Source organism: Pogoniulus pusillus, chromosome 1, assembly GCF_015220805.1.
Source record: "Pogoniulus pusillus isolate bPogPus1 chromosome 1, bPogPus1.pri, whole genome shotgun sequence".
In the NCBI taxonomy this organism is placed as follows: Eukaryota; Metazoa; Chordata; class Aves; order Piciformes; family Lybiidae; genus Pogoniulus; species Pogoniulus pusillus.
The window spans coordinates 289,677-521,847 of record NC_087264.1 but is presented as its reverse complement, the minus strand read 5'-3'; the positions used below and the strand labels follow the sequence as shown (position 1 = coordinate 521,847).

General features: G+C 55.6%; 8 protein-coding genes across 17 annotated transcripts; 3 read left to right on the top strand and 5 right to left on the bottom strand.

Moving 5' to 3' along the window:
- Window positions 1-22,675: 22,675 nt before the first annotated feature.
- On the bottom strand, window positions 22,676-26,300 carry LOC135180231 (uncharacterized protein DKFZp434B061-like). Its single transcript, XM_064152621.1, has 4 exons — window positions 26,264-26,300; window positions 24,183-24,676; window positions 22,762-23,589; window positions 22,676-22,681 (listed from the first exon to the last, which is right to left on the bottom strand). The coding sequence occupies exons 1-4, from the start codon at window positions 26,298-26,300 to the stop codon at window positions 22,676-22,678; spliced, it is 1,365 nt and encodes a 454-aa protein (XP_064008691.1).
- GNPNAT1 (glucosamine-phosphate N-acetyltransferase 1) lies at window positions 23,228-32,746 on the top strand. Of its 6 annotated transcripts, none has more exons than XM_064143395.1 (6): window positions 23,228-23,285; window positions 26,288-26,470; window positions 27,250-27,312; window positions 28,640-28,767; window positions 29,224-29,285; window positions 30,281-32,746. In XM_064143395.1, exons 2-6 carry the CDS (start codon window positions 26,299-26,301, stop codon window positions 30,426-30,428), a joined length of 573 nt encoding a protein of 190 aa, XP_063999465.1. In that variant the 5' UTR covers window positions 23,228-23,285; window positions 26,288-26,298; the 3' UTR covers window positions 30,429-32,746. The 6 variants fall into 6 exon arrangements, with proteins under 6 accessions (XP_063999465.1, XP_063999624.1, XP_063999543.1 ...); XM_064143554.1 differs by having other exon boundaries at window positions 23,238-23,285; window positions 26,283-26,470; XM_064143473.1 differs by having other exon boundaries at window positions 23,251-23,338.
- A 6,928-nt stretch (window positions 32,747-39,674) lies between these two features.
- On the bottom strand, window positions 39,675-66,476 carry STYX (serine/threonine/tyrosine interacting protein). Its single transcript, XM_064143262.1, has 11 exons — window positions 66,282-66,476; window positions 50,796-50,828; window positions 49,943-49,996; window positions 47,978-48,075; window positions 47,104-47,164; window positions 44,519-44,555; window positions 44,007-44,046; window positions 43,870-43,920; window positions 43,213-43,285; window positions 41,764-41,857; window positions 39,675-40,201 (listed from the first exon to the last, which is right to left on the bottom strand). Exons 1-11 carry the CDS (start codon window positions 66,336-66,338, stop codon window positions 40,128-40,130), a joined length of 672 nt encoding a protein of 223 aa, XP_063999332.1. The 5' UTR covers window positions 66,339-66,476; the 3' UTR covers window positions 39,675-40,127.
- A 4,591-nt stretch (window positions 66,477-71,067) lies between these two features.
- PSMC6 (proteasome 26S subunit, ATPase 6) lies at window positions 71,068-84,437 on the bottom strand. Its single transcript, XM_064144591.1, has 14 exons — window positions 84,318-84,437; window positions 83,545-83,624; window positions 83,164-83,203; window positions 82,921-82,973; window positions 78,965-79,032; window positions 78,410-78,524; window positions 77,463-77,550; window positions 77,250-77,311; window positions 77,039-77,162; window positions 76,186-76,247; window positions 74,650-74,770; window positions 74,479-74,559; window positions 72,547-72,618; window positions 71,068-71,511 (listed from the first exon to the last, which is right to left on the bottom strand). Exons 1-14 carry the CDS (start codon window positions 84,400-84,402, stop codon window positions 71,393-71,395), a joined length of 1,170 nt encoding a protein of 389 aa, XP_064000661.1. The 5' UTR covers window positions 84,403-84,437; the 3' UTR covers window positions 71,068-71,392.
- A 3,087-nt stretch (window positions 84,438-87,524) lies between these two features.
- ERO1A (endoplasmic reticulum oxidoreductase 1 alpha) lies at window positions 87,525-124,344 on the top strand. Of its 4 annotated transcripts, XM_064142838.1 has the most exons (16): window positions 87,525-87,663; window positions 98,663-98,782; window positions 101,617-101,700; window positions 105,143-105,181; window positions 105,567-105,643; window positions 105,735-105,808; window positions 106,433-106,553; window positions 108,271-108,308; window positions 109,428-109,439; window positions 110,418-110,444; window positions 110,603-110,695; window positions 114,663-114,909; window positions 116,573-116,642; window positions 117,312-117,398; window positions 119,457-119,590; window positions 121,605-124,344. In XM_064142838.1, the coding sequence occupies exons 1-16, from the start codon at window positions 87,577-87,579 to the stop codon at window positions 121,663-121,665; spliced, it is 1,371 nt and encodes a 456-aa protein (XP_063998908.1). In that variant the 5' UTR covers window positions 87,525-87,576; the 3' UTR covers window positions 121,666-124,344. The 4 variants fall into 4 exon arrangements, with proteins under 4 accessions (XP_063998908.1, XP_063999005.1, XP_063998967.1 ...); XM_064142935.1 differs by lacking the exon at window positions 105,143-105,181; XM_064142897.1 differs by lacking the exon at window positions 109,428-109,439.
- A 124-nt stretch (window positions 124,345-124,468) lies between these two features.
- Window positions 124,469-140,011, bottom strand: GPR137C (G protein-coupled receptor 137C). The gene is made up of 7 exons (XM_064143144.1): window positions 139,547-140,011; window positions 131,868-131,911; window positions 130,906-131,134; window positions 128,638-128,787; window positions 128,005-128,127; window positions 127,784-127,899; window positions 124,469-127,151 (listed from the first exon to the last, which is right to left on the bottom strand). Exons 1-7 carry the CDS (start codon window positions 139,910-139,912, stop codon window positions 126,980-126,982), a joined length of 1,200 nt encoding a protein of 399 aa, XP_063999214.1. The 5' UTR covers window positions 139,913-140,011; the 3' UTR covers window positions 124,469-126,979.
- A 551-nt stretch (window positions 140,012-140,562) lies between these two features.
- Window positions 140,563-200,783, top strand: TXNDC16 (thioredoxin domain containing 16). 2 transcript variants are annotated; one of them, XM_064142622.1, is made up of 20 exons: window positions 140,563-140,892; window positions 147,781-147,984; window positions 149,280-149,362; window positions 152,235-152,308; window positions 153,649-153,723; window positions 155,351-155,472; window positions 156,798-156,888; window positions 159,078-159,225; window positions 160,664-160,830; window positions 162,280-162,340; window positions 163,749-163,890; window positions 165,961-166,107; window positions 166,699-166,758; window positions 174,108-174,276; window positions 175,805-175,941; window positions 181,860-181,944; window positions 189,224-189,362; window positions 190,945-191,105; window positions 193,662-193,852; window positions 195,167-200,783. In XM_064142622.1, exons 2-20 carry the CDS (start codon window positions 147,816-147,818, stop codon window positions 195,442-195,444), a joined length of 2,499 nt encoding a protein of 832 aa, XP_063998692.1. In that variant the 5' UTR covers window positions 140,563-140,892; window positions 147,781-147,815; the 3' UTR covers window positions 195,445-200,783. The 2 variants fall into 2 exon arrangements, with proteins under 2 accessions (XP_063998692.1, XP_063998778.1); XM_064142708.1 differs by lacking the exons at window positions 140,563-140,892; window positions 147,781-147,984; window positions 149,280-149,362; window positions 152,235-152,308; window positions 153,649-153,723 and adding an exon at window positions 154,097-154,160.
- Window positions 200,784-222,489: 21,706 nt separating this feature from the next.
- PTGER2 (prostaglandin E receptor 2) lies at window positions 222,490-228,205 on the bottom strand. Its single transcript, XM_064152610.1, has 2 exons — window positions 227,354-228,205; window positions 222,490-223,893 (listed from the first exon to the last, which is right to left on the bottom strand). Exons 1-2 carry the CDS (start codon window positions 228,203-228,205, stop codon window positions 223,648-223,650), a joined length of 1,098 nt encoding a protein of 365 aa, XP_064008680.1. The 3' UTR covers window positions 222,490-223,647.
- Between the last annotated feature and the right edge of the window lie 3,966 nt (window positions 228,206-232,171).

Here is a 232,171-nt window from a genome sequence, read left to right as displayed (position 1 = left end):
TGAACACCTCCTGGGAGGTTGTGGAGCACAGAAGCACCCAACATGCTCTTTGATCACATTGGGTGCTTCTGTGCTCCACACCCTCCCCAGGCAACCTATGCCAGTCTCTCACCACCCTCACTGCAAACAACTTCTTCCTCACATCCACTTTCAGTCTCCTCTCTGGGCCTGTTTAGCCTGGAGAAGAGGAGGCTCAGAGGTGATCTTATTACTGTCTACAACTACCTGAAGGGACATTGTAGCCAGGTGGGGGGTGGCCTCTTCTCCCAGGCAACCAGCAATAGAACAAGGGGACACAGGCTCAAGTTGTGACAGGGTAGGTATAGGCTGGATGTTAGGAAGAAGTTCTTCACAGAGAGAGTGATTGGCATTGGAATGGGCTGCCCAGGGAGGTGGTGGAGGCACCGTCCCTGGGGGTCTTCAAGCAAAGCCTGGATGAGGCACTTAGTGCCATGGTCTGGTTGATTGGATAGGGCTGGGTGCTAGGTTGGACTGGATGAGCTTGGAGGTCTCTTCCAACCTGGTTGATTCTATGATTCTATGATTCCTCCTCCTCCTGGCATTACCAGACCTTGTCAATAGTCCCTCCCCAGCCCTCCTGTAGCCCCCTTCAGATCCTGGAAGGCCACTCCAAGGTCTCCTGGAAGCTTTCTCCTCTCCAGGCTGCACAGCCCCAACTCTCTCAGCCTGGCCTCAGAGCAGAGCTGCTGCAGCCCTCTCAGCATCTTTGTGGCCTCCACTGGACTGGCTCAAACACTTCCATGTGCTGCTTGTGCTGGGGGGCTGCAGGACTGGCAAGGTCATGGAACAGGTCATCTTGAGTGCCATCACAAAGCACCTACAGGATGGCCAAGGGATCAGGCCCAGCCAGCATGGGTTTAGGAAGGGCAGGTCCTGCCTCACCAACCTGATCTCCTTTTATGACCAGGTTCCCGCCTGGTGAATGTGGGGCAGGCTGTGGATGTAGTCTACTTGGACTGCAGCAAAGCCTTTGACACTGTCTGCCACAAGAAGCTCCTAGTCAAGCTGGCAGCTCCTGGTTTGGACAGATTCACTCTGTGCTGGATCAAGAACTGGCTGGATGGCAGAGCTCAGAGAGTGGTGGTGAATGGTGCCACATCCAGTTGGCAGCTGTCACTGGTGGTGTTCCCCAAGGATCAGTGCTGGGCCCAGTCCTGTTCAATATCTTTATTGATGACCTGGACGAGGGCATTGAGTCCAGCATCAGTAAGTTTGCAGATGACACCAAGCTAGGAGCAGGTGTGGAGCTGTTGGAAGGTAGGAGAGCCCTGCAGAGGGACCTGGCCAGGCTGGATGGGTGGGCAGAGGCCAATGGGATGAGATTTAACAAGGCCAAGTGCAGGGTTCTGCACTTTGGCAACAACAACCCCAAGCAGCACTACAGGCTGGGGACTGAGTGGCTGGAGAGCAACCAGGAGGAAAGGGACCTGGGGGTACAGATAGACAGTAAGCTGAAGATGAGCCAGCAGTGTGCCCAGGTGGCCAAGAGAGCCAATGGCATCCTGGCCTGCATCAGGAGCAGTGTGGCCAGTAGGACAAGGGAGGTTATTCTGCCCCTGTACTCAGCACTGCTCAGGCCACACCTTGAGTGCTGTGTCCAGTTCTGGGCCCCTCAATTCAAGAGAGATGTTGAGGTGCTGGAACATGTCCAGAGAAGGGCAACAAAGCTGGTGAGGGGCCTGGAGCACAAATCCTATGAGGAGAGGTTGAGGGAGCTGGGGGTGTTTAGCCTGGAGAAGAGGAGGCTCAGGGGTGATCTTCTTACTGTCTACAACTACCTGAAGGGGCATTGTAGCCAGGTGGGGGGTGGCCTCTTCTCCCAGGTAACCAGCAATAGAACAAGGGGACACAGTCTCAAGTTGTGCCAGGGTAGGTCTAGGCTGGATGTTAGGAAGAAGTTCTTCACAGAGAGAGTGATTGGCATTGGAATGGGCTGCCCAGGGAGGTGGTGGAGGCACCGTCCCTGGGGGTCTTCAAGCAAAGCCTGGATGAGGCACTTAGTGCCATGGTCTGGTTGACTGGATAGGGCTGGGTGATAGGTTGGACTGGATGAGCTTGGAGGTCTCTTCCAACCTGGTTGATTCTATGATTCTATGACTGCAGGTGGGGTCTGAGGAGAGCAGAGCCAAGGGGCAGAATCCCCTCCCCACCCTCACGCTAAAGAATTTCTTCCTAACACGCAGTCTGAGTCTGTCCTCCTCGAGCTTCAATCCAGTCCCCTTCGTCCTATCACTACTTACAAGAAGTTCTTACCCAGCTCTCCTGTAGCCTCTTTCAGGGACTGAAAGGCCACAAGAAGGTCTCCCCAGAGCCTTCTCCAGGCTGAACAGCCCCAACACTCAGCCTGACCTCAGCCCTCACATCATTGTCATGGCCTCCTCTGGCCATGTCCTGCTCATGGTTGGCTACTCACTTGGCCCTCCAGGTCCATGGGGGTCAGAGAGGAGCGGGAGAGAGCACCACCTGCAGCATCTTCCCTGGGTGCAAGCTGAATTTGCTGCACTCAGAGGAGATGATTCATGTCCCCACCACTGCTGTGTCTGCAGAGCTCTCCTTTGCCTTGCACGCTTTGGAGCAGGTTGCACCTTTGCTCCATAAACACAAGTGGCTCAGTGATGCCAAATGATTCCTCCCACTCCTTGGTCCTACCTCAAATGGGACTGCAGCCAGGGCAGAGGTGTGCTCAGGCCCTGCTGTGGAGCCTCCCAGCCCTGCCCCATGCCCACAGGCTCGTTCTTTTGGGTGCTGGCAGCTCCTGACCCCAGCAAGCCCAGGCTGTCCCAGGAGACAGGAGAACGTGCAGGGTTCTGGCATGCAGCACCAGGGTTTGGCTGGATGAGAGAGCAGGTGAGGCACAGCCATAAAGCCCTGCCTGGCCTGGAACGGCACTGGAGCCAGGTGCCAAAAAACATCTACCTCCTAGTTCACAGCCTGGGGGTGTGCAAGGTGGAGAGGGGTAAGGTGGAAAGGAAATGCAGGGCAAGAATCATAGAATGGGTTGGAAGGGACCTGCAAGATCATAGAATCATAGAATGAACGAGGTTGGAAGAGAGCTCCAAGATCATCCAGTCCAACCTAGCACCCAACCCTGGCCAACCAACCAGACCATGCCAGTGCCCCTGGCAGTGCCCCAGCCAGGCTTGGCTTCAACACCTCCAGGCACAGCAACTCCACCACCTCCCTGGGCAGCCCATTCCAATGCCAATCACTCTCTCTGACAACAACTTCCTAACAACATCCAGCCTAGACCTGCCCTGGCACAGCTTGAGGCTGTGTCCCCTTCTTCTGTTGCTGGGTGCCTGGCAGCAGAGCCCAACCCCAACTGGCTACAGCCTCCCTGCAGGCAGCTGCAGACAGCAATGAGCTCTGCCCTGAGCCTCCTCTGCTGCAGGCTGCACCCCCCCAGCTCCCTCAGCCTCTCCTCACAGGGCTGTGCTCCAGGCCCCTCCCCAGCCTTGCTGCCCTTCTCTCAACACCTTCCAGCACCTCCACATCTCTCTGCAATGGAGGAGCCCAGAGCTGGACACAGCACTCAAGGTGTGGCCTGAGCAGTGCTGAGCACAGGGGCCGAACCTCCCTTGTCCTGCTGCCCACACTGCTCCTGAGCCAGCCCAGGATGCCATTGGCTCTGCTGCCCACCTGGGCACACTGCTGCCTCAGCTTCAGCTACTATTAACCAGCACCCCCAGCTCCCTTTCTTCCTGGCTGCTCTCAGCCACTCTGTCCCCAGCCTGTAGTGCTGCTTGGGGTTGTTGTGGCCAAAGTGCAGAACCCTGCACTTGGCCTTGTTAAATCTCATCCCATTGGCCTCTGCCCACCCATCCAGCCTGGCCAGGTCCCTCTGCAGGGATGCTCTTGTGAGACCCCACCTGCAGTCCTGGGGGCAGTTCTGGAGCCCCCAGCACAAGCAGGACATGGAAGTGTTGGAGCCAGTGCAGAGGAGGCCACCAAGATGCTGAGAGGGCTGCAGCAGCTCTGCTCTGAGGCCAGGCTGAGAGAGTTGGGGCTGTGCAGCCTGGAGAGGAGAAGGCTTCCAGGAGACCTTGGAGTGGCCTTGCAGGATCTGAAGGGGGCTGCAGGACAGTTTCCACTAGACCAAGTTGCTTGGTGCCCCATCCAACCTGGCCCTGAAGACCTCCAGGGAGAGGGCATCCATGAGTTTTCTGGGCAACCTCTGCCAGTGTCTCACCACTGTCATGGTGAAGGGAAGGACTCTTTAAAAGGGCTTCTTGTGACAGGACAAGGGGTGCTGGATTGGAGCTGGAAGAAGGGAGATTTGGACTGGACAGTAAGAAGTTGTTTGCAGTGAGGGTGGTGAGACACTGGCACAGGTTGCCCAGGGAGGTTGTGGCTGCTCCCTCCCTGGAGGTGTTCAAGGCCAGGTTGGATGAGGCCTTGAGTGACCTGTTCTAGTGGGAGGTGTCCCTGCCCAAGGAAGGGGGGGGGGAGGTTCAAACTAGATGATCTTTAAGGACCTTTCCAACCCAAACCATTCTGTTAGTCTATGATTCATTATAAAGATCCACCCACTCACCCACCCACCCACTCACCCACCCATCAATCCCTGATCTTCTCCCTAGCACTCTGCTACACCAACTCAGGGATGTGTTCTGCAGCTGGGGGAGGTGATGAGGCAGGAAATGCTGAGCAGAGAAGCAGAGGAGGTCAAGGAAGGGGCATGGGAAGGCAGAAGCTGGTTTTGACTGCACCTCCTCCCTGCATGGCCCCCCTCAAGGATGGGAGCTGGGAGAAGCTGGGTGGGAAGTGCAGGGGTCTGGGAAGCAGCAAGGGGGCCGCAGGGGGCTTGGAGAGGATTGAAGGAGGCTGCTGGGTTTTCTGGGATGTTTTCCCTTGGATGAAAAGATGCAAATGGGAAATGAGCTGTTGGAATGGAGGGGGCAGAGGCATAAAATAGCTGTGGTTTACCTAAAGTCTGGAGAAAGACCAGATCCAACAGGGCACAAAGGCAAGCCCTGGCAACAGCCACACACCAGGGCGAGTGGGGAGCACAGGCAGCATGTAGGCTTGGGGGGGGCAGGTGGCAGAGCTGGAGCCCACAGGAGGGGGTGGATTGTTCACCCTATGGGCAGGCAGCATGAGGACAAGGAGGACCCTAGCTGTCTGCTCTGCTGATCCTCCTGTAGACACCAGACACTGCTGGTGGGATAGTGCCAAGTCAACACAGTACCACAGAATCAGTCAGGGTTGGAAGGGACTACAAGGAGCAGCCAGTTCCAACCCCCCTGCCATGCCCAGGGACACCCTACCCTAGAGCAGGCTGCACACAGCCTCAGCCAGCCTGGCTTCAAACACCTCCAGGGAAGAGGCTTCCACCACCTCCCTGGGCAACCCCTGCCAGGCTCTCACCACCCTTATGCTGAAGAACTTCTTCCTAACATCCAGCCTGAATCTCCCCATTTCCAGCTTGGTTCAATTCCCCCCAGTCCTATCACTGCCTGACAGCCTAAAAAGTCCCTCCCTGCTTTCCTGTAGCCCACTCAGGACACAAGGCCACAAGAAGGTGACCTGGGAGCCCTCTCCTCCCCAGACTGAACAGCCTCTTTTCCATTCCTGTCTCAAGGACACTCTGGGGATGGTGGTTCAGGGCCAGCAGAGCTTTTAGACCCCTGCTCAACCCAAGCAGCTGGTAGAGATGCCAGAGAGGGGACTCCTCCAGCCCTACAACGGCAAGGAGGGCCAGAGGGGAGGACACTTCTGCTCTGCCGACCCTGCCGCAGGACCTTGAAAGGAGGGGAAAGGAGCAAATAGAGCAGCGCACTGGAAGGGCTCGGCACAGAGCAGCTGCGGGGCGAGAAACCAGACTGCTGGGGCAGGCAGGAGGCTTGCGGGTCGGAGCAAGGCAGGGGCTGCAAGCCCCCCGTAAGGCCATGCCCTGCAGACGGGCAGGCCCCGGAGCGGCCCCGCAGCAGGCACAGGGCTGCGAAGCGGTGGGAGCTGCGGAAGCAAGGCGAGCCCGGGGACGGCTGCGGAGCGGAGCCAGCGAGAGCTGCCCGCACGGGGGGACGCCGGCTGAGGGAAACAGGCGTGGGGAGGCTGTGTGGCTCTGGGCACCGAACGTGGGGAGGCTGTGTGGCTCTGGGTACCGAACGCGGGAGGCTGTGTGGCTCTGGGCACCGAACGCGGGAGGCTGTGTGCCTTGGGGCACCGAACGTGGGAGGCTGTGTGCCTTGGGGCACCGAACGTGGGAGGCTGTGTGGCTGTGTGCCTTGGGGCACCGAACGTGGGAGGCTGTGTGCCTTGGGGCACTGAAGGTGGGAGGCTGTGTGGCTCTGGGCACCGAACGTGGGAGGCTGTGTGCCTTGGGGCACCGAACGCGGGAGGCTGTGTGGCTGTGTGCCTTGGGGCACCGAACGTGGGAGGCTGTGTGCCTTGGGGCACTGAAGGTGGGAGGCTGTGTGGCTCTGGGCACCGAACGTGGGAGGCTGTGTGCCTTGGGGCACCGAACGTGGGAGGCTGTGTGCCTTGGGGCACCGAACGTGGGAGGCTGTGTGCCTTGGGGCACTGAAGGTGGGAGGCTGTGTGCCTTGGGGCACTGAACGTGGGAGGCTGTGTGCCTTGGGGCACCGAAGGTGGGAGGCTGTGTGCCTTGGGGCACCGAACGTGGGAGGCTGTGTGCCTTGGGGCACCGAACGTGGGGAGGCTGTGTGCCTTGGGGCACTGAAGGTGGGAGGCTGTGTGCCTTGGGGCACCGAACGTGGGAGGCTGTGTGGCTCTGGGCACCGAACGTGGGAGGCTGTGTGGCTGTGGGCACTGAACGTGGGAGGCTGTGTGGCTGTGGGCACTGAACGTGGGAGGCTGTGTGCCTTGGGGCACTGAACGTGGGAGGCTGTGTGCCTTGGGGCACCGAACGCGGGAGGCTGTGTGCCTTGGGGCACCGAACGCGGGAGGCTGTGTGGCTGTGGGCACTGAACGTGGGAGGCTGTGTGCCTTGGGGCACTGAAGGTGGGAGGCTGTGTGGCTCTGGGCACCGAACGTGGGAGGCTGTGTGCCTTGGGGCACTGAACGTGGGAGGCTGTGTGCCTTGGGGCACTGAGCAGCCCCGAGCAGGACAAGAGGAGCTGTCGCCTGCAGCTGGCCACGGGGCAGCACAGGCTGGCGTCTGAAAGCCCCTGCGCGGTGGAAGGGACCTTCAAGATCGCCTGGTCCTACTCTCCCCACCGTGGGCAGGGACACCTTCCACAGCCCAGCTGGCCCAGGGCCCCATCCACCTGGCCTCGAACACCCCCAGGGACGCAGCATCCACACCCTCCCCCTGCAGCCTCTTCCAGCCTCACCACCTCCCCTCTGAAGGATTTCTTCCTAACATCCAGCCTAAATCCTCCTTCCTCCGGCTCCAGTCCATGCCCCCTGTCCTTCCACAACAAGCCCTTGCAAACAGTCCCTCCCCAGCTCTCTTGTGGCCCACTTCAGACCCTGGAGGGCTGCCTCTGAGGGCTCCTTAGAGCCTTCTCCCCTCCAGGATGAGCAGCCCAGGCTGGCAGAGCTGGGAGGGACCTCTGCTGATACCCAGGCCAACAGCCCTGCTAAAGCAGGGTCACCCACAGCACAGTGCCCAGGAGGGTTTGGAACCTCTCCAGAGGAGACTCCACAGCCTCTCTGGGCAGCCTGCCCCAGGGCTCCAGCGCCCAGGAGACAGCTGCCCTGCCTGCTGCCAGAGCACTTTGCTGGCTCACGGTGGACTTGCCCCCTGCACTCCCAGGCCTTTCTGCACAGAGCTGCTCTCCAGCAGGTCAAGCCCCCAGCTGCACTGCTGCAGGGGTAATTCCTCCCCAGGTGCAGGACCCTACGCTTCCCACGAAGGTTCCCCTCCAGCCAACGTCCAGACTCTGCAGGTGTCACTGAATCAGCACAGCCTGACGGGGGGCAGCCACTCCTCCCAGTCTGGCAGCATCAGCAGACTGCATCGGGACCCACTCCATCCAGGTGCCCAGACCACAGTGGGGATGTGACCACCTTACTCCTCCAAGCCTCTCATTTGGTCAAGCACTGCAGGGCCAGGGGCACAGTAAACCCAGAGGGGATGGGGTCAGCAGCATCTTCCACATTGCCCTGCTCTGCTTGCTGGGCAATGCCATTCTGGGCTGTACCAGAAGGGCTGTGGCTAGTAGGTCAAGAGAGGTTCTCCTGCCCCTCTACTCTGCCCTGCTGAGGCCATATCTGCAGTACTGTGTCCAGTTCTGGGCTCCCCAGTTCAAGAGGGACACAGAACTGCTGGAGAGAGTCCAGCACAGAGCCACAGAGATGCTGAAGGGAATGGAACAGCTCTGCTAGGAGCAGAGCCTGAGGCAGCTGGGGCTGTGCTGCTGGGAGAGGAGGAGACTGAGAGGTGACCTCAGCAGTGGTTATCACTGTGTGCAGTGAGTGGCAGGAGGCTGGAGCCAGGCTCTGCTGGGTGGTGCCCAGGGACAGCACAAGGGGCACTGGGTGGGAGCTGAGGCAGAGGAAGTTTCATGTAAGCATGAGGAGGAATTTTTCCCTGTGAGGGTGACAGAGCCTGGCACAGGCTGCCCAGGGGGGCTGTGGAGATAGCCAAAACCTGCCTGGGACACATTCCTGTGTGATCTGCTCTAGGAGGTGCTGCTCTGGCAGCGGGGGTTGGACTGGATGAGCTTTCCAGGACCTTTCCAGCCCCTGACATTCTATGGTAGGCCTGTGGAGAGGGCCTCCAGCAACCAGGGCCACCAGGGATGCACCCAGCATCGAGCAAGGATGCAGGGAACGCAGACCCGGCAGTGCCACCAGCACCCAGAGGCGGATGTGAGCTGCCTGCTTCAGCCTGGCTGCTGACAACGCCGCTCCCGGGGTGCTGGCACCCCTGACTCCAGTGCAGGGCAGGATGGTGACCAGCCAAAGCCCTCATGATGGCACCCATTTGGATACAGGAAGCAGTTTCATCAGCCTAATTAAATTCACAGCTCAAAACCTTTCTGGAAACAGGTGGGGGCTTGATTTGCTGGCTTGGAGCACCAGCAGCCATAAAGCACTGGAAGCGTTTCCTTGTGGCACCAAGGCACTAAAGAGATAAAAGAGCTATAAATATCTACTGGATGTTATGGATTAAAAAGCAAAGAGAGGCTCTTTTCCCATAAGCAGCAGATAGTGTGCTCTGAGCTACCCACCCTCATGCCTGCTCCCATGCCAGCTGGCATCCATGCCTCTGCAATCACAGACAGCTGTTTTGCTTGGCAGAGACCACCGAGATCACTGAGTCCAACCAGCAGTCTGAGACCACCGTGGCCACAAAACCATGTCCTGAAGTGCCAAGCCCACACATTTCTTCAGCACCTCCAGGGATGGCGACTCCACTCTCTCCCTGGGCAGCCTGTGCCTATGCCTGACCACCCTTGCAGGAAAGACATTGCTCCTAATATCCACCCCAAACCTCCCCTGGCACAGTTTCAGGCCATTTCCTGCCACTGTGTCACCTGCTGTTTGGGTTTATGTCACTGCTGTGAGTGGGTGTTCAGAGAGGGCCAAACAGGAACGTTCAGGGCTTTTCTTGCTCTCTCAGGGTCTAGCTCCACTCCACCAACAGTTAGCATCAGCTCTGCTAGAGTGTCATTTGTTCATAACCCCAGCTGCACAGAACCATTGTGGTTGGAAGAAGCCTTTAGATCTCCAAGGAGGGTGGAAGAGGAGGGAGGAGAAATTGCATTCTGTAAGCAGAGTGGGATGAGACCTGCTCTGGAGTCACAGAGCCACAGAGCTGTGCAGGCTGGAAAAGACCTAGAGCCCACAGAGGTCACCACTGAACCATGGCTCTCAGCATCACAGCTGCAAGGCTTCTAAAGCCTTCCAGGGACGGGCACTGCACCACTGCCCTTGGGCAGCCTGTTCCAGAGCTTGGCAGCCCTTCTGGGGAGGAAACTGCTCCTCATGCCCAATCTAAAGCCTTCCCTGGCACAGCTTGGCTGTTTCCCCTCATTCTGTCACTTGTTCCTAGGGAGAAGAGGCCAACCCCATCTCCCTCCAGCCTCCTTTCAGGGAGCTGTGGAGGGCCAGAAGGTCTCCTCTCAGCCTCCTTTTCTCCAGGCTGAGTAACCTGCTCCCTGCCAGACCTGTTCTCCAGACCCTTTGCCAGCTTCGCCTGACACACTCTGGCACCAAAATGTCCTCCTCAGAACAAGGGGCCCAGAACTGAGCCCAGTCTTTGAGATGTGGCCTCAGCAGTGCAGAGCCCTCCTGCCCTCCAGCAGATCAACACTCCCACCCAATATAGTGTCACCTGCAAACCCACTGTGGGTGCCCTTGATGCCCTCACCCAGATCACTGACAAAGACATGAACGGGAGCTCACCCCAGCACTGTGCCCTGGGCAGCACCGCTCCCGACTGCCTGCCAAGTGGAGTTAACTCCAATCTCCTGCACCCTTACAGCTGCTCCACACATTTCAAGCATGAGCCTTCCTCACCCTCCCCCACAGAGTGCTCCTTGGGTTTCTCTGGAGTTTCCTGTCTGGTTTATACAACTACAGAACACAAATGGGGACTTTTCCCAGGGTATCACTGAGACCATGGGTCAGGGAGGCAAACCCAGACCTTCCTCTTGCTGGGAGCTGGGAACAGCTGTGATGAGGGATGGAGGGGATGGGAACCATCAGTTTAAGAAGAAAAAAAATCCCAATGTGCCAAAGTCACCCCCAAAAGCAGCTGATGGGGAGATGGCATTGGTTTGATCATTCATAGAATCATCAAATGGTCTGGGTGGGAAGGGACCTTAAGTATCCTCTAGTTCCAGCTCCCCTGTCATGGGCAGGGACAGCTTCTACTAGACCAGGCTGGTGAAGCCCTTCTGACCCATGCAAAAGACTGCACCCAGCATTACACTTCCCAACAGAATACCTGCATGGGGAAGTTAGGAGAGATCTCTGAAAATCATCTACTCCAAATGCCCTGATAAAGCAGGGCCACCCACCGCAGGTTGCTCAGGATCTTCTCTAGGAAGGTTTGGAATCTCTCCTGAGAAGGAGACTCCACAGCCTCTCTGGGCAGCCTGCTCCATCACCCTCGCAGCAAGGGAGTTTCTCCTCCTGTTCAGACAGAACCTCCTGGGTCCCAGTTTGTAGCCATTGCCCCTTGTCCTGGCACTGGGCACCACTGAAAAGAGCCTGGCCCCATCCTCTTGACCTCTACTCTGTAGCTCTTGCTGAGCACTGCTCAGATCCCCTCTGTGCCTGCCCTTCTCCAGGCTCAGCAGCCCCAGGGCTCTCAGCCTTTCCTCCTCACAGAGCTGCTCCAGGCCCCTCAGCATCTTTGTAGCCTTGGCTGGACTCTTTCCAGTAGTCCTCTTGAACTGGGGAGCCCAGAAGTGGGCCCAGTTCTCCAGATGTGGCTTCTCTGGGGCAGGGGCAGAGGCAGAGGAGCCCTTCCTTGCCCTGCTGGCCACACTTCTGGGGCAGGGGGCAAGATGCCTTTGTTTTAGCTCAGCATAGGACCACTAGAATATTTCCCTGGAGCCAGAGTGACTCAGAAAGGGCAGCCCCACGTGTCACAGTGACTCAGAAAGGCAAGGACCTGTCAGGTCCTCTGGAAAGCTTTCCCCCTTAGGTAAGGCAAAGACCTGGGAACGGAGCTTCCCTGCGCTGCTGCCTCCCCGGGGAGCCAGTGGGAAGGCTCCAGCTGGAGGACTCCCACTCCTGCCCTGGGAAAGGAGCAGTCTGGGCCAAGTCAGCATTTGGGGTGGGTTTTTGTGTTGGCGTTTGGTCAGCAGCTGGCCAGCCCCTAATGAGCAAGCTGGGCTGTGATTTCCTGCCTGGAGAGGGGGCGTGAGACCAACAGCAGAGGAACCCAGACAAGGAACTTGACTCACACCAGCCCCCCGGGTGGGAATGGCTTGCCCAGGAACACATCCCCAGAGGAGGCACTGGATGAGCTCAGGAGCAAGCAGAAGGGGCCACAGGGGGGTTGCAGAACTATGGAATGGTTTGAGTTGGAAGGGACCTTTAAAAGCCACCTAGTCCAGCAGGGACACCTGCAGCTGGTTGCTCAGGACCCCAAACCATCTGACCTGGAGTGGTTCCAGGTATAGGACACCTACCACCTCTCTGGGCAACCTGGGGCAGGGTCTCACCACCCTCAGCAGCAAACATTTCTTCCTTTTATCCCTGGAGGCCTCTCTTCTCCAGACAGAGCAACCCCAGCTTGCTCAGCATCCCCCCAGCTCACAGCAGAGGCATTCCAGCCCCTAACTCTTTTGATGGGCTGCTCTGACCCCACTCCAGCAGGTCCCTGTCTTCCTTGGAAAGAAAGAAAAAATCCCAAGTGGAACCAAGAGGTAAAGTGAGGGATGGAAGAGGATGGGGTTGGAGGCTGCCCAGTGCCTGGACAAGGGGCAACAGGAACAAACTGGAAGCCAGGAGGTTCCATCTGAACAGGAGAAGAAGCTTCTCTGCTGTGAGGGTGCTGGAACCCTGGAGCAAGCTGCCCAGAGAGGCTGTGGAGTTTGTTTCTCTAGTCCAAACCTGCCTGGACACTGTGATCCTGAGCACCCTGCTTTAGCAGGGGGTGGACTGGGTGGTCCCTTCCAGCCACCACCAGCCTGTGATTCTGTCGTTTCTGTGCCGAGGACTCCAGCAGCAGACACAGCACAGCTCTTGCACCATTCCTTAGCCCCAGGGCAGAGCCGAGGTATCAGCTCCCCCCCCCACTGGCACATCCTCTGCAGAACAAACCTGCCAGAGTTCTTCTCACGCCTCTCACCACCCTGTCTCTAACTGTCTCTGCCATTTGCTTGCCCAGAACAGAAAGCTGAGGGAGAAGCCTGCAGCCAGCTCCTGAGCCTTGCATCTGCCCACAGAGCTCCCCTCCCTGCACGCTGCCCTCAGAGCTTCGGCACTCACGATGCCGAGTGCAGCCCACAGCACTCCAGCCCAGCTAGCCAAGGCAAGACAGCAGCAAGCCCCAGCTGTGCCCCCCACCTGCAGCACAGCAGCCCAAACCTCCTACCTGTGCCGATGAACCCCAGAGGTCTCCTCCAGCCCAGCGCAGTCTGTGACCTCCTGGCTGCAGCTGGAGGCGATGAAGCCTTCCCTTGCTGCTTGCCACAGGTGCTGTGTGTTGCCCACCGGCGGAGGCAGGGGCAGCCAGAGCTCACCTGGCACTGCTTTCCCTAGCGACCCTCTCGGCAGCTCTAGGCAGGAGAGCAAACAAAGAGCTGCTCTTGGCCACCAGCAGCCTTGAGGAAAGAGTTGTAGGCTACTTGCTTTTGCCCCCTGAGGTGGCACTGGTGAGGAGGGCTCTCAGGAACGGTACACCCGGAGAGACACGGCCCGGGAGTGCTGGAGAAGCTCCAGGTGTAACACTGAGGGCCTGGGACGGGCCCAGGCTCCAGCAAAGCAACAGCTCGGAGACCAAACACATCTCAAATGCAAGATGTCCCTTCCTAGAGCTCAGGTCCTGGTGGTCAGAGCAGCTCATCCCTTCTGCCTGGCTCCCCCCACGATGCCAAACACCCCAAGACACCCCCCAGAGCAAACACACAGTAAGAAAAGCTTTGCTCAGCCCAGACCCCAAGGTATCCTCACCCCTACTTATCCAGCTGCCCCATGCCACCTCCAGCTCTGCTCCACACGGCCCTGTCCTGGGTGGCCACCTGGAGGGACCACATCTGCTTCACATCAGCCACAGCTGAAAAGCATGTGTCAGGCACTTCAAAGGACACAGCCCTTAGACCTCAACGGTTTATCTCCCAAAGACTCTTCTGTCCCCTTCCCATAAACAGGAGGAGCTGATGGGAACATGTCTGAGATCAACAGGGAGATGAAGGGACAGGAGGCAGCACTTCTTCAAAGCACTGAAGGTCCTGGCAGAGACCCTCGGAGTGAAGAACACTGCTGGTGGGGGAAGGGGCTGAGCACCAGGGAGAGCACTGGGAGCACTTCTGTAGGTGAACCAGCTTTGGCAAGGGGTTGGACTCAGGACTGGATGATCTTGGAGGTCTCTTCCAACCTGGTTGATTCTATGATCCCAGGCTCACAGATGTCAGGGGTTTGAAAAGACCCAAAGAGCTCATCCAGTCCAACCCCCCCTGCCGCAGCAGGACCATCCAATCCAGCTCAGGGCACACAGGAACACATCCAGACAGGCCTGGAAAGGCTCCAGAGAAGGAGACTCCACAGCCTCTCTGGGCAGCCTGTGCCAGGGCTCTGGGACCCTTACAGAAAAGAAGTTCCCCCTTGTGTTGAGCTGGAGCCTCCTGTGCTGCAGCTTCCACCCATTCTATGATTCTAGAGATCCCTTCCAGCCCCTACAACTCTGTGCTTCTGTGAAGAAGAGCCTCAAGGGCAGACCTGCACAGAGCAGAATCTGACTCCAGCTGCTGCCTCAGCACTCACAGCCAAACCCTGTGCTATCTCAGATGTCCACACAGCCTGGGAACCAGCACATCTGGAACCAAGCCTGTCCTTCAAGCCCTCTGCAACCAAGTCAACCCCCACCCCTTAACAGCGTTGTTAATTGGCCTGGAGTTCAAAAACAGCCCTGCAGGATTTCCTGCCTCCTCTCCCTCCCCCCACAACTGCACCACAAGGCAAGGTCCTGCAGCTGGGTCAAGGCAATGCCAAGCACCAATCCAAGCTGGGCAGTGAGTGGCTGGGGAACAGCCCTGAGGAGAGGGACTTGGGGGTGCTGCTGGAGGAGAAGCTCAACAGGAGCCAGCAGTGTGCACTTGCAGCCCAGAAAGCCAAGCAGAGCCTGGGCTGCAGCAGCAGCAGTGTGGCCAGCAGGGCCAGGGAGGGGATTCTCCCCCTCTGCTCTGCTCTGCTCTGCTGAGACCCCACCTGGAGTCCTGCATCCAGTTCTGGAGCCCCTGGGACAAGAGGGATGTGGAGATGCTGGAAGGGGTCCAGAGCAGGGCCAGGAGGATGCTGAGAGGCTGCAGCAGCTCTGCTGTGAGCACAGACTGAAAGAGTTGGGGCTGTGCAGGCTGGAGCAGAGGAGGCTCCCAGGGGACCTTCCTGTGGCCTTCCAGGATCTGCAGGGGGCTACAGGAAAGCTGGGGAACCAAGCTGGAGGTGGAGAGATTCAGACTGGAGGTGAGGAGGAAGCTGCTGAGCAGGAGAGCGGTGAGAGGCTGGCAGGGGTTGCCCAGGGAGGTGGTTGAGGCCCCATGGCTGGAGGTGTTTGAGGCCAGGCTGGCTGAGGCTGTGTGCAGCCTGCTCTAGGGTAGGGTGTGCCTGGGCATGGCAGGACAGGTGGAGCTGGATGGTCCCTGTGGTCCTTCCAGCCCTGTTTGATTCTGTGGTTCTAAGACAAAGGAGGAGAGCTCACAAAGCCTAACAAGGGAAGATGCTCCCCAAAGCCCAAGCTCAGACCTTGCATTATCCCTCTTGCTGCATTTGGAACAACCTTTCTCCCTCCCCTGCCCATGCACACCCAGGACACAGCTCAGCCTTCCCATGCCATGCAGGCAGCACCCAAGGCCTCCAAGGCACCCCCTGGGCTTCATTAGATTCCTGGGAATTACCTGGGTAATGAGGATGCAGACAGTGGAAGGAAGCTCATCATCGGCAGGTCCAGGCAGGAAAAGAGCTGAAATCTGATGTGTCATAACTCCACCTAGAGGGAAAAGGGACAGGGACAGGGCGAGATGAACCACGGGCAGCCGCGGCGGAGCAGATGCATGTCCCCGGCCAGCGGGGACCGAGGAGCGGCCACAGCTCTCTGCAAGGTGGGGGGGGGACTCTGCTCCTTAGCAACAAGTGTCAGGGCACATGGCCTCAGCTGGACCAGGAAGGTTTAGGCTGGATAGCAGAAGAAGCTTCTTCACTGCTGGGACAGGCTGCCCACAGTGCTGGCTGCAGCCTCATCCCTGGAGGTGTTTCAGAGGTGCACAGCCCTGGTGCTGAGGGACATGGTGCAGCACCATGGTGTAGCACCAGACGTGGTGGAGCTCGACTGTGGCTGGGCTCAGGGATCTCAAAAGTCTTTGCCAATCAAACTGATTCTGTGCTGGAGGCCTGCACACACAGCTGGCCCTGGGGCAGTGCCCAGCACACAGAGCTGGCCCTGGGGCAGTGCCCTGCACACACAGCTGGCCCTGGGGCAGTGCCCTGCACACACAGCTGGCCCTGGGGCAGTGCCCTGCACACACAGCTGGCCCTGGGGCAGTGCCCTGCACACAGAGCTAGCCCTGGGGCAGTGCCCAGCACACACAGCTGGCCCTGGGGCAGTGCCCAGCACACACAGCTAGCCCTGGGGCAGTGCCCAGCACACACAGCTGGCCCTGGGGCAGTGCCCAGCACACACAGCTGGCCCTGGGGCAGTGCCCTGCACACACAGCTGGCCCTGGGGCAGTGCCCTGCACACACAGCTGGCCCTGGGGCAGTGCGCAGCACACACAGCTGGCCCTGGGGCAGTGCCCTGCACACACAGCTGGCCCTGGGGCAGTGCCCAGCACACACAGCTGGCCCTGGGGCAGTGCCCAGCACACACAGCTGGCCCTGGGGCAGTGCGCAGCACACAGAGCTGGCCCTGGGGCAGTGCCCTGCACACACAGCTGGCCCTGGGGCAGTGCCCAGCACACAGAGCTGGCCCTGGGGCAGTGCCCTGCACACACAGCTGGCCCTGGGGCAGTGCCCTGCACACACAGCTGGCCCTGGGGCAGTGCCCAGCACACAGAGGTCGGGATCAGAAGGAAGTGGGCTGCATTCCCCACTTCTCAGCTCATGGCCAGGTTTGTGCTCCACCTGCTCCAGGGTGCATTTTGGTGGGGGGTGAGCTGCTGCTATTTTACATCTCCCAGACTGGCCACATCCAGCCTCCTGCTGGAGCTGCTGCATGATTTTAGGCCTCAGGCTGGACTCAGGGCTGGGATATTTGAGCACTAATGAGGTGTGATGCTGTTGGCCTGAGGTGGGGATTTTCTGTACAAGAACTGTTTCAGGGCCATGGGGGAGGACAGATGAGGAAACCTGAAGACACTCAACGTGCATCTCTTCCAGCCTCCTGGCTGGTGGGCTGAGGCAGCCTCTGCTGCCCTCTGACAGCCAGGGCAGGGGGATATGACACAGCAGCACTGCCCAATGCTTCCCCTGCAGTGAGATTACTTTGGGCTTCTGGGATTACCACTTCCAGTGAGGCAGACACAGTCCAGATGCTCTTCTCCTCTCGGAACTGCCCTAATGCTACCAGCCCCCCCAAAGACATACCATTTCCCAAGTCCCAGCTGGTCAGTTGGATGGGGGCAAAGCCTTGCTGAAGACTACCAGGCTTCCCCTAGGACTTCACCATGTGGCTTCAAACTGGCAGAGGGGAGGTTGAAGCTGGATGTTAGGAAGAAGCTCTTTGCGGTGAGGGAGGTGAGACACTGGCACAGGTTGCCCAAGGGAGGTTGTGGAGCACAGAATCACCCAATGTGATCAAAGATCTCCTTGAACATCTCCCCAGAGGTGTTCAAGGCCAGGTTGGATGAGGCCTTGAGCGACCTGTTCTAGTGGGAGGTGTTGGGTTGGGAGTTGGAGCTGGATAAGCTTTGAGGTCCCTTCCAGCCTAAAGCTTTCTGTGATTCTATGAAGCTGTGCAGGATCCTCAGCATGCCCCTGAGGGCAGCACCTGGGGACACATGGAAGCATCTTTCTGCTCTGTCAGACGGGGAGGGCTCGAACCACAGAACCATTTCAGTCAAAAGAGCCTGTTAAGATCATCCAGCTCAACAGTTAAGCAGCACTGCCAAGGCCAGTGCTGAAATGTGTCCCTCAGCATCACACCTACACAACTCTTAAATCCCTCCAGGGATGGGGATTCCACCACTGCCCTGAGCAACCCTGTTCAGGGCTTGACAGCCCTTCTGGGGAAAAAATTGGTCCTCATGTCCAACCCACACCTCCCCTGGTGCAGCTTGAGGCAGTTTGCTCTTGTCACAGTATCACAGTATCACAGTATCACCAAGGTTGGAAGAGACCTCACAGATCATCAAGTCCAACCCTTTACCACAGAGCTCAAGGCCAGACCATGGCACCAAGTGCCACGTCCAATCTTGCCTTGAACAGCTCCAGGGACGGCGACTCCACCACCTCCCCGGGCAGCCCATTCCAGTGCCCAATGACTCTCTCAGTGAAGAACTTTCTCCTCACCTCCAGCCTAAATCTCCCCTGGCACAGCCTGAGGCTGTGTCCTCTCATTCTGGTGCTGGCCACCTGAGAGAAGAGAGCAACCTCCTCCTGGCCACAACCTCCCCTCAGGTAGTTGTACACAGCAATAAGGTCTCCCCTGAGCCTCCTCTTCTCCAGGCTGAACAATCCCAGCTCCTGTCCTGTCACTTATTACTAGGGAGAAGAGACTAAACCCCACCTGGCTCCAGCCTCCTGTCAGGGCTCCCCTCAGCCTCCTTTTGCCCAGGCTAAGCAGCCCCAGCTGTCTCAGGCACTCCTCACACACCTCTTCTCCAGACCCCCCCAGCTTTGCTGCCCTTCTCTCGGCCCAGTCCAGCAGCTCAGCGGGTGCGGAGCTGCCCAGCAGCTGAGGAGCTGCTCAGCGGGTGCGGAGCTGCTCAGCGGGTGCGGAGCTGCCCAGCAGCTGAGGAGCTGCTCAGCGAGTGCGGAGCTGCTCAGCGAGTGCGGAGCTGCCCAGCAGCTGAGGAGCTGCTCAGCGAGTGCGGAGCTGCTCAGCGAGTGCGGAGCTGCCCAGCAGCTGAGGAGCTGCTCAGCGAGTGCGGAGCTGCTCAGCGAGTGCGGAGCTGCCCAGCAGCTGAGGAGCTGCTCAGCGAGTGCGGAGCTGCCCAGCAGCTGAGGAGCTGCTCAGCGAGTGCGGAGCTTCTCAGCGAGTGCGGAGCTGCTCAGCGAGTGCGGAGCTTCTCAGCGAGTGCGGAGCTGCTCAGCGAGTACGGAGCTGCCCAGCAGCTGAGGAGCTGCTCAGCGGGTGCGGAGCTTCTCAGCGGGTGCGGAGCTGCTCAGCGAGTGCGGAGCTGCCCAGCAGCTGAGGAGCTGCTCAGCGAGTGCTGTGTCCTCCGTGAATCATAGAATCATAGAATCAACCAGGTTGGAAGAGACCTCCAAGATCACCCAGTCCAACCTATCACCCAGCCCTATCCAATCAACCAGACCATGGCACTGAGTGCCTCATCCAGTCTTTTCTTGAAGACCCCCAGGGACGGTGCCTCCACCACCTCCCTGGGCAGCCCATTCCAATGCCAATCACTCTCTCTGTGAAGAACTTCTTCCTAACATCCAGCCTATACCTACCCTGGCACAACTTGAGACTGTGTCCCCTTGTTCTATTGCTGGTTGCCTGGGAGAAGAGGCCACCCCCCACCTGGCTACAATGCCCCTTCAGGTAGTTGTAGACAAGTCCTGCTGCCTGGAGCAGCTTCGTGCAGACCTCCCCAGCACCCAGGGCCTGTCCGAGCCGGGGCTCAGCCTGATCTCTAGGAGGCTAAAGCAGGGCCGCAGGCTGGTCCCCGGACACCAAGTGCTGAGCATCTGTTTCCAAAGCAGGACACAAACAGCTTCACTGTGCTGCTGAGGACAGCTCCTTCTCCCTGCCTCGTGTCACAGGGCCAAAGCAAGGGAGAAGCCTTCCCCTCTCATAAAGCAGGGTGTGTTTCGGGCTCAGACATCTACATCCAGCCTGTGGCTCCTTTCCTGTCCTTCTGACTGTCCCCTGGTCATGCATTCAGCTTTCCTGCCTTGTTCCAGCGCTGGCAAGCAGGGAGCAGGCAGAGGATAGCACTCTGCTGGGATGGGTTTTTCCCTCTGCAACAAAATCTGCCGCAGTGGAACCAGCAGAGAGGAGATGAGCAAATCAGTGACACAAATGGAAATGTCTTAGTCCGACTTTCCCCTTGCCCTCCAGCAACCAAATCCTGGCCCTGGAGCTACCGGGGAGGTTTAACTGCTGCCTGATGTGAATCCTCACTGGTCCTAATTGCTTGACCTTTAAAGAGCTGCTGGGTGGGACTCGGAGGCGCCTCCAGGAGACGTGAGAGCTCGGCAGCAGCCATCTGCCTTTTGCCAAGCTCTCGGTAGGAAGTGCAGCCTGGTTGTGTGTGCAAAGTGGCTGAACCCTGATACACTTTGCCCTTAGAATCATCAAGGTTGGGAAAGACCTCCAAGATCAAACCTGATCTTGAACCCAGCACTGTCAGGTCACCACTAAACACAGGTAGTTGGAGACAGACCAAGGGGGAATGGCACAAAGCTGAGGCTGGGGAGGTTTAGATTGGACATTAGGAAAGAGTTTGTCACGGAGAGAGTGGTCAGGGACTGGAATGAGCTGCCCAGGGAGGGGTGGAGTCACCCAGCCTGGCTGTGTTTAAGGGAGGTTTGGCTGTGGTGCTCAGGGAGATGGTTTACAGCCAATCTTGTGGAGCAGCACCTCAACGTGCTTCTTGCAGAGTGGCCCAAAACTGATCTCAGTATTTGAGGTGCAGCCTGCTTTAGGCTCACACTGTCACAAAAATCCACACACAGAAAGGTTTCTGCCCTCGAGTAAAGCTGAAGCCAGCACCTGTGGTAGTAAATAGGACAGGACCTGCTTCCAGGACACACAAAACTGGTCCTGCTGGGGCAGGGTGAGAAGTTTAACCCAGACTAAAGGACTTTGACCTCGTTCTGCAAAGTTGTGCTGCACAGAGTGTAAGCCCTGGAGGTCAGAGGCTGAGATGCACGTCCAGAGAGCAGCACTGCTCAGTTATTACATACCACAGGCCAGATGCATCCTCTGGGTCAGGATGTCCCAACACAGCTGACTGCCGGAACCTTGGAGGCTGTATCTGGACAAGGACCATCCAAAACCCTGCAGTATTCCCTGTGCAGGTCCCAGACCTCTGCTCTGAGCCTCACTGGGGAGAGCTGAGCTGACCCCACGTGGTGATGGCCTCCTTATGGCATGATTTGGCTCCTGCAAAGCCTTTGCTTTTCACGGTGGCTTAAGGAACACAGAGACTTCACCTGACACACAGGAAACCTTTCCAGCAAGGAGAAGGGCACTGCAGAGGGGACTCGGCTAACCCTTGCCTGCCATTCCTCACACAGTGGAAACGTGTTTGCACTCCCAGCTTCCCGGCTGAGCCAACCCAAAGCTGCACTTCCCAGCTCCTCTCCATGCACAGAAGCAAGATCTGATGTTCATTTTTAAGGACGGGACCTTCCCTTCCCCTTCAACTCCTCCACACAAAGGGAGCAGAGATGGGACAGAGTGGGGAAAGCTCACAGCCGGGTCTGTGCCTTTCCCTTACCATCAAAGGTTAATGGGCACAGCGCTCGGCCCACGCAGACCCCAGTCTGCTTCTGCAGGATGAGCTCAGGGGCAGCATCGCCCCCAGGTTTTGGGTGTGCCTGAGTGCAGGGAGCCTGGCGTGTGTCATCTGGTCACTCTGGGCCTCAAGAAGGGAAAACTACGTCATGTTGGTAGTTTCCACGGTAACAGAGTGATTCACGGAGGGGGAAGAAACACAGACACTGCAACCACGTCTGGGCAGCATGCTGCAGAGTGTCGTCTGGGGCAGGGCTCCAGCCCCAAGCATGCCTTCACCTCAGCTACTTGTGGACCAGGCTCTTGAGACCAGCTCCAAGGTGCTGGCTGCTTATTGTAAAGGAATTAAACCTCATGGCATCCCTGGGCACAGCCCAGCAAAGAGCCATAGCATGGATGGGGTTAAAAGGGATCCTGAAGATCATCTGGCTCGCAGCCCCTCTGCCACACACAGGGACACTTTCTACCTGACCTAGTAAGTGTCCCTGTGTGTGGCAGAGAGGCTCGGGACCAAATGATCTTCACACACATCTCCCAGAGACGAGAATGTTCAAAGTGAGGGATGCTTCCACAATGAAAGCTGCTGCCACCACCAACTCCTCAGCACAAAGGAGAACCTTTGTGTAGCACTTGCACCCCTCCAGAGATACCTGTGAGCCCCCCCTGAGCTGTGGCCAGCTCTGGATTAAGGCAAGCAGCTCTTCAGAGCCAAGTGTCAGTAAAAATGCTGGGAAGCATTTCTAGAGCAGCCAGCAACTGCAAGTTGCCAGAGATCTGCTGCTTCTGAGAAGAGCCCGTGGCTGGGGCTTCAGTTTCACCTCTCCAACAGAACGCCCTGCAGCTCACCAGAACACCAGACCTTTAGAGTCACAGAACCATTTTCTTTGAGAAAAATCATTTCAGGATCATCCAAGTCCAACCTCTAAGCCAGCACTGTCAAGCCCACCACTGCAGCATGTCCCTCGGCACATCTGCGCGGCTCTTAAAGCCTTCCAGGGCTGGAGACTCCACCACTGCTCTGGGCAGCCCTGCCCAGGACCTGGCGGCTCTTTTGGGGAAGAAAGTGCTCCTAACGCCCACCCTAAGCCTCCCATGGCGCAGCTGAGGCCATTTCCTCCCGTGCCTCGTACTCTCGGGAGAAGAGAGTAAGCCTCACCTGGTGCCAACCTCCATTCGGTGCGCTGCAGAGAGCCAAGACTCCTCTGGCTTCCTTTTCTCCAGGCTAAACAACCCCGATTCCCTCAGTCGCTCCTCCCCACACCTGTTTCCCAGCCCCTTCACCAGTTTCGTTGCCCTCCTCTGGACACGCTCCAGCATCTCAATGTCCTTCTTGGAGTGGCCCAAAACTGAGGTCAGTATTCAAGGCGGAAACAACATCCGCACACCCCACTGCAGGAGACATCGCTCCCTGAGCTCAGGGGCACTGCCCGGCCCTCGTCACCCGCCTCATTCCTGGGGACAGGTTGGAGTGCCAGGAGGCGGAGCAGGAGCAGCAGGGCCGCGCCGCGCCGCGCAGCCGCGCAGCACCGCACCGTCCGCCGAGCGCCGTCCGCCGAGCGCCGTCCGCCGAGCGCCAGCCGCTGAGCGCCGCGCACGGTCCGGCCCCATCCGGCCCCATCCTGCCCCGGCTCCAAGCGCTGCGTCACAGGGGGCGGGGCCTCCCTGGAGGCGGGGGCGCGGCCACGCTGAGCGTCATCCAATCGGCGCTCGGCAGCGGGACCGCTTCGGGAGGTCACCGGGCCGGGGCGGGGCCGGAGGGCGGTGATTGGCTGCGCTCGGTGTGCGCTCAGGGCGTCCGGCCCCGCCCCCTGCCACGTCCGTGCGGCGCCGCGGCCCCGTGTGCGGTGAGTGCGGGCGGGAGCGGCGCGGGAGGAGCGGCGCCGCGGCCCCGTGTGCGGTGAGTGCGGGCGGGAGCGGCGCGGGAGGAGCGGCGCCGCGGCCCCGTGTGCGGTGAGTGCGGGCGGGAGCGGCGCGGGAGGAGCGGCGCCGCGGCCCCGTGTGCGGTGAGTGCGGGCGGGAGCGGCGCGGGAGGAGCGGCGCCGCGGCCCCGTGTGCGGTGAGTGCGGGCGGGAGCGCTGCGGGAGGAGCGGCGCCGCGGCCCCGTGTGCGGTGAGTGCGGGCGGCAGCAGCGCCGCGGCCTCGTGTGCGGTGAGTGCGGGCGGGAGCGGCGGCAGGGCGTGCGGGTGGCTCTCCTGAGGGGGCTGCGAGGGGAGCGAGGCAGAGCTGTGGGCACCGCGGCGAGGGGCTATGTGTGAGGTGGCCGCCCCCGTGAGGGGCTGGTGCCAGGCGGTGCGGTCTGGGGACTCCCAGGAGGCTGAGTTCCTGGTGAGGGGGTGTGGGGACTCTCCTCCGGCAGTTGGCTGTGAGGTGAGGGGACCCTGCTGAGGCACTTCGTGTGGGGATGAGGGGACCCCCTTTGAGGGCTCGGTCAGGCTTCTCAACTCTGGGGTGCTGCCTCGGCTGAGGGGAGCCGTGAGGACTCCCAGAAGAGCCACACGTGGGCTGTGTGGGTCCCTACCCCCCTGAGGGTTGCTGCTTCAGGCGCCGCGGGCAGCTTGTCATCCCTCTGCCACCTGGTCCCCTGCACCACAGAGAGCTGGCAGGGGTCTGGCCAAGCACCCGCTGGCTCCCAGCAATGGGGGGGGGTGTCTCATTTCAGGGACACCCGTGGCGTACCTGGCCACTTCCCAGAGCAGAGGGAGGTGGGGCTGAGTATGTCCTGTGGGTGTCGGCGTGGCTTCATCCTTGTCCCGACACGAGTGGGAAGCCTGGGATGCTCCAGGAGAGACTTCAGGTGTGCACCAGGGCCAGCTCCCGAGCTTGGAGTCAGAGTGGGGCCAGCCATCAAGCCAGGCCAGAGGTCATCATCTTCCTCGGGCATTCACCCTTGGTTTGGGTTTGGTTTTGTTGCTATTGAGCAAGTCCTATTCCTCACCCCAGGAAATGCACGAACCTTCCTCCTGCTGCAGCTGCGGCAGAGGCAGTCCGGGAAATGACTCCCGTTAGTGTGCAGTGACTGCTTGAGGTGCATCAGCGACTGCGTTCCCTTGCGTGCTCTCCTCCTGCGCGGTGCGCTCCCCGATCTGTACCCGGAGCTGCACCGAGCAGGTTTAGCCTGTACAGAACATCCATCGGGTACCGTCGTGGGCACTCGGGAATCCCAGGCAGGTGTTGTTAGGATCCAGGACAAGAGGTGCCGGATGTGTTGCTGAACCAGAGAGGCTTGGCAGAGACGTAACCGGGGGGCTCCGGGGGCTGCCGCGGTCCGACGGCCGGCGCGCAGGGCAGGCGTGCGGGACGCTTGCGTTCTTCTGCCTCTCCTCTGTGCGGCTGTGTTTTCTGTGCACTTCGCTCCCCTGCTTTTCCATTTGGGAACTGATGGGGGGTGAGAAGCAGCGGTGCTGTTGGCTTGCTCCAGCAGCTTTGGGTTCACTTTTCTGTGCAGGACTGCGGTGAGAGTGGGGGTTTTTAAGGCCAGCAGATGCCAGCAGGTGGCCTGGAAAATGGTTTTGTGCTTATTTTGTGGGGGTTTTTCAAGGAGCTGTTTTCAGTTGGGCTCCCAGAAGCACCTTCAGCTCTGAGGCCTTGAGTGCTGCAGCTAGGCTGAGGTGCTCCATAGCTCACACCCCTGTGCTTTCTCCTGCAGCTTAATGAAGCTGTGATGTGCTTTATTTTGCGAAGAGACCTTGTTCTGTCTGATTTCTATGTGGCCTGTCCAACAGGATCAGGCTGCCATAACTTTTGTGGGGGAGCCAAGTCAGTCTGAAGATGAGTACAGAACTCAGGAGAGGTTCCCATGACCTGCTCTGTTCACACAAGAAGCCCAACCAGGTGTTCCCCGGGTGACAAACCAAGGATTAGTTTCCTGTTATCTAGCAAGTAGGGAAATCCATCTCACTTCCTCTTGCCCCTGATTCCAGGTAACACACAGTCCCCACAGCTCTCTTTAATCATTAACAGCACTCTGTCACCTTGGCAGCCGAGTGCTCACCCAGTTCATGGACAGTGAGGGCTGTGGGGTGGCATCAGGCTGTGCAAACACCCTGAGCAGACACCAGATGGGCACTGCAGGCTGCTGGATCCCCTGGGATTTCGTCTGTGTGATGGGGCTGCTTGACAGCTCCCTGTCCTGTGCCTGCCACCAGGTGTGAGCAGAGTGCTGACAGCATTCATCTCTTCTCAGGAGACTCAGAGAGCAAAATGCTTCCCTTCTCAGAGGGATGGAGGGACCAGTGTCTTCTCTGGGTTGTTTCTTCCAGGACAGAACTCCCAGGTGACCACCACAAGTGCCACAGGTGTTGACTTCAGGCCACAGAATCTCAGAATGCTTTGAGTTAGAAGGGACCCTAAAGATCATCTAGTTCCAACCCTGCTGCCAGGGGCAGGGACACCTCCTGCTAAACCAGGCTGCTGAAGGTCCCATCCAGCCTGGCTGCAAACACTTCCAGGCCTGGAGCGCCCACAGCTTTTCTGGGCAGTCTATTCCAATGTCTCACCACCCTCACGGGGAAGGATTTCTTCCTAATGGCTAATCTGAAATTGATCTTCTTCCAGTTTGAAGCTGTCACCCTGTGTCCTGTCACTCCTTGCCTTTGTAAAAAGTGTCCAAGCAGCTCTCCTGGAGCCCCCTTTGGATACTGAAGGCTGCTCTAAAGTCTCCCTGGAGTCTTCTCTTCTCCAGGCTGAGCAACCCCAACTCTCAGCCTGGCCTCACAGCAGAGGGCTTCCAGCCCTCCCATCACTTCTGTGGCCTCCTCTGGCCCCACTCCGCCAGGCGCATGTCTCTCCTGTACTGGGGTCTCCAGAGCTGGCCCCAGCACTGCAGGTGGGGGCTCAGCAGAGTGCATCAGAGAGGGAGAATCCCCTTCCTCACAGGCTGCCCATGCTGCTGGGGGAACACAGTGTACCCTGGGTGTTGTGACCCTCTGGTGAGGGTTGGGGAGCTTCAGCTGCAGCTCAGGTCTCACATCAGATGGTGTGGTGCAGCCAGGGGAGGCAGCACACCGGACCAGCAGCAACTGCAGTGCCCCTTACCTGTGCCTTTTCTTTCCAGAGCAGCTGCTGCAGCCATGATGCCTGCTGCAACCACGCTGCCCGATGACGTGCCCATGTTTGACCCAAAGGTCCTGCACGAGCTTGACTGGAGCCAGAACACCACCACCTTTTCTCCTGCTATTTCTCCTCTGGATCCAGGAGATGGCCTCATTTTGAGGCCACTGTGCACTGCCGATTTAAATAGAGGTGAGCCTGGTTTAATGGTCAGCTCAAAGAAAAGCTGGGTGCTGAACTGGATCACAGATGTCAGGGGTTGGAAGGGACCCAAGGAGATCATCCAGTCTGACCTCCCTGCCAGTCTAGCTCAGGGCACACAGGAACACATCCAGACAGGCCTAGAAGGTCTTCAGAGAAGGAGAGTCCACAGCCTCTGTGGGCAGCCTGTGCCAGGGCTCTGGGACCCTTCCAGAAGATGAAGTGCATTTCCCCGAGATCCCCACGCAGATTGGGGTTGCTCATTTCCACACATCCACACACGGCTGGGGCTTGGAAGGGGCCCCTGGAGATCATCCAGTTCAGTGCTCCTGCTGTAGCAGGGTCATCCAGAGCAGGTTACCTCCCCTGGCACAACTTGAGACAGTTTCCTCTTGTCTTATCCCTTGTGAGAGAAGACCAATCCCCACCTCACTCCAGCCTCCTTTCAGGGTGTTGCAGAGAGCGATGAGGTCTTCTTTTCTCCAGGCTGAACCCCAGTCCCTCAGCTGCTTCTCAGCAGATCTGCACTCCAGACCCTTCCCCAGCTTTGCTGTCCTACTCTGGACCCACTCCCCCACACCTCAATGTCCTCTTTGGAGTGAGGGGCCCAAACCAGCACAGTACTGAAGGTGTGACCTCTCCAGTGCTGAGTACAGAGGTCCTGCTGCCCAGGGGGACGTTCTCTGCAGCCAGCCATCTGTGCTTTAGGGAGCTACTTGCGTGTCTGTCCCTCACTGCTGTCTGTTTCTCCTCCCCTTCTGTAACAACAGGCTTTTTTAAGGTGCTGGCTCAGCTGACTGAAACTGGAGTTGCAAGCCCAGAGCAGTTCATCAGTGAGTAGCTCTTGATTTCTTGGCATTTCCATAGTGGCTGTTGGGAACAAGAGGATACTGATGGCAAAGCTGCTTGGGTGTGAGTCTGCTGAGTGCCTGATGCCAGAGGCGTTTATTAGCTCAGCTCCCCTGAGGCAGCCTCTGGCACTTAGCCTCGGATCCAGGTGAGGTATCCTGGAGGGCATCTTGGCTGGTACAGGCCTGAATTGTATTCCTGCTTCTGAGGCTGAGCTTTAGGAGCCTGGCAGAGGGGCACTGGCTTGTTCTGGATGCAGCACTGCAGCACTCACAGTGAGGCCTCTGACCATTGCTCCGCAGCAGCCTGAGCTTCCTTCACTGGTTGGTCTGAGACTGTGGTGCCAGCTTTGCCACAGTGACCATCTGTAGGGGCTCTGGCAGTGGAGGGTTCTCTTGGCAGCTGGGGAAAAGGATTTTGTTTCATTTCCTTTTCCTTCTCCTGCCTTCTTGGTCTGTCTCTGGCACTTTCAGCTTCCAGGCTTTCCACAGAATGCACAGGGTTGGAAGGGACCTCTGAGGGTCATCCAGTCCAGCCCCACTGCAGTGAGCAGGGACACAGAATCACAGAATCAGTCAGGGTTGGAAGGCACCACAAGGATCAGACAGTCCCAGCCCTCCTGCCATGGGCAGGGACACCTCACACTAGATCAGGCTGCCCACAGCCTCAGCCAGCCTGGCCTTAAACACCTCCAGGGATGAGGCTTCCACCACCTCCCTGGGCAACCCCTGCCAGGCTCTCACCACCTTCATGCTGAACAACTTCTTCCTGACATCCAGTCTGAATCTCCCCATTTCCAGCCTGGTTCCATTCCCCCTGGTCCTATCACTACCTGACAGCCTAAAATGTCCCTCCCCAGCTTCCTTGTAGGTCCCTTTAAGATAGTGAAAGGTCACAATAATGACATCAGGTTGCTTTAATGCTTCCAGGATGGGGCTTCCACACTGTTCCACCACCCTCATAGTAAAGAACTTCTTCCCCTTGTCCAATCTAAATCTACCCATCTCTAGTTTAAAACCACTCCTCCTTGTAAAAAATCCCTCCCTGCCTTTCTGGTAGGCCCCTTTCAGGTACTGCAGGGCCCCCAAGCACTCTCCCTGGAGCTTTCTGTTCTCCAGGCTGAGTAACTCCAACTCTCTCAGGCTGGAGAGAGTTGGAGTTACTCAGCAGGAGAGGAGCTTGGTTTTCCCTGCAGAGCAGTGCTGAGCCCTGTGCAAGTGACACGCATTCAGAACCTGTGCCAAGGGCTTGACTTCGACAGCAGTTTCATGTGAGATTGATGTTGGCTCTGCTCTGTGTCTGCTCCCACAGAAACCTTTGAGCACATGAGGAGATCTGGAGATTACTACGTTACAGTGGTGGAGGACACCAACCTTGGCCAGATTGTCGCCACAGCAACGCTGGTGATCGAGCACAAGTTCACCCACTCCTGTGCAAAGGTAACTCCTCTCCTGCAGCCAGAGCTCCTCTCCCCTGGCACGCTGCTTTGGCCTGTTGCTGTGTGCTGAGGCACCCTACCAAGGCATTTGGACAGCATCTCCCATCCTTGGGTGCTCAGCTAAAGAGCTTTGGCTCTTCTTGAGGAGAGTGAGCAGTGTGAGGCTGTCCTGCCCTCCCAGGCCTAGTCAGACGGGTTCTGGTGGAGCAGATGGCTGAGGATCTGCTGCTGTGGAGTCCCAGCTAGATGTGTCAAAACAGGGAGCTGGAGAGACACAAACCCCCGGGGTGGGAGTGCAGTTCCTGCTGGCTGCTGGAGGGGGGATTGCCACTGTCCACAGTGTGCTGACCACTGCAGGAGCTGGCTCCGAGTAGACAAGAGAAAAGCCAAAGGTGGAAGGTGGAGCAGAAGCTGACCTCGCTGTGCCCTACTGACTAACACCTCTCTGTTTTCACAGAGGGGAAGGATAGAAGATGTTGTAGTAAGCAGGGAGTGCAGAGGAAGGCAGCTTGGTAAACTGTGAGTATTTCATCACTGTTGTCATTCATCAGCTGGTTTCTGTTCCCTCACTTCATACTATGAGCAAAGGCAGCTCACGAGCAGGACCTTCTCTCTGCAGGGTGGGTGCTCCCCAGGCAGGTGTGTGAAGGAGCCTAGCCAGAAGGCAGCATAGCTGGGAGCACGAGAGCTGAGGGTCTGCTGTCAGTGGTGTGAAATGGGCTGCAAGGTGCTGGCTGGGGCAGTCCCCTGCTGCCAACACAGACTGGGGGTGAAGGACTGGAGAGCAGCCCTGAGAAGGACTTGGGGGTGCTGGTGAGTGCAGAGCTGGGCATGAGCTGGCACCGTGCACTCAGCCCCAGCTGTGCCCTGGGCTGATCCCCAGCAGTGTGGGCAGCAAGTGGAGGGAGCAGATTCTGCCCCTCTGCTGTGTTCTGCTGCAACCCCACCTGCAGTGCTGGGGCCAGCTCTGGAGTCCTCAGCACAGGAGAGACATGGAACTGTTGGAGCAGGGCCAGAGGAGGCTGCAGCAATGCTGGGAGGCCAGGCTGAGACAGTTGGAGCTGTTCAGCCTGGAGAAGCCAAGGCTCCAAGGAGACCTCCTGGTGGCCTTTGTGTGCTTAAAGGAGCTGATCAGACAGCTGGGGACAGACATTTGAGCAGGGCCTGTTGTGATAGGACAAGAAGTGATGGTTTAAGAGAGGGTAATTCAGACTGACAAGAAGGAACAAAACTGTGGTGCTCTGGGCCCAGGTTGCTCAGAGAAGTGGGAGATGTCCCATCCCTGGCACCGTTCTAGGTGAGGTTGTTTGGGGTCTTAGTTGCAGCTGTGACTGCAGAGGGCTTGGACTAGCTGCAGCCTTCCAACCCAGTCAGACCCAAGATTCTGTGACACTTTGTTCTTTGCTTGGAACAGCAACTTGCTGTGTGACCAAGTGAAGAGCTGTGAGGTGTGGGTGTTCAGCCGCTGAAACCTGAGCCCGTCCTATCCTAACCGCTGCCTTTCTCTTGTTCAGATTAATCTCCACCCTAACGCTGCTAAGTAAGAGACTGAACTGTTACAAAATCACCCTGGAATGCCTGCCCCAGAACGTGGATTTCTACAGGAAGTTTGGCTATGTGGTGTCCGAGGAGAGCTACATGTTCCAGCGGTTCTTCAAGTAGCAGCCCAGGCCCCTTCCCCTTCGGCGCGGACTGTTGGTGGAGGAGCTCTTGTTACAAACGCTCTCTTCCCGGAGAAAGGGTCTCTGCTTTGTTGCTGCACATCTAATTGGTCCCTATAAAGAACATCAAATGCCTGAATCCTGGCAAAAAGTGATCACTGGCGTTCCAGGAGGGTGCTTGCTCTTGGGTAAATGGGCACTTAGGACTGGTGTTTACTGCTGCTTAGCCTGAGCAGAGCTTCTTCGGTTCCGGCGGGGTTAGGGAGGACTGCTGAAGGGAAGGCTTTGAACCAAAGCTCTCTGGTTTTGTCTCAAAGGGTTTCTCACCTTGTATTTTTCTAGAGGTTTGGGCTTCTTTTCTCGGTAGCCAAAGTCCAGCCCAGCGCATGGTTGTGCTGTTAAGGCTCTGCGGAAGGATGATGCTTAAGTTTAAAAAGGACAGATCTGCTCAAGAGAGCCCAAGGGAGGGCTGTGAGGATGATGAGGGGACTGGAGCACTGCCTGGTGAGGAGAGGCTGAGGGGAGGTGGTGGAGTTGCCATCCCTGGAGGTGTTGAAGCCAAGCCTGCCTGGGGCACTTAGTGCCATGGTCTGGTTGATTGGCCAGGGCTGGGTGCTAGGTTGGGCTGGGTGAGCTTGGAGCTCTCTTCCAGCCTGCTTGTTTCTATGTCCTGGGGCTGTTCAGTCTGGAGGAGAGAAGACTGAGAGGGGATCAAATCAATGTCTGTAACTATCTGAGGGCTGGGTCAGGATGGGGGGACACTGCTCCCTGGGGCAGGACAAGCAGCAATGGATGGAAGCTGCAGCACAGGAGGCTCCAGCTCAACACAAGGGGGAACTTCTTTCCTGAAAGGGTCCCAGAGCCCTGGCACAGGCTGCCCAGAGAGGCTGTGGAGTCTCCTTGTGTGGAGCCTTTCCAGGCCTGTCTGGATGTATTCCTGTGTGCCCTGAGCTGGATTGTGTGGTCCTGCTGTGGCAGGGGGGTTGGACTGGATGAGCTCTTTGGGTCCCTTCCAGCCCCTGACACCTGTGAGCCTGTGACATAGCTTGGGCAGGGACAATGCTGCTTAACTTGGGTAGAAACAGCTGTGGTTCTGCTCTTCACATGAGATCCAGTGACTACATTGGGTTGAAAAGTGCTGGTGATCTTCTTGTACCTCCAGTTTTGAAAGGCACAGCTTTGCACAGCTGAATTTGTCCCCGTTTCTGAGGGAGGGCTGAATCTTAGGGGCCAGGAGCTGATGCTCCAAGTCCTCCTGGCTGCAGGGCTCCTGCACTTTAGCTGATAACTTTTGTTTTCAGGATAATTTATTTTCTGACTAAAGAACATCCCAGTGATTCCCATCCCTGGAACCATTCCAGGTCAGGTTGTTTGGAGCTCTGAGCAGCTTGCTTTAGTTGAAGATCAGAGTCACAGCACCATGCAGGCTGGCAAAGCCCCTCAGCATCACTGAGCCCAACCTAGAGCCCTGCTCCACAAGCTTCACCTTACACCATCTCCCCAAGCACCACAGCCAAACCTCCCTTAAACACAGCCAGGCTGGGGGCCTCCACCACCTCCCTGGGCAGCTCACTCCAGTGCCTGACCACTCTCTGTGGAAAAAACTCTTTCTTAATGTCCAAAGATGTTCCTGCTGGCTTGAAGATGGTCAGATTAGGCGAGCTTGAAAGGTCCCTTCCAACCCAAAGCAACCTTAAAGGACTTTTCCACTCTAAATGATTGTGTGATGCTGTGGTTTGCAACAGGGCAAAGGTGAGGGGAGAACTGGGCTGCTGGATGGGAGAGTACCCCCAGTCTGGAGTGGGATTGACCTGCTCTCCATGGGAATGTGGTTGGGATGGGCAGCAGGGGATCCATCTTCACAGAGCACCTGCCAGCTCACTCTGCTGGGTCTCCCGAGGGCCACAAGCTCCAAAGCAGCAGAGAAATACCTAAGCAGTGCTGCAGAGCAGCAGAGAAATGTCCATCCTGGTGGTTCCCTCTTGCTGGGAGGCTGGATGCAGGATTTGAGCACTTTGGCCAGCACCAGCAAGGGCTCCAGCAGTGGTGTCTTGTGTAACAAGTGACAAATGCTCAGTCTCTGAATAGGGCATTATCAAGAGGTGAAGCTTTGGATTGTGGTGGCCAGCCAGGGCCTTACAAGAAGTCCTTTCATTGTGGAGAGCTACTTTAGGCTGGGGTGGGGCTTCTCCTGAATGTTCTGCTGGTACTCTGCTCGCTCTGGTGTTTCCTTGGTCATGTCTGCTTTATTTATTGATTATTTTTTAAGGAGAAATAAAAATTATCTTTGTTTAAGCTGAATAAATGAAAACTGTCAAAGCTTTCTGGTCTGCTTTCCACGTTGCTGCAGGGGAATAGTGGTGGGGAGCAGTCAGCATGGACCTGGTGTCTTCCAGCACCACCTGCTGCAAATACCTTCTGCTGTCTGTTCCCTGGCCTGAACGTGACGCTTGGCGAGACTCTTGTTGATTTGAGGCCTGTGCTTGCTGCCTGTTTTGGCCTGTGCAAGCAGGGGTTCTGTGACTCTGCCTTTGCAGACGTTCTCGGCTCGTTCTGACGGTGGAGCTTTGGTCTGTGGTGACAAAGCCCAGCCCGCAGAGGTGTGCGGCTGCGTGGCGCAGGCACGGACACGAGCCCGGAGCTGCCAGGAGCAGGACAGAGCCTGGGCCTTGTATGGCTCAAGGCCAGGCAGGTTTCTGACCCACTCCTGCCCTGCCTTTTGGCCTTTGCACCACATCCCCTGAGGGAGAGCTGAGCTGCTTCTGACCGAAGCTCCATGTGGCTCTTGAGCCTCTACTCAACTACCTGCATAAAAGCAGGTGAGGGTTGAGAGAACTCAGGGGGTTTGCTCGCCTGCCTTGCACAGCACTCACACTCTGAGAGTGGGTTTTGGAGTTCTGTGATATCTTCACCACCTAAATAGCTTCAGGCTCTCATTAAGAGTTAATGAAAAGATAAGGGGTGAGGAGCAGGTGATTGTGTGCCCAGCTTAGATCATCGTGGACCAAATGAATTGGGCTGGAAGCTTTGGCTGCAGGACAGTGCTGCTGGGTGGAAGCATCCCAGCATCTCCATAACTATGAGGAGCTCTTTGTCCTGTGCCAGAGGTGACGTTCCCTCCCTTGGCAGCCCTCACCCAGAGGGAAAGGGCAGTCACTGCAGCTCTAGGTGGATGGGAGAGGTGTTGTCACAGGCTCTGTCACACCTGAGCTGGCAGGAACTGCCTCGAAGGAAGGTTGGGCTCTGAGTAAGGTCTTCACGAGGAGAGGGTTGTGGGAGTGAGCTGTAGGGCAGGAACTGGCCAGTTACTGGGCAGATGCTGCTGAGCAGATGCTACCAAGGCAAATGTTACTGTGGGTTGAGGCATGTCCCAGGCAGCTGGCAGAACATCTAGGACACAAGTACCTGTGTTTTAAACTGGCACAGCTCACAGGAACCCGGGAATGGCCCCAAACCTCAGCGAGTAGCAGCAACAGGTGGTATGGGGATGCACCAAGCACCTCCAGAGGTGAAGCCCTGTGCATTTGTCTGCAGTGAATGCAAACTGCTGATAAAAGGTGAAAGTCCTGCATTTTGATCCTGCACCACAGAATGGGTGAGTTTGGAAGGGACCTCTAAGGATCGTCTGGTGCTAAAGCAGGATCACAATGTCCAGATGGGTTTGGAATCTCTCCAGAGAAGGAGACTCCCCAACTTCTCTGGGCAGCCTGCTGCAGGGCTCCAGCACCCTCAAAACAAAGAGTTATTTTCTCCTGCTCAGATAGAACCTCCAGGGTTCCAATTTGTGCAGGTTACCTCCTGTCCTGTTACTGGGTACCACTGGCAAGAGTCTGGCCCCAGCCTCTTGCCTCCCACCCTTCAGCTAATCACCTAGCACCCAGCCCTGGCCAGTCAACCAGACCATGGCACTAAGTGCCCCAGCCAGGCTTGGCTTCAACACCTCCAGCCACGGCCACTACACCACCTCCCTGGGCAGCCCATTCCAATGCCAATCACTCTCTCTGACAACAACTTCCTCCTAACATCCAGCCTAGACCTGCCCTGGCACAACATGAGGCTGTGTCCCCTTCTTCTGTTGTTGGCTGCCTGGGAGAAGAGCCCAACCCCACCTGGCTACAGCCTCCCTGCAGGTAGTTGTAGACAGCAATGAGCTCTGCCCTGAGCCTCCTCTTCTGCAGGCTGCCTCAAGAGGAAAGAGCAGGACCTCCTGCTCCTAGGGGAGACAGAACCAAGGATCCTGTCAGAATCATGGAGTAGTTATCGTGGGAAGGGACATTTAAGGTCCATCTACTCCAGCTCCACTGCAGTCAGAAGGGACATCTGCAGCTAAAGCAGGTTGCTCCCTCTTTTAGTTTACACCCATCAGCCTTTGTCCTGTCATATAAGGCCCTGCTCAGAAGTCTGTCCCCAGTGTTCTTCTTAGCCCCTTTGGGTACTGAAAGGCCACAAAAAAGATCTCCCAAAATCCCAGAAATCAACTATCACTTCCAGCTTCTCCAGATCTTAATGTTGGCTCCTCCTGGGGACTGCCCTTTAGGGTTGCAGCTCTCCCCTGCTAGGCAGCAGGTCTCCAGCTCCTTCACTCTGCTTCCCCCGAGCTGGAAAGGGAACATCAGCACTGTAACACGTGGCTCTAGCCCCTCTAAAGCTCTGGGACCTACAGCTTCATATCTAGACCCGAGGAAGGGAGAAAATTCAACCTGTGCTGCTCCTGCAGGGCGATTTATCACCTTTGGTTTAACTCCAGCAAACAAACAGCAGCTGAAACACCTGCTGGCAGTGAGCTGAGCCAGATGTCAAGAAGTGCTCGATAGAAGGCTTAACAGTGGCTAGATGAGGAAGACCAAGCTCAGAATCCCTTAGGATCCAAGAGGCTGTTATCTGCAAGCAGCAGGCAGAATGACTGTAGGAGGCATCAGCAGGGGGTAATGGCATGAAAAACATAAGCCTGGTGGAAAATCATTAGTCATGAAGCTCGTTGGTTTGTGAAACAGCCTCCCTAGGGAAGCACCAGGACCCTGGGAGCTAACAGAACCAGACTAGACATGAACAAGCCTCTCTGGCAGGGGATAGGTAGATGAATCAAGAGTGTTCTTCTTCCATCTGTTTCCTCTCTTCCCCCTTCCCAAGGGAGCTGAAACAAAGCCATTTAATGCACTTTTTCTCCCCCCTTGTTTCCACAGCAGCATTTGATGAGCTGTGCAAGAGAGACATCCACAGAGCCTGCTGCAGTCCTGTGCTAGCTTGGTGGGTAAGTGGTGAGACATCTCAGCCTGCGCTTCCCAAGAGCTCCAGAAGCGTTCTCCTAAGGAGAAGCAGTTAACAAAGCCTGCAGCCATGAAACCAGCGCAGCCCGCGGAGCCAGCCGCGGAGCCGATGCGCTGGAGCCAGCCCGCGGAGCCAGCCGCGGAGCCGATGCGCTGGAGCCAGCCCGCGGAGCCAGCCGCGGAGCCGATGCGCTGGAGCCAGCCCGCGGAGCCAGCCGCGGAGCCGATGCGCTGGAGCCAGCCCGCGGAGCCCCGGAGGAGGGACCGGGCACACAGCTCCTCGAACTGAAAGCACTCCGACTACAGCAGCAGTGACAGCCAACCCTGTGCTGGGCTGCAGCCAGAGCAGTGTGGGCACAGGGCAAGGGAGGGGATTCTGCCCCTTGGCTCTGCTCTCCTCACACCCCACCTGCAGTCCTGGGGGCAGTTCTGCAGCCCCCGGCACAAGCAGCACATGGAAGTGTTGGAGCCAGTGCAGAGGAGGCCACCAAGATGCTGAGAGGGCTGCAGCAGCTCTGCTATGAGTACAGGCTGAGAGAGTTGGGGCTGTGCAGCCTGCAGAAGAGAAGGCTTCCAGGAGACCTTGGAGTGGCCTTGCAGGATCTGAAGGGGACCTACAGAACGGTTGGGGAGGGACTACTGACAAGGTCTGGGAATGCCAGGAGGAGGAAGAAGAATGGGTTTGAAGTGGGAGAGAGGAGGTTGAAAGTGGATGTTAGGAAGAAGTTGTTTGCAGTGAGGGTGGTGAGAGACTGGCACAGGTTGCCCAGGGAGGCTGTGGCTGCTCCCTCCCTGGAGGTGTTCAAGGCCAGGCTGGCTGAGTCCTTGAGCAACCTGTTGTAGTGGGAGGTGTTCAAGGCCTATGGCAGGAGGTTGGAACTGGCTGAGCTTTGAGGTCCCTTCCAACCTAAACCATTCTATGACCTGGATGAGGGCATTGAGGCACCCTCAGTCAGTTTGCAGGTGACACTAAGCTGGGAGGAGCACTGATCTGCTATCCAGAGGGATCTGGACAGGCTGGATTGGTGGATTGAGGATCAAGGCCAAGTGCTGAGTCCTGCAGCTGGGTCACCCCCATGAACACCACATGCTTGGGGTAGAGTGGCTGTAATCTGGTGGTGTACAAGAAACTGGAGGTGGTCACTGACTTCAAGCTGAGCATGAAGGCCACCAGCATTCTGGCCTGGATCAACAGGACCAGGGCCATGATTGCCTCCTTGTGCTCAGCACAGGAGAGGCCACACCTCAAATACTAGATAAAAGATTTCTTCCCCAAAGGATTGCCAAGGCCTGGAATAGGCCCCCGGGAGGTGGCTGAATCACCACCCTTGGTGCTGCCCAAGAGGTGTGCTGAGGGAGAAGGGCTAGCAGCAGACTTCAGAGTTAGATAGAGTTGGACTCAACCATCTTGAAAGAGCTTTTCCAACTGATGATTCCATGATCCTGTTTCTTAAATGCTCTCCCTGCTCCAGCACTGATGTAGGCAGCAGCAAACAGCAGTGAAGTGCTGCTGACCTCTTGCTAAGCTTTGCTGGAGCTGTGAACTCTCCCCTGGTGCTCCCCTCTAGGGCTTTCACAGTGCACACGCCAAGGCACCGTGAGGCTACAAAGCCTCACCCAGGTTTCCTGACTTAAGGCTAAGAGCTGATAGCTGAGACACTTCCCTCAGCAAACCTTGAGGAGCTTCAGAGGAGACATGGCAGAGGATCAGCAACTAAGCAGATGAGCAAGTCACAGGTGTGGTCAAATTGCCTTCAGTACACAAAGCGAGGCAGAGACTCCCGCAAGGCAAACAAGCTCCTGGACCATCCTCTGACAAAAGACAGCAGCAGAACATCCTCAGGACACAAATGGCTTTGCTGTCTAGGCTCATGCCTCTCAAACCACAGTACTGGCCCTCAGAAGGTCCTGTCAGCACATGTTGCCCATTCTGAGGATGACGGAAGGCAGAGGGCATTCACACAGCCTCCTGCTCTGCCCTGGTGAGCACTCCCTTGCAGTGCTGTGACCAGCTCTGCAGACCCCAACAGAAGAAGAACATGGAACTGTTAGATCAGGGCCACGCAGATCAGCAGAGGGCTGGGGCTGCAGATCTCTCCCTTGAAGACAGGCTGAGAGTTGGAGCTGTTAAGCCTGGGGAAGGCTCCCTGGAGACCCTGGAGCAGCCTTCCAGCATCTGAAGGGGGCTACAGGAGAGCTGGAGGGGGACTTTTGACAACAGCATGCAGTGACAGGACAAGAGGTGATGGCTTCAAATGGGAAGAAGCTCAACTTAGGCATTAGGAGGAACCTCTCCCCCACGAGTGCGGGGGGTGCCAGAACAGGTCGCTCAGACAAACCCAAGGCTCCAAGCCTGGAAGTGCTCAAAGCCAGGTTGGCTGGGGCTTTGAGCAACCTGGTCTAGTAGATGGTGCTCCTGCCCATAGCAGTAGCTGGAAGTAGATGATCTCCCAACCCCCCCCCTTCTGTGATTCCATGAGATCAGAGTGCAGGAGAGAGCTGTACTCTGATCCTTTGGCTCACCTGTCCCCTGTTAGAACACTCCTAACTACAAGCTCAGATTTCCCAGACACGAGTTCCTCTCACAGCTCTGTCATTCACTCACCACCAAGCTCTGGAGGAGCCATCATTTCACTCACCTCTTTGATGCAACAGGCTGAGCTGGCAAACAGCAGAGGCACAGAGGCTGTACTTGCACAACCAGTGGTTATCACTGAGCTGCTGAGAAGGAAGAATTAAACCTGCACAAGCTGCCTGGACACCTCCCACCTGGAAAACATTAAAGCAGATTAAGTGTGGTCTTGACTCTAATGCTTTAGAAGAGCTGAGGTGGATCATTTAGGTTTCTACAATGGGTGTGAGGTGTTTAAGGCCAGGCTGGATGAGGCTCTAGACAGCCTGATCTGGTGTGAGGTGTCCCTGCCCGTGGCAGGTGGGTTGGAACTGGGTGAGAGCCCTGGAACAGGCTGCCTAAACAGGTTGAGGAGTCTTCTTCTCTGGAGAGATTCTGAACCCACTTGGACGCATTCCTGTGTGGCCTGGCCTAGGTGAACCTGCTTTGGCAGGGAGGTTGGACTGGATGATTTTTAGAGGCCCACTGCAACCCCTAATGCTCTGTTTCCATCCCTAAGCCAGCAGCACGAGGCCTCACTTTTCAAACACCAACCCAATTTTTGCCTCAAACGACACAAACCATTGTCTTAAAGGCAGCAACTCCTCCAGTAGCAGTCTGGAGACACACTAGGCTAGCAGGCAGCTGGGCCACGCTGGTGTCCTCAACTGAAATCAGCCTCCACCCCATTTACCAAGCAGCTTTTGAATGCCATCTAAAAGAATCCAGTGTTGAACTGGTAGCTGCTCCCCCTCAGCTTAGCACATAACTACTTCATTTATAAAACTAAAGAGTCCTGGTTAATTAAACAAGGTGAGGGTGTTAGAACAGTGCTTTGTCTTAACGGGGCCTGAGGTGGTCTTGTGAAGGGCAGTGGAGGAAACTGGGTTGTTTAGCCTGGAGTAAGAGAGGCTGAGGGGAGACCTTTTGCTCTCCGACTCCCTGAGAGGAGGGTGGAGCGAGATGGGGGATGGTCTCTTCTCCCAAGGAACAAGGGACAGGGCAAGAGAGAACGGCCTGAAGTTGTGCCAAGGGAGGTCTAGGCTGGACATGAGGAGAAACTTGTTCTTTGAAAGGGTTGGCAAAGCCCTGGAACAGGTTGCCCAGGGACATGGCAGTCTCCATGCCTGGAGACGTTTGAGAGGCAGATACGTGGTGCCGAAGGACAAGGTTTAGCACCAGACTTGCTTAAGATGATGTCTGAAGTGAAGGGTGGTAGAGGTCTCCTGCAGCCAAAGGGATTCCATGACTCGGCGTCAGTCTCAAGAGGCCAGTGGACAATGAGGCTTTAAGGCAAGGTAAAGCCTGCTGAGGTGAGTGCTGGTGCCAGTGGCCTGCAGCAGCAGCACAACACACACTGAGAACAAGGTGAGTTGTAGCAAACTTTTTCTTTACTAAAGTCTCTTGTTATAAATTACACAAATAACTTTATAAACAAACCCCTCCCACCAGCTTGCATTTTTGTTTAAAGTAATAACTTTATATCATACAAATAAAGAAATTTCAAGTATGAAAAGTGCATTATTGCAATAATACCTCTTTGCAAGTCCAAAAAATCTTGGTTTAGAATAAAACTGTAAAGTGTAAAAAAGGGGTAAAACAATCAGTGCCATCTAGTCACCCGAGCAGTCCACCGTGGGAACATGAGGCTTAGTGTGTTCAGAGGCAGATCCACGTCTGAAAGCAACATGTCACTGAACAGACACTCTGTGTGCATGTGGGAGTTCACCTTGCTCTCACTTCTGGCTGTTGGGGGTTTTCCCTAGTTTCCTTCACCTTTCCTGGCAGGAGTTTGCAGTACAACCAGTGCTGGTCCTCACTCTCATCCGTTCTGCGCTGCTGCCACTTGCATGGTTCCAAGCTCCTCATCCTCCTCGTGCATTCGCTTCAAGCTTCCTGCAAGAGGAAGGAAGATTCAGCTGACACCAAGAGTGTCACCAGCACGTTTGGGGATGACACCAAGTCAGGGGGGAGTGCTGATCTTCATGAGGGTAGGGATGCTCCACAGAGGGACTTGCATAGATTGCATCCATGGGCCAGTGTTAATGGGATGAGCTTCAGCAAGGCCAAAGACCAAGTCCTGCACCTGGGTCACAACAACCCCAAGCAATGCTACAGGCACAGGGCAGTGTGGCTGGAAAGCTGTCTAGCTCAAAGGGTCTTGGAGGTTCTAATGAACAAGCAGCTGAGCCAGCAGTGTGTCCAGGTGGCAAAGAAAGACAAAGGCATCCTGGCTTGGATTAGATATGCTGCGTGCAGCAGGAGCAGGGAGGGGATTGTCCCCTTGTGCTCGGCTCTGCTGAGGCCACAGCTCGAGTGCTGTGTTCAGTTTTGGGCACCACAATACAGGAGAGCTGTGGAGGTGCTGGAGTGGGTCCAGAGCAGGGCAAGGAAGCAGGGAAAGGGCCTGGAGAATAAATCTGATGAGAAGTGACTGAGGGAGCTGGGGATGGGTAGTGTGAGGAAGAGGAGGCTGAGGAGAGACCTCATTGCTGTCCACAGCTACCTGAAGGGACATTGTGGAGGGGCTGCTGCTGGGCTCTGCTCACAGGCAAATAGTGATAGTTAGGGAATGGAAATGGCCTCCACTTGAGACTGGGGAGGTTTAGACTAGATGTCAGGAAACAATTTTTTCCAGCACGAGTGTCAGGCATTGGAATGAGCTGCATGGGGAGGTGGAGGAGCAACCCACCCTGGACACGTTTAAAGGTTGTTTGGATGCAGTGCTTGGAGATACGGTTTAGGGTGCACCTTGTGGGCTGGAGCTGGTGATGCTGAGGGCTCTTCCAACAGGAGTGTTTCTGTGAAATCTCAGAGCTGAGCTGGGAGCAGGGCTGCAGGGCAGCTGTCGCTGTCTCCTTGTGAGCAGAGCCAAGAACGAGGCTCCACCCTTTGAAGACATTCAGCTTTTTGAGAGCCTGTTGGCGACAGCACTTTTCCTCCCTCAGTTCCCCACACGGAAGAGAAGTTTCCTAGGACATTTTCTGCACTTCCCCTCTGCATCTCCTCCCAATCTCTGTTTTCACTGATCTTTAGCTGGAGTTGCTACTGGCCCACACCCAGATGATGAAGGTAATCTCTCTTGCATGCCCTGATCTCCTGTTATCTGTTTAAAGATGCAGCAGAACATTTTCTTGCTGAGCAACCACCTTAATTTTAAGGGTGGCAGCAATGTCATGAAGACTGGCTGCTTTCAACTTGCTCCTCTTGATTCCTCTGGGAAACTTGAGGGTTTTGAAGGACAGGGAGCAGGGACAGGCTGAAGAACACCATAAGGAAGTTCAGCCAGAGAACAGAATATTTAGGTACCACACACCAGAGTTTAACCACCACCTGCAGCCATCTCCTCCTCAGAAGCCTGAAAGTCACAGCTGGAGGTTTACTTCGGGAGTGCAAAAGTCCCCTCACCACACCCAGTAAGACAGGCGGCATCATGCACAACAGGGGAGGCTTCTGACCTGTAGTACCAGGTGGAACGGAAAGGGATCGCTCCAGCTGCAGCGGTGACATCATCTGGATGGTTAATTTTGCTAGGTAGATGGCTTCATATTCCTGAAAAGTGTAATACACTGCTCTCAGTGGGGCTTACTGCTCTGTGAGGAGCAGAATGGCTTGGGTTGGAAGGGACTTTCAGGATCATCTAGTTCCAACCTCCCTGCCACAGGTAGGGACACTATTATTGAGCCAGGCTGCTCAAGGCCCCATCCAACCTGTCTTAACATTTCCAGGGTTGAGGCACCCTGGAAACTTCTCTAGGCAACCTATTCCAGTGCCTCAGGACAAAAGGAAACAGGCTCCAGTTGTGCCAGAGGAGGTTGGATGTCAGGAAACATTTCTTCACAGAAAGGGTTACCAGGCACTGGAACAGGGTGCCCATGAGATGGTGGAGCCCCCATCTCTAGAGAGGACACATGGATACGGTGCTCAGAGGCACAGTTTAGTGGTAGTAGCAGGACTGTGACTTCTGGCCAGCAGTTGGACTTGATGGTCTCAAAGGTCTCTTCCAGCCTTAATCATTCTATGATTCTACCACCCTCATGCTGAAGATGAAGACTAATTCAGAGTTCTCTAGGAGTGATTAGAGAGCATCTTAGAGGAAGGCAGACATTTTAGAGGAAGACAGTTCTTTGCTGCTTTGACACAATAAACAGAGCAAAAGGAAACTTAAAGGGTGACAAAAATGGCCTTAAGGAAGAGTAAACTTCCATTGAAACAGTTCTGTGACAACATGCAGAGAGCTTACAGCCCACAGACAGCAACTCCAAAGCAACAAACCCATCCCAGAATACAGCAGCTTCAGACATTTGTTACCAGGAGATGGGTTTGGCATGGCCTCTTAGTGGCCTGCCACACTTGCAGGGCTACGCAGCAGCTCCTCACAAGAGTTACTTCAGAAGCAAACAAACAAACTCAAGAGACACTGAGTCATCTTGCAGCCAGTCACCTAAGCAACAGCAGAGACACTGCCAGTCTGCCTCAACACACTGTTCTGATGCTTGCCCACCCAGCACACTCCTGCACTACGACAAAGCAACTTCACAGTATCACTGCTGTTCTAGACCTGTGGCTTCCACCACCTAGGCACACAAGTGTCAAGAAGCATCACTGGAGTGTGGCGCAGCACTCACACTGCAGTTCCCTTACCCTCAGAGCTAGGCTGTTTCAGAGCCTCTTGATCACTGCACAGGCCAGGATTTTCATTTCTCCTTCACCCCTGGCTTTGTTTTGGCTAACATCTAAGGAACCAGATTCACATTCATCTCCCTCCCAAGCTCCACTATAGCTCCTGACATTAACTTGAAGCACATTCTTGCAGTAGACGTTAAGCCTAAGTAGAAGCAGCTGTTTAGCAGGAAGATGAATCATCAAACAGCTTTTGAGTTATGCAGAGCAATAGAAGAAGTCACCTGAAGTTGGTGGACAAAACCAGCATTGGGATTGATACAGAATCTTCGTTCTTGCACGTAAGTAAATGCATCCCTTGGAAAGAGAAGCAGAAAATACCTCTGTGGGAAACAGGTCATGGTAAAAGCTTCCATGGCTTCAGTTTTCCTTCTGTCAGTTCTCAGGAACAGACAACCTCTAAATTGGTTTGTGCTTGAGCAAAACAAGTTGTACAACATTTTCCACCCCCAGCTCCACTCCTCAGCTCACTGGCCTGTTTGTAGCTACCTAAAACCATCCTCTCAGGGCCTCTGCTACAGCTTTGCAGCACAGCATCCATCTGCATAGGCTGGGATCCTGCGCCCAGGAGCAGCAGGTACCTTCTTCCTCAAGGAAGGATGTAAAGAAACCTGGAGGGAAGCAGGATGGGATAACCTAACCCACATTAAAGTCTTCACTTGACCTCAGCAGGCAACAACTGGTTTGTGCGTCAATACAGGTTTACATTCCCTCCAAATGGATTCTTCACTTCCAGCGCTTGAGTGACAAGAAGAATTCCTACAGAGGCATCGGGCTCCTGGCTGGCCCCAACACTCTCTCAGACAAGAGGCTAACTGCCACTGCCAGCTAGGCAGCAAGAACTCTGCTGGTAGTTAGGCTGCAGGAAGTCCTGTTCTTACCTGTACTTCACCCCAAACGTTTCCATTATGTATGCAATGACTAAGGCGGCACTGGAAGGAGACAAACGAACAGGAAGATCAAGACAAGTGTCTCCCACTGGGGTCAAATAATGACAGCAAAACAAATCATGTCCTACCTTCTAGAAATCCCTGCATTTCCATGGACAAGAACTTTTCCTGAGAAAGCAAAAAGGCCACAACCACACTTGGACAGGCTGAAAACAGTTCTCTGCACTCTCCCTTTTCCCACAGAGAGCTACACAGCAGCAAGGTCTACTTTAAGAGCTACACTCCAGATGAGTAACTCCTGCTCTGGGACACAGGCTTGCCTGCTCCCCTGCGCATCTGACTAACAGAACCTGTGCTTTAGGACTACAACACAGGGCCTGACACAAGGGAGATACTAATCCCTCACGCAGAGCAGGGTTGAGCTCAAATGAAAAATATGCTAGAGCTACAAGAGCTGTTTGCCAGTCAGAGGCAGAAGGAAAGAAGAACTCTTTGCTCTGGACTCCTCTAAGTCAGGTAAATGCCAGTAGCCCCCACATTCCAGAAAGCCTCACACTTGGGAGCCTCTCTCTCCAAGCCAGTCTCACAGCTTTAACAACAACGTGTTGGTAAAGAAAGGGGAAAGTTGCTTGGTTTTTACCTCCACTTTGTAAACTTCCATCAATAAATTCTTTAGTCTAAAAAGAAAAAAACAAAGTTTCAGATTATTTTGGGTGTTACATTCCACAGTTTTCCTACCACTCTTTATTTACATGCAGTGCCAGCACCATGTTGTTGATACAGACTTGGACACTGCTCTTTCTTCTGGGCTTTCAACTACTCCGCAAACTGTCAGCAAAGAACTCTTGCGAGGCCAGAAACAAACAAAGAGAACATAAAAAGCTGTGCCCCTTCTACACTCCTTGTGCCACTACACTTACTGAATGGTCTGGGCTGCAAGGAGCTGCAAAGTTCACCTAGTGCCAGCTCCTTGCCACGGGGCAGGAACACCCCTGGCTTTGCTTCCTGGTCTGAGAACTTCTCCAAACAAGCAAAGTCTGGAGCTGTCCTTTTGAAGAAGCAAGCGAAGAATCTTCTCAGAATCAGAGAATTAAGCAGGTTGGAAAAGACCTCTAAGATCATCGAGTCCAACCTCCCACCTAACCCTCCTAATCAACTAACCCACGTCACTAAGTGCCTTGTGCAGCCCCCAAACAGCCCCGGACCAAAAGCATTAGGAAATATCATTTCTGCTTCAGAACACACTCTACAAAAGCTTCAGGCTACCAGCTGCCTGGTCCCCTTGCTCTGCCAAAACACAACCACCTCCCACACAGCACCTACAGCATGGCCAAGGGCTCAGGCCCAGACAGCATGGGTTTAGGAAGGGCAGGTCCTGCCTCACCAACCTGAGCTCCTTTTATGACCAGGTTCCTGCCTGGTGAATGTGGGCCAGGCTGTGGATGGAGTCTACCTGGACTGCAGCAACGCCTTTGACACTGTCTGCCACAACAAGCTCCTGGCACATCTGGCAGCTCCTGGCTTGGACACATTCACTCTGACAGGGTCAAGAACTGGCTGGAAGGCTGGGCCCAGAGAGTGGTGGTGAATGGTGCCACATCCAGTTGGCAGCTGGCACCAGTGGTGTGCCCCAGGGATCAGAGCTGGGCCCAGTCCTGTTCAACATCTTTATTGATGATCTGGACCAGAGGATTGAGTCCAGCATCAGTAAGTTTGCAGATGACACCAAGCTAGGAGCAGCTGTGGAGCTGTTGGAGGATAGGAGGAGAGCTCTGCAGAGGGACCTGGCCAGGCTGGATGGGCAGAGGTCAGTGGGATGAGATTGAACAAGGCCAAGGGCAGGGTTCTGCACTTTGGCCACAACAACTCCAAGCAGCACTACAGGCTGGGGACAGAGTGGCTGAGAGCAGCCAGGCAGAGAGGGAGCTGGGGGTGCTGGTTAATAGTAGCTGAAGATGAGGCAGCAGTGCCCAGGTGGGCAGCAGAGCCAATGGCATCCTGGGCTGGCTCAGGAGCAGTGTGGGCAGTAGGACAAGGGAGGTTCGGCCCCTGTGCTCAGCACTGCTCAGGCCACACCTTGAGTGCTGTGTCCAGTTCTGGGCTCCTCCATTCAAGAGAAATGTGGAGGTGCTGGAAGGTGTCCAGAGAAGGGCAGCAAGGCTGGGGAGGGGCCTGGAGCACAGCCCTGTGAGGAGAGGCTGAGGGAGCTGGGGGGGTGCAGCAGAGGAGGCTCAGGGCAGAGCTCATTGCTGACTGCAGCTGCCTGCAGTGAGGCTGTAGCCAGGTTGGGTTGGCTTCTTCTCCCAGGCAACTACCAATAGAACAAGGGGGGACAGTCACAAGTTGTGCCAGGGGAGGTCTAGGCTGGATGTTAGGAGGAAGCTGTTGGCAGAGAGAGTGATTGGCATTGGAATGGGCTGTCCAGGAAGGTGGTGGAGTGGCTGCGCCTGGAGGTGTTGAAGCCAAGCCTGGCTGGGGCACTTAGTGCCATGGTCTGGTTGACTGGATAGGGCTGGGTGCTAGGCTGGGCTGAATGAGCTTGGAGCTCTCTTCCAACATGCTTGATTCTATGATTCTGCCACTGGCAGGGAAGCCAGAAGACCCTTCTGGTAGGGCTTGAGATTTCCTGGGGGTAAGGGGTGGGTTTTTTGAACAGACAAAAATAAAAGGGCTTTTTCTCTGTTGCAAACTAACCTGAAATAAAGACACAAACCCACAGCTCAAAACTAGGAGTCTAATCTATTTCAAAGGTCAGCATCTAACAGGCAGTGTCTAATTTAAAGTTCCTGTTTAATTCCTCTACAGCAAACCTGTTTGGAGACCATGTGAAACTTATTTACAACAGCTGGTTACTGTTTGCTGTTGAATTTGGTGCAGTACTTGATACAAGAGATCTAAATACTCCAGAGCTTAAAAAGTAGGTTTCCTAGGGGCCGAGTTTCCCAGCACTCTCCCATGAACTGATTTCCTTGGTCTGAGATCAGCCCTCTCTAATTTCCTTTCTTCCTCCTTTATTTTTTGGTGAGACTGTAATAACATACAGCTCTGACAACTCTGCCTCAGTTTCTAGAGCTGTAAACGGAGCTTAATTACACTTAAAGTGGTATTAATAAGGTCACTTGAGAGTTCATGGCCCTGCCAGGTGCCTCAGGGTGGGTATCTTAAGTTCAGAAAACTCTTGCAGCTCCTCTCCCAGTGCAGCCACACCAACACACAGGCACTTACCATAGGGAAAAATCGTATTATGTTCTCAACTGGATTATCTGCAATGTCCAAGACTAAATACCTGCAACAGAAAGAGCTCCTGTGAGTAGGCAGCAACACCAAGCTGCTGCCCCCAGCACAGCTACAGCTGAGTCAATCCCAAACCTGTGGATGGAAGACAATGTGGCTTTACTTCATGGTCTGAGAACTAACCGAGTCTCTGCTGTGCTGAGGACTCCAGGGCTGGCCCCAGCACTGCAGGTGGGGTTGCAGCAGAGTGGCAAAACCCCCTCCCTCCACCTGCTGCCCACACTGCTGGGGATCAGCCCAGAACACAGCTGGGGCTTGGCTGTGAGTACACAGTGCTAGCTCATGGCCAGCTCTTCACCCACCAGCACGCCCAAGTCCTTCTCATCAGGACTGCTCACCATCCACTCTCCACCCAGCCTGTATTCGTGTTTGGGATCGCCCGAGACCAGGTGCAGGACTCTGCACTTGGATTCCTTGAACCTCCATTAGCCACCTCAAGCCTGTCCAGGTCCCTCTGGATGACATCCTTGTGCTACAGGTGCCTGAGCTTTACCTGAAGGCAGTGTACTGCACGCTCCTCTGCTCCCATCAGTGTGTCAAACGGAGCAGTGCTCTTTGCTGGGCTCTATGCAGCTTTTAGAGGCATCTTTGGTCAATGAAACATCTGACATGACTTAGCAGGACAAACTGCCCTCACAGCAGCTTTCAGGGGCAGTTCTCATTTGCTGATCTGCCTAAACCTGGAGCTCAGCAGGATGAGTAAACTTCATGCTTTGGGTTTCAGTCTTTCCACACCTCAGCACATTGCTCAAATAGTTCTGACAAGAAGGAAATAGCCAGAAGACAGATCTGGCTCCTTTCTCACCTAAATAACTGCTGGAAGTTTGGTTTAATGAAGTTTGCCTCGATGTTTTGCCGTATGCATATCACATGGGTTATGCCATGCTTCTGAAGTGTAGGTAGCTGTGGGAAGAGAGGAAGAAACACAGACGTTTTGAGTAAACCTTGTAGAAAATCTCATGAGCTGTTGGTTTGTTTCATTTCTGTAAAGTCTATTACACAGTAATAAACCCCAGTGCTTGAACACACAACATGTCTGTGTCCTGTCCCCAGGGAAAGCCAGAGCTGGTTTTCAAATATTCAAAGCCCAGGAGGAAAGATTTTGCCTTTGGAGAAAACAAAGCACAATCATTAGGAGCTGTAAGAACAAAACCCCAAACCACCAGCACACTGCTAACATCAAAAGCAGAGGACAGGCAGAGGAGGCAGCGGTCAGTGAACTCACTGATCTCTGCCCACCTTCTGCTTTGCCTGCAACTGCAGGAGGCAGTGACTCCCAGCTAGCGTCAGAGTCTTCCTGGAATCGAACTCCTGAAAGTAAACTCATCTAACCTGAGGTAATTTGGAGATCCAGGCTTTGCCTTAAGTGTTTAACTTCAGTGCAGAAGCAATGTCCCTTATTTCTCTGCATACTTGCGAGTTCTCAGCTCTGCTCTGGGTTGTGACTCTTCCAGAGCACGGCAGGGTTGGAAGGGACCTCTTAAGATCGTCTACCCCAGCCCCCCTGCCAAGGCAGCATCACTTAGTGCAGGGCACATAGGAAACCATCCAGATGGGTTTGCAATCTCACCAGAGGAGAAGACTCCACAACCTATGGGCAGCCTGCTCCAGTGCTCTGTCACCCTCCCACTAAAGAAGTTTCTCCTCATATTGAGGTAGAGCTTCCTGTCTATATCCATTGCTCCCTCTCCTGTCACAAGACACCACTGAAAAGAGACTGTCCCCTTCTTCTTCACACCCACCCTTCAGGCATTTAGAGTCTTAGAACGGTTTAGGTTGGAAGAGACCTCAAAGCTCAGCCACTTCCAACCCCCTGCCATGGGCAGGGACACCTCCCACTAGAACAGGTCGCTCAAGGACTCATCCAGCCTGGCCTTGAACACCTCCAGGGAGGGAGCAGCCACAACCTCCATAGGCAACCTGTGCCAGTCTCTCACCACCCTCACTGCAAACAACTTCTTCCTCACATCCACTGTCAGTCTCCCCTCTGCCACTTCAAACCCATTCCTCCTCCTCCTGGCATTACCAGACCTTGTCAATAGTCCAACTGGCCCCGGTCTGCAAGAAGCAGGCAGAAGCTGACTGGCTGAGCTGAGAGCAGGTACATGTGCATACAGATGCATGCAGCACTTCAAGCCACATGAAAACAGTTAATTGAGCTTCTTTTCTTCATTTTTCTCCTGAAGCCACCCTTTAGCTCAAGAGATTGTTATGGAAAACAATGCTTTAAGTGCCAGGATGTGCCTGAGGGGGCAGTTAGAATCATAGAGTCGTTTTGGTTGGAAGAGACCTTAAAGATCTCAAGCCCAACCACTAACCCAGCACCCTCAGGTCACCATTAAACCATGTCCCTCAGCACCACATTTACATGGCTTTGAAATCACTCCAAGGATGGGGACTCTACCGTCTCCCTGGGCAGCCTGCTCCAAGGCTTGACAGCTGTTTCAGGCAAGACATTGTTCCTCATTTCCAACACACAGCTCCCCTGGTGCGGCCTGAGGCCGTTTCCTCTTGTCCAGTCATTTTTCCCTGGGAAAGGAAATCTGGCTCCACTCATGGGAGACATCAACACCAGTCCATAACAGATAGCCCTGTAGGCTGAAAGGACCACCCCATAAATGCATCAGGTATCACTTCCCTGGCATCCTTCACGCTGCAGCTCAGGGGTGCCAGCAAGCTTACTCCTCTAGAGCCAACATTTGAACACGTCCTCAGCAACAAATGAAATCAGCACGGCAAAGTGTCCTGATGTTAGTCTAAAAAGTCCTACCTTGCTTTTCATAGCTGAAGAATATGGGCCTAAAAATAACCCAGGTAAAATTTCCTAGGAGGCAAAAGAAGAGACATTTAACACCAAGCCAAAATCACCCACGGAATACCTCCCCCTCAGCTCAGACCACGGCCACGGGAACAGGTCATTCACACGGCAGGGGGAGAGGCCGGATCAAGTGTCATTTCCAACAGGACACAGGGAACATAAATCGGGTTGGCAAAGTAAAAGAAACGTGATCTTCGTGCAGGAGACCTTGCTTTGGAACAGGGATCGAGTCCGGATTGGATCACTGCGCCTTACCCAGCCCCGCGGCAAGGGAAGGGGAGGTCAACTCCGGGTGCAGCTGTGTCCGAATCGGTTCTGAACTCGCTCTCGCCAGGAGAGCCACAGGGGCATGGCAAATCTTCTAGTCCTAGCAGCAGGAAACCACCAGTTTCTAACCACTTTTCTCCCCACCAAGAGAGACAGGCAGGCCTGCTCAGCTCGTCCAGCCCCAGGACTCAGTGCCAGCACTGGAGGAAAGTTTTCTTGCCCGTCCTGCCAACCAAACATTTACTGCCAACCAAATCCAAGTTACAAAGCAAAGCTCCAACTCATTTTTAACAACAATCTTCAAAAGCACAGACAAAAACGTGAAGCAGTGGGGACTCTGGAGGACAAAACCCACTCACTGCATCCTTGCATAGCAGAGACCCAAGCACGGCTGCACTCCTGGCACAGCCCTCCCATGATGCCGCCGAACACTGGGCCCCTAAGGACTGATTTTGACCCCAGCCCTGTTTTAGGCACTTTGGTTTGACTGAACACAGCACAGGCTTTGACTCAAAGGATACATGAAATGGTGCCATACCTGCATCTCTCTCCTCATGGGATAGGTCCAATCCTTGAAAACAAAACAAAACTGGCAATTATAAACAGGCACAGAGGGAAGCACAAACGCAGAGAGAGGACACGGTGGGGCAGAGACCTGCAGGTGTACGTTGCATGGAAGAACCAAGCTCTCCACTCTGCAGGCTGCAGGAGTTACCTGCCACGTAACAGCACCGCGCTCGCCGCTGGCTCCCCACAGAGACCAGCAGCACTCAAGCCCAAGGAACCCCATTCTGAAAGCTAGTGGGAAGAAACCTCTGCACCAGAGAGGAAGCCTGCGCCTTAGCTTCCTGCTCAGCAAAACCTAGAGCAGGGAGGAAAACCAAGTTACCAGAACGTGCTGTGCTAGTCCCAGGAGCAGAAAGAATTCCTTTGCCTGGCACATTCCTGCGGCCACTGAAAAAGCAGAAGATAACAACTACAGTGGGCAGCTCCCCTAAAATCCACACTGCCCCAGCTGATGCACTCCGATGCCTTCCCTCGGAGTATCTGGGACTTATCCTTAACAGTCGTCAGAAGTTCTCCTGAGCTCAGAGAGCCATTAAAGCCAAGGGCCCGAGAATAAACCTGATGAGGAGCAACTGAGGGAGCTGGGGGTGGGTAGTGTGAGGAAGAGGAGGCTGAGGGCAGACCTCACTGCTGTCTACAGCTACCTGAAAGGACACTGTGGAGAGGCTGCTGCTGGGCTCTGCTCACAGGTAGCTGAACACAGACCAAGGGGCAATGGCCTCAAGCTGAGGCTGGGGACGTATAGATTGGACATTAGGAAAGAGTCTGTCATGGAGAGAGTGGTCAGGGGCAGGAATGAGCTGCCCAGGGAGGTGCTGGAGCCACCCAGCCTGGCTGTGGTGCTTAGGGAGGTGGTGTAAGGTGAAGCTTGTGGAGCAGAGCTCTAGGTTGGACTGGGTGATGCTGAGGGGCTTTGCCACCTGCACGGTGCTGTGATTCTGTGAACCTCTGCTAGACAGGTAAGACAGGAAGCATGGTAAATGTGTCCAGCTACAAATGACACAATACTCCCCATGGGTTAATCCACACATCTCACCCTTTCAGAGGTCCTCATCTTTGGGAAGGTCCACCACTCAGGAACCACTGCATTCCCACCATCACAGAATGGTTTGGGTTGGAAAGCACTGTAAAGACCATCCAGTTCCAACCTGCCTGCACTGACCAGGGACACCTTCCACTAGATCAGGTTGCCCAGGGCCTCATCCAACATGGCCTTGAGCACCTCCAGGGAGGGGGCACCCACAACCTCTCTGGGCAACCTGTTTCAATGTCTCATTGCACTCACTTTAAAGAATTCCTTCCTAATATCCAGTCTAAATCTGCCCTTTTCTAGCTTAAATCCATTTCCCCTTGTCCTGTCATCACAGGCCCTAGTAAAAAGCCTGTCCTCAGTTTTCTTGTAGGTCCTCCTCAGGTACTGCCATAAGATCTCCCTGGAACCTTCTTTTCTCCAGGCTGAAGAGCCCCAACTCTAGCAGCCTGTCCCTCTATCTATCATAACTGCCCAGAGCAAAAGCCAGCATCAACACTTTCATCCTTCAGGACATTTGAGAGAGCTGCCAAAGCTGAAGAGCAAAATGCTCAGGCAAGCTCTATTCCTGTCTTTCCTTCTCTGCAACTCCCACTGTCCTCTATTAACAGGCTCTTACTCATCCTCTGACCCGGGCACACGAAGGAGTTGTATCTGAGATCACAGCTACCAGTTGGAGAGAAGAGCAAAAGGCAACAGGCAAACACACCAAAGCAAACAGGCTGCATGCAACTCTTTATGTAACTTCACTGGGTGCTCCATGCACACGGGCAGCTAAGAAAAACCTCTGCCATATGTCATCCTGCTTGGCTTCCACCCCCCCAAGAGAGTTAGGGCTCCCAGTGCTGCGCCTCTGAAGCACAGCAGGGCTACAGCACGGAGCTGCCGGCACCGAGGCCAGCTGCAGCAAGCCTGCGGGCGACACCGGGCTGCGGGTCTGGCTGCCAGGATGGAGAGGGGATGCCAGCCAGGGGCACCCGGGCACCTGCAGACAGGCTGAAGCCAACCTCACAACTGCAAAGTCCTACACCTGGGTGGGGGCAATCCCAAGCACAAATATAGGCTGGGTGAGGACAGCAGTGTTGAGAAGGACTTGGGGGTGTCAGCTCAACAGTTCTGGGCCACTCAATTCACAAGAGATGTTGAGGTGCTGGAAGGTGTTTGGAGAAGGGCAGCAAGGCTGGGGAGGGGCCTGGAGCACAGCCCTGTGAGGAGAGGCTGAGGGAGCTGGGGGTGTGCAGCCTGCAACAGAGGAGGCTCAGGGCAGAGCTCATTGCTGTCTGCAGCTACCTGAAGGAAGGCTGTAGCCAGGTGGGGTTGGGCTCTGCTGCCAGGCAGCCAGCAACAGAACAAGGGGACACAGCCTCAAGCTGTGCCAGGGGAGGTCTAGGCTGGATGTGAGGAGGAAGTTGTTGTCAGAGAGAGTGATTGGCATTGGAATGGGCTGCCCAGGGAGGTGGTGGAGTCGTTGTCCCTGGAGGTGTTGAAGCCAAGCCTGGCTGGGGCACTTAGTGCCATGGTCTGGTTGATTGGCCAGGGGCTGGGTGCTGGGTGAGCTTGGAGCTCTCTCCCAGCCTGGGTGATTCTGTGACAGGAAGCAGGCTGAGCCCTCCCTCCCTCCCTCTCTGCTCTTCTGAGACCCCACCTGGAACACTGCATCCAGTTTTGGTGCCCCCAACACAAGAAGGACATGGAACTGTTGGAGTGTCCAGAGGAGGCCACAAAGATGATCAGAGGGCTGAGCACCTCCTCTGTGGAAACACGCTGAGACAGCTGGCACTGTTCAGCCTGGAGAAGGCTCCAGGGACACCTTCTGGTGGCCTTCCAGTGCTTAAGGGGGCTGACTGGAAAGATGGGGACAGACTTTTACCAGAGCCTGGTGTGAAGGGACAAGGGGTGATGGATTTAAACCAAAATTCAGACTAGAGAGAAGGACAAAATTTTTGATGCTGGCCATGGTGAGAGAGTGGAACAAGTTGCCCAGGGAGGTTATGGATCACAGACTCACAGAAGGTTCGGGGCTGGAAGGAACCTCAATAGATCATCTAGACCAACCTCTTGATGTCCCCTCCCTGAAGGTCAAGGCCAGGTTGGATGGGGCCTTAAGCAACCTGGTCTAGTGGAAGGTGTCCTTGCCCATGGTGGGGGAGAGCTAGAACTAGATGATCTTGAAGGTCCCTTTCAACCGAAACCATTCCATGAATCTTTGAGAGTGCCAGGATCCTAACCTGCAGCACTGTCCAGCTCAGCATGGGGCTCCCATTAGCCTGCCTTTGTATTGAGACACACAAGAGAAAGCAAACCCAGTGCCTCCTCACACACACACACACACACACGGTGGCTCAGGGAGGTTTTGCTGGCTCTTGGAAGCAGAATTAGAAAGGATTTTAGTATCACTGAAGTTAATCTGGAAATCACTGGGACTGAATCTGGGACAGCATTTCTGAGAAAGCAAACAAACATTAAGCCACTCAAAGCAATTCTTTGAATGCTACCTAAAATGGTAGAAAACAGGGAGATAAAATAGACAGAAATGTCTTTGCAAGAGACCCAGAGAGGTAAGACAAGTCACTCTTGTGTGCTCCAGCTGCAACCATAAAAGCTCCTGGTAGTAGAAAACAGAAATCCAGCGACAAGAGGATGGCATTTACAGAAGTTCACCCAGTGATGTCTGACCCAAGAGGAGTTGACCATCACCTCGCTGTCTCACTGCCTGCACGAGGGCCACTGGGCACCCATGGGGACACTGAAGAGCCACGCAGCTGTGGTGCCGAGACAAGGTAGGGTGGCTGCTTTGCTGAGGGTGCTCACAGCACATGCCTGGTGGATCTCCTGCTAGCACAAATGAAATGCATGGGACTGGCTGGAGGAAGCTCAACTGAGACTGGACATTAGACAGAAATTCTTCCCCGTGAGGGTTGCGAGGCATTGGAACAGGTTACCCAGAGAGGCTGTGGAGCCTCCCAGCCTGCAAGTGCTCAAAGCTAGGTTGGATTGGGCCTTTAGCAGTCTGGTCTAGTGGAAGATGTCTCTGCCCACGGCCAGGGAGGTTAGAACTAGGTGATCTCTAAGTTCCATTCCAACCCAAACCAGTCTGTGATTCCACCTGAAGCACTTCAGCTGCTGCTCCAGAACACAGCAGTTAGCAAGACAAAAAAGGAAGAAGGCACATTCTAATCCCTCCCTTCCCCATCCACAGCTAGCCCCTAGCTGAGAGAACCTGAAGGCAGAACGGGCAGGCGAGAGCTGCTCACACAACAGAGAGCTTCTGGGTAACCAATGTCAGAACTACCTCAGGAGTCACTCTGCCAATACTTCTGCCAGTATCTTGCCATAGCTACATTTGTGGTTCTTTAGAAGAGCAATTCAATGACAAGAAACCACAACACTTCACAGTGATGTGCAAATGCTTGTAGACTTGGGCTTCTTCCTGCCACAGTGACCTTGGCAAAGATGCTCAGAGGGCTGCAGCAGCTCTGCTGCAAGAGTTGGGGCTCTACAGCCTGCAGAAGAGAAGGTTTCGAGAAAACCTTGGAGTGGCCCTCCAGGACCTGAAGGGGCTACAGGAGGGCTCGGGGGGGACTATTGACAAGGTCTTGTAATGACAGGATGAGGAGGAATGGGTTTGAAGTGGAACAGGAGAGATTGAAAGTGGATGTTAGGAAGAAGTTGTTTGCAGTGAGGGTGGTGAGAGACTGACACAGGCTGCCCAGGGAGGTTAAGGCTGCTCCCTCCCTGGAGATGTTCAAGGCCAGGTTGGATGAGGCTTTGAGCAACCTGTTCTAGTAGGAGGTGTCCCTGCCTGTGGCAGGGGTTGGAAGTGGCTGAGCTTTGAGCTCCTTTCCAGCCTAAACCACTCTGTGACTTAAAAAGTCGTCACACCAATTTCAGATTAGCAGCCCTGACACTGAGACTGGCCTGTGCCAAAGCTCTGCACAGCAGCAGAGGCTGCGGCTCTCAGCCCCACACCACAATGCCCCGATGCGATTCCTGCGCCTCACCAGAAGGAAGGTGGTGAAATGGAGCCAAGTGGCCACACTTGAATCGCTCCCTGACACACAGCCGAAGTTCCAAGAGCCAGCTTGTTCCCAGCCCGCAGAGGCACATGCAGCCGGTGTCTGCCGGAGCCTAGCCTCGGCTGAAAGGCAGCCTGCAGTGCCGCACTTCTTACGGCTAAGCGGCTGCCTGATAGCAGCCTGCGAACTGCCTTAGCGCAAGGAAGCAGCTCTCGGAGGTGCTGAAAAAGCCCACGGGTGCAATCCACGATAGCTGCTGCCCTCGATGCTCAGCACCCACCTGCCGTGGCTCGCCCTGCTCTCAAGACCTCACCTCCTCCCGAAAGCCGCACACAGCTCCCGGTGACCTGCAGGCCACTTCAGGCCTCCGACCTTCCCCAGCGCCGACAGCTCTCCTGTCGCGGACTAACAGCTCACCTCTCCCTGCTGATTCTTCATCCCTCAGACCTCACCACGGCGAGACTCCTGCGTGATTCACTCTTCCTTGGCACATCTCAGAAACAGAGTCGCAATCCTCCTGCCTGAGTTTCTCTCCCTCTCTAGTGGAACACTCACAGAAGCTGTAAGACTCAAAATCTCTCCTCCAAACCTCACAACCTCCAGTTGTGAAACCAAAGCTGAAAACAACTGTTAGGGCCACGACAGCCATGAATTCTGCTGACCTGCTTCAGCTCCTTCATCTGCTCTGCCCAGCTGATCTCTCGGCTGTGACTGTACTGCTCTGTGCGGGAAATCAACATCACAGCTACGCAGAGCAGGATCAGCAGTCAGGACATCATGCACTGCCAACACCATCACCTCTCTCAGCTGGCTACAGCTTGGACTGTGCATGGGTTGGGATTACCTCAACATCAAAGCTTTATGCCTAATTCTGAGGCAGATTCCAGTCTAATCCACACACTGAAATGAGATGACATCTTATTTTCCCAAGTCCCCACTGATACCACCCACAGAAGGGGGGTAGGGAGGACGTTATCATGAAAGACTGGCACCAAAATAGACCTTGTGACACCAACAGCCCTGGCAAAATGGAATCATAGAACTGTTCTGGTTGGAAGAGACCTCTAAGATTACTGAGTCCACCCTTCAACCTAAAACATCACAGCTATTAAGCCCTGTCCCAGAATGCCATGTCTGCACGATTCTTGAACGCCTCAAGGACAGTAACTCCACCACCTCTTTGGGCAACCTATTCCAAACAGCTACCTTGGCCTTAGCAAGGCCTTTGACACCATCTCCTATGACATTTTAGTGAGCAAGCTGAGGAAGTGTGGGATGGAAGAGCAGACAGTGAGGTGGGTTAGGAACTGGTTGCAAGGTAGAGTTCAGAGGGTGGTGATCAATGGTGCCAGGTCCAGCTGGAGAGCTGTGACCAGTGGTGTCCCCCAGGGATCAGTGCTGGGGCCAGTCCTGTTCAACATCTTCATCAGTGACATTGATGAGGGCACAGACAGACAGAGTCTGCTCAGCAAGTTTGCTGTTGACACCAAGCTGGGAGGCTTGGCTGAGGCAGCTGCAGGCTGTGCTGCCATCCAGAGAGCCCTGGGCAGGCTGAGAGCTGGGCACAGAGGAAACAGATGAGGTTCAACAAGGACAAGTGCAGAGTCCTGCACCTGGGGAGCAATAACAAACTGCAGCAGGCCAGGCTGGGAGGTGACTGCTGGAGAGCAGCCCCGTGGAGAGGGACCTGGGGGTGCTGGTGGCTAAGAAGTTACCCATGGCACAGCAATGTGCCCTGGGGGCCAAGAAGGCCAATGGGATCCTGGGCTGTAGTAGGAGTGTGTTCAGCAGATCAAGGGAGGTTCTCCTCCCCCTCTACTCTGCCCTGCTGAGACCTCATCTTGAATATTGCCTTCACTTTTTGGGCTCCCCAGTTGCAGAGGAACATGAACTGCTGGAGAGGGTCCAGCAGAGGGCTATGAGGGTGATGAGGGGACTGGAGGGCACTGCCTGGTGAGGAGAGGTTGAGGGCCCTGGGGCTGCTTAGTCTGGTGAAGAGAAAACTTAGAGGGGATTTGATCAATGTTTATAAGTATCTGAAGGCTGCCAGGAGAGGGGGACAGGCTCTGCTCACTGCTCCCTGGGATGGGACAAGGAGCAATGGGTGTAAGTTGCACCAAAAGAGGTTCCACCTCAGCACAAGGGGGAACTTCTTTCTTGTAAAAGTTCCAGGAGCCCTGGCACAGGCTGCCCAGGGAGGTTGTGGTGTCTCCTTCTCTGGAGCCTTTCCAGGCCTGTCTGCATGTGCTCCTGTGTGATCTGTGTCATACAGTATTGTCTGCTCTGGCAGGAGGGTTGGACTGGATGATCTCCTTGGGTCCCTTCCAGCCCCTAGCATCCTGTGAGCCTGTGAACTGTCCTAGAGAACTCATGAAATACTAAAGCAGTAACAGAGCAGCCTCACTTGCCACCTTTTAGTAAGAAAACAGAGAAATGAAGCACTGAAGAAGCAGTCAAGTAAAATACCTGAATATTGCTGAGACAAGTGGTGTCTGATACTCTGCTACTGTAAGGGCCTCAAAATCAGCCTCAAACAAGAGTGCCATGAAGGGCTGGCTGTACTTCCACTCAGGCTTCACATTCCTGGACAGTTACTGCAGTCAGAGGCTCTATTTTTAAAACACAGAATTCATAGAATTATTTCAAATGGAAGTGACTCTATCCACCTGACAGAGTCAGACACTGTGACCCTGGGCAGCCTGCAGGTGGGAAGGACCAGACAATCTCCAGAGCTCCCTTCCAATCCCCACCATGCTGGGATCCTGTGACTTATTCCTAGCCCTGACCACTCCAGAGCTAAGCATATTTGGTTTGTTTTAAGGTGCAAGTTCTAGTGCAGACACACAAAACACCGGAAAGTGAAGTCCAGTGGTTTTGTTCCCTCAAGATGCGGCCACGAACAGAGCTGTATAAGGAGGTGGAGGAAGGCTTTGACAGCACTGCTAACTCAAACCAAAGCAGCCACTGGCTAAGGGGTGAAGTTCCACTCCTACCTTTGTGCTGCTCCTTAATCCCCACACTCAGGGAACTGTGATGGCCCCAACCAAAAGCCTTTTCAGCAAAGCTGGTTGTAAGCTCCCTGCCCCAGGTCACCACAGGTCAGATAAGCACTGGGACAAAACCAGTGACAGCGCTGGGTGGTTGGCAGGACGGGCAAAGGCACTTTTTAGCAGAGCCAGCTATTAGATGGGCCCAGCTTGGTGTGCCTCAGCAGTGACAAAGAGGGGCTGGACGCAGCTGAACAGCGTGTTCTGTTTGTAGGGCACTGGGACAGTGAGATGTCATCCTTCTGCCTTCTGCAAACACAGGAACACAACAGCAGGAAATCAGGGAGGAAAACCAGCAGCAGGTGGGAACAGAGCACGCAGAGGAAGGCAGAGGAGTTCAAGGGGAAAAGAGAAGTTGTTTCAGTAAAGAGAAACAAGCCATGGAAAAGGAGAATAGGTAGGGCTCAGACAAAAATGCCTCTATCTGGCTGTTCTGTGACACCCTAGTAGCCTGTTAAACGCCAACTGGCACACAGGGGCAGCAGACCTGGCTGCTCCAAGCCGGTACAGCAGGCGAGGCAGAACTCCTCAGCCCGGGTGAGGCACCGAACCAAGGGCAGGGCCGGCACCGAACTGTTTTGGCTGGAAGAGACCTCTAAGATCAGTAGGTCCAACCCTTCTCAAACTCTACCAAGGCTAAACCACATTCCTCAGCATCACATCCCTGAGGCTTTCCGACACCTCCAGGGATAAGATTCAACCACTTCCTTGGGCAGCCTGATCAAGAATCCTTTCAGTAGTTTCTTCCAATGTCCAGCCTAAACCCAAGCTTGTGCAACCCGAGACCATTTCCTATCATCCTATTCTTGTTACTTGAAAGAAGAGACCATTCCCCACCTGGCTCCAGCCTCCTTTCAGGGAGCTGTGTAAAGCAGGTCTCCCCTCAGCCTCCTTTTCTCCAGGCTGAGCAACCCCAGTTTCTTCTACCACTCCTCACAGCATTTGCTCTCCAGACCCTTCACCAGCTTTGATGCCCTTCTCTGGAACCACTGCAGTGCCTCGGTGACTTTCTTGCAGTGAGGGACAGGCTGGCACAGAAGCTAAGGCTCTCATGAATTTCTTCTGGTAGTAGTTCTCCCACGCCCACCCCATGGCACTTCTACCCACTCCAATAAAAGGCCTCCATTCTCTTCTCTTTATCACCAGTTTGTAAGGAACAAGTCTTACCAGTAAAGACCTCTCAAATTCAGATTATCACTATTCTTTACACTGGTAGCAATGTCCCTTTGCACACTCTCCTCTACAGCCTGGTGAGTAGGCTGTACAGAGACAAGCAAGCCATTTTACAGTCCTCTCTTAGACAAAGGTCACAAAAATCACAGAATGGGCTGAGTTGGAGGGGACAGAATCACAGAATTAAATAATCAGGTTGGAAAAGACCTTCCAGATCATCGAGTCCAACCTACCACCTAACCCTTCTAGTTAACTCACCCATGGCACCAAGGGCCTCATCCAGCCTCCTCTTAAACACCTCCATAGGGATAGGGACTCCACCACCTCCCTGGGCAGCCCATTCCAGTGCCAGCTACTCTCTCTGTGAAGAGCTTCTCCCTGACATCCAGCCTAAACCTGCCCTGGCACAGCTTGAGGTTGTGTCCCCTTGTTCTGTCACTGCTTGCCTGGTAGAAGAGCCCAATCCCACCTGCCTACAGCCTCCTTTCAGGTAGTTGTAGAGAGCTGTAAGGTCTGCCCTGAGCCTTCTCTTCTCCAGGCCGGTGAAGATGATGTAGTTCCACCCCCCAGCCAAGAGCTGGCTCCCACCAGACCAGGTTGCTCAAGACTGCATCCAACATGACTTTGAACACTTCCAGTTGGAACCTCCACAATTTCCCCAGGTAACCTGTTCCAGTGCCTCACCATCCTCATGGGAAGAAAAATAGAGCAACTTAAAGAAAAAAAATCCACATATTTTAAGTCACAGAATCATAGAATGTTAGGGGCTGGAACCTCCAGAGATCATCGAGTGCAATCCCCCTGCCAAAGCAGGATCGCCTGAGGCAGGCCACACAGGAAGGCATCCAGGGGGGTTTTGAAAGTCTCCCATGAAGGAGACTCCACAACCTCTTGGGGCAGCCTGTTCCGGGGCTGCAGCACTGTCACAGTACAGAAGTTTCTCCTGATGCCGAGGTGGAAGCTCCTGTGTTCCAATTTACACCAATTGTTCTTCTTACTGGGTAACAGCAAAAAGAGACTGGCACCTTCATCTCGACAGCCACCCTCGGATATGTATAGGTGCTGACAGGGTCTCCTCTCAGCCTGCTCTTGCCACGATTAAGCAGCCCCACATTTCTCAGTCTTCATAGGAGAGGTGCTCACCCGAACATCCTTGTAGCTCTCTGCTGGACTCTCTCCATTACTTCTCTTCTCTCTTGTATTGGGAAGCCAAAACTGGACACAGTATTCCAGAGGTGGTCTCAGCAGGGCAGAGGGAGAGGAGAACCTGCCTAGCCCTGTTGGATACACTTTTCCTGATGCACCCTGGGATACCATTGGCCCTCTTGACCACAAGCCCCCAGCAGCACACACAGCTCCAGCTGTGAGCCACCTTCACATCCGTGCGGATTCCTGTGCACTCAACAGCTACCTGGAGAGGCAAGGCGCGAGGTAATCAGGACTGCCAGGGTGCGAGCTAATCACCGTCACCAAGACTGCTCAGCTTCAGCTGCCGCAGCACTGCCTCTGATGCATGCAAAGTCGTCTGAGAGTATCCCACAGAGCCATGATCAGAACCTGTCACCCAGTTCACATTCCCCAGCACAACGTGGCACTTGCTTTAAGTGTCTCTGCTCTTATTTTACCTGCCCACAGAATTAAGTGCTATACTCCAGGCTTCCGACTTGTTCTAGCATTCCCCCCCCGCAGAGGAGGGGAAATCACTGTTTAAGGTGGGTTATTTGTGTTCCCTACTACCAGCAAGAGTAACACAAAGTTCAAGAGATGTGTTCCAGCTTTAGATAGACTGCACTGTCGCACAGTTAAAAAGGCAGTCAAAAACCCATTAGCATTTCAGACTAAATACAGCTGTCAAGAAAGGTAAATTCCTTCCAAACAATCAGCCTGCACGCTTAACAAAAAGGCAAGTGTGACCACTCGGTCAAGAAGCTGATAATTCCATTACAAAAACCATGGAGAGGGCTGAAAACCCTCTGAACACATCACAAATATGCTAAAGGGTTGACAAAGAAACGAACTGGTAGTCACTGCTGCCTTCCCATTAGAGGCTTTCTAGGCCAACTCTTTAGGTTTTTTGTCTACACTTTAATAGGAGAGCAATCCGCCTGCTTTAAGTCATTCCAGTCCTTATTTACCACCTCTCCAGGTGTCCTAGTTCCTGTCTTGTAATAGGACAAAGGGCAAGGCAGACAAACTGCAACCCAGGAAGCTGCACCTCCACATGAGGAAAAACTTCTTTACTGTAAGAGTGCTGGAGCCCTGGAGCAGGCTGCCCAGAGAGGCTGTGGAGTCTCCTTTGGAGACTTTCAAAACCCATCTGGATGCACCCCTGTATGACCTGCCCTATGTGATCCTGCTTTGAGTCACAGAATGGCAGGGGCTGGAAGGGACCTCAAAAGCTTATCTGGTCCAGCCCCCCTGCCAGAGCAGATCACACTGGATGCATCCAAACGGTTCTGAAGCTTGGACTCCATGAGGTTCAGAGGTCCTTTCCAACCACCATCATTCTATGACTCTAATATGCCAGCATACAACTGACAACTTGATCCTCTTTTAACAAGTCTGTAGCCATACAGAAAGAACCCAAGCAAACCACCCAACCAGAAGGTCTGAGATTTAAGAAAGCTTAAGACTTCACCCTGGAAAATGCACCCATTTTAGAAAAATAAAATGAAATCTGAGCTCAGAAATGGTTTCCATGCTGAGCACCATCAGACTCTGACACTCACTGTTGCCAACCTGTAAAGGCACATGCAGAGTTTACAGATCTCGATGGCACACACCAGAAAAGCTCTGACAGAGTGGTGAGGTACATGTTGGGGCTGGATGGCACCGTCCCAGGCTGCCCAGAGCAGCGGTGGATGTCCCAGCCCTGAAAACGTTCCAGGTCGGGTTGTCTGAGGCTCTGAGCAACCTGATCTAGTTGGTGTCCCTGCTCATTGCAGGCAGGCTGGATTAGATGACCTCTGAAAGGTCACCTCCAACCCAAACCACCCTGCAATTCCATGACTACCCGAAAACTAGAAGACACTCAGATGTCACAAGGCCCTGTCAGAAGAGATGAGCTTTTAACTGCCGTGGACTCTCCAGTGAAAGGCAGGAGCTGCTTTACCCCAGACTGCATGAGCTCATCCTGCAGAGCTGGACAACTAACTCACCCAGACCACAGCCAGCGCACCAGAGCCGCTGCTGACACACGGGGGTACCAAAGTCCGGTAAGTGCTGGCAAATACCTACCTGTGCTTGACCTACAACAAAACAGGGTTTCACCACCTGAATGAACTTCAAGTACGCAGAAACTGCCACAAAAAGCCAGTGACACACACCACTAACGACTGCCATGGGCTCCAGAGATGGTATCCGATGAGGAATGTGGGGGGAAGACACACTTCTCTCCAGCAGGTAAATGCCACCGGCATTTCTTAACGTGCCACTTCCCAAGCCCCACACATGATCAGCAGCCAAGTAGCTCAGAACTCCAGCAACATGCAACACTGGGCATGGATTAGGGACACTGCAAACAGTCCACAGGCCAGAACACTGACCTATTTATCTAGAGTGCATTCCTGCAGCCTGCCTAAGTCAATCCATCCACTGCCTGCTGTCACCCCCTCGACAGACAGGCCTGCCTGCTCTGGCACTTCTGGTGCCAACGCCAGCGCGTGAAGCTGCGCAGTGAACCAGATGGGCTCCCTTGTTTGGATCTTTTTCAGTTATTACTGCTATTTATGCTGTCACATGGTTGTTGGTGTCAGTCAGGAGAAGGGAGCTGGAAGGCTGCAGTCAGACTGCCCTGGAATTGCCACAAGATCACACTTACTTCAGAAATTAAACCAGGGGTTCCCCAAGTTCTCTCTCCTCCCAATATCCTCAAGTCACAGCTACCCAGACAGCATTAAACCAAGCAAGCACAAACAGCTTCCTGCAGTAACATTAGAGAGGACTTCTCCTAAAAGAGCCGCCTCGCTGAACACACAAGAGATGATCGTCGTCTTTCCATGAATAACTACGGTGTGTGGGCAGAATTATTTCAGTTTCCTTAATTTGCTTTCCCAAAGCATCTCCTGCAGGACTGGCCTGAAGACCCAGGGCTGAAGGAAGGCTCTTATGTTTTGCTTACGTTAGCTCCACAAGAACTTTGACAGTCTCACACTGGCTTTAGCCTTTCTGTTTCCCCTGAGCACTTCCAACTATGGTGCACTGAGATGGAGTCAGACACAAATGCAAGGTACTGGAAAAGAAAATTACCTTGGAGTTTTCAAGACTATTTCTTGAAACTCTCCACTAAGGTCTAGCAGCACGGGAAGAAGCTCTAGCCTTCCACACATGGCACTACTGAGAGAGAGCACAAAATACAGCCCATTCAAAGCCTCTTCTGAAGGACATTGTTACAATCCCCCTTTTCATCAGCTACGGGTCAGTAGGACCGAAGCAACCTCTGCTTTCGAAGTTATTACAACCACACACTTCATCCAAAACAGTTCAAAGACGCCACCCAGGGTTAATTTAATTAATCACAGAACGACAGGGGCTGGAAGGGACCTCCAGAGCTCATCTGGTGCAGCCCCCTGCCAGAGCAGGGTCACCCAGAGCAGATCACACTGGAGAATCCAGACGGCTCTTGGCTATCTGCAGAAAGGGAGACTCCACAGCCCCCTGGGCAGCCTGTGCCAGGCTCTGTTACCCTCACAGGGAGAAAATTCTTCCTCAGGTTCACATGGAACCTCCTAAGGCTCAGACCCCAGCCAGTGCCCCTTGCCCTGTCCCTGGTTCACTTGCAGAACTACCTGCAGATAATACTTGGTTTACCCCAGAAAGAAAAGGTATTTCCAAACAAAGAAGTTCTAAAGCTCAAAATAAATAACGTGTGTCAGATACAAACTGCTTACAACTTTGTGAGGGCCACGGCAACGACCTGCAAAGACCTTCCTAGCTCTGAGTTCAGGAGGGTAGCAAATCTTGACGACAAGAAAGGACACAGTAACTTGTGTTATTTCAGGTAAATTACCACAACAGCAAACCTTCCAAGCAGGAACAAACGCTGATGTCTGTGAAACACACAACAATCCATAAAGCCTGAGTAGCTCCGATACCATCAACTTCCCACCCGGACGCTGGGACATTCTGCATGAACTAACCACCAGCTACCGGAGCGGGACACTTGGGGCTGCTTGCGGCACACCGAAACACCCTGCCAGCCCCCAGGGGCAGGCCCGAGAAGCTACGCCAGGGTCCGAAATCAGACACTGAGCTGACCCCACTGCTCTGACACCGCACAGAGTGCCGTTCAGCCTTGGCAGACATTGCCACCTGTCTTAGTTTGCAAGTCTTGGCTCTGAAACGCTGTAAAAATGCCTGCCCAATAGACTCACCAATTGCTTCTGGAGTGCGTAAAGAGTTAGTAGGCACCAACTGCTAGGAAGGGGACAGGCAGGTACCTGCTGCTAGCAGCTCATTTGCTCTCTGGCCCCTTTTCTGGGGGCAAGCAGGCCGCCAGCAGCAGATGGAGGAGTGGTGACCGTACCAAGGGAGAGGGAACAGGCAGGGGAAAGCAAGAGGCCGGCGAACAGGCAGGCCGTAGCGCACTGAGGCAGAGGAGGGGACACCGCAGACAACGAGCCGGGGTGGGAGGGCACCAACAGAAGGCAAAACCTAGAGAAACGAACTGGAGAGGGCTCTGTGCAAGCAGGCAGGGCTGGCCAACAGCCCTGGAAGCTGACAGGGAGAAACCGGAGACACTTCAAAGGGAGGTGCAGGAGGGCAAGGGGTATGAGAGGGGGCCACGGAGACGGCCAGGAACAGAGGACAAGAGGCAGGAGTGGAGGATGCGGTCGGTGGTCGTGGGGGAGTGGCAGAGCCCCGGCAGCAGTGCCCGCGGACGGGGGTGTCACCAGCGCAGGGGGAGCAGACAGACCTGCGCTGCGGCGCGGATCCGGGGGGCAGCCAGCGCGGCCTGCCGTAGGGTCTCAGCGGGGTCCCGAGGGCAGGGGGTGCGGGGTGGGAGGTAAAGAGGACGGGCGATACCCCGCCGGAGGGGGCCAGGGCCCGCCAGACCGGGCTGGGACAAGGGATGGGGAGGCCGGGACCATGCCGGGCCGGGGCGCAGGAGCCGGGTGGGCAGAGGCTCCCCTCGGGCGGGCCCGGAGCGGCGGGGCCGAGCGGCAGCCCCCAGCAGTCTCCTCGCCTCTCACCTCAGAGTCCTCTTTGGCCTGCGGCAGCGCGGGGAAGGCCGGCTTGGCGAGCTCCATGGCCGGGGCGCTCCCCGAGCGGGCAGGGCCGGGCAGGGCCGGGCGGCTATTTGGGCAGCGGGCCCGCGGGCTCCGGCTCGGCAGCGGCGGCAGGAGGCGGCGGAGGCGGCGCGCTCAGCCGCTCGCGCCCGGCCGCCATGCTGCTGCCGCTGCCGCGGGTGCCTCGGCCCTGCTCCGCCTCCCGCCGCCGCCTCTCCGCCGCCCTTCCGCCCGCCCCCGGCAGGCCCCGCTCCCGCGGCAGCGGCACCGCCCTCGCCCCCGCCCCGCCGCCGCCCCGCCCCAGCGGCCGCCGGAGCTCTGCCGCTCCTCCAGGCGCCGAGCGGCGCCCCCGCGCTCCGCAGCGTGCTGGCTGCAAGGGCCCCCCCGAGCCCGGCTCTCGGGCGAGCCCCGCAGCGCCCCGCAGCACCCCGCATTCGTTAACGCCTCACAACCCGGATCGGAGCTTCAGCAGGCTCCGTAACAGCCTCAGCGATCGAGGCCCAGCGGCTGTGGTTCGAGGCACAGGCCTGAAGCGCCTCATGCCTCGCAGGCACCGGTTCGTACCGTGGCCATTAACGCAGGCAGGGATGTTCTCGGCGCTGTTCTCACCCCCTGCCCTCTTCTCCTAGAATCACTGAAGTCGGACAAGACCCCTGAGGTGGTCAAGTCCGACCATTAACACTGCCCAGACAACCACTAAACGGTGTCGCTCGGTGCTGGGCACGTCCCGCATGCTTCTGGCGCGGTGACTCCGGCGCTCCCCTGGACAGCCTGTGGCAACCCTGCCGGTGAGGAGAGCTTTCCTAATGCCCAGTGCAAACCTCCCCCGTGCAGCCTGAGGCTGCTCACGTCCCGTGCTTTTGCTGCTGCCTCGGCAAAAGACACTGTCCCCTCACCGGGCTCCAACCTTCTCTCAGAGTTGTAGAGAGCAAGAAGGTCTCCCCACAGTCCCCAGTTCTCCAGACAGACAACCCCACGTTCCCTCAGCTGCCCCTTGCTGGACTTGTTCTCTAGACTCTTCACCAGCTTTGTTGTCCTCTTTGGATATGCTCCAGCACCTCATTGTCCTTATAGTGAGTATCCAAGGTGCAGCTTCACACGTTCTGGGTGCAGGGGCACAGCCACTTCCCTACTCCTCATGGCCACACCACTGCTGATCCAGGCCAGGATGCTCTTGGCCTTCTCGGCTATCCGAGCACACTGCTGGCTCATCGTTGTTAAACTGCTTCCATTTGGGCGATGTAGCTGCCCTCAAAAAGGGGCTGTCTGCCTCAAGGGTTAGCTGATGCCACTGGGGGCATCTTCAAGCAGCTCCTCTTGGTGCATGGGAGGCCACCTCTGACACCTGTGCTAGTGCAGCAGCCGTTTGAGGTTCTCTGCTCCCCTGGGCTTTGAGATACCATGAAGGGAACAGCCACGGTATTTCAATGTGATGTATAGCACATGCCACACAGTGTTTAGCACTGCCCTTTAACACCCATTTCTCACCAGAGAAAGTTTGTACTCTGTCTTGGACATGAATTAGGCTCAGTGCATAGGCCATGAGGAGGATCAGAGGGCTGGACCACCTCTCCTCCAAGGACGGGCTGAGCGAGGTGGGGTTGTTCCGTATGGAGAAGAGAAGGCTCTTCCAATACCAACATAGAGTCTGCAAGAAAGCTGGAGAGGGACTTTTTAGGGTGCTGGGATAAAGCCAGAGGAAGGTATATTTAGATTAGACATTAGGAAGATCTTCAGGTTACCAAGAGAGGTGGTGGGAGACCCGTCCCTGACTGTTTTTAAGGCCAGGCTGGATGTGGCTCTAGGCAACCTGAGCTAGTAGGTGGTGTCCCTGCCCACGGCAAGGAGGTTGGAACGAGATGATCCTTGAGGTGTCCCTTCCAACCCTGACAATTCTGTGATATCCTTGACATCCTTGTCCCTACACTGGAGACATGGATATGACGGATGGAGCACTTGGTGGGGAAGGAAGGGGCAGGATGGTCATGCTCAGACTTGTTAAGAGCTCAATGTCCAAGTGGAGGCCAGCAACAGCTCGTGTTCCTCAAGGGTCAGCACCAGGACCTGTATTTAGCACCTTTGTTGGTGACATGGACACTGGGATGGAGGCAGCCTCAGCAAATTCACCGCTAACACCGAGCTGAGTGCTGCAGAAAACACTGGATGAAAGGGACACCATCCAGAGGGACCTGGACAGGCTTCAGACATAGGTGGAGGCAAACCTCTTGAAGTTCAACAAGGCCAAGTGCAGGGTCCTGCAGCTGGGTTGATGCAATGCTAAACGCAAGTGTGGGCTGGGGGATGAAGGGATTGAGAGCAGCCAAGGAGAGCTGGGGAGTGTGTTGATGGATGAAAAAGTACTGTGTGCTTGCAGTCCAGAAAGTCACACTCTGGACTGAATCTTCAGCAGTGTGGGCAGCTGTTGAAGAGACACCCACCTGCAGTGCTGGAGCCAGCTCTGGAGCCCTCAGCACAGCAGAGGCAAGGACCAAAGGAGGCCAAGACAATGAGGTGAAGACAGGCTGGAGAAAACTCCAAGCAGACCTGCTGTGGCTTTTCAGTAAAGAATCCCAGAGGACAAGACACACTGTGTAATGAGTGTAATGATGGCAAGGGATAACAGACTTAAACTGAAATGGGAGATTTAGATTAGGTAGGAGGAAGAAATCCTTACCTGTGAGGGTGGTGAAGCAGGTTGCCCAGAGGATACATGGATGCTCCATCCCTGAAGATGTTCAGGACCAAATGGGATGGAATTTGTGCAACCTGGTCTAGTGGAAGGTGTCTGCCCATAGTAAGGGGGTTAGAATCAGATGATCCTTAAGTTCCCTTGCAACCCAAACCATTCTAGGATTCTAAGTCATCCCAAACTACTTAACGTTTTGCTCAACTGCTTATTTCACCTGTGAGAAACTTCCAACGATCCCCTTTTTGTGACCATTCCTTCAGCACTGCAGTTCTCTTTTAGGGAGAGATGAAAACTGAAATGGCAAAGGGAAAGAAACAGTGAAACTTCAGCTCCCACCTCCAGCTGGTGTATGGAAGAGGGATGAGTGTTGGTAGCCTTAGCTTACAGTTTGAACTTCAAGACTGAGCTATAACTACTGCCAGGGCTTTGGGGAACAAATAGTTTGCCATCTTTTATCCTCCTCCAGGGTAGTGCCTTGCTTACAGCTTACTGCTTGCATCATCACAGTGCTCAGAAATGCGCTTCGATTGAATTCCCTTGTTCCGAGCACACTTGTCTGGAGCACTCAAGACATGTATGAGCTGCACTCAAATGGGTGTCAGAGCCAACTGAACCCGAGATGAGTATCACAGTCAACTGAACCTGAGATTTGCATTTTCACACTCCTGCCACAATGACAAGGGGAAATTTTCATGCTAACGAGCACACAAGCCAGCAACCCTTACCCACAGAGATGTGACTCTTGTTGCCTGCCCTGTTCAGCTACATCTTGTGCCACCTGTTTCATCTCAGAGTGATGGGGAAAGATCTCAAATGGCTGTCAAAGCTGCCAGGGGGATGCTGTTAAGGGATTTGTTTCCTGGCAAATCTAGAGTTAATCTAATGTACTTGTCCGTTGGCTGAACATGCCTGGACTAATCCAATTAGCATAATAAGGAGCAGCCAGAAGTAGAGTCTGTAGAGTTCTGTGCCAGCCCAACATTTAGGTAAGCTGCACAGCGGTTCAGTCCATCCATGCACACACCTCATGGGCTGAAACTGTTTGGAGTAAAAGTGTAGTGACAGATGCCCTTAGGAGCACCAACACCTTGGCTTCTACATTTTGATTTGTTTACTCCAACTGCTGCAGCAGTCAGGTCCCAGGGGGCACGAAGGCAAGCCACACACTGCCAAATTCCAGCCTCCTGAGGCACAGAGTATCGATCTGCAAGTATCGGACACACCACTCTGCATGTCTAAGGCAGCACAGGTGCCAATCACAGAGCTGTTCTGGTTTGAAAGGACTTCTAACATCAGCATTACCTAATGCTAAACCATGTCCTACCTATGCATCTTTCAAACATGTCCAGGGATGGTTCCTCCACTACATCCCTGGCCAACTTGTTCCAGGGCTTGACAACCCTTTCAGCAAAGCTTCTTCTAATACCCACCCTAAACCTCCCCTGGCACAACTTGAGCATGTTTCCTCCTGCCGTGTCACTTGTTCCCTGGGAGAAGAGACCAGCTCCCACCTGGCTCCAGCCTCCCTTCAGGGAGTCACAGAGAGCAAAGAGGTCTTTCCACTTCATCTCAAGACTTAAGAACCTCAGTTTCTTCAGCTGTTCCTCACAAGAACTGTGCTCTAGACATTTTTGATGCCAAGAGTGGTGAAACCCTGGCCCAGGTTGCCCAGAGAGGTGGTAGACTCCCTATGCCTGGAACCATTCCAGGTCAGGTTTCATGGGGCTCTGAGCCACCTACTCTAGTTACAGACATCCCTACTGACTGCAGGGGGTTGGACTGGATGACCTTTAAAGGTCCCTTCTCCCCCAAACCATTCTGTGACAGCAAACATTTCAAACCTCACTTACTTGCAATAATTAAATGCCAGCTCAGCTAAATCCTCTTCCTAGACCTCAGCAGTGAAGGAGTGACTACCCTTTGCCCTCCCCTGGCTGAGCAAGGTTTGCTCCAGGCTATGCAAGGCATGGGACTCCAATGCAACCATCCCCAAGTCAGAGAAAAGATGCCCTTCAAACCAAAGGCACCCCTCAGGTCGCAGGGAAGGTGCACAAGCATAAGCAGATTTAAACAAGTTTTATTCATAAACTGTTTGGGGAAAGTCATTTTACTGATATATAAAAAGAAATTAAATTACTTTCTCACTGCCAACCCATCTAGGCAGCTTTATAAATCCAGACCATAATTGCTAAGAAGGTTTTTTACTTACCCTGGGCTGTAATGAATGTTGCATTTCAGAACAGTAGAGAAAACATTTCTGTAGCCAACTTGTAGCCAAATTCCTAGCTACATGTTACACAAACACCCCACAATGACCAAGAGGGAGGTTACTCCTCCGTGTACACATGAACCCAGTGAGATGCGTGCAGCCAATCACACGTGACAGTTAAACAGGTTTGTAGTCCAGCTTGGACTCCAGCTTCTTGGAATCAGCCACTTTTCTAACAGCTTTCATGAAGTCCTCCTGAACCACGAAGTCGTGATCAGCACGGATAGCAAACATCCCTGCGAGGAGCAATTCCACAGCACAGCATTGGTTTGGTTGGAAAAGACCTCTACGACCATCAAGTCCAACCATTAACCTAACACCACTGTGGCCATTAAACTGTGTCCCAAAGTGCCATGTCCACACACCAGGCTGGATGGGGCTCTGGCCAGCTTGATCTAGGGTAGGATGTCCCTGCCCATGGCAGGAGGGTGGAACTAGATGATCCTTGTGGTCCCTTCCAACCCTGACTGATTCTATGATTCTAAAGTTTCTTGAACACCTCCATAGGTGGTGACTCCACCACCTCCCTGGGCAGCCTGTTCCAGTGCCTGACCACTCCTGCAGGAAAAAAAAACTTCCTAATATCCAATCTAATTCACAGAGAGATTCACTGGAATTGAGGTGGAAACAGAACCAAGTTACAGGTCTTGGGTGATAGGAAGAGGAGTGAACTTCAACAAAGTCACCTTTATGACTAGGTGATCAATTTTAACTCATTTTGAACTACAGGTTGTATTTACTGTGTAACTCAGCCTCCCCACAGAGGCAAACCCTAAGCACAAAGTGAGCTTACCTGGTGGAAAAAGCATGACAGTATTAACTCTCCAGTAACCCAGGTACAAAGAAACTTGGATTCTCCATAGAGGAGAAAAAACGACGCTGGCAACGAGGGGAACCTGCTGTAGGCGAACCTGCTATGGCACAGGGATTTGAGCTAGGTGATCTCCACAGGTCCCTTCCAACACCTAACATCCTGTGATTGTCAAGCACCGGAACAGGCTGCCCAGGGCAGAGGTGGAGTCTCCATCCCCGATGAGATTTAAAAGCTGTGTAGATGTGGCACTGAGTGACACGGTTGAGGGGTGACTTGGCAGTGCTAGGTTAACAGTTGGACTCCATCCTGGAAGGCATTTTCCAACCTTAATGATTGTATATCACACCACCCAGCCAGCCAACAGGCAGTTAGAGAAAGTACCATTCAGCAGAGAAAATATTGAGCCCTTCTAGCATTAAGAAAGACTTAGCCCATCAAAAGTAAGTTAAGGAAATACCTGCTTCGGTGCAGACGTTCCTCAAGTCTGCTCCATTAAAGCCATCTGAAAGCTTCACAATTGCTTCATAATCTATTAATGAAACACAAATGCTAATTAGGAAGAAAAGTAACACTTTCTGATAGGGCTGCCAACAAGATACATGCCCAGCTAACAAAGAATCACTTGGCTTTGATGTCAGTGCAAAGAGATGGCTGCCCACTACATAAAATTAACTGAAGTCGTCAGCTCTACCACCCTTTTCATTAAAGCTGAAATGTACTGCAGCCAACAGCTCCAATTTTATCACTAAATCCCAAAGTGACTCACTTGTGGTTACAAGCATCACCATGAAATGGGAGAAAAGCAACATCAAGACAACGTTCTCATCATTTAAATGATATAAAAGCAGAAAATGAACCTCCCAGTGATGGGAACTCAGTCCCCTTCTGCTTAAAGCACCTGCATCTACTGAAGGCATTTAAGGTCTTGATGTGTGCTGCCCTTCAGTCAGAAATGGGCAGGACTGAGAGCAGAAGTGAGAAGATCAACAAGGGCAAGTGCAGAATCCTACACCTGGGGAAGAACAGCCCCCTGCACCAGTACAGGTGAGGGTCGCTCTGCTGGCGAGAAGCTCTGCAGGGAAGGACCTCGGAGTGCCGGTAGACAAGAAGCCCATCATAAGCCAGTAATGTGCCCTCGTGGACAAGAAGGCCACTGGTCTCCTGGGGTGCATTTACAGGAGCCCAACCCCCTGCTAAGGCAGGGCAACCCAGAGCAGCTTGCCTAGGATCACAATGTCCAGGTGAGATTGGAATCTCTTCAGAGGAGATCCCATAACTTCTCTGGGCAGCCTGTTCCAGGGCTCTAGAACTCTCACAGCAAGTTTCTCCTCTTGGGCAGATGGAACCTCCTTGGTTCCAGTTTGCACTCACTGCCCCTTGTCCTGTCACTGGGCACCACTGGAACGAATCTGGACCTGTCCTCTCGTCCCTTTAGCAGTTGCTTAGCACTAAGAAGATCCACTCTCTGGCTGCTCTTCTCCAGGCTGAGCAGCCCCAGGTCAGTCAGCCTTTGCTCCTCACAGAGATGCTCCAGGCCCCTCAGCATCTTCACAGCTGCTTGTGGATAGGACGGAAAGGATGAACTACTTCCCCTCGGGTTCGTTTGCTTTGGAGCTTCCTCTCGTGGACTAAAGCCTCAGACGTGCACACTTAAGTCCACACTGCTGCTCAGAGAGGTCGCCCCTCACCCCTCTCACCCTCCCCCAGCCTCCTCTGCTGCGCTGCAGCTGTTTGTGCGGCCAGGCCGTGAAGCAGATTAGCTGCACTGCCCAGCCCCTGCTGCCTGGCTGTGTGAATTGCTCTTGTCAGCAGAGATGGGGCTGGGGGGGCTTACTGGAATAAAAGGCAGCAGTTTCAAAGTCAAATCACAATTACAGGTTTTACACGGGAAAGGTCTGAGGTGTCTCTGTGAAAGTAAGACTCTGGCCAGCTTAAAGTAACAGTCAGGAAACAAACCTTCCTTGGTCTGTCTGATAGATCCTGGTCTTTATGCTCTGGAGATCTACACCACTACTCAAACACAAGCTTTGTTTCAGACAAGACTTTCATCACATCACTGCCAAACTCCAACTAAATTTCCCTATGACCTTTAAAGATTGCTTTCAGGTTTCTGCAGAGACATCTTCCTTCCTTCTTTGTGAGGGAAAACATGAATATGGAAGTGCTGCCTTCACCTGCACTGAGCACTCCTTCCAAAGCGGGGAACTACCTCATGAAAGCCACACACATCCTCCAGTTTACAACCACGCTGAGGGCTGCAAAGGAGGACTCAGCAACAGTCAGCATGCATTAGAATTTAGAATTCTGAGAGGAGAAGTTGTGTGGCCAGTGTAGAAGAGCAGATTCCTTGTCACAAAAAGGAGGAGTAGCAAGGTAACCTCCAACTTACCTATCTCCCCATGCTTTGTGATAGGACCTGCATGAATCTTCAGAATGTCTAATCTGGCCTGCTCGTTTGGCAGATCAATATCTAGAAAGAATCACAGCTTTAATAGGAACAGAAGCCCACAGCTGGTATGGCAAACCTCCTCCTCCCAGCCACACCCAAGCAGTAACTCACGGATCTTCCTGTCCAGTCTTCCAGGCCGCAGGAGCGCAGGGTCCAGAGTGTCTGGTCTGTTAGTAGCCATGATCATTTTAACTCTGTGCAGAGTATCAAATCCATCCATCTGATTCAACAGCTAACAGCAAACAGAAGTTTGGTTTTAAACAAGCTAAGTGTGCTAGTTTGAAGCAAGCTGGAATGTTTTGGTAACAGAACTAGATAACGGGCAGTGAAATGAAAACAATTGATGTCAACTTCTCTCACAGTCTCGCTGAGAACTCTGGGAAGAAGAAGTAAACTTTCTCCATTTTGTCCTTCACTCTCTTGCTTTTGCCTTAGACCTGGTCACATCTCATTAACCCTGCTCCTACTAACCTTGCTCCCTAACCTCTTGGCTGCACCTCTCTTCTTCCTGAGAACTGGGGTAAGGTTGAGAGGGCCGGGGGGAGGTGTTGGGGTGGTTTGAGAGCCCCTCCCGGGGACTCAGGTTTCTGGGAGGGGAGTTGTGCTTTTGTATTGTTTATCCTTTGTATATTTCTGTATATAATTGTATATAACTGTATATATTGTAAATAGCTGCTTGTAAATTCTGCTAGCTGTAAATAAATTGCTTCATCTATATTCCCAGGGTCCGTCTGAGTTAGCTGGGGCAAATACAAAGTGTGGGAGGGGCGGGGTAACCCCCAAACCATCACACTAAGTCTTTCTTAATGTGATCTACTGTGCTCATCTTCCACATGCTTATACTAAACAATTCATCACCAAAAAATGCTACCAGCTAATGAGATGTTACCATCTCCCTGCACACTCTAAGAAATAATTAAGAGCTTAAGAGAGAGACACTGAAAATGCTCTGCCCAGAGAAAAAGATCTTGAGCAAAGCAGAGCTGAAACGTGAAAGGCTTGGCTAAAACAATAAGGCAATGAAAACAGAACAAGGAGCCAGTGGTTGGCTGACACAGCCCGAGTGTATTGCAGCAAGCCCAGGACATTCAAATCAGACTTGGAGAGCAGCCCCTTGAATACTAATCCACACACAGGGCAACATTTCATTGTGAAGATTCAAAGCACTTGCTCTTTGATCACAGACATTTCTCTCTGTAAGGCAGAGGCATTCTTTTGAAACAGGCAAACTGTTTGCAAACACAGGCCAGCAATGGCTTTAACATTCTCTTCACAGCACCCAGCTCACCAGAGTAATTAGCACAGGAAAAGCAGTGACTGCTTCTCCTCTAGCTCAGAACAAAACCCAAACAGTTCTAGCACTCTGCACACTTAGGACTAGAGAGACACTCTGTAAGAAAGAGGCCCACCAAACTCTGAAGATGTGGTAAGCAGCAGCCAAGTCACAGCCAGAAAAGGAAACCTCTCTGACCTTTTTAACAGCCCTGAAGCTCCTCTTCCCTGCTCTCCAAACTGAACCCATGGCTGACTTACCAGGACGTGCAGCTACCCCTGGTGAAAGCAGCACCTACTTTACTTTTAGCTTATTCCCAGCCAGCAAGATCCCAGCGGAGCGGGAGGGTGTGGAGGCAGGGAGGAGACACTCACCTCCATCAGAGTCCTCTGAATCTCTCTGTCGGCTGACGTGCCCTCGGAGAAACGGCGACCACCTGCAGCACACCAAACCCATCAGGGACAGCACCTGATGCTTGCTTCCACAGAGTGCTACCTCTGCAGACCATCAGGTTTCCTTTTTCAAGTGGGGGAGAAGCAGGGTGGCATGTCACAGGTTAAACACATGCCTGTCAAACATGCTTTCTGAGAGAGAAAAACAGAGCCAAGGCAGAGCTACGGCTCTCAGCTGGCTGAACAGCTCCAGGAGGAAGCTGAGGCATTTGACTCAGGGTCACAGAACTGCTAAGATTGGAAAAGACCTCCAAGATCAGCTAGTCCAACCATTACATCAGCACTGCCAAGTGCACCACCACAGTGTCCTCAAGTGCCACACTGACACATATTTTTAATACTTCCAGGGATGAGGATTTCACCACTTCCCTGGGTAGCATGTTCCAGGCCTTGCCTTTTGCTAATGTCCAACCTAAACCAACCCTGGCACAATTTGAGGCCATTTCCTCTTGTCCTATCACTTGCTACTTGGGAGAAAAGACTGACATCCACCTGGCTCAAATATCCTTTCAGGTAGTTGTAGAGAGCAAGGTCTCCCTTCAGTCTCCTTTTCTCCAGGCTGAGCAACCACAGTTCTCTCAGCAGTTCCTCACAAGATTTGTTCTCCAGATCCCTCAACAGCTTTGTTGCCCTCCTCTGGACATGCTCCAGCATCTCAGTGTCCCTTCTCTGGAACCACCAAACCTGCACTCTTTTGAGAGGACATACCACGGCTTTATAGCTAATTCCAGCACTTGAAGGAGGCGTGGGCTGCCCCTCAGGCCACCAGCCTTACCAATAGCATCTATCTCATCCATGAAAATGATACAGGGCTGATGATCCCGGGCATAATTGAACATCTCTCTGATCAGCCGAGCACTTTCACCGATGTACTTGTCCACTATGGAGCTTGACACCACCTTTAGGGGAACAAAGGGCACGAGTGGAGAGACTGGAGTGCAGATAGGCTGAGGATGTGTGTGAGGTCAGAAGTACAATCACCCTACCTTTAGGAAGTTGCAGTCAAGCTGGCTAGCAACAGCTCTGGCCAGAAGTGTTTTCCCTGTACCTGGGCAGAGGAGAGATTGAAGCTGTTTAACAATGCTGCACTCTGGGGTTTAAAAAGAGCAACACGGGGAAAAAAAAAGGCAACAAAACAAAGCTACTGCCACAGCCTAGGTGTGACAACTCAGCACTCCTGACTCCTTCCAGAGACTCACCGGGGGGGCCGTAGAGCAAGCAGCCTTTGGGAGGTATAATTCCCACACGCTGGAATAACTCTGGGTTTGTAAGTGGCAGTTCTATTACCTGGGAAAAGTCAGATAAACAAACTCAGACAGTTTGAAAGCAGATCAGTAATCCTGGGAAGCTGATGGCACTTGACAGCTGCTTGCTGGATACCTGTGTTCTTATTCCTCTCTGCAGCATATTCTCAGTGAGAATGGAAAAGGTCAGACTGATTCAACAGCTCAATCCACAGCCCTGCCTTTGTTGGGCAGACCTCAGCTCTGCACCAGCTGTTTTCTCTTGATGGCCTCTGCTCAGACTGCATTGCGCTACTGTCACAATGCACAGAATCACAGACCGGTTTGGGGTGAAAGAGACCTCAAAGACCATTTAGCTCCAACCCCTGCACTGACCAGGGACATCTCCCACTAGACCAGGTTGCTCGAGGCCTCATCCAGCCTGGCCTTCGACACCTCCAGGGAGGCAGCATCCATGACCTTCTTGGGCGACCTGTGCCAGTGTCTCACTGTAGAGAATCCCTTTCTAACGTCCAGTAATGCTACCACTCAGAGCAGTTCTAGCAGTGTTTGCACAGGATTCAATTTGCTTTGCTGGTTCTCCATGCTCTGGCCTCCCACCTGCCTTTATGGCACTCCCTTGGCCTAAAGGATCATTTAAATCCTCCTCCTTTCTTCATTTTAACCTGAGCTGTAAAAGCAGAGAGGAGACATAACCAGTTTGAGAACTGGGGTGCTGGCGCTCAGAACAACTGCTTTTTGCTCCTGCACGGTGTGTGTGCAGCACACAAACGACCTGTCATAGCTGGCTCAGTCACACTGCTGCTTGCCACACAGGGAACGACCAAGCTGCAAGCAGCCCCACTTTGGCACTGACAAACAGGCCTCGCAGCACGCCAGAGGGCAGCCTGGACACTGGATACCTCTCGCAGCTCTCGGATTTGCTCTGACAAGCCTCCAATCTCGGAATAGGAAACATCCCCTGGATCTTCATGAGACATGTTATAAACCAATGGATCCACTTCCCTTGGCAAATACCTGGAAAGAAGAGTTAAGAGCAGACATCTGTCACTGTGCTGAGACATTCATAAGTTATTCCCACACATATTGTGGCAAGTAGGACAATGATTTCTTCCTAATGCTTAAAAACAGCTCTGAAATTTAGAACTATGTATCTTGGACACTTAAGTCTTGCATCCTTACTCAAGCACTTCCTGGCAGAAATCATGCTATTTGTTCAGGCCCCATCCCTGAAGACATTCAAAGCCAAACCTGATGGAAGTCCTGAGCTGCCCGACTGAGTTGGAGATGTTCCTGCTCACCACGGGAGGGCTGGACAACATGACCTTTGAGGGTTCCTTCCATCCTGATACATTCTGTGACTGCTGATCATTCCAACCTCTTCTGTAACCTACTCAGTTCACTCTTTTCCCATTTTAAATTATGAGTAGAAGAGCAGTGGTGGGGCAGAAACCTACCTCATGATAGTCAGAGTGGTCATATCCAGAGCAACTCTTGTCCCTGGCTTCAGCTTACTTTTGTCAAGCTAGACACAAAGAAGGCATTTTGATTAGAACTTCCAACATCTGCCTCTAGCAGAAGTGTTTTCTGTAGCTCCATCACAAATAAGAGAAGGCTACCAAGGTACAGGTCAACACTGTGGCCTCATTACCACCACTCTGGGGCATGTTTAAAATGGGAACAAGCTGTCCCACTGTTTTATGGGAACATGACCTTTAGAAGCAAGTCACCACCCCTGGAGATGTTCAAGAACCATTTTAATCAAGGTTTAATGGCCATGGTAGAAACACAGAATGGTTTAGGCTGGGAACTCAAAGCTCATCCAGTTCCAGCCCTCTGCCATAGGCAGGGACACCTCCCACTTGAACAGGTCGCTCAAGGCCTCATCCAGCCTGGCCTTGAACACCTCCAAGGAGGGAGCAGCCACAACCTCCCTGGGCAACCTGTGCCAGTCTCTCACCACCCTCACTGCAAACAACTTCTTCCTAACATTCACTGTCAGTGTCCCCTCCTCAAGTTTAAACACATTACCCCTTACAAGACCTTGTCAATAGTCCCTTCTCCAGTCCTCCTGTAGTCCCCTTCAGATCCTAGAAGGCCACTCCAAGGTCTCCTGGAAGCCTTCTCTTCTGCAGGCTGCACAGCCCCAACTCTCTCAGCCTGTGCTCACAGCAGAGCTGCTGCAGCCCTCCCAGCATCTTGGTGGCCTCCTCTGGACTGCCTCCAACACTTCCATGTCTTGCTTGTGCTGGGGGCTCCAGAACTGTCCCCAGGACTGCAGGTGGGGTGTGAGGAGAGCAGAGCCAAGGGGCAGAATCCCCTCCCTCGCCCTGCTGCCCACACTGCTCTGGCTGCAGCACAGCGATGCTGTCTGGGCTGCATGTGCATGGCAGTCTGACACTGAAGGTTGGACTCGGATAATTCAAAGTTTTCCTCCAAGCAGCTCAGTTCTATGATTGTCTGATCCAGGAGCTGGCCTAGACCAATGAACTGTTAGAATCATAGAATTGTTTGGGTGGGAAAATACCTTTAAGGTCACTGAGAACAACTCAAACCCTGGTGACTGCCAGGTCACCACTAAACCATGCCCTTCAGCATCACATTTACATGTCTTCTAAATCCTTTCAGAGATGAGGACTCTACAATTTCCCTGGGCAGCCTCTTCCAGGGCTTGACATCCCTTTCAAGGAAGAAACTGTTCCTTGTCTCCACCTTGAATACTGCCCAGTGCAGCTCGAGGCCATTTCCTCTCACCTTATCATTTGTTACTTGGGACAACCAGTAAAAGGTTGAAACTGTATCAGATTCAACATTGCCCAACAGACTTATGCTGTTCTGCAGTGGAAAGAAACCAAAGAGAAACCCCTTGATCTTGAATGTCTTCAGAAATACACTTTTGATAAGGAAGTCATTTTGCTTCAGTATAAAAAGCCTTGCTCCACTTCCTCAGCAGCCAAGCCACAAGGCCTTGGACCAGACACTCAACACAGGAAGGACAGAGACCTGGTGGAGTGGGTCCACAGGAGGGCCACAAAAATGATCAGGGTGCTGGAACGCAGGGCGGGCTGTGGGAGCTGGGCTTGTTCAGCCTGGAGAACAGAAAGCTCCAAGGAGACCTAACAGCAGCCTTCCAGTGCCTGAAAGAGGCATACAAGAAGGATGAAGAGGGACTGTTCACAAAGACCTGCAGTGACAGGGCAAGGGACAGTGGGTTTAAAATAGGGTAGATTTAGATTGAATGTTAGGAGTAAGCTCTTTACCATGAGGGTGGTGGGACGGGTTTGCCCAGGGAGGCAGGTGATGACCCATCCCTGGAGATATTCCAAGTCGGCCTTGACAAGACTTTGGGCAACCTGATCTAGCAGAGAACGTCTCTGCTCACTGCAGGGTGGTTGGGCTGGGTGGCCTTTAGAGGTCCCTTTCAATCCACACCATTCTGTGAGTCTGTGACTCCTCTCAACTGTGAAACACTCCATAGGAAATCACTTGCCTTGGTACTTTGGCACCTTGAAAACTACCATAGAGGTGGTGGCTTGCTTTGGTTTTAGTTTCTGGTACAAATTAAGGCCCTTTCAAGATCAAAGTGTTCTTACCACAGGAGGCCTGTACTGCACTGCCTCACTCATGCAAGGACAACTTATTCCCCAGAATATATCTGTTCCAACAGAGCCTCAAGACTGCCTCACACATCCTGAAGTGGAATTAAGTACACACTTGCATTAAAAAAATACTTTTTCTTCTATCTAGTGAAAGAACACAGTGAGTCTGCACCATCACCTCTTGGGGTGAAGCTTTATCATAGAACCACAGAACATCAGGGGCTGGAAGAGACCTTGAAAGCTTATCTGGTGCAGCCCCCTTGCCAGAGCAGATCACACAGGAACTCATCCAGATGGTGCCTAAATATCTGCAGAGAGGGAGACTCCACAGCCCCCCTGAGCAGCCTGTGCCAGGCTCTGTCACCCTCACAGGGGAAAATTCTTCCACAGGTTCACATGGAACCTCCTATGGCTCAGCCTCCTCCCACTGCCCCTTGTCCTGTCACTGGGCATCACCAAGAAGAGGCTGGCTCCAGCCTCCTGCCACTCACCCCTCACATACTTAAAAACATGAATGAGGTCACCCCTTGGACTCTCCCTCTCCAAGCTAAAAAGCCTCAGCTCCCTCAGGCTCTCCTCACAAGGAAGATGTTCAACTTCCTTAATCATTTTTGTGGCCCTGTGCTGGACTCTCCCAGTTGTGATGCTGTTAGAGCAGAATTCCACCAGGCTGGAGTTAACGAAGTCTTGAGAGCGTTTCAATACCAGCAACTCTTGCAGATGTTTTATGCAAACAAAAACACACCTCTGGAGATGCCTGTAAGCTGCAGAGATGTGGTGCTGAGGGACATGGCTTAGCAGCAGCCTTGGAGCAGTTAGGTAATGGTTTGACTTCTCCAACCAAAATGATTACATATTCTATGACTCTGTAGCAGCACGTCTGGGGAAAGCCACGAGTGCCTGTGCATCTCCTGCACAGAGCAACTCAACTGAAGCTACCACATTTCTCAAACCCCTTCTCTCCAAAGGAGGAGAAAAGGTCCATCCTTTCTGAAAAACACATGCTCCATGGACAAAGTTTTCCTCCCTGCTTACTGCAGAGTATTGGTAACTGTGGGTCTCCCCCAGCTATCCCTCTTTTTAAACTCCTCAGACCCCTTAAACAGGGGCAGTGCCTACAATACCTATTGGAGTACAAAAGCATTACAAAAACATCCATAAAGAGCTGTCTATGGAGAGGGATTTTGCACAAAGGCACCGAGTGACAGGACCAGAGGCGATGGCTTCACACTGGAAGAAGCCAGACTGAGATCAACCACAAGGGAGAAACTCTTCCCCATAAGGTGAGGCACTGGAACAGGTTGCCTAGAAAAGCTGTGAAGCTCCAAGCCTGGAAGTGTTCAAAGCCAGGTTGAATGAGGCCTTCAGCAACCTGGTCTAGTGGGAGATCTCTCCCAGAGGGGTCAGAGAAACAGATTAAGATCCCTTCCAACCCAGCCATTCTGTGATTCCATGATACACAGCTCTGTAAGACTAAAACTGGTCACATGCTGCATTCACAACACAGCATGGGAGACCTTATGCAATTCACTAATTGTCACAGTGCTGATTCAGTTCCAGAGTTCAAAATCAGGCAGAAGCAGAGAGCCTGAACTTAGTGAAAAGGATAAAACACATGCAAGGTGTGCTGCGGACTGCTCTGTCTTCACTAAGTGACCTTCACACTGCCACCAGCTGTGAGGGGCAAACAAACAGCAGTATAAAAACCTCACACATCTTAAAGAAATACTTAGTCCCACTAAGGAGCTATCTTGTGAAAAGCATTCCTAACATCTGAGACCAGACCACCCTTCTGATGAACACAGAGCAGCTACCTGACGGCGACAGCCAACCACGTATCTTGGTCCATTTGTAGCCTTCACAATGACTGCAGAGAGAAGATGGAGTTAAAAACAAACACCACTAAAATGTCCTTGGTTCATTCTCAATTCTGCTGAACTACCCAGATTAATGCATTCTTCTGCCAGGACTCTAATTACTTCCCAAATTTTCAGCCAGACTTTAACCACGGAAGCTTCCCCTGGAGGCCTCAAAGAGCGCAGCAGTCCAACACTTACATTTCTCTTCCGTGAGCTGCTTCAGAACCTCACCGACGATCTGCAAAGGCACAAACACAGGATCAGCCCACAGACAAATTCCCAGTGAAACCAGGGTGTGAGGGGTGCTTTGGACAAGGAAGGGGGCTGCCAGCTGTCAAATTCCTTCTCCTGCTTCATGCTGCTTGCTAGCACTTTCATTCAACACAGCTCTGTCAGCAGGCCCAGCGCAGAGAACGTCTTTAGTCCACACACTTGGTGCCTGCTCCTGTTCCCAATGCTGCTTCCAGGCCCCTGGGCTCCAATGCTGCTTCCAGGCCCCTGGGCTCCAATGCTGCTTCCAGGCCAGGTCACTGCCCCCCCCCCCCCACGGGCTGCTGTGACCCTGCTTTTCTCACATACCTGCCCAACACTCTGCAAGGCCTTCAGATCATTTTCTGACTTCTCGTACTGCTTGGTGAGCTCCTTCAGCTGCTCCCTCACTAGAAAAGGAAACAAAGGACTGTGATAAGATTGAATCCAAGAGCAACTCAAGATCAGGCCCTTTACCAGCAGGCAGAGACAGGCTGTGGGGGATCTGCACACCCATCAAGTCACCTTCCTGCAAGCACGCGTTTCAGGGGCCGCACAGCCTCGACACAGCAGTGTTTCTTACTTGCATAAATACTCTGCAGATGGCACCAAAAACAAATCTGGAGTTCAAAAGGCTCTAATCCAAAGGTTATCTGTGCTTCTGCACGGCACTGACAGCAGCAGTGCAGGACACACTACTGCCAGAACGATGTACGAGAGAAGGTTTGCAACAATAAAACGCTAACCGAAAAGCTTTACAGGGGACCAGGAGAGGAAAGAGAATCGCTCAGCTCAGCGTGGAGGCAGCAAGGGCCTGACTCTCCTGGCTCGTCCCCAAACAAGGGGAGCCCTGGCTCGGGCTGCCCCACAGGGATCTTCCAGGGTGCGCTGGAGAGCAGCCAAGGCGCTGGCCAGGGGAGCCAGGACCGGCAGCTCCGGCCCGGCTGCCCTCCCCTCAGCCGAGCGGCGGCACTGCCCCGCGGGGCCCAGCAGGCCCATGACGAAGCGCGGACACCGGCGGCGGCCGGTTCCCCTCAAAAGCTGCCCGTGGCGCTCAGCGGCGGTTATGCCGAGGGCTGCGGCGCCCCCCGGCCAGCGCTCACACTCTTTGAGGCGGCCGTCGATCTCCTTGTGCTCCAGCAGCTTCTTGCGGTAGTCCTGCAGCGCCTTGTCTCTCGGGTCCGCCATGACCAGCAGCCGCCGCTCGTAGGGAATGCCGGGAAGGGCCATGGCCGCGGGGCCGCGCCGCACGCCCCCGCGCCCCGCCGCGCCGCCCGCGCCCGCAGCGCCCCCCGGCGGGCGGAGGAACGGCAGCAGGCGCCCGCAGCGCCCCCCGGCGGGCGGAGGAACGGCAGCAGGCGCCCGCAGCGCCCCCCGGCGGGCGGAGGAACGGCAGCAGGCGCCCGCAGCGCCCCCCGGCGGGCGGAGGAACGGCAGCAGGCGCCCGCAGCGCCCCCCGGCGGGCGGAGGAACGGCAGCAGGCGCCCGCAGCGCCCCCCGGCGGGCGGAGGAACGGCAGCAGGCGCCCGCAGCGCCCCCCGGCGGGCGGAGGAACGGCAGCAGGCGCCCGCAGCGCCCCCCGGCGGGCGGAGGAACGGCAGCAGGCGCCCGCAGCGCCCCCCGGCGGGCGGAGGAACGGCAGCAGGCGCCCGCAGCGCCCCCCGGCGGGCGGAGGAACGGCAGCAGGCGCCCGCAGCGCCCCCGGCGGGCGGAGGAACGCGCAGGAGGGGCGCGCATGCGCACTGAGCCGGGCAGGAGCCGCCGCTGGTCCAACCCCCCGCGGCTGTCCATAGGTTATGTACAGGTGTGCTGGCAGAGAGGTCCTGGCGGTGGTGGCAGACAGGCAGCTGAACGTGAGCCAGCGGTGCGCCCAGGCATCCTGGCTTGCATTACAAGCGCTGTGCCCAGCAGGAGCAAGGAGGCGATCGTCCCCTTGGACTCGGCTCTGGCGAGGCCACAGCTCGAGTGCTGTGTTCCGATTTGGGCACCGCAATACGGGAGAGATGTGGAGGTGCTGGAGTGAGTGCAGAGGAGTGACTGAGGGAGCTGGGGATGGGTAGTACAAGGAAGAGGAGGCTGAGGGCAGACCTCACTGCCGTCTACAGCTACCTGAAGGGACACTGTGGAGAGGCTGCTGCTGGGCTCTGCTCACAGGTAGCTAAACACAGACCAAGGGGGAATGGCCTCAAGCTGAGGCTGGGGAGGTTTAGATTGGACATTAGGAAGGAGTCTGTCATGGAGAGAGTGGTCAGGGGCTGGAATGAGCTGCCCAGGGAGGTGCTGGAGCCACCCAGCCTGGCTGTGTTTAAGTGTGGTTTGGCTGTGGTGCTTAGGGAGGTGGTGCAAGGTGAAGCTTGCGGAGCAGGGCTCTAGGCTGGGCTTGGTGATGCTGAGGGCCTTTGCCACCTGCGTGCTGCTGTGGCGGAGCTGGTGAAGGATGCAGAGCACAAGTCTTGTGATGAGCTGCTGAGGGAGCTGCGGCTGTTTAGTCTGGAGAAAAGGAGGCTGAGGAGACCTTCTTAGTCTTACAACTCCCAGGCAGGTTTAAGTGAGGTGGTGGTTGTTTTCTTCTCCCAAGGAACAAGCAATAAGATGAAACTTGCCCCAGGAGAGGCTTAGATTGGATATGAGGTAAAATTTCTTCGCTAAAAGGACAAGAGGTAACAGGACCTAACTTGAACTAAGTTCCGTCTAACCATGAGGAGCAGCTTCTTTACTTTGAAGGTGGTAGAGCACTGGAGCAGGCTGCCCAGTGGGGTGGTGGCATCTCCATCTCCAGAGTAATTAAAAACCTCTACACGCTCTCCTGTGCAACCTGCTCTAGGTGTACCTGCTCAGGCAGGGGGCCTGGACTAGATGGTCTCCAGAGGTCCCTTCCAAGCCCTAACACTCTGTGAGTCTGCCCTGGAGCAGGCTGACCAAGGCAGTGATGGAGACCCTATCCCTGGATGACTTTAGAATTAGCCCTGTAGATCAGGTGCTGAGGGGCAGTGCTGGGTTCACAGCTGACCTCGACGACACCAAAGGTCTCCTCTAAGCGAGACGATTCCACACCTCTCACGCAGGTGTGTGGGCTCCTGCCCGCGCACCGCAGCGTCTGGCAGGAGCCACAGCCAGACAGAGGCCTTCAGAAGCCTCCCACGGCTCCCCTCCTCAGCCACTGTGCCAGGGCTCCTTCAGACCTGGCTTCTCCTCTGCTCAGGCCGCTCAGGAGCTTTGAAAAGGCCAAGAAAGAAGTCACAAAACCACGACCGCATTTTTAATGCCATTACCTGAACTAGTGAGGCTCTTTCTTCAGCACCCACTGGTGGCAGTTTACGGCTCCAGGAGCAGCCACGGCCTGCGGGCACAGGAGACTCCGGACACGTCTTGCGCCCGGAGCCAGCCCGAAGCGCTGCGGGTCCGGGGACACGGTGGGGGCAGCGTAGGACGCAGCAGGCTGGGGACATGCCCTGCTCTGCTGCGCTCCTGCTCACCGGAGAGAGCCGCGCAGCACCCACGGCCAGCGCCTGCCTCGGCACGGCGGCAGCTGCGTGAGACAGCTCGCTCCAAAGCTGGGTGCCAAAGGTTACCACAGACCGAGGGCAGGCGGCGCCGGGGGCCAGCACTACCGAGCTCGCCGGGAGCAGACCCTGACAACAGGCAACAGCGCTCGCACGGGACGAGCCGCCCGAGGTCTGCACTGGAGTGGCTTGAGGCATGCTCAGCAATACTCTTACACTCTCAGCACTACCCTAAGCCCCCTTGGCCCTTCCGATCAGAGCAGCTGCTCTTCTCCGCAAGCTGGACTTGCGCTCTCGTCCTTCCTTTGAGCGCCACTCAGAGGGGCTCGGCCCTGCATCCCGCCGCCGCTGGCTGCAGCGCCGTTACCTTCGGTCCCGGACGCCCTGGCAGCTCCCACCGCCACCGGCTGCCTTGTGATTGTGCTGACTGGGGCTTGCTGTGCGAGAGGCACAGCTGCGGGCAGCACGGCTGCTGCCCCCCGCTCTGTGCCGGCCAGGGAACACTGCCAGCAGACGCCCGGCCCGGGCACGGTTCTCTCTCGGAACCCCTGTGCCGGCACAGGAGGCCAAACCGGGCGCGGCTCCCGGCGCCTCCGCCTCCTACCGGCGGTGGCCGGCAGGTCGTCGGGCGCGGGCCCCGGAGTCACCGCTCACGTCCCGGCAGCGCCACCCGGGCCCGGCCCCGGTGAGTCACGGCGGCGCAGGAGTCCCGCTGGCGGGCACCCCGGGCCGGCCGGGCCCGGCTGCGTGCGGCTCAGCGCGTAGCCCGCGGCGGCCGCGCCCCCGAGCAGGGGCGGTGCGCGGCGCGGAGCGGCCTCTTCAGCCGGCCGCGGCCGGGCCGGCGCCGTCAGACGGCGGCATGCGGGTGCTGGGGTTCGCCGCTTTGCTGCTGCTCCTGCCGCCGGTGGCGGCCCACGGCGAGGCGGAGCGACGTTGCTTTTGCCAGGTGGGTTCTGGCGGGGGAACAGGACAGGGTGGGCGCAGCGGGTGCGGACCCTACCGTGGGAGAGCTTCAGTGGCTCGACCTCTCTCCGAGTATCGGAGGGGGCTAGAGGAAAGGGGCTGCGAGGGTGCCCTGCTCCTGTCTGCTGTGCTCTCTGCTGCCTGCAGCATGGGCAGCCGAGTTCCAGCTCACTTCGTCCCCAGCTACCCGGGTGCCTGTTCTCGGATGTCTCAGGGGTGTGCGTTATTATAGGGAGCTGCCTCCCCCCCTTTCCTGGAGGTCTTCCTTGCTTTTCCTCTTAGCTCCGCTGACCAGGAAAGAGTGTGGCTGCAGCAGCCACCTCCTCTACCCCTGCCCCAGCCCAGCAGCGAGCTGGGCTACCCCTGCCCTACTATGGCCAGGGGTGAGCTGGGCTGCCTTGATAAGTAAGTCTTTGCCAGGGCTGATGCCACTTGTTGCTCTGGCAGGGATGTTGCCCAGTGCGCTTGGTGCACCTCCTGTTGGTGTGCAGAAATAAGAGAACTGAGAATGGTCAACGAAGAGACGAAGCCAAGCAGCTGGTCTGGGGGATTGATCACTGTGCAGACCGAGGTTGCAGACGTGCTTGTGTGAAGTCAAGGAGTGGAGATGGTGCGGTGCACTTAGTGCTTTAGATCGCTGCCTTTTAGAAAGGGCAGCTGTTGTAAAGCCCTTTCTTGCTGCATTGAAATTGTAATGCTGGAAATTGAGAGGGGAGGGAGAAGGCAAGCATAGGTGTGCATTTGTCTGCCTTCCGAGTTACTCTCGGTGCCTCAGTTTCATGTGGAGGTAGTAAATGCAAACTGTGCTGATAAAAAGTGAAAGTCCTGCATTTTGGTTCTGTATCACAGAATGGGTGAGTTTGGAAGGGACCTCTAAGGATCGTCTGGTGCTAAAGCAGGATCACAATGTCCAGATGGGTTTGGAATCTCTCCAGAGAAGGAGACTCCCCAACTTCTCTGGGCAGCCTGCTGCAGGGCTCCAGCACCCTCAAAACAAAGAGTTCTTTTCTCCTGCTCAGATAGAACCTCCAAGGTTCCAATTTGTGCAGGTTACCTCCTGTCCTGTTACTGGGTACCACTGGCAAGAGTCTGGCCCCAGCCTCTTGCCTCCCACCCTTCAGCTAATCACCTAGCACCCAGCCCTGGCCAGTCAACCAGACCATGGCACTAAGTGCCCCAGCCAGGCTTGGCTTCAACACCTCCAGCCACAGCCACTCCACCACCTCCCTGGGCAGCCCATTCCAATGCCAATCACTCTCTCTGACAACAACTTCCTCCTAACATCCAGCCTAGACCTGCCCTGGCACAGCTTGAGGCTGTGTCCCCTTGTTCTGGTGCTGCTTGCCTGGCAGCAGAGCCCAACCCCACCTGGCTACAGCCTCCCTGCAGGCAGCTGCAGACAGCAATGAGCTCTGCCCTGAGCCTCTTCTGCTGCAGGCTGCACATCCTCAGCCTCTCCTCACAGGGCTGTGCTCCAGGCCCCTCCCCAGCCTTGCTGCCCTTCTCCAAACACCTTCCAGCACCTCCACATCTCTCTTGAACTGAGGTGCCCAGCACTGGGAAGATTGCCTCCACCTGCTCTTTTCTAAGCTGACTAGTCCCAGGTCTCTGTGTGGTTTTTGCTTAGTGAGGTTTGTCTCCGAAGGATTGAAGCCTGACTTGGGTGTGTGCTGTGGGATGAGGAGCCCTGTACCTGAAATAAGGCAGCATTCTGGCACTGCCCTGGCTCACAGGCTTTTTGCCTTGGCTAGGAGGAGCCTGTGCTGTGCTTGTGGCAGCACACATCTGGTTTATGGAGCAGCTCATGGTTTGGTTTAGTTTTCAACACCAGTGCTGATGTTCAGTATTTTCCCAGGCTGTGTTGCCCTTGGCAAAGTGTGTTGTGTAGGGCAGCACTTCTCAGCCCTGTTAAGCACTCGACCTCCCACAAACACACTTGTGGGCTGTAGAATAGAATCTGCCCTTCATCTTGTGCAGATCTAATCTGGTGGATTTGATTTACCCCTGAACTGAATGCAGGCTAAGCCTTGCTGTGCTTTACCTTTTGTTGGTTATATACTTGGGTGTAGCTTTTGGCTTCACTTGTGAACCATCTCATTCTCTCTCATGAATTTGTCAGGTGAGGAAACCTTGGTGTAAGGTGAATGCAAGAGTTTTGACTTGTCTGTCAGCCATGAGGAGGGGGTAGGTGACAAGGGCCACTTTGGAGAGCACTTGCTCTAGCAATGCTTCACATGCTGACTGAAGCAGACTGTGTCTCTGGAATAGGTGTTGTGCCATGGAGAGCAACCCCTCCCCTGCTTTTTTGGCTATTATTTTAACTCTCCATTTACTTAAGAAGGTTACTAACCAGTCCTGACTCTTCCAGTAGAAGCAGCAGGCGTGACAGGCTCCATGATCTTCAGAGGTCCCTACCAGTTGTTTTACTGAACCCACTGATGTTTTGTGGCTTGTTTCTCCTTTCCAATCTCTGTCCTGAGCTCTGAACAGCATTTTGGTATCAGAGTTCCCTGAGCTTTGCAGGCAGCTGCTCCCCCACCCAGATACTCCTGTTTGCTTTATTCTTTAGTCAGCCATGAACCAATTCTCCGGGTTCCTGGTAGTTATTACTCACTGCTGTTTACCTGCTGATGTAGCTGCACTAAGGGTGTGCTGCAGGTGCTGGGCAGACTGGGGTTTTGGCTAGGGTTCTGGTCTGGCAGCAGGCTGCCTTCCTTCAGGGCTGTCTCTGTGGCTTGTGTGCCATCATTAGTGCCAGAGTCCAGGCACGGAGAGTTACCTCCTTGTTACCCAAACAGACTTTGAAGCCACTCAGGTTCTTGTGGAGTCGATACTCAGCCTGCAGCCCCCAGGGCAGGAATTCACACCTAGCACAGTTCCCCTTCTCTCTGGGGTGGCTGGAGAGACAGCTCCCTTCATGTGAGAAGGTGCTTGGCAGTGCCACCTGACAGCATGTCAGTCTCGGTGAGGCTGCTGGTGGCACAGAACTGGGAAGGGTGGCTGACACCATCAGCCTTTGCTGGCATCCAGTGAGACCTGGACAGACTGGGAGCTGGGCAGAGGGGAACCACACAATGTTCAGCAAGAGCAAGTGTAAGGTCCAGCACCTCTTGAGGAGTAACTCCTGCCCCAGAACAGGTGAAGGGGCTGACCTGCTGGAGAGCAGCTCTGTCGAGAAGGACCTGGGAACGCTGGTGGGCAGGAAGCTCACCCTGAGCCAGCAATGTGCCCTTGTGACTGAGAAGGCAAAAATGGCATCCTGGGGGTGCATGAAGAAGAGTGGCCACCAGGTCAAGGGAGGATCTTCTGTCCCTCTGCTGTGCCCTAGTAGGCTACACCTGGATCCAGTTCTGAACTTCCCAGTTCAAGGGAGAGGGGGAACTACTGGAGAGAGTCCAGTAGAGGCTACAAAGATGATTATGAGAGGCCAGGAACATGTCTGTAAGGAGGAAAGGCTGAAGGACCTGGGACTGTTTAGCCTGGAGAAGAGCAGCCTCGGAGGGAATCTGCTCGATGCTCATCAATAGCTAAAGGGGGTGGGGAGCAAGAGGATGAGGCCAGGCTCTCCTCAGTGGTGCCCATCAACAGAACAAGGGCCAGCAGGCGTGGAGGGGAACCCAGGAGGTTCCATCTGAACTTGAGGAGAAACTTCTTTGCTGTGTGGGTGCTGGAACCCTGCGCCAGGCTGCCCAGAGAGGTTGTGGAGAGATTCCAAAGCCACCTGGACATTGTGCTCCTGGGCAGGCTGCTGTGGGTGACCCTGCCGTAGCAGGGGCTGGGACTGGATGATCTCCAGAGCCGTGTTCCAGCGCTCACCAGTCTGTGGCTCATCCCGAGGTTCCCGTGTGAGCTCTCGCTCTGTATTGGCTTCGGAAGCCCCAGTGCTGGGGCAGCAGGAGGAACATCTGCTCAGCCTGGGGCTGCTGGGGCTTATCTACGAGAGCAGGCAGCTGCCACTGGAAGTGATACAGGTCAAAAGCAACGCCTCAGCCACTGCAGCGTTCCCTTCCCTCGGCCCTTCTGTAGCTGCAGGTGGGAGATGCAGAAGAGCAGTTTGCCTTCCCTCCTGCCCAGCTGTGCAGCGGGCGGGGGCGTGTGGGTCCGCTGTGGTCCCAGGTGCGCTGCTCGGAGGACGGTTCTGCGCCAAGGAGGGAGGCGGGCTCGGCCAGGTCGGCAGTGCCAGGGAGGGCAGGCTGGCAGGAGCGGGGGTGGGCAAGGGCAGGTGAGGCAGGGCGCAGCGGCGGCGCTGCAGCCAGGGCGGGCACGCTGGTGCTGAGGGATGGAGCGGCTGCTGGGCAGGCCCGGCCAAGCGCCTTCCTCACTGCTTGCTCAGCAGCTGCAGCCTCGCGTGTGGCGTCTGTGCCGGCGGCTCCCTCGCATCTCTCACGGGGCAGACCCAGCCCTGCCCTCGGTGTCTCACGCCCCGGCTGGGTGCGGTGCGGTGTGGCACTGCCGCTGCTTTGGTGCTTCTGGTGCCAGCAAGCACATGGCACGTGTCTGGAACCGGGTCCCTCTCTGCTTCCTCGTAAACAGCTCTTCTGATTAGCTCAGCTTGAGATGGAGACAGTTCTGGGAGGTGGCAGGGGGAAGGTGTTCTGAGGCACCACTCGCTGCGGGGCGAGCTTGGTGCACGCTGGAGCTCAGCCACTCTGACAGCAGGCATTGGAGTCCCAGAGAAAGGAGTCTCTGGCTGGGAGAGACAGGTTCTGGGATGGCAGGTGGCCACGGAACAAGGGGGAGCTTCTAGGATGAAGATCTTTAGCTCTCCCGCCCTCACAGACACGTTCTTGGTGTCCTGTTTCGGCTGGGGGTGCTCTGGTGTCACCTCTCACGGGGCTGTCCTCTGTTTGGAGTGACTGTTTCGCGTGGAGCCGGGAGCAGCTGCAGGAGATCCACAGGCCTGCCCTGCAGGATGCTTTTAGACCCAACCTCAGGGGTGCCTTCCTTGCAGGATGCTCTAGACCCAACCTCAGGGGTGCCTGCCCTGCAGGATGCTTTTAGACCCAACCTCAGGGGTGCCTTCCTTGCAGGATGCTCTAGACCCAACCTCAGGGGTGCCTGCCACAAGGGCTAAGACATTCCCGGGAAAATGAAAAGGGCTTCTGGCATGGTTTGGGATTTCTGTGGTGGTGGGTTTGGGGTTTTCGTTGTTGTTGTTTGGGCTTTATCCTTTCTTAACTTCCAAAGTGATTTGGATTGTGAAACTGGATTAGCAGATGGCTGCCATGGGTGCTTTGGGGTTTTCTGGTGGTGTTTGTTTTGGTGTTGGTTTTTTCTACAAGGGTGATTCAGGCTAATGGACAGTTAAATTGCTCTGCTGTTGGTCCTTGTTACCAGTGACGTGGCTGACAGAGGACAGCACCTGGGTGAGGATGAGGTGGTGGGCTTCAGTGTGACCACCAGAAAAAAAGTGACCCTCCAAATCATGGTGCTGTAGTTGTCAACTCGCCCAGGGGATTCTGCCACAACCGCTCCTTCAGTTGCTGTGGCTGTGTCGAATATCCAAGCCCATGTGGAATCAGCTGTATCCAAAATGTGCTCCTTGTATGGAGTAGTCTGAGCACAGAGCCTGATCACGGAATCCCAGCATGGTGGGGGTTGGAAGGGACCTCTGGAGATCATCCAGTCCAACCCCACTGCTTAAGCAGGGTCACCCACAGCGGCTTGCCCAGGATCACAGTGTCCAGCTGGGGTTTGGAATCTCTCCAGAGAAGGAGACTCCACAGCCTCTCTGAGCAGCCTGCTCCAGGGCTCCAGCACCCTCACAGCAAAGAAGTTTTTCCTCTCGTTCAGATGGAACCTCCTGGGATCCAGTGTGTGCCCATTGCCCCTTGGCCAGTCAGTGGGCACCACTGGAAAGAGTCCTCCCACCCTGTAGCTCTTGCTGAGCACTGCTCAGATCCCCTCTGTGTCTGCCCTTCTCCAGGCTCAACAGCCCCAGGTCCCTCAGCCTTTTCCCTTCACAGAGCTGCTCCAGGCCCCTCAGCATCTTTGGAGCCCCTCTCCAGTGAGTCCTTGTCTCTCGAACTGAGGAGCCCCCAATGGGACCCAGTGTGGCCTCGCTAGGGCAGAGTAGAGGGAGAGGAGACCTGCAGACCACACTCTTCATGCATGCCAGGAGACCATTGGCTTCCTTGGCCACAGTGACACATTGGTGGCTCATGGTTGTTGCCCACCCGCTCTCCCAGGTCCTTCTTTCCAGAGCCTGTACTGGTGCAGGGGTTATTCCTCCCCAGATGCAGGACTCTGCACTTGCTCTTGTTGAGCTTCATGGGGTTCCCATCTGCCCAACTCTTCAGCAGGTCTCGCTGGATGGCAGCACTGTCTGATGGTGTTGGCCACTCCTCTCAGTTTTGTGTTGTCATCAGTGTCTGAGGGTTCACTCTGCCCCTTCATTCAAGTCATCAACGAAGATGTTGAACAAGACTGGACCCAGCAGTGAGCCCTGAGGAGCATCACTAGCCACAGGCCTCCATCACTGACTGCAACCCTCTGAACTCTTTCTTGCAACCAGTTCTCAGCCCACCTCACTGTCTGGTCATCCAGTCACACTTCTTAGGCTTACTTATCAGGATGTGATGGGAGACTGTGACAAACCTTGCTGAAGTCCAGGTAGATGACATCCACTGCTCTTGCCTACCCAGCTGTGCAGCGCTTCAGACTGGCCCAGCATGACTTCCCCTTAGTGAATCCATGCTGGCTACTTTGATGATTCCTTCCCTCTGCCTGGAGTGGCAGCAAGAACCTGCAGCTACCTTTAAGGTGCCCTCTGCCTGATCTGGGCTGTTTTCCCCCCTCCTCCCCATCCCGTGTGGCTGTGCTCCACGTGTGACTCCTTCTCGGGAGGGCAGGGAGCTGTGTCTCCGTAGCGGTAGTTGTCATATGTTTAGTGAAGCTGCCGTGCAGCTCTGCCTGGCGTCGCCTTCCTCACCTGCCCCTCTCCTCCCGCTGGGGCTGTTCCTCCTCGGGTCCGGGACCCTGCACTTGTCGAGGTTCGCCAGCAGCCTGCCCCGGCCGCGCTGGAAGGCAGCGCAGCCTGATGGTGCCAGCCGCCTGTGTGCTCGCTGATGGTGAGGGCTGGAGGAGAAGGGAACCGCACAGAGTGTACCTGACTGGAGGAGACCTCGGAGATCAACCAGCCCAGCTTTCAGCCAGCTCTGAGGGGTCAAGGCTAAACCATGCCCTTACACACCGCCGGGGCAGTCACTGCCCTGGGCAGACCGTTCCAGTGTTGATAGCCCTTTCAGTGAGGAGGTACTTCCCAGCATCCAGTCCCAGCCCTGCTTGGTGCAGCTTGGGAACGTTTCATCTAGTCCCGTGGCTGCCGTCGAGGAGAGGCTGTCCCCTCCTCCCTCCAGCCTCGCTGCAGGTACTTTGGTTCAGGGAGGCTGCTTCTTCAGGCTTGCAGGATTTTGCTCCCGTGTTGGGCTCGGCTGCTGTGATGGTGGCTGTGGTGGTGGCTGTGGTCACCTGCTGCCTTTTCTGACTTGCCCTTGCTGCCCCACAGCTTTCAGCAGCCCTTAGGGTGGTTGAGTGCGTTAAGAAAAGAAGGAGCACCTTAAATACAACCCACCACTGCCTTGGGGCTTGTGCATTCACCAGCTTTGTACCTGGCCTCCCCCGGGGACCTTCTGTGCCGCCGCTGTCACACCTCACAACTGCCCATGCTAAGGGAGCTGAGTGGCTTAGTGTGGGGGTTGGTTTCTTGTCTCTAGTATCAAGTGATAGGATGAGAGGAAATGGCTTCAAGCTGCACCAGAAGACGTTAGGAACAGTTTCTTTCCTGAAAGAGTGGTCAGGCCTTGGCACAGGCTGCCCAGGGAGGTGGTGGAGTCACCATCCCTGGAGGTGTTCAAGAAGCCTGTGGGCTTGGCACTGTGGGACATGGTTTAGTGGGCATGGTGGTGTTGGGTTGGCAGTTGGACTTGGGGATCTTAGAGGTCTTTTCCATCGGAAGCAGTTCTGCAGTTCTGTGGTTCTGTGGCAGTGTTTGCTGCCTTCCCTTGCTTGTCTCTGCTTCCAGCTTGCTCTGTGCTCGGCGGAGGCAGAGATGGAGCCTCGCCCCCGGAGCAGCAGCGTGGGGCACCGCCGGCGGCTCTCTGCCGCCAGGGTTCCGCAGGCTGGCTGGGGCAGACGTGGGGAGAGGGCTTCTCCTCATGCCAGGATTAACAGCAGTGTTTTAAACCAGCGGATGGTCTCAGGCCCCTGGGGAAGGGCAGCTGGCTACGTGTGGGATTGCTGCATCCGCATCCAGGGAAATTCCCTGGTGTGCTGTCAAGAGCAGCCGAGTTGTGAGTTGTGAGCCGTGGCCTCGGCTGGGCTGAGTTCCCCGGGAACAAACCGCGGGTGTGGGGGGAAACAAAACTGCTCCTGTGTTGTGCAATTTGCCATCCGGGCTGCCGGGAAGCTGGAGCTCAACTGGTGCTGCTTTGTTTTGGTGGTTGGCTGTGGGGTGGGTTCTTTGTTCAGGGCTTGCACACAGCTTGCTGAGTGGTTCAGGATGATGCAAGAAGGATTGGCTCTTTCTACGTCAGATCTGGAACAGCTGTTCCCTTGCCAAATGGCTCTCTGAAGCAAGGAGAACAAAGGGTTGCAGTTGTGCTTTTACTGGACAGGGTACAGCAAAGGGCTGCGAAGATGGTGAGGGGACTGGAACATCTCTCTTATGAGGAGAATTGGGGCTTTTGGGTCTTTTAGGGAAGAGTTCAGGTGCTGTGTACACTTCTGGAGCCCCCAGCACAAGCAGGACATGGAAGTGTTGGAGCCAGTCCAGAGGAGGCCACCAAGATGCTGAGAGGGCTGCAGCAGCTCTGCTATGAGGACAGGCTGAGAGAGTTGGGGCTCTGCAGCCTGGAGAGGAGAAGGCTTCCAGGAGCCCTTGGATCTGAAGGGGGCTACAGGAGGGCTGGGGAGGGACTACTGACAAGGTCTGGTAATGCCAGGAGGAGGAGGAATGGGTTTGAAGTGGGAGAGAGGAGATTGAATGTTAGGAAGAAGTTGTTTGCAGTGAGGGTGGTGAGAGACTGGCACAGGTTGCCCAGGTTGGTTGTGGAGCACAGTGATTTCTGTGCTCCACAACCTTCTTGGAGGTGTTCAAGGCCAGGCTGGCTGAGGCTGTGGGCAGCCTGATCTAGGGTAGAGTGTCCCTGGGCATGGCAGGGGGATTGGACCTGGCTGCTCCTTGTGGTCCCTTCCAACCCTGACTGATTCTGTGATTCTAATTTAAAGGTGATGAAGCACTGCAGCAGGCTGCCTGGAGAGGTGGTTGGCTCTCTGTATCTGAAGGCATTCAAAACCTACCTGGATCTGTTCCAGTGTGCCTTGCTTTAGGTGACCCTGCCTTGTCTGGTTGCACTCCATGATCTGCACAGGTCCCTTCCAACCACTCCTGTTCTGTGGTTAAATTGAGGAAACGGCCTCAGTGCAGTTGATTTAACAAGAAGGACTTGTCCTGCTGAGACCTCATCTTGAGTGCTGCCTTCAGATTTGGGCTCCCCAGTGTAAAAGGGACAGGGGTGTGCTGGAGAGAGTCCAGCAGAGGGCTGTGAGGATGATGAGGGGACTGGAGCACTGCCTAGTGAGGAGAGGCTGAGGGACCTGGGGCTGCTTAGTCTGGAGAAGAGAAGACTGAGAGGGGATTTAATCAATGTCTATAACTATCTGAGGGGAGGACAGGCTCTGCTTACTGCTCCCTGGGGCAGGACAAGCAGCAATGGATGGAAGCTGCAGCACAGGAGGCTCCAGCTCAACACAAGGGGGAACTTCTGTCTGTAAGGGTCTCAGAGCCCTGGCACAGGCTGCCCAGAGAGGTTGTGGAGTCTCCTTCTCTGGAGCCTTTCCAGGCCTGTCTGGATGTGTTCCTGTGTGCCCTGAGCTAGATTGTGTGGCCCTGCTGTGGCAGGGGGGTTGGACTGGATGATCTCTTTGTTTCCCTTCCAGCCCCTGACATCTGTGAGCCTGTGAGTTTCTCAGTACTGTAATCCTTGGTGACATTTTTGTTGCCTGATTGGTTCTTTTACCCTTGAGCAAACACCAGTTCTCACCTGTATGTCCTGAAGAATCATAGAACCAAGCAGGCTGGAAGAGAGCTCCAAGCTCAGCCAGCCCAACCTAGCACCCAGACCTGGCCAATCAACCAGACCATGGCACTTTGTTTAAACACCTCCAGGCACGGTGACTCCACCACCTCCCTGGGCAGCCCATTCCAATGCCAATCACTCTCTGGCAACAACTTCCTCCTAACATCCTCTTCCAGGAGTGACACCTGGGGGCTTGTCTCAGATGGGATGCTGAGCTGGCTGGCAGTGTGTAAGTGTCGGGTGTGGCGGCAGCCCATAGGCAGTGTCTGGCTGGATTTGGCCCTAACAGAACCCTCAGTCATTGCTTTTCCTGTGCCTGATGTGTGGTTTTGTGTGTGCACCATCTCCTCCAATGTCTGGCCTCTGGTGAGACTCCCACCTGCAATCTGGGGTCTGATCTGGAGCCCTCAGCACCTGCTGGAGCAGGGCCAGAGGAGGTCACAGCAGTGATGGGAGGGCTGGAAGCCTTCTGCTGGGAGGCTGGGCAGAGAGAGTTGGGCAGTTCAGCCTGGAGAAGGGAGGGCTCCAGGGAGAGCTTCTGGTGGCCTTTCAGTGCTTGAAGGGGCTAGTAAGAGAGCTGGGCACAGTGGAGTGTGTTGTGACAGGACAAGGGGTGAGGGTTTTAACCTAAGAGAGGAGATTCAGGCTAGAGAGAAGGGAAACATTCTTTACACTGAGGGTGGTGAGCCCCTGTCCCATGCTGCCCAGAGAGGTGGGAGATGCCCCACTGCAGGTGAGGCCTGGGGCTCTGCACATAGGTCACTGTAAGGACCTTTAGAAGTCTCTTCCAGCCAAAACCATTCTGCAGCTTACTGCTGACAAGAAGCTGGCTGAAGATGTGGTTTGCTGTCTGAAGTGCTTGCGTGTGTTGGGTGAGTCACTGCTGTTGCTCTCACCTCGTAGGTTACTGGTCTCTTGGACGACTGCACGTGTGACGTGGAGACCATCGATGCCTTCAACAACTACAGGCTTTTCCCCAGGCTGAGTGGGCTTCTGGAGAGTGACTACTTCAGATACTACAAGGTAACTTGCTCCCCCGGCAGTCATGTTCCCGCGTTCACCCGGGCTGCTGCTCAGCTCCTGACAAAGCGAGTCAGCGAGTGGGACTGGCCTATTGTCAGGAGGCTCTCAGTGTGCCAGGACATGCTTCTAAAGTGAACAGCAGGGCTGTAAAGATAGAGGCTGGAAGACTTCCAGGTGGGAGGGACCCAGGGTGATCATGCAGGCTGATCGCCTCAGGGCTGACCAAGAGTTTAAGCATGCCATGAAGAGCGTTGTCCAAGTGCCCCGTAAGCACTGTCAGGCTCTGGCCACCCCTCCAGCAAGCCTGTTGCAGTGCTTGGCTGGATTTCACGCCAGAGAAATGCTCCGTTTCCTCCTGTGTTCTCACACTCTCTTCTCTCTCAAGGGCTTAGGCAGCAGACCAAAGAAATGACTTCTTTTATCGAGCTGGGGCTCAAAAATGTTGATGACGTTTTGGGATCTGTGTTGCATAGTGGAAATATTCATAATGTCTCCCCATCAGCATGGAAGACCTGGTTTGGGTAGCAGAGGCTTGGGTGAGTCGCTGGCTGCTGCTGGTGCCAGACCATCATCATTAGGTGGGCTCTGCTCTCCCAGAGAGACTGTCTCCCCATGCCTGGTGCTGGAGTGTGCTTGGGTTATGGGACAGTTTGATGCTTCTATGGGACAAGTAAATACTTAATCTTCTGTAAGAAGAGTTGAAAATGTCCCTGGCTCCAGGGAGCTAAAGAGGCTTCTCTCTGAAGTCACTGGAGGAGAGCTGGGGTTTATTTTCTTTGCCCCTGTTTCCCGTCTCTGCCAGAGCCACAACATCTGTTAAGTATCAGTTGTATTGCAGCAGTGATAGTTGCTATAACTCACAGGAAAGAAAGGCTGGGGCCTGTTAAAGAGGTTAAGGTCTTCTCTCTTGCAGTGCAGAGATCTGTAACAGAAGTGCATTTATCCAGACCACTCACAGTGAGACACAGTCACAGAGTGACTTGGGGTTGAATGGACTTCTAAAGCTCATCCGCTCCAACACCCCTGCAGTCAGCAGGGACACCTGCAGCTATATCAGCTTGCTTAGGGCCCAGAAATGACCTGACCTGGAATGGCTCCAGGGATGGGGCATCTGCCACCTCTCTGGGCAGCCTGGGACAGTGTCTCATTGTGCTCAGCATCAACAATTTCTTCCTTCTCTCCAGTCTGAGTCTTCCTCTTTCAGTTCAAAACCACCACTCCTTGTTCTGTCACAGTAGGCTCTGCTCAAAAGTCTCTCCCCAGCTTTCTGATCAGCCTCTTTCAGTACTGAGAGGCCACCAGAAGGTCTTCTTGGAGATGTTTTTTCTCCAAGCTGAACAACTCTCTTGGCCTGGCCTCTCAGCAGAGGGCTTCCAGCCCTTGCATCATTGCTGCAGCCTCCTCTGGCCCCACTCCAACAGGTCCATGTCTTGGCTGTGCTGAGGACTCCGGAGCTGTCCCCAGCACTGCAGCTGGGGTCTCAGCAGAGCAGAGCAGAGGGGCAGAACCCCCTCCCTGCACCTGCTGCCCAGGCTGCACCTGGCTCTGGGCTGTGAGTGCATGTGTATTGGTGGCTCATGCTGAGCTTATCACCCAGCACTCCAAAGTCCTTCTCAGGGCACTCTCTATCCACTCTCCACCCAGGCTGTGTTTGTGCTTGGGGTTGCCCTCAAAATGAGAGTGGAGTGGGTTGCCCAGGGAGGTGGCCGAGGCCCCATGGCTGGAAGTGCTTCAGGCCAGGCTGGCTGAGGCTGTGGGCAGCCTGCTCTAGGGTAGGGTGTCCCTGGGCATGGCAGGGGGGTTGGAACTGTCTGCTCTTTGTGGTCCCTTTGAACCCTGACTGATTCTGTGCTTCTATGTGTGGCACCTTACACTTGGCTCTGCTAAGCTTCCTGGGGTTGGCATTGGCCTATCTGTCAGACCTGTGCAGGCCCCTCTGGGTGATATCCCTTCCCTGCAGCACGTTGGCTGCACAGTTGAGTATGGTAGGCAGAGTTGCTGAGGGTGCAATCAGTCCTCTCATCCATGCCACCAACAGCACCAAGCCCCAGTACTGAGCCTGAGGAGCACTGCTCATTGCTTGTCTCCACTTAGACATGGAACCATTGGCCATCACTCTGAGTGTGATAATCAAGCCATCATTTAGGGCCAGGAGGATGAGCAGAGGGCTGGAGCACCTCTCCTGTGAGGAGAGACTGAGTGAGTTAGGGCTGTGCAGTCTGGAGAGGAGAAGGCTCTCAGGTGACCTTATTGTGGCCTTTCAGTATCTTTAGGGGGCTAAAAGAAAGCTGGGGAGGGACTTTTTAGGCTGTCAGGGAGTGATAGGACTGGGGAGGATGGAAACAAGCTGGAAATGGGGAGACTGAGACTGGATGTTAGGAAGAAGTTCTTCAGCATGAAGATGCTGAGACCCTGGAAGAGGTTACCCGGGGAGGTGTTGGAAACCTCATCCCTGGAGGTGTTTAAGGCCAGGCTGTGGCCAGCCTGATCTAGGTCAGGATGTCCCTGGCCATGGCAGGGGGGTTGGAGCTGGCTGGTAATTGTGGTCCCTTCCAAGTCTGACTGATTCTATGATTCTAAGCCAATTCCTTATCCACCAAGTGATCCACCTGTCAGATCCCTGTCTTTCCAAGGTAGGAGCCTCATCTGAGTGAGCAGTAGAGGCTGATCTTCCCAAAGAGAAACACCATCATCTCTTTCCACTCTCACTGCCCCAGGTTTTGTTAGCTGCAGCCTTGCAACCAGGGCACTGGAGATGTGTGGGGTAAACTCGAGCTGAAGATTGTCTTTGGTGCCTGGAAGAAGTTGCTGATAGGATGATGTGTTGTTTGTAGGTAAACCTAAGGAAGCCCTGTCCTTTCTGGAGTGACAGCAGTCACTGTGGAATGAGAGACTGTGCCGTGCAGCCCTGCCCTTCCGTGAGTACAGATCCGCTGCCCTGCCTTCCTCCCCGTGTGGCTTGTGGACATGCAGAGCAAGCAGCAGATCCATGGCTGGCTCAGCTTCTTACTGTGGCTGCAGAAGAGGCTTCCTCTGATGGGACCTTCCTGGGTGCAGTTACACTAGTGTCCCTGGGAAGGGCTGCAGCTTGAACGCTTGCAGATAAGGCAGACTTTCACTGGTTGCATGGCCAAAACTTGTCCTGCATCCTTGCTCTAACCTGGTGGCTCACCATGAACCAGCAGTGTCCTGAGGGACATGGTTTAGCACCAGCCTTGGCAGAGCTAGGTCATGGTTGGGCTTGATGTTACAGGTCTTTTCCAAACAAAACAATTCAGTGGCACCTTGAAAAAATAGTGGGTGTGTGAAAAATGTGTTCATTCAGCCTCTCAGCAGCTGCCCCACACTTCAGAGCAGTGTGCTGTGCTTTCCTAGCCTTCGAGAAGCACCTGGTATGGACCCCAGCATGGAACCATTCCTTCTTTCTAATGACTCCTCATAGAACTACAGCATGTCAGGGGCTGGGAGGGGTCTCCAGAGCAGCATCTCCTGTACCAGATCACACAGGAACACATCCAGGTGGATCTGGAATATCTCCAGAGAGGGAGACTCCACAGCCCCCCTGGGCAGCCTGTGCCAGGCTCTGTCACCCTCACAGGGAAAAATTCCTCCTCATGCTTACATGAAACTTCCTCTGCCTCTATCCCACCCAGTGCCCCTTGTGCTGTCCCTGGGCACCACCAGCAGAGCCTGGCTCCAGCCTCTGCACTCACTGCACACAGTGATAACCACTGCTGAGGTCACCTCTCAGTCTCCTCCTCTCCCAGCAGCACAGCCCCAGCTGCCTCAGGCTCTCCTCCTAACCGAGCTGTTCCATTCCCTTCAGCATCTCTGTGGCTCTGTGCTGGACTCTCTCCAGCAGTTCTGTGTCCCTCTTGAACTGGGGAGCCCAGAACTGGACACAGTACTGCAGGTGTGGCCTCAGAGGGGCAGGAGAATCTCTCTCAACCTGCTCACCACAGCCCTTCTAATGCACCCCAGAATGGCATTGCCCTGCAGCCCACGAGTGCATGTTGCTGGCTTCTGCTCAACCTCCCATCCACCAGGACAATTTCCCCTCAGTTGAACTCTACATTTGTATTTAACATTTTTATTCCTTAAAAAATGATGGTGTTGGTAATGAGTAACACCAATGGCATGGAGTAACATTGCAATTACACTAGTAGAAGGCTTAAGAACTGTGTCACTTCTGGCTCTCATTATTTTGATTTGGGGCTCTTTTGTTCTGGAAACAGCAACAATAGTGCTTATTCATGGCTTAGCCTTCCTTTTCCTGTGCTGCCAGCCGTGGCAGTGCTTCCTCCTGCAGTGTCCCAGTGGCTTTTTTGAGTTCCTACTGCTGGAGGAAATCGCCTGTCTGTGGGTGATGCACAGCTGGGAGGAGTGGCTGCCAGTTGGTGAGTCTGGGCCTGGCTGGAGAGCTGAGCAGAGGGGAGCTTCGTGGAGTTTGAGAAGGACAAGTGTAGGGGCCTGCACCTGGGGAGGAATAACCTTTGCAGCAGTACAGGTGAGAGGTTAGCCTGATGGAAGTCAGCTCTGTGGAGAAGGAGCTGGCAGCGCTGGTGGACAGCAAGCTCACCATGAGCCAGCAAGGGATCATTGTGGCCATGAGAGCCAGTGCTCTCCTGGGGCTCAGCAAGAGTGTGGCCAGCAGGTTTCGGCCCTGATGGAGTTGCAGATGGGGACTTGGGTCCAGTTTTGGGCTCCCCTGCTCAGAAGAGATGGGGAACTACTGGAGAGAGTCCAGTGGAGGCTACAAAGAACTGAGGGGCCTGGAGCAGCTCTGTGAGGAGGAAAGGCTGAGAGCCCTGGGGCTGTTGAGCCTAGAGAAGGGCAGGCACAGAGGGGATCTGAGCAGTGCTTAGCAAGGGCTAAAGGGTAGGGTGCAAGAGGATGTGGCCAGATTCTTGTCAGTGGTTTCCCAGTGACAAGGCAAGGGGCAACAGACACAAAGTGGAACCCAGAAGGTTCCATCTGAAGATCTGAGGGTGTTGGAGCCCTGGAGCAGGCTGCCCAGAGAGACTATGGAGTGTCCCTCTCTGGAGAGATTCCAAACCCACTGGAACATTGTGGTCCCAGACAGCCTGCTGTAGGTGGCCCTGCTTTAGGAGGGGGATTGCATTTGATGATCTCCAGAGGTCCCTACCAATGAAATTGAACGAAACAAATTATCCTGGAGCAGCATCGAGCTGGGGCAGCATCCTACAAAGTGAGACAGAGCCAGACAAGTTCAGAACACGAGGAAAAGCTGGCACTGGAGCAGGCTGCCCACAACCTCTGCGGAGTCTCCCTCTGAAGAGCTTCCAAACTCACCTGGGCACTGAAGCTGAGGAGAATGTGTGTGATCTGCTGGTGTTGTGCTAGGCTGGTAAGGTGACATTAGCTGAGGGAGTGGTGGAAGCAAAGCTGGGGAAGGGTAGGTTCAGACTGGCTGTGAGGAGGAAGTTGTTGAGCAGGAGAGTGGTGAGAGGCTGGAATGGGTTGCCCAGGAGGTGGTTGAGGCCCCATGGCTGGAGGTGTTTGAGGCCAGGCTGGCTGAGGCTGTGTGCAGCCTGCTCTAGGGTAGAGTGTCCCTAGGCATGGCAGGGGAGTTGGCACTGGCTGCTCCTTGTGGTCCCTTCCAACCCTGACTGATTCTGTGATTCTAAGTATTGCCTTTGAATGATGTGTCAGGGCTGGGAGATGAGTATCTTAGGGGGCACCTGGGCTTCTGCCAGGAGCTCCAGCATTGCTGGCAGACAGGATGGCAGACATCAGCTGACCAGAGGCAACTCCAGCTCCTCTGAGGTTTTAGATGGGCTTCACCAGCCTCACAGAGAACATGATGCAGCATCTGGGGAGGGCTGCTGGGTGAGGAGAGCCTTGCGAAAGGCAAAGCACCAAGAGGGTTGCTTAACCTTGGTGTGTGGAGGAGCCAGAAGCTGGATGTGTTGTAAGCTGAGCTGAGAGCTTTCGTTGCCTTTAACTTAGGACTGTAGAATTGTTTTGGGTAGAAAAGACCTTTAAGATTGCTGAGTTCAACCATTCTCTAACTCTGAGCCTGGTGCTAAATCATGTTTTGGAGATGCAGTGCTGAGGGACACTTGCAGGGATGGAGGTTCAAGCATCACCCTGGGCCGCCTGTTGCAGAGGTTGAGAACCCTTCTGCTGTTCAGCCTAAACCTCCCCTTGCACAACTCGAGGCCGTTTTTAATCATCCTGTCACTTCTTCCTTGCTGGAAGAGACCAACCCCACCTCACTGCAAGCCCTCTCCTTTGTCAGCTTCTCCAACCTCTGCTACCTTTCTAGTCTCTCCCCGAGGTCGGGCAGGAAGGCCTCCTCAGCCTTCGTGCAGCCTGTGCTCCCGTTGTGTCTTGCAGGAGGCAGTCCCTGGGGGAGCCGGGTCCGGGGGGTACAAGGTAGGTGTGTCCCTCTGCAGCAAGCGAGGCAGCCCGGGGCCGGGGCTGCGGCTGGGGAGAGCTGCCCGGGCCAGGCGGGCGCGGTCCTTGGGGGCGCCTGGCGGCTACGTTCCTACCCTTTGCAGCCTTGGATGCGGAGCCTTGAGGGCGCTTGTCCGCGGCAGTAACCCAGGGCTTCTCCCACAGCAGGTGTCCCCAGGCACCAAACGCTTCCGTGGCAGTGCCAGGGGCTGCCCCGAGTCCCTGCAGCAGCCACTCTGGCTATCTGGAGGCATCCTGTGGGAACAGAGGGTGGGATGCATCACAGAAGTGTTCCTGGTGCTTGAGCTGGTTAGCGAGTTATAAACTGCCTTGTAATCCTGCTCCCCCTTGCTTTTCAACCCAGTATTCAGAAGAAGCCAACAACCTTGCTGAAGAATGTGAAGAAGCCAAGAGACTTGGAGCTGTTGATGGCTCTTTGAGGTTTGACTGCTTTTTCCACACCCCTTACTTCTCCTGAGGGAAAACTACTGCAAGTGCTCTGTCTGATGGGCTTGCCCCACTCTCTTGGCAGCAAGGAAGCCCAGGAGGCAGTGCTGCAGTGGACACAGCATGACGACTCTTCAGACAGCTTCTGTGAAGCTGATGGTATGGGCACCTGTTAGATCTGACGAGCCTTGTTGTGGGATTTCAAGCTCTTCTGGAGAGCTCTCAAGCCAAGGTGTAACACTTTGGCAAGCCTGGAGGAGACAGAGTGTTTCTTACCTTCTCCACACCCCTGGCCCCGAGTGCTTTCTCCCTGAGGAGAAAGGCCTTGAGTGGACAGGAGCTTGTCCACGGGACACCAATGTGCCCTTGTGGCCAGGAGGGCCAGTGCCATCCTGGGGTGCATCAAGAGAAATGTGTCCAGCAGGTCCAGGTTGGATGAGGCCTTGAGCGACCTGTTCTAGTGGGAGGTGTTGCTGCCTGCGGTGGGGGATTGGAACTGGATGATCTTTGAGGTCCCTTCCAGCCTAAACTGTTCTGTGATCTAAGTTCTGCTGCTGGTCAAGGCCTTACTGTGATCAGCAAGAGAGCAGCTTGGCTGGAGCGCGCTCAGGGTCTGCTTTGCCCTCGGTGGCTCCGAAGGCCAGAGAGCTCGGCCCTGCTGCCGTGGGTTGGTGTGTAGCATGCAGCATGCCCTTGGCTCACTGGGGAGGGATGAGCTGGAAGGGTCAGTCAGTGCAGGGGGGTGGCTGGCTCTGGTTGCTGATGCAGCGCTCCGCCTCGCAGACGTCTACTCTGCCGATGCCGAGTACGTGGACCTGCTCCTCAATCCCGAGCGCTACACTGGCTACAAGGGGCCTGATGCCTGGAAGATCTGGAACAGTATCTATGAGGAAAACTGCTTCAAGTAGGTGCTTCAGGAGACACATTCACCCCCTGCGTGTGCTGTTTCTGCAGAGGCTGCTTGGCCTTGACTGTTCCATGAGTCCCCACCACAAGAAAGGGCTGAGAGACCTGGGGCCGTTTGGCCTGGAGAAGGGCAGCCTGAGAGGGGATCTGATCAACGCTCAGCAAGAGCTAAAGGGGGGGTGGGGGCAAGGCACAAAGCAGAACCCAAGAGGCTCTATCTGAACATGAGGAGAAACTCTGCTGTGAGGGTGCTGGAGCCCTGGAGCAGGCTGCACAGAGAGGTGGTGGAGTCTCCTCTGGAGAGTTTCCAAACCCTCCTGGGCAAGCTGCTGTGGGTGCCCCTGCTTTAGCAGGGGGGTTGGACTGGATGATCTCCAGAGGACCCTTCCAACACAGTATCACAGTATCATCAAGGTTGGAAGAGACCTCACAGATGATCCAGTCCAACCCTTTACCACAGAGCTCAAGGCCAGACCATGGCACCAAGTGCCACGTCCAATCCTGCCTTGAACAGCTCCAGGGACGGCGACTCCACCACCTCCCCGGGCAGCCCATTCCAGTGTCCAGTGACTCTCTCAGTGAAGAACTTTCTCCTCACCTCCAGCCTAAATCTCCCCTGGCGCAGCCTGAGGCTGTGTCCTCTTGTTCTGGTGCTGGCCACCTGAGAGAAGAGAGCAACCTCCCCCTGGCCACAACCATCCCTCAGGTAGTTGTAGACAGCAATAAGGTCTGCCCTGAGCCTCCTCTTCTCCAGGCTAACCAATCCCAGCTCCCTCAGCCTCTCCTCGTAGGGCTGTGCTCAAGGCCTCTCCCCAGCCTCATCGCCCTTCTCTGGACACGCTCAAGCATCTCAATGTCATCCTGGCTTTGCTCCAGTGCTTGTGCAGTAGAGGCTGCGCAGGCAAGGGCAACCCACCTGGCTGCCTTGTGAGCCCTCTTGGCTGCTTTTGGACCACGGCTTACCATGCTGCAGGCTTCGAGTACAGCCTGGCAGGTGCTGCGTGTGCCTTAGGTGACATGGGCCTAGCACACAGTCCTGTTCCCCCTTGGCTGTGGCATGCAGCTCTCTCCCTGTCCATGTGTGAGTTCGAACTCCCTGGAGCTGACACACAGTACTGGTGGGTGTTAGTCGGTGGTGCTCTCTCTTGGCATTCCCTGCCTGTTTGTACTGCTGTACCAAGTTACACTAAGGCTGTAGGATAATACTTAGCAGCTCCTCTGTAGACGAGTTTTCCTAGCTGCCTTCTAAAGAAGGAAGGAAAAAAGAAAACAACATTTTGCTCTGGCCCTTTCTGACTGAGCATGTAAGGAGATCCAAGAATTCCTTTGCCTATTTCAGAATCACAGAGTACTGGATTGAAAACACCTCAGGGATCACCTGCCCAACCTTTCTTGGCAGAAGCATGGTCCAGACGAGGTGGCCCAGCACACTTAAGCTTCCAGTGCCGGGAACTCCACCACATCCCTGGGCAGATCCTTACAGTGGCTGATTGTCCTTATTGGGAACAGTTTTTCTCTCCTGTCCCACTGGAATCATCCCAGCAGTGGCTTGTACCCATCACCTTTGTCTGTTCCATGGCACTCCTTCTAGAAGGGAGGCTCCATCTCCTTTGCAGCTACAGAGAATGGACTACTTCTGCTGTGCTTCTGTGCAGCAGGGACACGGTGACTTGGCTAAGTAGCTTATTAAACTATTGCTTTGATTTCCCTCTTAGGCCTCAGAATGTAAAAAGGCCTTTGGCATCTGGCAGAGGTGAGTCCTTTTATTCATCTCACTAAACAGTTTGGTAGTCTGCTGATCCTACCTCCAGGAAGAGTTAATCCTCCTGAATGAGAGATATGTTGTAGCTCTTGACCAAGTGTAGAATGTTGTGGAAGGGCCCCTGGAAGTGTGGCTTTCTAGCATCCATCACACAGAAAGGAAGTCTGGTCCTTCACTTCTGGAAGCCTTTTGAGCTCTGAAGGGACTGGGAGCCTGCCTTGTGCAGTTGGCAATGTTGGACCATCTGTCATGGACCAAGATGAAAACCAGCTTGGAAACCACCCAGCCCTGTGAGAAACTGTCCCACAGGTGAAGGCAGGACAGTGTGCATGACAGCAGGGGAGGCTTGAGAAGAATCACAGCCTCTTTCCTAGGGCTGCCCGTGCCTCCTTCCCAGGCATCTAGAACCATCCTCGTTCCCTGTTGGTTTGACCTGACCACTGCTCCTCTGTGCTCTCTGGGGTGATCGGGACTTCTCCTAAGCCATGCAGGTCCTTTCTTGCCCTGTTGTGGGTCCTTACCCCCTGTAGGCCCTTGTGCAGAGGGGTGGCACTTCAGGAGCAGCCGGAGGGAAATGGACAATGTACTTGCAAGTGTCAGTCCTTCCCTTCACCACCTCTGTTCAGGGCAAGATCAGACTGAAGTGACAGAGGTATGCTGAGGGCAGGACTGTTGAGGTGAAGAATTAGGAGCGTGTGAGAGCAGAGGATGTGACCTGGTGCCTGCCAGCGTTGCTGCAAGTGACCAGCAAACTGCAGGAAGCAGGGATGGGGTCAGTATCCTGTCAGGGGTCATCCAGGAGGTCTCTGGCAGAGGTAGACGTTCTTCTCCCTTGCTTTCTGGTCTCTGCTCCAGCCGCGTGGTGCTTTTGTTTCCCCTGCAAGTACTGATCTCTTGTGCTGGTCAGGTGCGGGAGCTTTGCTCATCTGGTGTGTCCTCTGCTGCAGTTACTCAGAACGCTGCTGAGCCTCCCCAGAGAAGCTCACTCTCTTGTCAGAGCAGATGAACAGAGTAACCTTAGTGCTTGTGCTTTGGAGTTTAATTTTGGTCACGTGTAACTTTTATCTTCTCTCTCTCCCTCCACCACTCTGGGCTTTGTTTCCCCACCAGGAGATGAGGAAGGTGAGTGGCACTTTGTTTGGTTTTGCTGATAACAGACACGTGGTGCCATTATCATGCTGTCACAAGCTGTGCCAGGAGGTAATGCACCTGGTTAGCAAAATCAGAAGTTGTCTGGAAATTGTGCTGTGTTGAGGACTCGGAGAGATCTCCCTGAGCTCCTGTCCCTGAGGCCAGCCCATCCTTGTGTGAAGGCCTTAGAAAGCAGCAGCAGTTAGGAGTGCAAGTCCCGTTTGAGGATCAAGTCAGCAGAGTGTCCTAAGCCTTAAGGACCAGGACTTGTGTTTTTCCAGTGCTTGTTTTTGCTGAGCTCTGAGGAGACTTAGCCCCCTTTGGGCAGGAGTTCTGAGGAGACTTAGTCCCAGCACCTTCTGGGGGCCGGTAGGAGCTGGGTACTCTGCCAGGCTCAGGCCTGGGACAGGCTGTGCCCTGGAGCTCTTCACCGTCCAGCTGATGCATATCCCAGGTCTTTTGCCTTCTGACTGTCACTTTGTTCTCCAGATTCTTTCCAAGTCTGTAGGTCGAAGGTTGGGCTCCGTGATCTTAAGGGTCTCTTCCAACCAAAGCAATTCTATGGCTCTGTGCAGCAAGAGTGTTGTGTAACACTGCTTTGTGTGATTGTGCCTGCTTGGTTGCACTGTGTTGTCCTGTGTGCACTCCAGCTGCCTGTCTCCCGTCCTGCCCGGGACAGGAAGGTGCTCCATGGTCCTTGCTGTGCCGACCTGCAGCACTTCTGCCCCCGTGAGATGGGTGGGAAAGACCAGCTGCTGTGTTTAGCTGCTGTCTTGTAGAGTCATTGCTCAGAAGGCTGGGGGGAGAAGCTGTTCTGCTGCTCTTCTGACACTCCTCTCCATGCTTCTGCAAACGGCAGCAGGCAGAGGTCCTCTGGGGGCTGGTCTTGGAGGTGGCTTCAGGGCGTCAGGCTTGGACAGTGCCTCCGACTGACGTGCTTGTCTCCCTTGTTTTGTTCTTTCTCTTCAGGGCATGCGTTTTACAAGTGGCTGAAAGGTAATCCTCCTGCTAAACCTGGCTGCTCACTGGGGTGAAGATGAAACGGGGAGGGCGAGGGGGGTTACTGGCCACGCACAGGTGGGATTAGATCTGACAGCAAGGGGAAGAAAATTCCACCTGTGCCTTCAGGGTCTGCAGTGTCTGTGTATTTGCAGGGCTCTGTGTAGAGAAACGAGCTTTCTACAGGCTCATCTCTGGCCTCCATGCCAGCATCAACATCCACCTGAGTGCCAGGTACCTCCTGCAAGGTAAGTGACCCTCCTGCGCTGCACCAGGCCCGAGCGGCGCTCCGGTGGCTCCGCCACATGCCGGCAGGCTTCAGTCCTCCTCCTGCGCTCTCCTCGCACTGCCCTGCCTGCAGAGGTGCTCTGACAGTCAGGAGTGCAGCCACCACAGCTTCGGGTCTGGAAGTAGCTGCACTGTGCTCTCAGAAAGCAGCCAGGAGGAAAGGGACCTGGGGGTGCTGGTAGATAGTAGCTGACCATGAGGCAGCAGTGTGCCCAGGTGGGCAGCAGAGCCAATGGCATCCTGGGCTGGCTCAGGAGCAGTGTGGGCAGCAGGACAAGAGAGGTTCTTGTGCCCCTGTGCTCAGCACTGCTCAGGCCACACCTTGAGTGCTGTGTCCAGTTCTGGGTCCCTCAATTCAAGAGAGATGTTGAAGTGCTGGAAGGTGTTTGGAGAAGGGCATCAAGGCTGGGGAGAGGCCTGGAGCACAGCCCTGGGAGGAGAGGCTGAGGGAGCTGGGGGTGTGCAGCCTGCAGCAGAGGAGGCTCAGGGCAGAGCTCATTGCTGTCTGCAGCTGCCTGAAGGGACATTGTAACCAGGTGGGGTTGGCCTTTTCTCCCAGGCAACCAGCAACAGAACAAGGGGACACAGTCTCAAGTTGTGCCGGGGTAGGTACAGGCTGGATGTTGGGAGGAACTTCTTCCCAGAGAGAGTGATTGGCATTGGAATGGGCTGCCCAGGGAGGTGGTGGAGGCACCGTGCCTGGAGGTGTTCAGGAAAAGCGTAGATGAGGCACTCAGTGCCATGGTCTGGTTGACTGGCCAGGGCTGGGTGCTAGGTTGGACTGGATGATCTTGGAGGTCTCTTCCAACCTGGCTGATTCTATGATTCTCAGCACTTCCATGCTCTGCCAGCCCATGCTGCTGTTCTAATGCCTTGCCCTTCCTGCCTTGTCTGTGCGATGGTCAGTTCAGCAGTAATCTCTCCCAGATGGTGGAACACTTGGCTGGGCTTTCCCAAGAGCCTCAGTCCTTCTCCATATGCCACTTCCAGTCCCTCTGCCTGCCTTTCTCCATAGCTAGAGAAAGGCTTCTCTGAAGAATCTAAATTTCCACCCATGGGTTAGCTGTTGAGCCCAGGGTGGGAACATGATTTGTGGGGCTGTGGGATGCAGGTTCTGACTGACTTCCTGATGGGTCAAGCCATAGAATTGTTTGGGTTGGGAAAGACCTCTAAGATTGAGGCCACTTCTCAGGCTAACACTGCCAGCATCATTGAACCATGCCCCAGAGTGCCATGGCCACACGTTTTTGGATCACCCCCAGGGGTGGTGACTCCACCACCACCCTGAGCCTCTCCTAGTGCGGCTTGAGGCCATTTCCTCTCATTCTATCTCCTGATACTAGGGAGAAGAACCCATCCCCACCTCACTACAGCCTCTTTTCAGGTAGCTGTACAGAGCAATGAGCTCTCCCCTCAGCCAGACTGAACAATCTCAGTTCCCTCAGCTACTCTTTGCAAGACTTACTCTGCAAACTCTTCACCAGCTGTGCCCTGCAGCCATGGCCTCCAGTGGTGCTTGTTTAGACCAAACCCTACCACCTCCGTTCTAAAGCTTGCAGAGATGAAGCACAGCTTTGGAGGCAGCTGTTGGAATGTGGACAAGCAATTGAGGTTTAACCAAGTCACTCTGTTTTAACATAGGCCTCACCTTGAGGTGAGTTAGAACGTGCTGGGGGCTAGAATAACAAGAGAAACATCTGAGGCAAGAGATGAGGTGGGAGTGTGGAGATGATGAGGAAAATAAGGCTGGCTGCAGACAGCCAAGTAAGTGTCTTTTTCTCTTGGCTGCTTCTCCAACCTGATAGCCTTTTATGTGGACATAAGCAGGTGGATTGATGATGGCAGAGCAGTGGATGTGGTCTGATTTCAGTAAAGCATTTGATACTGTCTCCTACAGCAGCCTTCTGGCTAAACTGAGGCAGTGTGGTCTGGGCAATCAGGCAGTGAGGTGGATTGGAACTGGCTGAAGGAAAGAAGCCAGGGAGTTGTGGTCAGTGGGATGGAGTCTGGCTGGAGGCCTGTAAGTAGCGGAGTCTCTCAGGGGTCAGTACTGGGACCAGTTCTGCTCAATGTATTCATCAATGACCTGGCTGAGGGCACAGAGGGCACTGGCAGGAAGTTTGCTGATGACACCAAACTGGGTGGAGTGGCTGCCACAGCAGAGGCTGTGCTGGCATTCAGCCAGACTGGGACAGGCTGCAGGGGTGGGCAGGGAGACACTGAATGAAATTCAACGAGGAAAAGTACAGAGTCTGGCACCTGGGAAAGGACAGCCCCAGGGAGCAGGATAGGTTGGGGACTGAGCAGCAAAGGGGAAAAGGATTTGGGGGCCCTGGTGGATGGGAGGTTGAGCAGGAGCCAGCAATGTGCTCTGGGGGCCAGAAGGGCAATGCCCTTCTGGGGTAGATTAGAAGGGCTGTGGGTAGAAGGTCGAGAGAGGTTCTCCTGCCCCTCTGCTCTGCCCTGCTGAGGCCACATCTGCAGTACTGTGTGCAGTTCTGGCCCCCCCAGTTCAGGAGGGACACAGAACTGCTGGAGAGTCCAGCACAGAGCCACGAAGATGCTGAAGGGAATGGAACAGCTCTGTTAGGAGCAGAGCCTGAGGCAGCTGGGGCTGTGCTGCTGGGAGAGGAGGAGACTGAGAGGTGACCTCAGCAGTGGCTATCACTGTGTGCAGTGAGTGGCAGGAGGCTGGAGCCAGGCTCTGCTGGGTGGTGCCCAGGGACAGCACAAGGGGCACTGGGTGGGAGCTGAGGCAGAGGAAGTTTCATGTAAGCATGAGGAGGAATTTTTCCCTGTGAGGGTGACAGAGCCTGGCACAGGCTGCCCAGGGGGGCTGTGGAGTCTCCCTCTCTGGAGATATTCCACATCCACCTGGATGTGTTCCTGTGTGATCTGGTACAGGAGATGCTGCTCTGGGAGGGGCTGGACTGGATGAGCTTTGGAGGCCCCTGCCAGCCCCTGCCATGCTGTGGTGGTTCTCCTGCCTCTCCACAACAGGAGTCATTGTCCTGCAGTGCCCTCTCCATTAGGGAACCCGCTGACCTCTGGCCCTACACTGCTTCCCGTTGCAAGGTGCTTGGGAGCAATCTGCAGCCACTCAGAACAAGGCAGGGACTTCTGCATTAAACTGGTAGCATTTGTGAGCAGGAGTCAAGGATCAGAGGCTCTTCCCAACCTGTCATTGAATGGGTTTGGTTGGAAGAGGCTGTTTAAAGGTGCCAGCGTCCAAGCATTAGCGCAGCGCTGCCGAGCCCAGCACTGAACCGTGCCCCTCGGTATCACACCTGCACGGCTTTGGAGTCGCTGCAGGGACTGGGGCTGCACCCTTCCCTGGGCAGGCTCTTCTAGGGCTTGGCAGCCCGTTCAGGGAAGCAGTTTTTCCTCATGTCCAACCTAAACCTCCCCTGGCACAGGCTAAGGCCACTTCCTCTCACTTGTTCCTCGGGAGCAGAGACCAGCCCCCACCTAGCCGCAACCTCTCAGGGAGTTGAGAGTCTCCTCTCAGACTCCTTTTCTTCAGATTGAGCCACCCCAGGACCTCTTGCCAGCCCTCCTGGCTTGCAGGCAGGTGTGAAGCTGTCACCTACTGACACCAGACTGCTGAGAAATAAGCTGATGAGAGATTCTTGGAGTGGCTCAGCTCTCTTTGAGGTGGGCACCCTCTGGTCAGGGCTGTCGGTTGTAAGCGAGGGTGGTGTTCAGCCCAGCTGACAAAGCTCTGCAGGAACTGCATTTGTTGGGCTTGGAGTTTAGTTAAGAACATTTCTGTCTTGGCTCTTGAGCAACCTGTGGCCAGTGAGGGGGCTGTGACTGCTGTGAAGCTTGGCTTGCATTCTGTCTCTCTGCTCAGCCTGGGCTGGTGGGAGGGGGTGAAGCAGATCTGCACCCACCTGCCTCATGTCTTTGTTTCTCTCGCTTTCTCAGACACGTGGTCAGAGAAGAGATGGGGCCCCAATGTTACAGAGTTCCAGCAGAGGTTTGATGAAGTCCTCACCAGAGGGGAGGGCCCCAGGAGGCTGAAGAACCTGTACTTTCTGTACCTGATAGAGCTGAGAGCCCTCTCCAAAGTGCTGCCCTTCTTCCAGCGCCCAGGACTCCGGCTCTACACAGGGAACGCCACTCGTGACGAGGAAGTGAAGGCCCAGCTGCTGGGAGTCCTCCAGCTGGCCCAGTAATTACATCTGCTGCCTGGGGAGAGGTGCTCTGTCCACCCTGGCATCTCTGAGCACTTGAAAAGCCAGGCCCTGGGTTTGCCCTTCTAGTGGGACAGTTTCCAGCTGCTCAGTCCCAAGCCTGCGGCATTCACGGGATCACAGAGTGGTTCAGGCTGGAAGGGAGCTCAGAGCTCAGCCACTTCCAGGCCCCTGCCATGGGCAGGGACACCTCCCACTAGAACAGGTCGCTCAAGGACTCATCCAGCCTGGCCTTGAACGCCTCCAGGGAGGTTGCGGAGCACAGAAGCTCCCACTGTGATCTTTGATTCTGTGCTCCACAGCCTCCCTGGGCAACCTGTGCCAGTGTCTCACCACCCTCACTGCAGATAACTTCTTCCTAACAGCCAGTTTCAGCCTCCCTGAACACAGTCGTCTTAATGCTCCCCCAGGATCTCATTGGCCCTCTTGGCCACCAGAGCACATTGCTGTGCCATGGACGTTCTCTCCCAGGTCCCTCTCCTTGGGGCTGCTCTCCAGCAGTCACCTCCCAGCCTGGCCTGCTGCAGTTTGTTATTGCTCCCCAGGTGCAGGACTCTGCACTTGTCCTTGTTGAACCTCATCTGTTTCCTCTGTGCCCAGCTCTAAGCCTGCCCAGGGCTCTCTGGATGGCAGCACAGCCTGCAGCTGCCTCAGCCAAGCCTCCCAGCTTGGTGTCAACAGCAAACTTGCTGGGCAGACTCTGTCCCTGCTCTGGAGAGGTGCTCCAGCCCTCTGATCATCTTCCTGGCTGCCTCTGCACTCGCTCATGTGACTTAAGTACAGGCCCCAACAGTTGGCCTTGTTGAACATCTGCATCTACCTCAAATTGCAAACCAGGGTGATGAGCCCCAGGGTTTAACAGTCCAGGCTGTTGAGCAGCTTGGTGTAAGAGGAGTAGAAGATGCCAAACCCAGACGTTGAGATGCAAGCTAAAAGGGAAAGCACCCAGAGATGTAAGAAAGCAGCAGCTTGCACTTAAAGCACATTGTGAGGTGTCCAGTGTCCAGCACCCCCCACTTTAACCACCACCCCTAATCAGAGGCTTCAGCCACAGAAACAAGGTCGAGGGAGGTGATTCTTCCCCTCTACACAGCTCTGCTGAGACCCCACCTGGAGTCCTGCATCCAGCTCTGGAGCCCCTGGGACAAGAGGGCTGTGGAGATGCTGGAGAGTGTCCAGAGCAGGGCCAGGAGGATGCTGAGAGGCTGCAGCAGCTCTGCTGTGAGCACAGCCTGAAAGAGTTGGGGCTGTGCAGGCTGGAGCAGAGGAGGCTCCCAGGGGACCTTCTTGTGGCCTTCCAGCATCTGAAGGGGCCTCCAAAAAAGCTGGGGAGGGACTTTTGAGGCTGTCAGGGAGTGCCAGGACTGGGGGGAATGGAGCAAAGCTGGAGGTGGGGAGAGTCAGGCTGGAGATGAGGAGGAAGTTGTTGAGCAGGAGAGTGGTGAGAGGCTGGAATGGGTTGCCCAGGGAGGTGGTTGAGGCCCCATGGCTGGAGGTGTTTGAGGCCAGGCTGGCTGAGGCTGTGTGCAGCCTGCTCTAGGGTAGGGTGTCCCTGGGCATGGCAGGGGGGCTGGAACTGGCTGCTTCTTGTGGTCCTTTCCAGCCCTGACTGATTCTGTGATTCTTGTCCTTCTGTTTCAGGTCTTTCCCACTGCACTTTGATGAGAACTCCTTCTTTGCAGGGAATCCAAAGGAAGCTGCAAAGCTCAAGGTAATTGGCCTTTGTGGGACCAAAAGGAGTTCCTGGGTTGGGTATTGTCAAGTCCTTTTGCTGTCTGAGTGGTTTGGATGCCTGTGGCTGACGTGGGGCGAGCAGCCCACCTCGGGAGGCATTGCCCTCAGTCCCACTGCATTTAGCTTGGAGTCACAGAATCATGAAGTCACAGAATGGCTGAGTGGGAAAGGACCTTTAAAGCTCATTCAGTCCAACCCCCTGCAGTCAGCAGGACCATGTGCAAGTGCAACAGCTTGCTCAGTCCCCAGACAAGCTGACCTGCATTGTTCCAGCTTTGGGGCATCTGCCACCCTGCTGGGCAACCTGGGCCAGGATCTTACCACCATCAGCACTGAAACTTTCTTCCTCTCCAGTGTGAGTCTTCCTCTTTCAGTTGGAGTTATGACTGATTGCCCTGTCACAACAGGCCCTGCTTGAAGGTCTGTCCCCAGCTTTCTGACCAGCCCCTGTAAGCCCTGAGAGGCCACCAGAAAGTCTCCCTAGAGCCTTCTTTTCCCCAGGCTGAACACCCCCAACCCTCTCAGGCTGGCCTCACAGCAGAGGGCTTCCAGCCCTGCTCTCATTCTTGTCCAGGATTAGCAGGTGGAGTAAATGCTAATGGGTGCATAACTGATCAGCCTGCAAGCCTCTTTTCATCCTCCCCAGGAGGAATTCAGGCTGCACTTCAAGAACATTTCTAGGATCATGGACTGTGTTGGCTGCTTCAAGTGTCGCCTGTGGGGGAAGCTGCAGGTAAGCTTTGCCAGGGGCTGGAAGCACCTCACCTGATGGCATCTGTGGGTGCATTCTGAGTTCTGGGATGCTGCTCAGCTCCTAGATTTGAATCACAGAAATAACCAGCTTGGAACAGACCTCTGAGATCATCAAGGCCAACCTAGCCCAACCCTTCTAATTAACTAACCCATGGCACAAAGTGCCTCATCCAGTCTCCTCTTAAGCATCTCCAGCCACAGCAACTCCACCACCTCCCTGGGCAGCCCATTCCAATGCCAATCACTCTCTCTGCCGACAACTTCCTCCAAACATCCAGCCTGAGCCTGCCCTGGCACAGCTTCAGGCTGTGTCCCCTTCTTCTGCTCCTGGGTGCCTGGGAACAGAGACCAACTCCACCTCGCTGCAGCCTCCCTTCAGATAGTTGTGGGGAGCAGTGAGGCTGTTTGGATCATCTCATCCAGCCAGCAGGAACTGGGGTGCTGATTCCATCTGGCAGGGCTTGGCAGTAGCTGTTTGTTGTCTCTACAGCTGAAAACTGAGTTACCCTGCTGGAGTCATGGCCTGGGAGAGGAAACATGGGGCACAGATCCTCCAGCAAGGGAGGCAGAGGCTGCTGTGTGGGTCTGGAGAGGTCACAGGATGTCAGGGGTTGGAAGGGACCCAAAGGGATCACCCAGTACAAGCCCCCTGCCAGAGCAGGACCATCCAATCCAGCTCAGGGCACACAGGAACACATCCAGACAGGCCTGGAAAGGCTCCACAGAAGGAGACTCCACAACCTCTCTGGGCAGCCTGTGCCAGGCTCTGGGACCCTTCCAGCCAAGAAGTTGCCCCTTGTGTTGAGCTGGAGCCTCCTGTGCTGCAGCTTCCATCCACTGCTGCTTGTCCTATCCCAGGGAGCAGTGAACAGAGCCTGTCCCCCTCTCCTGACCCCCAGCCCTCAGAGATTGATAAGCATTGATTCAATCCCCTCTCAGTCTTCTCTTCTCCAGACTAAGCAGCCCCAGGTCCCTCAGCCTCTCCTCACCAGGCAGTGCTCCAGTCCCCTCATCATCCTCACAGCCCTCCCCTGGACCCTCTGCACTGGGCTTTGCACACAGACACAGCAGTGCTGAGTAAAGCACAGAGGCCTGGAGTCGTTTGGGCTGGGAAAGGCCTCTGAGATCAAGTCCAGCCACTGACCTAACACACTGTGGCTGTCAAGCTGTGTCCCAGAGTGCCATGTGCACAGGGTTCTTGAGCACCTCCAGGGATGGTGACTGCACCCTGGGCAGTCTGTTCCTAAGACTGACCACTCTTTCAGGAAAGAAGTTGTTCCTAAGGGCCAACCTAAGCCTCCCCTGGTGCAGCTTGAGGCTGTTTCCTCTTGCTCTGTCACCTGACACCAGGGAGGGGAGACCAATCCCCATGGCACTCCAGTGTGCTTTCAAGGAGCTCAAGAGACCAGTGAGGTCTCCCACTCAGCCTCCTCTTCTCCAGGCTGAACCACCCCAGTTCTCAGAGTATCCTGCCTCTGGTGTGCTTCCCAGTTTGAGTCCTGTCCAGTGAGATCTGGGTCATGCTCTGTTGACATGATGTCTGCAGGAGTCCTTGTAAAGATGGAGGAGGGAAGTCAAGTTTGGTTAGTGAGTCCCTGCATGTCTTTGTTTTAGAGAACAGATCCTATGAGGAGTGACTGAGGGAGCTGGGGGTGGGTAGTGTGAGGAAGAGGAGGCTGAGGGCAGACCCCATTGCTTTCTACAGCTACTGAGGGGACACTGTGGAGAGGCTGCTGCTGGGCTCTGCTCACAGGTAGCTGAACACAGACCAAGGGGGAATGGCCTCAAGCTGAGGCTGGGGAGGTGTAGATTGGACATTAGGAAAGAGTTTGTCATGGAGAGAGTGGTCAGGGGCAGGAATGAGCTGCCCAGGGAGGTGCTGGAGTCACCCAGCCTGGCTGTGGTGCTTAGGGAGATGGTTTAAGGTGGCTCTTGCAGAGCAGGGCTCTAGGTTGGGCTTGGTGATGCTCAGGGGCGTTGCCAGCTGCATGCTGCTGGGGTTGTGTCTCCCTGCTGTTAACCACTCCTGTTTGTGCAGACACAGGGCCTGGGTACAGTGCTGAAGATCCTCTTCTCTGAAAAGTTGATCGAGAAGGTCCCTGGGAGTGGCCTTCCCTACGGATTCCAGCTGAGCAGACAGGAGATCGTGGCCTTACTGAATGCTTTTGGAAGGTCAGTTTGGGATGCTCTGTTTCTGCTTTCACACAAGCTGCTGTGGTCCATCCCATCTCAGCTTCAACAGTTGCTTCTTGTCAGCAACCTGGCTGGGAGCCCCTGCTCTGATCAGGTTGCCTCCTGCAGAGGCTTTGGGTGATGCTGATGTCGTGTGCAGCAGCCAGAACACTTCTGTGAGAGGCTCAAGGAGATGTCTCTGAGGGTACAGGGAGTCTCGTGGGCTTTAGCATACTCAGTGCCTCTGACCACTTGTCCCCAGACAAGGTTCTGCTTCTGTGCTCACTTCAGGGCTGGCAGGCCTCACCTAGTTGCCCTCCTTGTGCTCTGTAATGGCACTCAAGCTGATCTGCTCAGAGGCCCTCCAGTGAGCTTCACTGCCCTTCTCTGGACCTCCACCGCTGTGCTGGACAGCCTGGTCAGGCCTTGGCAACCCTCTCTGTGAAGTTTTCTTCATGTCCCACCTGAACGTCCCCTGCTGCAGCTTGAGGCCATTTGCCCTTGTCCCATCACTTCCTTCTTGGGAGACTGACCCAGACCTGCTTCCAGCCTCCTTCCAGGAAGATGTAGGGAGCAATGAGGTCTCCTTCCCTCAGCCTCCTTTTCTCTGGTTCCCTCAGCTGCTCCTCACCAATCCATTCTCTAGACCCTTCACCAGCTTCAGTGCCCTTCCCTGGACCCACTCCAGTACCTCACTGTCTATCTTGGAGTGAGGGGCCCAAAACTGAACCCAGTACTCAATGTGGCCTCACCAGTGCTCAGTACAGGGACCTGGTCACTTCCCTGGTCCTCCTGGCCACACTACTGCTGATCCAGGCCAGGATGCTGTTGGCCACCTGGGCACACACTGGCTCATCTGCAGCCAGCTGTCAAGTAGCACCTCCCTGTCCTGTCCCACTGGGCAGTTCTCAGCCATTCTGCCCCAGGCCTGGAGCATTTGTGGGGTGGTTAAGGCCCAAGGGCAGGTTTTAAATCAAACCTGCATAACCTGCTTGTGGCTCACAAGTGCTGTGAGATACTCAGAACCTTGTCCTGGCTGGCAAGGACAGAGTCCCATCAGGCATGCTCACTGATGCTCCAGGGGTACAAAATGAGGTGGGTAATGCAAGAACCCTTCAGTAGGAACATGCTTCTATCACAAGGAGACTCTGCTGTAGTAATACTGTGGTCTGTCTCTTGACCTCTAGCTGATGGGTTTGTAACCTCCTGTTCCACTCAGATTCTCACTGCTTGCTTTAAAGAGTGAAAGGAGAGAAGAGCCTGGTTGTAACCAGAACCTAATTTAGCTGCAAACCTGAATTCTCTCTTCCCAAGAGCTGCTTGAAGCTGTACTCCACCACAGTTCCTGTCTCCTGGATGTTACACAAAGCCTCATGCACACAGAATCAGCCTGGTTGGAAAAGACCTCCCAACATCCTCTCAGTGCCTGATGGGGGCCTGCAAGAAAGCTGGGGGAGGGAAGAAGATGCTGAGAGGGCTGCAGCAGCTCTGCTCTGAGGACAGGCTGTGAGAGCTGGGGCTCTGCAGCCTGGAGAGGAGAAGGCTTCCAGGAGACCTTGGAGTGGCCTTCCAGGATCTGAAGGGGGCTAGAGGAGGGCTGGGGAGGGACTATTGACAAGGCCTGGTAATGACAGGATGAGGAAGAATGGGTTTGAAGTGGCAGAGGGGAGATTGAAACAGGATGTTAGGAAGAAGTTGTTTGCAGTGAGGGTGGTGAGAGACTGGCACAGGTTGCCCAGGGAGGTTGTGGAGCACAGAAGCACCAAATGATCTTTGATCACATTCTGTGCTTCTGTGCTCCACAACCTCCCTGGAGGTGCTCAAGGCCAGGTTAGATGAGACCTAGAGCCACCTGTTCTAGTGGGAGGTGTCCCTGCTTCTGGCAGGGGGTTGGAACTGGCTGAGGTTTGAGCTCCCTTCCTTCCACCACAAGCCAGCTGCTGAATCCATGATCAAGCCTAGCCCTTCTCTAACACATGGCTCTGGTCTTTGTTTTCCCTTCACCTGCACGCAGGATCTCAACAAGTGTCAGAGAGTTGGAAAACTTCAGAAGTATCTTAAGAAATATGAGATGAATTCACTGGGGAAAGAGAGACCTGAGAAGTTCTTCCTGCTTGGCTGCCCTGGCTTGAAAATGAGCAAACACCATCCTTGCATCACACTCCCAAAACCACAGGGTGAAGACCACTTGCTGCACCTCCTCTTCCCAGCTGCTTGTCTGTGACCTGCTGATGACAAATACTTTGTGCAAGAGAGACAGGGACACAAAAGGGCTACTTCTGATGTGGTGTGAAAGTGGGGCTGTATGAAAAGGTTATTTTATGTAGTGGAAGATCATTCTGAGTAAGAGCTTTGACTCCTGCTCTGCTGGACTAGGCCCTTCTCTCTGTCTCCAGGAGCTGAGGCAAGAGCCATGCCAACGAATAAACTGGGGGGGAAATTCCTTGTCTGCTCCCTGCTTCCAGCCAGCCCCTTCCTTACACTCTGGATATCAGATAAACCACAAGGGGCGGTAGGAGCTCCTTTGCGTCAGAGCTGCAGCCTACAACAACTGCCTTCCTCATCCTCATGAAGCTTTCCCTTGGCACCAGGCTTGTCCTGCTGCTCCCTGCTGCGGGAGCCTCACTTTGTGCTGTAGGCTTCTCCAGTTGCTTCCTTCTTGGAGGTGAGGGGAGAGGGACCAAGGAGCACAGTGGAGGAATCTGCTGCTCGCTCAGCCTTGTGCCTGCATCTTCACTAGGAGCCCGGGGGAGCAGTGGTGCTGGGGTCTCGTGGTGTGGTATAGAGGAGGAGTGTGCCTCAGGGAAGGCGCTGCTGGGCTGTGGGCGCTGGAGGGGAGGAGAGGAGGAGGCTGAGGCAGCCACAAGGTGAGTGCTGGAACCTCTTTCCCTTCCTGCTCCTCCCAGCCTCTTGAACTGAGGTCTCCTTCCCCCACTGCTCTGCCCTAATGGAGTTGCAGCTGAAGAGCTGGGTCCAGCTCTGGGCTCCACAGTAGAAGAGAGACAGGGAAGGGCTGCAGGGGGCCAGGGGAGGCTACAGAGGCGCTAAGGGGCCGGGAACGTCTCTGTGAGGAGAGGCTCAGAGATCTGCGGCTGTTTAGTCTGGAGAAGAGCAGCCTGAGAGTGGATCTGATCAATGCTCAGCAAGACTTAAAGGTGGCATGGGGCCAGAGGAGGGGACCAGACCCTTCTCAGTGGTGCCCAGGGGGCAATGGACACAAATTAACTCATCTGCTTCCATCTGAACATGAGGAAAGTCTTTGCTGGGAGGGTGCTGGAGCCCTGGAGCAGCCTTCCCAGAGAGGTTGTGGTGTCTCTGGGGGAGAGACTCAAAACCCAGCTGGATCCTGTGTTCCTGGGCAAGCTGTTGTGGGTGACCCTGCTTTAGTTGGGGGCTGTGGACTACAGGATCTCAAGGGTTCCTTTAGTCCCTACCGCTCTGTGCTGCTCTCTGTTCTCGTATGGGATCTGTTCTACCATTGGTGTCCAGGCAGGGCTGAACATGGAAAGGCTGCACCCCGCATGGGCTGGCTGCTGCCCAGGGGCTGGAGTGAAGCTGAAGTTTGCCACTGCAGTGACAAGCAGCTGGAGAAGTAGACCAGCGAGTGCCTTGAGCACTCCGCAGTGAGGGGTGAGACAGCCTGGCCCTGCTGCCAGCCTTACACCACCCACCCTCACGGCAGGGGCAAAGGACAGGGACAAAGGACAGGCTCATGCGTGGCTGGCGCTGCCATGGGGCACTCCCACGGGTGCCTGTGTGGTGGCCACAGCAGTGAGCTGCTCCTCACCCCAGAGCAGGCTGCGGGGGCAGATGCTCCTGGGCAGGAGGACGCTGGGGCTGCGCTCCAGCTGAGCTGCTGCTGTTTGCAGTGAGCTCAAGGCCATGCAGATAAAGCCTGCGCACGGGCACAAGGGAAGCACTGAGCTGGGCTCTGCAGCTCCTCCACAGCTCTGCGGAGAGAGGGCAGGGCTTGAGAAGGGTAGAAGGCACAACTCTGTCACAGTGTCCCCTGACCTGCCTTGAGAGCTCTCTCGGCCTGTTGTGATGGCTTAAGAGAGGGAAAGGTCAGACCGGAGAGCAGGGAGAAAAATCTCCTGCTGAGGGTAGTGAGATCCTGGCCCAGGCAGTCCAAAGAGGTGGTAGAGGCCCCATTGCTGAAACCACTGCAGGTCAGGGCCTCTGGGCTTCCAGCAACCTGCTGTAGCTGTAGGTGCAGGGGTGGGGCTGAACTAGATGCCCTTTAAAGGTCCCTTCTCAACCCACACCGTTCTGTGCTCTGTAAAATACTCTGCACCCAGCCAGACTGAAGCCCAAGAGGGACTCAAAGGGAGGCTGCAGTCACTCTGGAGCAAAGTAGCATGTGCTGGGCTCCAGCTGGCCTGGCCCAAGCTACACTATGTCCAGCTCGGAAAGCAGCTTTGCTCTGGGGCTCCTTAGCCTGGAGAAGAGCAGCCTGAGAGCAGCACCTGATCACTGATGGGCAATAGCTGAAGGGTGGGAGCAAGAGGATGGGGTCAGGCTCCTTTCAGTGGTGCCCAGTGACAGGACAACAGGCATAAACCCAGGAGGCCCCCGCTGACCAAGAGGAGAAACTTGTTTGGGAGGAGGGTGCTGGAGCCCTGGCACAGGCTGCACAGAGCAGTTGCAGAGTCTCCTTTGGAGAGATGCCAAACCCACCTGGACACTGTGATCCTGGGCACCCTGGTCTGGGTAACCACCTTTAGCAGGAGGGGTGGCCTGGAGTATCTCCAGAAGTGCCTTCCAACTCGTGCCACTCTGATTCTGATAATTGGGTTCCCATGCTGGCACAGCCACCCAGCCCCCGGGGTGGAGGAGGGCTGGGGCTGGCTGAGACCAAGAGCAGACCACAGCAACCCAGCAGAGAAAGGGCCTTCTTTTATTTCGAGAGAGTAGTGCTTGGTTACAGCTTAGTGAAGAACAAATAGGTACATTCATTGGCCACAGCTTCCTGGGCAGCCAGCTGCTGCCCGCCTGCCAAAGCCAGAACACTGTTAAACCAGACCCCCCCAGAAGAAAGGGAAACAGAAGAGAGTTTAATGAAAAGGCAACTATGCATTAAAAAAGTCAGTTGTACTTCTCAGCTATAAATTACTTCAGTAAAATGCAGGACCAGCCCCACCAGGAGTGGTCAGAGAGCTCTGAAAGGAGTAAAACCCAAAACACTTCTGCCAGTCACTCGTCAGCAACAAGACTCATGGCCCCCTCATGCCAGGAAGGTGGTCTGGGTGGTGTGTGTGCTTCAGTGCAACATGAACAATGAGCCTGTAGCCCTTGAGTTTAGTTTCCTTTGAGTCAGGTTTGGTTTTTTTGCACCACACTCTCTTCCCTCCAAAGACAAACTTAAAGTGCTCCCAGTGCTTTGGAATTTAAGCAAGAGACAGGGGCCACCAGTGTCACGCTGCTGTCTTTGGTGACTCACGGGAGAAGGGAGGGCAGCAGCCCCAAGCCCAGGTCCTTCAGCAGCTCTGTCACAAGTCAAGCAGTGATTGAGATGGAACAACCTGTTTCTGTGGCCCACTGAGGGAAGGAGGCAGATCCCTCACAGCACAGCAGGCAGGGGGGGCCTCTCCAGTTCAAGTACTAGAGCAAGAGGCAGGGGCTGCTGTCATCTCAGAGCCTTCTCCAACAAGCAGCTGAGGTTGCTGTTGGTTTGGGGTCAGCAAGAATGAAGCAGGTTAGCAGGGCGAGGCCCACAGGGACAAGGTGTGACAAGTAAGTGTCTCTGTGACGAGGGTGACAGGGTGACCAAGCCCTACTAGCAAGCATGGGGCAAACAAGGAGAAGCTGGGTCTGACCCAGTGCTTGGGGGCTTCTCTTGCACTCAGCTGCGGACACTGAGGCACCAAAGCCTGTCTCAGTGCCTCCCAGGCAGAGCCAGACAGCAGCATCCTGCTTCACACACAGGGAAGTCCTCCAGTGTCAGTCCTGCGTTCACACAGCAGGAGCAACTCAAAGTGGGCTACAAGCAGCTCCAGTTCAGGCTGTGCAGAGGTCAGAGCAGCTGCCCTCCCCCACCAGTGCCTCCAGCCAAGCCTCTGCTCAAAGCTGCTTTGCTCATCCCCATGACAAGCCCAGAGACAAGCCAGGAATAATACCAAGCCTCATCTCCAAGAGCCTGATGGAGCTACAGGCCAGGCCAAACTTGGCTATCTGGGTTACTGAGAGACAGAAAAACCTCCTCCCCTGCTGACCCAGCAGCCCCAAACTGTGTGGGCACCACCTCACACTGCCAACAGCTCCTGGGGCAGCAGCAGGAGTCCACAGCCACAGCACTGCTCCATGACAAGGGAAAACAAAGAGCCCTTCCCTTGGCTCCTACCACCAAAGACAGCTCCTGCACCTCGGAGGGGACCCCACCAGCTCACATTCACTTCAGGGTTGTAAGTTGTGGTTATTTGCTCAATGCAGTTTAATACTGAGAGGGGAAAGGGAGCCCCAGCATGGGTGAAGAGCAGGGGTGGGTAGGACCACTGAGCACCCCCCACCCTTTAAAGCAGCCCTGGTGTTACATGTGCTTTGGGCCACTCCAGCTTGAAGCTCTCCCTGAAGGCAGCAGCTTCTTGCCCCTCATCACCTGCCAACAGCTACCATTCACACCAGCCCTCCTCCTCCACCATAAGCCGGGGGGGTTGGTGACCACCTTAATGCCAGTAGGAGCACTTGATCTCATGCTGAGGCTTCTGCCAGGATATGCTTTGAGCTCAGCTTCCACCCCACAGCCCTAGGTGGGAGAGTTTGGCCACCAGGTGAAACCAGGACCAACAGCCAGAGCAAGCCCGGGTTTAGCCCTGCTGGGTGTCAGTATGGCACAGCGCACGTCAAGGTTCCCCGCAGGAGGCCCACAGAGCTTCACACTCCCATGTGAGTCAGGATGCAGAGGACTTCATAAACAGGTCTTTGCAGGGAGGACAGTGCCACTCCCAGCCACGGATGTGCAATTAAAAAAGAGTAATTAGAACAGTCTCAGGCCAAGGACGGCCTGAGCAAGATCCGCTCCTTCCAAGTGTGCAGATAAAAAGTGCAAATATGCATTTCTGATGTTTTCTTCTCTAGTGAGGAAGCTCTGGTGCAATTTTAGCTGCCAACATCTTGAAGACCAGACCAAGAAGAACTTAAGAAACCACCAAAAAAGAAAAACAAGCTTCCAGAGAAAGTTCAGCTTCGCTTTGCTACATGGTACCTCAAAGTCACAGTTCTCTTGCTCGCTGCCGGCAGCCGGAGGCTCAGAGTCCTGCTAAGGGCCGCAGCAGGTAGTGGAATGTTTGTGTTGATGGGTTCAACGATCTGGGGAAGGTGGGAAGAAAGAGTCCAGGTCACAATCCTGTACATGAATGCCACTTCTGGGAAGAGAAGGACCTGGCAGCCTTTTCAGTTCTGTGGTGGAGGGTATGAGCTATGGTGGTTATTCACCTCCGAGCCGCCTGCGGCAAAGAGCAAGGGAGCACTGTCCGTAGCGGTGGAGCTGAGGTGGGGACCCACCAGGCAGTTCTCATTTCCAGCCAGGGACCCATAGCAGCCAGAGCACTGAGGGGTGGCCAAGCTGTGGGGAGAGACAGAACAAGCAGATGTGGACTCCTGGAGAGCACAGCTTTGGCTGCAGCTAGAGACACTTGCTCCCAGCACTGATCATAAAGACCTCTAAGATCATGGAGTCCAACCATCAACCCAACACCTCCACAGTCACTAAGCCATGGCTCAAAGCAGAAGCTCTTTGTAAGCTGCAGAATCTTAGAGTGGTTTGGGTTGGAAGGGAGCTCAGAGCTCATCCAGTTCCAACCCCCTGCCATAGGCAGGGACACCTCCCACTAGAACAGGTCACTCAAGGCCTCATCCAGCCTGGCCTTGAACACCTCCAGGGAGGGAGCAGCCACAACCTCCCTGGGCAACCTGTGCCAGTGTCTCACCACCCTCACTGCAAACAACTTCCTCCTAACATCCACTTTCAGTCTCGCCTCTGCCACTTCAAACCCATTCCTTCTCCTCCTGCCATTACAAGACCTTGTCAGTAGTCCCTCCTCAGCCTACCTGTAGGGCCCCTTCAGACAGAAGAGACCAAACCCAACCTGTCAGAAGCCTCCTGGCCCTAGCTGTCTCTCACACTTCACTTTTTGTCCTCAGAGCAGAAGCCAAGAGCTCAGTTGTGCCTGCCCCAGGCAGCAGGACACCACTCACCCTCCTTCTCTAGCCCCAAGCCGTGACAAGTCGTCATCGCTGTCGTAGCGCCTTGGATTGTCGAAGAAGTAAGCTCTGGAGCTGTAGCTGTGACTGCTGACCATCCCTGCTGGAGTCTGTCCAAGAGAGAGTTAGGCCAGAAGTGAAGTATTTGTGACAGCTTTCCAACCTCTGTCACCCCAGGCACCTTGGAGCTCTTCAAGCTCCAGCTTGAGGCTTACCAGGTTCTGACTCAGCCTTTGAGCCCGGAAGAAGAGCACCACGAAAGTGGTTGGCACCAGCTCCCAGAGGAAGAGGACCACTCCAAACACCACATACTCCTCACTGCTCACCTCCATGTGCGTCTGTGGGAAGAAGTGGAGAGGCCTTTGTCTAATCCCCAGCCATCAGCAGAGCCACACAGCTTCCAAAGATGGACACAGCATGCAAACTAGGGCTGTGGGGAGCTCACGGAGGCAGAGCCTGCAGCAGCAGAGTGACCCTTACCCAGCTGCTGCTGCTGCTTTTAGGGATGGTTCTCAGCATGCCACCAGGGTGCTGCTAGCTCCCTCCCCAGCCCAACTCTCCCTCGCATGAGGCCACGCCCGATTAAGCATTGCTCTTCTGCTCTAGTTGACCTGGTCCTGCTCTTCCCCCAAAAGAGAAGTTATCAGGCTGAGACTGAAGAGCACGACAGGGAATCCCTCCTGCAGAGGCAGCCAGACTGAGGAAGACTGGGCTTCGCTATGACAGAGACAAGGCCAGCTTGTGGAGGGGCCCAGCTGAAGAGACACCCCACAGCCCCTTTGCATCCTCACTGCCCTCAGTCAGGAGGCAATCACTGCCTTTCACTTCACCGCCTACACAATGCTTACCTTGTCCGAAAGGTTGTCCCAGCCATAGTTAAAAGGACCAGGAACACTGTCTGGAGATATGGCCACAGCCACCAGGTTATAACAAGCCCTTGAGGAGTAGAGAAGAGCCACTACAGATCCCACCAGGATAGCCTGGCAGACAGATGTTCCCTAGAACAGGAAGGAGAAGCTGGTTTAACACAGGCTTTCCCACAGAGCTGAGTTACCAACACCACCTCCAGTGCCCAAGAAGGACCTAGAATATTTGCACCACGTTGCTATAATGTTAAGAGCTTCCTTGTGTGAGGAGTTCACTGCAGAAGCAATGATACAGCCCATGTCATCCAGGAAAGGAAAGACTTGTGGCACAGGACCATCATTCCCAGAATCTTACAGGTCAGCCTCAAACTGGTGGTCCACAGAGAAGCTCTTCCACACACTGCAGTAGACTCCAGAAGACTAAACAAGCAAGACTGGGACAGACAGAGCTGGGCACAGAGGAACCAAATGAGGTCCAACAAGGACAAGTGCAGAGTCCTGCACCTGGGGAGGAAGAATAAACTGCAGCAGTACAGGCTGGGAGGTGACTGCTGGAGAGCAGCCCTGGGGAGAGGGACCTGGCAGTGCTGGAGGAGAGCTTCCATGGCACAGCAATGAGCCCTGGTGGCCAAGAGGGCCCATGGGATCCTGGGGTGTATTAAGCAGAGTGTGTCCAGCAGATCAAGGGAGGTTCTCCTGCCCCTCAGCCTTCCCCCTTGAGCCTGGAAACATTACAGGAGACTTCAGCAGCCACGCACAGGGGGTCTCAGGGAAGGCAGCTGCCTGGCTCTGGTACTTCTGAGCTACTGTGAATCTAGATGGGCTTAAATCGCTGCCACGCCTGGCTCTGAGAGACTGCTCTCAGTGCAGAGCTCCTGGAAGCTTCTACGAAGACATTATGGAGCCATGCAGCTGCCTTGCCTGGCTGGAAGCATCTCCTTGCTCCTTAGCAGGCCATTTGCCTGGCCGTTCCAAATGGCTGTGGTCCTTAGCGACATCTGAATGGGTGGCCAGAGCTGTGCTGTCAGGGTGGGAGCTGAAGCTTTCTGTGGCAGTCTGGCCGTCTTAAGCAGCAGGGAGCTTTGGTTCTTGCTCAGAATCCAGGATGTGTGGGCTGGGAGTGGCCTCCTAGCTGGCTCCAGGAGCAGCTGTCTACCAGGTGAAGTGAGCCAGGAGCTGTGACTGAGCTGAGAAGCTGCTGGCATCCCAGCTGGCCTGGGCCAGGTGTCCAGCTCTGAACGGCTCTGGTCACTAATTCACTTATCAAGTTCACTCAGCAGTGGTTTACCAACGCAGCAACTTCCTCGAGCTGCGTTCCTGGGGCTGCCTGTGGGGCCTCGCTCCGGTAGGGCATGCTCTAGAGAAGCCTGCTCTGGAGTCGAAGGCTCAACCTGATTGTCTGCTAAAGGTCTCTTGCATTCAAATGCTGTGTCCCTTCCCTGCCTCGGGGGCATGCCCTGGCTTTGTCTGGTGTAGGAGCTGCAAAAACAGGTGGGGATGAGCAGGAGTGTTACACAAACGCTTGAAAAGGCTGTCCTGCCTCCTCAGCTCCGGCTGGGAATCTGCTGACACAAAACAATACAGCAAGGCTGGAGGGCCCCCTCAGGCCGCTTCCACTGGAGGTAGCAGGATTTGAGCCGCTTGACTCCGAGAAAGGAGGCTGTGCTGTTGGTCCGCTGCCAGGTTCTGTTCTGTGGTCCTCCCCTGGTGGAGACCCAGAATCACAGGATAGTTTGGGTTGGAACAGACCTTTAAAGGTCACCTAGTGCTGTGGGCTGTGCAGAAGTGGCATCTGCTGCTCTTGGAGAGCCTTCTCCAGTCAAACCCTAAGTTACACCTCCAAACCTGAAAAGCACAAGCAGCTCATGCATCTGAGGGTGACAAGACTGGAACAAGCTGCCTAGGAGTTGAGTTCCCTTCTCTGGAGAGATTCCAAGCTCACCTGCACATGGCAGACCTGCTTTAGCAGGGCTGTTGGACCAGAGGTCCCATTCAACCCCACCATGCTAGGATTCTGATCTCCTGACGTGCCAGCATGCTACAGACAAGGCACTCCCCTGAAGCGTGCAGGACACTTCCTTGCTGCAGCAGAAGCAAGGGCCTGTGGAGGCAGGAGTCCGAGAGCTGCCACCTCCAGGCTGGAAGGAGCCCTTGGGCAAGGTGCTGCCAGGCCAGAATCACCCAGGCCAGCCCACCCGGATGCAGCTGATGACGGTGCAGGTTGTGCGGGCGACAGGGGCACTGACCTACCTTGGACTCGAGGTAGACGTTCGCTGAAGACATCTTCCCCAGCTTGCACATGCAGCAAGCCAGCGAGATGGCACAGAGGATGAAGAGGCTGTCGTTGACCAGGGCACGGGCCAGGAGCGGCCACTTCAGCTGGCTCTCTGGGACCTCACCGTGGAGTAACATTGCACAGGTTAAGTTCACAACTAAGAAGAGGAGGCTGGTAAATATGGAGCCCAGGTACAACAGGACCCTGGAGAGATGGTGGAGGTAAAAATGGGACAGTCAGTCGGTTCTGGGCTCATTCTGTACCACCCTCTGGTCTCATCAGGCAAGAGAACCTCCTGCTATACCCAGTGCTGTGCTTGCTATGAAGTTCAGACACCTCAGCAAGTTTCAACAGTTGTAGTGACAGCCCAAATCTACAGAGCTTTTGAGCTGCTCTCCTAACTCCTGACAGTGGAAGCAGTCATGAGTTGCAAGACTCATCTTCTGACAGGCAGGAGCTTATCTTGCAGATTTTAAGTGGCACTCCAGCTCTGCATTAGCTTCAGTCAATAAGCTCTGAGTCATCACAATCACTGAGACTTTATTGAAAGCCACTGGAGCTCCCTTTTGCTTCCATGGGCTTCCCTGGAAGCGGCTGGGAGGCACCCGGACTGCAGCAGTGCAGGGCTCACTACTGCTCAGGCCTCAGCCTGCAGAGCTTTCTAGGTGGGACAGCTCAGGAAGGCCTCACAGGTTCATCTCACTTGCTGCTACCAGCAGTGGCACTGCGATGCTGAGGACACCTATGGAGGCTTGCAGCATGGAATGGTGCTTCCCTGGTACCCTTGAAGCAAGCAGTCCTGCCCCAGGCACAACACTGCTCCTTCGGAACACAGCCAGCTATGGCATTAAGCTCTGGGTTTGGGCCTGAAGCTGCCAGCCCCAGCACTGCAGCAGGAGTCCACCTCACACCAGCTCTGAAGGGAAGTGTCACTTACTTGTACTTGTTGAATTCAGCTGCACATTTCACTTTGAATATGACCTAGGGGAAAGATTTGCAGAGCATTACTCAGCATGGCCTACAACTCTCCTTCAAACTCAGTGAAGACAGGGTCAGAGAATCACTGCTGTTGGAAGATACCTCCAAGATCAAGTCCATCCCTTAACCCAGCACTGCCACATCACCACTAAACCCTGTCCCTCAGCACCACAGCTTTTCAGTCCCTCCAAGGATGGGGACTGCACCACTGCCCTGGTGCCGGGGCAGGAATGGTTCCTAATAGCCAGCCTCCCCTGGCACAGTCTCTTGACCTACCACTTGTTCCCTGGGAGAAGAGACCAACCACAGCCTCACCTCAGCAAGTTGTGAAGAGTCAAAAGGTTTCCCCTCAGCCTCCTTTTCTCCAGGCTAGACAAGTCCAGTTCCCTCAGCTGCTCTTCACAAGACCTGCACTCTAGAGCCTGGACCAGGTTCATTGCCCATGTCTGGGTACATTCAAGCACCTCACTGTCCCCCTTGGAGTGAGGAGACACACACAATAGAGGAGCCAGCATCCAGCTGGACATCCTGTAGTTAGACAGTGGTTGGACTCTTAAAAGTCCTTTCCAACCAAAAAGATTCTGTGGTCTTGGAGGACTCAGGATTATTAGCACCAAGCCTTGCACTGGACTTGCAGACTGGAACTGCTTAGCAAGAGCCAACCCCCAATGTAGGTGTCCAACAAGCACAGAAGTATTTAATACCCACACATGCCAAGGGCCTTTAAAACCACACTTAAGGACTTCACAAAAAGCAGAGAGCACTCAGGAGTCACTGAGCTCATTTAAAATACATCTCTTTGCCCAGTGGTGTGTGCTGCACATTTTAGGCCCTCCTTCACACTGAATCTTCTGTTGGAGAAGACTGCTTCATCAAGAGCAAGAGGTGATCTAAACTAGCACCCTGGGACTGGATTATGGCCCTGCAGACTGCAACGAGCTCTTGGAGCTCACAGCTCCTTCACCCTGAATGTGTTTTCAAGCCAAATACATCTGAGCACTAACTGCAATGGTAGGAAGTGCTGCAGGGGTGGAAGGTCCTGCTTACCAAGTTGCACAGCCCCCTTGACAGATGGAGCAGAGTGCCTCCTGCTGAAGACTACAGGAGCAGTACTTGTAGCTTAGGGGAGGCAATGCAGTTTAAGCAGCTGACAGCTCAGATGTGAGCACAGTGGTCCTGCTGGATGTGGACAGGTTTGAACTGGTGTTCAGACATGATGAGGCCAAGCAGCATGATGGCAGAGCTACATGGAGCTTGTCTGTCACACAGTGATTCAGCACAGCCATGGCAGGGACTGGGTTTTGTCCTGGAGGTGCTTCTAAGTGGCAGAGATATGGGGCTGACTTGGCAGAGTTAGATAATGGTTGGGTTTGATCTTAAAGGTCTTTTCCAACTCAATCAGTTCTGTGACTCTACAGAATGATGCAGCTGCTGGTACAGACTCCAGAGCTGAGGCCACATTCCATCTCAAAGCTTGTGCCTGGAGACTTAGAAGGACCTTGGGAAGAGCTGGGGAACCATCCACACAGACACAGCAGACATGGGATCAGCAGCAGCCCACTGCAGGATCACTGCCGGCTGTAGAGCTTTAGTCTCACTGTGCCTGCAGGGAGTCCTGCCCACCAGCTTCCAGCCTGTGGCTGTGGAGGAGGACAACTCATCTTTTACAAGACACCCTCAGCCAGCTTTTCTTCTGATGGGATCTCTTGGTTCCTGACTCCTAGTCAGCAGCAAGGTAGCCATGGCACTCAAACTTCCAGCAATCCTCCCAGCAGGATTTCCAGACACCTCTGGATTTGAGGGTTGTCTGACCCATTGTAGTAACTTGAAAGCCCTCCTACAGGGCATCAGCCAGCTCCAGCAACCCTCTTCAGAGAGCCACTTTCACTGTCTGTCTCCTCTCCCCCAGTCTGAGAGTGGATGAACTCAAGCAGCACTTGGTGGGGAACAAGACAGTAGTTCAGCAGAAGAGGGATGCAGCCCTCCTGGCTGAGTGGTACAGTACAATCAGCAGTCTCTGAAGTCTTCTGCACTGTTGTCCTGGTCTACGCTAGCTTAGAGAAGTACAAAAGCATGGCATAATCCACCTCGAGCTCCAAAGCTCATCTGGGATACAGGAAACCTGGGCCTTGGAAGGACCCTGTGGTGACTTCAACAGAGAGAAATCCCCAGGAGTCTCCCCTGACCTCCTCTGAGCCTGAGGGCTCAGGGTTAAGAGTGCAGTGGAAACCTAAGACTCGTGCTTGGCCTGCTGCCACAGGAAGCAGAGGGAGACCACAGCACTGACCTCACACTTAGACCCCAGCTCTCCAGCCCTCTGACGTCAGGATCTCACCAGTGACGTCACCCGGGCCACGCTTTGCCCGAAGGTGGCTTTGTCTCTGTAGGGTCAGCAGGCGACAGTAGCAGGGCTCTAGGCACCCCTCGGAGCTCTTACCCGCAGCCAATCTCAGGGCGTTCAGCGCTGGGCTGCCTCCGCTGCCCTCGAAACCCAGGCAGTGCCGACGCCGAGGCTCCTGCGGGAGCCGCCGGTGCGGGCTCAGCAGCACTCCTCCTTCACAGGACGAAAGGCAGACCCTGCCCTCGGGTGCCACATTGCTAGCAGCAGCCCTCGCAGCCTGAGCGGCTCCTGCAGGCCCTGGCTGCGACCAGCCCCACAGCTGGGCCGCTGAAAGCGGGGGAGGTCTGTGCTCAGCCAGCAGCAGGACCGAGAACACTGACTGCCAAGCAAGCCTTTCAGCGCGGCGAGGCGATCCCTCGCTGCCCTTCCAGCCGCAGGAGCTGGGGCAGCAGAAGGGGAGGCCGAAGGCTCGGAGCCTGCCGCGGGGGCGGCTGCCTGCCTGGCTCCCGTGGCGGTGCGGGTCTCGGAGCACGCAGGACACCCACCCTTCGGGGGGCTGCTGCTGGAGCACAGCCAGTGACAGACGCCACGGCCCCCCGAGCAGCCGCGCTACACCCCTACAGGCCAGCTCAGGGCTGAGCCCCTCCGGCCCCGGCGGCGCTTCAGCGTGGCTTCGGTACAGCCCTTCACCACGGGTCTGAAGGGTCCGGGAGAGGCAGAAACTCGTCAGAGGGGATCAAAGCCTCTGTGCTCCGTGAAGAAACCCGAGTCTGAGCTCCGGAGCAGAGCCCGACACCAGCAGCGCTGTGCTGCGGCACCTCCACAGCCAGCTCCCTTCCCTCGCCAGCAGCGCACACGCAGCGGAGCGGGGGCTGCTCCGCGACCGCACCCCACAACCAGCGTCCCAGCCCCGCTGCAGAGAGCAGCTCTCGCCACCCCACTAACGCCAGGGTCATCCCAGGCCATCCCGAACACAGGCTGCAGCTCGCATGTCCCCTGGTGTCCTGGAAGAGCTGGGCCCTGGCACGGCCACCTGCCCACTCAGGAACCATGCAGCCCACAGCAATCCCCAGCCACAGGACCCCCCAGTTCTGAATTCAAGTGACGCCTTCCCAGCTGTCCCTCCCAGGCAGAGGCCACAGACCAGGCCTCTGCTAGACAAGAGCTGGAAGAGAGCAGGAATGGAAGGAGGCTTTCCCAGTTTTCCATCTGAGAAGGCACAGAGATAGAGGACACCAAGGACAAACAGCTGCCCAGCTGGAAGCTCCTTCCACGGCTGTCTACTCTGGTGCAATTAGAGCAGGGAGGGATGAGAGAGGCTGATGTCATCTCATCAGGAGCACTTAAACCCAGACAGGTTAAGGGTTATGGCCACACCAGTCTGGCAGAGCAGCCTGCCAAAGCCTCACCACACCAGCAGAAGGCCTTACTCATTGTGGCACAGTTGCTGACTGCCAAATGAAGCAAGGGTGCCAGGTGCTCAAGGTCTTTGAAAGGGTCTTTGGAGGCCACTACAGATTCCCAGGCCGGTGAGGGTTGGAAGGGGCCCCTGAAGATCATCCAGCCCAAATGCCCTGCTAAAGCAAAGTCACACACGGCCAGCTGCCCAGGAACACAACATCCAGGTGGCTTTGGAATCTCTTCAGACAAGGAGACTCCACAACCTCTCTGGGTGGCCTGCTCCTGTTCAGATGGAACCTCCTGGGTTCCAGTTTGTGCCCACTGGCCTGTCACTGGGCACCACTGGCAAGAGTCTGCCCCCATCCTTTTAACCCCTGCCCTGATTGGCATTGATCAGATCTCAGGCTGCTCCTCTCCAGGCCAAACAGCCCCAGGTCCCTCAGGCTGTCCTCCTCAGAGATGCTCCAGTCCCCAGCATCATTCTCACTGCCTCTGCTAGACTTCCCCCACAAGTTCTTGTATCTCTTGAACTGGGGAGCCCCAAACTGGACCCAGTCTCCCAGCTTAGGCCTCCCTAGGGCCAAGCAGAGGGGAAGGAGAACTTCCCTTGATCTGCTGGCCACATACTTAATGCACTGTTGTGGATACATTTCCCTGTTCTGTGCTCCTGAGCATGTCCTGGGGGAGAGCAGAGGCTGGCAGGCTCTTAGGAGAGGCAGCATTACTCAAGCAGCTGTCTAGGTGAGCTGTTCCAAAGATCACCCCAAGTCGAATAGCTGAGCCATGGGTCTGGCAGTTTGAGGCAAGACTGGGAAGAGATCTGAGGAATTCTGACCTGGTGTCCTGCAGACTCCCCATCTCCTTCACAGGAACTCATTCTGTTACAAGCCGGAGCAGAGGGGAAGAGATGGTCCCACACACAGACACTATTACACCTTCTGACATGCCAAGTAACAAAACAGAACCTGTCACCACCAAGAACAGATTTTGTCAGCCCTCCACATCCTCTTAGGAACCTCAGAGGTCTGGAGGGACAGGCAGAGGAGAGCTGCTTCTCGCAGCAAGAGGTGCACCAGAGCACGTGGAGTCTGAATTTCAGCCCTGTAACAGCGCAAGCTCTCCACAGGCGTTTGTTGTTCCCTGGAGCTCTTCCCTCACTCAGCACCATTTCATCTTCAGCTCGTCCACAGCCTGAGGAGCTCCATAACCAGGCAAGATTAGCTCAAATAGCACAGGCCACATTTTCTTCCACTGCTTAGACAGATGCCATTTCTGCAGCCTCTTCACAAAGCAGGCATTGTGTCCAAAGACAATCAGGCCATCGCCACAGAGCTGGCCTGTGCTTCTATCTGAGGACATGCCAGCCCAGGATGACACCCTCAGAGCTGGAAGACAAATGGCCTTCCACAGGTTGCTACCAACTGGCCCTTAAGAACTGGGAATGGATGTGTCCTCCACAGCAGGTTCTGCTGGAGTCACAGAACAGTTTGGATTGGAAAGGACCTAAAGATCATCTAGTTCCACCCTCCCTGCCACAAGCAGGGGCACCTCTCACTACACCAGGGTGCTCAAGGACTCAATCAGCCTGGCCTTGGACACCTCCTTGGAGGAGGGAAATTAAAGTTCCTGCATCACACTGTTTACATGACAAGTCACACAAACTTAGCAGTCATCTCTAGACCTTGAGCTGTTTCACCTCAACTAATGTGGTCCCACCATAGCTTCTCTCCTTCCTCCAGGTAGGGATCATTCTTGTTTAATTGCACCCCAAGACCCCTTAGCACAATTCCTGCTGTGGTTTAAGAGCAGCACTGAACACAGCCAAGCCAGGCACATCCCAGTTAGCTACCAGCACATTTGTCTAGAGAAGGATGCTCTGTTTTTATCAGCCTGTCCTCCAAGCAGAGGAGACCAAACATCACCACTCAGCAGCATTTCTGTCATTAAATTCAAAGCCAGAAAAACACCAGAGGCTTTTGGTCCCTCTAGCTGCACTCCTCCTCCAAACCTCTGGATCTGCAGGCTTCACTATTCACCACCATGAGATCACCCATGGACACCCATTCTGCTTGGTGTCAGACCTTCTCTGTAACTAAGCATACCCAGTTTAGCAAATCATTTCATCCTTCCCCACTTTAGATTCTGTGCTCTTATTTCCTCAGACAGGATCTCCTGTGGCTCTAGGTCTTCAAGGAGAAAGAACTGGGTATAATAAGCTGAAATCCACTGAAAAACACATGGTGGGAAGAAGGGAAGCCTGAGAATCCATCTGAATTTACTTTGCTGCTCTTTAAATGAGCTCTTTTAGCCAGCCTGCAAAGATGCAAAGCTGCTGTCAAGTCCAGCAACTTAGAGGAAAGCAGAAATCCAGGCACTCTGTGGCACCAGAAGACAGGATCCCTTCCTCAGCTTGACTTCAAGGAGACACAAACACCTCCTGGTTAGAGCAATTGGTAGGTCAAGCTCCCTTTACCAGACAAGATGGATTATGCACACTGTGCACCATTTGTTATTCTGCTGCCACTCGATATCTAACACCCCCACGGCTTTTTTTACCCCCGGCTCCCAGGTGTTCACACCGGAGAAGATGGGGCAGGGGTAAAGAACCAAAGCAGCTGAACAAGCCCAGTGCTCTGAGCCTCACACTGTCATGTGAACGCTGGTGTCCTCGGGAAAATGAAATCATAACTCCCCACGGGTGACACATCGGAGCGATGGAGCGATTCCGCTGCGTGTTAGCGGTTCCTTTGTGAGCCTGGCGAACAGCTGAGAGCTGCAGAGCAAAGGACCTCAACAACAACAACAGCGCTGGAGGGAAAGTGCTGCCTATTTATGAAACAAGTCACCGAACTGGGAGGCAGGCGAGCAAAGGGCTGCTCAGGAGAAACTGGAGCAGAAAGGAAATAGTCAGGGGAGAGACACGGATTTACAAAGATAAGGACAAGTGAAAGGAATAGGGAAAGGGGAATGAAATACGCAAACGAGAGAGGAATACGGCTTGGCAACAAGAAGCAGCAGCTCCGCACTGTCCCACCAGCGATCGCGGTGCCGGGAAGGGGCCCACCCCTCCAGCCCCAGGCTGTTATGTGGCGAGGCAGAGGGCTGCCAGGGCTTTTCCCGTGTGTGTCTGACAACAAGCCGCAGAACAAGCAGCCCAGTCCACAGCGGAGCGACGGAGAGAAGGAGGGAGCGCAGCAACAATAGCAGAAGAGGCTCTAGCTGGTGACGTAATGGTTGGCATCGCTCCAGGCCAGAGCAGCCCCTGCTGCTGCTGCCACTTTCTGGTCCCCTTTAGAGAAGGGGAATCAGTTACGGAAAGATGCTAAACAATCCTCCCCGAGAGAGCCCCACGCTACTGGCACCTCTCAGGGGGCTGCAAAGGGTAAAGCCCCACCTGGGAGCAGGACACATCTCTGCACGCCCCCCCCAAATCCAGGGCACGTGCTTGCTACCCCTGCGTGCACTCTGTGTGGGGGGGCACACTGCTGGCACTCCCCTGCACCCCACCACCCCGATGCAAGAATTCAGGGCACACTTTCTGCACTCCCCTCCCCGCCTCCATCCCTCCCCACCCCCAAGCCTGGATTCAAGGCATAATCCCTGTGCCCGTGCGCCCCCCCCCCCCCCCCCCCCCCGCCCCAGCTTGGATTCAGGGCACACTCCTGCATCTTCCCAAGCTGCCCTAAAGCCTTCCTTGAGGGCAGACCTCTGGGCACCCAGTGAGCCCGAACGAGGCACACCTCCGCCCCCGCCTCCCATCCATCCTACCCCAAAGCCTTGGCTTTAGGGCAGCTCCAAGTTCAGGTGGGGTGGCTGAGAAGCAGCCTTTAACCCCACTGCGCTGGATGGTGAGGGTTCCCCCCTCCTCCCCGCCGCCCCCCAAAGGAAAAACTTACCTCAGCGAAATAAAGGTTGAGCAGACAGAGGCTGGAGAAGAGCAGGCAGCCGGGCAGGCAGTAGAGGAGCCAGTGGGCAAAGGGGTGCTGGAGGCGGAGGGCCTGCAGGGAGTTCTGCAGGTAGAAGGAGAAGAGGGTGGTCCTGAGGGCTGCCCAGAGCAGGCAGAGGAAGAGGCAGAGCGTGTGATAGCTCAGCCGCCGCTCCCGGTAGTAGAGGAGCAGCCAGAGCTGCAGGTAGGCGAAGAGGAAGAGGGCGGCGTAAAGAGCCGTGTGGAGCACAGTCAGACCCAGCTCCACCGAGTAGGGCACGGCGGCCCCCTCAGCCAGGGCCGCCCCCTCAGCGAGGGCCGCCGCCGTCGGGCTCATGGGGCAGCGGGAAGGCAACGGCCCCACAAACGGTCGCCGTGCCCTCCCCTTCCTCCCCTCAGCCCTGGCTCGACACCCCCATGCAACAAAGGGGAGCTTCCCCCCACACCCCTCCAAGCCTCCTCCTCCGCCTTCTCGCCCGCCCTCCTGTCTGCGCCGCCCGCCCGCCCGCCGCCAAACAACTCTCTGCCGGGGACAATCAGCTGAGCCCGATTATTTGAGGCGCTCGCTCCTGACGGCGCAGCGCTTCCCATTGGCTGCCGGCCGTCCCGCCCCCCGCCGCGCCCGGCCGCCCCGGCCATTGGCCCAGCTGCCGCTCACTCAACGCCCTCCGTCGCCGGCGCGCCTCTTTGCTTCTTAGGTTGACGCTGCCGCCCGCGCTCTTTCTCGCCCCGCCTGCCTCTCGTCGCCGCCTCCCGCCCCCGCTCCGCAAACCGCGCCTCCGCGGTAGGAGCTTGCGCCGTGGGCTGCGCGGTGGGAGTGGAGCTGCGGTTGTGGCTGCTGCGTGGGGACTCCGCAATAGGTGCAGAGCCTCGATTCTGGGGGAGCTTGGCTCTGGCCGGACTCTACCGCTGAGATTCCTGTGGGAAGCAGAGGGCTCTCCTAAAAGGGTGCTTGGGAAGTCCCGGGGTGGGGGAGTTAGGCTGGGTGGGTGTATAAGCCCCACTGTGGTAGGCGCAGGTCCGGTGGCTGGTGGTGTAGGGGCACCTAAGTGTTGCTCAGAAGCTGCCTAGTGTGTATGAGGAATCGTAGCAGCCGAGAAGCCCACCAGCGCCGAGAGATCTCGGCTGAGATCCTGCAGATCCCGCCGCTGGGAGGGCTGGCACAGACCCGCTCAGCTCCGTTCCCCGCACCTCACATTCTGTAGCTGTACATGCGGATCACCGACCTCAAGAGGCTGCAGGCGTCAAGCGGAGACCTCGATGCATGATGCTCTCCTAGCGGCCGCGGTGGAGGGACAAGGAGCTCAGAACGCTCAGGTAGGTGACGTAGAATCATAGTGTTAGAGAATGATTTGGGTTGGAAGGCGTCTTTAGAGATCATCTATTCCGACCCTCCCGCCATGGACAAGAACACCTTCAACTAGATCCTAGCCTATCCTGGAGGCAGATCGGCAGTGCCAGCTGCCTTCCAGCGACTTTAGTGGGGCTGGACCCCAGAGACAGACTAAGCAGGGGCAGGGGTGAGTGGTACTGTGGGCTGCCTGTTGTGTATCAGCATCTGAATGCTTCTGGCACAGTTTGGGCAGAGGGCGAGGCCGCATCATGTCCCTCCCGCAGCCTCGTCTAGAAGAGAGGTGCATTGTGCTAAGTGGGACCTGGGATTGAGAACCATAGTGAAACTCCCTAGGAAGCGACAGGAGATGGGGCATCGTGGGAGCACCTCGAGGAGAAGCCGTCAAGGCAAAGCAGGGGGAGGTGCACTTCGATCTCGGTGTGTTTCCCGCCTCTGCTGGTGGTGCTGGAGGAGGGTCCCTGCCCCATGCTCAGCGCAGCCGCCTCTGGAGGCGTCCTTGTCCCCTGACTGCGGGTCCCTATCTCGCACTCGCACTCGCACTCAGATCAGGCAGCAGCCTGGGGGAGAGGCGGATGGTGTGACCAGAAGCTGCCTTATCAGCCGACGTCCTGCTGCCTGGCGCGCTGCTGCGGCAGGGATTTGTGCTGCGGGCTGGTTGCAGTCATCCTCCACGTCCTTGGAGCGCCGCTGGTGGAACGCGCTGTGCCAGCTGTGCACAGAGACCCGGCAGTGCTGCGGCTTGGAGCGGCGCTGGTGGCACACGCTGTGCCAGGCTGTGCACAGAGCGGCGCTGGTGGAACGCGCTGTGCCAGGCTGTACACAGAGGCCCGACAGTGCTCCGGGTGGGAGCGCCGCTGGTGGAACGCGCTGTGCCAGGCTGTGCACGGAGCCCCGGCAGTGCTCCAGCTTGGAGCGGCGCTGGTGGCACACGTTGTGCCAGGCTGTGCACAGAGCGGCGCTGGTGGAACGTGCTGTGCCAGGCTGTGCACAGAGCGGCGCTGATGGTGGCGCAGGCTGTGCCAGGCTGTGCACAGAGCGGCGCTGATGGTGGCGCAGGCTGTGCCAGGCTGTGCACAGAGCGGCGTTGATGGTGGCGCAGGCTGTGCCAGGCTGTGCACAGAGCGTCGCTGATGGTGGAGCACGCTGTGCCAGGCTGTGCACAGAGCGGCGCTGATGGTGGCGCAGGCTGTGCCAGGCTGTGCACAGAGCGGCGCTGATGGTGGCGCAGGCTGTGCCAGGCTGTGCACAGAGCGGAGCTGATGGTGACGCAGGCTGTGCCAGGCTGTGCACAGAGCGGTGCTGATGGTGGCGCAGGCTGTGCCAGGCTGTGCACAGAGCGGTGCTGATGGTGGAGCACGCTGTGCCAGGCTGTGCACAGAGCGGAGCTGATGGTGGAGCACGCTGTGCCAGGCTGTGCACAGAGCGGTGCTGATGGTGACACAGGCTGTGCCAGGCTGTGCACAGAGCGTCGCTGATGGTGGCGCAGGCTGTGCCAGGCTGTGCACAGAGCGGAGCTGATGGTGGAGCACGCTGTGCCAGGCTGTGCACAGAGCGGCGCTGGTGGCACACACTGTGCCAGGCTGTGCACAGAGCGGCGCTGATGGTGGCGCAGGCTGTGCCAGGCTGTGCACAGAGCGGCGCTGGTGGCACACGCTGTGCCAGGCTGTGCACAGAGCGGTGCTGATGGTGGCGCAGGCTGTGCCAGGCTGTGCACAGAGCGTCGCTGATGGTGGAGCATGCTGTGCCAGGCTGTGCACAGAGCGGCGCTGGTGGCACACGCTGTGCCAGGCTGTGCACAGAGCGGTGCTGATGGTGGCGCAGGCTGTGCCAGACTGTGCACAGAGCGTCGCTGATGGTGGCGCAGGCTGTGCCAGGCTGTGCACAGAGCGGCGCTGATGGTGGCGCAGGCTGTGCCAGGCTGTGCACAGAGCGGCGTTGATGGTGGCGCAGGCTGTGCCAGGCTGTGCACAGAGCGGCGCTGATGGTGGCGCAGGCTGTGCCAGGCTGTGCACAGAGCGGCGCTGATGGTGGAGCACGCTGTGCCAGGCTGTGCACAGAGCGGCGCTGATGGTGGCGCAGGCTGTGCCAGGCTGTGCACAGAGCGGCGCTGATGGTGGCGCAGGCTGTGCCAGGCTGTGCACAGAGCGGAGCTGATGGTGGAGCACGCTGTGCCAGGCTGTGCACAGAGCGGCGCTGATGGTGGCGCAGGCTGTGCCAGGCTGTGCACAGAGCGGCGCTGATGGTGGCGCAGGCTGTGCCAGGCTGTGCACAGAGTGGCGCTGGTGGCACACGCTGTGCCAGGCTGTGCACAGAGCGGTGCTGATGGTGGCGCAGGCTGTGCCAGGCTGTGCACAGAGCGGTGCTGATGGTGGAGCACGCTGTGCCAGGCTGTGCACAGAGCGTCGCTGATGGTGGCGCAGGCTGTGCCAGGCTGTGCACAGAGCGGCGCTGATGGTGGCGCAGGCTGTGCCAGGCTGTGCACAGAGCGGCGCTGGTGGCGCACGCTGTGCCAGGCTGTGCACAGAGCGGCGCTGATGGTGGCGCAGGCTGTGCCAGGCTGTGCACAGAGCGGCGCTGATGGTGACGCAGGCTGTGCCAGGCTGTGCACAGAGCGGCGCTGATGGTGGAGCACGCTGTGCCAGGCTGTGCACAGAGCGGCGCTGATGGTGGAGCACGCTGTGCCAGGCTGTGCACAGAGCGGCGCTGATGGTGGAGCACGCTGTGCCAGGCTGTGCACAGAGCGGCGCTGATGGTGACGCAGGCTGTGCCAGGCTGTGCACAGAGCGGCGCTGATGGTGGCGCAGGCTGTGCCAGGCTGTGCACAGAGCGGCGCTGATGGTGGCGCAGGCTGTGCCAGGCTGTGCACAGAGCGGCGCTGATGGTGGCGCAGGCTGTGCCAGGCTGTGCACAGAGCGGCGCTGATGGTGGCGCAGGCTGTGCCAGGCTGTGCACAGAGCGGCGCTGATGGTGACGCAGGCTGTGCCAGGCTGTGCACAGAGCGGCGCTGATGGTGGCGCAGGCTGTGCCAGGCTGTGCACAGAGCGGTGCTGATGGTGGAGCACGCTGTGCCAGGCTGTGCACAGAGCGGCGCTGGTGGTGACGCAGGCTGTGCCAGGCTGTGCACAGAGTGGAGCTGATGGTGGAGCACGCTGTGCCAGGCTGTGCACAGAGCGGTGCTGATGGTGACGCAGGCTGTGCCAGGCTGTGCACAGAGCGGCGCTGATGGTGGCGCAGGCTGTGCCAGGCTGTGCACAGAGCGGCGCTGATGGTGGCGCAGGCTGTGCCAGGCTGTGCACAGAGCGGTGCTGATGGTGGAGCACGCTGTGCCAGGCTGTGCACAGAGCGGCGCTGATGGTGGCGCAGGCTGTGCCAGGCTGTGCACCCCGGCCGTGCTCCGGCTGGGAGCGGCGCTGGTGCGGGATCGCGGGACCGACAGCTCGGCCGCAGGGCTCTGCGTTGCTGCTGGAAGCAGTGCGAGGGCCTGGGCTGCCCCCGGCGCGCAGCCTGGCTGGGAGGCTCGCTGGGCTGCATCTGTTACCGCTGCTTCCTCGTTCTTTGGTCTCAGCAGGCCGGGGGCATGCAGCCTTCAGAGCCCTCAGCTGGCAAGTTCTAACACCCTGGGCAGATGCTCCTCAAGAGAGCTGCTCCTGAATAGAATCACAGAATAGTTTAGGCTGGAAAACGTGTTGAAAGTCGTCAGGTCCAACCATCAGCTGCCACATCCATTGCTGAACTGTGTCCCTCGGCACCAGTCTGTGGCTTTTCAGCCCCTCCAGGGGTGGGGGCTCCATCGCTGCCCTGCTCAGCCTATCTCAGGGCTTGACAACCCTTTTGGGGAGGATATTTTTCTTAATGTCCAACCTAAACCTCCCCTGGCACAACCTGGGGACATTTCCTTTGTCACAGTGTTTGTTGCTTGGAAGAGGAGACTAAGCCCTACCTGGCTCCAGCCTTCTTTCAGGTAGTTTTAGAGAGCAAGGTCTCCCCTCAGTGCCCTTCAGGAGTCCAGGGTGGTGGGACAGAGTGAGGGACTGTGGTGGGGCAGACTGGGCTGACTTCAGCAGAGGTGCAAGGGTAAAGCAGCAGTCACACAAAGACGTGGAGAAGGCAGAAGGTGGATGCCAGAAAAACTACAAGAGCCAGAGGTGACATGAGGAGAGATGAGGCCTTGGTAGAGGCTGGAAGTGTGTTTTAAGCTGCTGGCACCTTCCTCTGAGTGTGATGCCTTGAAGTCTTTGAGTGGCTGGAGGCTGCTGCTCTTTCCCCTTTGACAGTGAGCACTGCAGTCTGACAAGGACTGGTTCCCACGTGCCAGGATGGAGTTTATTTTTCCATCCCTCTTCAGACAAGCTTTTAATTTAATAAATATCTCCCCCCTGCCCCCATGACAGGCTGGAGGGCAGGGATCCATCCAGAGAGACCTGGAGAGATGGGCACAAGCCAGGCTCAGAAGGGTCAACAACACCAAGTGCAAGGTCCTGCAGCTGGGTCGAGGCAATGGCAAGCTCCAATCCAGGCTGGGCAGAGAGTGGCTGGAGAGCAGCCCTGAGGAGAGGCACTTGGGGGTGCTGCTGGAGGAGAAGCTCAACAGGAGCCAGCAGTGTGCACTTGCAGCCCAGAAAGCCAAGCAGAGCCTGGGCTGCAGCAGCAGAAGTGTGGCCAGCAGGGCCAGGGAGGGGATTCTCCCCCTCTGCTGTGCTCTGCTGAGACCCCACCTGGAGTCCTGCATCCAGTTCTGGAGCCCCTGGGACAAGAGGGCTGTGGAGATGCTGGAGAGTGTCCAGAGCAGGGCCAGGAGGATGCTGAGAGGCTGCAGCAGCTCTGCTGTGAGCACAGCCTGAAAGAGTTGGGGCTGTGCAGGCTGGAGCAGAGGAGGCTCCCAGGGGACCTTCTTGTGGCCTTCCAGCATCTGAAGGGGGCTACAAAAAAGCTGGGGAGGGACTTTTGAGGCTGTCAGGGAGTGCCAGGACTGAGGGGGATGCAGCAAAGCTGGAGGTGGGGAGAGTGAGACTGGAGGTGAGGAGGAAGTTGTTGAGCAGGAGAGTGGTGAGAGGCTGGAGTGGGTTGCTCAGGGAGGTGGTTGAGGCCCCCTGGCTGGAGGTGTTTGAGGCCAGGCTGGCTGAGGCTGTGTGCAGCCTGCTCTAGGGTAGGGTGTCCCTGGCCATGGCAGGGGGTTGGCACTGGCTGCTCCTTGTGGTCCCTTCCAACTTTGACTGATTCCATGATTCTGTCCTATGATCTCTTTCCTTACCTCTGCAAGCCAGAGGAACAGATTGAAGGACAAAGGATCAGAACTTCCTGGCACTTCCTAAAGCTGGAAAGGAGAGGACTGGAAATGTTCAGATGAAAAGATAAACATGCCTGCCTTTCTCAGCTCTCTTGCTTTGTGCTGCTGAGGCCTGATCCAAACACCTCACCTACATGAGAGGAAGCCTGTGAAAGTGGAGGATGAGTGGCTGTCACTAACTCCTCACTCTTGGAATAGACCAGGGAGTGTAGATTGGATTTTGGGGGGGGTTGGTTTATTTTCTCAAGAGACAGGCAATAGGACAAGAGCAAATCACCTCAGGTTGCACCAGGGGAGGTTTAGGTTGGCAATAGGAAAATTTTCTTCCCCCAGAGGGTGTTAAGTCCCTGGAATAGGCTGCCCAGGAGGTGACAGTTCACCATTCCTGAAAGGATCTGCAAGCTGTGTAGGTGTGGTGCTAGGGGCTGTGGTGTGGTGGTGGACTTGACAGCGCCGGGCTGATGGTTGAGCTTGATCTTCAGCCTGATCTATGACGCTGTGACTTTGCCTGGTTGGTTTTGAGCAGCTGAGTTTGAGTTCATCACAGAGCAGCACCAGTGGGCTGACAGCATCTGGCAGGGTGTGGGAGGGAGTGACGGTCCACAGACACAGGGGCGTTTGTTAACCAAAACGCTGCAGCTCACTGCGAAGCAAACAGCTTCTGCAGGGCTTCAGCTGCAGCTTTGTCTCTTCGCTGAGCAGGGACCATGCTCCAGCACACTCAGAAGCAAAGAGCAGTACCTGAGGAGCAGGCTGCAATGGAGCCTGGTGTGGGCAGGGGAGTGAAGTGGTGAGAAGGGCTTTTCCATCCTGTAGTGGAAAAGCACTTTGTGTTTTGTCATCTGCCTGAGCAGGGCTCGGGAGCGCAGGTGGTGAAACGCTGGCCAGGAGCTGGCACCGTGCACCCACTGCCCTGCCCCAGCTGTGTCCTGGGCTGGTCCCCAGCAGCCTGGGCAGCAGGTGGAGGGAGAGGGTTCTGCCCCTCTGCTCAGCTCTGCTGAGGCCCCAGCTGCAGTGCTGGGGCCAGGTCTGGAGTCCTCAGCACAGGATAGGCATGGAGCTGTTGGAGCAAGACCAGAGGAGGCCACAGCAATGCTGTGAGGCCAGGCTGAGAGAGTTTGGGTTGTTCAGCCTGGAGAAGGGAAGGCCCCAGGGAGCCCTTCCCATGGTTTTTCAGTGCATAAATGGGACAGTACTTAAATAGGGAGAGACACTTTGGCAGGACCTGTTGGCACAGGCTGAGGGATGATGGTTTTGTAGTTCCCCTTGGCCATCGACTGCAACTCTTCACAGTACAACCATCCAGCCAATTCCTTATCCAAGTGGTCCATACACCAAATCCATGCCTTCCCACATGCAGGGAACACTCAGGGGAAAGGGGATGGCCTTTATTGCCATCTTCACAGTTGTCTGACTCAACTGCTGTGCCAGGGCTAATGCTTGCTGTCCTCCAGATGTTTGTGTTGTGTCTGGCTGTGACAGTCCTGCCCGCACCTGAGCCAGGAGACCCTCAGGTCTGTGCTTGTGTGTATATAAAACACTTCTGCTCTGTTTTCTTCCCCAGCTGTGACTCTCCTGTGCCTGTAGCTAACAGCAGCCATGCAAGCACAGAACCACGGATGGATCTCCTCCTTCTCTTTCCTGCTCTTCTGTGCTTCCTCCGTCCCAAGACAGGAAGGCAGGAGGCTGCTGCAGGAGCTGAGCCCTCAGGAGTATTTCAGCAGCCTGCAAGCCGGTAGAGCATCCCTGGCTTATTTCAGCCCTAAGGGTAGGTGCTTCACACTGTGTCTGCATCAGCCTGGGTCTTCAGCAGAGGCTCCTCTGAGGGGTGTGTGAGAGCAGAACAATGAAGGGGCAGTTTTTGAGATTTCTAAACCCAAAGGTGTCTGGAATCATAGAATTCCAGAAGGGTTTGGGATGCAAAAGACCTTTAAAGTCCATCCAGTCCAACCCTCTTGCAGTCATCAGGAACATCTGCAGCTAGAGCAAGTTGCTCAGAGTCCCAGACAACCTGATCTGGAATGGTTCCAGGGATGGGGCATCTGCCACCCCTCTGAGCAGCCTGGGCCAGGGTCTCACTGTCCTCAGCATAAAAAAATCTCCTCTCTAGTCTAAATCTTCCTCTTTCAGTTGAGAGCTGTCACCCCAGTTCTTGTCACAACAGGCACTGCTCAAAGTCCTGTGAGGTTCTTCCCCCCTTCTCTGCCCTTGTGAGGCCACAGCTGGAGTACTGTGTCCAGTTGTGGGCTCCCCAGTTCAAGAGAGACAAGGAGCTACTGGAGAGAGTCCATCAGAGGCTACGAAGATGCTGAGGGGTCTGGAGCATCTCTGTGAGGAGAAAAGGCTGAGACCCCCAGGGCAGTTTAGGGTGGAGAAGAGCAGCCTGAGAAGAGATCTTCTCGGCGCTCAGGATGAGATAAAGAGTGGGAGCTGGGCAGGAGGATGAGGCCAGACCCTTCTCAGTGGTGCCCAGTGACAGGGAAAGGGGCAGTGCACATGAACGAGGAGCTCCTGCTAAGCACAAAGCAAAGCTCTCCGAGGGGGCTGGGGCAGGCTGTCCAGAGAGGCTGTGAGCTCTCTGTGGAGAGATTCCAAACTTGCCTGGACATGGTGGGTTTGGGCAGCTTGCTGTGGGTCACCCTGCTCTATCAGGGATCTTGGACTGATGGTTTCCAGAGGTGCCTTCCAAGCCCCCGAGCTGGCATTCTGCGCGGAGAGGCTGCTGGCGTTCCTGATGCCTGCAAGGAGTTCTGCTCAGTGAGCTCCTCCCTCCTGGAGAAGGAACAAGGCCATATCGTGCCAAGCACTGTCTCTGTGCCTGGCAGGAGGACTCTCTGTGAGAGACTTTGGAGCTCTGCAGCCCACCCCAGCAGCACCTCTCACAAACCCCACCCCACTCCCTCGGTCTCCTGCAGCCGCATCCCACAGGCTCTGCTCCGTCTCCTGGGCTGTTGTGGGGACGTTTGCACGGGGCCCACAGCACAGGGCTTGCTCTGGAGATGCTCTCCTCTGCCGCCTCCGCCTAGGGGAGGGATGCAAACCACAGGGTGTTTTGTGTTTCAGTGTCTCCTGGCGCTCACCCCTTCCTGGAGCAGATCGAGGACTCGGCTGAGGCCCTCCAGGACTATGGCATTTCGGTGGTGAAGGTAGGTGGGCGGGAGGAGTGGGACAGTGTTTGTGCAGGCAGAGTGCATGCCCACTGCAGGAGGAGTGGGACAGTGTTTGTGCAGGCAGAGTGCATGCCCACTGCAGGAGGAGTGGGACAGTGTTTGTGCAGGCAGAGTGCATGCCCACTGCAGGAGTGGGACAGTGTTTGTGCAGGCAGAGTGCATGCCCACTGCAGGAGTGGGACAGTGTTTGTGCAGGCAGAGTGCATGCCCACTGCAGGAGGAGTGGGACAGTGTTTGTGCAGGCAGAGTGCATGCCCACTGCAGGAGGAGTGGGACAGTGTTTGTGCAGGCAGAGTGCATGCCCACTGCAGGAGAAGTGGGACAGTGTTTGTGCAGGCAGAGTGCATGCCCACTGCAGGAGTGGGACAGTGTTTGTGCAGGCAGAGTGCATGCCCACTGCAGGAGTGGGACAGTGTTTGTGCAGGCAGAGTGCATGCCCACTGCAGGAGTGGGACAGTGTTTGTGCAGGCAGAGTGCATGCCCACTGCAGGAGTGGGACAGTGTTTGTGCAGGCAGAGTGCATGCCCACTGCAGGAGTGGGACAGTGTTTGTGCAGGCAGAGTGCATGCCCACTGCAGGAGAAGTGGGACAGTGTTTGTGCAGGCAGAGTGCATGCCCACTGCAGGAGGAGTGGGACAGTGTTTGTGCAGGCAGAGTGCATGCCCACTGCAGGAGGAGTGGGACAGTGTTTGTGCAGGCAGAGTGCATGCCCACCTCGGGACTGCCAGGATCGGGCCCTGGGAGGAGGCAGATGCCCCGCTCTTGCAGCTGCTACTTGCAGGTTGCCTCACACCTTCTGTGCCAGGATACAGGCAGGTTCCCAGTCTCACACAGGCCCCATGCTGTGCCTGTGTATCCAAACTGAAAGAGAGGACCCACATCCCTGTGGGTCAGGCAAGGGAAACTCTAAGCTGCTCTGGGTTTCCCCGGTGAGTCTCAGTCACAGGATGTCAGTGGTTGGAAGGGACCAAAAGAGATCGAGTCCAACTCCCCTGCCAGAGCAGTCTAGCTCAGGGCACACAGGAACACATCCAGACAGGCCTGGAAAGGCTCCACAGAAGGAGACTCCACAGCCTCTCTGGGCAGCCTGTGCCAGGGCTCTGGGACCCTTCCAGCCAAGAAGTTCCCCTTGTGCTGAGCTGGAGCCTCCTGTGCTGCAGCTTCCATCCATTGCTGCATGTCCTGCCCCAGGCAGCAGTGAGCAGAGCCTGTCCCCCCCTCCTGACCCCCAGCCCTCAGAGAGTTACAGACATTGATTCAATCCCCTCTCAGTCTTCTCTCCTCCAGACTGAAGAGCCCCAGACGAGCCTGTGCCCTTTGATCTGCAGTCATGGCTTGAGGAGACATCAGGTGTTCACACTTTCCCCACGGGCTGGCCTTTTTCAAGGGCTTCCCCCCTGCCAGGCTGGGCTGGGCAGCCCCACTGTGGGCTGCATCAGGAGTAACGTGGCCAGCAGGCAAGGGAGAGGCTTCTGCCTTTCTGTTCTGCCCTGGTGAGATTCCACCCAGAGTGCAGGGACCAGCTCTGGAGTCCTCAGCACAGGAGACACATGGACCTGCTGCAGAAGGGCCAGAGGAGACCACAGCAGTGATGGGAGGGCTGGAAGCCCTCTGCTGTGAGGCCACAGTGAGGGAGGTGGAGTCATTGAGTGGGGAACAGTGGGGAGGAGAAGGCTCCAGGGAGACCTTCTGGTGGCCTTTCAGTACTTAAAAGGGGCCACTCAAAAATCTGGGAACAGACATTTGAGCAGGACCTGCTGTGGCAGGACAAGGGGTGATGTTTGAACGAAAAGAGGGAGGTTCAGTCTAGAGAGAAGGAAGGGTTTTGTGCACACTGAGGGCAATGAGACCCTGCCCCAGGCTGCCCAGAGGGGTGCCAGGTGCCCTGTCCCTGAGGTCATTGCAGGTCAGGTTGTCTGGGGCTGTGAGCACCTGCTCTAGTTGCAGGAGTCCCTGCTGAGTGCAGGGGGGTGGGTTAGATACTGGGTGACCTTTAAAGGTCCCTTCCAACCCAAACCATTCTGTGAGGCTGTGATCTGATCTGGCCTCAGGGCAGCTACATGCAAGTGTGTGAAGGGGCCTGGTCCTTGCTCTGTACCCGTGGGCATGGCATGGGGAAGAGCAGGATCTGCAGTATGCTCTGCCACCACTCATTTCCTCTGGCCACCCCAAGGTCTCCTGGAAGCCTTCTCCTCTCCAGGCTGCACAGCCCCAACTCTCTCAGCCTGTGCTCACAGCAGAGCTGCTGCAGCCCTCTCAGCATCTTGGTGGCCTCCTCTGGGCTGGCTCCAACAGTTCCTTCTTGTGCTGGGGGCTGCAGAACTGCCCCCAGGACTGCAGGTGGGGTCTGAGGAGAGCAGAGGCAAGGGGCACAATCCCCTCCATTGCCCTGTGCCCACACTGCTCTGGCTGCAGCCCAGCACAGGGTTCTTAGCTGAAACTTCACACAGATTTGGGTAGGACAGGTACAAATTCAGGCAAGCATCAGCAGATTGTAAGAAGTGTTGATGATGTTGGTGTGTCTTCATTTAAGTTCCTCCAGACACAGGCTGAATTTAGTCAGCAAGCAGCAATCTTGGTTCTGTGACCTGCCACTGACTATGTTGGGCAAGGTCAAAAGGTCTTTTGATCCAAATCCAGTCAATTCTGACTGAAATCAAGGCAGAATGAGCCTCAGAACTGAAGTGCCAACACCAGCCCCCACCTCTGGGCTCCATTTTACTGCCTTTGTGTCTCAGCAGGCCTGGAGGGGCTGCTTTGACACTGCTGGATGGAGGGGAACATTGGTGTTGGGTGTTTGTAGTCACCTGTGGAGCTGAATGTCTAAAGAGATGCTTTTGGTCTCTAGGTCAGGTGTCCCAAAGAGGAGGTCTCCAGATACTGTGGGAAAGACAAGGTGCTAAGGACAGCCTACCTGTTCAGGTGAGGGGAGCTCTGCAGTGCAGACGTTTGCAGTGGCTGGGAAGGTCTGTGCAGGAGGGGCCTTGAGGACAGCAGTGACAGAGTTCAGCAGGAGGATTCCCCAGAAGGTCCCAGAGGGCAAAGCAGCTACTTTGTCCTCAGTCTGAGACCTCCTGTCCTGCCCCATGTTCCTTTCAACAGCAGAGGGTTGTGCTGTGACCTGAAGCCATGAGAAGAAGCCTCATCAGTGTTGCTCTGTCCTTGTGGCCTCCTACCACCAGCTCCTCCAGACTGACCTCGTACCAGTCCTGGAGAGAAACACTCTTTGGTGCTCTTCAAACTGCAAGAGGGGAGGTGTGAATTAGCAGTTGGGAGGAAATTTCCACTGTCAGGGTGGTTAGACATTGAAACAGGTTGCCCAGAGAAGTCCTGGATGCCCTGCTGCTGGAAGTGTTCAGAGGCAGCTTGGACAGGGCTTTGAGCAGCCTGCCCTACTGCAGGGTGCCCCTGCCCATGGCATGGGGGTTTGAACTGCATGATCTGCAAGGCCTCTTCCACCCCAAACCACTTTGTGGTTCTGTGATTCTGTCATGTTCACAGAATGGTTCAGGCTGGAAGGGAGCTCAAAACTCAGCCAGTCCCAACCCCTGCCATAGGCAGGGACACCTCCCACTAGAACAGGTCGCTCAAGGACTCATCCAGCCTGGCCTGGAACACCTCCAGGGAGGTTGTGGAGCACAGAAGCACAGAATGTGACCAAATATCACGTTTGGTGCTTCTGTGCTCCACAACCTTCCTGGGCAACCTGTGCCAGTGTCTCACCACCCTCACTGCAAACAACTTCTTCCTAACATCCAGTTTAACTCTCCCCTCTGCCCGTTCTAACCCATTCCTCATCCTGTCATTGCCAGACCTTGTCAGTATTCCCTCCCCAGCCCTCCTGTAGCCCCTTCAGATCCAGGGAGGCCACTCCAATTCCTGTGGGCATAGTTTGGTCATCTGCCCTGCATGGGAAGGCAAAGCTCTTGCACTCTCCATGGGTTGTCAGCTGGAAGCTTCTCCATGGATCAACTCAATTCTCAGTGACATTGTATGTGGCAGAGGTCTACAGGGCAGTGCTTGGCACTCAGAGGCCTTCTGTCAGTCTGTGCTTGAGCCCTCATCACTAGAAGCTGAGCGCAGGGCAATGACAGAGGTGACCTCAAAGAGCACTGGTGCCACGGCATCCCCACCTCGCTCCTGACACTGTCCTTCCAAGCACCTCTGCCAGCAGACAGCTGGAAGCAGCCAGCAGAGTGGCAGTGAGTTAGCAGGTGTTTCTGATCCTGCTCTCTTTGGTGATGCTCTTTCTTCCCTGCTAGAGGTGCTGTGCTGCTCAGAGAGTTCCCTACCGACGCCTTGTTTGATGTGAACGCCGTCGTTGCTAACGTCCTCTTGTGAGTACACACCAGGTGCAGCTGCCTTCATTTCCAGTTTCACCTGTCGATAGGTTTTGCATCAGTCACCCACCCCCCTGCCACACACACACCTTCCAGAGGCTGCTCTCAGCCAAGCAGGAGCTTCTTTGGCGTGATTTGACCCTTGAGATGTGGCACGGCCAGGTTGGGTGAGACCTTGGGCGACTTGTGCTAGTGGGAGGTGTCCTTGCCTATGGAGGGGGGTTGGAACTGGATGGGCTTTGAGCATTCTATGACTGTCTTATATCCGTGTCCCTGAGGTGACATCTGGTGTGTTGGTGTGATTGAAGCTTCCCAGAGACTCCAAAGCTAGCAGAACAATACAGTCATAGGCTGCTGTCCCCTCTGCCCTGCCTCTGAGGAGCTAGACTGGGAAGTTAAAGAGAGCCTTGAACACTAAATAAAAGCTATTCCAGGTAGGGCAGGCACAAAAAGGGAAGGGAGGCAAGATACAGAAATAGCCATACAGCCAGCTGGAGGGCAGTGGAGGGAGCTGGGCCCAGGAAGTGGTGGTCCCACCGCGGGGTAGCATGGCCACGTGGCAGGGCAGGAGCCAGGGCACTGCTGGCAGGCAGGGAGGGCAGAGAGAGAGAGAAACAGGCAGGCCCTGTGCTTTTACAGGGGCCTGAACAGGAGGTGGGAGTGGGCTGTCCACTACACCTGGGCTCAGGTTCAGTCACCCTGGGAGGACTAACCCCCTGGCAGCTGTGTTTGCCTGGGGATCTCCAGCCTGCTCTGAGGAGACTGCAGTTCTACCTTGGCTTTCCCATCATGGTTATGTGGCTGCAGATTCCCTCTTAAAAGTTGTTGACTGCATCTGTGGTCCTGCATCTGGGCCGGGGCAATGGCAAGCTCCAATCCAGGCTGGGCAAGGACTGGGTGGAGAGCAGCCCTGAGGAGAGGGACTTGGGGGTGCTGCTGGAGGAGAAGCTCAGCAGGAGCCAGCAGTGTGCACTTGCAGCCCAGAAAGCCAAGCAGAGCCTGGGCTGCAGCAGCAGAAGTGTGGCCAGCAGGGCCAGGGAGGGGATTCTCCCCCTCTGCTGTGCTCTGCTGAGACCCCACCTGGAGTCCTGCATCCAGTTCTGGAGCCCCTGGGACAAGAGGGCTGTGGAGATGCTGGAGAGTGTCCAGAGCAGGGCCAGGAGGATGCTGAGAGGCTGCAGCAGCTCTGCTGTGAGCACAGACTGAAAGAGTTGGGGCTGTGCAGGCTGGAGCAGAGGAGGCTCCCAGGGGACCTTCTTGTGGCCTGCCAGCTTCTGAAGGGGGCTACAAAAAAGCTGGGGAGGGACTTTTTAGGCTGTGAGGGAGTGCCAGGACTGGGGGGAATGGAGCAAAGCTGGAGGTGGGGAGAGTGAGGCTGGAGGTGAGGAGGAAGTTGCTGAGCAGGAGAGTGGTGAGAGGCTGGACTGGGTTGCCCAGGGAGGTGGTTGAGGCCCCCTGGCTGGAGGTGTTTGAGGCCAGGCTGGCTGAGGCTGTGTGCAGCCTGCTCTAGGGTAGGGTGTCCCTGGGCATGGCAGGGGGGTTGGAACTGGCTGCTCCTTGTGGTCCCTTCCAACCCTGACTGATCCTGTGGTTCTATGATTCTAATTTCTTCCTGTCTTCTCAGTGCCCTGCTCTTTAATGAAGTGAAATACGTTGAAACCCTGGCAGATCTTCAGAATGTGGAGAACACCCTGAAGGGAAGGTCAAACATGGTCTTCACCTATGTGCCAGCAACTGGGACAGCAGGTATCAACACTCAGAGCTTCATCTTTGCTCTCCTCCCAGAACCTTTCTTACTGAAGTGCACAGGAACTGTGCTTCTGACCCCACATCCTGCAGGAGGAGGATCGAGGAATGGTCACTGGGATGGGCTGCCCGGGGAGGTGGTGGAGTCCCCGTCCCTGGAGGTGTTTAAGAGGAGGCTGGACGAGGTACTTAGTGCCATGGGTCAGTTAATTAGGAGGGGATAGGTTGGACTCAATGATCTTGAAGGTCTTTTCCAGCCTGGTTAGTTCTGTGATCCTGTGAAAGCTGAAGGGGCCACCTAGGTGCAGCTGGAGCATCTCTGGGAGGAGGAAAGGCAGAGAGACCTGGGGCTGTTGAGCCTGGAGGGGAACAGGCAGGGAGAATCTCCTCAATGTCTACAGTGTGGAGGCCAAGAGGATGGAGCCAGAGGCCATTGACAGGCCAAGGGGCAGTGGGCACAAACTGCAATCCAGGAGGTTTCACCTGAGCAGGAGGGAAAACTTCTTTGCTGTGAGGGTGCTGGAGGCAGCAGCAGGCTGCCCAGGGAGGCTGTGGGATCTCCTCCTCTGGAGAGGTTCCAGACCTGCCTGCATGTTGTGATCCTGGGCACCTGCTCTGGGTGACTTTGCTTTAGCAGGGGGGTTAGACAAGATGACAAGTTGACACCTGAAAAAGTTGTGCTGGGAGTCTAAACTCTCAGAGATGGACTGTGAGAGGCAAAACCAACTGCATGGTTGCTGTCTTGAAAAGTGAACTCCTGGGTAGATCTGTGCTCCTGCAGCTCACTGGGGACCAGCAGCTGGGGCCAGCTCACCTTCATAGTGCATATTCACCCAGCTGTGACTTCATACTGAGAGCTCCCTAAGGCCTGGGCACCTGCTGCAGTGGGTCCAGAGGAGGCCATGAGGTGGTCAGAGGCCTGGAGCAGCTCCTCTGTGGGGACAGACAGAGAGCTGGGGCTGTTCAGCCTGGGGAAGAGCAGGCCCCAGGGAGACCTTATAACAGCCTTGCAGTACCTGGAGAGGACTGGCAAGAAGGCTGGGGAAGGACTTTTTGCAAGGGCTGGTAATGACAGGCCAAGCTGGAATGGGTTGGAGCTGGAAGAGGGAGGTTTGTACTGGATACCCCTCCCTGAAGGCCAGGCTGGATGTGGCCTTGAGCAGCCTGGCCTCGTGGAAGGTGTCCCTGCCAATGTCAGGGGGTTGGAACTGGATGATCTTCCAACCCAAACCATTCCATGAGGCTATGGTGTTCCCAGCTGGGAAGGGTGAGGATGGTGGTCTGGAGGTTGCTGAGGTGAGTTCACCTTCTCTTTCTCTTTGCAGAGCACAGAGCTGTGATGGAGGCAGCTTTTGTCTATGGGACTGTCCACCAGTTTGTTCTGACAACTGAGGCAGTGCTGTTGAGAGACTCTGGGTATGTGTTTCCAGAGCCCACCCCCTTAGCCCTCGGGCAGAGCTGCTTCCCTGGGCTCCTCTGTCTGCTCTTGGTTCCCCAGATTCCCTGGTGAAGCCTGTGATTGTGGTAGGATGTGGACAGTCAGGTCCAGCTGGGGCTGTGTTCCTGCCGTGACATTTGTGGCTCTTGGTTGAGAGGGAGTTTGCAGAAGAGCCTTCTGCCTCCTTCCCAGCAGACTGAGCAAAGCTTAGCCCTGGGTTTTTGGCAGCACTGGCAGCACCAGTGGGACGCTCTTAAAACACAGCCTGCTGCTTTGATCGTGACAGCAAGAGTGGTTTAGGCTGGAAAGGACCTTTCAAGGCCCTTTGGTTCAACCCTCTCAGCTCGATGATGGAGTTCAGCCAGCTGCAAGGGGTAGGAGCTGCTCTAGTGGGCCAGAGTAGAACCCCCTCAGCACCATATCCAGGTGCTTCTTAAGGGGATGAGGAAATGGATGTGTTCCCTGCAAGCCTCAGCTTCTGGCAGTCACAGCCTTGGGGACTGGCAGTGGTAGGGGGGACACTTGTATCGTGGTGGTGTTAAGAGGCACAGGAGTTTGTTAGGCACACTTTTGGTCTGGGTAACTTCTGGCAGCTGTGAGTTCTGCAGCTGGCTGCAGTGTCTATGCTCACCTGCTCCACTCTGCTGAGGCCCCAGCTGCAGTGCTGGGGCCAGCTCCGGAGACCTCAGTGCAGGAGAGACATGGGCCTGTTGGAGCAGGGCCTGAGGAGGCCACAGCAGTGATCTGAGGACTGTAATCCTTCTGCTGTAAGAGTTGAGGGTGTTCAGCCTGGAGAAGAGAAGGCTCTGGAGACCTTGTGGCCTTTCAGCACTTCAGAGAGGCCGACAAGAAAGCTGGAGAGGGACTCTTCCAAGGGCACCTAGTGATAGGATGAGTGGCAGCAGTTTTAAACTGAAACAGGGTAGATTTAGATTGGACATGAAGAAGTTCTCCACCGTGAGGGAGGTGAGGCACTGGAGCATGTTGCCCAGAGAAGCTGTGGTTGCTCCATCTGGGGAAATGCCCCAGGTCAGGTTGGTTGGAGCAGTGAGCAGCCTGGGCTAGTGGAAGGTGTCCCCTGCTTGTGGCAGGTGAGTTGAAACTAGATGATATGCAAGATGCCCTCCAACCTAAACCATTGCATGCTTTTGTTTGGCTTTTCTCACCTGATGGTTTCACTGGGACTGGCCAGCTCAAGCCATCCTCTTCCCGTGCTGGAGGAGCTGTGTTAGAAGAGCAGGTCCTTCAGAGCAGCTTGCTGTTGCTGAGACCTGCTGCAGCCAGGAAACAGGGAGGAGGTGGGGCTATGCCACAGCGTGCCGAATCTCCAGCACAGCATTTACCTGCTCTTTGCCTGCTCTCACAGGCGGTGCCAGGGCGGGCGCTAAAGGGGAACGGGCAGGGTCGTGATCCCAGCGGCCGCCGCTGGGTGGCAGCATTGTCCTTTGGGCCGGCGCTGCCTTCGCTGCGCTCGCAGCCGGACGGGCGTCGGCGTCTCGGCTGGCGGGGCGGGGGCAGCTCCGCCGCCGCTCGGGCAGCAGCCTTGGGGCGCACTCCAACACACGTCGCACGGAAGGTGGTCCCTGCTTTATAGGGGGGCGTTCATGTGTAGGAAGAGGAACGTGGAAGTCCCGAGGTCAACCCAGAGAGCAGCACAAGCGATGGTGGGAAACAGGAAAGACTACCTAAGGAGCCTTCCAGAGAGCTTGATCTCACCTCTTCCTTTGGCACAGCCAAACCCAGTGCTGCTCGAAAGGTGGAACGCTGCTTTTACAGTCTGTAAGATGTCACCATGAGGTAAAAGACATGAGCAAAGCTGCAGGCTGCAGCTTTCATCCTCCTGCCAGGCTCTTAGTGGCAGGACTGGTGCCCCTAGAAGAGCTTCATTTGCATCCTCCTTGAGCCGGGCCAGCTGTTCTGGGCTGGGGGCACCTGGTGAGCCAGGGTCTGAACAGCTGTTCAGCACAGTTCTGAAAAGCAGCTGGGCACACTTGTACCTGTCAGCAGTAGAGGCCTTGAGGAGGTCCCACGAGGCTACCAGGCCTGGTTTTAAGGATCAGGATCTGCCCTGTAAGACATGTCAGCAAACATGGTCATTCTGATGGGGCATTTTAAACCCCTCTGGTGGGTGCCCAGCTCAGCATGGGGTTTGTTTTCTCTCTCTCAGAAATGAGGTGTCATCTGCCCAGATGCTGTTCTGCCACTGCCAGCTGGTCACGGACCTGTCACAGCCCTGCAGGAGGACGCCCATGGGGCACTCTCTGACGCTGCTCAACATCCACAGGCACCTCAAGCTCATGGGGGCTCCTCTGGTGGTAGGACTGGGGAAGGGGAGCTGTGTAGGCATAAGGGCAGCTGGGATGGATGGGAGCAGGAGACAAGGGTGAGCAGAGGACAAGACTGAGCATGGGGATCTGCCCTTGCCACATGAAGTTAATGGCAAAGGTCTTAGGCCAGATCCAAGCAAGGCAGGGGCATAGGGCTGGGTGGGGCTGACACTCCGTTGCACTGCTCAGCTTGCCTGGGCCTTTCCACGGAGCCCTGGCACCAGTGTCTGCTCCTCTAGTTGCCTGTAAGCACCATGAGGTAAGCCTTGGACTTCACTGGAAGGTGGGAGAAGAGAGAGAAGTGTTTCATTCGGAAGGGACCTGCAGTGGTCATCTGGTCCGACTGCCTGGCCACTTCGGGGCTGCCCAAAGGATAAAGCATGTTACCGAGGGCACTGGCCACATGCTTCTGGAGCACTGACAGGCTTGGGACACCAACCACCTCTCTAGGAAACCAGTTCCAGCGTTTGACCACCCTCTCAGTAAGCATATGCTTCCTCCTGTCCAGTCTGAAGCTGCCCTGGTGCAGCTCTGAACAGTTCCCACACATCCTGTGCCTGGATACTAGGGAGAAGAGCTCAGCACCTCCCTTTCCACGTCCCCTCCTCAGGAAGCTGTCAAGGTCAGTGAGTCAGCCCTCGGCCTCCTCTTCTCCAGACCAAACAGCCCCAAAGTTAGCTGCTCCTCTGGCTTCCCCGCAGGAAGCTTGGCAGCCTGGGGAGCATCCACATCTCTCCTTCCTGCCTTGTTGAGCACAGGAGGCTCCCTTCTGTGTCCTGTCCCACAGGGCAGTGAACTTCGTCAGGCTTCCAGTTCCTGCTGGTGTAAGAACCATGAGTAGAAGCAGGGTGGAGATGCCCCTTGGAGTTGAGTGGAAGAGGAGAGGAGAGCTATTTCTTTGAGAGGACACTTACAATGATACTCTAGTCCAGCAGTCCATCACCTCTGCCCAGCTGAAAGGATGGGTAGCTGAGCTGGGAAGTGCCTCCTACAGGCAGCCTCCCGGGTTAGGTCTGTGGGGGCCTTTGTCAAGCAGCTCCGTGTGTCATGACGCAGCATGTCCAAGGCAGGAAGGGAGAAGATGCCAACTCTGGCATGCTGGAACCAGAATTTTCCAACTGCCCTAGGGAATGGCTGTCAGATAATCGGAGCTGAGTGGAGAGCTGACATCTGCAGCTGCTAAGTCATACAGAAGCTGCCCAGTAAAGGTTGTAAGCAGGGAAGGTGACGGCAGGTTGGAACAATTGAGCCAGGCTTGTCTGGGTGCTGCGTGGATGTGTGCTTTAGGCTGGGCCTTGGAGGCTCCTTCTCAAGGGTCTCTTCTCCTCCTGTGGCTGGGGAGCACACGGCTTGGGCTGTGCAGGAGAGCTGCTGTACCTTCAGTGGTGTGGAGAAGTGCTGCAGTGTAACTGTGTGTTTTCTTCAGACAGAGGTTGCTGAGGACCCAGAGAAGGTTTCCACTGTCCACTTACAGCTGGGACTGCCGCTTGTCTTCATCCTCAGCCAGAAAGAGACTTATGAGGCTGACAGGAGGACAGCAGAATTTGTGGCCTGGCAGCTCCTGGGGAAAGCAGGAGTTGCCCTTTTGTCCAGGTATTTGCTTTCAGGTGGTTTGAAGCTCTTGGTTTTTGGTGGTGTTTCTGAGCTTGATTATCCCACCAGCAGCAGGATGGTCTCAGGGCTTACTCATGTTCGGATGAAAGGCAGTGCACAAGAAGATGTCCCACTTGAGACTTGGCCAGAAGCAGATTAGTTTGGTTTCAGATTGGCTGAAAGTGTAGAGACCTGAGAGCCTGCTGCTGAGTGAGAAGTGGAGAAGCAGTCAGAGTGAGAGCTTTCAGGATGGAAACTTTTCACAGATGAAAGGTTGCCATCAAACTCAGAGCAGAAGTTAAGGGGCTGGACAGTAGTTGCCAGGTCCTGGGCTGCAGTGGAGGTCTCCACTTAGTAAGTGATGCTTCCTTGGTCAGTTAGACCAGCACATGTTCCCCAAGAAGACAGGAGATTCTCTTGTGGAGGTTGAGCTTCCTCTGCAGTTGACACCAATTACTTATCTCTGCTCCATGGGCTCAGAAGCAGCCTTGTGTACACCAGAACGTTTTATGTTTGCAAACACTTCCATGGTGACCTGCTAAGGGAGGTGTAGGCATGATTGCAGGGCCTTTGGGGATGTCTGGCTGTCAGCTGTGCAACTGGGAGATGGGGGAAGGATGGGTGTGGGTGGTTTTCAGCTTTCTGTCACAGTGGTGCCACCCACTACAGAAGCACTTGGCTGTGTTGTGCTCATGAGGTGCAGTCCACCAGCAGGACAGCTGCACTAGGCTGTGGCTACCAGCTCCTGAGCAAAGACCTGAATCATACAATGGTTTTGGTTGGAAAGGACCTTAAAGATCATCTAGTTCCAACTGCCCTGCCATGGACAGGGACACCTTCCACTAGAGTAGACTGCCCAAAGCCCCATCCAAACTGGCCTTGAACACCTCAAGGGATGGAACATCCACAGCCTCTTCAGGCAGCCTGTTCCAGTGTCTTGCCACCCTCCCTGTGAAGTACTTTTCCTAATACCAGTCTAAATCTGCCCACTTTCAGATTGGAACCATCTCCACCTACCACTGCTCTGTCCTTCCTGTAGGCTCCTTTTAAGCACTGCAGGGCCACCAGAAGGTCTCCCTGGAGCCTTCTCTTCTCCAGGCTGAACAAGCCCAACTCTCTGGGCCTGTCCTCCCAGCAGAAGGGTTCCAACCCTCGTGTCGTTGTTGTGGCCTCCTCTGGCTCCACTCGGAGAGGTCTGTGTGCTCTTACGCCGGGGGCCGCAGCAGTGCGGTCACTGGCAGGGAGCCCAAGCCCCGTGGGAAAGAGGCACAGTAGGCAGCGCAGTCCCACCAGAGCAGCTACCTGCCACTGGTCCTGAGTTCCTGCAAGCCCTGGGGGGCTAAGGTGTGACTCTGGGGGCTTGGTGCTGCTGAGGCTTGCCAGGCAGGCTGAGGAGAGGACATGACTTAGCGCATGGCACCCTCTAACGCGCACTTTGTGTTTCGGAAGGGACCTCCTCGACCTGAACGTTCTGCTCCGGTCAAACGTCGCTCTCAAGACGCCGGAGGAGGTTAGGTGCTAGATTTCCTTATTGCACAACTCTTACTTCTGTGTCTGGCCATGGTGCTCTTCAGAGGTGCTGGAGTGTTGCTTGGCTCTGTGGTCGTTTGCCTGCCTCCCCAGAAGCTCCAGGAAAGCTGCTTTGCCCTAGGTGCTCTGCTCTGTTTGGAGCTGCCTGAGTTTGGTTCTGCAGAGCAGTTGTGCCTGCTGGTAAAGATACAACACTGAGTTTGGGTTGGGCTTACAGACACAGGGTGACATCTCCATTACACCTTAAGGCAACACAAGGTGAGGATAGTCGAAGTGCAAATTCCCCCAGGATTTGGGCTCCTGCAGGCCTTTGCCCCGTTAGGAAAGATGTTCAGAGGGTAGGAGAGGAAAGGAGCATCAGACTGAGCGCAAACAAGCGAGGGTCTCTGCTGAACTGGTTGTAAGCAAAACCCTCTGGCAGTGATCTGGGAAAAGGGCAGGGTGGAAGTCGAAATGAGGTTGATGGAGATGAGCTAAACTCTGGAGGGGCCTGACCTAGCTTGCGAGGCAAGCTGGAATTTGGTGCCGACCAAGGCAGGCAGCACACCTTGCCCCAGATTACCTGAGCTGTCACCCTCGTGAATGCAAAGCTGCAGGATCAGGCCTGAACCTGAGCATCCCTTCAGGGCTTCCCATGCCCTGGCAGAGATGTGCATGCTGTGTTTCTCCTCCTACAGCCAAGAGGAGGTGCCAGCAATTTGTCCTTTCCCTCAGCTGCTTATAAAATGTGTTTTCTCTGCAGTGCCTTTTTGCTGGGTCGGTGCCAGAGCTGGTTTGGAGCCCACGAGGTCTCATTTCTGAGAAACCCATTTTGCTCTTTCCATGGGTTGGCAGCCCCTGCACGCTTGGGAAAACTCTTCTTGGTTCAGCTCCATGAGATAAAGGATTTTATGTGCCATTTCCCAGGCTGTGGTGGGCTGCCCAGACCCAGACAGAGCACATCAGATGGGAAGACGAGTGATTGGGTCTTGTATCTCCCCAGTCTCCTTCACTCTTGGGCCACTGAGCTTTTCCTTGTGAGAAACTGTGCAGATGAAATTGGGCCACAAAGCACATCCCAGGTGATAGAATCAGAGAATCATTTTGGTTGGAAGAGCCCTCTAAGATCATCTAGCCTAACTTTCAGCCTAAGAGCACCGTGGCCATTAAAGCATGTCCCAGAGTGCCAGGTCTGTTTCTTGAACTACTCCAACTCGGCTGCACTCCTGGACAGCCTGTTCCAGTGCCTGGCCAACAGCTGCTCTCCTGTTTGGCAGCTTGAGGAAGCTGTTGTCCTCATGCAAGTAAGTGTTTAGGTGAAGGTGCCCCTTCAGCCTTGAGTTTAGTTGGTGGACAGAATGGACACAGGGTGATGTTTTGCTCCCACTGATCTATGCTCTTTTCTTCAGGGAGTGCCAATCAAATACCTCTCCTTGGAAGACACTGATGAAGTTATAAGCCTGGTTGAAGACAAGAACAAAATTGAGCAAATCCAGGAGGAGGAGGAGGAAGAGGAGCAGGAGGAAGAGAATAAAGAGGATAACAATCAAGGTGTGCAACTAAAGAGGGAAAAGCTGGTTCTCTTCAGATGGATCATGTAGTCAGCATCTGCTAGGGACAGGCAGGCTGATGTTAAAGTGTTGCAGGACACTGGTGTGCTTTGCGCAAGAAGGTTGAGCCAGATGATCCTCGAGGTCCCTTCCAGCCTGATGTTTTGCAGCTCATTGGCAGTACAAAGTAGCTTGCTCATTGGAAGGTAGAAGGCTTCACCTCAACGTGAGGAGAAACTTCCTTGCAGTGAGGGTGATGGAGCACTGGCACAGGCTGCCCAGAGAGGTTGCGCTCCTGGATGCGCTCCTGTGCGAACTACCCTAGGGGAGATCCTGCCCCACCTTGACAAGGAGCTTGGACTCAATTATCTGTGGAGGTCCCTCCCAACCTCTAAGGTTCTGTGATACTCTGCAAGTCTCTGGAGTTGAGTGACACACAGGCATGAGTTTCAGAGGAGACAAAGGAGAAGAAAAGGAGCAGCTGTTGGGGGAACAGAGGAAGAGATGCTCCTGAGGGACAACTGCTGCTCACTTTTGTCCAGCTTCAGATTGCCCAGAGAAGTTGAGGATGTCCCATCCCTGGAAGTGTTCAAAGCCAAGTTGAATGGAGCTTGGAGCAGTCTGCTTTGGTGGGAGGTAGTCTGGTTTGGCAGGGAGGCTGGAACTGGATGACCTTTAAGGTCCCTTTCAGTCTGAACCATTCTGTGATTCTCTGATTCTGGGGCATGAGAGGCTTAAAGTTCACCCAGCACTGTCTCTTCTCCAAGCGTCAGAGGAAGAGCTTAGATTCTATCAGTCGTTTTGGAAGGGTTTCAGATGCTTTTATAAGAGCTGTTCCAAACTTGTCTTCCTTGGGGAGAAAGCAGAGGTCCCTGCTGAAGCTGCATTTGTTTTCCATGCAAAGTTTGGTTCATTTTCAAGACAAACAGGTGCAAGATTCTAGAGGAGCCATCGTGCTCAGAGTGATGCTCACATCCAGGGGCACAAGAGCCATTGTGCTCAGTGATGCTCACATCCAGGGGCGCAAGAGCCATTGTGCTCAGTGATGCTCACATCCAGGGGCACAAGAGCCATCGTGCTCAGAGTGATGCTCACATCCAGGGGCACAAGAGCCATCGTGCTCAGAGTGATGCTCACATCCAGGGGCACAAGAGCCATTGTGCTCAGTGATGCTCACATCCAGGGGCGCAAGAGCCATTGTGCTCAGTGATGCTCACATCCAGGGGCACAAGAGCCATCGTGCTCAGAGTGATGCTCACATCCAGGGGCACAAGAGCCATTGTGCTCAGAGTGATGCTCACATCCAGGGGCGCAAGAGCCATTGTGCTCAGTGATGCTCACATCCAGGGGCACAAGAGCCATTGTGCTTAAAGGGTGATGCTCACATCCAGGGGCACAAGAGCCATCGTGCTCAGAGTGATGCTCACATCCAGGGGCACAAGAGCCATCGTGCTCAGAGTGATGCTCACATCCAGGGGCACAAGAGCCATTGTGCTCAGTGATGCTCACATCCAGGGGCACAAGAGCCATCGTGCTCAGAGTGATGCTCACATCCAGGGGCACAAGAGCCATTGTGCTCAGAGTGATGCTCACATCCAGGGGCACAAGAGCCATTGTGCTTAGTGATGCTCACATCCAGGGGCACAAGAGCCATTGTGCTCAGTGATGCTCACATCCAGGGGCACAAGAGCCATCGTGCTCAGAGTGATGCTCACATCCAAGGGCATAACTGGTGAAGAGCATTTTATAGAATCACAGAATGGTTTGGGATGGAAGAGACTGTGAAGATCCATCAGGTTCTAGCCCCTCTGTCATGGGCAGGGACACCTCCTGCTAGCCTGTGTTGGTCAAGGCTCCATCCAGTCTGGTTTTGAACACTTCCAAGATTGATGCCCTCTAGATGACTTTGTGTCTGTGACTCCACTCCCCCACCCAAGGCAGTTGCCTGCTGCTGACAGTCACTAAGTCTTGGATCAGAGGTGCTGGCTTCCAGAAACATGCTGTTGGCGTGGCATGGGGGGCTGCAGTTCCCTCTGCTCTGTACTCATACACAGCTGTGGGTCTCTTGCAGACATCCAAGATGATCAGGTGGTGGAGGCAGTTTCCAGGGACAAGAAGCAAGAGCTGCCCCTGGAGAAGATCCGAGTCCTGACAGAGGAGAACTTCCACTCCACCCTCCTGGAGACCACCCGGACTGTTGTCCTGTTTTATGCCAGCTGTGAGTATGAAGTGTGGCCTGGCTGTCCCTTCTCTGAGTTCTCCTTGGTGAGCATGGAACAAGATGAGCTTTGAGGGCCCTTCCAACCTAAACCATGCTGTGGTGCTACTCACCACACTTTCTGTAATGTACACTCACAGAATGGTGAGAACAGGTCGCTCAAGGCCTCATCCAACCTGGCCTCAAACACCTCCAGGGAGGTTGTGGAGCACAGAAGCACCCAATGTGATCAAAGTTCACATTGGCTGCTTCTGTGCTCCACAGCCTCCCTGGGCAACCTGTGCCAGTGTCTCACCACCCTCACTGCAAACAACTTCTTCCTCACATCCACTTTCAGTCTCCCCTCTCCCACTTCAAACCCATTCCTCCTCCTCCTGGCATTGCCAGACCTTGTCAGTAGTCCCTCCCCAGCCCTCCTGTAGGCCACTTCAGATCCTGTAAGGCCACTCCTCAAAGAGAGGAGTCCTTCAAGTCTGTCAGAGCCTGAAGCACTTTGGGATGCAGAGAATTGTAAGGTGATGTTGCCAAGGAGCAAGGGCTGGTCCATCACCAAGCTGTCCCTCAGGGCTTGTGTCTCTGGCTGTGTTGCAGGGGAAGCAGTGTCCCTGGCAGTGCTGCGGTCCTACGCTGAGGTGGCTGCTCACCTACAAGGTAAGGTGCCCCAGGGCCGAGAGCTCTGCAGCTAGCAGATTCCTGCCCTAGCAGTAGCAGTCAGGAGACTGGGACAATTCTTCACACTCCACCCATTTCTTGACATAGAGCACAACTCCTCCACTCCTCTTCCCTCACCTGTCTCTTCTGACCGGCCTGCAGCCATTGATAGCTGCACTTTAGCCTTGGGATTGATCCCAGCAAGTTCAGGCCACCAGGGTGTAGCTTGCTGGCAGTGTGGTGGCCTCCAGCTCTGTTGTCCATGCTTGTGTGCATTGCTGTAAACTGGTACCCTCCAGCTGCCCAAACTGCCCTGCAGCTGAGATGGAGGTGTTGGTGGGCACAGTGCCAGCATGCTGGGTGGTGGAGGTCATGCTGCTGGACTGTCACTGTGTGATACCTGGTGGCGATGGCAGTGATGCTGGTGGACATTGCTGTGTGATGGTGGTGATGATGTTGGTGGGCACTGTGGTAAATGATGGTGATGATGGTGATCACATTGGGCACAGTGACAGCACAATGAATGGCAGTGTTGATGAGAGTTAGGTTGGTGGGCACAGTGACCATGTGATGAATGCCCAAGAGCACGAAGGAGGCCAGGCAGAGCACTAGGTGGCTGTTGATGATGCAGAGTGGGCTTGGAGTGAAGAGGAGCAATCAGGAAGTGCTGTAGCCTGTACTGTGGAAAGAGGTTCCTGTCTGTGGCCCTCCTGCACACACCAAGGAGATGCACAGCCCATCAGGGTGCTGGGTGACACGTCAGACCTCCTGTCTTTGGCAGTACCTGATCTGAAGGAGCAGTAATTGGCCCTGGCTTTGGTGGAAAGCGTGACAGACAGGTGTAGGCAGGCCCAGATCCACTGAGGAAGGGTGGTGTCAGAGGGAGAACTGACAATGGTGATGCCTTCAGGGCCCGGGGGCTGCTTTAATTACAGGGGAAGTCTGACAGGCAGCCACAGAGCTCTGTAAGTAACAAGTGATGGTGAGGAATCGGCGATGCTTCAAGACAGCACACATCAGGTAGCCTGGCAGTAAGGGTAGGAGACTGATCCTTCAGGAGGGCCTGAGCAGTTCCTGAGCTTCACTCAGGTCTTCCTTCAGCGCTCTCTCTTGTTAGTGGAGAGGGTTGGGTTCTTCTGCACCTCCAGCATTACATGTGCTGAAACTCCTCCAGAGAGGCCTCTTTCTGGCCTGGCTGCAGGGGATACTCAGGTGGCTTCATCCCCAAATCATCACAGCACAGTGGAAAAGTCAGCATGGGTCTGGAAAAACTTCTTTACTGTAAGGGTGATGGAGCCCTGGAACAGGCTGCCCATAGAGGTGGTGGAGTCTCCTGTGTGCTCTGCCCCAGGTGCTTTGGCAGGGGGGTTGGGCTCCATCCCTGGAAGTGCCTTCCAGCCTCTACCGTCTGTGATTCTGTGCTCTCAGCCAGAGCTGCTTTGTCACCCCTGCAGCTGGCTGAAGCTTTCTCTTGTCTTTTCTTCCTCTTCAAGGCCCATTTCTTCTAGAGGTGGCACTTCCCTGGGCCTGGCCAACAGGTCCTGTGGCTGGCAAGCAGGGTTCAGGCTGAGCTTTGAGCGCAGAGTGTCTGCAGAGCACCCAGGCAGCTTTCTGGGAAGCAGATGCAGAGGGTGGTGCTTACGAGAAGCTCTCCTGGGGGTGCTGCAGCCAGGCTGTGGTTTGGCTGGAAGCTGGTCTGCAGTCGGAGTCTGCAGGAGGGGAGAGTCACCAGCAGCTTTCATCTGGGCTGCAATCCTGGGAATACACAGGAGAGCTCAGGGAGGGTTGCTGTGGTTGTTGATGGTTTGGGGTTTCTTTCAGGCTCCCCAGCAGTGAGGCAAGCTGAAGGAGCAACCTGAGAGAGCCAGTGCGTGCAACCCTGCTCAGCTCCTGAGCTGGTGGCCAAACCCTGGCTGCTTCTGTGTGGTCAGGCTTCCACTGTGTGTGTTTTGAATCATTTGATAACCATCTCAGAACATGGAAGCAGCCCCAGGCAGAGATTAGCAACTGACTGGGGCCAAAGCCCTTCCTTCGTGATCTGTGAGGTCCCATCAAAGAAGCTCAGGCCTGATGTGACCAGTGGAAGGACTTCTGTCTGCTTCCCCTGCCGCAGTCTCAGGGAGGTCAGACAACAGCTGCATTAGTGGCTCTGGAGAACCTTTGTCTGCTGCTGAGGGAGCTTTGGTCACAGGTGGGCTCCTAAAAGGATGGCGGTCCCTGGCCACTCAATTATGGCCAGGATGAGGGAGGACACAGCAGTGCAAGCCTGAGAAGCCTGGATCAGGGAGAAGATCTTGAGCTGTGCAGGACTGAGACTGAAACCTAGGGAATGGCACTGGGGCAATCTCTCAGCTCCTCCAGAAGCCCTGGTATTCTGCTGCTCCCTGGGGTGCAGCTTGCTTCTCAGGCCTGAGGAGCCCAGACCAGCTGCTGAGGCATGAATCACCTGCTCTAGAGGCACGTTTTGGGCTGCAGAGCAAGGTGCTACTTTTGATGCCAATCAGAGAGGTCCCATGAGATCCAGTGCAGAGGAGTGGTGGAGGTTGGAGGCTGGGAATCATCCAGTAACAGATGTTCACAACATGAAGTTTGTGGCCCCCCAAACGTTTTCCCTTCATTGAGAGATCCCAGTTGGTGAGAGGATGAGAGGAAATAGCCTCAAGTTGCACCAGGGAAGGCTTAGGTTAAACATTAGGAACAATTTCTTTAGTGAAAGAGAGGTCAAGCCCTGGAACAAGCTGCCCAAGGAGTGGTGGAGTCACCATCTCTAGAGGTGTTCAACAAGCATGTAGGCATGGCACTGTGGGACATGGTTTAGTGGCCATGGTGTTGCTGGGCTGGTGGTTGGACTTGATGATCTTGCAGATCTTTTTCAACCTTAATGATTCTGTGAATCCAGGAAGAGCTGAGCAGAAGCAGCACTGTCTTGCTGAGCTGGGCATGTGCTCTGCCCTTGCAGCACAAGGTGCTGTGGGGCTGACTGCTGCAGCTCGCACCTGCTTCTGCAAGGTGTGGGCTTCTGGAAGCAGCACCTCAGGGACAGGGGGGAGATTTAATCAGTGTTTATAACTACCTGAGGGCTGGGGGTTAGGACAGGGGACAGGCTCTGCTCACTGCTCCCTGGGGCAGGACAAGCAGCAATGGATGGAAGCTGCAGCACAGGAGGTTCTGCCTCAACACAAGGGGAACTTCTTTCCTGTAAGGGTCCCAGAGCCCTGGCACAGGCTGCCCAGAGAGGCTGTGGAGTCTCCTTCTGTGGAGCCTTTCCAGGCCTGTCTGGATGTGTGTGCCCTGAGCTAGACTGGATGGTCTGGTTGTATGTAGAGTGAAGTTGCACTTCAGGCTGTGAAAATAACCTGTATAGTTTAGGAATCTGTGTTCATGGAACCTAAGTCTGAAGTCTGGATGGAGGACACCACTTTCTGATCCTGTCCCATTCTGTACTGGATTCCTCCTCTTGAAGTGCAGCACTACATACACAACTTCTCTCTCATGCTGTAACATTTGGACCAGGTCTTCAAGTGAGCTGTTTCTGATGCCAGTCCTGCCTCAGAAGGATTAGAAGTTTGAGGGATATTCTTATTTCTTCTTGTTCCCTGCATGATTGCTGATTTGTCTTGTCCTGGTTTCATGAGCCCCTAGGACAGAAGTTCTCACTGTTACTGGGTTTAGTACACCTAAGATGACAGGAGAGTAAGATCTCGTGGTCCTTTCTCACCCTTCTGCACATCCTCCAGCAGCTCAGCAGTGAGCACAGGGCTGAAGAAGCTGCTGCTGGCTCAACTCCTCAAGCTGTTGAGGATGGTGCAGATTGGGGTGGGAGAGTGCTCAGCCTCTTCCAGGTGTTGCTCAGGGCAGATAGGGAATCACAGAACCACAGGATGCTTTGGGTTGGAAGAGACCTTAAAGATCCTCTGGTTCCAACCCCCCTGCCACGGGCAGGGACACCCCCCACTAGACCAGGTTGCTCGAGGCCTGAGAAGAGCACTTTATGTTCATCATCTCCCAAGGAGTATCCAAGTATCAAGACTCCTCTTTGAGGGCCCTCAGAGCAGCTTTGCAGCCCTGTTGTAGCGAGACATCAAAGCCCTGCTCCCGCGTCGGTGTTTTTCGGGGTTGGGCAAGACACAAGATGATGTGGTAAGAGGTGATGAGAACCAGCTCTGCAGGATCAGAGGTGTGAAGTAAGTCCAGGGGCAAGATTTTCCTTTAAGATGGTATTTCAGGAGGCTGGAGAGTGACACAAACCATTTCTGCTCCTGTGGAGTGTTTTGACATCTCCTGACTGAGTGGAATTGCAGCCCCTTGGCTCTGTGCTGCCGCTGGCTGCTTCTGTAGCTGAGTTTGACACAAGGCAGAGCAGCAGCAAGCTGCTCGTGGGAGCTGCAAAGCAGAACCTAAAATGGGGGTTGCAGAAAAAGGTCCCATGAGGTGCCAAGGGTATCAGGGACAGGAATACAGGTCAGGGTCTCCTCTGCCTTCACCTTGCCCGTTCCTAGCAGGCTCCTTTCTAACCTGTGGCTGAACCCCTTCTGCAGCTTCTCTGTAGAGAGAATCACAGAGTGCTTTAAGTTTGCAGGGGCCCTTCCAGGTCCTGCCTGGCCCTTTCTGGGGCCTAGAAGGGACCTTTCTAGTCCAGCCCCCTGCAGTCAGCAGGGACATCTGCAGCTACCACAGGCTGCTCACAGCCCCGTGCAGCCTGACCCAGAATGGTTCCAGGGGTGGGCCATCTACCACCACTCTGGGCAACCTGAGCCAGGCCTGTAGCACCCTCAGTATCAGAAGTTTCTCCCTTAAGCTCAGCTTTGCTCAGCTGTGTTTGCTTCTCACTAGATTGGGTTAACACTTGGTCAGACCTCCCTCCCTGGGAGCAGGTTGTCGCTTGTCCTGTTGCCTGCAGATCAGACTTTAGATAGAGCTAGACTTCATTGTTCTGCTCTTCCGAGCCCTTTTCAGTGCCCAGATGCACCATTCTCTGGTTTTCAACTCAGGAGGCAGCTCTTGCAAACATCTCCAGCTTCGTCCTCGTCTCTTAAGCTTCCCTAAAGCCAAGACTCCCAGCGTGGCTTGCTGGGCTCTGCAGAGGTCTCATCAGGACACAAGGATGTAATTTTCCTCCCATGTCTTGCAGATGATGTGGAGAGTTCATCCCAGAATGAGATTTGCTCTTTCCTGCAGCACTGATGATGATATCTGCATCCTCCTTCTCCTGAGGGAACTCTGCTGCTATTACACTTTGCCCTTCAGATTGGTTTCTGCCCCTCTGGGCTTGAGATCATTTGCAGGTTGCATGTGCCTGGTTTATTCCACTAGACCTTTAACAGTGATCAGAATCAAACCCAGGCCAGACAGAAAGGTTGGCTGCTTGGATGTGCCATGCTCTTGAGAAATCCTCATCACCTGTCCTGGCTCTGAAGGGCACTTTGTGATGGTCTGCCTCCAGGTGTGTACTTGTCTCTAGCTTTCAGCCCATCTTTCCCCTGGCTCCTGTTCAAACAAATGCAGGGGTGGCATGAAGATTCCTGAGATAGGGCATTCCTGCAGTGGGCATGGACAACGCTGGCTTGAGGGCTGTACACAGCCCTGCTCTCCTTGGGCTGTGGTGGCCATGGTGGTCTTAGGTTGGTGGTTGGACTCGATGGTCTTAGAGGTCTTTTCCAACCAAAAGAGGGACCTTGAGCTGTTCAGCCTGGAGAGGAGACTCTGAGGAGACCTTATTGCTATATTTCAGTATCTGAAGGGGACACAGGAAGACTGGGGAGGGATTAATTAGAATGGCTTGCAGTGATTGGAGGAGGGGGAATGGTCTGAAACTGGAGCAGGGCAGATTTAGGTTGGACATGGGGAGGAAGTTCTCTAAGATAAGCGTGGAACAGGCTGCCCAGGGATGTGCCCAAGGATGTGCCCAGGGATGGTTATCTCTGGAGACATTCAAGACTTGGTGTGGCCCTGGGCAGCCTGATCTAGTTAGAGGTGTCCCTGCTGACAGCAGGGGGGTTGGACAAGATCCCCTCTGAGGGTCCCTGCCAACTCAGTGCAGTCTGTGAAACAATTCTGTGATTAGGTTGGAGGTAGCCCAGGTGAGGCTGGCAGCGAAGGGGTGGTGGCCAGTGAAGCTGGTGGTGGTTCACCTGCCAGGTGGTTAGCACAGGCTTCGCTGTGGAGCAGCAAGCAGCATGTGCTGCTCATCACCCAGGCTGCAGCTGGAAGGAAAACTGGTAAGGAGGTGGTGGAGCAGCAGGCGCTGGGCTCCTGGAGGGCGTGCAGGGAGCAGCCTGCGTTTGTGTCGCTGCTTATGGACCCCTGGAGTTTGGGAGAGATCTCTAAAAGAGCTGGTTTGGTGTCAGGAGCCAGAGTCGAAGTCATTCCTTTTCCCTTCACCTTGCCTGTGAGACCCCAGGGTCCCTCCTAAGGTCCTAGTGGTAGCTGTCAGTGGCTCTGGGCGGATGCCATCAGGCTGCCAGCCTCTGTTGCGCCTGTCAGCGTGTGGAACCCTCAGCCTGTGCGCTGGGGGCCACAGCTTAGGTGAAGCAGAGACCTTTCAACACTTGGCACCACAGCAAGTGAAGAAGCCTCGGCTGCATCAGCCTCCTTCCTGCCAACCTTCATCTTCTCTCTTTCCTGGAAGTTGGTGCCTGCATCACTTCTTTGTCTTGGCTTCATTCCTGAGGTATTTCCAGTACCTTTCCTTGCTGTTCTCTCAGCTCTGGGCAGCTGCCTCGGGGTTTTCTGGTGTCACTTTGAGTACCCAGGCAGACTTGCGTCTCTCCTGGTATTTCTGTCTGAGAAGTGCAACTTAACCACTTCTTGAGGTTGGGCTTTTTTTCTTTCTCTCCATGGTCTGTTTGCATCAATGCAGCCTTGCTGGAGCACTCAAGACATTTGCAGGCTGGAAATGATGATTGTTGTGCTGAAGGGTGTGAGCACAATGTCACCCACTCTGGATGTGTTTACGGGAGGCTTGGAGGTGGTACTTACGGAGATGATTTAAGGTGAATCTTGTAGATTAGGGTTCTAGGTTGGGCTTGGTGATGCTGAGGAGCTTTGCCAGCCTAGATGCTTCTGTGATCCTGTGACTTCAGGAGGAAACTCAAAGGAATTGTGTATCCAGGGCTGGATTTGGACATCCTGCCCACACAGAGCAACGTTTGACTGCAGGAATGGCTCAGCAGCTTCTCAGTGGGTAGCTCAAGTGGGCTCATTCTAAGTGCTCTGTAGGATGCATGCCAAAGCAAACAGGAGTCCTGGCAGCCTTAACGCATATGTATGTGGTAAGTTCACCAAAAGCTCTTTTCCAAGCATTTCTCTGTTATTTTGGTCTTTTCAGAGTTGTTTGTTGTCCCCTCTAGAAACTCAGGGGCTTTTGCTGTCTCGAGTCAACTGCTGGGACTGGCCTGGTGTCTGCTCGCTGGAGAACGTCACACAGCTCCCTGCCCTCAGGATCTATCGGAGGGGAGAGCTCGCAGTGCTGTACGATGGCATGTGGGGGGCTGAGGAGCTGACCAGCTTCATCATCCTGTGAGTGCCTGCTCTTGGGTCCCCAGCCAGGGAGCCTAGCACCTAAGTGCACAGGATGGGTTGGAGTCATGGAACCATAGAATGGTTCAGGCTGGAAGGGAGCTCAAAGCTCAGCCAGTCCCAAGCCCCTGCCATAGGCAGGGACACCTCCCACTAGAACAGGTCATTCAAGGCCTCAGCCAGCCTGGCCTTGAACACCTCCCTGGGCAACCTGTGCCAGTCTCTCACCACCCTCACTGCAAACAACTTCTTCCTAACATCTACTTTCAATCTCCCCTCTACCAGTTCAAGCCCATTCCTCCTCCTCCTCCTCCTGGCATTACCAGACCTTGTCAGTAGTCCCTCCCCAGCCCTCCTGTAGCCCCTTCAGATACTGGAAGGCCACTCCAAGGGCTCCTGTAGCCCCAACTCTCTCAGCCTGTGCTCAGAGCAGAGCTGCTGCAGCCCTCTCAGCATCTTGATGGCCTCCTCTGGACTGGCTCCAACACTTCCATGTGCTGCTTGTGTTGGCAGGGACCTTCAAGATCATATAGTTCCAATCCCTGCTGCTATGGGCATGGAGCAGGTTGCACAAGGCCTCATCCAGCCTGGCTTTGACCAGCTCCAGGGCCAGGGCATCCACAGACCCTCTGGGCAGCTTGTCGCAGTGTCTCACCGCCCTCACCATAAGGAATTTCTCACTGATCTCCAATCTATGTCTTCCCTCTTCCAGCTTCAATCCAGTCCCTCTCATCCTATCACTACAAGCCCTTCTAAAGGTTCTCAGCCCAGCTCTCTTGTAGGCCCTCTTCAGGTACTGGAAGGTTGCTCTAAGGTCTCTCCAGAGCTGCCTTTTCTCCAGACTGAACAACCCCAGAGTCTCTCAGCTTGTCCCCATAGGTTGGACTCAATGATCTTGAAGGTCTTTTCCAGCCTGGTTAGTTCTGTGATCCTGTGAAAGCTGAAGGGGCCACCTAGGTGCAGCTGGAGCATCTCTGGGAGGAGGAAAGGCAGAGAGACCTGGGGCTGTTGAGCCTGGAGGGGAACAGGCAGGGAGAATCTCCTCAATGTCTACAGTGTGGAGGCCAAGAGGATGGAGCCAGAGGCCATTGACAGGCCAAGGGGCAGTGGGCACAAACTGCAATCCAGGAGGTTTCACCTGAACAGGAGGGAAAACTTCTTTGCTGTGAGGGTGCTGGAGGCAGCAGCAGGCTGCCCAGGGAGGCTGTGGGGTCTCCTCCTCTGGAGAGATTCCAGACCTGCTTGAGCACTGGGCAGGTTGCTGGGGGGCTCTCTGCTCCAGAAGGAGGGCTGGACTGGATAATCTCCAGAGGTCCCTGCTAACTGCTAGCAGCCTGTGACTCTCTAGTCACCAGCTCTATGCCTTTCTGCGGCTGTTGTCCTTGCCAGGACGCTGGCTTTAGTCTCCAGTGACACTGGCGGCTGGGACGTGGGGTTGGGACGTTGCTAGGCTGAGGTTGCACTTCTGTCTCCTGACACCCAAAGTGCAGGAGGTGACAGCCAGTTCTGTTTCTCTGCCTTTCCATAGGAGCCACGTCTCCTGCCCGTTGAAGCTGGACACAATCGACGAAGCAGAAAGCTATTTACGAGGAGAGCTCCCCTGGGAGCTGTCGTCCTACCGCCGCACTTCGCTGCTGGGCGTGTTCGGCACAGCCGCAAGCGCAGGTTGGTACTGGCGCGGCTGACACGGAGTGGTCGATGCAGCTCCTGGGTCCCCGCGGGGACCGCGACTCCACCTCCCTGGGCAGCCTGTCCCGGGGCTCCGCAACCCTCCTGGGGAAGAAGTGCTTCCTCATGCCCACCCTACACCTCCCCTGGCCCAAATCGAGGCCAATCAGAGAATCGGTTTTACACTGCTGTGATTTCCTCATACCCTACTGCTCAGCTTCAGAGCTGGAGGCCAGGCTGGACTAGGCTGTAGTCAGCCTCATCTGCTGAGGTGTCCCTGGCAATGGCAGGGGGGTTGGAACTGGCTGCTGCTTGTGCTCCCTTCCATCCCTGACTGATGCTGTGAAGAGAGAGGGACGATTCCAGGTGCTTGGGAGTTCTTCACGTATCATTTTCTCTGTGTTTCCTCATGCCTCAGCCTGCCTGGCACCACCCTTTTTACTGTTGCAAGAGGAAGGTGGCAAGTGCTTCCAGATGTGGGACTTAAGGTCCCTATCCTGGCTCAGAGGACATTAAGGCTTGTTTACTCCACCCAGAGTGGTGGCATCTGCCAGCCCTGACACAGATCAGACATGGTGCTTGGCACGGCGCAAAACAGCAGTGCCTTTAGTGACCTTTCTCTGCAAAGGTGATCTGAACTTAGCAAGCCACAGCTTGTGCCTGTTGTATCTCCAGCCCCTCACCATGGCTGCTTCTGGGTCCCCTGCACAGTAGTTGTAGGCTGATATTAAATCCACTCTTAGCTTCTGCAGTTCTGTGTCCCTTGAACTGGGGAGCCAAGAGCGGGACTCTGGACTCAGCTGTGGCCTCCCTAGGGCAGAGTAGAGGGGGAGGACACCCTCCCTTGCCCTGCTGGCAGCACTCTTCTTAATGGACCCTAGGAGACTGTTGACCTTCTTGGCCCCGAGGGCACATTGCTGGCTTAGGGTGAGCAGTGGGAGGCTGAGGGGTGGTCGTGGAAGGAGTCGCTTGGGTCTGGCAGGACGTCTGCGCTCAGACTCCTTCCCCTCTGGAAGCTGTTGATTTCCTGCCGTGCAGAGAAGAGTTTTGGGGGTTTGTGATGGCCCTGTGGGGAGCTCATGAGATTGCCTCTTGCCTCGGGGCATGCAGTCTGCAGTCTGGAATGGCATCTGCAGTCTGGGGCGGCTCAGCCGCGGCTGCCAGGGAAGATGAAATCTGGGATGCTTTCGCCACCTGTGACCTGCAGGCTGTTCCAGCGTCATGCAGAGTGGCCTGAGGGAGCAGAGGCCTGGAGCCAGCTCTTCTGGCACCAAACCCGGGCCAGAGTCAGGGCAAACACACTCTGCTCTTACCAGCCTGAGCCTTAGCTGGAATTTCCAGAGATTTTCTTGCAGCAACAGCTCCTGCTCCGGCCTGAACCAGTGTGCTGTGTCATGGCCACTTGCAGTGAGCCATGTGCTGAATGAAGTCCTTCAGCACCTAGCACCAGAACGATCTCAGCTCTTCATGGATGAAAAGCTGGACATGAGCCAGCTCTGTGTGCTCACAGCCCAGCCCAGCCGTGTGCAGGGCTCTTGGTCACCAGCAGAGTGGGCAGCAGGTGCAGGGAAGGGATTCTGTCTCTGCTTGTCTCTGATGAGACCTCACCTGCAGTGCTGGGGCCAGCTCTGGAGTCCTCAGCACAGCAGAGATGTGGACCTGTGGGAGCAGAGCCAGAGGAGGCTGCAGCAGTGCTGGGAGGGCAGGAAGCCCTCTGCTGTGGGGCCAGGCTGAGAGAGTTGGGGCTGTTCAGCCTGGACAAGAGAAGGCTCCAGGCAGCCTTTCTTAGAGGGGTCCAAGAAGAAAGCTAGGGCCAGACTTTCATGCAGGGCCTGTTGTGATGGTTTCAAACTGAAAGAGCAAGATTCAGGCTGGAGAGAAGGAAGGAAGTTTTGATACTGAGCATGATGAGACCCTGGCCCAGGCTGCCTCATCCCTGGAACCATTCCAGGTCATATTCTTTTGGGGTCTGAGCAACCTGTTCTAGTTGCAGATGTCCCTGCTGTCTGCAGGGGGGTTGGACTGGATGACGTTGGAAGAACCCTTCCAAGCCAAGCCCCTGTGTAGTTCTATCACCCAACAAGCCCTTGAATGGGTCTGAGCTAAAAGAGACTCCTCAGAAATACCCTAATGAAAGTTTCTGGAGAGTGTCACAGGGCAATGGACAATCATTTTCCTGGAAGCCTGGAGAGCTCATGGGAGAGAAGCTGGAAGTGTGCTTGGAAGCCAGGCTGCAGCACATGTTTGCAGGTAGCCTCATGCCCTGCAGAGCTCTGCTGCTGCTGGAAACCATGGCTTCACAGAGTGTCTTCTGCTGGAGGGGAAAGTGCTGCTCAAATCCTGCTCCACAAATGGCAGGAGCCACAGACCCCTTTTTATCTGAGGGTTTTTTGCCTTCTGGTTCCAAATCACAGAATCAGTCTAGGGCTGGAAGGGACCACAAGGACCATCCAGTTCCACCCCTGCTGCCATGCCCAGGGACACCCTACCCTAGAGCAGGCTATCCAGAGCCTCATCCAGCCTGGCCTTAAACACCTCCAGGGATGAGGCTTCCAACACCTCCCTGGGCAACCTGTGCCAGGGTCTCACCACCCCCGTGCTGAAGAATTTCTTCCTAACATCCAACATCTTCCTAAATCCAGCAGTGGAGCTGTGCTTGTGTGAGCCATGGCAGCTGTCATGGAAGGCAAAAGGGTCTTACACAATCCCTAAAACGTGGAAAAATCTGGGTAGGGGTGGAAAGATCTCATCAGGAATGACCCTGATAATAGGAGTAGGCCTGTACTCTGCTGGAGGTCGTCCTGATTTAGGAGAGAATTCCTGGTCTTACCCAGTAGCTAGGACACAGAGAAGTTCACAAATGATTTAGACTCACAGAATGGTTTAGGCTGGAAGGGAGCTCAAAGCTCAGCCAATTCCAACCCCCTGCCATAGGCAGGGACACCTTCCACTAGAACAGGTCGCTCAAGGCCTCATCCAGCCTGGCCTTGAACACCTCCAGGGAGGTTGTGGAGCACAGAATCAGCCAATGTGGTCGAAGATCAAAGATCACATTTGGTGCTTCTGTGCTTCACAACCTTCCTGGGCAACCTGTGCCAGTGTCTCACCACCCTCACTGCAGAGAACTTCTTCCTAGCATCCAGTTCACTGGCGAAGTTCTCAGTGGTTCCTCTCAGCTGCTCCAGTGGGTTGCTTTTCTCTCCATGTTGATTGAGTCCAATGAGCAAAGACCAAGGAGCTGGAAACCAGCATCACCCAGTGGTGGTTTCTCTGCCCCACAAGATAAACAGGGCACACTTTGTCACCCCCCTTTGTTGTCTGTGGGTTACTCCCTCCAATGTCCGAACCCTCCATGATCTACCCTTCCCTCTGGAAAGGAAAAGGCTGTGAAGGAAGGTGTCTGGTCCCTGTGGTCCTGGTGTAGCTTGAAGGGAAAAAACTGCTTTGAGTTTAGCTGAAATAAAGGAGGCAAAGAACCAAGAAAGCGACCAGTTGTGAGCAGCCTCGGTCTATTGAGGTCTGAGTCACCAGTCCCAAGAGCTTGGGTTGGTCAGTTGTGATGCTGGGGAATGTTATGAGGAACTCTGGATAGCATCTGGGTGAGATCTTATTGAAGTTCTTAAGCAACATCTCTCATGGCTGTGTCTGAGATGAAACCTTAGTTTTTGGAAGAGCCTGACTTCTCCAAGTGTGAGTTCTGCCTTGCCTGAAGTCACAGAATCATAGTGTGGTAGGGGTTGGAAGGGACCCCTGGAGATCATCCAGTCCAATCCCCGTGCCAAAGCAGGATCACCCAGCAATGCATGCAGGCAGGTTTTTAAAGTCTCCAGACAGGGAGACCCCACAACCTCTCTGGGCAGCCTGCTCCAGTGCTCTGGCTCCCTCAAAGTAAAGGAGTTTCTCCTTAAGTTCAAGTGAAGCCTCCTCTGTTGTGGGAAGTGCCTTTTTTTTGTTCTCAGTTGCTCAATCCAAAGGAGGAGTGGTGGTGGTGGTGAAATCTGCCCTGCTATCAGCCTACCTTTGGCAGCAGTGGTTTGGATCTCTGATCTATAACTATTCTACAAGCTCATGCACCATGGCTTGCATGTTCTCACAGAGCCTGTTCCTCACCTGGATCCAGGTGCCTCAAAGTGAGCCTCTTTCACAATGTCATAAATAGTTCTGCAGGCAGTTTCCTTTGGGGGCTTTGCTTTCAGGCTGTTGGCAGGGGTAGATCCAAGAGATCCCCAACCTAGTCCTTTCCTCCCTATCCTCTCCACCTGGTGATCTCCACAAGGTGACCATCTCCACAGGGCGAGTGGTGGACCTCAGCAGCTCCTGCGTGTGGGTTTCATAGAACTACAGAATGGTTTACATTGGAAGGGACCTTAAAGGTCACCGAGTTCCAGTGGTCCTGACACGGGCAGGGATGTGCTGCTGGGTCCGGTGCTGTTCGGTGTCTTCTTCAGTGGCACTGATGAGGAGACAGAGTCTGCCCAGCAAGTTTGCTGCTGACACCAAGCTGGGAGGCTTGGCTGAGACAGCTGCAGGCTGTGCTGCCAGCCAGTGAGACCTGGACAGATAGAGCTGGGCACAGAGAGCCAAATGAGGCTCAACAAGGACAAGTGCAGAGTCCTGCACCTGGGGAGCAATAACAAACTGCAGCAGGCCAGGCTGGGAGGTGACTGCTGGAGAGCAGCCTTGGGGAGAGGGACCTGGGGGTGCTGGTGGAGGGGTCCTGGGAGGCATTGAGCAGAGTGTGTCCAGCAGATCCAGGGAGGTTCTCCTTCCCCTCTACTCTGCCCTGGTGAGACCTCATCTTGAGCACTGCCTTCAGTTTTGAGCTCCCCATTTGAACAGGGACAGGGATCTGCTGGAGAGGGTCTAAGGGAGAGCTCTGAGGATGATGAGGGGACTGGAGCACTGCCTGGTGAGGAGAGGCTGAGGGACCTGGGGCTGCTTGGTGTGGAGAAGAGAAGACTGAGAGGGGATTTGATAAATGTTTATAAGGGGGCTGGGGGTCAGGAGGGGGGGACAGGCTCTGCTCACTGCTCCCTGGGATAGGACAAGCAGCAATGGATGGAAGCTGCAGCACAGAAGCTCCAGCTCAACACAAGGGGGAACTTCTTGCCTGGAAGGGTCCCAGAGCCTGGCACAGGCTGCCCAGAGAGGTTGTGGAGTCTCCTTCTCTGGAGCCTTTCCAGGCCTGTCTGGATGTGTTCCTGTGTGCCCTGATCTGGATTGGATGGTCCTGCTGTGGCAGGGGAGTTGGACTGGATGATCCCTTTGTTTCCCTTCCAACTCCTGACATCCTGTGAGCCTGGGATCCACTAGATTAGGTTGGTCAAGGCCCTTTCCAACCTGGTCTTGAGCACTTCCAGGCTGGTGGCTGGAGCTGAGCTGTGTTGGTGGAGGTGCTGCTCTCTCTCTGCAGCTGTCCAAAGTAGTACAGCACTGAGTATGCAAAGCATTTAGGGTTTTGAGCTTTGCTGTTGTAGCTGGGTGCTCCCCAGTCCCTGCCTGCTCTGAGGAGCGAGGTAGAACCCAAAGCACGTGGGGGAGAGGTTGGTTGTCTACTGGGCACTTAGCACTCCTCCAGTTAAGTCATCAACAGTCACTTCCAAGGGTCACTGGGATTGACAGGGTTTCTGTTTAGGCCTATAATTGGTCTCCTCCTTCCACAGACACTAAGTCCTGTAAGTCCTCAAAGACATCTCATTGTCCTGGAAGCCCCATGCTGGTGGCTGAGGAGCAGCAGCTACTGTTCTCATAATGGGAACTTGCCATCTGATCCTCCTAGCTGCTGCCAGCTTCTGCCTGTGGCCAGGAGACGCGTCCAGTTCTCATGACAATGGCTTCCAGGAGCACACTGATGCTTCTCTTTACTCTTTGTTTTCATCTCTGTGGGTTTTTTCTCTTTCTTCTCTTCTTTGCAGCCAGGGAAGCTTTCGAAGAGGCAGGAAACATCTTAAGTGGCCACGTAGCGATGGGGATGTACTTAGAAGATGATGCCTTGGCTTTGTGAGTTGCTTCTCTCGTTCTTTGAGCAGAATTCAAACTGATCTGTGTGTCATGGAAAGCAAATGTCCAGACAGAGCTTCCCTGGTGTGGTGGTTTGGGTGTACCCTGCCCCCCCCCCCCCTTTAGAAGCACCTAGCTAGACTCAGTCGGGCTCTGGGAATATAAATGAAGCTTTTATTTACAGCAGCACAATATACAAGCAGCTATTTACAATATATGCAGTTATAGACAGCAATATACAAGGGAAAAGTAATACAGAAGCACAACTCCCCTCCCAGAAACCTGAGTCCCCAGGAGGGGCTCCCAACCACCCCTGCACCTGCCCCCTGCCCCTCTCAACCTTACCCCAGTCCTAAGGGAGAATAGAGGTTCAGCCAAGAGGTTAAGGAGCAAGGTTAGTGGCAGGTGAGGTTAAGGAGATGCAGCTCAGTCAGAGCCCAGCCCAAGAGTGTTATCTAATGTTTACATTCTTCTTCAGCGAGACTCTGAGGGAAGCAGACATCACCATTGTTTTCCTTTCACAGCCTATGATCAAGTTTTTCTCACCAAAACATTCTAGCCTGCTTCAAACTAGCACACCTGGCCGTGCTGGGTTGAGCTGCTGCTGGGCTTAGCAGCAGCTCTGAGGAACTATAAAGGTAGCCCTGGGACAGGTAGCCCTGGGACATGTAGCCCTGATTCTGCCACTGAGGTAGGACCTGTCCATAGGCAACTCATTTGGCCCTGCTGGAATGAGCAATCTTCTCCTTTCATTGATACATACATTGGGTTGGGTTGGAAGGGACCTTCAAGATCATGTAGTTCCAGCCCCTGCTGCTGTAGGCAGGGACACCTTCCAGTAGGCCAGGTTGCTCAAGGCCTCACCTAGCCTGGCCTTGAACTCCAGGGAGGGGACATCCATGACTGTCTTGGGCAACCTGTTGCAGTGTCTCACCACCCTTACTGCAAAGAATTTCTTTCCTGCTGTTGAAGTTCACGCTGGGTATTTTCAGTCCTCCTCCCATCCCTTGGGTTTCTTATACAAAAAAGGTCCAAACTTTGTATGAAGGTGAAAAACAGGCTGGGAAAAGGATACCTTCTAGCTAGGAGCAGTGTGTAAGGAAGAGGAAACACTTCTACCCTTCTCTTTCTATCAGGAAGTGGTCAGTTATTACTGGTCTTCCTCTTTCTGCAGTCCCTTTACCTTCTCATCTCCTCTTCCCTGCCCTGATGCTGGAAAAGTCCCTGCTGAGCTGGGATGGAGAAGGGGAGCACAAGGGGACTGCTGCAAAGCCAGGGCTGCCCATGTGAGTCTTTCTTTGGTAGTAGCCTCCAGCTGGCCAGGAGCAGTCAAAAGGGAGGCTGCTTGTGACTGCTTGAAGGCTGTCTTTTGAGAGGCCTGGAGCAAGCTGTCTGTCCTGGAGCTGCCGTGGTGTGGGCCTTGGGAAGGGTGTTAAGCCACTTTGGGCAGATGCAGCCTGAGCACTCAGGTCTGTCTGTGAGATGCTTTCGGCTGCCAAGAATGGAAAGGAGCTGAATTCCATCTTCTCAGCAGTGACTCCTACTGTGCACCTTTTCTTCTGGAAAGGTGTGCCTGCCTGTTTTCCTCCCTGTGGCAGGAGCAAGATGTTCACCACCATTTCAGTCAGTGTGCTCTTGCAGCCCAGAGAGTAACCAGAGCCTGGGCTGCAGCAAGAGCACTGTAGGCAGCAGGGCCAGGGAGGTGATCTTGCTCCTCTGCTCCACACTGCTGAGACCTCACCTGGAGTACTGCATCCAGTTCTGGAGCCACTATTACAGGAGAGGTCTGGCTGTGCTGGAACATGTCCAGAGAAAGGCTGTGAGGGCTGGAGCACTTCTGCTACGAGGAGAGACTGAGGGAGTTGGGGCTGTTCAGTCTGGGACGGAGAAAGCTCCCAGGTGACCTTATTGTGGCCTCTACGTATCTGAAGTGGGCTACAAGAAAGCTGGGGAGGGACTTCTTAGGCTGTTAGGGAGTCACAGGACTGGAAGGAATGGAACCAAGCTGGAAATGGGGAGATTCAGCCTGGATTTGAGGAGGAAGTTGTTGAGCAGGAGAGTGGTGAGAGGCTGGCATGGGTTGCCCAGGGAGGTGGTTGAGGCCCCATGGCTGGAGGTGTTCAAGGCCAGGCTGGCTGAGGCTGTGGGCAGCCTGCTCTAGGGTAGGGTGTCCCTGGGCATGGCAGGGGAGTTGGCACTGGCTGCTCCTTGTGCTCCCTTCCAAGCCTGACTGGTTCTATGGTTCTAGGATTTCCAGACCCTGGGGGAGGTGCATCCCTGGCCTTGGCAGTGGTGAGTTAATGGTTGGACTAAGTGATCTAAAGTCTTTTCCAACCTAAATGATTCCATGATAGTGGAGGAAGAGTGCTGGAGAAATTCAGTAGCCATCCTTCTGCAGACATGGTAAAAGCAACGTCAGGGCTTTGCTGGGTGAGGTCTGTGGTGCCCTGAGCTGGAGCTAATGTGATCTGAGCATGCACCAGTCCATGCACTGACTGCATAGATGAGCAGACTGCTTCGGGTTAGACTGTGGGAGATGCTTCAGGGCCTGTACATGCAGCTAGACCCAGGGTGAACCTTCGGCTTGTCCTCACATCTCATTTCCGTCAGGAATTAGCTGTTAAGGCAGGGTTAAAAATCCCAGAAGGTCCCTGGCCTGTTTTCTAGGTGTGGGTTTAAGAACCAGGTCTAGTTGACTGGATAGGGCTGGGGGATAGGTTGGACTGGATGATCTTGGAGGTCTCTTCCAACCTGGTTGATTCTATGATTCCTTAGAGAGGTGATGCAGCTCTATGGTGTGTGATGAGATATGGAGACCACAACAATGATCCAAGGCCTGGAAGCCTTCTGCTGTGGGGACAGGCTGAGCAAGTTGGGGTTGTGTAGCCTGGAGAAGAAAAGGCTCCAGAGAGGTCTTCTGCTGACCTTTCAGTGCTTAAAGGGGCTGATCAGAAAGCTGAGGACAGTGAGGAGTGATGTTTTGAACTAAAAGGGGAAGATTCAGACTAGAGAGAAGGGAGAATGTTCTGATGCTGAAGGTGGTAAGGCCCCATCCCAGGTTGCCCAGAGCAGTAGTCTATTCCCTGACCCTGTAACCATTCCAGGTGAGGTTGTTTGGGGCTGGATGCAACCTGCTCTAGTTGCAGATAACCCTGCTGTGACTGCAGAGGTGTTGGACTGGATGACCTTTAAAGGTTCCTCCCCACCCAGAACATGCTGTGATTTAATGATCCCATGTGGGCTTTTGTGTTCTGCATGGAGGATTAAAATGCAAACCTCTTGGTAGCACATTCCTGTTAACCCAGCCGTGGTTGGACTCGATGAGCCTTAGGGGTCTTTTCCACCCTTAGTGATTCTATGATCCAAAGCACCAAGCCATGGAAGTGAGGCAGTGCCAGGCTTGGTCAGTGCTGGGGTGGGAGGTCACTGGTACAGAAGTCACAACCAGCAGCATTCAGGGCAAAGCCTGACCCCAGCCAAGCTAAAAGACTTTTCTCCTTTAAAGGTGTTAGCAGCTGGTAGAAGGGGGGGCAGTGTAAAGGAGAGCTTAGAAAGGAAGGTACTAGCAGAAGCAGCCTGTGTTCGCTCAGCAGTGACACATGCCAGAGCACACCTCCGCCCTGCTGCTCCTCTGCAGCATGGTCCCGTCTAGTTGGGGTCGCTGACACAGTTCATACTGATCCTGGCTCTGCCACGTTTGGGTTCTGGCTGTGATCTGAGGGTGAAGCTACTGTAGCTGGTCATCTTCTCTACTTGTAAGTCAAAAGCAAACACTTTCAGGAATTCCTGATGCAAGAGCCGTGCTCACTTCCCTTCTTGAGCAAAGCAAAGCTATTCTTCTGCACAGCCCTCGAGGAGGAACTGCCCGTGGCTGCTGGACTGCCGAGTGCCAGGTCCCCTCTTCCTAAAGAAGAAGGTGTTCAGGATACACAAAGGAGGTTGTCCGCAGAACTGTTTGCTCAGCAGGCACCTGCTTGCTTGGTCACTAATGCAAAGAAACAGAAGTGCTGAGGGAGAGGAAGGCTCTGAATGGAGCCATTCTTTCTGCCTGACACGCTCAGACGCCGCAGGTTGCCGCCAAGGGTTTGTTTGCAGATGGCTGTGATTGAGATGCGCGTCTCGAGTTACCCAGCTGCTGGACAAACACAGCTGTCACCGGCAGCAATGCGCTGGGTCCCGGTGAGATCAGAAGTGATCTCAGGGCCAGGCTCCAGCTCTTAGGCGGGGAATTTATTGAGTTTCTTGGCAGTGGTTAAGAAACTTCCTTATCAAAGGCTGCCGATCATATGAATCAGAGGATCAGGGCTCGGCGGGGCTTGGAAGGGACTTCTGGAGATCGTCTAGTCCAGCCCTCCTGCTGAATCAGTCGTCCACAGCATCTCCTGGGTGTCCTAGCAGGTTTAGAAGCTCCCTAGAGGTGTTTAGATGGAACTTCCTCTATTCAAGTTTGCGCCCATTGCCTTTTGTCCTCTCGTGGGGGGCCACTTTGAAGAGTCTGGCCCCATCTTCCCAGTACTCACATTTGGATATTTGCAAACATTAATCTCAGCCTTTCCTCTTAAGCTAAATGTTCCATTCCTCTAATTATAGAGTTGTAGAATGGTTTGCGTTGGAAGGGACCTTAGAGATGTCAAGTTCCAACCCCATTGCCATGGGCAGCCAACTGGGACATCTTCAACTAGGTCAGTTTGCTCAAAGCCCTGCCCAAGCTGCCCTTGGACAGGGATGGGGGAGCCACAACTTCTGTGGCCACTGCGCTCCAGTGTCTCAACATCCTCACAGCAGAATCACAGAAAAGTTGGAAGAGCCCTCTGGGATCACCAGTCCAACCACTCACAATGCCACCGCTGCCCTGAAACCGCGTCCCCCAGCACCACTTCACTCCGGGGATGGTGACTCCGCTGCCTCCCTGGACAGCCTGCTCTGATGCCTGAGCACCCTGGCTGTGAAGGAGCGTTGCATTGCTCCTTAGAACTCTGCTGGCTAGGCACATGTGAAGCTCCTGGTGTAAATACTCCAAGCTTTTGGTGCTTGGTGGTTTTTCAAGGCTGATTGAAGAAATCTTTACGAACCCAAGGACTTCAAACTGCAGCTCATGTCGTTTTTGTAGGCTTCTGTTCTGCTGCTGCTTTGCATGACCCCGTTTTTGGGTGCTTCTCTGGTACTTGTGTTTCTTATCCATCAATTTGCCTAAAATAGAGCCAGTGCATGAAATGCATCCCTGCTGGTAAATATTTCATCACTGAATCTTACCTGTTTGCAGGATGGGGAAGAGGAGGAGCAGATCAGTGTATAAGTTGATGAGTTTAGCCATAGGGAGCAAGAGTCCTTAACCTCCTGTGAGAAGTCATCAACGCAGAGAGTCTTTTTCAGAGCTGTGAGGGTTTGAGAAGTTAAAACCCCTGGATGCAAACATGTTCTGGGGGTTTCCCTTTCATCACCAATGATAAATGCAGGTTGGTTTGAATGACAACAGCAAGCTAAAGACCTTCCTAACAGACCAGAGGGTTCCCAGTAGTACAAAACTCAGCTCTTGACTGGTGACACTCAGGAATGTGGGCAGAAAGGGGAAAGCTGAGCTCAGGGCTGAGCTGATGAAGATAAATGAAGATAAAGCAGAGGATACTGCAAAATGGAACTGAAGTGGCTCAGATAAATCCAAGAATGGTTTACCCACATGTTCACAACATTTGCAGGCCTGAAAGTAAGTCCAGTCATTCATTACTCTTTCTCAGGGCATCTGTGCAGATCTGGGGTGTCCCTTGGACACACATTAGGTGCTTCTGTGCTCCACAACCTCCCTGGAGATGTTAAGGGCCAGTCTGGATGAGGCCCTGAGTGACTTGTTCTAGTGGAACATGTCCCTGCCCATGTCAGGGAGTTGGGACTGGCTGAGCTTTGAGCTGCCTTCCAGCCCAAGCCACTCTGTGATTCTGTGAACTTGCCTGGGCAAACCACGGAGGGAAGTGCAAGTGATTGCAACATGACTTTGCTGGGAGCTGCCTTTGCCATAGGCTGAGTCTGTGTTGATTCCTTCTCGCAGGGAGGACAGAAAAGATGGAGCAGGCTGCTTTGGAGAAGGAAACCAAAGGCTGCCCACCTCCCCACCTCAAAACGTGGATGCACCTTGCTCACTTCCCTGGCAGCTCTGCTGTCACAGCCTTTGAGATATTGCCAGCAGCCCTTGCAAACTCTAAACTGCAGCCACTCAGCCCCCTCAAAAAAGTGCTGAGACAGAGTACTTTCACTGTCACACCCTTCCTCTGGCCACTGCCATCTGGAGCCTTCAGGGCTGAAGTTCCTCAGACTTGCAGGAAGTGCTCTCTCGTCTCTGTGTACCTCATGCCCTTTCCTTGCCCAGGCTTTTACTATTTTTGATCTTTCCACCTCCTCAGCTTTTCTGTAACTGCCCCTGAACTCCAGTACTTAAAGGCAATCTAGAGCAAAGGTGGGGATGGGCTTTTTCCAGGGGCTTCAGACTTGAAGAGCAGAGATTTAGATGAGGCATTAGGAAGAAATTCTTCACCCTGTGGGTGGTGAGACACCGGAACAGGTTTCCCAGAGGTTGAGGATGCCCCACCTGTGAAAATGTTCGAGGCCAGGCTGGGCAGGGATTTGAGCAGCCTGGACCAGTGGGAGGTGTCCCTGCCCATGGCAGTGGGGTTGGAAAGAGATGATCTTTAAGGTCCCTCCCAACCCATTCTCTATGATTCCTAACCAGAAGGCCACTGGGGAGCAAAGGTCAGGCTGCTTTCTCCACCAGGAGTACGTGTGTGCTGCTCCAGCTGGACTTCACTGAGGGTGCCCATGTTCACCAAGCCCAGAAATCAGGTCTCTTGGTGCTTGTTTTGTGCAGGTTGCTGTCCCTTTCAGGGAGTCTAAGACCTCCTGTTTGCCGTGGGAGGCAGAGGGAAGCCCTGGGGGGGTATCTACCAACAAGAAGAAGTCAGTGGTTTTTTTTTTTGCTCCACCTAACCCCAGTGTGAGAATGGAACAGTTTGGATGGTGCTGCTTTGGAGAGGAACCTCTTGGGTGTGTGTCTGATGCAAGCTGGGTACATGCTTGTTTCAGAAGGGGATGAGGGAATCACCTCTTCCCATCAAACCAGGACCGTGCAGGGCCGGAGGGGTGGTGATGGGGAACGTGACCCCTTCCTCTTGCAGGTGCCACCACGTCCTGATCCTCACTCTTTCACCGTGGAGCTACCAGCTCTGCGTGCAGCAGCCTTGGCCGTGTGGAGTGTCTGGAGCAGTCCTGGTTACCATCTCTCCTTCTGCAGGTCCCATAAGTACGCCGTGTCCCCCCCAGCCATCCTCCTTGCCAGGAGCGGAGGGCAGAGCGTGGAAGGCATTGCCTTGGCCAAAGAGAGTGCGCAGGAGATGGTGCAGCTGATCAGAAACGAGTTGCTGGGCACTTTTGTAAGTAGGAAGTTGTTTCTGTCTCCCGCTGCGGTCACTTGCAGGAGCACTGATGACAGCATGGAGCTGCACGGGGGCAGCTGCTTACTTGTTTCTCTTGTGCTGAGCTGCTCTGGCTCTCAGCTTCATGGCTTGGATCAGACAGTTGGACAGAAACCTGCTCTCCGCTCTGCGGTGCCAAGGGAGGAGACGCAGCAAGTGCACAGCTTCTGCCTGGCCTGTGCTCACTGCTGCTCCGCTGGCTTGGCTGCTCGCATGGCCTGCGCCCTACCTCGTGAAGTGCCTGTCAGAGCCTGGCTAGGGCAGGAAGCCGTGAGGGGAGGCCAGGCCATGCCATGCCGAGCCGGACCGAGCTGTGCTGAGCTAGCCTTGCTGAGCTGTGCGGAGCTGTGCTGAGCTGTGCCAAGCCGTGCTGAGCTGTGCCGAGCCGTGCCGAGCCAGCTGTGCTGAGCCAGCCGTGCTGAGCTGTGCTGAGCCATGCCAAGCTGTGCCGAGCCATGCCAAGCCAGCCATGCCAAGCCAGCCGTGCTGAGCTGTGCCGAGCTGTGCTGAGCCATGCCGAGCCAGCCATGCCGAGCCAGCCATGCCGAGCTGTGCCGAGCTGTGCTGAGCCATGCCGAGCCAGCCATGCCAAGCCAGCCGTGCTGAGTCAGCCATGCCAAGCTGTGCCGAGCCGTGCCGAGCCAGCTGTGCTGAGCCAGCCATGCTGAGCTGTGCTGAGCCATGCCAAGCTGTGCCGAGCCATGCCAAGCTGTGCCGAGCCATGCCAAGCCAGCCGTGCTGAGCCAGCCATGCTGCTGCGCCCCACTTCACAGCCCTTCATCTCACGGCACACAGGTGCTCCTCCAGCCCCAGCTACTGCGTGCAAGGTCCACAGAATGGTTTGGGTTGGAAGGGACTTTTAAATGCTATCTACTCCAAACCCCTTGCAGCCAGCAGGGACATCTGCAGCTGAACCCTGATCTGGAATAGTTCCAGGGATGGGGCATCTACTTCCTCTCTGGGCAACCCAAGCCAGGGGCTCACCACACTCAGCATCAAAACCTTCTCCCTTCTCCCTAGTCTGAGTCTCCCTCCTTTAGTTCAAACCATCACCCCTTGTCCTGTCACAATAGGCGCTGCTCCAAAGTCTGTCCCCAGCTTTCTAACTGGCCCCTTTAAGTACAGAAAGGCCACCAGAAGGTCTCTGTGGAGTCTTCTCTGCCTAGCCTCACAGCAGAGAGCTTCCAGCCCTCTGATCACTGTTGTGGCCTACTCTTGCCTTGCTCCCAACAGATTCCTGCCTGTCCTGTGCTGAGGACTCCAGAGCTGGCCCAGCACTGCAGGGGTCTCAGCCGAGTGGAGCAGAGGGGCAGAATCTCCTCCTACCTGCTGCCCAAGCTGCTGGGGACCAGCCCTGGCCATGGCTGGGTGCAGGCGACTCAGATCCCGGCACTCACACTTTGGTTTTGACCTGCTTGCACTCAGTGTGGGTGCCACAGCCTTGCTTAGCCCCTCAGCTCCTCACATAGAGACAGAAAGTCTAACTTCATCCTATTCCCCCTGCCTCGAACCCCCAACGTCTTGTTTTGCTGTTCTGCAGCCAGAAATCACCGTGCAGAACCTCCCCCAGTACTTGCAGCTCAGAAGGCCCTTCCTGCTCTTGTTCAGCGCCGCTGACCTCGATCGGATGCAAAGTGAGGAAATGCTGAAGCTGGCAAAAGGAAGAGCCCAGCACACATTTGTGGCTTGCTGGTTGAGCTTGTGAGTGTGTGAAAACCTCTCTCTCCTCTCTCCATTAGCTGGCTCTTAGCGTTTCAGGGCGAGAAAGTAAAAACAAAGCCTCTGCAATTACTCTCAGGCTGGTAATGGCACTAATTGTTCTCCAGTCATCATCAGCTGAGAGGTCAAATCATTTAGCAGTGATTCAGAGTCTCTGCTAAGCAGCTGCAAAGCTGCACATCAAAGTAAAATCAGGAAATGCTTAATTGATGGCAGAAAGACTTATCAGTAGATTAAAATGTTCTCAGAGATATCAGATGGTGCCTTGACCCTGGCTTTGGTGTGATGTTTACTTCTGCCACATGTGGGAGAAAAGATTTGCCCTCCTAGGAGTGTCTCGTGGTGATTTTTTTCTGCAGGAAAAGTACTGATTGTTGCCTGGGGGAAAGCTGGCAGAAGCCAGAAGAACCAGTGGGTGAACCATAGGATGGACTGCGTTGGAGGGGACCTTAGAGGTCATCTACTCCAACCTCCCTGCCATGGACAGGGACGGCTCTCAACTAGACTTGATTGCTCAAGGCCTCATCCAGCCTGGCCTTAAACATCTCCAGGGAAGGGGCATCCACAGCCTCTCTGCACAACCCACTCCAGAATCTCACCACCCTCATACTGAAGAACTTCTTTGTGAGATCCAGTCTAAACCGACTCTCCCTCAGCTTAAAATCAGTCTCCTCTTGTCCTGTTGCTAGACACCCTTATGGGAAGTCTCTCCAGCCTTCCGGTAGGTTCTGTAGGTTCCCCTTCAGATGTTGGGAGGCATCTGTAAGGTTCCCCTGGAGTCTGTCCCTTAGTCTGTCCTCATTCTCCAGCCCTTGGATCTTTGTGGCCCTCCTCTGGACTCACTCTAACAGTTCTGTGTCCTTCTGTGATGGGGACACCAGAATTGGACCCCTAAGGCAAGCTTGAAAAATAGTCAAGGAACAAAATCAATCCAGGAGCTAAGAAATGTAAATTTGCAGAAGGGATTTTTGGGTTTACTCCTTCCTAGCTGTGTTTTCAAGTGTTGTCCTCTGTTTGTTTTGCCCAAGCCCAGAGACACCTCACTGAATTAATCAGCATATGCTTTGAAGTCTGGGAAGTGCTGGGCAGCGTAGGCTGAGGCTGAGCTAAGGGGGAGTGCAGATGGGTTCAAAGAGAAGACAATCTGTTTGCCAGGAACAAGAGCCCCTGGAACTTCCCCACCTACACATCAGCCTGTGCTCTCCTTTCCCCAGGAGAAAGCTGGCCTGTGGCAGAGCAAAAGGACTTCATCACAGAAGGGAGCAGAGTATGCATCTCAGAAAGCATCACAGAATGGTGGCAGTGGGAAAAGGCCTCTAAGGGCATCGTGTCCAACCACTAACCCTCCTCTGCCAAGTCCACTACTACAGCATGTCCCTCAGCAGCACATGTACACAGCCCTCCAGGGATGGGGTCTCCACCACTGCCCTGGGCAGTGAGTAGCTTAGTCCTAAAAAGAGGACCTTGTTCTCATTGTAAGAGGCAGCTTGGACCTCAGCACCGCTCAGCCTGCAAACAGTGCTTCATGGGCCTGCTGCTCCTCCATCTCAGTGTCCTCTTTTGACTCTCTCCACGTCACTGGGGGCAGTTGCCCTCTCGGCTCCTCAGGCTGTGGGGAAGCACTCAGCAGCTGCCCAGGGGCTGGACCAACTGAGCACAGCCCCCTGCGCTAGCACCTCCTTGTCCACCCCCTGTGGCCTTGGTGCAGCCCTGGAGCTGGAGTGAGCTGGTAGCCCTCTCTGCAAGGAGGGACTAACCATGAGGGGCTGCAGGACCTGTCCCATTCCTCTTTCACCTCTTCTTAAACATTTCACACCCTCCTGCAAATTGTGCCCCAGCCCCTTCTGCTTGAGCATTTCCTTGCATACCTCATCTGCTCTCCACTCCCTCTCCACTGGACCCTACCGCCCTGCTAAGGCGTTGAGTCGTGGAACCTTTTTGGTTGAGGAGAACTTTTAAGGTTAACCACAACTGCCAGGTCCATCACTAAACCATGTCCCTCAGGCACATCTACAAGGATTTGAAATGCCTCCAGGGATGGGGACTCCACCACTGCCCCAGCCAGCCTGTGCCAGGCCTTGACAACCCTCTGGGGAAAGAAACTGTTTGTAATGTCCAACCTAAACCTCCCCTCATGCAACCTGAGGCCATTTCCTCTTGTCCTGTTATTTGTTCCTTGGGAGGAGGCTTTCCTCCTTTCAGGGAGTCCTAGAGAGACAGAAGATCTCCCCTCAGCCTCCTTTTCTCCAGGCTGACCAGCCTCAGTTCCCTCAGCTGCTCTTTGCAGGGCTTGTTCTCTAGACTAGCTTCAGTTGCCCTTCCTTGGAGGTGCTCCAGCACCTCAGTGTCCTTGTGGTGAGGGGATGAGCTATTAAGTAATGATTGAGCTTATAAATAATGTGGTGAGCTTCTAGAGCTGTGCCACAAACCAAAGCATGTGTTTTGCTGGATGTGGCCCCAGGCCTTGGTGCTTGCTTGGCCCTCAGGCTGGTGCTGCTGAACTGCTGGTGAACAAGTTGAATCTCCTCTTCCCCCCAGGAAGAAGACTCCGGTGGGGCGTGGGATCCTGAAGGCATACTTTGCCACAGTGCCCCCTCTGCCTCTCCTCATCTGGGTCAACCTTCATGTTGGGGGCCAGGTATTCCAGTTCCCACCAGAGCAGTCCATCACTGAAGTGAACGTCTTGTCTTGGCTGGAGAGGCTGAAGGCAGGACTGGAGATTCCCAGCAGTAAGTGGCCGTGGGTTTGTAGCGTTCCTAAGCACACACTGTTAGCTCTGCTCTGTTTATGAGCAATAAATTGTCTGCCCCGGGATTTAACGATGGAAAAAGTAGCTCTGCAAGTTTGAGCTGGAGAAGTACAAATAGTCCAGCCAGAAGAGAATAACCATGCTGGTGAGTTTGCTCCGGGGCTGTGTGATGTTCAGCGCCAAGTGCTGAATAGTTCTGCCTCGGCATCTCTTCTGACGAGCCCCAGCGCTGGCTCTGTTCTCGGGACCTTCTGGGGCACAGCTGCCTCATAAAACATCTCCAGCCTCCCTAGCATAGGGAGGGCTGCTCTTCAGGCACCTTCCAGCACGTTCTTGGGTGGGAGAGGATAAGGAAGCTGGTGCCTTGCTGTGATCTGTGAGACATCAAGGGCTGGCTTGTACCAGGCAGAATTCTTCATCAGCTGCTGAAGCCTCGGGGGAAGGGTGCACAGATCTTCCTCCCCTGTGTCCTGTGTATCTTGTCCATCTTAGCCACGGGCTGCTGCAGGGCCCTTGGGAACTAATGGCTGCCAGCCTTACCCAGGCTCTGGGAAGGCCACAGGGTGACTCCACCTGAGCTCTCTGAGTTTTACAAAGCCTGCTGCAGTGAGCGTTCCGAAGGCGTGGTGAGGTGAGATGGGGAGGCTCCAGCAGAGCCAAAGGTGCCACTTCTGACACAAGAACCTCTGAGAGAGCCCCGTCAGACAGGCAGCCTCCCACACCTCCTCCTTCAGCACTGCTGGAGGCATTTGGCTGGCAGGTGGGCTCTCTAGGTAGGGACCTTAGTTTTCAGGGGTGTCAGAGGGGTGAACTGGTGGTTGAGCATAGCCAAAGGCTGCGCCAAGCCACCACAACCTCCTTCCTCATGCTTTGAAGTGCCACACACTCTGCGATGAGTCTCAAAAGGAGCAATTAGAGAGCATCTTCAGGAAGGGGACCACTTCCTCCTCCCCTCACTCCTCGCAGCTTTTCAGCAGCGCATTGTCATGGACAGCTACTTTGGACCCCAGCGAAACGGCCAGCTGCTGGCAGGCAGATGGCAGTGTGAGCCTTACAGTGGAGGTGTCTGGAGGCAGAGGGACCCACACAGCCTTGGCCAGCTCCAGTAAATGCTCCTGGACTCCTGGGTGGTTTAATTTGGGCGATGGTTAGTTTGGGAGGAGAGAAGGTGGTCTTTAAGGAATGCTCTCTGCATGCACTGCAAGGGCAGAAAAAAGCCTTAATTCCTTTGCAAGGGAAATGTCCCTGCAGTGGGGCTGCACAAGTCATTAACATGGGGTGTTCTGCCTCTCAGGTACCTTGTCTGCAGAAGACTGGAAGCCACCTCTCCCTGCTTATGACTTCCTTCAGATGATGGAGGCAGCTGAGCCCTCCCCCTACACCTCCCACCAGCATGGGGATGCGCCGGCGCAGAGCCCGCCAGGAAGCCTGAGAGGGGACAGCACCGTCCAGGAGGAGCCATCCCAAGAGACCAAGGCCGAGAAAATTGCATCTGCTGGGAGGGACCTGCGGGGGACAGCCCCAAGACTGGCAGCAAGGGAGAAGCAGGGCAAGAGACCCAGTGAGCTCTGAGAGCTGGGCACCCTCCTGCCTGGGGCAGGGAAAGAAGAGGGGTCCTAGAATCACAGAATGGGTTGGATTAGAAGGCACCTTTCCAGGCTGTCTAGTCCAACTCACCTGCAGTCAGCAGGGACATCTGCCACTAGAGGAGGCTGCTTAGAGCCCCAAACGACCTGGCCCACAATCATAGAATCATTACATTGTTTGGATTGGAAAAGATCTCTAAGACCTAGGGCTGCAGCCAGAGCAGTGTGGGCAGCAGGGCAAGGGAGGGGATTCTGCCCCTTGGCTCTGCTCTCCTCAGACCCCACCTGCAGTCCTGGGGGCAGTTCTGCAGCCCCCAGCACAAGCAGGACATGGAAGTGTTGGAGCCAGTCCAGAGGAGGCCATCAAGATGCTCAGAGGGCTGCAGCAGCTCTGCTCTGAGCACAGGCTGAGAGAGTTGGGGCTGTGCAGCCTGGAGAGGAGAAGGCTTCCAGGAGATCTTGGAGTAGCCTTCTAGGATCTGAAGGGGGCTACAGGAGGGCTGGGGAGGGACTATTGACAAGGTTTGGTAATGCCAGGAGGAGGAGGAATGAGTTTGAAGTGGCAGAGAGGAGATTGAAAGTGGATGTGAGGAAGAAGTTGTTTGCAGTGAGGGTGGTGAGAGACTGGCACAGGTTGCCCAGGGAGGTTGTGGCTGCTCCCTCCCTGGAGGTGTTTGAGGCCAGGTTGGATGAGGCCTTGAGTGACCTGTTCTAGTGGGAGGTGTTCCTGACTGTGGCAGGGGCTTGGGACTGGCTGAGCTTTGAGCTCCCTTCCAGCCTAAACCATTCTGTGGTTCTATGATCACTGAGTCAAACCATCAACCTGACCACCGCCATGGCCATTAACCCATGTTCAGGGTTTGAAACCCTCTCCCTACCCCATCTGTCCCTAGGCCTTTACACCAGGGAGAGAAGTCCTTGCAGCTGTAAATTCGTGCAGAGGCTACAAAGCAGCCCCTCAGTGTCCCTGTGAGTTCCCTGCTGCATTGCCTTGGTTGTTCTGCCTTGAATGTGTTCATACAGCCCACACCTTGGGCCTCCCAGCTGCTGTCCAGAGGTGGCCTCACTGAGGCAGAGTAGGTGGGGTTGAGAACCCCCCCCTTGACCTTCTGGCCAGAGCTATTAGTGCACCCCAGGGGACCTTTTGCCTTCTTGGCTGCAGGAGCACATCTGTGGCTCAGGGTGAGCTCGCACCTCAGCGAGCGCAGACAGCTGCCCGGCGCTGAAGAGGTGAGCTGAGCTCACCACATGCTGGAGGCTCAACCACACGAGGAGCTGTGCTGGAAGAGTCAAATCAGCAGAGCTTGGCTCTGTACTTCTGTTTGTCTCACTTGGGCTCTTTGGTTGCCCCCCAGGCAGGAGGGGGTGGCTGAGCCTGTGAGAAAAAGCACTTTTCTCTCCCTCCGTGGTTGCAGCAGCAGCTGCATGTCAGCAGTCAGTGCTCCCCAAAAGCCATGACATCTGCACTGTGGGGCTGGGAGGGCAAGTGTGCCACCCACACCAGGGCTGCTCAGGCTGTCACCCCTTTGTGTTTACAGAATCTCAGCACGAGAGGGGTTGGAGCTCAGCCAGTCCAACTCCCCCACTAAAGCAGGGTCACCCTCAGCACCTTCCTAGGATCACAGTGTTCAAGCAGGTTTGGAATCTCTCCAGAGAAAGGGACTCCACAGTCCCTCTGAGCCCCCTGATCCAGGGTCCAGCACCCTTACAGCAAAGAAACTTCTCATCTTTAGATGGAACCTCCTGGGTTCCAGTTTTGTACCCACTGACCCTTGTCCTGTCACAGGATACCACTGGAAAGAGTCTGGCCCTGTCCCCTTGGCCCCCACCCTTTAGCTCTTGCTGAACACTGCTCAGATCCCCTCTGTGCCTGCCCTTCTCCAGGCTCAACAGCCCCAGGGCTCAGCCTTTCCTCCTCACAGAGCTGCTCCAGGCCCCTCAGCATCTTTATCGACTCCAGTGGACTCTGTCCAGTAGTTCCCTGTCTGCTGAACTGGACTCAGTACTCTAGATATGGCCTTCCTAGGGCAGAGTAGAGGTGCAGAACTCCCTTGGACTGCTGGCCACACTTTTTAATGCACCCCAGGAGACCACTGGCCATGAGATCACATTGCTGGCTCATGGTGAACTTGTCCACCGGGCTTGCAGGTCCTTCTCCATGGAGCTGGTTTCCAGCAGGCCAGTCCCTCACCTGTAGTGGTGCAGGAGGTAAGAGAAGTGGTTAAAGCCGTTCTACTACAAAGGCAGAGCTCAAGTCATCATGGCAGTCCTGAATAGCTGGGACCAGAAGCCTGCCAGCAAATCCCAAGGGCAGGCAGGTTAGGAGATGGCTTTGCTCAGTGCTGGCATTTTCTTGGTTACAAGCCCAGGGGGTTATTTGCAGCCTCAATTTTTCTCTGCTCTCAGTGACAGCAGCCAGGTTGGTGCCTACTGAGCTGGGGCTGGGGCTGGGGCTGGGGCTAGTGCTGGGAAGGTCTGCAGCAAGCCCAGCTCTTTGGCATTGAGCAGGTGGAGGTGAAACGCTGGAGGACCCTTGCAAGGTGGGATGGAGCTGCTTCACATCACCCCTGGGTGGGAAGAGGAAGGCTTGGGCAAGTGGCTCTCCAGGCTCTGCCCCTCTCCTGCGGTCAGCAAATGGGCCCTGCTGAAGGGTCTGAGCAGGTTAGCATGGGATGTGAGCTGGGGAGAGACCACTTCTGTCTAGCCATACCTGTGCCATGCTCAGCATCCCTCTCCCTTCCACAGACATCTGCTCCCTTCCACAGCACCATAGAAATGTGTGGGGAGGGTTAGGTCCTCCTCCTCATGGCTCTGCAGTTACTGGAAAGGGGGAAAATTGATGGTAAGGAGCTGTTGAGGGGCTTGCAAAGTCTCTGTTCCTCATCCTGGAGGCAGCCCACATGGCTGAGAGTGTTCTGAAATGCCCAGAAATAGACCATTAGTCCTGGGTTCTCCATGAAGCCCTTAATTGAAAGGCCTTTTTTTGGACTTAATGGCAGGCTTGGAGCCAAGACATGTATTTAAAGTAATCAAGTGTGGCACATGGATGGGAGCTGCTGTGCTCTGAGCATTCCCAAGGGAATGAGTAGGTCAGGGCATGAGCAGATCCTCCACCAGTTCCCATCATTCCTCTGCTATATGACACTGCTACAGATCTGGAGAGTCAGTCAGGAAGGGACCTCTGGAGATCATCCAGTCCAACCCCACAGATAAAGCAGGGGCACCCATGGTGGCTTGCCCAGGAGCACAGTGCCCAGGTGGGTTTGGAATCTCTCCAGAGAAGGAGGCTCCACAACCTCTCTGGGCAGCCTGCTCCAGGGCTCCAGCACCCTCACAGCAAACAATTTCCTCCTGTTCAGGTGGAACCTCCTGGGTTCCAGCTTGTGCCCACTGCCCCTTGGCCTGTCACTGGGCACCACTGAAAGAGCCTGACCACATCCTCTTGCCCCCACAGGCTCTGTAGCTCTTGCTGAGCACTGCTCAGATCCCCTCTGTGCCTGCCCCTCCCCAGGGCTCAGCCTTTCCTCCTCACAGAGCTGCTCCAGGCTCCCAGCACCTCTGTAGCCTCTGCTGGGCTCTCTCCAGTAGTTCCCTGTCTCCCTGGAACTGGAAACCCAGAACTGGACCCCGGGCTCCAGAGGTGGCCTCACTAAGCTGGACTAGGTGGGGAGGAGAAGCTGCCTTGACCTGCCAGCCACCCTTGAACACCCCCAGGAGACCATTTGCCCTCTTGGCCTCGGGCTGCTGGGCTCTCCAAGCTGAACTTCAGCCGTCTCCCAGTCTGCCCCCAGGGATGTCGCTGTCCCGCTCGGCGCAGGGGGAGCGCAGTACCTGGGGGCTCTCCCTGATGAATTGTGTCTCCTGTTCGGTCAGTCTGCATCTGGGTCCACTCACCGTGGAGTCCCCACCCCTGCAGGGGCTGAAAAGCTGTGCAGGTGCTGCTGAGGGACGCGGCTAACGGTGGGCTGGATGGTAAAGGTCTCTTCAGCCGAGCATCTCTGTGCTTCAGCAGGGTGAGAAGGCTTCCTGCGTCGCTGCTCCTGGCCGCGCGTCCCTTGCGGCTTGTCACTAGGGGTCAGTGCACATCTCGGTTATGGCTGCTGCCGCCGGAGCGTGGCCGTGGTGGGAAGGGCTGCCCCTGGCTTCCTCAGGGCTGCCGCTGGCTGCTGGCGCTCGGGGCCGCGGCGAAACAAGCCTGTGGGGCTGGGGAGTTCCAGCCCTACAGACCGCATCTCCCTCGTCATAACGGCACAGAATGGTTTGGGTTGGAAGGGGCCTTCAAAGGCCATTTAGTCCAAACCCCTGCACTCAACAGGGACGTCGGCAACTGCAGCAGGTTGCTCACAGCCCCGGGCAACCTGACCTGGAATGGTCCCAGGGATGGGGCATCTACCACCTCTCTGGGCATCCTTAGCCAGTGTCTCACCACCCTTAGCATCAGAAATGTCTCCTTTCTCTCTAGTCTGGGTCTCCCTTCTGGAGTTTCCAATCACCACCCCTTGACCTGTCAGGACAGACCCTGCTTAAAGGTCTGTCCCCGCATTTCTTATCAGCTCCTTTAAGTACTGATTGGACACTGGAAGGTCTCCCTGGAGCCTTTTTCATGCTGAGCAACCCAGACTCTCAGCCTGTCCCCACAGCAGAGGGCTTCCAGCCCTAGGATCATTTTTGTGGCCAGTTTTGATGCCCCATCCCTAGAACCATTCCAGGTCAGGTTGTGTGGGGCTCTGAGCAGCCTGCTCTAGCTACAGAGGTCCCTGCTGACTGCAGGAAGGTCAGACTAGATGACCCTTAAGAGGCATTTCCAGCCCAACCCATTCTGTGATTGTATGGAGGAGAGGTCTGGACCTGGAGCAGCTGTGAGGGCTGGAGCACATCCCACCAGCATAGCATCCCGCCGGGGGCAGGATGCCACACAGCACACATCGCTCCAAGGCAGAGGAGTGGAAGGCAGCCAGTGATCACCAGTGGACTTGTGTGCTCGTCTGCCACTCGTTTGTGCCTCAGGACATGCTGATGCTGAGAGACCACAGGAAGCATCAGCCTCTGCCTGTCTGGGCACTGCTTCATCTCCCCAGACACTGAGTGGTGCACGCTGGGCTGAAGAGCTCTGGCGTGTTACTAGCTGAGGCTCCAGACCAGATTCTTCCTTCGGTGGTTGCTTCATTTCAGTGTCAGGGCAGAGGTGGGCACCTGCATGTGTGTTGGGAACCATTCAGGTGCTTAAAAGGTGATTAAATTATGATACACTGAAAGTTAGAAGGGTGATGTGCTTGTCCTGCAGAGCAGAACTAGTAAAACCAGATGAAACAAGGAAGTTCTCCACCTGCTGTGGTCTGGTTGATTTTTCACCATCCTCACTGCATCCTGCAGGGCCCTCATCATTGACTGGAGGGAGGAAGGCTTGCAGCATTGCTGTGATGGAACATGGTCAAGAGCAGAATGGCCAGCAGGAAAATCTGCCCCTTGGCTCTGCTCTTCTCACACCCCACCTGCAGTTCTGTGTGCAGTGCTGCAGCCCCCAGCACAAGCAAGACATGGAAGTGTTGGAGCCAGTCCAGAGGAGACCACCAAGATGCTGAGAGGGCTGCAACAGCTCTGCTATGAGGACAGGCTGAGAGAGTTGGGGCTCTGCAGCCTGCAGAAGAGAAGGCTTGGAGGAGACCTTGGAGTGGCCTTCCAGGATCTGAAGGGGCTACAGGAGGGCTGGGGAGGGACTACTGACAAGGTCTGGTAATGCCAGGAGGAGGAGGAATGGGTCTGAAGTGGCAGAGGGGAGGTTGAAAGTGGATGTTAGGAAGAAGTTGTTTGCAGTGAGGGCAGTGAGACACTGGCACAGGTTGCCCAGGGAGGTTGTGGCTGCTCCCTCCCTGGAGGTGTTTGAGGCCAGGTTGGATGAGGCCTTGAGTGACCTGTTCTAGTGGGAGGTGTCCCTGCCTGTGGCAGGGGCTTGGGACTGGCTGAGCCTTGAGCTCCCTTCCAGCCTAAGCCACTCTGTGACTATGATGGGCGTATGTTGTGTCTTCCATGCTTAAAGAGTGTTCAGAGGAGGAGTTCTGGAGGAAGCTGCTGCCTGGTTGGGCTAAGGGGTGGCAGATTGAAGAGCAGCAAATCTCTGGGGCCACGGTTGCAGGATGGAGGGTCCCCTGCAGGTCAGGCATTGGAACCGGCTGCCCAGGGAGGTGATGGAGTCACTGTCCCTGGAGGGGTTCAAGAAGTGTGTGCACGTGGCTCGATGGCCATGGCTTTCTAAGGTGACTGGGTGGACTTGATGGTCTTGGAGGTCCTTCCAACCCAGACAGTTCTGTGACTCTCTGCTGTCTGCTGCCCCTGGCTGTCAGTGACATGGAGTCCCCACTCATCACACGCTCACTTGCTCCCACTGAGTCTCTGGTGGGTGCTCTCCAAACTGTGGGACACCAGGCAGGAAGCACAGCATTTCCCCAGCTTTTGCACCCCTTAAGCAAAATGAGGGCAGCCCTCTTGGATACTGTGAGGGAGGTGAGACACTGGGACAGGATGCCCAGGTAGGTGGTAGGTAACCCATCTCTGAAAGTGTTGAAGGCCAGGTGGGATTGGACCTGATCAAGCAAAGGTGTCCCTGACTGTGGCAGAGGGGCTGGAACTAGATGATCTTTAAGGTCTCTTCCAGCCCAAACCATTGTGTGAATGACAACCCTTGTGATGGAAGGGGAATCTTCCCAATCAGCTCTTCTGCCCATCCTGGACCACCAATGGCCACAGCCCATCCTGGTGAGCCTCGTTCCATGGGCAGTGTCATCCTGCTCCGCCATGGTGACACAGCTACAGGGTGGCTGAACTGACACAAAGAGCTGTCCTCTATTCCCACGGAGTTCATTTTGTCTATAAAGATTTGGGCACTCAATATAAATCACCTCTGCAAAGGCCCCTGGCATCTCCATGAGATGACTGGGAACTGCTGCCCGGTGCATCCTAGTGTGGGGAGAAGAGGAGGCTCAGTGGTGACCTCTTTGCTGTCTACAGCTACCTGAAGGGAGGCTGTAGCCAGTTGGGATTGGGCTCTGCTGCCAGGCACCCAACAACAGAAGAAGGGGACACAGCCTCAAGCTGTGCCAGGGCAGGTCTAGGCTGGATGTTGTTAGGAAGTTGTTGTCAGAGAGAGTGATTGGCATTGGAATGGGCTGCCCAGGGAGGTGGTGGAGTCTCTGTGCCTGGAGGTGTTGAAGCCAAGCCTGGCTGGGGCACTTAGTGCCATGGTCTGGTTGGTTGGCCAGGGCTGGGTGCTAGGTTGGGCTGGATGAGCTTGGAGCTCTCTCCCAGCCTGGTTGATTCTACGGGGAGGAGCAGCAACACAAACCTGACTGGGAAAAGAGAGAAAGGGGAAGGCATCTCAGGTGAGGGCAGGTTAGGAGAGAAGATGCTTTCACAGGCAGGGGGTTGTGCCATTTTCCATCATCCAGGCTTTCCCCAGACCAGTCTCCAATGCATTTACCCCCACACTGACTCCCTGCTGTAAAAGACCATTTGAGCACTCCACTGCATTCAGTCGAGACAGGATCCTGGGCAGGTGGAAGTTCCCTCCCAGTTGGTTGTTGGTAGCATCCTGTTTCCTTGCTTGTAGTTCCAGTGTCTGAAGGGCTCTACAGGAAAGCTGCTGAGGTTTACAGTGTTGGGTAGTAGTAGGACTGGGGGGAATGGATCCAAGCTAGAGGAGGGGAAACTTTAGACATTAGGAAGAAGCTCTTCAGCATGAGGGTGGTGAGACACTGGAAGGGGTTGCCCAGGGAGGCGGTGGAAGCTCCATCCCTGGATGCTCTTAAGGCCAGGCTGGATGTGGCTCTGGACAGCCTGATCCAGTGAGAGGTGTCCCTGCCCATGGCAGATGAGCCTTGAGGTCCCTTCCAACCCTGACAATTCTGTGGCTGTGATGCTGTGCCGAGAAGCCTGTAGAAGTCTGCCACAGGGAGGAGGTGAGAGGAGAGGACATTGTCCCCAGGAGACAGATGCCGCAAGGCAGGAGCAGGGGCACGGGAAGGACACATCTGCTTGTGCGTAGACAGCTGCCATGCCAGCACCCTGCCAGCTCTGCCAGGATGTGAAACAGGACATGGGCCTGGTGGCCTGGCTGGCATTGTGTCTCCTGGGTTCAGCAGTGCCTGGAGCTGTGTGGGGACAGGAGGTCTGGCAGGGCTGGAGACGGTGGTGGCCACTCAGCTCACCCCGGCTGGGGCTTCAGCCCGGCAGAGATGCCCCTGCCTGTTGCCACCTGGCAGGGCAGGTTCCTCTCCAGCACAGCTTGGCCACTGTCACAGGGCAGCCTCCTCCACTGTGGGGTCCCCTCCTCTTGTCACGAGGCAGCCTCCTCTGCCGTGGGGTCCCCTCCCCTTGTCACGGGGCAGCCTCCTCTGCCGTGGGGTCCCCTCCCCTTGTCACGGGGCAGCCTCCTCTGCCGTGGGGTCCCCTCCCCTTGTCACGGGGCAGCCTCCTCTGCCGTGGGGTCCCCTCCCCTTGTCACGGGGCAGCCTCCTCTGCCGTGGGGTCCCCTCCCCTTGTCACGGGGCAGCCTCCTCCGCTGTGGGGTCCCCTCCCCTTGTCACGAGGCAGCCTCCTCTGCCGTGGGGTCCCCTCCCCTTGTCACGGGGCAGCCTCCTCTGCCGTGGGGTCCCCTCCCCTTGTCACGGGGCAGCCTCCTCTGCCGTGGGGTCCCCTCCCCTTGTCACAGGGCAGCCTCCTCTGCTGTGGGGTCCCCTCCCCTTGTCACGGGGCAGCCTCCTCCACTGTGGGGTCCCCTCCCCTTGTCACAGGGCAGCCTTCTGTGCCGTGGGGTACCCTCCCATGTCACGGGGCAGCCTTCTGTGCCGTGGGGTACCCTCCCATGTCACGGGGCACCCTCTTCTGCTGTGGGGCACCCTCCTCTGTCACGAGGCAGCCTGCCCTGTCACGAGGCACCCTCTTCTGCCATGGGGCACCCTACTCTACCATGAGGTGCTCTCCTGTACCATGGGGCACCCCCTCCTGCCACGGGCCCCTAGCTGCAGTGCCGGAGCTGAGGCTGGAGCTGTTTGCCCGGAGCTGCTGAGTGAGGCTGGTCTCCTGCTGAGGCACTGTGAGGTTGCCTTGGGCAGGTGGACAAGCAGCCAGACCTTCAGCCCACACCTGGAAGCACCTTGCAGGGGCGATGGCAACCACCATAGGTCCCTGGGCTTCTGATCCTCATGCCCTCAGAGTGCCCAGGGGCATGGAGGAAGTGTCCCATGGCTCAGCAGCTCCAGTGGGAGTCCACAGTGGCAAGCAGACCCACACCCAGCTTGCTGAGCCCATGCAGTGTCCTGTGCTGCTTGTCAGTTTGGGGCAGAGCGTGGTAGTGAGGAGCAAGCCGGGAGGAATCTGCAGACAGACAGACAGACAGACAGACAGACAGACAGACAGACAGACAGACATTAGTCGGGGGGGGGGGGGGGCCAGGAAGCAGTCGGTGCCGTGCTGGCACAGCTGGAGGTGGCGGAGCAGCGGTGCTGGGGAAGGCAGGATGCAGGGGCAGGATGGAGCTGGGCTGTGAGATAAGGGTGGCAGCTGGGCAGGATGCGTTTCCTCCCTGGGCAGGGTGGCTCTTCCACTGCTGAAACCAGAGCTGTGCTCCTGGGCCTGGCCCGGCAGGCACCCACCGCCCCCAGCGCCGTGGTGCCCGGCTCAGCTTTCAGGGTGGTCGTGATGGGATCTTCTGCCCCGTGCTCAGCATGGGCAGGGCTTGGGTCTCGGGGGCACCCTGTGACTTGGGCCGCAGCTGAGACAAGCAGCCTGACCCAGCTCCTGAGGTGCACTTCACCCTTCCCAGCAGAGGTGCTCCCCCTCCAGCATGTCCTTCTGGGACTTACACACACTGCTGCGTCCTGCTGTCCCGGGCTGGGTGCCCACGCAGGGACCTCGCCACTCGCGTCTGGCTGGTGAGGGTGAGCCCCGCACCCAGCGTGCAAACGCAGCGCCCGGGCTGGAAGGCCGAGCGGCACCCCGGGCGGTGCCGTGGCCGCTGCTTGCTCCCGGGGAGCCCGGTGCAGCCGGCAAGCGGCAGCGATGCACGGCCCTGGCGCCACGGCCCCGGCCCCATTGTTCCTTGTTCTTCTCCCCTTGGCACGGCTGACGTGGGGGAGCGATAAGGGGGCAGCGAGAACGGCACTCGGGTTCCTGCTCCTTGCCAGGTTATTTCCCCAGTCCCTGGACCTCTCCCTAGGTAAACTCAGCTCTTCACCTCCCGCGGCGTTTGCTTTGCCCTCCCGCACTCGCCCGGCAGAGCGCGGGGCCCGCCGGAGCTCTATTAATAGCCCTCGGGGCTGCCGAGCCCTGGTGCTGAACAGGTGCCTGCAACACCGTGCTTCAGCCTGCGGCGGTAGCGCAGCCGTCTGCTTCGCCGGGGCCGAGCTCCAGGCCTGGAGAGCAGTCCAGCTCCCCGGTGGGGTGGGGAGGGGAAGGTGGGGAAGGGCTTTGTTCCGTCAGCTGGGGATTTCTTGGCTGGCTTGCAACACAAACAGCCCTATCGCTGCACTTGGTGCTGTTCTCTGCTGGCAGCCGCCCGAGCGACAGGCTGGGCTCTGTGCACAGGCTCTCAGAAGCGTTTGGGCTGGAAGCCGCTGTGAAGACCATCTAGCTCCAGCTCCCGGCAGCGGGCAGGGACACCTTCAGCTAGACCAGGGAAGCACCTTCCATGGGGAGTCAGGAACCAGGACCCCCAGGAAGGGCAAAGCCAGGGAACTGTTGCTGCAGCTCCTTGAACCAAGGCTGAAGCAGGCTCATGAGGGTGGAAGCCATGCTGTCCCTGCCCCAGCCTTCCTCCCTGAGCAGTCCCCCCGGAGGAGAATGGACAGAAAAACCTCTTGGTGCTGTGCACGGAGCATCTTCTCAGGCCCCTCTTGAGTTTTCAGCCTTGGAGTCCTCTTGCCACAGCTGAGCCTGTGGTGGGAAGCTTTGGAGGGTGGGAGAAACACTCTGGGTGACTCTGTGGACCCTCATTCTGCCGAGGGAAGGCGGATGGGAGAAGTGGTCCATGAGGAGAGGTGGGATCCTGGACATGGAGGTACCACAGGGCTGAGTGGAGGATTCTGTGACTGGGAGAGTTCAGCTTTGCAGAGGAGAGCAGAACTGTGAGTGGGGCCAGACACTAACACCCAGGCAAATACTTGGAAAGGTCCAAAAAGAACTGCAAGTGCTTTCAGGAGCAAAGCTGGAATGGTGTCCGTGGGCAATGGCCAGAGTCCCCCAGCCCAGGGCAGCTGCCAGCACGAGGGACAGAGGTAGGGCACAGACGTGGCCAGCACCTTCCTGTGGCACTGTGTGGGATCTGTGTGGCTTCTTTTGGCTGAGCCTTTTGGAGGCACCCACAGGGCCTGGAAGCTGAGGAGCTCTAAAGCATCCCCTCCTCCCTGATGCTAGGTTGTGAAAGCACGGAATCACAGAGCCAACCAGGCTGGAACAGACCTCTGAGGTCATGGAGTCCAACCTGTCACCTAACCCTTCCCACTAACTGACCCATGGCACTAAGTGCCTCATGCAGCCTCCTCTTAAACACCTCCAGGGATGGGGACTCCACCACCTCACCTCCCCAGGCAGCCCATTCCAGTGCCAGTCTCTCTTGCTGTCAAGAACTTCTTCCTAACATGCAGCCTGAACCTGCCCTGGCACAGCTTGAGGCTGTGTCCCCTTGTTCTGTTGCTGGCTGCCTGGCAGCAAAGCCCAATCCCACCTGGCTACAGCCTCCCTTCAGGGAGCTGCAGACAGCAATGAGCTCTGCCCTGAGCCTCCTCTTCTGCAGGCTGCACACCCCCAGCTCCCTCAGCAACGGAGCTACCACCATCTAGTCTCCTTGTTGGACCTTTATGTTCAAACCCAACCTCTCTGTTGGAGCTACAGCCAGGAGAGGATATGTGAGTGCTCAAAAGGATCAGCACCAGACAGGTCTCCACAGACCTGCCCAAACCCAGCAGGACTGGAGCCAAGGCAATGGCTCAGCCTCCTGCAGAGGAGCCAGAGCCAGCCGTGCTGCCGGCAGCTGCCCGAGGGCAGAGCTGGGAGCCTGAGGCTGTGACTCACCAGCCTTTCATCGGGCAGCTCCTTGCCTCTTGGGGCCAGCTCCCTTTCATGTATTTATCACTGATCTGGATGAGGGCATCAAGGGCACCCGCAGTCAGTGTGCAGATGACAGCAAGCTGGGAAGGTGCTGATGTGTTGGAGGGCTGGAGGCTCTACAGAGGGATCTGACCATGCTGGATTGATGGGCCAAAGGCCAAAGGGATGAGGTTCAGCAAGGGCAAGTGCTGGGTCCTGCACACGAACTCTCCAGGCTTGCGGCTGAGTGGCTGGAAACTGCCCAGTGGGAAAGGACCTGGTGATGCTGGTCGACAGCTGGCCAAAGATGAGCCAATGTGTGCCCAGGTGGCCAGGAAGGCCAACAGCAGCCTGGCCTGAGTCAGCAGCCCTGTGGCCAGCAGGGGATATGTCTCTGGGTGCCTGGCTGTAACAGGCCTGGGACACCAGAAGGGACTGTCCCCTGTGCTTGGACTGGGCAAAGGGGGATCTCCCTGGGAGCGAAGAAAGTCAGGACAAAGCCAGGGAGAGTGAAATGGGAGGGAGGGACATGATTCAGGCTGTGTCACCCCGCGACAGCGCTGCACCAGCTGGTGGAAATTCCACTTGATTCATGGTTGGGAAGTCCTGTGGCTTTGGGGACTTCAGAGACCCAGCAGTGCCACCCCACGGCACAGTGGGCTCTTGGTGCCAGGGCATGGCCAGATGCCAGCATCTCTCCTTGGCTCTCCTGCAGCCTGGCCATGGAGGACTCAAGATGCTGAAGGTGACAGCTGATGTCACCTTCGAGGTGCTGAAGGTCACCACAGCAGTGCAGGGACCGAGCAAGAGAGGCAGTCAGAATGTGTCACCAAGAGGCATTTCCTCGCCCTTGGTTGCAGGCAGGAGCACTGCATGGTCCATTTCAAGGACATGGTTCCATCTGGGAAGAGGTCTCAGATATAATCCACAGCTGGATTCCCAGGAAACAGGAGAGGCTTCACAACACAGCTCCCTGTGGCACAGTTTCAACTATTCCCCTGGCAAGCTGTGTCCTGCAGCGTGGAGCCAGCTGGCTGCTCTCCCCAGCCCTTCTCCCGTGCTGATGGCCCCAGTAACTCTGCTGGGACGCCCCCACCACATCTCCTGTTGTGTTTCCCACCCTGGCTAGACCCCAGGCTCCTTGCTGTGGGGCAGTGGTCCCTTCAGAAAGGGGGTAGGTGAATACAGAGGGGCTGTGTTGGCTCCTGGTGACCGCTGACCATCACCAGCCAAGGTTGTTCTGACTTGTCCTGTCCTTGGACTCGGTGCCTAAACCCCAGCTAGTGCCTGCTGCTGGAGACAAGCTGCAGAGACCTTCAGCGTGAGCCAGCAGGGTCAGCCTTACATTCCTCCCCCAAGCAGCTCCCAAATTACATCCTCCTTTTTAAGGATATGAGTTAAGGCCATTTAATCACAACCCTCCTACTGTCCACTTCCTCCTTGGCTTTCCATGATTTTTCCTCTTGACTAACACCCCTCTGAGCTCCCAGGGATGGCTGAGAATTGAGTCAGCAGCAGCGAGGACCACTCAGACCTGCTCTCCTCTCTCCTGCACCGTGGGTCTTCTCTGACCCACCAGGGTGTGATGAGGGCAAACTCCTCTCTCCTCCACCTCCCGTGGTGGGCAGGAATTTCCGGGGAAAACAAGTGCTCCAGCATCCTGCTGTATCTCAGGAAACAAACAGGGCAGGGCTTTTTGCCTGGAGGGGTCTGCTTACCCCTTGCTTATGGACAGCCAACCCCAGCAACAGTCCTGGCTCCACTGGGAATGGGATCCCTGCCACCCACCTTGAGCAGGGAGTGAGGCCAATCTTCATAAAGGGAATTGTGCTGCTTCATCCTGCCCATTCCCCACTCTGGGGCTGCTGCTGGTGTCCCAGTGCCATGGAGACAGTAATGTCTCCAGTAGCTGCTGCTGTTTCATTCCCCACTCTGGGGCTGCTGCTGGTGTCCCAGTGCCATGGAGACAGCAATGTCTCCAGTAGCTGAGCCAACATAGAATCATGGAATAGTTTTGGTTGGAAAGGACCTTAAAGGTCATCTAGTGCCAAGCCTCCTGCCATAGGTAGAGACACCTGCAGCTAGAGCAGATTGTTCAGAGCTCCACCCAGTCTGACCTGGAATGGGATGTGGCATCCGCAGCTTCCCTGGGCAGTGTCTCGCCCACCCTCCTAGTGGAGAACTTCTTCCTTACATCTTCAATTTAAAGCCATTGCTTCTTGTCCCATCACTACATGCCCTTGTCAAAAGTCCTTCCCGTCATTCTGCTTGGCCCCTTTAAGTACTGGAAGGCCACCAGGAGATCTCCCCAGAGCCTTCTTTTCCCCAAGCTGAACGGCCCAAATTGTCTCAGCCTGGCCCCACAGCAGAGGGCTTCCAGCCCTTCCATCAGCACTGTGGCCTGCTCTGGCCCTGCTCTAACAGGTCCATGTCCTACACTGGAATATAGAGACCCCTTGCCCAGCTCTTCAGCCAAGCCCTTCTATCTGCTACTCGATCCTGAGCATAGGAGACACTTTGTTGGGCGCAGCAGAGGCCCTCTCCATTCTCCTGCCCAGACAGAGGAGGGTCAGCAGCAGGCTGACCATGCTGCTGCCACTGGGTCATTCTCTTGCTGGTTCTGCTCTGCGCTCTCCTGGCTGTTGCCTTTTTCTGGTGGCCACTATTTGCCCTGTGCTGCTCTGATGCTCTTTGCATTGGGCTGGGTGGGTTTCCCAGACCACAGTAGCTGTTGGTCTCTGTTGGGGCCAGTTTGGAGTCCCACAAACCATGCTGGGACATGCCACAGAGCTGTGGGATGATGAGGAGGTTTCAGCTCACTCCTCATCCCAGCCCCTGTGGCCTGTCTGCCTTTAAGAGGCAGCCCTGCTCTCCTCAGTTGCTGCAGTCCCCAGGAACCTCCTGTGAGGACAGAGGTGGTCTCCTACAAGGACCTACTCCTACTCCGCTCTGGTGAGACCCCACTTGCAGCCCAGAGAGCAACCAGAGCCTGGGCTGCAGCAGCAGAAGTGTGGCCAGCAGGGCCAGGGAGGGGATTCTCCCCCTCTGCTGTGCTCTGCTGAGACCCCACCTGGAGTCCTGCATCCAGTTCTGGAGCCCCTGGGACAAGAGGGATGTGGAGATGCTGGAGAGTGTCCAGAGCAGGGCCAGGAGGATGCTGAGAGGCTGCAGCAGCTCTGCTGTGAGCACAGCCTGAAAGAGTTGGGGCTGTGCAGGCTGGAGCAGAGGAGGCTCCCAGGTGACCTTCTTGTGGCCTGCCAGGATCTGAAGGGGGCTCCAAAAAAGCTGGGGAGGGACTTTCCAAGACTTTCCAAGGGCGTGGCAGGAGTAGGGGGAATGGAGCAAACCTGGAGGTGGATAGGTGAGGAGGAAGTTGTTGAGCAGGAGAGTGGTGAGAGGCTGGCAGGGGTTGCCCAGGGAGGTGGTCGAGGCCCCATGGCTGGAGGTGTTTGAGGCCAGGCTGGCTGAGGCTGTGTGCAGCCTGCTCTAGGGTAGAGTGTCCCTGGGCATGGCAGGGGTTGGCACTGGCTGCTCCTTGTGGTCCCTTCCAGCCCATAATGATTCTGTGGTTCTATGACAGGGACCCCCTATAGCCACAAAGATACCCTACAGTGAACACAGACCCCCTGCAAGGATGAGGATCCCAGGATGACCCCTACAAGGACAGGAACCCCTTTGTGAAAAGAGACCTCCCAGGGACCCCCACCAGGACAGGGGCCTCGCTGTGAGAGCAGAGACTCCAATGTCAAGGCAAGGACCCCCCAGTGACTTCCAAAAAGGCCTCCACAGGGCCCCCCTGCAAAGACAGCAGTTTCCTGTGGGGACGAGGGCACTTAGACCATCTGCAAGGATTAGGACCCCACAGTGACCTGCTGCAAGGACAAGGACACCTCTGTGAGAACAGACACCACAGTGCCAGAACAGAACCTGCAGGGACAGCCCAAACCACCAAGGGCTCTGCAGCACCCTCCTGCAGGGACGCCTCAGGAGGGTAAGGGCAAAGCACAAGCAGCCAAATGGGTGGCTCAGGGAGGCTGTGGCTGCTGCCTCCCTGGAGGCATTCGAGGCCAGGCTGGGTGAGGTCCTGAGCGACCTGTTCTAGTGGGAGGTGTCCCTGCCTGTGGCAGGGGGTTGGAACTGGAGGAGCTTTGAGCTCCCTTCCAGCCTAAACCATCCTATGGTTCTACAAGCAGCTTAGGAGCTGTGCAAGCATGATGACCCCACAAAGACTTCCTACAACGACAGGACCCCCACCTCTATGAGAACAGGGACACCAATTCCAAGGCTAGAAGCCCACAGTGACTTCCCAAACCAGCAAGGACTCCACACGCCCCCTGCAAGGACAGGCACCTCCTGGGAGGACAAGGTCTGCTCTTGTGGGGAAGAGGCACCCAAAGGTGCCCCCTTTGGAATCTGCTGCTTCAGCAGCTGTGCAGCTCCTTGGATCTGCTCTTCCACTCCCAGAGGCACCAAGCCCAAGCAGAGGGAAGGGGCGGTTGGCTGGGCTGTAAGGAATGCGCTGCTCTGCAGAGCAAGGCTCCAGCAAACACACCCACGGGAGAAACCCCTCCCGGCCCAGCACCTCCCTCTGCAAGCACAGAGGGACTGCAGGGAAGTGTGAGAAGAGCATCAGCTGCTCCCCTCTGAGAGGGGACAGGAGAGCAAAGCAGCAACCTGCTGGTGCTTGCCAGTGCTTCTAGGGGTTTGCCCTGGTAGGGGGTGGGGATCCTGCTCCCAGGGCCTTTTAGGGGGGCTGGATGGTGGTGTGGAGGCATCAGCAGCCCCTCAGAGTCTGGTGGTAATGCTCAGGCAGAGCTGACATGCCTTAAAAGTTGTTGGATGTCAAATACTTAGCAAATCATAGCAACACAGAATTGTTTGGGTTGGAAAAGTACACTAAGATCATCAACCCCAACCTCAGCCTAAGACCTCCAGGGCTGTTAAATCACGTCCCAGAGTGCCAGGTCCACACACTGTTTGAACACCACCAGGGATGGTGACTCCCCCACCTCCCTGGGCAGCCTGCTCCGACGCCTGACTTCTCTTGCAGGAAAGAACTTCCCCCCAGTATCCACCCTAACCCTCCTGGGCACAGCTTCAGGCCACGTCCTCTTGTCCTGTCACCTGATGGTGGGCAGAAGAGACCAACCTCCTCCTCACTCAGCCTGCTTCCAGGGAGTCGTAGAGAGCAACGAGGTCTCCCCTCAGCCTCCTCTTCTCTAGGCTAAAGAGCCTGAGTTCCCTCAGCTGCTCCTCACCAGACCTGTTCTCCAGACCCTTTGCCAACCTCACTGCCCTGCTCCAGCACCTCAATGTCCTTCCTGGGGTGAGTGGCCCAAAACTGAACCAAATGTTCAAAGTGTAGCCTCACCAGAGCCCTTAGCACAGGGTGACACTCCCTGCCCTGCTGCTGTTGGCCACCTGGGCACACACATTAGCTCGTCCAGATGACTGATAACGATATCAAAGGGAAGTGGCCCCAGCACTGAGCCCCGGGGAACACCACTGGTGACTGGCTGCCACCTGGATTCAACTCCATTCAGCACCAAGGCTGTGTGAAGATGAGCCCAGCTGCTCCATGAAGTGTCTGTGCCTGGTGCCAGTGGGGTGCCAGTGGGGTGCCAGTGGGGTGAACCAGCAGGAAAATCCCATACCAGGGAGGGAAACCTGGCACCGGTTTGCCTAAGCAGCTCCTCTTCCAAAAAGGGAAGTGCTGAGCAAAGCACCCCTGGGAAAGATGCCTGGAAGGAGAAGCCCTCTCCAAGAGGATGACCAGCTGCGTGAACCAGCAGATGTCCTGCCCTGGGTTTCCTAGGCTCTGGGTTTGACCCCTGACCTCCTCTCAGATTTGTGTTCTGATGTCCTTGGCTGATCCAACCCTCCTGGCTGCGGGAAGTGCTGGAGCATCTTGCAGGGACCACTCGGGTTTCTGGGCTGAACCTGAGCCAGCAGTGTGCCCAGGTGGGCAGCAGAGCCAATGGCATCCTGGGCTGGCTCAGGAGCAGTGTGGGCAGCAGGACAAGGGAGGTTCTTGTGCCCCTGTGCTCAGCACTGCTCAGGCCACACCTTGAGTGCTGTGTCCAGTTCTGGGCTCCTCAATTCAGGAGAGATGTTGAGGTGCTGGAAGGTGTTTGGAGAAGGGCAGCAAGGCTGGGGAGAGGCCTGGAGCACAGCCCTGTGAGGAGAGGCTGAGGGAGCTGGGGGTGTGCAGCCTGCAGCAGAGGAGGCTCAGGGCAGAGCTCATTGCTGTCTGCAGCTGCCTGCAGGGAGGCTGTAGCCAGGTGGGGTTGGGCTCTGCTGCCAGGCAGAACAAAGGGACACAGCCTGGAGTTGTGCCAGGGCAGGTTCAGGCTGCATGTTAGGAGGAAGTTGTTGGCAGCAAGAGAGATTGGCATTGGAATGGGCTGCCTGGGGAGGTGGTGGAGTCCCCATCCCTGGAGGTGTTTAAGAGGAGGCTGCATGAGGCATGCAGTGCCATGGGTCAGTTAGTGGGAAGGGTTAGGTGACAGGTTGGACTCCATGATCTCAGAGGTCTGTTCCAGCCTGCTTAATTCTGTGATTCAGCTGCCAAAGCTTGGGAAGGCAAAAGGCAGTGAATGAGGTAGTGCCACAGTACCCCCTGCAGAGAAACATGCTGGACATGGTGGCTTCTGAGGGCCAAACACACCAGGACACAGCCTGGAAGCCTTTCCCTTGTCCCCTTTCCCTTTTCTTTTGTTCCCTTGTCCCCATCCCTATTTGCAGAGCTGCAGGAGGTTTGCAGACTTCATGCTCTTCATCTACATCGCGGATGTGGTCCTGCAGCAGACATGAGGGAGCATGAGGGACTTGTTGGAAGCATCCTCAGAGGACCAGGGCATGTCAGGGACTGTGATGACCAAGGGGACAGGAAGAAGCAGGAGCCCTCTCCTCAGGTGCAGGAGGTTTCCAAAACCTGATGAGGTCACTCCAGAACCTCAAGCAGCTTCTTGCAGCAGCCCTGTGGACCGCTGGGCAGAGCCCAGGTGCTGGCGTGTGCTGGTTTGATGACAACTGAGCACTGAAGACGTCATGGAGCTGCGAGGTCAGCCCAACCTCGGTGGAGCCCTCAGAGAGTCCTCCCAGCTGTAAGTGAGCAATTCCCAGCCCAAACTGGATGGAAAAGTTCTTCAGTGGAGGAAACAGCAGCTGCTCACAGCAAATAAATGTTGTCTGGTGTATACATCCACTCGGCAGGACAGGCTCCGCCGCTCCCCACGCGCTGCGTGGGCCAAACGCTGGTAGCAGAAACCTTCATGGATAAGCACAAGCAAACATCCCTGGAATGGCCTCTTGTAAACAGGGGAGTGCTCGTTTAAAGTCTGTTCAAGGAGCTGTCTCCTTCGACATTGCACAGCTGTCCTGGCCAGCTCCAGTTCCTCCTGTCCTCCAGGCTGCCGTGCGCTGTGACAGCGGAGCTGGGGGTGCTGTGCTCCCAGCAAAGGGTATGTGCCCAACCCAGCTCCACCAACCATTGCTGTGCTCAGAATCAGCTCCTCCTAGGAGCCTCCTGGGCATGCAGCCACAGTCTAAGTGGTAGCAAAGGAGGCAGGACAGTGAGGAACCTGCTGCTGGAGAAGGTTCTATACAATCGTAGCATCACAGAACTGTCAGGGGCTGGAAGGGACCTCCAGACATCATCCAGTCCAACTGTCCTGCCAAAGCAGGGTCACCTAGGCTGTGTCACACAGGGATGCTTCCAGATGGGTCTTGAATGCTTCAGAGAGGGAGGCTCCACAGCCTCTCTGGGCAGCCTGCTCAGGATAAAGAACCTTTCCCTCGTGTTGAAGCACAACTTCCTGTGTCCCAGTTCATGTCCATTGCTCCTTGTCCTGTCACAGGGCACCATTTGAAAGGCACTGGCCCCTTTCCTCTTCACAACCACCCTTTGGGTGACCTGAAATTGTGTCAGGGGAGGTTTGGTTAGATGTGAGGGAGAATTTCTTCCCCAGAGGGGTAGTAAAGCACTGGAACAGGCTGCCCAGGGAGGTGATGGAGCCCTTGCCCCTGGGGGTGCTCCAGAATCACACGGGCATGGCACTCCGGGGCACGGTTTAATGGCTGTGGGGGTCTTAGGCTGATGGCTGGACCTGATGATGCCAGGAGGCTCCTCCAGCCAGCACGTCCTATCAGTCAGGTCCCTGTGCTCAGCACTGGTATGGCCACACCTCAAATATTGCCTTCAATTTTGGGCTCCTCTCTCCTCACTGAGGTGCTGGAGCATGCCCAGAGAAGGGCAATGAAGCTGGTGAAGTGTCTGGAGATCAGGCCTGGTGAGGAGCAGCTAAGCCACTGTGGTCCTTAAGTCTGGAGCAAAGGAGACTGAATGGAGACCTCATTGCTCTCTACAGCTCCCTGAAAGCAGTTTGGAGTGAGGTGTTTGTCTTTTCTCCCTAGTGGTAGGATGAGAGGAAATGGCCTGGGACTGTGCCAGGGGAGGCTTAGTTTGGATGCTGGGGAGAATTTCTTCACTGACAGAGCAGTCAGGCACTGGAGCAGGCTGCCCAGGGAGGGGGTGCAGTCACCAGCCCTGGAGGTGCTCAAGAAATGGGACATGGTTTAATGGCCACGGTGGTCTCAGGCTGAAGGTTGGGGTTGATGATCTTAGAGCTCTTCTCCAATCCAAACAATTCCATAATGGGAAGATATTCACCCAGAGCACAGAGGGGAAACTGAGGCAGGGGACTCATACAATAATAGAATAGTTCTGATTGGAGGAGTGTGCCAGACTTGTAGGACTGGTGGAATGGAGTTTTGACCAAGAGAGGATCTCACCCACAAGCTGCCTGCTCCCAGAGGCAGGGTTTTTCAGGTGCTTTTGTCTCAGGCACTTCTGGCATCCTCTGGAGCAGCTCAGCCTGAACGGCAGCGAGAGCAGACGGGAGGTGTCTGCTCTCAGGGGACCCAAAACCCTGCACAGATTTATTGTCTGGCTTTTTGTCAACCCCAAGACCTTCGCTGTCCTCGCTGCATGGGCTCAGCCCAGTGGGGGAGCAGAGGGGGTCCCCAGTAACTGGGGTTTGCAGCAAGGTTGCAGCACCGTGGGTGTGGGGCAGGGTGGTGACAAATCCATCAGGCTCAGAGTGGCTCATAACTTTTATGGCCTTCTGCTAAGCCAGATGCTTGATGTGACTTTGACACTGTTTAGTCTCTCCCTTTCGAAGATGGAGATGGCTTTGGAATCTGCACCCGTGCACAGGACTTGCTGGCTTGGAAGAGACCTCTCAGATCACTGAGTCCAGCCGTTAACCCAAGGCTGGCAAGTGCCCCGACACCCCCGAGCCATTCCAGGCCAGCTTGCTTTGGGCGCTGAGCAGCCGGCTCCGGCCGCAGGTGTCCCTGCCGAGCGCAGAGGGGTCGGGGCGGAGGGCGTGTGCAGGCTCTCGCCCCGGCTCCGCGGGGGCTCTGCCTCTGCCGCGGCTCAGCCGCAGCTCCGTGTGCGGCACGAGTGCCCTGCGTGGGGCGCAGCGGGTGAGGGCACTGGGGGCAGCCCGCGAAGCCGAGCGCTGCCCGCCCGGCCCCTGCGCCCGAGCCCCGCGTCCCCGCCGCACACCGCCGGGCAGCTGCGCCGGTCCCCGGGGGCGGCAGAGCCGCGGGCCCCCGCCTCGCCGGGCTCCGGGGGCGATAGCTGGTTAAACAGGACTGAAGCGATTAGGCGAGGAAGTGACCGAAGGGCAGATGGCACAGCTCGGCCCCCGGCCAGCTTCGCAGCAGTGCCAGCCCTTGCCGCAGACGTCGGAGCCGCGGACCAGTCCCCGCGGCTGCAGCTCGGGGAAAGCAGAAACGTTTGGCTGCTCCGCAGCTGCCTTCTCTGGCAGCTTTCTGGCCAGCCTCTTAAGCACTGAAACGCCACCAGAAGGGCTCCCTGGAGCCTTTTCTCCAGACTGAGCACTCCCAACTCCCTCAGCAGAGGGCTTCCAGCCCTGCCATCATTGCTGGGGCCTCCTCTGGCCCTGCTCCAACAGCTCCATGCCTGTCCTGTGCCCAGGACTCCTGAGCTGGCCCCAGCACTGCAGATGGGTCTCAGCAGAGTGGAGCAGAGAGGCAGAATCTCCTCCCTGCACCTGCTGCCCACACTGTTGGGGACCAGCCCAGGACATGAGCACCTGATGCCAGCTCATGCCCAGGTTTTCACCCACCAGCACTCCTAAGTCCTCCCCAGGGCTGCTCCCCAGCCCTCACCCCCAGCCCCCACCTAAGTGCAGGACCTTGCACTTGGCTTTTCTGACCCTCCTGAGGCTCTCACTCACCAAGCTCACCCTGATGCCTCTGCCTGTGATCCTCTCGTTCCTGTGCATTGACCACACCACACAGCTTGGTGCTGTCTGCAGGGTGATCACAGATATCAGGGGCTGGAAGGGACCCAAAGGGATCACCCAGTCCAACCTCCCTGCCAGAGCAGGAGCACGCAATCCAGCTCAGGGCACACAGGAGCACATCCAGACAGGCCTGGAAAGGCTCCACAGAAGGAGACTCCACAGCCTCTCTGGGCAGCCTGTGCCAGGGCTCTGGGACCCTTACAGCCAAAAAGTTCTCCTTGTGTTGAGCTGGAGCCTCCTGTGCTGCAGCTTCCATCCATTGCTGCTTGTCCTGCCCCGGGGAGCAGTGAGAGAGATGATCCAAACAATCCAGACAAGAAGTGGGCAAGAGAGAAGCTCCTGTTCTATATTCTCTGCTCTCCAGAAGTGTCCATTTCACCCAAAACTCTGCATTTCATTGCCACCATTTTCCAGCCAAACTATGTCCCACTGCCTGCAATCATGAAATCACAGAACGGTTTAGGCTGGAAGGGAGCTCACAGCCCAGCCAGTCCCAACCCCTGCCATGGGCAGGGACACCTCCCACTAGAACAGGTCACTCAAGGCCTCATCCAACCTGGCCTCAAACATCTCCAAGGAGGGAGCAGCCACAACCTCCCTGGGCAACCTGTGCCAGTCTCTCACCACCCTCACTGCAAACAACTTCTTCCTCACATCCACTTTCAATCTCCTCTCTCCCACTTCAAACCCATTCCTCCTCCTCCTGGCATTATCAGACCTTGTCAGTAGTCCCTCCCCAGCCCTCCTGCAGCCCCCTTCAGATCCTGGAAGCCTTCTCTTCTGCAGGCTGCAGAGCCCCAACTCTCTCAGCCTGTCCTCAGAGCAGAGCTGCTGCAGCCCTCTCAGCATCTTGGTGTCCCTCATGAATCTTCATGACTTTCTTATTAAGAGAGACAGCTCAGAAGGAGAGGCAGATGTTGACCTGAGACCAAACTTGAAGCCACCCCCGGGCTGCTCTTGCTGGTTGAGAAAGGTCTTGATCCCCCTCCAGCCACTCTGGACAGTCCTTCTCCATTTTTAAGAGGTCTCATGGGCAGTGGCTGCCATCCCTTGTCCCCGGGGGGTGTCTTCTTCCTTCATCAGTTTGATTTCCAGATGGGAAGTCAGACCTGCCTGGGGCTTTCTTGCTCCCGCAGGGACATAAAGCATCATTAAGGGTGTGCAGAGACAACGCAGTGGCTGTCTGGCCCCTCTGGGCCGAATTAGCTGGGCTTCGTTAGTGGCTCCTGTGCCAGGCTAATAAAGGCAGCGTTCAGTGCAGGCTCGTGGCTCAGGATGAAGGCAGACAGATGCCCCTCCTCATGCTGGCAGAGCTCTCGCTGAGGCCTTTTTCTCAGCTGAAGGAAGGAGCAGGTTTGGCTTTTTTCATTTTCTAGCCTTTGGGGACAGCAGTGGGAGGAGGCAGCTCAGAGCCAGAGGCTCCAAAGCTGGGCTCAGACAATATAACCTGCTTGGGGGGCTGCGAGCACATCTGGCCCCGAGGAAGAGCAGTGCACCACAGCAGTGTCCCTGTCTCTGCAGGGTGCAATATGGCAAGGGCACTCAGAGCCTGGGGCGGTTCCTCTCCTTCCATGCACCAAGCATCTCCTCAAATCACAGAATCACAGCCTGGTGTGGGTTGGAAGGGGGCTGGAGACCATCTAGTCTAAGCCTCCTGCTTAAGCAGGGTCACCCACAGCAGCTTGCTCAGGATCACAGTGTCCAGCTGGGGTTTGGAATCTCTCCAGAGAAGGAGACTCCACAACCTCTCTGGGCAGCCTGCTCCAGGGCTCCAGCACCCTCACAGCAAACAATTTCCTCCTCCTGTTCAGGTGGAACCTCCTGGGTTCCAGCTTGTGCCCACTGCCCCTTGGCCTGTCACTGGGCACCACTGAAAGAGCCTGACCACATCCTCTTGCCCCCACAGGCTCTGTAGCTCTTGCTGAGCACTGCTCAGATCCCCTCTGTGCCTGCCCTTCCCCAGGTTCAGCAGCCCCAGGGCTCAGCCTTTCCTCCTCCCAGAGCCGCTCCAGGCCCCTCAGCATCTTTGAAGTCTCCACTGGACTGTCTGGTAGAGGGGAGAAGCTGCTTTGACCTGCTGAGGAGACCCTTCTGAAAGCACTCCTGGCTCATGACCAATTTATCTCTCTTTATTTGATTAAATTTCAGACAAATCACTTCCCTGAGCCCATGTGCCAGGACTCCTGTCCCTTGCTGGGGACACCTCACACGAGCGGCTCTGCTGCAGCACTACCCTCTGAAAAGTCAGTCCCAGCAGGATGGATTCTGAGTCTCCCAGCCCCAGGTTTGTTCATGAGGAGCCACAAACATCCAACCCCCCCCCCCCAAGCAGCTGGCAATTAGTGTTTAGCAGCCGAGTTGGTGGCCACTGAGAACGTGTTGCCTTCATGTTGTCCCCTGAGCTGCCAGGGGTGGCCTTGGGTCTCCTTCCCACCGCTGCCACGCAGTCCAGCAGGCTGGGCCCTGCAGGACGTGAACCTTTCAGTTATTTCCAACACCATGACTTGATTTGGTTCCTTTCTCCCTTGCATGCCAGTCAGCCCTTCCCTCCTGGCAACTGCTCCCAAAATTCCAGTGCGAGCAGCCAGGCCGCGGCCATCTGCAGAAACAAACCACAGGGACCCGCAGCTCCTCCCAGAGCTTCTGCCTCCTCTTCAAGCCCAGCACCCTCTGAGGCAGCACTGAGGTGCACACGCCCAGAGTCCCCCAGGATGTCTTTGCTGCTGCTGCTGCTGCTGCTGTGTTCCCTGCTGTGTATGGGGAAATAACTGGGGGGAGGGCACCCATGACCCCCTCCCAAGATGCAGGTGGTGCTCTGCCACATCTGGACGCACAAAGCTCACCCCCCGAGATGCAGGTGGTGCTCTGCCACATCTGGACGCACAAAGCTCACCCCCCGAGATGCAGGTGGTGCTCTGCCACATCTGGACGCACAAAGCTCACCCCCCGAGATGCAGGTGGTGCTCTGCCACATCTGGACGCACAAAGCTCACCCCCCGAGATGCAGGTGGTGCTCTGCCACATCTGGACGCACAAAGCTCACCCCCCGAGATGCAGGTGGTGCTCTGCCACATCTGGACGCACAAAGCTCAGTGACAAGGTCAGTGTCTTAATCTCATAAGTTAGGTGACAGAGGGGAGCCCCCCAGCCACATCCCAGTGCACAGAGGGCATCTTACCCCCTTCTCCCCCCACATTTTCCTCTTTTCAAACCACCTCCCCCCACCTCCATCCAAGGCTCAGGGTGCTGCCAGAACCCATGGGTTGAGCAATAGCAGCCCGTGGATGACATCTGCCCACACACGTTTTGGAGGCCAATAAACTTCCTGTGGATGTTGGCTGCCTGACAAAAGTGACCTAAATTCTGCCTTTTTTGAAACAACAACCCAAAAATGATTTTATTTTAGGATGTCTGTTTTTATTTGGATTATTTTGATCACAGGTGGGAGCTTTGCCTGCCTCCCTCTGCCTTTGGGATTTTACAAGTTTCTAGGGAAGTGCTCTAAAGAGGGATCATAGAATCATAGAATCAGTCAGAGTTGGAAGGAACCACAAGGAGCAGCCAGTGCCAACCCCCCTGCCATGCCCAGGGACACCCTACCCTAGAGCAGGCTGCACACAGCCTCAGCCAGCCTGGCCTCAAACACCTCCAGCCAGGGGGCCTCAACCACCTCCCTGGGCAACCCATTCCAGCCTCTCACCACTCTCATGCTCAAAAACTTCCTCCTCATCTCCAGCCTCACTCTCCCCACCTCCAGCTTTGCTCCATTCCTCCCAGCCCTGGCACTCCCTGACAGCCTCAAAAGTCCCTCCCCAGCTTTTTTTGAGCCCCCTTCAGATCCTGGAAGGCCATAAGAAGGTCACCTGGGAGCCTCCTCTGCTCCAGCCTGCACAGCCCCAACTCTTTCAGTCTGTGCTCACAGCAGAGCTGCTGCAGGCTCTGAGCATCCTCCTGGCCCTGCTCTGGACACTCTCCAGCATCTCCACAGCCCTCTTGTCCCAGGGGCTCCAGAACTGGATGCAGGACTCCAGGTGGGGTCTCAGCAGAGCACAGCGGAGGGGGAGAATCCCCTCCCTGGCCCTGCTGGCCACACTGCTGCTGCTGCAGCCCAGGCTCTGCTTGGCTCTCTGGGCTGCAAGTGCACACTGCTGGCTCCTGCTGAGCTTCTCCTCCAGCAGCACCCCCAAGTCCCTCTCCTCTCCAGCCACTCACTGCCCAGCCTGCATTAGTGCTTGGCATTGCCCCGACCCAGCTGCAGGACCTTGCACTTGGTGTTGTGGAGCCTCCTGAGGTTGGCTTGTGCCAACCTCTGCAGCCTGTCCTGGTCCCTCTGGATGGCATCCCTGCCCTCCAGCCTGGCTGCTGCACCACACAGAGGTAAGATGCAGAGGTAAGGCAAAATCTTCTGCCCTGTCTGTAAATTATGGTCTATATTGAGTTTACAGGAAAGTGGAGGCACATGGTGCCCTTCTTAACCTCTCCTCTTGCCCTCTTCCCCTATGCCCAGGGCTTCATCCTGCTGACGATGTTCTGGGCAGGTGACACATTTGCCCAAGGAGCCAGGCCCAACCTGAGGTGCATGGGAAGGACAAAGCCACTCACGATCCAGCAGGCTCCTTTCAGAGACATTTATTATTTAAATAACAAGATTTGTGTTTATTTTGACATCACTTCAAGTAACAAACCACAGACAGGCTCCAAATCCCAGCACCTTTGTACTTTCTTGAGCACCCAACAAGATACCCCAGTGATGGAAACTGAGCTGGACGCACTTGCATCCCATAAAACAAAGTAGTGGTGTTGCCTGACAAGGTGGGATTGATGATCTGGGTGTTTCTGCACTTGGGTTTTTGGTTTTGGGGATTTTGGTGTTGGGGACTTTTTTCCACATAAAACCTCTGGAGAAGTGATGCCCCTGAGCAGGTTTGGCCCAGCCTGGCAGGAGGATGAGCAAAGGGTGAACCTTCCTCCTTGCCAAGCCAAAGCCTGTCAGCTACATCACTGTGTGCATGGGTGAAGCTCATGGCTGTGACCAAAACCTCCCATTTGGGCTCTTTATTCCCCATGTTGGCTTCTAAGTGGCAAAGAGAATGGCCAGAGGAGTGCTCAGAAGGGGCCCACGCAGCTCTGCTGCCATCACAGGTGCCAGGATTTGGCTGTTTCGTCTGCCCTGGTGCTCCCCAGGCATGCTGAGCTGGCACCCACTGGAGCCTAAACCTCTCTGGACAGACAGACACAAGGACACACACCCACACCCGGTAAGGCAAGCAGCCTACTAAAGAAGGGGGAGCGTCTGGGGGTGCACTGCCCCCTTCCTGCCCTGCCTGATGCTTTGGGATGGAAGGGCAGAGACAGGCGCTGCAGCAGCGGCAGCCGCCCAGCCCCAGGTCCGGGAGCCTGCCCGTGCGCTCCCTCCCGCTGCAGGGACCCTGCTGGGAAGCCCTGTCCAGGCAGCAGGGTTACAGCAGCCCCCTCCGTCACCTCCCAGCCCTCCTGCAGTGCGGCTCACTCCGCCTGCAGCCTTCGCTTGGAGGGAGCAGGTTGCCCAAGGACAGCAGCAATATGCAGGCACTCAGCAGCCCTTCTGAACTCGTCCCACTCTACTTTTTGCCCTGGAGGAGACCAGACTGCCCTTCCAGGGTGACGTGAGGTGACATCTGGCTGGGCCACCCATAGCTGGCCCACTCGGCTGCAGATACATCTCCTTATGGGCCCTAAGGCAGAGAGTGTTAACAACTGTCAGGGCTGTGCTTCACCTGGAAGGGCTGCTGGATCTACTGCCCACAGGGGTCCAGCTGAAGAGAGAGCTTTGTCTTTGCAGGGGGGGAAGTCCATCTGTCCTGGCCCGAGGGGGTCACCTGGCAGCACAGCACTGAGCGCATGAACCTCAGGACTGGTGGCCTCAGGATGGCAAAGACCCAGGGGTCAATGATGGAGTTAATAGAGAGGAACCTCAGGGCTAGGAGGTCCCAGGCATGGTTGTCCTCTCCTCTGCTGAACTTATTCACGTAGGCACGGATCTGTGAAACAAAGAACCACAGAATGGTTTAGGCTGGAAGGGAGCTCAAAGCTCAGCCAGTCCCAACCCCTGCCATGGGCAGGGACACCTCCCACTAGAACAGGTCACTCAAGGACTCATCCAACCTGGCCTCAAACACCTCCAGGGAGGGAGCAGCCCTGGGCAACCTGTGCCAGTCTCTCACCACCCTCACTGCAAACAACTTCTTCCTCACATCCACTTTCAACCTCCTCTCTCCCACTTCAAACCCATTCCTCCTCCTCCTGGCATTACCAGACCTTGTCAGTAGTCCCTCCCCAGCCCTCCTGCAGCCCCCTTCAGATCCTGGAAGGCCACTCCAAGGTCTCCTGGAAGCCTTCTCTTCTGCAAGCTGCAGAGCCCCAACTCTCTCAGCCTGTACTCATAGCAGAGCTGCTGCAGCCCTCTCAGCATCTTTGTGGCCTCCTTTGGACTCACTCCAACAGTTCCATGTCCTTCTTGTGTTGGGGGCTCCAGCACTGCACCCAGGACTGCAGGTGGGGTCTCAGGAGAGCAGAGCAAAGGGATGGAGAGATGATGGAGACAATAGCATCAGGTGTGGGATTTCAGAACCCAGCCCCTCAGCAGCTTCCTGGGAAGGTTTGGGATGGAGACATGATGGGGACAATAGCATCAGGTGTGGGATTTCAGAACCCAGCCCCTCAGCAGCTTCTTGGGGAGGTTTGGGATGGAATCATATGCTGGAAAAGATCTTCAAGATCATCAAGTCCAACTGTTAACTCAGGCCTGGGAGGGTCACCACTGACCCCTCAGCACCACATCTAGACAGTTTTCTTCATCTCTCCAGGGCTGAGGTCTCCACCACTGCCCTGGGTGGCCTGTGCTTGGCAACCTTTTTTGGGGAAAGAAGTTGCTCCTAAAGTCCAACCTGAACCTCCCCAGGTGCAACCTGAAACCATTTCCTCTTGTTCACTGGGAGAAGAGAGCAACTCCCACCCAGCTCCAGCTTCCTGTCAGCCAGCTGCAGAGGGACAGAACTTCTGCCTACAGAACGTAGAAGAGAGACTACAAGCTGCTGAATTTGGGCTGTCCCAGCACACCTGTTGCCTCAACCAGTTAAATGAACTTCTTGCTGGGGCGAAGCTGTGGAAGACGGAGAGGACGAGGGCTGCTTGGCCCGATGCTCTCCTTCCTGGGACATGCCGACTCATAGCAGCTTACGGGGCTTCCTGGAAGGATGACTCAGCACTCCTTACTCATATGGCTCAAGTTGCCGCCCCCTCACTATGGGGGACTCGCATGGGGATGGGACTCGGGGCTGCGGGAGGCAGGAACATCCTTTCTCCAGCTGGGATCCATTGGGTACCACCCAGGCAGGGTGCATCCTGGGGCATGAGGTGAGCACAGTGGTGCTGAGAGCAGCTTTTCCGAGGACTTCCCCGGGCTCAGGGTGTTTTGGGGGAAGGGTTTTGTCGTGCTGTGACCTGATCTTTGTTGGGTTCATGTGACCAGGATGCTGTGGGCAGCCCCAACCCGAAGAGAAAGTGTCACCTCAAGAAGGGTCAGTTTGAGACGCTGCCAAAAGGCAGCCTGACCACAGGAGCCAGGGTGTGAGAAAAGAGAAGGCAGCTGTGCTGCTGAGTGACTCTGTCTGCTGCCAGAGGGCCCTTGGGATTCCCAGCAGTGGCACTTTCCCATCCCACCTACCCCCAGCAGACCCATCCACATGTTTCCACCAAGGGGTCCTACTTTGTAATCAGAACCAGAGAATGAGTCAGGGTTGGAAGGCACCACAAGGATCATCCAGTCCCAACCCCCCTGCCATGGCCAGGGATACCTCACACTGGATCAGGCTGGCCAGAGCCTCATCCAGCCTGGCCTTAAACACCTCCAGGGATGAGGCTTCCACCACGTCCTTGGCCAATCCATTCCAGGCTCTCACCACCTTCATGCTGAAGAACTTCTTACTAACATCCAGTCTGAATCTCCCCATTTCCAGCTTGGTTCCATTCTCCCCAGTCCTATCACTACCTGACAGACTAAAATGTCCCTCCCCAGCTTTCTTGTAGCCCCCTTAAGATGCTGAAAGGCCACAAGAAGGTCACCTGGGAGTCTTCTCCTCTCCAGACTGAACAGCCCCAACTCCCTCAGGCTCTCCTCTTAGCAGAGCAGCTCCAGCCCTCTGCTCATCCTCGTGGCCCTTCTCTGGTCACCTTCCAGCACCTCCACATCCCTCTTATGAAAGGGGCTCCAGAACTGGATGTAGTGGTCCAGGTGGAGTCTTACCAGTAGTGACCCCAGAGCACCACCTTTTTGGGACATGGCGGGAGTGGCCCATCAAGTGTGGGACCTTTGATTTGGAGCTGCAGTGTCTTGCAGGGTCTTGAGCCTGGCTCCTGGCATGCTCCCAAGCATCCAGACATGTCTTCTCTCTGTCTTAACCCCCAGGCTTGGCTACAGTCTGTGGTTGTTCTCCTTTCCTTTGGGAAAAGAAAGGGAGCAGGAAGGGAAGGTAGCACCTGCTTTATTCTGGGAGCACAAAATTAGTGCTGGCTGCACTCCCAGCCTTGGTGGGACTCTCTTCCAGTGGGAACAAAATGACCTCCCTTGGCGACAGTCAGCTTGCACGCTCAGGCAGAGGACATGGCTGGCTGGAGGTGCTCGAGAGGGCATGGGCATGATGCTGCTGGGATGATGTAGAGTCCTTTGGGGTGCATCGTCAGGGGACTCATGCCCTCCCCTTCTTTGGTTGCTGTTTTGATCCTGTGTTTCTGCCTGAACCCTCCTGAACGGATGGGACACAGGATGTGGTCAGAGTCCTTGGGATGAGGCCTCTTGGGAGCAGATTTCCATTTCCAGTAACCGCCCATCTCCACGCTCACGGCCGCGTGACGCTGTGCAGGGCTCTGGCGGTGGGGTGGCTGCTGCCTGCCCGCACCTCCAGTGCCACCGTCTTGCCCTCTTGCCACAGAAATCTGGGACGGCTCTGCCAGCCCAGCACAGATGCCTGCCGACCAGCAGCATCTCCTTCATCCCCATCTTTGAACCTCTGATTTATTGCCCTGCTGCCCCTCCCACCTCCACCGCGAACGCCCAGCTCCTGGAACTGAGATGACACAGTGTGGTCCACAGGACCACTACACAGGCCCTGCCTGGCTTCTGAGCCTCTGCAGGATGGGAGAGCACCTCAGGCCCTGCCAGCCCCTGCTCTTGCCACCCTGTTGTCCTGCCCTTCCATTCTCCTGCCACCCCATTCTCCTCCCAACACTGGGGGTACCAAGAATGGCTCTCCCAGTTCTCCAAGGGATGTTCAGATCGAGATTGTGGCAAGAGATGGAGTCTCCCAGGCTTCAGAAGGAGCTGAACTTTCATCTCAGTTGTTGAGATTTGGGCAGTGGAGGAGGAGGGAGAAGAAGGTGGTCAGAGGGGAGAGGGACTCCACCCAGGGGAGAGGGACCCCATGGCAGGGGATGGGCACTCACCGTAAACGGCAGGGAGCAGATGACAAAGGTGATGGTCATGATGGAGAGGAGAAGGAGGTGGTCGATCTCTTGAGCCATGGAGAACATGCGCCTGCCACAGGCGCCGGCCAGCCGGGGCTGCTCAGTCGTGGCCAGCCGGCGGGTCCTCTGCCCGCGCCGGTGCATGTGGGCCAGGTTGGCAATCACGCTGAGGTTGCAGAGCAGCACGGAGAGGATGAGGAAGAGGAGCAAGGTGGCATAGAGAAGCGAGAAGGTGACGTCCAGTCCCGACATCTCCCTGGTGCCATCTTGCCGTCGGGAGTCCGGGTGCATCCGGATGAAGCACCAAGTGCCGGGGCAGTACTGCACGTACTGCCCAAAGCCCACCAGCGGCAGGGAGCAGAAGGCTGCTGAAAAGGTATAGATGGCAGGCAGGGCAACCAAGCCCGTGCGGGGGCTGAGGAAGCGCTCGTAGAAGTAAGGCCAGCCCAAGGCCAGGCATCGCTCCAGAGCCATGGCAAAGAGGATGAGCATGGTGGCGAGGCCGAAGAAGCTCATGGCAAAGCCAAAGTAGAGGCAGATGTGCCCTCCGTGTGCCAAGGCGGTCAAGGTACGGTTGTGGTGGTAGGAAGCCAGGACGAAAGGGCTGACGGAGCAGGTGCCCAGAAGGTCGGTGACCACCAGAGCCAGCACCAGGACGTGGAAAAGGGAAGGGGGGCGAGCCCGCGGACCACGGCGACAGCGCAGCAGCAAGCCCAGGGCCAAGAGGTTGCCCAGGAGTCCGGCGGAGAACATGAAGGCGCTGATCAGCGGGCGAGCCCCGGCCGGTAAGGTTTCGCTGCGGTCGTACAGCCCCTGCCCCGTCCCGTTCATCCCGCCGCCGCCGCCTCCCGACTGCGCCGCCGCTCCGCCGGTGCCGCCCTCCGTGCTTCACCTCCCTCTGTCAAAAAAAGCCAGCGAGCCAGCCCATCGCCGGTACCGCCCCCGCCGTTACCCCCCGCCAAAAACACAACCCACTGCTGCCCCGCCCGCCTCCGCCGAGCCCGCCCCGGAGAACACGGCGGTGGGCGGGCAGCGGCGGTGCCGGGCTAGGAGCCCCTCAGTGGATAGCCTCGGTGCCGGGCCGGGAGTCCTGGTGATGCTCCGGGAGGCCCGAGGCCGGGCTGGGAGCCGCTTGATGTGCAGTGCCGGTGCCGTCTGAGAGTCCCGGTATAGGTCCAGTAGCCCAGGTGCCAGACTGGGAGCCCCTCAATGGGCAGCGCTTGTGCCGAGCTGGGAGTCCCGGCGGCGCTCTGGGTGTCCCGGTGCCGGGCTGGGAGTCCCGGTATCAGTCCGGGATCGCCGGTCCCGGGCTAGGAGTCTCGGTGATACTCCGGAAGCCCGCGCGTGGCCAGCCAGAGGCTGCTCAGAGTGCCGCTGACCAGGACGGGAGCCTCAAGGCACTGCCAGCCCCGGCGCTGGGCTGGGAGCACCTTGATGGGCAACACTGGTGCCGGGCTGAAAGTGCCGGTATTGGTACCAGGACCCCCCGTACTGGGCTGGAAGTGATGCTCCAGAAGCCTCGCACATGGCCACCCGAAGTCAGTCAGAGAGTGCCGGTACTGGGACGGGAGCACTAATATGTGTCTGGGCCTCACCCCCCGTGGGAGTCTGGAAGCCCCTTGCACAGTCAGCCCCAGTGCTGGGCTGAGAGTTCCAGTACTAGTTCAGGATCCCCTGTGCCAGGCTGGAAGCCCCTCGCTGGGCATCCCTAGTGCCCAACTGGGAGTTCTACTGTTGGCCCAGGAGCCTGTCTAGGAGCCTTGGTACCAGTCCAGGAGCCCCAAGCTGTGGTATCATCCCAGCAGTCCTGGTGTTGGTCTGGGAACCCCTTGATCAGCAGCCCTGGTGGTGACCTGCAAGTCCCAGTACTGGTCAGGGAGTTCAGTGCTGTTCCAGGAGCCCTGAGGCATGGCAAGTCCTGGTGCCAGTCCTGGAACCATTCCTATGACCAGCCTCCACCTGGTTCCAGAGTCCCACTGCCAGGTGGGAGTCTTGGTGCTGGAGGTCCAGGAGCCCCAGGGCACCACCAGTCCCACTGCTGGTGTGGGGAGCCCCTCGCTTGGCCAGCCCCGGTGCCAAGCTGAAGTCCCAGGGTCAGTCCGGCATACCTGCTGTTGCTGCAGGAGCCCCACCCACAGCCAGCCCCTGGCTGGTCCGAGAATCCCAGTGCTGGTCTAGGAGTTCTGGTGAAGCTCCAGGAGCTCCATGGCATGCTAAGTTCCAGTTGCAGACTGGGAGCCTGTCAGTGAGCAGCCCTGGTGCTGGGCTTGGAATCCCAGTGCTGGTCTGGAAGCTGCAGTTCAGGAGTCCCTTTGCTGCTCTGGGAACACTGGGCTGGGAGCTCCAGCCTGACGGAGCCACAGAATTATTTGGGTTGGAGAAGTCCTCTAAGATCAAGTCCAGCTACCAGCATGGCACCACCCCAAGCATTAAACCACGTCCTGAAGCGCCCCGAGCAGTTTGTCCCAGTGCTTGGTCCAATGCCTGGCCACGCCACAGGAGGACCTGGTGCTGCTCTGGGACTCCAGGCAGTGAGCCCCAGTGCCCATCTGAGGACACCAAGGTACAGTGAGCTTCAGTGTCATCTCCACTGACCTGCTGAGGGACAGGCTACTGCCGAGCCACAGGTGAACCCAGGCCATGCTGGTGGCTCCAGGTGTGGATGGAGCCCACGAACATTCTGCCCCGTGGCCAGCCCCACACCACGACCCCAGTGTCCTCCACAGGGTATAGCCTTTAGCTGGTGTGCCTGGTCATGGCTGGAGAGCGCAGGGGATACTGGAGGGAACACCTCTTGCCAGAGCAAGCCTGGCTGAGCGCAGCTCATCTGCCCCCCAAAACCAGCAGGTTGCTGCCACATTTAGCTCGTTGTTTTTAAGACCTTGCTTTTGTAACAGGAACTGTGTAAGGGAAATAATGGAGCAGGCCAAGCCCCGGGGCCGGGTGCGCTGTGGTTGGTGACAGCACCTCCATTTCCGACCAGCTTCTCTTACTTCTTGCTTCGTTTTCTTCTGCCACACGGCCCAAAGGTTTCTTTAGCATGTTGAGGAGGACATCAGCCCCAACCCCCCCCCATTCCCACAACCAGAGCCATGGGTGTGATGGAGGGGGGGGATATTTTAGCCTGCTCACAGACTAACGCCCCATGTAAGTGGGCCAGGACCCTCTACACGTCTCAGGATCTCTTTTAGCCCCCTCCCGGCCCCGCAGACCTGATCCCTGCACCAGATACCCAGCGGTGGGAGTGAGCCTGCTGCCTTCCTGAGGCTGGATGTTCCTGGCAGGTCCAGTAACCTGTGCTTTCCACAAAAAACAGGTTAATCAATGAAGATGAGGCAAAATCCTGTCCTGGTCTCAGTGTCTTACAGAGGCTGCAGCCTGGAGACCTTCTCCCATCAGAAGAGACCCTGTGGGGTGCTTGCCCCAAGGCTTTTCTCACTCCCCCACTCTTTTCTGGTGTGGCATGTCACAGCTCAGGAAGGGATTCTGACATCTCCTGGAGCTTGTTCCTGGCAGCTAATGGAGCTTTAAATACCCATCTGGGGCTTCAGGCTTCTCAACTGAGTTGCCTCTGATGGGATCCTTTTTTCTTTCAATAACAGGAAAATTAATGGAATTTCTCCCCCCCCTCCTCCTTCCTAGCTCAAACCCAGGAACATATCACTTGGTACACTCAGTCCACTTCTTGGGAAGCCTTTTGTTTTCTTCCTTTTGCTTCTGTGTTTTTGTCATCTCTCTTGCATCTAACAAGGATCAGATGTCCTCCTTAAGGGTCACTGGCATTGTTTTCCCTAGAAGATTTCCAGGGTGGGAATCCTTAGGGGAAGAATCCTGGGCTTGTAGGGGAGTTGCAGGAATTCCACATAAGCCCTGCAGCCAAGAACAAAACCCCTGGAGTTGGCTGGGAACTGGGGTTGTGCTCCATCGGTGAAAGAGGCTGTAGCCAGGTGGGGTTGGGCTCTGCTCCCAGGCACCCAGGGGCAGAACAAGGGGACACAGCCTCACGCTGTGCCAGGGCAGGCTCAGGCTGGAGGTTAGGAGGAATTTGTTGGCTGCCCAGGGAGGTAGTGGAGTCGCTGTGCCTGGAGGTGTTAAGAGGCTGGCTGGGGGGCACTCAGCGCCAAGGGTTAATTAGAAGGGTTGAGTGCTAGGTTGGACTGGATGACCTCTGAGGTCTTTTCCAATTCTGTGATTCTGTGATTGAAGGAGAGATTTGGGCATGGAGGAAACCAGGGCATGGAGGGATCCCTGAATGCCAGAATGGTGGAGTTGGAAGGCACATCTGGAGATCTTCTAGTCCAACACCCCTGCTAAAGCAGGGGCACTCACAGCAGCTTGCCTGGGATGCTATGATCATGGAATCAGCCAGGTTGGAAGAGACCTTCGAGTTCATCCAGTCCAACCTATCACCCAGCCCTATCCCATCAACCAGACCATGGCACTAAGTGCCTCATCCAGATGGCAACGTCCAGACATGTTTGGTATGTCTCCAGGATGAAGGCTCCAGAACCAGCTCCAGAACCACTCTGGGCAGCCTGCTTCAAGGCTCCAACACCTTCACAGCAGAGGTTTTCCTCATGCTCACATGGAACCTTCTGGGTTCCAGTTTGTGCCTGTTACCCCTTGTCTTGACAGGGCACCACTGGAATGGGTCTGTCTCCACCCTCCTGACACCCACCCTTTAGCTCTTGCTGAACATTTATGAGATCCCCTCTCAGCTCTTCTCCAGGCTCCAGGTCTCTCAGCCTTACTCACAGAGATGCTCCAGGCCCCCCAGCATCTCTCTCTCTCTTGAAC

What these genes read in the sequence shown, in the direction of transcription:
- GNPNAT1 (XM_064143395.1), top strand. Translation starts at nt 26,299, where the DNA reads ATGATGCCTGCTGCAACCACGCTGCCCGATGACGTGCCCATGTTTGAC. An exon ending in TCACCCACTCCTGTGCAAAG is followed by an intron (nt 28,768 to 29,223) that starts GTAACTCCTCTC and finishes CTGTTTTCACAG; the next exon opens with AGGGGAAGGATAGAAGATGT. An exon ending in GGAAGGCAGCTTGGTAAACT is followed by an intron (nt 29,286 to 30,280) that starts GTGAGTATTTCA and finishes TCTCTTGTTCAG; the next exon opens with ATTAATCTCCACCCTAACGC.
- LOC135180231 (XM_064152621.1), bottom strand. Translation starts at nt 26,300, where the DNA reads ATGGCTGCAGCAGCTGCTCTGGAAAGAAAAGGCACAG. An exon ending in TCTGGAAAGAAAAGGCACAG is followed by an intron (nt 24,677 to 26,263) that starts GTAAGGGGCACT and finishes CTCTCACCGCAG; the next exon opens with TCCTGCACAGAAAAGTGAAC. An exon ending in GCAGCTGCAGCAGGAGGAAG is followed by an intron (nt 23,590 to 24,182) that starts GTTCGTGCATTT and finishes CTCACCTCACAG; the next exon opens with CCAACTGCCGGAGGAGAGTC.
- STYX (XM_064143262.1), bottom strand. Translation starts at nt 66,338, where the DNA reads ATGGAGCTCGCCAAGCCGGCCTTCCCCGCGCTGCCGCAGGCCAAAGAG. An exon ending in TAATACGATTTTTCCCTATG is followed by an intron (nt 44,556 to 47,103) that starts GTAAGTGCCTGT and finishes TTTTCTTTTTAG; the next exon opens with ACTAAAGAATTTATTGATGG. An exon ending in CGTTCCACCTGGTACTACAG is followed by an intron (nt 40,202 to 41,763) that starts GTCAGAAGCCTC and finishes TTCCTCTTGCAG; the next exon opens with GAAGCTTGAAGCGAATGCAC.
- PSMC6 (XM_064144591.1), bottom strand. Translation starts at nt 84,402, where the DNA reads ATGGCGGACCCGAGAGACAAGGCGCTGCAGGACTACCGCAAGAAGCTG. An exon ending in TGGTTGGCTGTCGCCGTCAG is followed by an intron (nt 79,033 to 82,920) that starts GTAGCTGCTCTG and finishes CTTTGTGTCTAG; the next exon opens with CTTGACAAAAGTAAGCTGAA. An exon ending in GGATGAGATAGATGCTATTG is followed by an intron (nt 76,248 to 77,038) that starts GTAAGGCTGGTG and finishes GGTGTGCTGCAG; the next exon opens with GTGGTCGCCGTTTCTCCGAG.
- ERO1A (XM_064142838.1), top strand. Translation starts at nt 87,577, where the DNA reads ATGCGGGTGCTGGGGTTCGCCGCTTTGCTGCTGCTCCTGCCGCCGGTG. An exon ending in GGAGTCCTCCAGCTGGCCCA is followed by an intron (nt 114,910 to 116,572) that starts GTAATTACATCT and finishes CTTCTGTTTCAG; the next exon opens with GTCTTTCCCACTGCACTTTG. An exon ending in GCCTGTGGGGGAAGCTGCAG is followed by an intron (nt 117,399 to 119,456) that starts GTAAGCTTTGCC and finishes CTGTTTGTGCAG; the next exon opens with ACACAGGGCCTGGGTACAGT.
- GPR137C (XM_064143144.1), bottom strand. Translation starts at nt 139,912, where the DNA reads ATGAGCCCGACGGCGGCGGCCCTCGCTGAGGGGGCGGCCCTGGCTGAG. An exon ending in GCTGAATTCAACAAGTACAA is followed by an intron (nt 131,135 to 131,867) that starts GTAAGTGACACT and finishes CCATCTCTCCAG; the next exon opens with GGTCCTGTTGTACCTGGGCT. An exon ending in GGGACAACCTTTCGGACAAG is followed by an intron (nt 128,128 to 128,637) that starts GTAAGCATTGTG and finishes TTCTTCCCACAG; the next exon opens with ACGCACATGGAGGTGAGCAG.
- TXNDC16 (XM_064142622.1), top strand. Translation starts at nt 147,816, where the DNA reads ATGCAAGCACAGAACCACGGATGGATCTCCTCCTTCTCTTTCCTGCTC. An exon ending in TGTCCTGTTTTATGCCAGCT is followed by an intron (nt 166,108 to 166,698) that starts GTGAGTATGAAG and finishes GCTGTGTTGCAG; the next exon opens with GGGAAGCAGTGTCCCTGGCA. An exon ending in GAAGATGATGCCTTGGCTTT is followed by an intron (nt 181,945 to 189,223) that starts GTGAGTTGCTTC and finishes CTCCTTCTGCAG; the next exon opens with GTCCCATAAGTACGCCGTGT.
- PTGER2 (XM_064152610.1), bottom strand. Translation starts at nt 228,205, where the DNA reads ATGAACGGGACGGGGCAGGGGCTGTACGACCGCAGCGAAACCTTACCG. An exon ending in TCTGCTCCCTGCCGTTTACG is followed by an intron (nt 223,894 to 227,353) that starts GTGAGTGCCCAT and finishes TTTGTTTCACAG; the next exon opens with ATCCGTGCCTACGTGAATAA.